Source organism: Balaenoptera borealis (assembly GCF_965194805.1).
Source record: "Balaenoptera borealis genome assembly, chromosome: 3".
Classification (NCBI taxonomy): Eukaryota; Metazoa; Chordata; class Mammalia; order Artiodactyla; family Balaenopteridae; genus Balaenoptera; species Balaenoptera borealis.
In genome coordinates this window covers 174,993,614-175,281,971 of record NC_138866.1, presented here as the reverse complement: position 1 = coordinate 175,281,971, position 288,358 = coordinate 174,993,614, and the positions used below count along the sequence as shown (strand labels likewise).

The 288,358-nt window shown below is 43.0% G+C and overlaps 3 protein-coding genes across 4 annotated transcripts; 1 reads left to right on the top strand and 2 right to left on the bottom strand.

Annotated features, from left to right (window-relative positions):
• Positions 1-160,270: 160,270 nt before the first annotated feature.
• Positions 160,271-282,024, bottom strand: LOC309625700 (cyclin-Y-like). 2 transcript variants are annotated; one of them, XM_082385764.1, is made up of 4 exons: positions 278,775-282,024; positions 278,361-278,523; positions 211,603-211,727; positions 160,271-198,252 (listed from the first exon to the last, which is right to left on the bottom strand). In XM_082385764.1, exons 1-3 carry the CDS (start codon positions 278,789-278,791, stop codon positions 211,650-211,652), a joined length of 258 nt encoding a protein of 85 aa, XP_082241890.1. In that variant the 5' UTR covers positions 278,792-282,024; the 3' UTR covers positions 160,271-198,252; positions 211,603-211,649. The 2 variants fall into 2 exon arrangements, with proteins under 2 accessions (XP_082241890.1, XP_082241889.1); XM_082385763.1 differs by lacking the exon at positions 160,271-198,252 and having other exon boundaries at positions 202,413-211,727.
• On the top strand, positions 224,072-242,919 carry FZD8 (frizzled class receptor 8). The gene has a single exon (XM_082385438.1). It carries the CDS (start codon positions 224,874-224,876, stop codon positions 226,941-226,943), a length of 2,070 nt encoding a protein of 689 aa, XP_082241564.1. The 5' UTR covers positions 224,072-224,873; the 3' UTR covers positions 226,944-242,919.
• Positions 251,520-258,632, bottom strand: GJD4 (gap junction protein delta 4; the record flags this gene model as incomplete). Its single annotated transcript, XM_082388227.1, has 2 exons — positions 254,361-258,632; positions 251,520-252,442 (listed from the first exon to the last, which is right to left on the bottom strand). The coding sequence occupies exons 1-2, from the start codon at positions 254,422-254,424 to the stop codon at positions 251,520-251,522; spliced, it is 987 nt and encodes a 328-aa protein (XP_082244353.1). The 5' UTR covers positions 254,425-258,632.
• Positions 282,025-288,358: the final 6,334 nt, after the last annotated feature.

The window sequence follows — 288,358 nt, the reverse complement described above, 5'->3', positions numbered from 1 at the left end:
AACATCTTTTTCTAAAATACACATGCAGAGTTACTTAACACAAAACAAGGATGCCCCAGAGTCTCATTGTCCAAACAGTCATTAACTCCTTTTACAACAAAGGAGTACATGTGGTTTGTCTAAAACACGTGAGTGAAGTAGAAGCTTGGAGATATGTGTTGACAACACTTAGTATTGTGCTACATACACAGAGTGTGCTCAGTTTTTGTTTGGCGAGTGGGTGAATGCACGCAGTAATGAATGAGGACCCGTGAGGGAAGGGCTTCTAAAACCATCATCACAGGATTTCAGCTACAAAACTGAAAGCTCGATTTAGCACAGAAATTCATTCCTTCTCTAGAAACGTAGACCTTCTGAAATGAACTTTGCAGAGTCATTGTGCTGTTTGGAGACAGTGTATCTCACATGTGCAGATATCGAAGGCAAATAACTATCCAGGATCATGTTAAACCAATGCAGCTCTAACCAAAATTCCAGCTGGAGTCTGAAAAACAAGAGCCATGTCGTTAAAGCTACTCTACCAGATATTAAGGCATGGAACATGCTGTAACGATTAAAAGATTATATTTCTGGTCCAGTTATTTAAAAAACTGAGCAATGGAACAGAATGGAGGATTTAAAAACAGACCCAGACTCATACCAAACTGAGTTGGGATAGAAGTGGCATCACACACCAGCAGAGGAAACATGGATCATGTTCAATAGTGCTGGCAAAATGAGCTCATTGTAATGAAAAGATGCAATTCTAGCCCTATCTCAGTCTACAAGCAAAAATAAATTCAGATGGGTTTAAAACCTCAGTATGTGGACCTAGAGAGTATCCTACTAAGTGAAGTAAGTCAGACAGAAGGACAAATATCACATGATATCATTTATATGTGGAATCTAATAAATGATACGAATGACCTTGTTTACAAAAAAGAAACAGACACACAGACACAGAAAACAAACTCATGGTTACCAAAGGGGAAAGGTGGGGGGAGAGATAAATTAAGGAATTTGGGATTAAAAGACACACAATACTGTATATAAAATAGATAAACAGAGCTTCCCTGGTGGCGCAGTGGTTGAGAATCTGCCTGCCAATGCAGGGGACACGGATTCGAGCCCTGGGAAGATCCCACATGCCGCGGAGCGACTGGGCCCGTGAGCCACAACTACTGAGCCTGCGCATCTGGAGCCTGTGCTCCGCAATAAGAGAGGCCACGATGGTGAGAGGCCCGCGCACCGCAATGAGGAGTGGCCCCCGCTTGCCGCAACTAGAGAAAGCCCTCGCACAGAAACGAAGATCCAACACAGCCAAAAATAAATAAATGAATAAATATTAAAAAAAAAAAGATAAACAAAAGGACCTATTGTATAGCACAGGGAACTATATTCAACATCTTGTAATAACCTATAATGGAAAAGAATATGAAAAAGAATAGTTTTATGTATATGTATAACTGAATCTCTTTGCTGTAGACCTGAAACTAACACAACATTGTAAATCAACTATACTTCAATTAAAAAAATTTTAAATTTCAGTATAAAAGAAGCAAAGGGGGGAGGGCAAAGCAGAAGACTAGCTTTATGACCCTGAGATTAAGAAAGATTTTTTTAAGTATGCCAGAAAAAGCACCTAAAGGGGGGGAAATGGAAAGATTTGATTACACCAAAATTAAAGATTTCTGCTCTGCTAAATACACTATAGACAAAGTTAAAACATAGGTGATAAGTGGAGAGAAAATATTTCCAATGTATATAATCAAGAAAAGATTAATAGCCAGAATAGTTAAGAAACTCCTATAAATCAGTGAAAAGAAGAAGCCACCCAACAGAAGAATGTACAAAGACTATAGATGCTCAAATTGCTGAAGTAGGAATGGTATGGTTGATATGAAGATGTATGTGTCCTTACTAGTAGGTAACCAGAGAATTCCAAAATACAGGCATCAATTTAGAGACACGCTGACAAAAAAAAAATATTCAGATAATAGCAATGTCAGCAAGCTTGACGGGAAACAGTTATTCTCACATGTGCTAGTGACTCTGCAAATATTTACGACAGCCATTTTGGTGAGCAGTCTAGCAGTATGTAGTAAAATTGTGTTAGTACACGCCCTGTAACACAGGAATTTCCAGATATGTACCTCCAGAGAACTCGATAAACACAGAGACATGTATAAAGATTGTTAGAATAGCAAAAGAAGGGGAAAATATTTTCAAAGTGGGGTTTATGTACATGTGACTATTCAGAGGTCAAGAAATGATTCATTACCAAGAACAGAGCTGGAAAACAATGTTGAGAAAAAATATAGAAGTTCAACCTGGTATCTAGTACAATCCTATTAAGATCAAGTTCAGAGCATATGGGAAACACGTATTTTTCATAGGTATTCATATGTAGAAGGAGAACGCTCACTAAGCTTATGGGAATCAGCACCCTATGAGAGCCAATGCCATTGGGAGACAAGAGGAACAATTAAAAGGTTTGCAATTGGAATACATCTTTTAACTGACACAAGAAGGAGCAGCATGAATACAATTGTGTGTTGCTTAGAGGCCACAACAGTTACAAATAATAAAGAGAACAGTTTAAAACGGGGCTGGGAGGAGAAAATAAATGACCTGTCTTTCATGTACGGACAGTGCGTGTACAGAAAGGGGTTAACCTAAAATTCACTGAAGTCAGAAATTTGTCTGGAGGAGGGGCAACCTCCCTGGATAGCCTTTCATCCTTTTCAACGTCAGGGGTAATTGAGTGTTAATTTTGCTGACCTTACTTGCTGCAGTTCCTCCATCCCTGGACCGTCCCCGGCTGTCAGGCAGCAGGCTTTACAGGACTGTCGACTTAATGTTTTTCTTTTGACTCAATTTTTTACCCGAGGCATTTCGATCCTATAACTTCAGCAATCAATTTAGGGCCCAAAGCAGCACAAGCCTCAGCCCTCTAGAAGCAGGTGTTTGCATGTGAGCTAGGAGCTTAAGCACTGAGGAATGGGTTCGGTCCAAGCAGACCTGAGAAGTAGGACCTTATGCTACATCACCACCCAGTCAGCTGACTTTGCATAGAATTACACTGTGTGTGTGTGTGTGTGTGTGTGTGTGTGTGTGTGTGTGTGTGTTAGGGAGATGATGTGTTAAACTTTTATACTTTTGAAATTTTATATTTTTGAAAGTTGTAAGCTATTTTTAATGCTGTTGGCTTTAATGATCCTAAGCCAATGTTTTAAAAGTCATCATGAAATTCCAGTAGCTAGGTGTGTCATAGAGAGAGAAATTGTTTGCAACATAACTTTAATGGAATTATACTAAGAAAATCAGAAGTTTGTTTTTTAAATTTTTTTAGACAACGCCATTTCTTCAAAAACTAGAACGACAAAGGGCACATGCCAGGCATGGCCTGCCAAGAAATAGGGCATCACCTCCGCTGAGGACTTGTCATTATATATTTTTTAAAAATTCTTAACCTCTAAAATGACATAGAAGTCATTTTCTGTTCACTATAAGGAATTCTGGATCCAGGATCAGACATTTGTTGGGATCTTGCAAGCCAGCCAGTGGATTGCTTATTAGATCCAGATCTTCTACCCAAGAGAGAAATTGCTACATTCATTGCCGTTATTTGCCAAGGCAGAAGCCAGGCTCCCAGCTAGAAGTTTCCCGTGTCCTCCCAGCTGTGCTACAGAATAACGACCTAACCTAAACAACCAAGCCTAGTGAGACTGACATCCAAAGCATCTCAGATCCGGATACTTCCGTGGGTGTTTGGAAAGAGAGCAGCTTCCCTCTCAGCTGTACGGCAGGAGAGAAGACCACACCACATGCTCAGCTAGCCTTGGCGACGACAATCAGTACCCCTAACTCCACCCAACAGACGGCACAGCTTGATCCCCTAACGGTCAAAATAAAATAACCGTACTGACTCCACTGGCCCGCAGGTCAGTACCGAGAAAAGCAGTCATTCCTTAGTAAGAAATGACACATCCGTTTATGTGAGGCAAGAAGAGACTGGAAGCGTATTTAAAAAAACAAACAAACAAATTGAGTCACGGTGCCTGGAAATTGAAGCTAGCAGGCTTCAGCCCACCCTGCTGACATGAGTTACTGAAGATACTGAGAAATAAAGGCAGTCGTTCTGTGAGCCACAAACCTAAGGTGAATGAGGGGGTCTTCCTGGCAGCAGTTTTGTCCCAGTTATACAAGGATTCAGGGGAAGAAAGTCTTGGAGGTGCAAAGATACTCCTTGTAGAAGACCACCTTTAGGGGTGCCTTGGACGTGCAAAGATACTCCTTGTAGAAGACCACCTTTAGGGGTGCCTTGGACATGCAAAGATACTCCTTGCAGAAGACCACCTTTAGGGGTGCACAGGGCCTCTGGGCTGCGGTGTCGGTTGGGAGAAACGGCTACTGGGCGCTGTCCCAGCATCTTCACACAGAGCTGCCCTCCTTCCAGCAGCCACCGGACCCCCTGCAGCGGAGAGGGAAGCCAGCGGGAGGTTTCTCCTTCCCATGAGAGCAGCACAGAGCCCTCAACGGGACAGAGAAACATCATCTGAGATTTCAATAGTCCCTGAAGGCGCGGGCAGAGAGGGAGGCGGAGAATGAGAGAGCGATCGCAACCTTACCTTGCAGGTGACTCACCTGGGGGTGGGTTCAATCCAGCAGAGCCGACGTGCAACTGGGGAGAGCGCGTTTCCAACCAGCTCCCCCGTGTGGACCGCGCTGGGGGTCTGACCTCACTCTCGAGGGACCGGGTTTAAAGGAATGATGGAAAAAGCCAAAGGGGATGACGATGCCAGAACTCCTCTAATGTGATGAACTGATAGGGAGATGCTGTTGATTGCACACCTGCACACCTCTTCGCCTCAGGAGAACCGTGTCCCCAGAGATGCTGACGACGGGCCAGGTGCTGCCCTGACTGTTTTCCCTGCAGTCCTGTTCCATTCCCGGCTGCCCGGGTCTGCGAGTGGCAGCACCCACCACCCAAACCCTTGAGACAGAGAACTCAGATTTATTCTCAATGCCTCCTTTTTCTCAGCGCCACACCAGACTTCTTATTTTACACCACTGAGTTTGGGTGATTTGTTCCTAGGCCGCGGATAACTGGAAAAGGTACCTAATGGCTGTCGGGCACTATGTTAGGTGTTGGGGACACGCCTCCCCTTGTGGAGTTTAAAACTCGATGACCCCGTGTTCTCTGTGAATGTAAGAAACAACCCCTGGCCTCCCTGATTTTGCTGTGCAAATAGCAATATAGGAAATACTCATACAAACAGTTATATGCCAATATAAGAAAACACAGGTAAGTGCAATAGGTTTGAACAGCAAACAGAATTGACTGAAAAGAGGGAGTTCTTGGGACCTGTATGATCAGAGAGAGTCAGCAAGGAACCAGGAACTGGGTTGAATGTCCAGGATTCATGTGGGTAGAGGTGCTGGGAAGGGCAGGCATTTTATCCTGAGTGTGTTCAGTGCCATGGACGGGTGTGGGAGAGAGTTCCCACCCAAGGAAGTGCATGAGAGAAATGACTAGGAAAATCAACAGGAGGCAGATGACAGAGTGTCTTGAAGGTCATAGGAAGGGTTTAGACCTCATTTTCTAGGCAAGAGGATGGTACCGAAGGTTTACAAGCCATAGATGAGCCACGTTGAGAACTGCAATGAACCTGACAATGGAAGGAACATGAATTGGATTCACACAAGAGGCAGGGACCCCAATGGGGGACTCTTGAAATAATGTTCAAACAGAGTAAGGAGGGTCTTTCACTCTACGTAACCCCCTCCCATGACAGGCCCCACCACTGCTCTTCCAAAATGTCATTTGCTGCCTCTCCTGTCTGGGTCTGTTTCAGCACTTTCTGGCCTCTGGAGCCGTGATGTTCTCTTCCTGACCCCTGTTTCCCATGCTGAGCCCGGTGATGGAAATGTTGCCCGGCGGCTGGCAACCCAATGGGGGGGCTCCTGCCATCACAAGGCCCCTGGCAGCTGCTTCCTGGTGATCTGAGGGCTTCTCAGTGCCTGTTGTTTGTTTTGACTGTTTGATCCTCCGGGCTCTACACGTTAGCATTAATTCACCGATGCCTGACAAGTTTTATCCTCCAGTGAGCCATGCATGTGAAGACAAAGTCAGGTGTCCCCAGAGCAGAAGCATTCCTGGCTTCTGGAAGAGATGCTCTGTAATGACAATTGTGCGGTGCTTTCATCTTCAAAGCCCAGTGCAAACATTACCTAATTAACCCTCCCTGCGTACCTGGAAGGCGGGGAAGCATCTCTGAACTCAGTTTCAGGAGAGAAGATGGGAAGCTGCAGTGAAATGGCAGGTCCTCCACCAGAAAGGTTCAGCTTGGTGCCAACACCAGCAAGGAAGAGCCTGACCCCCGCACCCCCAGGCAGAGCCAAGGAGGAGGCTCAACACCGAAGTGTGCCAAGGTCACATGCCAAGGTCACATGCAGTGCCTCCTTGTAAGGTTTAGCATTGGGAAGGCAGGGTGCTGGGTGCTGGCGCCGGATTTTACTGTCTAGTTGTACGGCCTCTCCATACTCTGGATTCCTCGTCTGTCAAAGAAGCCCTATTAGTCTGTGATTCCCATCACATAACAGCGCTAAAGCAATTCATGAAAAGAGTGCTCAGAAAATGAACTCTAATGAGGTCCTCCCATACGGATCATTTTAGCAGCTGGGAAAAATCCTAAGCAGATGAGCCCTCATTCCCCTTTTTTACAGAATCTCTACCTCATTCAGCCACATCCCCACCGGCAACAATGTCCCTCATTACCTCTCTGAGCAATGTCCTCAGGAGCTCTCACCCTCTCCCCCATCAAACCCACCTCAGAAACAGCCTCCCGTCTCACCGACACTAAGGCTAGAAGAGAGTTAGGGTTTAGCGTAAGCCGTCCAGGGGGACTTTGCATTTCAGCTGAAGTCCTGCCTGTGGTGTTCTGGCCACAGGGAATAGAGGCATCTGGGTGGCAGGATCCTGATATCATACACCTCACAGCTAACGAGTTTTGAGTGCTTAGCAAGAGCCAAGCCCTGTTGAAAAGGAAGCCTCGTGCTGTGGTTAAGAGCATGGACCCCTGGTCTTTCCACCACTGAGAAACTGCTTCATCTCTCTGTGCCTGTTTCTTCTCGAAAACGGGAATAATAACTTATCCCCTAGGCTTGTTATGATGCTGCAATGAATTAATGCACATACAGTGCGGAGCATAGTGTCAGCACACAGTAAGCACCAAAATACAGCTTGTATTATTATAGGCACTTTACTTGCAGTAACAAGTGTGTGTTATACAACTTTGGACATGAGCACTAGCTCCAGCCCTGCTTAAAGATAGAGACTGAGGCACAGAGGTGAACACACAGCGCGGTCGCACAGCTGGTCAACAGTGAAGCTGGGTGCTCACCGGGCCACCTGGCTGTAGAGCCGGACCTTACCCCATGCTGCGCTGCCCAGGCCTTGCCGTGTGCAGGGCCCCTGGGAGACGGGCCCAAGGCAGCCACGCGGGCTAGGTGAGAGGAGCCCGGGTTCAAGCCATGCCTCATCCACAGCAAACACACCAAGGAAGCTCTCTCTCTCTATTCCTTCCATCTTGGCATCTTCACCCCTAACACAGACATAATCCACCGTTGCAGGTGGCCACGAAGATCAAATAACTGTGCAAGGGGATTTTGAAAATTCTCAAGAGCTCTCTCTTCAAACGTAAGGAATTGTTACGATCCGCTGCAGCACGAGTGGATGTGGGGTAGCTCTAAGCGAGGCACTGAAGGAGGCTGGGCTGGAAGGCCTTGGAGGTCACTCGTGCTGCAGGGGGGTCCTCGTTCATGAAGGTGACTGGCTACCAGAGAAACCTGGTTGGAGCTGGGCTGGGGGTGTGGCATCCAGGGCCAACGCCACCCCACAAACCCTACTGTAGGTCTCACTGTGCAGCCCTCCCCATAAAGCAGGAACCCGCCCCATTGCAGATGCCTTGTGAGGCTGCCCTTCACTCCCTCCCAAGAGCTCCTCCCAGGCCGGACACCCATGGGATGGGCCTGGGACTGTGGTCCTTAGAGGTCCCTAGGAGGGCAGCATGAGAGGCAGGCCCTGCATGGGTCTGCAGTCCCCCGTATCCTTGGCCCCTACCACGGGGCTTGATCAACTCTGCTGCACCATCTGTTTTATGGCAGAGCCAGGCTGAGGTCCCAAAGCACATGGGCTGTCCCAGTCAGCACCCAACTGTGGGGTCTGGGGAGAATGTACTACTCAGGCCTTTGGAGAAATTCACCCAATTCCTGGTTACCTGATGTTCTCAGTGGGCAGACTTTTAAATTCCCAAAGGCAAGTGACCCAAACTGCTATGCTGTGATGTGAAGGGTACGCAAACGCATTTTCAAATGACTGCATTCTTTGATGGCAGCAAATCTGCTTTCACAGCTAATCAGAACGATCTCTCTTTTAAAACTCGTTACTTTTTTATCCTGTGTTTTGGTTAACAAAAGCCACCGTCCCTCGCCCCTGGATGAGAGCAAAGAACAAAGGGCAGCGCAGAGAAGACAGTATCCGGCCCACAGTTCAAGGCCATCCTCCCCCTGCAGCCACCCTGGGTGCCGAGCTAAGGTGGCAGGTCCCGGGGGTGATGACACCGCAGCTCCCAGCTGCTCTGGGGTCCTCACACCATCAGGCTGCTCTCTGGTTCCTCTGAATGCTATTTCCTATGTTCACAGCTTGATTTCGCTGCAATTTGCACATATTTTACCTCTCATGAATAATGCCCCATTCAAATCTGTCACAAGATGCAGTATATTTTGGAAGCCACTTAATGGCAAAGGTGAGTGATTTGCCCAAGCTTGTATATATTTTCCGACTCCTACTTCCCACTGGTTTTCTGCCTGCCAGCCCCAGCTCACGTCTGTGTCTTTTGTCACAGTATCACCATTTAACCGTATCAAGTATGCTCTGTGTGCCCAGTGCTCTAGCAAATGAACAGAAACATAACGTTCCTGCCAAGCTGATTTAGCATCTAACCAGGGAGCAAGACAAGAAACAAATAGTAGAAGGAGAGGTCCCTGTCACCCTGAGGTCAGACCACTGTAAAACTGGGCCCGAAGTCTTCCCCATACAGCCTCCCTTGCCTCCCCCGACAGATGCTTCTCCAAGAGAGACTACTGCGGGGAGAGTTGTAGGAAATTTTTTTTTTTCCTGAAATAAGGTTACCACTCTATTTGGGACCTCCCCTAAAACAGGATCCTGGTCTGAGCAGCCTCATTTACCCACCCTAACCCACATCTCTGGTCCCCTTCGGCTTGCCACCCTTATCCCATCCTTCAAGGGGAGTATTCATGACACACAATTTTATCTGAAATTGCATCAAAAAGAATAAAATACCTAGAAATAAATTTAAGCAACGAAGTGAAAGACCTGTAACTGAAAACTATAAGACACTAATGAAAGAAACTGAAGAAGACACAAATACATGGAAAGATATTCCATGCTTACAGTTTGGAAGAATTAATATTATTAAAAAGCCCCTACTAACCAGAGCAATTTACAGTATCAATGCAATCCCTATCAAAATCCAATAGCATTTTTCACAGAAATAGAACAAACAATCCTAAAATTTATATGGAACCACACAACATCCCAAATAGCCAAAGAAATTGAGAACAAAGAATAAGGTTGGCAACATCACACTTCCTGATTTCAAGCCATATTATAAAACTATAGTAGCCAAAACAGAATGGTGTTGGCACAAAAACAGACACATAGATTAATGGAACAGAGTAGAGAGCCCAGAAATAAACCCACACCTACATGTTCAATTAATTTATGTTAAGGGAGCCAAGAATATATTGATACAGTGGGGAAAGGATTGTCTTTTCAATAAATAGTATTGGGAAAACTGGACAGTCACATGCAAAAGAATGCAACCGGACCACTATCTTGTACCATACACAAAAATCAACTCAAAATGGATTAAAGACTTGAACATAAGAACTGAAACCATGAAACTCCTAGAAGAAAACATGTTGGGTAAGCTCCTTGACATCCATCTTGGTGATGATTTTTTGGATTTGACACCAAAAGCAAAGGCAGCAAAAACAAAAATGACCAAGTGGGACTACATCAAACAAAAAAGCTTCTGCACAACAAAGGAAAACATCAACAGAATGAAAGGGAAACCTATGGAATGAGAGAAAATATTTGAAAATCATATATCTGATAAGGGGTTAATATCCAAAATACATCAAGAACTCATACAACTCAATTTTTAAAAATCCAATTAAAAAATGGGCAGAGGATCTGAATAGATATTTTTCTAAAGAGGATATACAAATGGACAACAGGTACATAAAAGGTGCTCAACATCACTCACCATGAGGAAAATGCAAATCAAAACCACAATGAGATATCACCTCACACCTATTAGAATGGCTATTATAAAAAGAGAAGAAATAACAAGTGTTGGCGAGGATGTGGAGAAAAGGGACCCCTCCTGCACTGTTGGTGGGAATGTAAATTTGTGCAGGCACTGTGGAAAACAGTATGGAGGGTCCTCAAAAACTTAAAAGTAGAACTACGATATGATTCAGCAATTTCACTTCTGGGTATTCATCCTAAGGAAATGAAATCACTCTGTACCCCCATGTTCACTGCAGCATTATTTACAACAGCCAAGATAGGAAAGTAACCTAAGTGTCCATCAATGGATGAATGGATAAAAAAATGTGATACATAATTCAGCCATAAAAAAAAGGAAATTCTGCCATTTGCAACAGCATGGCTGGACCTCGAGGCCATTATATTAAATGAGATAAGTAACTCAAAAGTCTTATGAATATAATTACATGTAGAAATTGTTTTAATGTGTAATGCTTGGTTCATTTCTCTGTCTTGTCCAATACCTTGTGTCTTACAATGACTATCCTTGAATTAGAGGCTGATGGTACTTTACAAAAGTCTGGTGACTCATCATGTCACACAGGTGAGAAGGAAACTCAGCTGACCTGAACATCCCTGCCATGTCTTGCCCAGGATCTCGCTCACATTTACATGTGCCTCCGGAGAGGCAAAACTCTTCCCCAGCATGTTCTGTGCTTCTAGGGTCTTCTCTTATCTCCTCTATTTCTGAAGCAGAGTCTGGTTAATGAGTCAGTTTGGGGTTTGAGTATAACTTTTTGTTTAAGATTTGACAGTAATTTTCGTTTTTAGAAACAAGTAAGAGGAGGACAATATTTTGACCACTAACTTGTAGGTTTGCTTTTCTCCTTTGGACTATATTAAAAAAAAAAAAAATTGTAATGCTTTTTGGTTGTGCCTGAAAACCCCTCATTATCTTTATCATCAGAAAGCACTCATTAAGCCCTAATTGGGCCAGGTGCTTCAATTAGAGATGGCACCATCAAATGTAGAGTTACAGAAAGCTTCTCATTGTACTCCTAATGGAAAGATGCATGTGTCTGAGAAGGGTTTAACTTCATATATTTGAAAGTATGTTCAATCCCAAGGGATTTGTTTGGTGTGAGTCTCCAGATAGCAAGATGGAAGATGAGAGGAAAAAGGGGGGGATGGTATAGCCGCTTGCTTGCAAACAGACACTGGTGTCTATCACTAAAATATAGATATGCACATATCTATAGTCCCCTGAAATAAGTCCTCTAATGAAGGCATCTCCCCCTAGAGAGCAGCATATTTAATTAGAATGGATTTATGTACGCCTTGGCTCACCAGGAGAGCCTCCAGAGATGAACATCTTGTTACGGGAAAGCCCAAGAGGTGGAGCCGCCAATCTTCCTCCAGCAGAATTTGCACAATATGAACAGTAGGTACAGGGCATTCCGCTTCTAATAAAGACACAGATCTAGAGTCACTGGCTTCTGCTTATTTTTCAAGGAGAGCCCCTTAGAACCTGGGTATCCCTCCTTTCGCCATATTAGGTAAACCTGCTTCTGTGGTCAACGTTGAAACCCCAAGAACCTATCTCTTGGCCTCTTAGCTGCTGTAATTAGCAAGGAGGGTGGTGGCTCACTTCTACCTAAATTCGTACCACGTTGGATTCCTAAATAGAAAGCACACCAATCCTTTAAATGTAAATATTTCCCTCTTTCCTCTCTAACCAAAAAGGCACTCTGATAATGCCTCAACGAGGTCCATTTTTTTCATTAATTTCTTCTAGAAAACAATAGTCTTCTATAAAATAAGGTTTTCGCATTTCAGATTATTACATAAAAAGAAAATGTAATGATTTTAAAGGGATGATGTTTTATATAGTTTCAGTTTTTAAAACGAAAACAAATAGTGGGTACACATGTTGTGAAAATATTGAATAATGGAATGTCGAAATATCTTATGTTTGCACAGCCCCTCTAAGTTGACAGAAATCTTGGGAATCTTTCCAACAGCTCTTTGAGGAGGGCAGGGGATGTATTACTATCACTCACAGTCTACCAGCAAATCATAACTTCCTCTGTTGACTTCAAAACTATGAAATAGTTGGAGAATGTAGGTCTAAATTATAAGATTTTTAAGTTGAATTGCAGATTGTGTTAAACTAAAATGTGATGGAAATGGCCATCTATACATGCATCTATCATCCCAACTGCTCTGGTCATTGTTACTGGCTGACTAGCAACTTCTAATCCACAATTTATTCAGTCATTACTAGTGTTCATTTATTTTATTTATTTATTTTTAGGGCTTGTGCAGCATGCGGGATCTCAGTTCCCCGACCAGGGATGGAACCCGTGCCCCCTGCATTGGGAGCGCGGAGTCTTAACCACTGGACAGCCAGGGAAGTCCCACTAGTGTTCATTTAAAAGGGACCTCATGGCCATGTGAGAAGTGCCTGGGGTCTTGATACAAATGATACATTTGAACTTATTTACAGAAACAGACTCACAGACTTCAAAAACAAACTTATGGTTACCAAAGGGGAAAGGGGGAGGGAGGGATAAATTAGGAGTTTGGGATTAACAGATACACACTACTATATATAAAATAGATAATTGACAAGGACCTACTGCACAGCACAGGGAACTCAACTCAACATTCTGTAATAACCTATATGGGAAAAGAATCTGAAAAAGAATGGGTATATGTACATGTATAACTGAATCACTTTGCTGTACACCTGAAACTAACACAACATTATAAATCAACTATACTCTAATATAAAATAAAACTTAAAAAAAACAGTTGTACCACAAATTTCTTTAAAAAGCAAAAAAATAAATAAATGAAATAAAAAATGAAAGTTCTTGGGGTTTTGGGTCACCCCTCTTGTCCAGCACGTGTAATCCATAATAACCCTTTGGTAACTGACCAGTTTAGCTGAAACATTTCATATAGAAGAAAGTTGAGTACAATGATTCCCATCTCTTATTGTGCCCATACACTCAGCTATCCCGGCAATCACTAGCAATTTTGGTGAGGTTGTAGAAAACTGCTTTATCAGGAGACTTACCAAATAAACAGAAAGAAAGTTTCCAGGATTTAGCAAAAAGACACAGGCAAAGAAGACAGGCTGACATAATGAATAGGCAGGTCCAGAGCGGAAGGGAACGAGAGTCGCCAACGCCCTCCCAGGATTCATTATGCCTCTTGAGCTGCTGGTAGGAAAGTTAATTTTTAAATGCTTTGAGGTGATTAAGAAGTTGGGCATCACTCTAAATGTAAATAAGTCCCGTTTCATTTCCTCGGAGCTGACTCTGATTGGGGCAGTCACCAGCTACTTAGCCTGCTGATAAATTTCAGATCCACAGCCTGGTTCATAATTAACCCTGTCTTCTTATGGAGTCAAAGCATAGCAAACTCATTTGTAAATACAAGCGCAGCCAGAGACCTCAGTTCTCGACAGTTTCACCGGGGAAAAGTTGGTTTATCGCAGAAAGCCATGTTAAGACCTGAAAGCCTTTTTGAGTTGATGATGGAGTGCTGACCAAATATTTGGTGGAAGGTGGTGTCATTTCCTTCAACCATCAAATCTGCATTTGAGAGACCGTCCTAGTGATTGAGTTTGGGTCCTTTTTTTTAATACCAAGATTTCGGTCCCTTCAACATACAGCTTCTGGAAGGAGCCCGATGAATTATTTATTTCCCACTCACTCACTCCTTCTCCCTGAGTAGGCACTATTCATTCTTCTATCTTATCGTAATGAGCCAGGTCACCGCTGAACTGAACTTAAATCACGACTGTTTGGCGGTGCCTTCTTTACAGGCCTGGATGGCCTAGTTTATGTTGTTTGTACTTCACTGATGTCGGTGCGCTGGTGTAAGATTGTATAACTGCTTTACCCCGGGGACCCTCATAAAAATGAGTGGGTTGGCTCATAAAACTGTCACACTGTGCAAAACTGTAAATAGCTTCCTTAGAGGCAGGACAAGCCCAAGACTGCAAAAAGTGCATACCCTCGGTGCCAGAGAATGGAACTGCCCCGCTAGAGTTTGTACCTCTGCAATCTGGCAGGGTCCTGTTTGCCCTGGGAATTGCAGTGCCAATTGTTTTATCCGTGTTTTGCAACTCAACACGGTTTCCTCACTCATAGTTCCCTTCTGTTTCCTCTTTGCCACTGTTTGCAGGCACAGGAAAAGGCCAGTGGGCTCACATGAGGACAAGGCCCCTGCTGGAGCTTGGTCATGTTGACAAGCCAAGCGATGATCCCTCATCATCGCTGTGTTTACATGAGGGATTAAATAAATAAACAGTCGCTGTACAGCTGCTGTTTTTACTATCTGCTTTCAAGATTCAGAATGATGTTCCAGAATAGCTAGACTCTGACCCAGTAGATTGAGCAGAAGTGACTTGGGGGATGATTCCTTTGCCTATATTGTTTGTAAGGCTTCCACTCCCAGCACACTGGGACATCCTGAGAGGCAGGAGATATTTTCTTCAGCCAGGCATGGGAACAAGCAGCATCTCAATTCAAAACAGCTTTCTCTCCAAAAGCACTGAAGGAAGAGTAGAACCCGAGACACTGTCACAGATACGGATTCAGCAGAGGAGAAGCAGCACTGCGGCATCCTGGCCCTCCCACTGATGGGTGCGGTAACTGCGAGCTGCGAATTAATTGCAAGCACACGTTTCACCTTTCCTAAAGCAACTGGAACCACAGGGGTGAGAGCACTCAGGGGGAGTGGAGCCTAGAGCTGCAGTTCTCAAAGTAGAGGGGTCCCATTAATACCATCTGGGAATTCGTTAGAAATGCAAATTCTCAGACTTATGGATCAGAGACTTTAGGAGTGGGACCCAGAAATGTGTGCTGTGAAAAGCCCTCCAGGTCATTTTGATGGAGCTAAAGTTTGAGAACCACTGGCCTAGAAAGAGGAAGCACAGATCACAACTCGAGTCTGTCATCAAGCTGCTGTGTGCAAACCTGGGCTCTGCTGCCCGTGGATGAGTTATTTATTTTCCTTAAACCCCAAACTCCATCTGGAAAACAGGTAGGAATAAGCTGTCGGGACTGTTCAGTGAATGTATTCGGCCTATTAAACACTTAGTATAGAGCCTGCTAATAGAAAATACTAAATCTTAGCTAACATTGTTTTAAAGCACTGGGACTGGAACAAAGTATGTGCCCAGTACCTAAAACGCACAAATGAATCCATGAATGAACGACAGGATGACAGATGCTCAGCCTGTGCAGAGAAGGAAAATGCTAAAGCGAACGCAGAACACAGATGAGAAAAATACATGCACACTTCCCGGAGACCTTGTGAACATCAAATGCATTTTAACAAGTGGGAAGGGGAGGAAGAGAGAGAGAAGGCAAAAGTAAAGGGGAGGGAGTGGGAAAGGCAGGAATTGGAATTAGTTGTTTTCCTGCATTTCATTAGACCGTGGCTCTGAGCATTTATTTCCTCCAACTTGTCCACCCCAGAGCTTGAAGTTCCTGATGCATTTCATTAGACCGTGCATTTCATTAGACCGTGGCTCTGAGCATTTATTTCCTCCAAGTTGTCCACCCCAGAGTTTGAAGTTCCTGATGTCTTAAGGGTCTCTGTCCTCTTCTCCTTCACCTGTGTGCCTTCAATTTAAGGCCTCTTTTTCCTGATGAAGAGATACTTTGGGTTTCCCCTAATTCTGCTGCTTGCAGGGGAGGAGTGCAGAGTGGGGGATGGAGAGTACCAGGTATGGGAGACAAGGAGGTGGGACCCCGGGGCTGTGAAGGGGGAGCCAGAAGACGTCAGCTCATGTGGTCGTCACAGCAAACATCTGCTCATGGGGTCATAGGGGTCACCTGATCACGGCTCCAGCAAACAGAGTCGCCACAACCAACCCAGGTATGACGTTAGATCGGGTGAGGAAATGAAAGCTACCAGCTGGAAATCTCTGTAAAAACCAGCAGAATCGGATAGCTCTGCTGCCTTCATTTTGCTGTGAGAAAAATCTGCAGTGACTTGATAGATTGAGAAAGGATTTCCCTAGGCATGAGGTCATGAATCAACTACAAACCCAAACGGAGACTAAGGGAGACAGTCTGTCATTCAAGCCGATAGTGTGTTTCCTCTGCTGGACACAACTACCAAATTCTAGAGAATACAAGAAAGCAAAGAGGCAGCTGAAGAATGTTAAAAGGTAGATCTTCAAATGAGTTTAGCTGGGCATTTCTTCAGTCTTCTACCCAAATCAGGTCTAGTCAAATCAAGGAACAACCAAAGAAAATAACTTATATAATTGTGAGATAAAGGCACTTCTTGTAAGTCAGAAACACTGCACTCTGAAGCAAGAGCAACAGGCTTGACCCAAGGCTGAAGTCAACAGAGTTGTCTGCTCTCAACAGTATATCTGCAGCAGTGTCTTAGGGCTACGACCTATAACCACGGTCCCACCTTCCCCAACCCATTCTGATCAAACTCTCTTCATAAAGGATGTGACTGCGAGTCAGGGTATAAACTACTTTCAAGTTGGGTTAATTGCATGTCTCTATAATGCACACAGGATGCTGTCTATCTTGGGTGGGAGATGTCTTACTAAGTGTCTCCCAGCTGTTCACTGCCATTTTCCAGCCTCTGACGATATCTGACCTGACAACTCTTCTCCGTGAAAGAGACTTCTTCTCTTCCAAAAGTCCTTTCTCTCCATCTGGCCTCAGTGAGCCATATATATCCCTTCACCGTCCTCCTTCCCCCCATTTGAGACCATTTTCCCATTAGAAAGGGAATTCCAGCTTGGAGCCTCTAGTATGCCTAATGCTGAGAGATGGCGCTTATAAATGACTGGGGGGTTGTTTTGTCCCCAGAGTGTGAAGCACTTCTACTGAATGAAAACCCTTTTCTCCATTTTTTTTTTTTTTTTTGCATAACAGTAATTCTTTATTCATGAGGTCTTTTTATTTCCATGAAAAACACTGAGGTCATTTTAATTTTTAATTACACTAGAGTTCCATTGATTTGAACTCTGTAGTAGTAAGCACAGAAGCTAGAGCTTTACTCACCCATTTCTACTTTCAAAAACTATAAAGGAGGAAAAGCTGGTTTAAAATGGTCATGAATTTCATTTAGTTACAACCTTTTGGCTGTATATTATTTCTAATTTCACCTAAACCTGCCCTGCAATTTTATATCCAGTTAATTCTCTTATTTTTGTCTAGACCCTCTGGCTAAAAGTATTATCACAGGAAGCAAACTACAATAGAAAACTTGGCAATGGATGTTGGTAGAATAAGCAGTGTGGGAGATACATGAGATTGCTGTGAAGTACTAGAAGAAGCAGAAAACTAGTTCTGCTACTTAAGTGAGTAATCTTGGGCGAATCACTTCATTTCTCTGGCCCTCAATTTCTTTCTTTTCTTTTGTGTTGTTTTTGAAGTATAGTTGATTTACAATGCTGTGTTAGCTTCAGGTGCACAGCAAAGTGATTCAGTTTTATATATTTTACAAAATTTATAATATTTCTTTTCCATTATAGGTTATTACAAGATACTGAATATAGTTCCCTGTGCTATACAGTAGGACCTTGTTGTTTACCTATATTATATATTAAAATTACTTCATTCTTATCTCCAAGCCTTCTCTTTCTGGTCCAGTTTACTCTTCTCTATCCGGAATCATCAGGTCTGTTCTACATAGAAAATCACCCCCCGCTTCCGCACAAAAGCTATCAGACATAAGAGAAAGTGAAATGAGAACCAAGAAGAGTGACAAATGTCTCATCTAAGAACAAAAAAGTGAATGCTCTAAAGCCAAAATGAATAAATACAGAAATAAGTCATGAGTAGTTATGTTCAACCTGTAAATCCAACCCTATGTGACAAAAGTCTTTTAACAGAGCTTCTGGCGTAAGTTACCTGTGTTTACCTTGATTTCCTCCTTTTTTTTTTTTTTTTTTTACAAATGACCACAGGCAACAGAAAGGAGATATCGTCTGCTGTCCTAAAGTAGGAATGTTTTACAAGATATGTTCATTTCCCGAAGATCTGACTTAGATCCATAATGTAATCCAGATATCAGGCAATGAAGAATGCACAATGGCACTCAAGCCATAGGGCTACTTACTGAGGGTACTTACTGAAGCCTTCTCCTTTCTTATTGTGGTCTTTTCAGGAGTTATTACTTACCATCTCTTCCTAAATGCGATCACACTTGAGGAATCTAAAAGTTGCTCCATTAAGGAAGTGTTACCAGGTCAACCCCAAGGACCATCATCTCTGAGAAAAATAACCTGCTTTCATGATGCCATTGTCATTTACTGAAACAATAAAAGCAGCAAAATAGGACATGGCTGTGTGGACACCGAATAAAAACACGAGCTCAGCGGTCACGTAGAGGTGGGTTTGAATCTTGGCTCCACTGCTCTGAGCCTCAGTGTCTTTAACCAGAAAATGGGAAAATAGCATTATTTCCCTCAAAGGGTCATTGTGAGGCTAAAGAATACATTATGCACACAGCGCAATTCCTGGCACCCAGCTTGTATTTCTATGTAATTTACTATCTTTACAGTTTTACACGTTGGCCCAGATGATCCGACAGCATCAAGACGAGGCAGGTGAGGCCAGCATTCTGGTCACCCCCGTTTCACAAATTAAAATGAAAATTGGATCAGACTGATGAACTGACCTGCATTTGCTCACCAAGCAGGTGGCTAAACCAGCACTTCAATCCAGGGCTCCTGACTCCAAAGTACACGCTCATTTTCTTCCATTGTTTTATACTTTTGTGTTCACACAGATTCCTTTTATAACTCACATCAAGTTATTTTACTTCCTTCTAACAGCAATCCCAGGAAGCAGGTGGGGTAGACATCATGTTTTGCAATTTGACAGATGGGGAACCAAGCTCGCGAGCCAAGACCGGCTAGTCGCTGGAAGCAGGCTTTCTCACCCGGTTCTGGGTCCAGGGAACCCGCCCGCACCTCTGCACTGAGAGGCAAACTCCTCCTTCAACCGAAAACGGAATCTAGTTTTTTCCCATTAGTTACCCCTGCCCTAAAAACTTGCAAAAATGAACGACTTTCAACCTACAGAAGGCAAATCATTCCAAGAGCAGTTAGCTTCCCAGAACCTTTTAAAGGGCAGTTTGTAATCCAAGGTGGGAAGGATAAGCTCTGTAATAAACACGAGTCCGGAGACTCGGCCTGATCTGGACTCTCACTTTGCAGACCCTGGAGGTGAGGACGGAGGTGCAGGGGCAGGGAACTGCGCGCACCTGGCCCCGCAGCAGGGTCTCCCGAAGGTCCTTCGCAGACCCAGACGCGCGGGGCTCCTCCCCGCTGGAGAGGAGAGCCTGCAGCGCCGCGGGAGCGCCGGTCATTTTACGACCAGCAAAAGAAAGGGCAGAAAAAAATCACCGGGAAACCTTTCATTCCGAAGTATCTCTAATTTGTGCAATTATGTAAATGCATTATACAGCCCTCCTGGATTCCGTACCGCTGCCTGACAAGGCCGGCTTGGACTGCTTGCTAGGTTGGAAGGCTGGGGTGTGGGGATGGAGTCAGAGGAGAAGGCCTTATTCAATTCAAATGTTTCATACTTTTGGAACCTTTTATTTCTGCTGCGTTTTCTAAATCTTAGACTGAAGCTGAGTGAGACTTCCGTGGTGTGCCACCCTCCAGTTTTACAATAAATCTTATACAGACTGACAGTCCCTAAATAGAGTTATTTCTATGCCACAAGCAAGATCAAAGAAGGCCAGTGGATGATTTGACAGTAATGGGGAGAGGGGCGGACTGCACCGCCCCTGCGCTGGAGGAAGGCTGGGGGAAGGGGTGCTGGTGCCTGACCCTGTGGGAATCGCAGCAGTCAGCGCTCGACCACCGTGCAGGTAAATAACGGATCCCTGACTCTCATTTCTCAAGTGATGGTGGTAAAACGTCAAATTGAAATTAATATACAAACTAGTAACAGTCTTTGTCATCACTTTGTGATAACAGTTACTAGTTTTTAAAAATGTCTTGGCTTGAGAATCATTTTGCGTTGCTTTCCAGAAGTGTCAGAACTCGATTGGGTGGTCAAGTAACGTCTCACATCTGGTACAAAGAGCCCCCTTTGTTTTATCTACAATTTCTAAGCGGCGTTTCTGATCTCATTCCCTAACGTGGGAGCCCGAGTACCGCTGGAGTTCAGAGAAAGAAGGTGAAGTGAAACCTGGACATCCGTGAGCCGGGAGATGGGGCTGGAGTTGGGGCCAAGGTCAAGGCCTCTACCTAGGCATGAAGGCGGTCTGTAGTACAAGGCTGGCAGGACCACAGATTAGAGCAATTTGAAACTGGATGGCGGAAAGAATTAGGAACCTGGCAGTGGGTACGGGAAAGTTTACAGTTATTACGTTTGTGCCTCAAAACCTCCCTAAAAGTTATTTTTTAATCTCTCTTTTATAAGTGAGGAAATAGGCTCAAAAAGGTGAGGGGTGCACTCAAGGTCATGTGGGGTAGCACAAGGGCTCGACCCCAGGCAGTACTCTTCCGGATGGTGATAAAGGCTGCTGAATAGAATGAATTCAGTAGTCGTTTAGGTGGGAAATCGTTCATTCAACAGATCCTTTTCCATAGGCAGAAGAAGAGCCAAACCCCTGCCCTGGAGGGGCTCACGGTCTCGTGGAACAGGCAGGAGGAAACAGTCACCCGGTGTGACTGTGGTGGGTTGAGGCTCAGAGGAGGACCTCCTGGACCAGGGACCAGTTACCAGTCCTAAGGGAGCAGTGCGTGGGCAGCTTCAAGAAGAGGCAAAGGTCACAAACAAGCTCACCTGGATGAAGAAACCTGAAGGAATTCACTGTCTGGAGATCAGACACCTGAGGGGAAGAGGTGGCAGGGAGGCTGGAAGGGGAAGGTAGGTCCAGACATCACGCCCTGGCACACACGCTGAAGCCTTTGTCCTAAGGGTGCAGGGAGCTCTTGGAAAGATTTAAAGCAGAAAATAACCGGGCTACGTTTGCCTCTTAGAAGATCCCCCTGCCCCAGGGATGGAGAACGGATTCTGGGCTGCGTTGGACACAGAGGTTGCTACCTCCTTCCACATCCCCCTTCCTTCTTCCTAATAGATTTTTTCCATCGACGTGCTGCTTAGGCTGCACTGGTCCTTCCAGAACGAACACTCCCCCCCGCCCCGGCCCTTCTCACCGGGTTCTCCGCATTCCCACCCCCCCCCCCCGGCCCTTCTCACCGGGTTCTCCGCACTCCCCCCACCCCCCGGCCCTTCTCACCGGGTTCTCCGCACTCCCCCCACCCCCCGGCCCTTCTCACCGGGTTCTCCGCACTCCCACCCCCGGCCCTTCTCACCGGGTTCTCCGCATTCCCCCCCCCCCCCGGCCCTTCTCACCGGGTTCTCCGCACTCCCCCCCCCCCCCGCCCTTCTCACCGGGTTCTCCGCATTCCCCCCCCCCCGGCCCTTCTCACCGGGCTCTCCGCACTCCCCCCCCCCCCCGGCCCTTCTCACCGGGTTCTCCGCACTCCCCCCCCCCCCCCCCCCCCCGGCCCTTCTCACCGGGTTCTCCGCATCACCTGGCCTTCCTTGTCCTTGGGCTTCTGTGTGGGGTCAGCCTTGGGAGGCATCCCAGCCGGGTTCCCTCCTGGCCACAGCTCCCGTCTGCTGGGCTTTCTCACGGCTACGACTCTCACCTGGTTTCAGGGACACGGCTACCCCTCTGCGCACCTCAGACTCAGGGGTGGCACCAGCTTCCTGGAATTACTAGTGTCCGAGAGCTTCACCATTCTTGATTGGCCCCCTCAGCCCTGCCCACACCGAGGTAATTTGCCCCCTTATTTAATTCTTCTGGAATTGAGTTTGCTATCTAATTCCTGTGGAGACTACTGCCCCGTCCTCATATCCAGAGGGCAATCCCGGTTAGTCTAAGCCAATCAGCATCTGGCGTTGCCTTGACCGCTGTTCTTGGTCCAGGGATTGGCAAGAGAACACTCTCTCTCTCTCTAACATGTGATTCCCATTGCCATGAGTCACCACAGATGTCACCGTAATAAAGCTGATCCTGAGAAAGAAGGCAGAAAGTGGAAGGACAGATTTCTTCACGTCGTGGCTCAGCTGCCAGCGATGCCGCACTTGGAGCCAGCTCTACCTTTGGACTCCAGTTATTTGACATAATAAATTTTCCTTTGTTTAAGTCCATTTAGGCCAAGTGTTTCTATCGCTTGTAGCCAAAAGTGTTCCTGGACATAATAAGGGGAAAAAATGGAACCAAAGAGACATAAGACTATCATACTTGTCCAAGCCATAAAAAGAAAAAACAAAAGGAAAGAGAGAGAGAGAGAGAAAGAAAACGCCTTAACTGGCAGCAACAGAGGGCAGAAGGAGAGGGCCAAATGCTTGGTAGGTCTGTCTCCACATGTTGTATGAGTGGTAGATACAGATCACCACACCACCAATCCAGATGAAGGCCAAAACAATAGGTAGAAATGAACTGTATTCTTAAAAATGGTTAAAATGCTAAATTTTATGTTATATATCTTTTACCATCTTTTTTAAAATAAATTTTTAAATCAAAATATGGACCAAAAAAAAAAAAAGCAAAAAATGATGGGTAGAAATCACACTGGGTATCTAAGTACCCAGATAAGCCACACAGAATGTGTCAGAGATCACATAGGAACATGCTATAAATTATATAAGCAATCATCCCTAAGGTGGTTTTATGACTTCAGGTCATTCTAAAATGCTGTTTCACTTTTGTCAGATATTATTGTCAGAATCTGGAGACGTGGTCCTCCATCAGTTCCAATGACTCTGTTACTAGATATTCTAATGGCACGAGCACGTGGTGCTTGGTGCCACGGATGCAGCATTTCTAGGTCACGTGTAATGGGATTTCCTATAAAAAAAACAGCCACACATCTCACATTTTAAGTCCTCTGGGGTGCATTTTTTAAATAAAACCTGTGCTACGCCTCCTTTAAATTTTTGCTAAAGTGAAGAATTCTCTCATAAAGCAAATAATCCCATTCTTGACATGTGTGTTCAGATTTCTAAATCCCTGTTTTTGCCTACAAAAATTTCTTAAAACAGGGCATAGCTTTACACATCCAACCTCTTAAAATTGCATTCTTCAGTCAACACATATTTATTGTTTCTATGACATTTTAGGATACTTTTCCAGGTACTCTACACTCAAAAAGCCCTCGGATATTTTGCCAACAGCCTAGTTAAAGGAGTGAAAAAAATAAGCTTTGCAAAGAAACATGGTAAGTGAAAAATGCAGTAAAAGATGCACAAGATCTCTGGGAGTTCACAGTAGGCAGAGATCAGACAGATCAAGATAATCAAATATGGCAGATACTATAGATTGAATGCCCAACTTTCTTTCTAAATGCCTTCTTGAGCACCCATGCCAGAGCTGCAACCTGCATTTCTCAGACTCCTGTGCAGCTATGAGTTCTGGATATGGTCTTAGGTGCTGCCACCAGGAGACGTCTGCTCCATGAGGAAGCATTGCATACACAGCTGGGTTATTCTTGCTGGCACAGTGGTTAATACTGGTTGAAGCTCTCATGTCCTTTCCCTAGTCTCAGAGATGTTAAGGAGCCCTAGGCTGTGGCTATGTCTCCTTACTGCTGTTGTCACTAGCTGTGTAGCATCCAAACCTGGTTTTCTGACCTAAGTTATTTAGTACTCTCTGATAAATCACTTTCTGCTTAAACTAGCTAGAGGGATCTAAACCCAGACACACGAAGTCAAGGAAGACTGTATGGGAAACCAGGAATTTGGGCTGAGCCTTTGAAAGCTGGGTAGAATTTGAATAGTTAAAAAGAGAGAAGAGGAAATTCCAGGTGACAAGAGACAAAAAAAGCAGGGGAAAAAATACACGCAGATAATAGTAAGACGGAGGAGAGGGCTGATAAGGAAGAAATGCAGAAATAAGATGGAAGGAGGGTCCAGCTCAGAGTGACTCCTAAGTCCTTATGGGATGGAAATTAACAAGCGCTACAGGTTCTTACCCTGAATCCAACAAAAAATGTACCAAAGAAAAGGTGGGTATGATTTACAATCATCACACTACAGAACAAAATTGATGAGACTGCTTTAATTGAAAGCATTAAAGGAGGAAAAATAGGTAAGTAAAAAACATGAATAAAAGAGAAGTAAGTCCTAATCAAACTCTAATTGTAACCCAGAGACACCATAGCATAACTGTGAAAAATGTGAAGCCAGAACCGGATGCTCTGAGCTGTCTCCATTTACTTGTTGTGTAACCTGGAGCAGCTGTCTTAGCCTAATCGTATACCTCAGTTTCCTCGTTTATAAAGAGAATATGTTTCATCTGCCTCATAAGGTTAATGTGACGATTAAGTGTGTTACATCCTTAGAACCATGCCTGGTATGCGGTAAGCACAACACAAGTGTTTATTGTTATAATTAACACATCAATTTGTTCAACTCACCAATCAAAAGAACTTGTGGTACAGATTGGATTAAAGAGAACAGATGATCATGTTCTCTCACTTAAAACTTAAGAATACAGAGGTTGATGGACTTCCCTGGTGGCGCAGTGGTTGAGAATCTGCCTGCCAATGCAGGGGACACAGGTTCAATCCCTGGTCCAGGAAGATCCCACATGCAGTGGAGCAACTAAACCTGTGCGCCACAACTACTGAGCCCACGCACTCTAGGGCCCGCGTGCAGCAACCTCTGAGCCCGCATGCTACAACTACTGAAGCCCGTGCACCTAGAGCCCGTGCTCCACAACAAGAGAAGCCACTGCAGTGAGAAGAGTAACCCTCACTCGCCGCAACTAGAGAAAACCCGCATGCAGCAACAAAGACCCAATGCAGCCAAAAAAAAAAAAAAAAAGAGTCCAGAGGTTGAAAATATTGAGATGAAAAATAAGAGTCAGGTGAATATGTGCTAAACTTTGGTACCTATTTTTGTATTGGAGAAAAGACAATTCAAAGTGAAAAAATCATATATTTATATGGGGGGATGATATATACTCTTTTAAAGAAAAAAGGTAGATCAAAATGTTTTAATAATCATGAATGTGTATGCATCTGACAACATAGCTTATCAGAGATTTAACACATGGCTCTCAGAGAGTGATAAATCAAGCTGTCAAAAATTAGCATACACAGAAGATCTAAATAACATGAATAGTAAGCTTGAAATAGTAGCTATATGTAGACTCTTACACCCATCTAATATAAAAATATTATTTTTTTCAAGCATACATGTAATATTTACAAAAGTTGACCAGATACAGACCACATAGTAGTCCTCAATAAATTATTTTTTAAAAATGTATTTCAGGGACTGTTTGCTTATCACAATGAAATAGAAGTGAAAATCAGTAACAAAAAATGTTAGTGAAAAAAAAAAGCCATATGTCTAGAAACAAAACACCACTAAATATATCTTATTTGAAGAAGAAATTATACAAAATTTTAAAATACTAAAAACTGAACAACAGAAAACACTTCCTGCCAATATGTATGTGATAAAACAAATGTAGTACTCAAAAGGAAATGCATAATTCCAAATATATTTATCAGAAAACAAGAGAGAGAAGAAATAAATCACCAAAGTGTTCTAAGAGTGCATGTAAATGTAGGACGTATCTGTACTGAAAGCTTTTCTCTGTAGCTTTAATTCAATGCAAGGAGATTTAAGGAGACATCCAACCTTCTTAATTTCTCCTGATCGAAGATCTCAATTTATGTTCTTCTAGGGACTGGCAGATTTGTGTTCCTAGGAGTATTTATTTTCCATCATTCTATCAAGGTTCAGTGAGATGACTAATTTTGCTGGCACCGCGCTCCCATCCAGCAACAAGGCACCAGCTGCAAGATTCAGAGGGAGCTCCTCGGCTTCCACTTAGGATTCTTGCCCTCAGGCATCCGTGGCAGAAACCTTCATGAAATCACCCGACTCCCTTCTTCCCAGGCAGCCCCAGACAAGCAAGACTTACACAGACTTGTCAGGTCTTTCTAGTCTCCTGATTCTAAGTCTTTTTATTTCCCCTCATTCTTTCCCAAATATTGATGATAAGCACAGTAAGTCATCGAAGTACCACTTGAGTGAAATTTCCTCCTTTTTTGAATATTAAAAAATATATAAAATAACAGACCTAAATGTTCTGAATATGTATATATGCACACACATATATTTATACGTACATGTATAAATTAGAGAGACATAGACAGAGACCATTTAGTCCTTTTTTGCTCTAAGTTCTAAGGATACAGTAATAAACCAAAATGACAATTCTCCCTGTCCTAGTCAGGGGGTGGTGGAGGCAATTAATGAAATATGTATCACACAGTATGTATGTATTGTATGACGACTGTATTGTAGGATGACTGTATTGTATGATGATGCTGAGGACAAAAGGAAAGCAAGAAATGCATAAGGGGTGTGAAAGGGTAGGAGAGAGATGTGTGGCAATGATTAAAGCACAGACTTAGAGCCACAACCTGACTGCAGTCAGGAAAAGGAGACCACCATTCTCTAGTCAACCAGAACCTCTGTCACTGGAGACCCCTCCTTTCCCTCGTCCTTACCCCCCTCAAAGCCACCACCACTTTCTTCATTCATTCCTAGTCTTTGTAACGCATTTCTCCTCCCCATGCCCCACACATGGATGTCCTTGTCCTCTCTCCTCTCCCCAAGACCCTGCTCACACCTCTCCCCTTCCAGGAAGCCTTCCAGGATGCCTCCCGGGAGCCTTGGCCTGAACTGACCTCCCTGGCTTCTGCATCCCATCTCGTTTACTATCAGCAACGCTCTCTGGGCACTTAGTACTCACTGCTGTGAGCTCTCGATTGTTTGAGGACAAAGGAAAATCTCAATTATTAATGCTTTGGGGATGAAACTTTCTCTGTATCAAAGACCATGAGTGAAAAGAAAAAAATGTATTAACTGTTGAAGCTGAGCTACAAAGGTCTGTAACTGGCCTGACAAAATGCTCCACGGAGCCTCCTGGAAATCTGAGGGATTGCACTGTGTAGCTTCTGAAGCCTCAGCTTCCCCATCTATAAAATGGGAGTGAATCATCCCTACTTCATAGTACTGTTAGGAGGACTGAACAGAATTAAGTACTTAGCACGTGCCTGGCACATGGTAAAGCAGTGTTTCTGCCGCCATCATCACCTCAGAGGTGATATTTCTCTTCCACTTCCTCTTTTGGTGATCCCTCTCCCTGAGTTCAGATTCCCAGAGCCAACCTGGACTCCCTGCCTCCACCATTCCCTGTATTAGAGTTTAAAAAGCAAGTCCACGGTTACTCATTCATACCCGACCAGTAGCGTGAGTCTAATTACTGGGAATGAATGTTTGTGTGTCACCTCAAGCAGCATCCGCATCTTATACCTCCTGTCTAAGTTTGGAAAAGCTTCCAGCCTCACAGATAGGTTGGGAGAAACGTGGGCAGTTAAGGGGGGTTTGGAGTGAGCCCCCAGAAGCTCTCCTTCCTTCTTCCCTGCGATGGATAAAAGAGCTCACCCAGTTGCTGCTGTGGAAAGCTGCCTTCCTGGTCAAGGACATTCTCAGAATCTAACATCCAGCCCCCTGACAGCCCCTCCTCACCTGTCAGGAGCCAGCTGAATGCAGGTTCCCTGGCAGCTCACACAGGAGGGTTCTTGGGACCAAGGAGACAGGCTCCCTTCTGGGAATGGTGCAGAGGACCACACTCTTTTCTCAGGAAGAGCCCGCCTGCAAGAGCGTCTTGTGTGAGGCTCTGGAAATGGCATCCCAGTCTTCTTTGCACCTAAGTTCCTCCCCATAAATGAACATTCAGCATTGTTTGTCAATCTCGTTTTCGGTGTGGATTTGGGTAGCTGGAACCCAAGATTCAGGAGCTGACAACTCCCAGGGGTGAAACTGCCAAATAAGTCTCTAAATCTGCCAAGTCAGAGCCCAGATGGGGCTGGGGGCAGGGGGGCAGCAGACAGCAACCCATCCCGCCCTGACCCCACACTCTTACAGCAGTAATGAGATGCAGAAATACTTTAGGATTCCTTACATAATAGGGTCTCATCTGCCAACTCTGAGTACAAGTGCCTTGAGGGAAGACACATTTCCCATGGACTCTGTCGGTCCATAGCACGTTGTACGTGACACAGGCTTCGTCCCCGTTGGTTAATCAAATAGATACAAAAGCAGAGTTCTCCACAGTCCACATCTCATCAGGCATTTTTTATGGATAGGCCCCCAGTGGAAGGGGCTCAATCCCGTGGTGTCTTCAGCTCTTTAGCTCTGTATCCTACACATGTGGAAGAGAAATTGGGCAGCATCACTCTACGGCTGATGGGAGGGAATTCCAACCTCAACCAAAAAAACAGGCAGTAGAGTTGTTCTGAGACTGATGTATAGTGTCTTGTTGAAAGGGACAAGACTCAGGAAAAGTGTCCACCGCTTGTGCAAGCTTTTCCTTATGAATCACGGATTGGAAACATGAGATTGTAAGTCACTTCAGGCCGGTGGGGTCTGTGTTCAGGGTTGCCAATTCCCACAGACTCTGGGTTGATGAGGCTGAGACTCTTGTGTGAGCGATTGAACCCTCTGCAAAGCTGCCCATGATGAAACTGATCCTGAGGGGAAAGCCACTAATACATGGGTTCTTAGCTACGTGGCGAAGCAAAGCAAATGCTTAGTGAAGAAGAAAACCGTTTTTTTAGATAAATCACCTAAGCAGTAGAATTTCTTGCTTTGTTTCAGCGGCTTCAGAGATGGACTCGAATAAGCACCAAGCAGCCGGACAGCCTGCCTTGTTGTCCTCAGCGGCAGCTGATCACACACTTGTTCATGGTCCTTAACCCTTCATGTCGGGTATCGTGTCTATAACTTCCATGGAAGGCGCATTTTCTCCTCACCTCGGTAATGAACTGTGCAGGGCATGCAGCTGAAGAGGAATCCAGGGAGCGTGCAGGAATCAAACAGGGTCCGATGGTCCAAGGCTGCACGTGAGTGAGATGGGCATCTGGTCCTTGGGGCGCCCGGGGCTGAGACCCCCTCTGTGCAGGGGCCCCGGGAGGCTGGGGGTCAGCAGTCCTTCTCGCCCAGCCAAGTGCGAGCGCTCTTTCCTCACCTCATAACATGCATTCTCATCACAGGATTGACATATTTACAGATAAATGACATCCCCATTATTCAATTTTCTCCCTGAAAGCGTAACTCACATGGACAGTAATCGTGTTTGGTAGAGTGTCCACATTAACTGGGATTTGAAGGTTTCAAATGACCTGTGCAGTCTCCTATACGTACTCCCACCAAAACTATCAGAATTATCCACAAATTGTCAGAGACATTCACGGCCAGGAGGAGTGATACTGGGGAGGGGGGCGCAGGTACAGTAAAAGTTATTCCTCCAATGTCCTTCTTGCAACTGCTTTGACCCCGCTGTTCCATGTTTTATTAAGAACCTATTTTGGTCTAATGCCGCTCTGGCTTATATATGTCTCTGTCACTGTTCTTGCAGCCCCTGTTGTGTTAGCTTCTGCAGAAGACCCGTTGTCTGTGTGAGTGTCAGGGACACCCTGGGCACTGGTTGGGACTCGGCAAGGTCTGTAGAGCTTGTGGGAACCCAGCCTCCTTCGGGCTCAGTGCCAAGGCTGTCTCTGGCCCCCCTCGCCTCTCTCATCCCTTTCCCACCTGTAACAGAGAAAAGCAGAAAAGAAATGCCTCCCAGAGCTGCCGACTTTGGTCACCTGTGGGAAGTTTTGCCAAGCTGAAGCATCATTCTGGGAAATCCTGCTTCCCCTGTGGACCCAGAGCCGAAATGTGCCTGGTCCCTGAATGCCCTGCTGGCAGCTCCAGGAGGGAGGAGAGAAGAGACTGCAGCTGGTCCTGGAAGCAGGGCCCCTACCCAGCCCGTGAAGCTCCTTCATCTCCAGGGGCAGGAGCTGCCCTCCGTGGTCTGTCTTCGCCGTGTCACTCCCGGGCATGGGGATTCTCCTGGGAGGCCTAGGGCTTTCTCTTTGCTCACAGTACATCCTCTGACTTTGCACACGGCTGGCACGGTGCAGGCCTTGAATGGATGTCCTTTGAACAAACAAGCAGATGGGCCGGTCTCTGGATTCCCTTCCTCTGTGTCTCTCTGTCCCTCGGGCTGCGGTTTGTCCCTTTATGATCCTCCTTTCCCTTCATCCGTTTCACTCTGACTCTACCTGGATGAAAGCCCCTTGAGAGCTCACAGCCCCTCTTCACTTGGCCTCCACCCACACACGTTTAGGTCCAGTGTAGGGAGAAGAGGTACTGATCCGTGCTTCAAGGGTGCGATTATTGGCATTTAATTTTTTTTTTTTTTTTTTTGCTATTAAGCCAGTTCCCCAGAGAACTGGGGAGAAATAGAAATATTTCTCCTCATGAGAAATAGAATTGGATCTTCTTTCACCCTAAAATGCTCCCAAGTTTAACTCACCAAAGCCAGTCCAAAGGCAGGGATTGACTAGGAAGACTTGAGGGAGAGACTGTCCAGAGTGGGGTACCTGCTCCCCTCCACACATGCTTACTAGCTGTGTGACTCTGGACAACTCACTAAACCAAGCTTTCTTTCAAAGTGAGATGGCAGCACATATCCTTGGTCCCCTGGGGTCCCTCTGAGGATCCCAGGAGCCCTGTGGGGCAGGGCTTTGTAAAGGTAAATTACTACCTGGGGGAAGTATTGTTTCCTAGTCCATTTGCAACTGGCAGAGATTTGGGATTTTGTAGTAAATTAGATTTGGGATTTTGCAGTAAATTAAAAGGTGGCTCTCGCTGTAGAGCCACCTTTTGGGGCTAATTTTTTTCTCTGTCTTAGCTCACCCTTTCTCGGGGTCTACGAGTAGATACAAAGCATTTGGGGTCCTTTGCTCCCACAGTTGAATTCACACTGGACTCACCCAGCTCCACGATTCACTCTGCCCCATATGCAGCAGTTGTAGCCGTTTTGAAGCCCTTGAGTGGGGATGGAGGTCACACCCCTTAAGCTTCCTTAGGAGACCCTTTGAAGAGGAAATCAACCATGTGTCACATTGAAAGGGTGAGGAATTGTCCATCACAGATTTCCCACATAGGAGGCTTTCTGGCTCTAGAAAGAGTGAGCAAGGGAGGAGGGGCCTCAGGGAAGTTTCTCATCCTGTCCTCCTGAGCCTCCCCGGCCTTCAGCAGCAGTGCGGACCCCATTAGACAGCAAAGGAAGCTTGGAGGAGAGAGGTAGGGGGAGAGGCTGGGAGGCTGAAAAGAAACCCATAACCCTTCTCGCCCCAGGAGAAGAGATCCAGAAGGGGACCTCTGCCGAGGCCCTGTTCCTGAGCACACAGCCTGGACTCCACCGGCCCCATGCGCACCGTGGAGTGGGATGAGGGGGAGAAGAATGTTAGCAAAGAGGAAGGATGTGGAAAGGATATTTGAAAATACAAAGTGAAGAATTAAAGAAGGAGCAATGGAATAAGAGCCAAATGAGAGAGGGGACACCTGGGAAAGCTCCGGTGGGAATTTGTAATGCCAACCAGGGGCATCTGGGTGGAGATGTTGCTCTACCTCATTTGATGAAACACTCCTGAGGTTTCCAACAGCTAATGTAAGTTGCATCAGCAAGCTTCTCTTCTTTCCCCTGCTGTCCCCCAAGTTCAAGTCAAGGCCACCTCACCTGGACTAGGAGATAAATCGCCTTATGACCTGCCTCCCAGCCTGCCAGGCATGTCCTCAAGCTGTTTTCCACAACAAGAAAGCTCTTTTCCTAACATAATTCTATCTGTGTCATTCCCTAATTAAGACCCATTAATGGACACACCTCCCTCCATCCAAATGCAGAGCAAAAATAGATACAATAGAAAACTAAAGGCATTAATGAGGTTCAAAAATCAAGGTAAATCTCTCCATGAACCAGAAACAGAAAAGAAACACAAGTCAGTGGGCTCTGCTGGAGCCACAGGCCTGCTGGAGCCCATTCGGGAAGGACGCAATCTGCATTTTGATTCCAGTGGAGTAAAGAAAATAAAATTACTCCACTCAAGAGTGAGAATCTGGGCTAGTGTCACTCACCGGCTCCCACCCCCACCTTCCAACACCCACTCATAAAAGAAACTAAAAGCTGTAGCTAACCGTCCCTGGGGGTTGAATTTTTAATAGGTTACCAGTGCAGGAAGGAAAAAGAAGATAGAAATGCAGTCTCCCATCAAGTCAGGAAGCAAGTCACAGTATCCCCACGTTCCACCGTGGGACAGAAGCTCTGTAATACCAGGTTTGGGGCAGGGAGTCCTGAGCAGCTGGGCAAAGGTAGCCACAAAACCACTGGCCCAGGAGGGGTGAACGCAGAGGAAACAGAAGAAAGAAAAACAAAAACAAAAGGCTCCCACTCAAAATAAGCCTGCAAAGCAAAATTCCAAAACAGAGGGTGAAATCTAATACTGAGAAAGACAGCCAAGAAAATCAACATTCAAAACATGAATATGCCCCCAAGGAAATTAAGTTGTGAACCATCTGGCAAAACTTTAAAATAGGTATGTTTGGTTGCCTGGTGAGGTAAATGAATAACTTCCATTTTAAAAGAGTGAGAAATTTTAAAATAAAAACAGGCATAAATTAAAAAATAATAATAATAAAGGTACTGAGTTTAAAAACTCAATAGATGGTATATGCCCAGACTTGACACATGGAGTGAAGCAGTGTATTGCAAGGAATCTGCCCGAGTGCAGTACAGAGAGCATATGTACAATGAAGATACACAGAGAGTGGATCGGAAAGGGTCTCATGCCCAACAGGAGTTCTCAAAGGTGTAAAGAGATGCACAATTCAGAATTAAAACTGTGCAGATTTGAAGAAAGGCGTCCAATGAATCTTCACATGGAAAGTACGCTCAGAATAAATAATGGTAAAGCCATTCTAAGACTTACCATGATAAAACTGCAGAACATGAAAAATAAGAAGAAAATGTTTATAGCTACCAGAGAGAAAGGACAAATTGTCTACAAAGGAACCATAGTGAGAAAGACAGTGGAACTTCTTATCAGCAGCAATAGATGACAGAAGACAATGGAATTTTATCTTCAACTTGATGAGAAAAATTAGTAACTCTCAACCTCAAATTTCATATACAGATAAACTATAATTCAAGATCCAAGGGGAAAATATGTGTTCAGACATAGAAAAATCCACAGACTCTCTCACTAAAAAAAAAAAAAAAAAAAAAAAAAAAAAAAATTAAATGATTATCTCAGGAAAAAGAAAAATGAACCCAGAGACTATATATAGAATTTAAAACAGAAAGGTGACCCAAGAAAAGATAAAATGTTTTGGTAAATTTATTTTAACTATTAACTGAAAAAAAGCCAACTTTTTAAAAAAGAAAGCTAGAAACAAAGATAAGATGAATAGAACATTCCCTGGATGGTTGATGTATGCTAAGGTCCATGTCACATTCAGAGGCAGGATAGAAATACTCTGCTAGAAAAATTTACACTAAGGATGTTGGTTTGAAAGTTAAGAATAACTAACTAACTAAAAAATGGAAATGCAATATGTAGCTTCCAAGTCAGTAAAGATTAAAAAGGGGGAATCTAGAAAACTTTATCAATCCAATAGAGAGTAGAAAAGGAAGAAAAAAAGCTGAAAAGAAGGATGGTATAAAGAAAATTCAAAATAGATTTATAAAAATATATCAGTAATTACAATAAATGTAAAAGGATTCAGTCATCTATTAAAAGATAGAGATCATCTGATTTGCTTAAAAAATAACTCCTGCCATATGCTACTTGCAAGAGTTCATCTAAAACAAAAGATGCTGGAAGGTTAAAAATAAATGGACAACTAATATACCATACAAATATATTTTTTAAAAGTCTATTATAGCATTTTAATACCAAGAAAAAAATAAATTAAGAAAAAATAGATAAAGAGGGATAGAAGGGGGATAGAATGGAATATAATTATATATAATTCTGCACCCAAAGAACTGACAATATACATTCTTCTTACACCATTTTTTTAATGATGATATTTTAGGTCACAAAGGAAGTCTCAATGAAAAGCAACCATTTAGTATCATATAAACCATGTTTTCTGACCAAAATGCAAATAAATTATGTATGAACATAAAAAGCACCTTAAAAGTTGTGATCAAAACTTTAAAGTGCACACAAAACCAACCCGTAGGTGAAACAAGAATTCACAATAGAAATCAGTAATGTTTAAAACTGAAGAATAATGAATTAACTACATAAAAATTTATGAGATAAAGTCAAAGGGTATATAAGTATAAAATTATAGTGTTAAATCTATTAATTTTAAAAATAAGTAAGATCAAATATAGATGAGTTAAGCATTCAATCTAGGTGCTTGGTGGGAAAGAGTATATCTAAAAAGATAAAGGAGGAAAGTAATAAAGATAAGAAAATAATAACATAGAAAACAAAGAAATAACAGATGAAGTAGTCAAAGAGCTGGTTCTTTGAAAAAGATAATGGAATAAACACCAATTAGAAAAGATACATGTATCCCATGTTCATAGCAGCATTGCTTACGATTGCCAAGATATGGAAGCAACCTAAATGTCCATCAACAGATGAACGGATAAAGAAGATATGGTATATATATATATATATATATATATATATATATATGCAATGGAATACTACTCAGCCATAAAAAAAGTGAAATAATGCCATTTACTGCAACATGGATGGATCTAGAGATTATCATACTAAGTCAGACAGACTTACTGTATGATACCACTGTATGATACTGTATGATACACTTACATGTGGAATCTAAAAAATACAACAAACTAGTGAAAATAACAAAAAAGAAGCAGAGTCACAGATATAGAGCACAAACTAGTGGTTACCAATGGGGAGAGACAAGTACGGAGGAACAACATAGGGGTGGAGGACTAAGAGGTACATACTATTAGGTATAAAATAAGCTACAAGGAGATATTGTACAACATGGGGAATATAGCCAATATTTTATAATAACTATAAATGGAGTATAACCTTTAACAATTGTGAATCAATATACTGTACACCTGTAACATATAATATTGCACACTAACTATTCTTCAATAAAAAAATTTTCAAAAAAATAAACAGTGAACATGGAAACAACCTTAATATCCATCTGCAGGGAATTGGTTTAATAAGTAAATGATGATAAATCCACCCAGTGGTACAGTAATGAGGCAGTAAGTTTTACTAATTAAAAATAAATATATACTCCTATAAATAAAAAAGATAATGGAATAGACAAATCACTTGTAAGACTCATTAAGAAATAAGAGAAAACACAAATTCATAATATTAAAAATAAAAAGAAGCCATGACTATAGGCATAGAAATATATTTGAGACAATTTAATAAACCATTTTATGCAAATAAATTTGGAGGCTTAGATTAAATAACTTTAAAAGATAAAAATTACCAATACAATAAGTCCCCTACATACGAACGAGTTCCGTTCTGAGAGTGGGTTCGTTAAGTCCAATTTGTTCGTTAAGTCCAACAGAGTTAGCCTAGGTACCCAACTAACACAATTGGCTATATACCGCTGCTTTTATGTTTGCTTCAGGACATCCTGGGCTTGAAAGAAAGATACTGTACTACTGTACTCTATACTGTACTGTACAGTACACAAAAGCACAACCACTTGTAGAGGATGCACACACATGACAATGTACGCCAGACACATGAACTCACTTACGTGATCGGACATGCAAACGCATGTTTGCGTCTTTGAAAGTTTGCAACTTGAAGGTTCATATGTAGGGGACTTACTGTATTTAGTGTAGAAGAAATAGATAATTGAATAAATCAATAATCCATTTGAAAACTAAATTAGTAATCAAATCGCCATATCCAAAAGTCATCAGACCAGAAGTGTGTTGGAGAAGAGTTTTACCAAACTTTCATGAAACAAATAACTTCTCTTCTACTGACTTTTTCATAGTTAGGTAAGGAGGAAAAGGAACCCATTTGGGGATATTGGTAAAGGCTTGATACCCAAAAGAGATAGAATCAATGTCATAAAAGAAAATTAGATAAATCTCATGTATGTACATACCTACAGAAATCCTAAAAATTTTAATTTTTAAAAAGTAAGTCAAAGAAATGTACATAGAAAGTTTTTGACACTTCAAAGCACTGTAAAGGTGTTTGTTAAATAAATAAATAAATAAATAATTCACAGATGGGAAAAAAAAGTCAAATTTGGATGTTTGTAAAAGTAACATATCATATAATAATATAACCATGATCAAGATCAAATAGGTACACAAGGATTTAAAGGGTATTTCAACATCTGAAAAATCTATTAACATAATACTAAATAGATTAAGGAAAAAAATCAAATTATCAACTCAATAAATTAAGAAAAGGCATTTGATAAAATTCAATACCTTTTCCTTATTAAAATATATAGCAATGAGATTGACAAATAGACAATGGAAATTAATTTGTTGCAAGTCAATACATACTGTTCAATCCAACAATTCTACTTCTAGGAATATTTCCTAGAAAAACTCTTGCTTATTTACACGAGCCACATACAAGAATGTTCTTAGCAGCATAGTCTGTTTCAGCAAAATATTGGAAAATTTCCTAAATGTCTATTAATGGAAACATATACAAATAAATGGTGGTATGTTAACAGTACAGTTCACACACTAAAAGATAATATAGCAGTTAAAAATAAATAACTTGATTGCCAAAATGTATAAATCTCAAAAACTTAGAGTTTTGTGGGAAAAAAAGCAAGCTGCAAAATCATAGAGTATAATATTAATTATATAAAGTTTTAAACCTTGCAAAACGGTATTATATTTTATTTATGGCTACATAAAGTTTTAGTGAGAATATAAAAGCCTGAATGTGAATGGTGGATACAAAGGCTACAGGGTGATGTGATGATCTCTGGAAAGAGAGAGAGTGAAATCAGAAAGATATGCACGCAGCCTTCACGTGCATCCACAGTGTCACATGACTCTACAAAGAGGAAACTATGGCAAAATGTCCAAATTTAATAAAAGTCGAGTGGTCAATGCAGAGATCTTTGTTTATTATATTCTATAACTTTCTGTATATTTGAAATACTATATTTCAACACGAACACTTTGAAGATCATTCAATTGCTGTCACCGACCTTAGAATAAAGAGAAAACTTCCGAGCTTGATAGGCATCAGCCTATCTCTTCCTGGCCCTCTTCTTTCCAGGCTCTTTGAGTTTCCCACTGCCCCTACTTTCCCTGCCTTGAGGCCTTCATATAACAGGTGCTGTTCCCTGTAATAAGGACACTTGCCTCTCTCAGCTAACTCCTCCCCCCGCACCGTCAAGCTCAAATGCCATCCTGCCGGAACCACTTTTCTTGCCCATCCACCGTAGAACAAGTTAGGCTCCCTGTGACAACTTGCACACACTGTGAACTTCTCTTTCTTTGATCTGATAAATATAACATTATTTTATTTATATGATTTTTTAAATGTCTGCTCTGTAAATCCCACGAGAGCAAAGAAAACGTCTGTTCTGTTCACTTAGATCTAGCGCAAGGGCTGTTGACGCATAGTATTTGCTCAGCTGACGTGTTAAAAGAAGGTGGAGGGAGGAAAGGGAAAGAGGGGAAGGAGAGAGGTGGAGAGGGAGAAGGAAGGGAAGAGGAATGGAGCGAGGGAGGAAGGGACCACAGCTAAGTACCACATCTATATACAATTATAAACACCTGGAAATGCCACAGGCAAGCCACAGTGTTATTAAAGAGCTATAGAGATCAGTGACCAAACTCTTGATTTTTAAAATGAGGGAATCGAGGCTCCCAAGAAGTCCAGAGCCTAATCACCCAGCTACTGATAGAAATGGTCCTAGAATCCAGACCTCTAATGCCGAAGATCTGCTCCTTCCACTCTACCAAATTACCAATTAGCACTTTAGTGTCGGAACAAGGTTTGACCCTGTGTTTCTTTTAAGTTCATTAGCTGATGTGTTCAGACAGCAACCCTTCTATATATACCATAAGCAAAACACTTCCGTGCTGACCATGGTGCTTAATATTTTGCGATTTAACAAACTTCACTTTCATATCTTTTAATGATCGCACAGACAGAGAGAAATGAATCATATGATTATGACCTTATAAAAAAGGTAAGACTGTGTGTGATTTTGTTGTAACCTGTCCCCAACAGATACCCGACTGAAACCCCTGACACTAAGCATTGAACATCAGTTCCAACCTTAGGGGAGAAAGTGGTTCTTCATTTACTGAGCACTCTGGCCATTAAGAATTGCTGGGTGGGGTGTGAGTCAAGAGAAGTGGAAAAGGAAAGACAAAGATAAAGCAAGACAACTTCAGTTTCTTAAAACCTATATTGAGAAGAGGTTGGGGGCTGGTTTCTGTTGGCCTGCGTTCTTCAGTGCTCTGTTATCTGCAATCACTGATTTATTATTACATGTTTCCAGTGGGGGTCCAGTTGCAGGAAGCCATGATGAAGAGTTCCTGCTAAATTGGCCCCTTGTGTATTAGTCATTATTTTAGCATTCACTGTAACAACATATTCAATAGTTTATTTGTATATGTAAAAGGGAGAAAAGAAATTATTCTGTGAATACCAGGCATTAGTTCAACAAATGAAGCAATTAATTTAAGTGAAGTCTAATAAGACCAAATAGAGTTTTTAACACCTGGATCTGCTAAAACATACACATATACTTACATTCACGATCACACTCATATACACACTACTTCATTTGCTCCTAATACAGTAAATATCAATTAGAAGATAAATTTAAAGAAGAAAGCTATTCCCAAAGGGTTTCAAAGTCCTTTTGTGTTTTGAAATACCGTAACAAAGGAGATGGTGATGATGGTTGTAATGATGGTGGTGATGGTGGTGATGATGATGATGGTGGTGGTGATGATGATGGTGATGATGATGGTGGTGATGATGATGGTGATGATGGTGGTGATGATGATGGTGGTGATGATGGTGGTGATGATGATGGTGACGATGATGGTGGTGATGATGATGAATATTGATAAAGAAGAGCAACTAGCGTTTCATTTAATTATGCAAACATGGGTGTGTGCCCTGTGCCAGGTATGACACTAAGTACGTTACATGCATTAATTATCTTACTTAATTCTTGTAAGACCTTATGAAATAGGCAATTCTATTACTCCATTTTGCAGTTAATAAAAGTGAGGTAGGGCTTCCCTGGTGGCGCAGTGGTGGAGAATCTGCCTGCCAATGCAGGGGACACGGGTTCGAGCCCTGGTCTGGGAGGATCCCACATGCCGCGGAGCAACTGGGCCCGTGAGCCACAACTACTGAGCCTGCGCGTCTGGAGCCTGTGCTCCGCAACAAGAGAGGCCGCGATGGTGAGAGGCCCACGCACCGCGATGAAGAGTGGCCCCCGCTCGCCGCAACTAGAGAAAGCCCTCGCACAGAAACGAAGACCCAACACAGCCAAAAATAAATAAATAAATAAATAATTAAAAAAAAAAAAAAAAAGTGAGGTATTCCTGCCCAAAAGTTATCTAACTTTAAAACCTATGTGCTTAACCACTTTGCTAACTGTCTCACTGGCCCCATCCTGCTCCCCTCAAAACTGTGTCACGTGTGCACACACACACACATCTCAAAGTTGTTTTTCACAAGTATATAGTGGAAATCAGATGTGAAAAACTTTCATTAAGTTTTCGAAAATAAAGGCATACACAGTAAAAGCAGACCTATATACTGAATTCCCCAGGTTCGAGAATGCTTAATCTAACTTCCCCCTCCACGTTTAATTCTGAGCACGTGACTGCACTAACCGTGTAGCCCTGTTGGTTAGTATCTAAAATCCAGACAATTCAACAGATGTTTGTGCCTAAACATCACCAATTCATAGCATTGACAGAGCCTCCTGCTCTCCATCTTTCGTGCATTACAAAGAACCATATCCCACACAACTGGCTTGTTGACTGTAAAATAAGTAGAGTTGGGGGGGTTTCATGGCAATAACACACTCAGTGACACATTTTCAGTTATGGGGACAACATGATTCATAAAAATGAATGGAGAGACAGTAACCCATCTCTGAGAAGAAACGCTAATTTCCTATCATTTCTATGAGTATCAGAAGACCCGCAAATGGAAATAGCCTGTTTCCTAGCGTTGGATAGGAGTTCAAATGCCCTAATTGAATCCTGCATGTCCAGGATTCTCAAATAATCTTCACAGCCATAAAGTACCCAATTTGAAAGGTATCCTGAGCTCACATGAATTTTAAAAGCAAGGCAGGTGCCTGTCCAAGCATATCAAAACAGAATTTTAGCAGTGAAAGTGTTTTCTTCTTGCCTTAAGTAGAACTGGAGCAAACAAAAAATGGTATAGAACTTGTGGAGAAAAAACATAATTAAATGGAAGAAAAATCCAAATACTTCCATGAATTTTCAAGTATAACTTTTCTCCTTTCTGGTGTCTCCTTTTCACACCCCAGCCAGAAGAAAACAAACTCTTAACTGGGGAGGGATGCAAAGGAACCAGAGTCCCTAACTTCAATTCTCAGATCTCAGATGCAATGATCAATACTTCCAAGCCCGAAGACAGTGACTTTACTGTCAAACAAAGAATGGCAGTCCCAGCATCACTCACTGGATGCTTTTAATGCTCATCCCTATAACACAGAACTCTGCAATAAGACAGGGAGAGTTACACAGGCAAAGTTTAGCTTCTCCTAATCTTCCCCTTGTTAGCTGTGTGATTTTGGACACTTGATTAATCTGCCTGAGTCTCAGCTTCTTTGGTTATAAATAAGAGCCATGCTACCTACCTTATAGCACACAAATCACCTGAACAATGCTGGACAGACACACAGTCTACTGCCAACCACAAAGACTAACTTGTATGACTTTTTTTTTAATTAATTTTTATTAGAGTATAGTTGATTTACAATGTTATGTTAGATTCTGCTGTACAGCAAAGTGAATCAGTTATACATTTATATGTATATATATATCCACTCTTTTTAGATTCTATTCCCATACAGGTCATTACAGAGTATTGCGTAGAGTTCCCTGTGCTATATACATTAGGTTCAGTTCGTGTGACTTGAGTCGATCCAAGGAGCAGACTTTTTAAGAGTACCTCAAAGAACAGCATGGTGGAGTCAAGGAATTTTAGGATCAAAGGAAATTTATAGATCATTCTAGTACAACCCCTTCATTTTATGAAAGAGGAAACTGAGAATCTGACTAACCATTAGAATCTTTTAATATTTAATGGGAGCACATTTAAATGAGAACTAATAGATAAACTGGTTCAAAAGATGGTCCTGACACACTGTGAAGTCCCCAGTGGACCAGGCAAAGCAAAGGCTCTATAAATTTCTAGTGGAAGAATGACCTCATAGAAGGACGCTGCCAACACAAATCTTATAATCCCTAGTTTCTCAAGAGAACTCAAGGTCAGCCCATTGTTTTTAACTAAGGCTTCTGGCCACTTGGCTTCCACTTAACTGGCACTAAAATAGGGGTTCTTTTTCCAGTGGCTTGCTTCCAATCCTCCCCAACAGAGCCCCAGTTATTACAACTATGTTAAAAAACTGCCATTTATTCCCACTGCTAAATTTTAGTCTTTTTAAATGAGTTCTATCTGTGAGAAGTTAAGGAGTAGAACATGAAGGGAAACAATTGCCATTCAATTTCCTTCATACACAAAGCACACAATTAACTATAGAATAATAGAATCTATGAGTTGGACCTTATTCCTGCCTCCCAGTCATTGAAGAAATCCTACCTGCAACATGAATGACTTGGTTTTTCCATCTCAAAATATATCTGGATTCAGACATTCCCTATTTGACAAAGACATCTGTTCCACTTTTAGATGGCTCTATGTCATAGAAAGATTTCTTTTTTCCCCTAAAACCTGTCTCCCCAAAACTTCTCCTCATGGTTCCTAGTTCTTACCCTGGAGCTACAGTTTGGACCCTGCCGTATTAATCATACTTTTTTATTTTCTATGTTTTATGATACTTTGACCTCTTGAGGAGCTAGCTGGCCAGAGGGGGCGAGGCTGGGAGACTGCCCCTTCCAGGGCTAGTTAATCCCTAAGAACATGCTTTTCATATACAAACTAACAGATCACGAGTCCATACCCCCAACAACCTCTGTTATCTAACTCTCACCCACCAAGCCAATATTTCCCCTGCCCTAAATCAACTACAGCCAGGTACCAGACAACTAGGGACACCCCCAGGCCGCAAAGCCTGCTGGGATTGTTCAAACTGGCCAGTCCTAAGCTGTTTCCCCTGTTCTGCCTTGCCTTTCCCATGGAAAACACAATAAAGGCCAATGCTTTCCCCTCACTCTTTGCTGCCTCCCGACTAATAATACCGGTGTTTCCCTGCAAGACTTGCCAGGCCCTACTCTCGGGAACTGTAAGTTGTGAAAATCTTCTTTCACTCTCATCAGCCTCTCTATGTTGTCATTTGGTCACCTCTATGAATTAAAATGGGTACAGTCATTGAGATGCCTGATGACCCATTTAATGCTGTTACCCTGTCCCTTCCAAATCATCCCTTTATGCCCTAGACACTTATCCTTCATCACCGTTCTCAAGACTACAGTCCCTCATATTGGGTCTGGTCATTTCAGAGTGCTGAAGGACTTTTAACTTCTTTGACCTGGGCAATATGCTTTTATCAACTTGGTCATTATCATTTTCAGTAACTAATTTACACTACTGGTTAAAGTAAAGCTTTCTTGTTAATAAAAACCTTCAGCCTCCATTTCACATGAACGTTTGATAAAACAAATTTTCTCAGTTCTTATTTGCACAACTGTTTCAGCCAAATGTTAAAATTTATCATTATCTCCATTAAATTTGCAGTTACCAACAAAGATACCTCTACCATAGTATTTATAAATGGTATACATAATATATAACATATAGTATATAATTACTATTAATTACATAATAATTATATGTTATATAATATATATTATTATATTATTGTTCTTTTTTATTGATGTATAATTGACATATAACGTTATATTGGTTTCAATTATACAACATAGTAATCGAATATTTGTATATATTGTGAAATGATCACCACAATAAGTTTAGTTAGTATCCATCACCATACATAGTTACAGAATTTTTTTCTTGTGATGACAGTGTTTAAGATGTACTCTCTTAGCGGGTTTCCCTGGTGGCGCAGTGGTTGAGAATCTGCCTGCCAATGCAGGGAACACGGGTTCAAGCCCTGGTCTGGGAAGATCCCACATGCCGCGGAGCAACTAAGCCCGTGAGCCACAACTACTGAGCCTGCGCGTCTGGAGCCTGTGCCCCGCAACGGGAGAGGCCACGACAGTGAGAGGCCCGCGCATCGCGATGAAGAGTGGCCCCCGCTTGCCGCAACTAGAGAAAGCCCTCGCACAGAAACGAAGACCCAACACAGCCAAAAATTAATTAATTAATTAAATTTAAAAAAAAAAGTAAAAAGAATCACTCTCACAGAAAACAAAAAAATTTTGTAAAAAAGGTGTACTCTCTTAGCAACTTTCAAATATGCAAGACAGTATTGTTAACTTTAGTCATCATGCTGTACGTCACATCCCCGTGACTTAGTTATTTTATAACTGGAAGTTTGTACCTTTTGACTCCTTTCATGCATATAATGTTATTCTTAAATTATAAGTCTCATATTATCTGTCTTATTTATTGCACCTCATTTTAGTTGTTTATGCTTTTATCTCCCCATTAAATTGTAAGAATCCCCAATATTTCTCTTTATACACCCTCCCCCTTGTACCTGACTTACGAGTGCTCAGGTGTTTGTTTCCATTGGACTCTATGTTAAATCTTGATTGTTCATCTGTCTCATTGCCCAGTCCGCCTGGATCTGCACAGACACCTTCTTTGTCTTCAAGCAGCCATTGAAGAATAAAGTGAACTATACAAGACTCTGTAACTTTCCCCGAGACCCTCTTCTCTTTGAGTTAATGATGCCGTCTTTGATGTATGGTTGTTCACAAGCTATGGATCTCTCCTCTCAATATTTTTCCCCACATATACCAAGTGCTTCCTCAGTGTCACCATTATTTCTACCTGAACACCTACATTCCACCATGAGAGAATTTTTCCATGATTTTTAAAATTATGATTACATCAAGTTTACAGTCACGCATTCCTCTAACAGTAATCATTTTATCAAAAAAAAGGGGGGGGGCATGAGTTTGCTTCCTTTTCGTCGTGTACCAGCGGGCTCACCTATGTCTATTCTAAGTGCGCTCTATCACATTTAATAATACATTCCAGTTTCATTGATGTAGATTGGGCTGACTTTCCATCATTCGAATACCTTATACTCCAATAGTGTTCTGTAATTTACCAAAAACAAAAAATCTTTTACAAAATGTGAGGGTGCGGTGAATCCCCTAGCTGAAGATGTCCGCTCTAGGAGGCACAGCAAATGGAATTGCTGACCTTAAACCAGGTCTTCTGTCCGTACGTCCAGAGCCCTTTGCACCCTCTCCCCTCCACTGATGGCAGCAAAATGTAAGCAAGACAGCACTTCAGGCTCTGTGGTTTCTCAGAAGCCTATAGAAGCCGTCAGCCAGAAGTGGAGACTGGGGTCCATTTCAAGTGTTTGGGAGGCTCCTGCTCTCGTCTCCTCATCCCTGGTGCATTTCAGTCCCCTCCCTGTGAGGCGTGTTCTGTGCTTCCAAGTGTAGAGGTCACCATCTCTGGCTGCAAAGATGAAAGCAATAAAATATACATATTTCCATGCACAAGATTTTACATTCCTTTCAATATTCTTATACCTGCAACTTTTGACCTAGAAAATCTCTCCAAAAGAAGACTTCAAACTTCAGCATTCAACGTGGAAAACATTATAGGAAGCCTTCCCCAGAGCTGTAAAAGGAGAATGTGTAACACTTGGTTGGCTGGGAGGGGCTGTGTTTACAGCTCTAAGGTAGAGCCGGGCACGGCTGGCTGCTCTGTGCTGGTTCTCACAGGGCATTATTTAAAAGCCCTTCCTTCCTCTGTGCCCCAAACCTATTTACAATAGTCTCTCTCCTCCCTAGAACTTGCCACAGGTAGTTAAGTGTGAATAATGACAACCAAAAAAAGAAATAAAACTAAATTCCCATTACTAAAGAAAAACTCAAGTCAGCCCTCTGGGGGAGATACAAGGATTAATTATATTGCAGGAGTTGATATCTTTCTTCATTTTCCTTTCCAGCAGTTTTGCAAATACATTTTTCCACATTTTTAAAGAAATGTAAGAACTCCCAAGTTCCACAGCCAGAAAATCCTGGCAGTCTCTGATAGCTGAATAATGGATGAAGCTCCACTGTTTACTTAGCAGGGGGAGAAAAAAAAGGGCGATAGAGTGGTCCAGATAAAGTGCAGGAATCTGACATCCTCTTGTGCTAGACAATGGTGAGAAGAATATTCTGGCTTTTTTCTCTTTTGTCCATGTACAAAATGTATGTTGGAAACAACAGTCCAGTATGAGGTTTATTATTATCATTTCAGGCCTGTACCTAAGAGTTAATCCCAGGATTCTACTCTGTGTCAACGTGATTGCCTCCTTCAGTAAGAGGATAAGACCTGGAACACAGATTACGAAGCATTTCCATCTCAAAAATCTCAGATTTCCTATTGCACCGACACTAAAGAGACTTTCCCTAAGATATTGTATAATTTTCCCAGCTGGAAAATGCTTCCAGTGTTACCATATATTCATTTATTGGAAAACTGATTAAAACATTGTTATAATTAACAAAGGTTTAAGGTTTTCTTTTCAATAAAGTTCAGTACTTCCTTGCTGATTAATTCACATTCCTGTCCTCCTTTGTAGGGCCAACCGTACCAAGTCAGTGGAGTTGAAGGCTGTCAGGGTGTTTGCCTTCTGAGAGAACCCTCCCCATAAAATCTCCCACCACGCCTGTCATAGATACCTAAAATTCCACCATTAGAGATTCACTCTTTTGGTTTTGGAGGCATTTTAATCCCTGGGGGCCTTATTAAAATGCAAAAAACTCTGAGAAGAATAAGAGCATCGAAAGCTATTATTAACTGACAGCAAGGAGGCCCTTGGGAATCGGACACAGGCTAGAGCCTGAGGAATGACTACAGGAAATCAGGACAGAGGAGAGGGATGGTAAGATGGTAGCAAAAATAAACTTTATCTACTTCACAATTTTTCAGGGGCAAGGCAGCCCTACTTCTGCTATATTAGAGGAATTTCATTTAAGGTGGGATAACGGGTACAATATAAGCAATTTATTTTCAGTTGTGCTAAAGGAGAAATCCAGCAGTGACACATAATAGCATTTATGCAGAAGCCTGAGTTTAGTTGAGGATGTTTAATCAGGACATCGCTCCTGGACTTCCTCCGCCAATGCCTTGAAGTCATCACTTGGGTTTGTCAATAAAGGTTGCATCTAAATCATATGATATATATGCTCCTGTTCCTCTATTTCCTTGTCCTCCCGGGAGAATAAGAGAATCAATGTTACCATGGTGGAATTGGCAAGATGTACAGAACACGTCTCAGTCTTTGGAGACAGCAATATGGGAATTTGCTTTTAAAATTGTATATTTTATATACGCTGGGTGTGTTTCTTTAGAAAACATGGAAGTGACTTAAACTAATAAGGTCTCCAAAAGAGAAGAACTTGGAAGTTACTGAAGCTGACTTTCTGAATTTCAGGAAAATCTGTCTCCATCCAACAAGGTGCTGATTTGCATCCGCAGGAAATGGTCCTGGAGCAAAGTTTCTGCACCCTTCAGAGATGCTTCCTTCCTTGAAAGAGTAATGTGGACACTAAAAGTTTTTAAAATGCCAGAAAAGATTGAAATTCCATCTAATTATTGGGTTGTGGTTGGTGTGTGTGTGTATGTGTTTAAAGATATAAATGCACAGTGGAAAAAAGTGCAGTGGGATATTAAATTATTCCCAGAAAAATCTGAAGTATTAAAGTATTTTAAGGTGTTACGTCTGTAGGGGAACAAGGGTAGTTTGAGGCAGTAAGTTTTTATGCTTTTCTCAAGTGCCTGGAATAAAAGGCTATGGAGGTATTTTTTGTGTTTTGTTAATTTGTGGTGTCATTTTATAGTCAGTAAGTAGACAGGAGAACTTGACTCACACCCAGACCCCCCTTGGAGCAGGGGAAGGCTCTGCTAACTGCAGGGGAACCTGGTCGAGTCAGCAGAGGGTCTCTGCCCAGAAGAGAGGCATGGTCTAGGGAATAGGTCCAATCCCTAGGGTATAAAGTGGGTGAGCCTTATGAAAACTGTAGAGTCAAGAAGAAAGAATAGATATATTTCTTTAAATCTTGCTTCAAATAGTGTTTTCACTCCAAGTAAATAACCATGTGACTGCAGTTAATTAAGGATTGATGGTTATGTTCTTATTTTAACAAAAGTTATGTTTTTATAGAGAAAGCCTGATCAAGCTGTCTTTGCCCCCCATCTCAGTTATGAGTCTGATGCAAGATTCTCCACTGACCTGACTACACCATCACAGGTGCACCTCAAACATGAGGTGCTCCCTTTCTGACACCCCAGAAGAACAAAACACTAAAGTCAGAGCATCTGAGAAAAATCCCAGAAAATCCTAGGCTATAAATATAAAACTATGGAAGCCCACATACTGCAAGGAAAACCACAAAATTAATGTCCTTCAGACCACAGTTCAGCAGCCTTTATGGATGTGAAAAACAGCAGCTCATTTTCCTCTGAGCTTGTACACGGCCTTACTCTATATTCTTCCCAGTGTAGAGAAGAAGGAGCAAAGGTTCACAGGAAACCCCCGAAGTCACCTTCTGTAGCCACTTCTAAGAGAAGTAACAGCAAATCCAGTGCTTGGAGAACGTCAATATTTTTATCGTGGATGTGGCAGTCCATAAGTGTGCACATATGCGCTGTGTCTTATGACTAAAAACAGGCAGTTTCACTTCTTCCTGATAAGCCTGGCAACCATTCATTCCAGCAACAAATAGTGAGTACCTGTTAGGTACCAAGGCACATGCTGAATACTAGGGAGAAAAATAAATAAATAAGAGCCAGTGTCTGCCATTTAGTGTAGGATAGGAAACTATTCAATAAAATAATTACAGTACAAAATATTGAGTTATAGTAGACGTGTGTATGAAGTGCTATGAGTTTTGAAAGCTGTCATTGTAAGAACTATGACTATATACTGTGATTAGTTTGTAATACTATCTGAATAATTACTATATAATGAGCAGTCACTCTGTGGTAAGCATACCCATCATGTCTCTCTCTTTTACTCTTTCCAACAACACCCCTGCCCCGAGACAAGTAGTATAATCAAGCTAAGGAAACTCAAGCTCTGTGGAGTTAGCTGATTTTTCAAAATCACACTGCTATGGCAGAGCTCATTTCTAAACCCAGGTCAGGCCTGCCAATGGCCATGGTCCTAACTGCTATGCCATACTAGTTCCAAATCCTAGAATACATTCTGTCCTCTTTACCTTGGTCAGTGCCACTGTCCATGGCTCCAGAGACTTCTGGGACTCGGCTTTGAAAACTGCACCCATATCTGTAGCACGTATTTTTAAAATTGTTTGTACTAAGTATCCCCAAAGTGATACCCCTGGTACCTTAGGAATGAAACAATCCCAAGCAACTAAAATAAAAAGTCAGCAAACTTCAGCAAAGCATCCCAGTGGACAGCCATGTGCAAGGAAGTATTTTGAGGTCATAGAGGAGACAGTAATCTTTGTTTGAGGGCCAAAACACACTTCCCTAGTGAGGCTGCAGGATACACATAAATAATCCAGCCTGGAGAAAGGTCGTCTCTGGGGCTAGAGCCAGGGTTAGCAGCAACAGCTTGCAAAACGATTGCTCTGAAAACCTTCCACAAGTCTGGCTAAGTACCACAGGGAGAGTGGTGCTGAAAGCAGATAAGGCTTAACTCCTCTGCAGCGGGGGCCAACCTTGAACCCTATTGTTGCTGGAGACTTTACTAGGTATCACACTGCACTCCCTGCGGCACGTGAAACCATGGAGCAGGCAAGAGTGCTCATTGAGGGGCAGGAAACGCAGGCCACCAGGCACTGCAGGAGGTCACAAGACCACAGGGCAGCAGGCAGGAATCAATAGCACTGAGCAGAGTCCGGGGAGGATCAGTGACCCCTAGACTGTGTGACAGTTCAGCAAACTTGATGAACAGCCCACGTGGGGTTCGCCAGGGCTGTGCAGAGAGTCACAGACACCAATTTTTAGGGAATCAGAAGAAGGACACAGAACTGCACAGTGAAATAGAGCTGTCAAAGACGAATTTCCTGAGCAGGGATGTCTGGCAAAAGCAGACCATTTGGTCACTTCTGCATGATTTGAGGGCCCCAGGAAAGCATTCTTCCTGGTGCCTCCAAGGACTGAAATGACTGCTATCTGTTCTCTGGGTCAAATTGTTTTCCCTCTCTCTGTTATACTATTTTTAACTGTTTTATTATGAGAAGTTTCAAACATACACAAAAGCAGAGAGAATAATATAATAAAACCCCACCAACCCACATGCTACTGGATTAGTACCCGCCCCCACAAGGCCTACACATAATAATAGGATTTTATATAAGTAAGTATATAAAATAAGTACTTACAAGTAAGGACTTCTGTTTGAATCTCTAGAAGGACTTCTTTTTTAAAACATACCACACTATTATCACACCAGAAATAAACTGAACAATAGTCCCTCAACATCATCAAAAATCCAATTAGTGTTCAAATTTCCTGGAGTGTCTTAAAAGACTTCTTTATAGTTTGGGGTTTTTTTTCTATGTAGAACTTAAACAAGGACCACCCATTACAGATGGTTGATATGTCTCTTACGTCACTTTACTTGTGTACGTTTCCCTCTTTCCCTCCATTTTTCTTTGCAATGTATTCATCAAAAAAGCTGTAAAGTTTCTCAGGTTTGGGGTTTTGCTGATTGTATCCGCGTGGTGTCATGGAATGTATTCCACTGTCCCCTGTATTTCCTGGTAATTAAGTCTAGATATTTGATCAAGTTCAGGTTCCATCTCTTGGCAACAATACTTCATACGTGGTATTGTGTACTTCCATCAAGAGACACAAAATATCAGATTGCCTCTCATGTTGTGATGTTAGCTGCCATTGATGATTATTGGCTGGATCCATTACTTCATTCAGGATCACAGAATCATATTTTTGTTCTATTATTTCTCTTTCACCTAAGAGGTGGAAGACACAGGATAAACGTACCTCTGAGAAACCAAATATTCTTGACTCTTTTCCTCTATTTACTAGTTTCTTAAGTCCCCAGTGAGACTTCCCTGGTGGTCCAGTGGTTAGGACTTGGCACTTTCACTGCAGGGGGCCCAGGTTCGATCCCTGGTCAGGGAACTGAGATCTCGCAAGGCATATGAGGCAGCCCCCCCAAAAAATTAAGTCACCAGTTGGTTCATGAGCACCCCTGAAAGAATCTTTTATTAGTATTACTATGATTTCATTGATTTATACATGTTTGGTATATTCCAATCCATTGCCACTATTATTCTTATCAATACTCAAGTTGCCCTGTCTTTCACCAGCAGTAGCCTCTTCAAGTCACCTCGAAGTTCCTTTTGATAACTTACTTACTTACTTGTTCATCTTTTATATTTTTTGCCCAGACCTGGAATCAGCCATCTATCTAAGAAATGCTAGTTCTCAGATGTGAAATGTGATACTGGAGACCACAACCTGCCCACAAAAGCACTCGTTAATAATGAGTTGGTCATTATTTCTAGGTCTAGGGCTGAACCAGGGTATACATTTTTTTTTAAAGAGAAATTACTTCATGAGCTCATACCAAGGTTACCAATTAAAATTTAGGATTCCAGGGTTTTTACTTAATCCCTATGATTTTACATTTGTACACCTTTTTCTTACACTGAGATTAGTTCCTAATGACATTAACAAAATCAATGTGATTGTGCTACCTGATAATATGTCTTTAATAAGTTTAGACTAGCAACATCAATATTATTCCTAACAATATGATTACTAAAACCCGTTCAAGATTTTTTAACGGTTTTGTTGTTTTGTTTTTAGGGTATAATTCTCTAGGGATGTATAGACAAATCAGAGTTTAAAGCCATTTGAAATCATTCTCCTCAGTGTGGTTATGCCATCAATTTGATACCTGGTTGGGTTCATTCATTCATTTTGGTTTTCTTTTTTCTTTTAGGAATTGCTTATTAAATTTAATTTTGTTTTATAATTTGATAAAACACTCAGTTGGTTTCTAAATTGCAGCTACAAAGCAAAGTATATTCAGAGAAGTCTACCTTCTCTATCTTCTCCATTCTCTTTCTTCTTTCCCACTTCAGTGATTTTTGTTAGGTTTGGGATTATTATATATAAATATGTATCTTTATTATATGTAAATATATATGTATGGATATATATACATGTATATATATATATGCATTCTTATCCCTCCTTTTTCAATAATAAGGTAGTATATTATATACAGGGGTTTTTTTAATCTTACTTTTTTCACTTAATAAAATATCTTAAAGATTAATTTATAACAGCATATAAAAACATTTCTCATTTCTTTTTATAGCTGTCTAGTACTCCATTGCATACATGTATCAGAGTTTTCAACTAGTTCTGCCTGTATTGATAAATATTTGAGTTGTTTCCAATCTTTTGCTATTGCAAATAATGTTCCAATGACTAATCTCATGAATGTATCCTTTTCTTTCTTCTTTCTTTCTTTCTTTCTTTTTTCTTTTGTTATTATTGCTGCTATACCTTTTCTAGGATACTAATAGTTCTCAGAGAGATACGCTGATTAGTGATTCTCACTTCTGGGTGAATTGGATTATCTTATCAGATCACTTAGCTCTGAATATGCGTTTGGCTATTTGTTAAAATAATCCATCACTTATTTTCTGCCCAGATGGGTTTGAGGAGAATGAGAGTACTTGGCACAGAAAGGGAGGTTCAGCTTTGAATTTGGGGAAGGAGGGCCCCCAAAGGAGATGTGAGGGTATATAACTAGCTAGTTTGTAATTTTGCCTGATCAGCATATTAACAGAGACAGAAATGCTTACATGCAAATCGAATATAATTCACTTGAGGTTACTTTTCTTTGAAATGCACAAATCAAGCATATGTTTCCTTTGGTGACCATTTAGTATAGTATGAGTTGCTATATTACAATCATAGAGACATACTGGTAAGTATTATAGCTAAGACTATGGTGTGCATTTCCCCTCAACAGCTGCTGACAAAAACCACAGCAGCCTTCCTGAAATACATCCTCCCCTTTACTAAAGAATCATGGCTCACCTACAGTTGCATGGCGAGTGTGGCAGGGTAATTGGAATTTAGAGGTGCCTTTTGAAAGCCACGCCCCAAATTCCTGAAAAGAGCCACTAAGACAAAAGAATTTTAAAAGGAACCTGCTTATTTTTGTGAATGAATGACAGAGAAGGAGAGAGAGACTTGCAAAGCAATTGGAAAATAACTGTAGCTAGAATTACTTTTTTTTTCTTTCCAAACTTTAGGTTTGAGGCTTAATCACATCTCTACTAAAAGGCCAGATACGGGAGGCCCACTTACCCCTCCTGATCTCTGCATGAGGTTGGAGTGGCTTTGGGAATGTAGCAGGACTGAATTTCATCCCAGGAAAAACTGTAGGGTGACAGATAACGAGAAAGAGAGAGAGTGTACGAGGGCAAGTCAGTATAGAAACGAGAAAGCAGAACTTCCCTGGTGGAGCAGTGGTCAAGAATTCGCCTGCCAGTGCAGGGGACACGGGTTCAAGCCCTGGTCCGGGGAGATCCCACATGCCGTGGAGCAACTAAACCTGTGTGCCACAACTACTGAGCCTGCGCTCTAGAGCCCACGAGCCACAACTACTGAGCCTGCTTGCACAACTACTGAAGCCCACGCACCTAGAGCCTGTGCCCCACAACAAGAGAAGCCACCGCAATGAGAAGCCTGCGTACTGCAACTAAGAGTAGCCCCCACTCGCCACAACTAGAGAAAGCCCGCATGCAGCAACGAAGACCCAAAGCAGCCAAAAATAAATAAATTAGTTAATTAATAAAAAAAAGAAATGAGAAAGCAGTGAAAGATTTTAAGTGACAAATATCACAGTGCAACTTTAACTTTTGAAAGGGAATAAGCAAGGAAACCGGATCCCTGACCAATGTCCACCAACTGCTGAGTGCCAGCCTGGTTTCTGGGCCTCTGTTTGTTTCCTGTCAGATGGAAGCTTCTGTTTACCTTCCAAGACTGACCCGAGCATGAGGCTTGTCCCTAATTTCCACTAACTGATGGACACTCCAAACATTAGCCTTCTCTGGCATGGCTGGGTGTAAATCCTACTGGATAGTTCCGCTGTGCCGTTGTCATGGCAACCTTTGCCTTATAAACCTGGGCACTCAGGGGAGGGGACCATTACATCTGGAAGGTGGAGCATATTTAACCAGACAAGTGAGGCATGAGCCCAGCTTCCCAGACTGGTCCTACTGGTAGGGGAGGGATGAAGGGGAGGGATGGGGGTGAGAGGGAGGGAACAGGCCCTGGCATCCTCCTCCAGGGAGATGGACACATGTGGGTGTCCCGTCTACAACAAATCCACTTCCAAGCACTACCAAGGCCCTCCACCACCTGCCCCGTGAAATCCAAATGCCTCAGCTCACCCTTGGATGCCCTCCATCAAAACCCCCATCCTCTTTCACTATGGCCCTTTCTCTTTAGTCCCTCGGAAAATCTCTTGCTTCAGCCAAACCTATCTGGTCATTGGCCCCAAACTTTGCTTGCCAGTTGCTATAGCCAAACTTGGGTCTTCATTCAACCTAAGCTAACTTCTCAGCCTCTATCCTTCTCCTCCTAAACAGAGAGAATAAGGCACTCCCTTCAGGAAGCCTAATCCTTCAGGACATCTCACAGGTCTCGCTCCATGGGGACTGTGGTTGCACCTGGCTTGTAACCGTGTGTTTTCACAGACACCCCATACGCCTTCTGCACCTGCCCAGGCAGGACCCGGAGTAGTGAACCAAATCTGAGTTTCTGAGATGCAGGTGTGCCATGAGGAGAATGCATCAGCCTTCTGGATGTGTATCTTTAACAATATATTCAAGGACAAATATTTATCACTTTTGAATTAGCCACAATTTTTTAGAATGCTCATTTCAATGTTTCTCTCCATTGGCACAGAGAGTCAAGATGCTTGTCTGACTCCCTGGCTGCTTGATCCCCCCCTTGCTTGCACGGCTGCCTCCTTATTCAGGATGTGGTACAAACATCACCTCCTCCCAGACGCCTTCTCTCGCCTTCCAATCTAAGGAAGCCTCTCCGTCTTTCTAGCTGGCCTCTCCCTGGTTTTTTTTTTCTCATCATAACACTAGTGATTTCTTGTGTACTCTTGCATGATTTCTTTATTGTCTCTGTTCCCTCACTGGAAGGTAAGACCCAGAAGAGAAAGGAGCTTGTCTGTGCTGCTTTCAACTTGCCCCTGGAATGGTGGCTGGTATATATTGCATCATAGTTAAGTATTTGCTGACAAATCAGTGAATTCACGTTCTAAGAAAGCAGTTGTGATTTTTCTTTAATTATTCCACCCATTCATTTACAAATAAAGGAACTACTTGATATCATGGGAAGTTCTTTCGTTTTCTTTGTTAAGGTTCTGCTCTTTTGTTATTGCTAAAACCATAAAGACCAAGGCAGCAGCATTCCCAGAGCTCTTGCACCCAGGCTTTCTCCCCTCTCTCCTTCCAGACCACCCCTTGTACAGAGAGTGCTTAATTAATGAACTTGTCAGATGCAAAATGCAGGCAACTTAAACATTTTTAATAGCTTTGTGGGGTTTTGTGGAGGGGTCGAGGGATCGTTACAAGCTTGGCACCATGCATTTTTTATTCGATCCCTCCAGTGATCCTGTACTTTCCCACAGGACAGAAAATGGAACAGGGGTTCAGGGCATAGGAGTAGGAGGTAACCAGACCTGCACTCAAACCCGTGTCTTTTGATTTCACATCAACCGTTTATTCCTCGGATCTTCTAACACCAATTTCCAAGAGGCAGTGTCACATCATGGAAGGACCCAGAAATCCCTCCTCATTCACAGCTGGGCTGGCCTTTTGCTGGACACGTGATCTTCAGCAACGTCTCCGTCTGTAAAGTTGGTGTCTCTGTCAGCTCAGGCTCTATAACAGAGTACTATAAACTGGTGGCTTATAAACAACAGAAACTTATTTCTCATGGTTCTGGAGACTGGACTTCTGAGATCAGGGTGCCTGAATGGTCAGATTCTGGTGAGAACCCTCTTTCCAGGGTGCAGACTGCTGACTTCACTTGTGTCCTCATGTGGCAGAGAGCAGAGAGGGAATCCAGCTCCCAGGACTCCTGTAAGGGCACTAATCCCATTCGTGAGAGCTCCACCCTCATGACCCCGTCTAGTCCTAATCACCTCCCCAGAGGCCCCATCTCCTGATACCATCACAGTGGGGGAGGGGGGAGGGCTTCAACATATCAATCTGAGAGAGATACAAACATTCAGTCCATAACAGTTGTGGTAGCAAAAAACATACCCTCCCTGCCAACTTCTTATGAGGGCTGCAATGCACAGATGGGCTGATGTACGTCCAAGCACAACGTTACAAGTAAAGAATGGATTCCAGTGGGTTCATGTCCTGACTGCCTGCCACTGTACCCTGTTTGCTTCAAGTCCATTACCAAATCTGCTAAAGAAAGAGAGGAGTCACAGGTGGGAAACTCAATGAAGTCTCAGGTTTGGTGATGTGAGATTGTGAGGTGGGGGTGAGTATTGAGGAAACCTCTTCTGGAAGAATAAGAAGTAGGTAGCAACTAGCGGTCAGGCAATGCTGCTGAGGGATGTAAAATCAGTTTGACTTCTCTTGGCAAGTCCTAGGGACACATCTCACAGTGAGAACAGGAGTTAAAGATGGCGTGCTCCAACTGGCACATTTCAGTAGATTTAACACAACAGACCCAAAGGAAACAAACCATCCCCAAAAGGGCCTGAGCTCCTAGCTTCCCACCCCGGTGACTGACAGTTAATACTCCACCTGGCAAACCGCTGGAGGACACTCAGCTCCTCCATCCTGTCTCTGGCTGAGGATTCAGATCTAACAGGTCAAATGAAACGAAATCATCCATTACACATCCCTGATCAAGTTTTCCAGAGAAACTGGTGAGAGAACAAAAACAAATCCCTAGAATAATGTTTTTCACAGAATCCTTTTCAAGCCTGTAACTAAACTAAAACAAAAAAACAACTAAAAGAAAAAGCTAAAAGTTTTTCTCATTTTAGTTGAGTCAGAAGGACTCATGTGATAACCTAGATAAGAGGTTCTTATATTTCTTTTTCTTTTTCCTTACAACACAAGACTCTTAATATCCTATTGTGAAAAGACTTGGACAAATCTATAATTTATGTTATGATTTTTGAGAGATCTCACCTGAAGGAAGTGCCAAGCCTACCTTGAAAATGCTTTCCATTACTAATAGACAGAACCTTTTTTTTCTTATTATTTATACAAGGACTACTTTCATTTTCTGCATGTGACACTTTGGGATGAAAAAACTGGTGACTGCATTAATTAAAAACAAAGATGAGATGTCTTACTTTTTTCCCCAGAAACATGTTAGTCAAAGTCTCTGCAACAAACCTCAGTGTGAGCCTACAGCCTGCCAAGCAGGGCCCAGGGCTCTGGTTTTTGTCCTTTGATCTGATACATGGTTAAGTCACTGATTAGAACCATTAATTGGAGAGTAAGATGGGGCAGAGAAACACTAAGCAGCTGAGACAGGCTGAGGTGACAGCTTGAGCTGTCACCCCAGAATCTGAAGAGGAAACTCAGCTCCACCTACCCCTGCTACCCCTGCCTCCTTTCCCCTGCCTCCCCTCCCCCATGCCATCAACTCTCCCAGTCAGATGAGAACAAAGGGTGGGGGCTTCTGCCTCAAACTGCCCTGCAAGAGCTGTCCTCCACTCTGTGTGACCTGGGGGAATGAGCTCAGGTGCCTGGGGGGCAGCATATCTGGAGGTAAATCATGGATCAAGAAATCCCACCTTTTTCTCCCTCAGAAAACCATTGTCAGTGAGCGACAACACTCATGTAGGAGAGATGGACCCGGGCTCTCAGCTGTGGTATTTGAACAACACATCATCCTTGTAAGGTCTGGATGGGACTTCTGTAGTTTCAAGGAGGAGAAATTGCCCAAGATTCCCTTATCACAGAAAGAAAAGACTCGAGACCTGAACTGGAAAAACAGAAGGGTTTTCCATCTCGAGTCAGTGCTCTTTCTTGCCAATCTGCCTCTTTCAAATGAATAAGTACTCTAAGGCAAAGGAAAGAAATAAAGAAGTACTAGACTTGATCTCTATTGTCAAAGGGCTTCCCATTCCATTTGTGAAAACAGAATGTCATGCAGCTGTGAGTTACCAGCTGTAATATCTCAGTAAGAAGCAGTGAATTTACTCATTCATTCTAGGAATGGTCAGCTCCTACGTGCTCTCTGGAATGCCCTGTTCAGAGAGGCTCTGCAGCCCTGAGTCAGAAAGACCCATACACGGAGTCCTTCTGTTATCGGTATTGCACCAAAATGGACAGTTTGCAGAACAGTCTGGCAATTCCACAAAAAATGAAAATTAGAATTACTCTATGATCAAGCAATCCCACTTCCAGTTATATACCCCAAAGAACTGAAAGCTGGATCTGGAAGAGATATCTGTAGCACATCATTCACAATAGCCAAGAGGTAGAAGCAGCCCACGTGTCCATCAAAGGATGAATGGATAAACAAAATGTGGCATCTACATACAAAGGAATATTATTTAGGCTTAAAAAGGAAGAAAATTCTGACCTTTGCTACAACATGAATAAACCTAGAGGACTTGCTAAGTAAAATAAGTCAGTCACAAAAGGACAAATATTGTATGAGTCCACTTATATGAGATACTCAGAATACTGAAATTCATAGAGACAGAAAGCAGAATCATGGCTGCCAGGAGACGGGAGGAAGGGAAGGTGGGGAGAGAGTGTTGAATGGGGACAGAGTTTCAGTTTTACAAGATGAAAAGAGTTATGGGGATGGGCGGGGATGTTGAGTACATGTTTGGGATGTACACACTGCTATATTTTTTAAACTAACATTTTGTGAATGAGCATACAAGTGTCAAAAATGGGTTTTCATTTGTAAAATTGGTGACTTTTAAGGAGCATGATGGATATTAGAAATTGTCTTCCACTGGTGAAATTAAAGGTATTCAGGGTGTGCATTCACTAAAACCGTTTAGAGACACTCCCATCCGTGTGTGAACTGGGAAGAGACCACCACGTGGCTTGCATGGGGTGCCCCTGAGGGATCCACTCGGAGTCTGATCCCCAGTGCAGGGTGCAGTCGGGCACCTGATGCCCCCAGAAGGCACAGAATCCCGCCTCCAGGGGGCTGCCAGCTTGACAGACAGACCCTTTGGGTTTGGAACCTCTAAAAGGTCAGGAGCTGGGGTTACACTGAGTGCAGAACAGGTTGATAAACTGTTTGTGCCTGAATATTTGGCTAATAAATGTCTGTATAGAAAAATCCAGTTCATTGTAACCTGATAGCAAGTGTGCGGGGCAGCTGTCCCCCACTACCTCCAACATCTGGAAGGCCCTTCACCAAAATCAAGGTAAAAACTGTGCAGCTAATGATGCATCAGCCTCAAGGCTCCTTGCTTGTATGGACCTCTTCTCAGGCTCTGTATCTAATTTGCTAGTCACAGTGAGACAGGCTGGGACCTGGGACCTGGGACCCTTTGCCGCGGTGCTTGCACCTGGACAAACATCTCCTCCAGAAACAAAATACAAAGAAACCATAAGGGACTAAAAATAACTGCGTGCATGCGCAGTTGGGGCAAATTATGGCCAACAAGATACAAAAAGACCAAAAAGCCCAACTGCCACTTCTGAAGAGCTGGGAGCAAAAGAAGGGCACTGCGCATGCCCCCTGCACGCAACACCTCCAAAGGGGTGGGCAAACCACGTAAGCCACCCCTCTGGCCCGACTCCTGGGCACACCCCTACTCTCACCCCAATAAGGAACAAGCTCACCCCCCCTCAGGGAGCGAGCGAGCAAGGGAAACTGTTACTTATTCTCACTCCCCCCTGTGGCAGCGGGGGCCCCAATAAAGCCTTGCCTGAATTATTTGTTTGGACTCTGATCAATTTCTATTGATTAAGGAGGCCGAGAACCCTGGTTGGTAACAATAGTTTTGTAGTCTTTACCTTAAAAGGGCCCAGCCATCCCTGGCTAACCCCTAACTGGAGAACAACTAAGCCCAGGGCAGGTCCCACGCAGGTTTTCTGGAAGTAGTCATCTGGTCACGAAACCCCTCTTCCCCTCCCTTCTTTGGACTCCAAGGGCCATTTTCGCTTCCCCAACCCAGGAGAAGTTTAGGAGGGAAATATGACCTGAGTTCCCAGCAAGATCCTCTGTGTCTTGTTGGTGGGACGAGATGTCCCCTCCAGCACCAGGGAAGGCATCCAAAAGAGGCACTGTGGAGCCCCCAGGGGAGTGGGATGGAGCCTTCTGACACAAGGACGGGGAGCAGCTAGAGGGACCCGAAGGAGAACACCATCTTTAGGCATGGAAACCCCAGTCACTGTGAACAACTGAGTTATGTCAGTCCCCTGAACGGGGGTAGGGAACTTGGATGTCCTATGACATGGTGGTACCACGCCTACACACAGGATAAAATGATAAAGAAGCTACAAAGCAGCCCCACTGTGCGTAGCAAAGCTCAGAGAACTAGCAGAAAGGCAGCTCTGGCATCGGGTCTGAGTTCAAATCCCTATCCTGTTGCTTAAATCCCTGTGTTGTCTTTGGCAAATAAGTCAACATTTTAGAGTTTCAGTTCCCTCTTCGGAAAATGGGGGAATAGTAGTTACTTCTTTTTTTTTCTTTTTCTTTGTCTTTCATTTATTTACTTTTTAATTGAACTAGAGTTGATTTACAATGTTGCATTTGTTTTAGGTGTACAGCAAAGTGATTCAGTTATACATATTTATAAGTCTATTCTTTTTCAGATACTTTTCCCTCATAGGTTATCACAAGATACTGAATATAGTTCCCTGTGCGTACAGTAGGCCCTTGTTGGTTTTCTATTTTGTATATAGTAGTGTGTATCTGTTAATTCCACACTCCTAATTTATCCTCCCACCTCCCCTCCCCCCCCTCCCTGCCTTCCCCTTTGGTAACCATAAGTTTGTTATCTTTGTCTGTGTGTCTATTTCAGTTTTGTAACTAAATTCATTTGTATCACTTTTTTTAGATTCCACATATAAGCAATGTTACTTCTTAGGGCTGTTGTATGTCCTAGTGGAAATGAAATAGGTGAGGTGCCTGCACGGAGCAGCTACTTGGTAGGTACCAGGGACGATGACCACGATCGCTAGAATGCTGCGCTCCGTGGAAGCTGCGTCAGTAGATGCTGATCAAGGCGGGATCCTGATGGCGAGGAAGTCTGCTTTGCCCTCTGCCGTTGAGTTACACAACCCTTCCATTAGGCATTATTTCATTGTATCACGAACTCAGAACTTTTTACGTGGCTGGAAAAACTACATTAAGTATTTTTAGGTGAAAACTGGACCTCTGTTTCTATTATTAAATTGCCACACTTGGAGTGTGGAACCACGTGTGTGCATTTTTCCCGCCATCTAGCATCTCTGTTCCAGCTTTTACTTGCCAGGACCTGCCCAAGCCTCCTGGTTTGTCCGACTGCAACCGTGTTTCTGGGTGGGTGTCTGTTTGATGCTGGAACTTCCTCACGCACGGCCCCTTTCCTCTCCCCTGTGTGCTTGGCCACTGAGATGCCACAGTTGCCTGAAGCCAGGTTATGACCATTCAAGACCAGGAAGCTACAAACCAGCGATAGAAGAGAAAGGGCTTCTTCTAACTCCCCAACTGCCCAGAGAAGGTGGACAGAGCTGCTGGCCAGAGCCCCTCACCCTAAGACCGGTCTACCTCCTTCTCCTCCTAGAAAGAGAAAAGGGGGAGCACAGATTGTGGGGTGATACTGGCCTGGGTTCAAACCCCAGCTGCTCCATTTAAAGCTGTGTGATTTCAGCCAAAACACTTAAGCTCTCTGAGCCCCATTTGCCTTATTTGTAAAATGAAGATTTTTACATAGGCCATTGTGTCCCAGTGCGGATTCAACAAGCTGTAATATGCCTAATAATACCGGGTATCTAGAGAGCACAGTACCCATGCAGTTGGGATTTTTGTTTTGTTCTGTTTCTTTGGCCGTGCCAACTGGCATGCGGGATCTTAGTTCCCTGACCAGGGATCGAACCTGTGCCCCCTACAGTGGGAGCATGGACTCTTAACCACTGGACTGCCAGGGAAGTCCTTCTGCAGTTTTTATTATCAAGAATATTCTAGGGGCTTCCCTGGTGGCGCAGTGGTTGAGAATCTGCCTGCCAATGCAGGGGACACGGGTTCGAGCCCTGGTCTGGGAAGATCCCACATGCCGCGGAGCTACTAGGCCCGTGAGCCACAACTACTGAGCCTGCACGTCTGGAGCCTGTGCTCCACAACAAGAGAGGCCGTGATAGTGAGAGGCCCGCGCACCACGATGAAGAGTGGCCCCCGCTCGCCGCAACTAGAGAAAGCCCTCGCACAGAAACGAAGACCCAACACAGCCAAAAATAAATAAATAAATAAATAAAAAGAAAAAAGAAAAAAAAGAATATTCTATACTCTTCCTCAATGGGTGTCTGGCTTCTCAGTTCCTTTTTTTAAAATTTATTTTACTGCAGTGTAGTTGGTTTACAACGTTGTGTTAGTTTCTGCTGTACAGCAAAGTGATTCAGTTTTATATATATATATACACACACACACACAAACATGTTCTTTTTCACATTCTTTTCCATTGTGCTTTATCACAGGATATTGAATATGGTTCCCTGTGCTATACAGTAGGACCCTGTTGTTTATCCCCCTTGATGCTGCTTTCACAATAAGCAAACCATCACTGGGTAGTAACTCCAAGGTGTGGGAGCTGCCATGATGACGGGGGGCGAGTTGGGGACAGCCATGAGAATGGCGTGGGGAACAGAGACCAGCACAGGCAGGACAGTGAGAGACGCAGACGGTGCCGACTTCACCCTTTTGTCCGAGATGGGTTACGGTCACTCTGCAACCACACGGTTCAGCAAATCCTGCTGCAACAGCACAGGCAAAAATACCCACTACTTCCACTGTAGCCTGACAAGTAAGAGTTGCATAACTAGCAAAACTGACTTCTTAACCCAGCTCCTGGAGAAAGAACTGCATCCTGGCTTCCTCCTTTGCAAAAATGTGGCACGTGCTATTTACTGACTCCAAGCTGTAGCTGCATTCCCTGCAGGAACACAATGCGGTCCTTCTTCTCCCTTTTGTGCCCAAACCTCCATCCCAAACTCAAGGTAAAAGCCAGACATCCCCTACTGGATCACAGGTAGCAACCATAATAGGGATACACCTGGCTCACTTTTCATAGTCTCTTAATTTCAAGGTTAGAGTCTTTTCTCTCTGGCTACTTCTCTGAGATAATTTGAAAATGTGTTCCTTTTCCCTCGCCTTCCCTGGGTCAGAACTTTCCCAGCATCTGTGGAGAGCAGTCTTGTCGAGGAGGAAGGGGAATGCGCCTGGCTTTTCCTCTCCTGCCTTTGGGATTTCTTTCAGTTTTGGCCACAGAGGGTTTTGCAGGAGAGCAGAGATGTTCTTTTTTTTTTTTTTTAAACTTCACCCGTTGAATATTCATCAGGTGATGGCTTCTACCTCAGCGATCAGCCAGGGGAATAAAAATAGTTTGCAGCCAGCTCTCTGCCACAGACAGAGCTCCCAACCATTGTAAGGTGGGGCTTTTCCTACCGGGTGAGGTTACAACAAGCAGCTGTGATTTCCCCAGACATAGTCCTGTGCTCAGAGCAGCTGCCTGTCAAACCAGCCCCCGGTAAGTGGCAAGAATGATCTCACTTCCTTTCCCGAAAGGTAACTGTCCTCATTACTCTCATTAGCAAGCTGAGTGAACCTTGGATGCATAATAGAACTTTCTTTTAAAATATTCATCGTCTGACAACTGATATTTCAGCCATATTTCCTTGAAAACTACATTGGGAGAGGAAGGCTGAGCGGCAGGGCTCAATTAACTTAGTATTTTGCGCACCTTCTTAAACTACTTTTCAAGTTCAAGTCATTAAAAATTCATGGCACCGTGTAACATGTTACTTTCCTGCGAGGACTGAGCAGGACAGAGGTGGCCGCTGGTGCAGGGCTTCTCCTCCTGCACACACAGTGGCAGCTGGAGAAGCCGGGGCTGCCCCTGCCGGGATAAACGGAAATGGAAACTCTCCCCACCCCCCCCACCCCAGGGGCATCATTTAGTGCGAGAAGAATCCACACCCCTTACCAAGCCCTGGGTGGGTCTTCCAGGTGAGCAGCCCAGCTTTTTCATGGTTTCCACATAAAGAGGCAGCCAGGGGTACCCAGGAGCACCCTTAGAAACACAGCAAATGGGAAAAGCTGGGGACAGACACACACGGATTCACGTGCAGTTTTGCGCATTACTTCTGTGAGCCTCGGTTTCCTCATCTGCAAAATAAACAGTTACAGTGCAAGCGTTGGGAATAGCACAGAGAAGATGTTCTGAAGCTCGTGGCACTTCACTGATGCTAAACAACCGCCTCCGTCTCCATCACAGGTGGAGTGGCATCTGGACCACTGAGCACTTTCCACTGCATCACCACTGGCCGCCAGCTTGTCTGCCTCTCCTACAAAGCACCAGGGCCCAGGTCTCGTTCACTTCCACCCTCGGCGTTCAACATGGTCTGGTACAGAAAAGGGACTCAATGGAACTTTTACAAGATGGTTTTATCATTACACATAATTATGATTATTTGTTAATTCATGTAATAATCTCACATAACAATTATAAGGAACCATGATTGTCATTAGTCCAGTAATTATTATAACTTCTGCAAAAGAAGAATTATAAAGTGAGCACAAACTAGTCATTGCCAATGTAATGATCTTTAAGCAAAAATTTAACAGGGAACTGACCAAAATAAGCCGTTCTTCTAATGACTATGGCTGCCAAGTCCTAGGCAAGCAGGAATTTCACTTCAAAAGAGAACAACTGAAAACAAAAACTGGCCCTTTGGACATAGTCTAAAAACATGCTTGATAATTGCATCCTAGTTGCTAATGGACGTTTGCCCATAGCCCCTAAACCATCCCATAATTTGAAAATTTTCAGTTTGTTTGTCATTTCTCAGTTTGCTGAGGTTCAGTTTTGTCTCCACATCCAAATGCTCAGAATCTTATTCAACCAGATCCAAACCACTCTGGTCTAGAAATAGGGCTTGAAATCTAGCCAGCCTGGGTTTTTATGCAATATTTCCAGTACTTCTGCTTTCAAAACAAGTTGGTGGAAAGAAAACACTAGACAAGCCCTACTGTGGTATTCCAGAACTTTCCCAGTTCAGCCTGGAAACTTCAGAGAATTGTGAGATACAACCAAGAAAAATAAAAATAATACTACTTTACATTTGTCTAACATTTGGTCGTCTATGTGTAGCTAATGTTTATTCAGCAATTGCGTTTCACAAATAATATCCACTGAATCCTCCAAACAAGCCTGTGAAAAAGGGAATTTTCTCCTCTTCACAGAGGATCCTTTTTACAGGGAATTAAGTTCCCAGCCCAAGTTCATGGTTTTCTTGGAGTGTTCACAGCTTTATCTTCTTCAATCACCTGGGAATGGGACCAGCAGGCCCTGTGAGCCCCTCCATGCAGAGCCAGGGTCAGGAGGGTGACTTTCCCAGGGTCACATCACCACCAAGACAGAAACTAGAACTCAGGGTTCTGACTCCTGGGTCCGTGCTTTGTCCACGTACTGTGTGAATTCTATATATGCTGTCAATGCTGCTGCACTGTGAATGCCATCACAATGCTTACTGTTTTTAAAAAATAATTATGGAATAAAGACGCAGAAGTAGAGAATGGACTTGAGGACATGGGGAGGGGGAAGGGTAAGCTGGGACGAAGTGAGAGAGTGGCATGGACATATATACACTACCAAATGTAAAATAGATAGCTAGTGGGAAGCAGCCGCATAGCACAGGGAGATCAGCTTGGTGCTTTGTGACCACCTAGAGGGGTGGGATAGGGAGGGTGCGAGGGTGACACAAGAGGGAGGAGATATGGGGATATATGTATATGTATAACTGATTCACTTTGTTATAAAGCAGAAACTAACACACCATTGTAAAGAAATTATACTCCAATAAAGATGTTAAAGAAAATAATTACGAAACTTAAAAGCTTTTGCACAGCAAAGGAAACCATAAACAAGACGAAAAGACAACCCTCAGAATGGGAAAAAATATTTGCAAACGAAGCAACTGACAAAGGATTAATCTCCAAAATATACAAGCAGCTCATGCAGCTCAATATCACAAAAACAAACAACCCAATCCAAAAATGGGCAGAAGACCTAAATAGACATTTCTCCAAAGAAGACATACAGATGGCCAACAAATACATGAAAAGATGCTCAACATCACTAATCGTTAGAGAAATGCAAATCAAAACCACAGTGAGGTATCACCTCACACCTGTCAGAATGGCCATCATCAAAAAATCTACAAACAATAAATGCTGGAGAGGGTGTGGAGAAAAGGGAACCCCCCTGCACTGTTGGTGGGGATGTAAATTGATACAGCCACTATGGAGAACAGTATGGAGTTTCCTTAAAAAACTAAAAATAGAACTACCATATGACCCAGCAATCCCACTACTGGGCATATACCCTGAGAAAACCATAATTCAAAAAGAGTCATGTACCACAATGTTCACTGCAGCTCTATTTACAATAGCCAGGACATGAAAGCAACCTAAGTGTCCATCGACAGATGAATGGATAAAGAAGATGTGGCACATATATACAATGGAATATTATTCAGCCATAAAGAGAAACGAAATTGAGTTATTTGTAGTGAGGTGGATGGACCTAGAGTTTGTCATACAGAGTGAAGTAAGTGAGAAAGAGAAAAACAAATACCGTATGCTAACACATATATATGGAATCTAAAAAAAAAAAATGGTTCTGATGAACCTAGGGGCGGGACATAGAGAATGGACTTGAGGACACGGGGAGGGGGAAGGGTAAGTTGGGACGAAGTGAGAGAGTAGTATTGACATATTTACACACTACCAAATGTAAAATAGATAGCTAGTGGAAAGCAGCTGCATAGCACAGGGAGATTAGCTCAGTGCTTTGTGACCACCTAGAGGGGTGGGATAGGGAGGGTGGGAGGGAGATGCAAGATGGAGGGGATATAGGGATATATGTGTACATATAGCTGATTTACTTTGTTGTACAGCAGAAACTAACACAACACTGTAAAGCATTTATACTCCAATAAAGATGTGGGAAAAAAAAGAAAAAAGAATAGGTGTGCCATGTATCACTAAAAGAAACAGTCTATGTTTAAGTCAACATCTAGTGTGTTCCAAAGCAATTACAGTAGCATTTTATCCAGTGAAACAAGAGTTCAGCAAAGTTGATATAAGGTCTACTCTCTCAAACTGGATAATGACTAACAGTTTATATTGACTACAAATTAAACAGGTTAATGAGGAGGGATATAAGCAAGTTAATGGGTTGGTATATTCCGGTCATCAATAGGTCTAACCTACTATTTGAGGGGCAATAGTGATAGTCAGAGCCTACGATCCAGACTGTCTGGATTTAATCCTTTCATCTACTCAACTGGTTCAGAGGTTGGGTGGGTTGCTTAACTCTCCATGTGTCTGTTTTCTCATCTGTAAAATAGGGATACTAATGTTACCTATGTCATGTAGGTGTTGTATTAACTGAATTAGTACATGCAAAGCCCTGGAATAATCTTTAGCACATAGTAGGCACAATATAAACATTTGTTATTACCATGAACTACATTGACCCTCTGAGTTGTTGCTTCCTTCTCGTTTTAAGCAGAGACATACTGATTTCCATTGCTCATGTTGTACATATTTTGTATCTCCAGTGAGAATACATTCCCTGAGGGCAAGGGTGGTTCATTATTAACTTGGTCCCACAAAATGCCTAGCAAGAGTGGCAGACATAGAGCAGGTGATTAATAAATACTCCTGGAAGTGGAAAGCCAATTTTAAAATCTTGTACCGCCACGTACCAACTCAAAAATCTCCAATGATTTCTGTTGCCCAGGGTGCAAATCCGACCTTCTTAGGCAGGCAGCAAGTCTCTCGTACAAGTCTTGATGCTTCTGTCCCTGATTCTGCCTCAGCTGATTCATTGGCCACATCCCAAGCATGGTGGCAGTTCCCACCTTGCTGTCTTTGCTTATTTTTCTCCTTCTACCTGGCGTGCCCTTCCTCCTGTGCTCAGCCTATCTAAATCACATGTGCCCTTCCCTCCAAGCCCCCTCAAGCCCACCTCTCCTGGGAGCTGTTCTCCAAATCCTCAAGTCAAGCAGTCATCTTCATCTTCTCTTGACCCCTATAGCTTTATAACTACAATTCATTTGAAATGTCTCACATTCAGTCTTAACTCTTGGTCAAAATATTATGTATGGCCCCATCATATTTACTCTATTCTTTTTTTCTTTTATTTTATTGTGGTAAAATACACATAACTTAACATTTACCATCTTAACCACTTCAAGTGTACAGTTCAGTGGTATTAAATACATTCATATTATCGTGACAATCACCACCATCCATCCCCATAAATCTTTCATCTTGTAAAACTTTTCTTTAATCCAGGAATGTCTTAGTTTCTTCCTCATTTCTGAAGGACAGTCTTGCCTGATACAGGATTCTTGATTGACAGGTTTTTTCTTTTAGCACTTTTAATATATCATCCCACAGTCTTCTGGTCTCCAAAGTTTCTGAGGAGAAATCTGCTGATAATCTTGTTGAGGATCACTTGCATGTGATGATTTGCTTCTATCTTGCTGGTTTCAATATTCTCTCTTTGTTTTTTGCTTTTGAAAATTTGATTATAATGTGTCTCACCGTAGTTCTCTTTGAGTTCATCTCACTTGGAGTCCATTGAGCTAGTTGGATACTTATATTCATGTTTTTCATAAAATTGGGGAAGTTTTTAGCCAATATTTCTTCAAATATTCTCTCCTCACCTTTCTCTCTCTCTCCCTTATCCTCTGGGACTCTCACAATGCATATGTTTGTACATCTGATGATATCCTAGACTCTGTTCACTTTTCTTCAATCTTTTTTCTCTCTGTTCCTGAGACTCAATAATTTTCATTGTCCTATATGCTAGTTCACCGATTCTTTCCTCTGCCTGCTCAAATCTACATTTGAATCTCTCTAGTGAACTTTTCATTTTAGCTATTGCCCTTTTCAGCTCCAGAATACCTTTTTGGTTTCTTTTTAGGTTTTCTATCTGTTTCTTGATATCTCCATTTTGTTCACACATTATTTTCTTGGCTTTCTCCACATCTTCCTTTAGTTCCTTGAGCACTTTTAAGACGTTTGTTTAAAGTCTTTGTCTAGTATATCTGTCATTAGGCCCTTCAGGGAGTTTCTGTTGATTTATTTTTTCCTTTGAATGGTCCATACTTTCCTGTTTCTTTGTACACCTTGTAATTTTTTTGTTGAACACTGTACATTTGACTCTAATGTGGTAACTCTGGAAATCAGATTCTCCCCCTTGCCCAGGGTTTGCTAATTTTGTTATTTTTTTAGGTTTTTGTTGTTGTTGTTTGTATGTTTGTTTGTTTGGGTTTTGCCAGAGTCTGTCTTTGCATCAAGGATCAACTTGAGGTATAAACTTAAGGTTATCTCAGGTCTTTTCTGAGACTTTCCCTGGGCATGTGCAGTCACTTTCTAACTTTCCCCATATATGTGGTTGTTTTTTAATGCCCTACTCTTTAATGTCTGGCTTCCAAAAGGGGAAAGAGGAAAAAATGAAAGGAGGGGGAAGGAGAAGGGCACTAGCCCTTTAAAGCCCTCTGGAACTCACTTCAGCCAGAGATGGAGGAGCTTGCAACAATGGGGGGAGATGCAACCACCATGGCTCTTTGTCTGCATCCCTGATCAGAAGCAGCAGTCAGCCATCAGAGCACAGATCCTTGCTATTTGGAGGGCAGGGTTCTTTTTGTCCACCCTGGTTCCCACAAGCTATGTTCAAGATGCTCCAGGAACACATGTACAGCTGCCTGCTGTGTGGCTAGTGGTGAGGCATGGGTAGCTACTACTGTGCTAAGAGCTGAAATTGATCAAAATCAACCTCAATTTGCCAACCAAGTCTCCCCCCTGGAAGCTGCAAGCCTTCAGCACACTCCAGAGTTCCAGAATGGTTACATCAGACAGATTCCACCAGTGCAATGGTTGTTTAGGTGGGGAGGCAGATTCCTGGTGCTTCCTACTCTGCCATTGTCCCAGAATTCTCCCCCATGTTTACTCATTAATTGATTATCTCCTTGATAAATTATAAGCTTGGGGGGGTGGTCACAGACATTGCCCATTTTGATCACCATTTTGACCCTCAAAATAGCACCTACCACATACTAGATATCAGTGTTAGCTCTTGTTGGATAAAAAATTACCCCCAAAATGTGCTTGCTGAAAGCAAGAATAATTGCTAAGTGCCTTCACAGTTTCTGTGGATCAGGAATTCAGGAGCAGCTCATCTGGGGGTTCTGGCTCAGAGTCTCCCCTGAGGTCGCAGCAGGTGTTGACCAAGGTCACAGGGATCTCAAGACTCTACTAGGATGGAGTGACTTGTGACATGGCCCACTCACCTGGCTGACTGTGGCAAGGGGCCTCGGTGATTCCCACATGGTCCTCCCCAGAGGGCTGACAGTGTTCTCCCAGCAGAAGTCTGTCTCCCCCAGAGTGAGCAATCCAAGACACCAAGACAGAAGCTGCAATGACCCAGCTTCGGAAGCCACTCTGTCTCCAGGAAGCTAGCATTACAGTCAATAGGTAATTGTTTTTGGTTGGGTGTCTTCTCCTTCACTAGTTTATATTCTCTTTGAAAGAAGAAAATGTCATAACTTCCTTGTAGGATCTGGTACAGTGCTTTGCTTTGTATCTAGTAAACACTCAGATCTTTAATATATTACAATTAATAGAAAGCTATTTGCTAGTAAATATTATCAATATTTTCATGATCAGCCAAATTATAACTTAATTTTTAGGTTTTCATTGGACAATTATTTTATTCAGATGAATAATGTTTTAGGGAATAGAATTCCCATCTTCAGTATTCTTTAAGCAAGCTGGGAATTTTGATGGACACCATCAGGAACAAGTTTCATATAATCTCCTTTAGCTACTGAGCATGACACGTTGTGATTTTCTTATTTAAGTGTTATGTTTACATGTTTGAGGTTTTCATTTGCTTTTGTTGGCATAAACTCACAGTTTCTAGACCACCAGTACTCCTAAAGACAAAAATTAATTGCTAGTTTTATAGTTTTGTATGTCTCAATGATAGGGATGCCAGATTGTTTCACAATGAAAAGACATCCAAATTTAATGAAGTTCAAAGGAAGAAATGTTTATTTGTGGACTGAAGTATAAAATGATCTGTTGCTTGTAGTTACTGAAGTAGTGACAGCTCTTCTTAACAGGGAAAGGGAGGGTGAGAGGGGAAGCGCAAGGGAGAAAGTCTTTCTGTGATGCTGAGCAAGAATCAACAATCCAGACAGACAAATAAAAGGCTTGTGGGTTTTGACACCAGTTGAGAACACAGATGATATCCAAGTGAAGTCTGTGGAAGGGAGGGGGAGCCTCTGATAAGAGGGCAGAGGTTTTCTTCTGTCAGCTCATCACACATTTGCACAGGGATGTCTCGAAATGTCTTCAGGAACAGAGCATACTTTGTCCTTCTGGGGCACAGCTTTGGTGGTTGTTCAAGTTCAATGTTATCATTAAGCATTACCAGAGTTGTTGGAATGGAAGACACAAAGAATCTAAACTAGAAGGCCACCAAAGAGACTTATTTCCATGTCTTTTATGACCACCACAACCCTATGCACATACTACTTGAGATCACACATTGGGTACCATGTTTCCTGAAGCAGAAAGAACTGGACAGCTGTTGTAATTGAGCAGAATTTCTGAACTGTTCTCTAAAGCTTTTCATTGTTCCCAAGGACGTAAGAGCATCTTAACAAATACTTTCTCCCATCACAAAAGAGGTCAATATCTAATTACACTTAATTTTACCCAGGAAGACACAAACTACTACGTTCCTCATTTTGTTTAATCTGAACTTGTGCTAGTGCTACAATTGGTGAATATTGCACAATGATTCATAATTTAACATTTAGGTACATAATTTCTATTAATTTACTTCTGAATTCATCCAAACTTTATATTAGCTTTCTTTGAAATGAATTGCAGTTTAAATATAGTAGAAAGAACATTAGATTTGGAGTCAGAAAACCCAAGTCCAAATCCCAAGTTTGCTACCTATTTCCCCTGTGATCATGAATATATCATTTAACTTCTCAGAGTTTCATCTCGGTTCCATCATAGGTAAAGCAAGGATAATCCTATTGCCCTCTGTGCTCCATAAGATTGCTGTGAAAATCAAAAGCATTGATGTATATTAAAGCCCCGAGTAACAGAAGTGTTTTACAAGAGTGAGATATGTTCATATTTTTATCTTATACCTAAGATACACAACCAATCCTTCCAGACATTCGGCGTGTCCTCTCCTCTACTCCATCCGGCGTGTCATCATATTAGCTCTATCTATTATAAGCTTCTGGTTCTATAGATGGAAATTGTTCATGAGTCAGATTGTCTGATCCTGGTAGACATTGTCAGCTATTGCTGCCCCTTCAAAGCCTTAGTCATAATATATTCTAACAATAATAACACAGTAATAGTCTAACAATCTGAGAGGACAGAAATAATTTTCTCAAAGATCCAATCTTAATCCCAAATGGAGTGAAATAAGACTGTTTTCCAGCCCCCTTCTTTCTCCGTGTCTAAATAATTCGATGTAGCTTCTAGATGGATTAGAGACATGACTTACTGTGAACATTTTTTTCTCCAAAAAAATGGATCATCCAAAAGAATAACTCAAAAATAATGCTGGAATCAAAAATCATGATTTGGGGCAAACCATCTTCATTGTTCAAATTAAAGATATTAAATAACTCTACCCTAGAGGATAGTTTAGTTCCTTGGTGGTAGATTGCATAGCTAATTCCCAGTATAGGGAGGCAGGGGTACTCAAGATCAACTGTTCCACAGGAATCATGGCAAGGTTCTTCCATGGTCAGGCTGACCAATTGGCAATACCAGCCCCTTTGATGTTGTCCAGACCCCAGTCATCTTGTCCATGATTTATGGCGTGGAACAGTGGGGTTTAAACCAAGAAGGCAGATCCAAAACTGTACATCAGGAAAGTGTGGCCCCAGCCAAGTTTCATGCTGGGGTGAGAATGGCTTTCTCAACAAGGAAGTATTCAGCTAGGGCTCCTTAGCCTTCACAAAGAAATGTCAGCCTTGCTACCTGTGTGTCTAGTGTCTGATGAATTAGGATATCCCTTCAATCAGCAATAGAAGCTCTGCCTTCCAGGCACTTGCCAAAGAATACAGGCTTGAAATCTTCTCAGTGTTGCTAAAAGCCCATGAAAACAAAGGCTATTTCAAAAAAGAATTGTTTAAAGTCCCTTACATAGAGATCAACACAATATATTCCTTTTTGAATTTAGTACCAAGAGCTAGTCTGTTCCACCTAATTATTTTATTAGGCAAATAGAAGTATAAAACACATCTATATCTTGGCATAGTGGTAATTAAAGGTATATTTAGTACTGAATTATAAAACTTAGCCTACAATTTTAATTTCATTCCCCCTTCTCACTCTGTGGTTAGTTTTCATTCATATATTCCTAGTGTGTGTAAATGTACACACACACACACACACACATCATCATCATCATCCGTGTAAGTGGTTTGGGGAAGTAGATAAAAAATAAATTATAAATACATGGATCTTACAATTCCAAAACTTTCCTATACACGCATAGCAAGGCGTGAAAACCTAAGAATAATGTATACATTATTTGGGTTAAAAATATCCTCAGTATCTCCTGGAAGCAAACCCTGAAAACTAACTTGACTAATTTCCACTCATTACTCAAGAATCATCTCTAGAGTTACCATCTCCAGGAAGCTTTTCCACTCCCCAGAACTCTAGACATAGTTGGAGCCCCTGCCCTATTGCCAAGGAGTCTGTCATGACTCTGACCATTCCCTGCTGTAACCTGTGAGTTTCCTGAGACCAGACACTATGTCTTATCTCTGAAGCCCCAGCACCTAGCATAGGGCCTGGCATATAATAATGACATTAAAAATGTTTATTGAATAAATACGAAAATACTTATACCACTTCTCTTAACAGTAGGAAGCAACTTTGCAAAGATGATAGAGACAAAAATATAGTTTTAAAACTTAAATTATTAAATCATACACTGAAATAAACAAGCTCTTTTATATGTTGCTCAAACATCAATCTCAATCTTGTTTATTTGAAAAAGGAGAATTGGCATGATTATTAAGCAGTTAAGATTATTAAGATTATTATTACACTCAAAATATTTTTAAACTGATGCTGTCATCATACACAACTGCATTAGTAAAAGACACAGGTAAGGCCACTCTAAGTAGAAAAAATGCATTTTTAAACATGATTATCCTTTTAATTTAGAAAATATTATAAAAATTAAGCCTTCTGCAGAAACCAAATGAAAATGTTCATGCTGGATTCTTTGAGACAAATTGAATCTCGCCTCACTGAGTTTTAAGATGTATAATCTTGGCCAAATGTAGTCTAAACTCCAATGCAGAACTACCCAAGGGATCTTAATATTAACCAGAAAATCAGAATTTTTGATCATTAAGAAAACACATACAAGCAGAAGAGCCAGTGGGCTGTGGAAGAAAAGGGAGATGGGTAACAGAACAAGATGAGATGCTAAGATTCTGTTCATTTCCCCAAGCGTTCGATGTTAGCTATTCACAGTAGCCCAGACATGGACGCCACCTCATTGCCCACTGATGGGTAAATGAATAAAGAAAATGTGGTCTCTACACACAATAAAATATTATTCAGCCTTAAAAAAGAAGGAAAGCCTGCCATTTGCAACAACACGGATGAACCTAGAGGATGTTACGTTAAGTGAAATAAGCCAGTCACAGAAGGACAAACACTACCTGATATCACCTTTTGTGAAATCTAAAATAGTCAAATCCATAGAAGTAGAATGGTGGTTACCAGGGGCCAGAGGGAGGGGAAAGGGGAAGGTATTAGTCAAAGGGTACAGAGTTCCAGTTACACAAGATAAACAAGCTCTACTGTGTACAGTACATAGAGCCCATTGTTAACAATAGTGTATTGTATACTTAAATGTTTGCTAAGAGGGTAGATCTTATGTTGTGTTCTTATCACATAATAATAGTAAATAAAGAGGATGAGGTGGGAGGAAACTTTTAGAGGTGATCTGTATGTGTACACCATAGTTTGCAGTGATGGTTCATGGATGTATATCTCCAAACGCATCAAGTTATTAAAAAAAAAAAGACACTTCAACAGACACAAACAAACACATAAATACACATACACAAAAGCATGCCTTTTGTCTCCCGGTCTAGGAAAGTCCATGTTGCCCAGTTTTGAGATCTAGTTTCTAGTCTCACAACTACAGCGTTCCTGAAGTTCAAGTCCACGTCATAAGAGAAAGAGAACAGATGGAGATTTGTCTGCCATCTTCGTTGCTAGTTTGTTATTGATGTGTCTGCCAGACGTGCCCACCTCCATCCAGGGATTAGAGGGGACTTAGACCCATCCTACCCATGGAGTCAGAGCTCGGGTGTGGGTGAGGGGTGGCAGAGAACCATCAGTTACCAAGAGAAAGGGAAGTGCTGGCAGGAGCTGGATCCCGTGACGCCCATGTGCGGCGGCACATCAAAATGTCCCCTAGAACAGCTCACTGCCGGCAGCGCTCAGGGCCAAATTACCTATGTATTTAGAGATCTTGTATAAATCCACACAACCTTTCATACACGTAGCTACGTCTCTTCCATGTGTGAGGAGAGAGAACCTTTGCTGCGACAGCTTTAGCTGAACTGAGTTTCTGTAAAGGAAGACCTAAAAGCTGAAGAGGAGACGTTATTGGCACAGGAATTTGTCTTTCAGAATTTGAACTCTTATCCCCAAGATAAAACAGGGGAAACACCAGGTCCCTCACACCTTCTGGCTCCGAAAATGCTGCTTTTTCTCTTTTCTCTCTTGCTACACCTGCTTGCCTCTCTTTTAGCCTCCTCAGACATCACCACCACCACATACACATACATTTTACAAAAAAGTAAATAATCTTTGTTAGTCCATTGAAGGTCTCATCAAATTGCCAGAGACCTTCCTTCAGTCTCCCCCGGGGTCAACAGTGTGCAGCTGCCTGAGAAAAGTCCATGCAAGTTGGGAGAAAAGTAGGAGTGGGTCGTGCTGTGTGTGTACATTTGTGTGCGTGTGTGCTTATATGCACATATGTGTGTGTATTTGTGCACATGTGTGCATGTGTTGGGTGGGGTGTAATCAGAAAGGAGAGAGAAGGGGGGATCAAGAGAAAGGGACTGCCTCTATGTCTAAAGAAAGGACAGGTCCTTTTTGTCTTGACCAAAAGGAAACAGCCCCTTCAGTAACCCATCCACCCATCAACCACAACAAAAACAAAGGACAGCACAATTAGGGAAGGGGGGGATGCCTTTTTATCTTAAAGGAGGGAGAGAGACAAAAAGCAAGCAAGCGAAGAAAATAGACCTCTACCTCATTTTTTTTTTAACCAAATCCAAAACGTACTGCTTATAGCTTTGGCAGTTTACAATGGCAATTAACATCAATCCTAGGGTCTAATTAACCTCAATCAACAAGTCTAAGTAGGTTAATTAAATAGTATTTGGCTAAGCATGAAGCAGAAAAATACAGCTGTCTCATTTAAATATGATTTACGAAGGAAAGTCACCCCTTACCAAAGTTTTTCAATTTCGTTTTGGGCAGCAAAGCATATTGGAGGGTGGGGTGGAGTGGAGGTGTCAACCAGAGCGTCTCTCACAGTCTGCCTCTTCTCAGGTTTCCTTGGTCCAAGCCAGTCGCCCCTAACTCCAATATTCCTTCCAGGTTATCTGCCTTGATCTCAATCTAATCTTCTCTTGGAAACCTGGACTCATCCCTTTGTTGTTTATTTTGCTCCTACCTACCCACCCCCACTCCCTTGTAAATTCCTTCAGGGCACAGAGCCTATTTGATTCATCCTCATCTCCTTAAAGTCATCAAGCAAAGTGCCCAATTAATCGCGCTTTTAATTGGATTTTCATCAAAATGTACTTTTTTCTCACCACACCCCCAATCATAATTTGGATTCCTGGGCTTTAGGATAAAAGAGTCCGGATTCTGTGCGTGTGGGAGGGTGGCGTTGCATGCGGCAGGGGCCTCTCTGGTCCTGTCCTCAGTGCCTCGTTTACTTCCCCACGATTGTTCTACCACTGTCGTTCACCACGGGATCAATGAGGCCGATCTGGTCAATGGTGGCGTCAAAAGTTCTGAACGTTCGACTTTCAAAAGAGCTCAATCAATATCCACTTTAGGAGTTCCGTGAACCGCGCCCACTGGTACTGCTTCGCAAGGTCAAACGGGCCAGTTCTGATTCTGTGTTGGTTCTGTCATTACTGAGTGTTTACTGCTTAGTGTGTCTAGATGAATACATAATTTTTTTTTTATTATTATTAAAAGCATTTCAAGTTGCAGAGGCACAGCGGTCTTCTCAATCTCAGATCCAAAAAACGACCTGTTAGCTGACATTCTAAGAGCAAACATAAGATCGTTCCTGGCCCTGAACACTGAGATCTCAGAAGGGACCTCCGGAGCCACCCTGCTCCGCCCCCTCATTTGACAGGCGGAGAATAACCGAGCGGGGCCAGGCCACGCCCCCGGGGAAACTGCGGCGCCCCCCAGGCTTGCCACAGCTCCGCTGGAGACAAAGAACTGCAGAATCCAGGTGAGTTATCAGGTGTTCACCAGGGATGTGGTGGTGTCTGCGCCCACGGGAGAGACGGAGGGTGCCACCATGGATGGGTTCCCACGTGGGACCAGGAACTGTGCCAGGCACGTATTACCACAGTTATCTTAATGAATACTCATCTGGATGCTTATTTTTAGGTTTGAAAACCGAGGCTCAAGATTTTTTTTCAAACCCAGGTCTCTGAATCCTTCCTGTTTTAACACCAGTTGAGCCAGAAAATCAGGCAAGTTAGACCAAAGATGACATGGGCAATCCTGTCTGACATGGGAGCTGACTAATTCAGAAGGACCCAGTTATCCCAATTACACCTGCCCCTCTCTCTCTCCAGTCTCTTGCCGTCCACTGTCTGGTAAACGTGCACACTTGCTTTCTTGTTTGTTTTGAGCCCTGCCTAAAACTGTTCTCATCATATGGTCCTTAAACTACTCTTTCTCTAAACTCCGAGTGCCTGTTTTAGGTGGCTTTATTCTCTGGTCACTCGGGCAGGAAACTTGGAGTCCTCACTGGCTGCGGCCCTTGCATGTGATTCTGTCTACCCCACCCTCTGCAAGGCCCTTCGACATTCCTCCACCACTGCCCTGGTTAAGACCTCTCTCTAGGTCAAGCATCTCCTCCCCCAGATCCAGTCTCTCCATTGAGACTAGTTATTCACCTTTTTCTTTCTTTTTTTTTTTTTTGGCTGCACCCGCAGCATGCGGGATCTTAGTTCCCCCACCAGGGATGGAACCCGCACCTCTTGCAGTGGAAGCACAGAGTCTTAATGGCTGGACCACCAGGGAAGTCCCTGGTTACTCATCTTAAAGACAGCTTTCAACCCAAATATTACATTCTAGGAGGGTGCAGTCCAACAGAACCTTCGGTGATGATGGAATGTTCTATAGCTGCTCTGTCCAATATGGTAGCCACTGGCCACATGCTACTGCTGAGCACTTAAAATGTGGCTGGTGTGACTGAGGAACTGAATTTTTTTGCTATTTCATCTTATTTTATTTTAATGGATTTAAATTTAAATAACCACACGCAGCTATTGGCTACATTATTGGAGAGTGCAGTTCTGGGCAAATTCATCTCCCCACTGTCCCTAGACTAAGATTCGTTATTTCCCTAGCCTCACATATCCGTAAAAGCAGGAACAGGGCCCATTTTGTTTACTGCTGCATCCCCAGTGCCTAGATAAAGGCTTGACATGTGGTAGGTTCCCAAGAAACATCTTTTAATGAACACATTTGTCTCTTCCACCTGTCTCTTTCTTATTGTTCAAGATTTGCTAACATTTATATTTTTCCCAAAAAATCAATAGCACGTGGTATTGTGTATTCTGGCATATGACATATAGTACAATTTGTATTTGTAAATGGATTCTCATGTGATTTGCTTTAGTTTCTTGAAGGAAGAGACCAGGTCATACGGCTTTTGGATCCCCCAGCACCAAATACTGGACACCACATGTAGCTGGTGATCCGTCACTACTGGTTCAATGGACAGACTGTTTCTCCAACTCAGGCCTCCCACCAAGGTCTCAGGGCACTAGCACATCTCTTTCTTCTCAGCTCAGCTCTGACTGGCCTAATACCCTGCTCCTGTGGAAACTGGAGAGATTCTCCCAATGTCTCATTTCTCAGACCATAAAATTGAACCTCAACTGGTCTCAATTCAGCAGTGGTTTCTCACTCATAGCAGCCAAAGATGCTCTTGGCTGCTTTGTCCTGACACCCAAGAAAACACCGGAATGGTGTATGGAGGAGACCCATGGAGTAGCTTGTACAAAGGCAATGTTCCCTCTCTTATTAATTATGTGACCCTAACTGGATTTCCTCAGCTGCAGAATCAACATCATCAGAGTTGCCACACCGAATCCCCTAGGCTATTGTGAGCTAATAGATGTGAAAGTATTTTGTAAAATGTAAAACCCTCTACAAATGCAAAATATTTAAGTCAGCACATACTTGAGTCACTGAGATTTTAGGTAAATTATCGATGCAAAATATTTAGGCCATTCATTCAAGGAATATTTACCAAGCAAAAGCACTGTGCCAGGCACTAAGGAGGCAACAATGAATAGGAGCCACACACACAGTTCTGTGCTCAAAGAGTGTCATTCCAGGGTTAGGGAGAAGCTTAGACAACAAACATGATCAATTATATACTGTTGTGACATTAGCAGAAATGCAAGGTGTTATACGCATATGTGAGTGTAGGAGGGATTAACTAAGTGACCCTGGATGGAGAAGAGCATTTCAAGCAGAGGACAGAAGCTGCAAAACCCTGTGGGATGAAAGGCGTGCACACCGGAATCAATGAAAGACCAGTCAGGACCCTTGGGAGCAAAAGTGGTGGTTCCAGGCGGGGAAGGTGGGAGACGAGGCTGGAGACGTAGGCAGAGGCCAGATCAGGTTGGGCCCGTAGGCTGGTGGTTTTATCCCAAGAGCAAGGGAAACCATGGAAGAGTTTTAGGAAGGTGCGTGATACACTACTGTATACAAAATAGGTGAAAAACAAGGACCTACTGTATAACACAGGGAACGATATTCAATATCTTGTAATAAACCATAATGGAAAAGAGTATGAAAAGAATATGAAAAAGAAATATATATATATATATATATAAATTGAATCACTTTGCTCTACACCTGAAACTAATACAACATTGTAAATTAACCCTACTTCAATAAAAAAAAATCCTACCACCTAAAAAAAAAAAAAAAAAAAAAAGAAGATGGGTGATATAAGCAGATTTGCCTTCTGGGAGATCCCTCTGGGAGCACCATGGAGAATAAAGTAGAAGAAAGCAAGAGTAAACACAGGCAGAACAGCTGGGAGATTCTCAGAGGAAAAAAAAATTCTTGCAGTAAACCAGCAAGAGGTGGTCTTAATTCAACCTATGGTATTAGCAGAGAAAAGAGAAGTAAATGTTCAAATTCAAGAAATATTTAAGGAGTAAAATCCTGACTGTTTGATTGATTGGCTACAAATGAAAGTGAAAGAAATAATAATAATAATCATAGGAAAACATTGTAACATAATACGTACCACAAGCCAAGCATTAGTTGTGTGGAAAATAAATTTGAAGAAATCTACTAGATATTGAACAGAAAAAGAACATACAGTAAATATTTACTGAGCACCTCCCATGCTCCAGGCACTGTTCCAAGGTATTGGGAACAAAAAGTGAACAAAAATCTCCGCCTTCAAAGAACTTACATTCTCCATAAGGAAATGAAGTATATAAAGAAAAAGATAAGGTTTGAATCCAGTGACCAAACTCCCAAGAAATATCAGTTCCAGAAAGAGTAAACAGAAAGAAAAAAAGAGATGGAATGAAATTGTCATAGAAGTAATATTACAAGAAAATTTGCAGAACCAAAGGATATAATTTTTCAGGTGAAAGGGACTAAATTAGTGTCCAGCACAACAAAAGACAAAAGGTACACGTTACAATGACAGTTCAAAAAATCAAAGACAGAAATTCCTAAACCTTCTAGAGCTAAACAATAGGTTAATTTGAAGAAAAAGAATCAGAATTCTCAATGGAAATAATGAATGCTGGTTTAATGCCTAAAATATTTTGGAGAAAATTATTTTTCACCTAGGTACCTATAACCAAATTACCATTCTATTGTGAGAACAGAATAAAGGTGTTCTCAGATATTCAAGGACTAAAGAAAATTAATCTCCACAAACTCTTCCATACATTGCTACTGGAGGAATCAAAAATAAGAAATCCAAGAAATAGGAGTTTCTAAAACAAGTTCAAGGCTGATGGTAGTACAGGATGGCTGAATAACAACTAGTCTAAACTGAAGCATGAAGGCGCAGGGTCCAGGAATATAACTGTTAATGTTGTAACACCGACCTTGAATGAGAGTGAAACTCCAGAGAACAAAGCCATAAATCTCCAGCAATAATTCATATGGCACATCAAAAGCCCAGACTTGCTCTGAAGAAGACATTCCCACTAAAAATTATGTCTTGTATAACAACCTTGGAATTATCTGCCTGACTAATGACGCTCTATCTATAACAAAGAACTTTGCAGTGCTAAAAAGAACACGGTAGATCCCCATGTATTGATGTGGAACAACCTCCAAATATATTGGTAAGTGAAAAAAAGCAAGGCGTAGGGACTTTCTTTTCAGCATGCCAACATTTATGACATAAAAGTGAACTGGTGCATTGAGACATATGCTTGTATCCACAGAGAATATCTCTGAAGAAAATACAAGAAACAGAGTAGTTTTCTGAGGAGGGGGACCGGGACCTGGGAGACAGGAATAGATGAAAGACTTTGTTTCATTGAATTTTTTGCCATGCACTTGCATTACCTAATCAAAAGTTGTTTAATTAAATTGTTAAACAACATTAATATCTGCTTTATTTAAACAGAGTGCAAGAGGCTGGGAGGATTATAGACTTAGAGCTTCCTATCATAAGTCCTCAGAATTTTTTACATTTCTCCTGTACCTCAGAATTATCCACAAAATTCCATCTATTTTATGCAAGTCATTTTCTGTTTAGTCACTAGAAATTTGGTTTGCATAAATATTTATACACATAATGAACTTAAAAGTGCAACTTTAAACTCATCATTTTCGCACCAATACTAACTGGTACATTTTCTCAATCTCCATTAATATGACCTGAATGTAAAGAGACATCGTTGTACTTACTTTTGGATGCCAAAATTTATTCATCCCTAATTTTTCAAAACATTTGCATGAGTTGGTTTATTACTATCCACATTAGAAAATTAAAAATAATATATTGGACAATAAGTCTATCTCCTACTAAGATGAAGTCAGGACAATGAAATACCTAAATGGAATTTTAAAATTTGGTTTTCCGTCAGTACTTTAAAATGCATAGCCTTGAAAAATGAGCCAAACTTTCCAAACATCAGGCACCTGGCAAATGGTCATTAAACATCCTCTCTATACAGAACACAGTGTAGGAAGCCCATGAGGAAAATGTTTGACGCGTGCATGGTTCCTGCCTCCCTAAGAAAAACACCTCCTGGGAGATGTGAGACACACGTACCCTTGGAAATAATCATGTTGAATAGAGTTCCACTCAATTAGTTTCAAGTGAATAATATGCTCAAAAAGTGTAGAGAACTAAACATTTTCTGGCTGGGGAGCTTAGAAAAGGTTTTGTTGAAGAAGTAGATTTAAGCCAATATTAAAGAGTAGATATGACTTTCTATAAAATATATGATCCAAGTATTCAAGATAATTCAAATAGGAAATAGTTTACACAAGTTTATCTTGACCATGTTATTGCACCCACCTTGAAGGTCAAATCAGATCAATCACCATCATTCAGCAAACTAGATCAATCACCATCATTCATCAAATTAGATTAATCATCATCAATCATCAATTCTTAGCAAGGAATTGGGAAGACAGCCCTCTCTTCCCCTGTATCCATCGCTCTTCCCCTCCCTGCCCTCACTCCCTTTCCTATTCTTCTCTCTATCCCTCACCCCACCCAGCAAATAAAGGAGTCAACTGCAAAGTTGTTAAAAAAAGAAATAGCAAAAATATTCAAGGAAGCTGTCCTTTCACACCCTGTTACACGTCTGGCATGGACACAGAGTCAAAAGTGTAAGCAGCCTGGTCCACAGGGCTTCTGCACCTCATTCAACAGTGGGATTTTTCACCCTGAATTTCACACGACGATGGCAATTTGAGTTCTTCCAAGTTCACCATGGAGATAAGGACCTGAGGAAAGGGCCTTCCCTTCACTTGCTGACAAATGTTTTAAGAACTCCCTGCTTCATTTAGGGACCTGCCTTGGATAGTCCATACCAGCCTCCCATGCCCCCAAAGCTGGCCCGACGTTGAAGCACGTAGACGTCATCTGTCAAACTTCCTGTGGCTCCCAATCCAAGGGCCCGATTAAGAGAAAGCCTTGAGGGGCGTCAAGGGTGCTGGGGTGCCGGCAGGACGTACATATCCCTCAACCCTTTCAAAAATGTTGTTCTTTCCTTATCGCTGAAGTCCTGCATCCTGCTCTCCCAGGACGAATGCTCTTTAGTTAAACAGATTGGTTCTAAGTCCCATGGCAGCTGGGCTACATCAGGTCTCACGGCATTTCTGCCCCCAACTCAATCCCATCACCTCACCAGCTGATACCCACTATTCATGTGTTGCTAGAGCTTTCTAGGAGGGCACATGGTCCCTTGTTGAAGGGAAGTTTTTAGTCCAGAAACTTCTGGGTGTTCTTTTATCCTGCCTTTGCTTGTGTATAATGTGTCTTTGGCTCATGCTGAAAATGTTTTGTCCAGAATCGCATCAGCTACTTGTAATAGTTCTCAAACTAGCAGTCTTTGGTTGTTTCAACACTGACACCACTTTGTTATTGATTCTGGCACAAGGGGTGACGGGGAACAGGGATGACATCAGATTGGGCGAGAAATGCTGGGATTGTGCCCTGCCCATCCCTCCTTCTATGGTCAGATCCCCAAAGAAATGCTCTCCCATGGAATCTAGAGACTGGAGTGCTCCTTTTGTACCATCTGGGCTTGAAATGCCCACCCCGAGGCTGGGACACTCTGCTGATCTAGGCTTGGGCTTCAAGCAGGGCCTCTCCTTTCTCCTCCAAATCCCAATCTTGCCATCAGGAAGTGACTGACCACAGCTACAAGCGGCATTCCCAGACACCCAAGCCCACACTCGGGAAGCAAGAGCAAGTTGGATGTGCAAAGAGGGTCCGAGCCTGGTGACCTCGAACAAAGAGAAGGTGGCAGGAGTGTCTGTGCCCTTTTAAGCATGGTGACCTTGTCTACTCGTGAAGTAGCCAACCAGGGTCTTGGAATGTGACCAGTTAATTAGCGACCCCTGCAGATGGGAAGGGGGGGGCAGGGGCGGAACAGGAGAAAGACTCAGAACTTTCCTCTCCTTCCTATGATTTGCAACTACCTACCTTACAGTAGGTGGCATGATGTGTAATAGTTCCTCCCCAAGAAAACACAAGCTTCTTGAGAGCAGCAGCCAACAAATGTTCCCTGAATTTCTTTGAATCTGATCTCTTGGGGCACCAGCACAGGCCTGGCTATGAAAGCACACACTTACAAATCAGATTTCTTGAGCAGCCTGTGGTCTGGTTGATGCCACCCTGACACCCACCCGAGGCCTTCCTGATCTCCCCTCCCCTTTCTTTGTGTCCAGGTTTCCTGTGGTAGTTCTACCAGGATGGTCTTGAGCTGAAGGAGACTTCCTAAACGCAAGTTGGTACCTGACCACCGTCTTCTCCAGGCGCCTGCCTGCCAAGCCATAAACCATCTGGTGTGCAGGGGATCCGGCATGGGAATCTCCTGTTACCCTCAAGGAACAAATGCATACAAGAAAAATGTAATGGCCAACAATTTTAGATATTCTTGTGTTTAAAAATTACAACAATAAAACCATATGAAGACAAGGAAGCAAGCATCGAGCTGCCCAAAATGATCACAAGCGTCAATTTATTTAGCTGTTGTGGAGAGATGGCTCATTCGTGGGCAAAGAGCTGTGCGCTAGTTGTGACTCACCCACTAACTAGCTATTTGATCTCAGCAACTTGGTCCACTTAGGCCTCCATCTCTTCATCTGTAAATGAAGAGGTACAAAGTCTGAGGTCACTTTCCACCTCATGAATTTACTAATTTTGGAAACATTCAACACTCTTAGCTAAAAGTGTGATAAAATAGTTGACTTTGTGCATTTCAACATTTCGAAATGCAAACATCTCTTTCCGGTGAATAGTCCTGCCTACCAGGACCAAACAGCCTCTTCCATCATTTTACTCATATAAAGACGTTCAAAGTCTACACAGAACAGTTTTATATGAATAATTTCCATTTAGTTTCTTTTCTTTCTTTTCCTTTTTAGAAAGCAAATACTAACAGCCATAAAAGGAGAAATCGACATCTTTTGTTTCCTTAAACATGTCATCCATATCTATTTCATAGTTCTGTCTGATATTCTAATATCTGGAGTTCTTGGTGGTCTAAATTTGTTATTTATTGTTTGTGTGAAATCTCGTTCTTTTCTTTTATCTACATGGTTTTGGTGATCTTTGATTGTAAGCTGACATTTGGTTGATATTCATCTGTTTAAAATCTGTGACCCAAGTTGAGGATGCTTCTTCCAGATATAATTTTTTTTTCACGTCTTCCAGAAACCTGGGACTGCTGCAAACCTCCAACCACTTTTAACCCACATTTGGAGCCTGAGGAGTCCTGGGCTCACTCCTCTCTCCCCCTCCTCCACCTCACTGCTGACCTAACAGCTTAGTTTCTGGATTGCAGAGCTGATGCTGTAATTTCATTTGCCTCCTGTGCAACTCTACCTTCTCAGAGGCGTGAGATTCATTGTTTTTGTTTTCTCCTTTGGAAAGTTCTCTATTTGCTGTGATAGAAGCAATATAGTAAAAATTGTGTTTTATGTAGAAAGGAAGGAAGGGAGGGAGGGAGGGAGGGAGGGTGGGAGGGAGAAAGGAAGGAAGGAAGGAAGGAAAAAAGAAAGAAGAAAGAAATGAAAATACCTAGAGGTGGGAAACACTGGTAATGTGATACTGACATCAATGCCAATAACAGCACTATGATTCCGACTGTGACCTTAAGTCTCCCACAAGCCACGTAGGCTGCTCATTGGAGAACAGAAGAAGCGTCACCTGCTTCACGGAGGGATGGAAATTCACAAAAATTTACACATATGAACTTCTGCAGTTCTACCGTTGGTGAGGTTATTTAATATATTTAATCTACTATATTAATTTAGCAGAAGTTGCATTTGACACATATGCTTGTGAACCATGTTATTAGAGAGCTTGGTCTGGGTAAGAGGTGGAAATGAACTGTCTAAGTGTTATACCAACAGAGAGTAAGTCATGATGTTTTCTCCTAAAGGACTGTCGTTAACAGGTTTCATCCACTACAAAAGTATTTGGCTTCTGTCTAAAATAGTTACCTGATTATTTTTAAACTATTTAGTCTGCCTTAAACACCCTCCAACTACATCTTCCAGGGCAAGCGAGGTCCTTGGGGGGGAGATCACAACCTTGGCTTGGAGCTGCTTCCTTCTGTTGGAGCCATTGCCTTTGACATCCCTGACATATCTCCATCATTGCTGCAGGGAGCAGTCATGAAATGCCATCCAACGAGACTTGGGGATGCGCAGAGTGACAGCAGGGGGAGCAAACGTTGTCACACAGGCCCAGGAAGGCAACACATCTGCAGAAGTGGAGGAATTTCAGCAACTCCTGGCTTTTTCCTGGTGCGCCTGCCATGACTTAGAGGGAGAGAGGTTATTAGTAATTGTTCTCTCCGCTGCTCTGCTCCTTCAGGCCACAGTAATGGCAGAGGATGATTGAAATTTTACTTGTGCAGCAAACTGGGGGGAAGGCAAGTAGGTGGGAGAAACTGGCTGCACCCACAGTCTGCGTGGTCCCGGCAGCACAAGGCCACCTGGGGACGTGCAGTCGGAGAGGGCTGGGGACAGGGTGGGAGCTGGTCACCTCTGATGCAACGTCAAGACAAGTGGTTAGAGAATAAGAAGACAATTCGAGGTTTCGGTGAGGTGGGCCTTAGGAAATGGCTGGGAACCCTCCCCATTAAGACCCACAGGACAGTCACCCACGTGACCTGCATGCCTCTTGAGATCCCAATTCTAAGAAAACAAACACAGAACTCATTTTTTATAACTACGTAAAGCATAGTATATTGGGGACAACAAGAGCTTTGGGCATTAAGACAGGCCTGGGTTCAGATCTTCCCTCCAAGCTTTTGCGAGCCCAAACAAGCCTCCTCAGCTCTGGGCCTCTGTTTCCTTTTCTGTAAGATGATGGTCCCAATTCCTACCCTTCAGGCCTGATGGGCCCTGGGAGACAAGGCACAAGGCCATATTGCCATCAGGGGCAGAGGACAGGAAAGGCCTGGTGAGGACGGCGGATTAGCCTCAGAAGCTAGCCTTTTAGATGTTAAGAGTGAGCCCGGAGCCCGGTGGACACGGAGACCTTCCCCAAGGCCGGTGGCTCTGGCGTCCTCTCCCACCAACCACCACCATTCAAAGTGCCATCTGCCCTCATCCTGCACAACCAAAGCTGGATCTCTCTCCTGGAAGGTGAGTCATGGGAACACGAGAGCAGAGAGGAAAGAGCACACGGCAGGAGTTATGTCGATGTCATTTCTTTCCCCGAAACAATCAGGAGTCGAGATTGGCCTGAGCATCACACCCAACGCAGAGCCTGTCTCCCGACAGAGGGATCGCACCAACCAGCACGGGGGGCTGCTGTTTCCTCTCAAGCCCAGGCCTTTTGGGGGTGAGGCTTTCTCCTGCCGCATCTCATTTTGCTCTCTTGGGATCTAGTCCCTGCCCATTTGCTGGGAAACTCGCCCTGATGGGCACCAGAGATGCCACAGACCCACTGACCCACAGGCCTCCTGAACACCTGCCAGCCCCGCAGCCTTGCTACTGCATCTGAGACCCGAGAACCCCGTGTGGTCCCTCCACCAAGACAGGCCTCCGTCCGGGCTCTACCAGCCTAAGACAGTGGCCATTCAGCCAACGGGCATTCAACCCAGCACAGCCCTTCGCACGCCCCGGCAGAGTCCCCGAGCAGCAGCCCTGCCAGGCGCCCTCCAGAGGCCGAGGGCCCCATACCCTGGGCTGGAAGCCCAGCCACTAGTTCCTTCCAGCCACCTCCTTCTGAGGCTGGGCCGGTGGGGAGTGAGGCCTGCTTTCACAGGAATGCTTTGTCCCAAGAGCTCTCGCTACCACGGCAACTGGCCACTTTAGAGGTTTCACTTGACCTTCCCCTGCAGCCCCACCTCCAGACCGGGGGTGTCCCCTGGGGAGCCTGTCGTGATCACTCCCCTCAGGTCCCGGCCACAGCTCCTGCCCGGGTTCACAGTGTGCTCCCAGACGCACGATCAGAATCATGCTTTTCTCTGAACCTTTGTACCTGGCATAGCTCCTGAATGAAAATCTGAAATTCATTATACATCTATTATGTAGTTGACATTTTCAGCATTTTAAGCATTACATTCTCACCATGATCATTTAAGTATCATCCTTGCCATTTTACAAGGTGGGGAGACCCAGAGCAATTCAGGAGTTGGTGCCAGAACCCTCCAGAACTCTGTGACATTCCAGAGTGGGATTTTCCATTGACATCTATAATGACACATAGTGGGCCCTCCATAAATGGCTGATAAATTAATAAACAGATGCAAAATGTGTTTAAACGTTATTTACTCACCACTCCATTTCATTTAATATAAATTTTCCAAATTGTAGGGGAAAATACAAAGAGAATGCAACTGCTCAGATATGGTTACATAATGGCCTTTTAATAATGTCAAATATAAGAGGGTTTTTCTTAAGACAACCGGATGAATAGCTCCCTCACTCACAGAGGAATGAAAAACGTAGGAACAATTGTCACTTGAAGCAGGAAAAAATTTCTCTACTATCAGTACTTGACCACTGAATTTGGCATCTCCATCTCAGGAGAGATTCACAGAAGAGAACAGAGAAACCAGCTGTCCTGGTGGATTAGTCAGCAAACCGGCTTGGTGTCCACGGGGCTTAAACATCTTTCCAGTAAGAAGCTGCCTTCGAGAGCTGTCATTCCTCATCCATTGCTGGCACCTGAGAGCCACGGTAGCAGGGCTGGCACTTGGAGACAGTGGGTCTTCTTGAAAAAGTGGATTTTGGAGCTGAAGTTTCAGCCACAGACAATGCCCAGTTGCCATGATGCAGGTTGGTTCCAGGCAAAATTGAGATACAGCCTTTTGCATTTGTTTTAAAATGTCAGCCTCCTCTTCCCTCGCAAGCCAGCTGCTGTGCCCTGCTCTTCTCACCACCCCTTTCCTCTTTCTTTCCTTGGATTGAATTCTTCCCCACACACAGTTGTTTTCTTTTTTTTAATTGAACTATAGTTGATTTACAGTGCTGTGTTAATTTCTGCTGCACAGCAAAGTGACTCAGTTATACATATATATATATATATATTCTGTTTCACATTCTTTTCCATTATGGTTTATCACAGGAGATTGAATATAGTTCCCTGTGCTGTACAGTAGGACCTTGTTGTCTATCCATTCTCTATGTACTAGTTTGCATCTGCTAATCCCAAACTCCCACTCCATCCCTCTCCCACCCCCAGCCCCCTTGGCAACCACAAGTTTGTTCTCTATGTCCATGATTCTGTTCCTGTTTTGTAGAGATGTTCATTTGTGTCGTATTTTAGATTCCACATATAAACCCACACGCAGTTTTTGCTGTTTACATCCTTCCCGTGTACATAATTTGCACAGTATCTGCCTTTTAAATATCCCCCTTCCAGGGCCCCTCTGGCCTTGTGGTCACTCTGCCGTCTGTCAGCACGGACCAGCCTTCTCTGCGACTGGGAATTCGTCCCATGCGCACACTCACTTTGACTCTTCCAGTCGTTTTAGAGTCGGTGCCCTGTGATGCCAGCGGCTCACCCCAGCTTTACGCCCCCTGCCCGCATCCCAGTACCCTGGTCACACTCAGGAAAAGCGAAACACACGCTCTTTCTCTCTCTGGTGATCATTTCATTTTCAAGGCAATTGTTATGCATTTAAGCTTTACTAGAGTAGTACCTCCCAAGAATTCTCACGCTGAGTCGGTAATCAAATTTAGAAGGGATGACACAAAGACCCTCAGAGGCTTTTATCCTGAGCTGAGATCATAATTTAGCTCTGTTACCGAAGTGAATGGTTTGAGATGGATCTGGTAGCAACTGTACTCCCATTTTGAAGTGAGTTTATCTAGTGACGCATGGTTAGGTTTTGAAAGTAGAAAAGATAAGAGGTGTGTCTGCTGCCACAGGCAGGACCCCTGGGTGAGGCCCACGTTCCCTGCTGGTGTACGTGTGGGCTTCTAATACTAACGCTGCAGCAACACGTTGACTCTAATTGTGAAGAACCTTCCAGAAACATAAATTGGGGTTAGCTATGAAAAGTCTCACTGTCCCCTGCACATTTACAGGACAGCTAGGAGAAACCATGGCAAGTCTTTCTCTGTCCCCTGCCATGGGGGTCTATGGCCACAAACGACCTTGACTGAGCAACAAGCCAGTCAAACAGAAGCACAGACCCAGAAGCTGGCAGTTGTTAGGCTTAGCAATGATAACTCGCTTGTTCTACTGTCCCTGGTATGGCTTTGAATTTGTAACACCTTTATACTGGCAAGTCCCAGCTAGGATAAGTTTAATTATTTATAGCTGCTGCTCGATTCAATTTTTATAAGACTGGAACATATGTATAAGAATTCTATAGTCAATGGAGTGAATGAGATAATATCAGGTTGAATACAATGTGAAAGGGCTTTATTACAGGCCAGAGAGAAAGGCTTTCTCCGTATTTAAACAAAGTCCACGGCCTGCTCCCAATGCTTCTCTCGCCAACACAGCTGTTGCCCAACATGAAACAGAACAAGCACCTCGAGGCACCAGTGGGACGAAGCACAGAGACTCACAGCAAAGCAAGTGCAGAATTTCAACTACAGCCACACTGGCAGTACCCTCCTGGGTCACAGTTACTGCCTGAGATGACGAAGCCGACTCTTTCAGCCAAGTCGGTCTGCACATCCCAGCATCTAAACGATGGCTTCTCGCTTAGTGTTCATTTAGTAATGGGCTGTATAACTTGGCTATTTGACTCTTTGGTATTGTTTTCAATGGTTACTGAACACTTTTTTATTGAAGTATAGTTAATTTACAATGTTGTGTTAGTTTCAAGTATATAGTAAAGTGATTCATTTATACATACATATATATTGGGTTGGCCAAAAAGTTTGTTCGGATTTTTCTGTACGATGTTTTATATATACTTATTCAGATTCTTTTCCATTATGGGTTATGACAAGATAGTGGGTATAGTTCTCTGTGCTATACAGTAGGGCACTGTTGTTTAACTATTTTATATATAGTAGTGGGTATATGTCAATCCCAAACTCCTAATTTATCCTTCCCCACCCCTTTCCCCTTTGGTAACCGTAAGTTTGTTTTCTGTCTGTGAGTCTATTTCTGTTTTGTAAATAAGTTCATTTGTATCATTTTTTAGATTCCACAAATAAGTGATATCATATGATATTTGTCTTTCTCTGTCTGACTTACTTCACTTAGTATGATAATCTCTAGGTCTATCCATGTTGCTGCAAATGGCATTATTTCATTCTTTTTTATGGGTTATTGAACACACTTGATGAAACACTCCACGTAATCTACTATTTCTAAAAACAAATGTTTAAAAAGGGTGAACATCATTTGAAAAGGAGGGACAGTGACGACTTACACGTACAACCTCACTTGGTTCCCAGGAGTCAGGTAGGTCGGCACCAAATTTTAAATGTCATTTAGTTGCTATCATTTCATTGTGTTTGTTGACTGTTTACTTTTTTTTAATTACCACATGTACTGTCTCTTCAATCTGTGACTAAGCCCAAGACCTAGAAAAAAGGTAAACACGCTGTGAGTTGATTCTCTCATTTTTGTTCTTCAACAAATATTCACTGAGCATTTACTATGTGCAGGACACTCCGCCAGACCCTGATGCTCCATTATGAGTCAGGACTGGTCCCGCCCTCAGAGGAGGGTAAGACACAGAAATAAGGACTCAAAGAAGTCGCTGTACATATTGTCATAAAAGCACGTGGACAAGGTACCACAAGGGTCAAAAAGAGAAAGCAGTCAGCTCCATCCAGGGTATTCTTGGGAGGGTAGTAATGGAGGTGACCCACTAGATGAGCCTGAAGTATGTGTAGGAGTTCTCCTGGCAGACTAGGTCAAGGCGAGTTAGGCCAGTGGAAGGGGACAAATGGGAATATGCACATTCTCAGGGACCGAAGGGTGTGACCCCTGAAGTGTCACGTGCGCACAGTGAGGTGGCAACGGGGAGGGAGGGGAGCCAGCCCTGCAGGGTGTTACATGCCGTGCCCAACACTGCGGCCTGAATGTGAAGGGGAGCCTTGGCTGGATTGTGAGCAAAGGACTAGAGCCCTCCCCCTGGCATCCTAAGAAGGAGGGGCTGGCAGTGGTGTGCAAGGTGCCCTGGAGTGGGCGAGACCAGGAGGCGAGACCGGTGAGAGACCATTGCGATGTCCTAAGTGGGCTTAACCCAAGGCCCAGAGAGAAGCGATGGCAAGAAGGCGTGGAACCAGGGGATTTGCTGTTCCTCAAATATGCCGAGAAAGATATAGCTCCCTTACTTTTTCTATGACTCATGAGTTACAACCTGGGTAGTAGGGAAAACAAACTTTCTAATTAAAAATAACACAGTCTCCTAGAGTTTAAATATTGTCTTTAAGTAATCAAGATTCAACTCCCTATCAGCACTGGTTTAGATCATCTCTTTTGGGTAACTCTATAACTTTGGGGAAATGTAAAGTCTGGGTGGATGAGGGGGACCTCCTCTTGGCTGAAGATAAAGGTCTAAAGAGCCACACGTTGGCTGCCCCTCACAGCCTCTGCACATCCGGGTCCCATCTGGCTTTTCAAGGCCTCCTGCCTCCGGCCTCCGGGTCCTGGCCAACTGCCTTTTTGCAGCAGAAGGAAAGACGTGTGGTCCTAATCCAGATGCAGGGAGGTGGGCTGAGAAAAATGAAGAGATGTGAAAGTTCTCTTCTGGTCAGCTCTGCACTCTGGTTAGATGGGAAACCAGATTATCCATTAAGCGAAGAATGAACGAGAAGGAGAAGAGGAAGAGTCACAGGCAAGGGCCAGGAAGACTGAGTGGACCAGAGAACGTGGTCTCCCAGCCACGTGCATGGGGGCCCATGGGAGGCTCGTGGGCATGAATTAGAGTTAGATTGGTCAGCCCGGGTGTGTGTTTTTCTCCAGCCGCCCTTAACTACTCAGTTCAGGTACAGAGTAGATGGACAGTAGATGTAACCAGTGCTTGGGTTTTGCAAGGTAAGTCTGATTCGAAGAGAAAAAGAGAGGGATGGTGATACAGGGAATGATTATAACGATGAAACTGGAATCTAAGCTGGGAATGGAGGGGAAGGAAGACGTGGAGGGGATGAGGGACAACGCAGGCAACAGGACAGGTGAACTGTGGGTCAAAGTATCACTGACGATGGGGCAGTAAAGGTGCAGGTGAAAGGAGGGTGTGGCCGGAGACTGGATTCCTGAATGGGGGTATTGTAGGGTGTGACTGCAGTTATTAACAAGGGAGAGCTGTGGTGTCTGGAGTGAGATCTTTGGAGAAGAGGTCAAGGAACTGAGAGACCAGAACATTGAAAGGATGGTGCTCGTGGATGTTTGAATACCAAGAAGAGGGTAACAGTCATGGTGGAAAGACTGTGATATGCCAGGGGGGCCCCAGGGGCTGTTGATGACTGCAAAGTGTGGGCAGGGACAGGACCCTAAATCTGGGGGCTCTAGAGAAGAGGAAGGGAGAGTCTGGAAGGGGCCATGCTAAGAGAATCACAGTGACCCCACTCTACCCGCGGACTCCGCATCCGATGTGCAAGAGAGGAAGGCAGCAGGGAAATAGACCACCAGCGTCTGAGCATCAGTACCAAGAAACTTGCTCTTTACCTGAGACATTTCTTCCCTCTTGGCAAACTGCCCCGTTCACTATTTGCAAAGAGTTTTAAGAGTAATGCTTCTGAGGCTAAAAGACAAAGTGAGTTAGATGTGGACTTTGTGAAGAAGGGCATTATCCCAGCTCCTAGCAAATCTGAGAGTCTGTGGCCACTGAGCCATGGCTACTGTATTTGGCTCCAGAGGCACGAAATCTAGAGCAGCAGGTCTGAGTTTTCCATTACCACTCAGTCGAGGCTTTGTCGTCAGGAAATAGAATAGGCAGCTTGGCAAGTGCACTATTGTTCATATTATATGGGTGGGCAGCTGAAGCTCTTAATTAATCAGGGAATGGGTCATTGATCATTGTAAGCCCCTGAAAGTCATCAGGATCACGTATGAGTCCATGAAATTGATAATTGTCTTTTTCCCTGAAAACGGTCATGATTGCTTAGGAGTCATTTTGTAATGAATGCTGAATCATTGTTCCCTCGCCTGGGAATGGTGATCAGTGGTTTGGTAGAGATGAGAATTTTCTCAATGTGGAAGCCTTCCAACAGTTTATATCAGCCTCTTTTGAAACAGAGATTTCCAGATATACATATACCTGGAAGAATAAAGGAGCAATAGGGGAGAAAATTTAACCAAAAGAAAGCCAAACTTTTTAAGCAAAAGTGATTTGAATTCAACACCTAAGGAAACCTGGTGGCAAAGTTACTTTAAGGATAAGAATTCAGTTCATGATATTAAACCTTATTCTCAGCTCTTCCCCCTGCCTGCCCCTCAGCACCATCTTTGTGGGAAGAAAGGAAAAGACGGAGAAGAAGGAAAGTCATTACAAGTATGAATACAGAATCATTGCCAACAGGATTTTTAAATTCACCTCCATTTCCTGGCTTTAATGGTCTCAAGTTAAGGATTAACTTTATCCATGTTCCTCAAGTTATTGTTTTCCCCAACCTGCTTTCTTGGCTCTGTTGAGTCAAAGAAAGAATCAAAGGGGTTCTTTCAAGTCCCGGCGTCTGTGGTGTGTCTTCAACAAAAAAAGTTTCTCTCGTTCTGCCAGACCTGCTGTTACCCTGGTGTGAAGAGCATCCGTATAAATAAACATGAATTGAAGCTAGCCTGTAGCTGTGTTTTGCAAATGCAGACAATACATCCTGGCAATGTCATAGCATAAACTGCAAAAATGAAAGGTCCGCCAGGAGCATCTTCCTGAAGAGGTGACGTAAATCGTCACTCCTGGACGTGGTAGTTAACGCACAGCGCCTTGATCAGCCACTGTACAAATGTTTAGTTGGACAGATGCAGGAGGGGAATTGTTTATTCAGCAACTGCACTGGCTTGTTTGGTCAGGCAGCACTTATCTTGGATTGTGCTCAGATCCCCCCACCCCGCTCACGGGAGCTCTGGCTCCCTGCATTTTCCCGGTGCCTGGGAGTCACCGCAGGTGCACTCAGCAAACCTGCCGCAGGCAGAAGGATCTGCAGAGTAGTATGGTCAATTGATTGCCCACTTCATGTTACAGTGACAGAAGATTGCTTTATCAAAAACAGAGTCACCACACATATCTGTGAATAGCAACTAAAGCAATTCAAAGACGTGTTGTTATTAGGACGATTTGATTGACATTGTGCAAAATGAAGCATCCTCGTGACTAAGGATGTGTCTGCCTTCACATCCCCAGCCCCACGTCAGCGCCACCGGGATCAGAGAAGTGAGTTGAGACGGAGGTTGAATCTCCTGGTCTCCCCGTTCTGCAAACGCATAAGGATCCTTCATTCTTACAAATACTTACCCAGTTAAGACCTTATCATCTTTCCACACAGGGTTTGTTCTAGAATTTGTCTTCAAAAAGGAAACATTTGGTTTGGTGTCCCTTCTGCCTCTCTTTGTCGGCTCTCCTCCCTCTTGTCACTTTCCCTTCAGCTCTCACAGCCCCCCTGACTGTCCCCCTACCAACCCACAGGGACCACCATGTGGGTCTGCCGCCACCCCCGCCAAGACCTGTGCTGGCCCTTCGAAACCTACCATTCCTCTGTCAAATTCTTCCAGTCTAAGTCTATAAGACTAATTTTGGAACAAGTCCTGTGTAAGATTAAAGGATGATCATTTCTCACAGCATGATCCCTTTCATGTAACATATTTCCAGCCCAACGACTGGAAACTCAGAGCCCCAAACACGTGTTGCTGTCTCTCCTTCTGCTCCCAGGACAGATGAAGACTGTCCCATTGGTAACAAAAGAGGACACTCCTGAGGGTCATCAGCTCTAAAGAAGAGTCTGAAGATGTGGGGCACATGTGTCAGGTCACCTGCGATGGTTTCCTGACCCGGACTAGACTGTGAGAGAATAAAGTCTCCATCAGACTTGTTACTCTGGTCCAGATGAAGGAAAGTTTATTCTAGAGGAAGCAGCCTCCACAGAACAGACTGTCATGTCTAACATGAGGATGGAGCTCCATGGGTTAGAAGTTCAGAACAATTTCAGAGAGATGACTTAAACACCCCACTTTCACCAATGGACAGATCATCCAAAATGAAAATAAATAAGGAAACACAAGCTTTAAATGATACATTAAACAAGATGGACTCAATTAATATTTATAGGACATTCCATCCAAAAACAACAGAATACACATTCTTCTCAAGTGCTCATGGAACATTCTCCAGGATAGATCATATCTTGGATCACAAATCAAGCCTTGGTAAATTTAAGAAAACTGAAATCGTATCAAGTATCTTTTCCAACCACAACTCTATGACACTAGATATCAATTACAAGAAAAAATCTGTAAAAAATACAAACACATGGAGGCTAAACAATACACTACTAAATAACCAAGAGATCACTGAAGAAATCAAAGAGGAAATCAAAAAATACCTAGAAACAAATGACAATGAAAACACAATGACCCAAAACCTATGGGATGCAGCAAAAGCAGTTCTAAGAGGGAAGTCTATAGCAATACAATCTTACCTCAAGAAACAAGAAACATCTCAAATAAACAACCTAACCTTACACCTCAAGCAATTAGAGAAAGAAGAACAAAAAACCCACAAAGTTAGCAGGAGGAAAGAAATCATAAAGATCACATCAGAAATAAATGAAAAAAAAAATGAAGGAAACAATAGCAAAGATCAATAAAACTAAAAGCTGGTTCTTTGAGAAGATAAGCAAAATTGATAAACCATTAGCCAGACTCATCAAGAAAAAAAGGGAGAAGACTCAAATCAATAGAATTAGAAATGAAAAAGGAGAAGTAACAACTGACAATGCAGAAAAACAAAGGATCATGAGAGATTACTACAAGCAACTCTATGCCAATAAAATGGACAACCTGGAAGAAATGGACAAATTCTTAGAAAAGCACAACCTTCCGAGGCTGAACCAGGAAGAAACAGAAAATATAAACAGACCAATCACAAGCACTGAAATTGAGACTGTGATTAAAAATCTTCCAACAAACAAAAGCCCAGGACCAGCTGGCTTCACAGGTGAATTCTAACAAACACTTAGAGAAGAGCTAACACCTATCCTTCTCAAACTCTTCCAAAATATAGCAGAGGGAGGAACACTCCTAAACTCATTCTATGAGTCCACCATCACCCTGATACCAAAACCAGACAAAGATGTCACAAAGAAAGAAGACTACAGGCCAATATCACTGATGAACATAGATGCAAAAATCCTCAACAAAATACTAGCAAACAGAATCCAACAGCACATTAAAAGGATCATACACCATGATCAAGTGGGGTTTATCCCAGGAATACAAGGATTCTTCAATATACGCAAATCAATCAGCGTGATACACCATATTAACAAATTGAAGGAGAAAAACAATATGATCATCTCAATAGATGCAGAAAAAGCTTTTGACAAAATTCAACACCCATTTATGATAAAAACCTTCCAGAAAGTAGGCATAGAGGGGACTTATCTCAACATAATAAAGGCCATATATGACAAACCCACAGCCAATATCGTTCTCAATGGTGAAAAACTGAAACCATTTCCTCTAAGATCAGGAACAAGACAAGGTTGCCCACTCTCACCACTATTATTCAACATAGTTTTGGGAGTTTTAGCCATAGCATCAGAGAAGGAAAAGAAACAAAAGGAATCCAAATTGGAAAAGAAGAAGTAAAGCTGTCACTGTTTGCAGATGACATGATACTATGCATAGAGAATCCTAAAGATCCTACCAGAAAACTACTAGAGCTAATCAATGATTTTGGTAAAGTAGCAGGATACAAAATTAGTGCACAGAAATCTCTTACATTTCTACACACTAATGATGAAAAATCTGAAAGAGAAATAAAGGAAACACTCTACCATTGCAACAAATAGAATAAACTAGCTAGGAATAAACCTACGTAAGGAGGTCTCCTTTTGTCTACCTAAGGAGACAAAAGACCTGTATGCAGAAAACTATAAGACACTGATGAAAGAAATTAAAGATGATACAAACAGATGGAGAAATATACCATGTTCTTGGATTGGAAGAATCAACCCTGTAAAAATGATTATACTAACCCAAAGCAATCTACAGATTCAATGCAATCCCTATCAAACTACCAATGGCATTTTTCACAGAACTAGAACAAAAAATTTCACAATTTGTATGGAAACACAAAAGACCCCGAATAGCCAAAGCAATCTTGAGAAAGAAAAACGGAGCTGGAGGAATCAGGCTCCTGGACTTCAAACTATACTACAAAGCTACAGTAATCAAGAGAGTATGATACTGGCACAAAAACAGAAATATAGATCAGTGGAACAGGATAGAAAGCCCAGAGATAAACCCACACACATATGGTCACCTTATTTTGATAAAGGAGGCAAGAATATACAATGGAGAAAAGTGGTGCTGGGAAAACTGGACAGCTACATGTAAAAGAATGAAATTAGAACACTCCCAAACACCATACACAAAAATAAACTCAAAATGCATTAGAGACCTAAATGTAAGACTGGACAGTATAAAACTCTTAGAGGAAAACATAGGCAGAATGCTCTACGACATAAATCACAGCAAGATCCTTTTTGACCCACCTCCTAGAGAAATGGAAATAAAAAGAAAAATAAAGAAATGGGACCTAATGAAACTTAAAAGCTTTTGCACAGCAAAGGAAACCTTAAACAAGACAAAAAGACAACCCTCAGAATGGGAGAAAATATTTGCAAATGAAGCAACTGACAAAGGATTAATCTCCAAAATTTACAAGTAGTTCATGCAGCTCAATATCAAAAAAACAAACAACCCAATCCAAAAATGGGCAGAAGACCTAAATAGACATTTCTCCAAAGAAGATATACAGATTGCCAACAAACACATGAAAGGATGCTCAACATCACTAATCATTAGAGAAATACAAATCGAAACTACAATGAGGTATCACCTCACACCAGTGTGGAGAAAAGGGAACACTCTTGCACTGTTGGTGGGAATGTAAATTGATACAGCCACTATGGAGAACAGTATGGAGGTTCCTTAAAAAACTAAAAATAGAACTACCATATGACCCAGCAATCCCACTACTGGGCATATACCCTGAGAAAACCATAATTCAAAGAAGAGTCATGTACCACAATGTTCATTGCAGCTCTATTTACAATAACCAGGACATGGAAGCAACCTAAGTGTCCATCGACAGATGAATGGATAAAGAAGATGTGGCACATATATACAATGGAATTTTACTCAGCCATAAAAAGAAACAAAATTGAGTTATTTGTAGTGAGGTGGATGGACTTAGAGTCTGTCAGAGTGAAGTAAGTCGGAAAAATAAAAACAAATACCATATTCTAACACATATACATGGAATCTAAAAAAAAAAAAAGGTCTGAAGAACCTAGGGGCAGGACAGGAATAGAGACGCAGACATAGAGTATGGACTTGAGGACACAGGGAGGGGGAAGGGTAACCTGGGACTAAGTGAGAGAGTGGCATGGACATATATCCACTACCAAATGTAAAATAGATAGCTAGTGGGAAGCAGCCTCCTAGCACAGGGAGATCAGCTCAGTGCTTTGTGACCACTTAGAGGGATGGGATAGGGAAGGTGGGAGGGAGACGCAAGAGGGAGGAGATATGGGGATATATGTATATGTATGGCTGATTCACTTTGTTATAAAGCAGAAACACACCATTGTAGAGCAATTACACTCCAATAAAGATGTTAAAAAAACAAAAAAGGCTTGTGAGGGGACGTTAATGAAAACCTGTTAAGTAGAGCATAGAGGGGTAGGATTAAGGTGATTCTAGATGGAAGAAAGGAAGGTCGGAGGCCTGCAGAGGCCAGCTGGACATCAAGGTGAGACACCCAAGAAGTCGTTCCTGGGAGGATTTCTGGCACCAGAACAGGAGGCTGAGTTCAAAGCATGTTATCCAGAGAAAAACTGGGTGACCAACAGGAACTCAGATGCAGAGTCAAAATAGCGGAGGATGAGGAGTCAGGAAATCTAAGAATAAAGAATAGAAAAGCATATTCAGGGAAATCACTGGTCGTCCAGTTGTTAGGACTCCGCACACACTTCCATTGCAGGGGGCACGGGTTCAACCCCTGGTCAGGGAAAATCCCGCAAGCCACGCGGCCAAAAAAAAGAAGAAAAGAAAAGCGTATTCAGGGTGACTATTTAATCATTCGTGTATTCAGCAGATGTGTATTAAATATGTATTACACATCAGAAGTTGTTTTAGGACTACATATCGTAATTAGAGTCCCTACTCTCATGAAGCACACAGTCTGTTAAGGAAAATACATAATTTAAAAATCAATCATCATAAAGGAGATGCACAAGACCCTCCATGGAAACACAAAGCAAGAGCACCTGACCCTCCACAGAGGTGGGGAGGAGAAGCATCTGGTGGAGTGCAGGGAAGGTGTCCCTGAGGAAGTAACAGACACGCTCACACATTCCATCAGCGGTTCTCAATACAATCAGACTCAGCGCCCTCTTTGCTACAAATATTTTATAGCATTCTCCTTATTATCTTGAAACAAAATTCACAGTTAATATTACCTTCCTACACACATAATTTAATCAATATAATTACTTAACTATAGTAAAGTGCAAGAGAAAAATCACATGTATTTCAGTAGGCAAGTGTATTGCTCATCTAATCAGGAAGTCTTAAAAACACCATGAAAGTGACAGCCTCAAATACAGACTGATGTCAGGGTTAGTAAACCAGATACTGTGAGGGCATTGCCATTCATGAAGTCATTTTCATTCTGGATGAACAACTCCCGATAAAGTTCAGAATAAAAATAAAACTCTATCTTCCCTTGTTATACACAGTTCCTAGTTGTATTCCTGGAAAAATCAATATATATGAAATGGCACAAAATAGACTTTTTATTCATACATAAAATGGAGGTTCATGAAAGAGAAGGGTTTTCCCCTACAAGGATATCAAGAGGGATGTTTGAAAGTCATGCAAATGTACCGAACTCTGTCACTCAGGACGGTCCCATGTGTTACACAATGTCTAGACTTCCTGGGCCCTGCTCACCACAGGTTAGTTGTGCCTCCAGATCACTGACAAGCAAAAGCACGCCCACACTTTTCCAAAATGCTTCCCGCCGCAATTAAAATCGCTGATCTTAAACACAGTAATTCCAAACTGAGATTATAGAAATCTCTGGAAGGTTTGTCCCAAGACAGACTTCACGGGCAGGCTGTTCTATAAACCCAAGCTCATGGGTTGAGGTGGGCCTGAGCCCCTGCCCAGTTCTGCACCTTCTGGGGGGTGGGAGGGATGTGACCCCAGGCCCGACCAGAGGATCCCAGCAGCCGCACTGCAGTGACCAGCCCTGGGTAGGGGGTGATGGTCCGACCAAGGCGCCTTAGCAGCCTCTCCTGGACGTGTGCTGGGGGACAGTGCTCTTTTTTCTCCAGGAATACAAGCCACAAACAAAATGCAAAGCCTTCCCACCCAGAAGAAAGCATGCCTCTTAAGTCCATGGCGAATGAAACACCTTGAAAATGGGTTCCGGTTCACATGTGTTATCTTGAATGTTCAGTGGACACAGATGGTGGTGAGGGGAGGTATGACCCTTCTTCCTCCTGATTTTCCTTTCCGGAGGCAAAACGCCACTGGTGGACCCTTCTCACCTCTTTCTGGGTCTTTGCTCACTTTGTTCCTGGGGAGAGTGTTGCCATTCACCTAGGGTTGAATTTGAGGCAAATAGCTGGACATCATGACTCTTCATCTTGGGGAGAAATACCTGGGCTCAGGGAGCAGAAATTCTCTGTGTTTAGTGCCAGAAATTGTACTGAGACCCACTTCACAGGTTCAGCTGTGGCCCCAAAGAAGATACATTGAAGTCCTAAGCCCAGGACCTCAGAATGTGCTCTTATTTGGGAATAGAGTCTTTGCAGGTGTAATCAAGTTAAGATGAAGTCATTAGGGTGGGCTCTTAATCCAAGATGACTAGTGTTCTTATAAGTGGGACATTTGGACAGAAACACAGACGAACAGGGAGAAGGTCATGTGACAACAGAGGCCGAGAAGGGAGTGACACAGATGCAAGCCAGAGATTGGCGGCCACCACCAGCGGCTGGAAGAGCCAGGAAGGGTGCTCCAGGTTTCGGAGGGAGCGTGGCCCTGCCAACACCTGATCTCAGACATCAAGCCTCTAACACTGTGGGACAATAAACTTCTGTTGTTTTAAGCCATCCAGTTTGTGGCACTTTGTTAGGCAGTCCCAGCAAATTGACACACCCTCCCTGGGGGAGGCGGGCCCCATCCAGGCTACACGGGCAGGTGGGAGCCTGCCTTGGGTTTAGCCCTAGAGCCCACTTAGCTGCCAGATTCTCCAACATTCTTCAACTTTGCTCTTTTTAACTTAGTGTTTTGGCCTCCCCCTGTCCCTCCTAGTTTAGAATTTCAAGTTCTTTAGATCCCCAGCAGGACGGGCGGTGACATTTGTGGGGAAGCCTTCAGAAACATCCATGTTTCATGGATAAACAAGGTATCTCTGATTTCCACACTGTGCAAAGTCTCTTTGGGGACAAAAGTGATCTTTTCAAGAGCACATTTCTTGTCATCATAGAACTTCCTTCAGTATGACGTACATTTTTCCAACCACCCTGGTAAATTAAGAGTTGTTGAAAGAAATAAATTTATTGAAATCAAGCAGCTGCTGAAATAAAGAATGCTGAACACAACTGCCGTACTATGGTTTGTAACCTAACTTTTAGGCTGAACATATTGTTATAAATAATGCTCCCCAACCTGCTTGCAGGAGCTGGGGGCCCTCTGCATGGGGCACTCTGTTCCCTCCTCCTTTCCTTGAATATCCTTACTCATCCCTCAGATACCAGCCTAACTGTTGTCTCCTCAAGGAAGCCTTCCTGGACCTCCCTGACAGGTGGCATCCCCCAAGCATAGCTCCAGGGACCTCTCCTGAACAGCACCTGTCCGTAAGCATGGGGACCCTGTGCCTTATACGCTCCCTGTGTGCCCAGAAATTCTTCTCAAGTGTCACACATAGTAGCTCAATACACATTTGATGAATGAATGAATGAACCTTATACTGTGGTTGAAAGTGGCCGGGGACATCATCCCTCCCATGGCTTCTCCTAATTCACCTCTGCTGCTCCCACTGGGCTCAGAGACCTTCCAAAAGTCCTTGGAGATGCAGCAAGTGTCCTTCTATTGTAGCAGAGGCTCAAGCATCACCTCACTTTCATAGTTCAAAATAGAATTCAAAATCCTATTAGTTGCACCAGTAAGCTAACTTCATTTCTGATCTACTTTCCATGGTTCTAATATTAAATAATGGTTTTAGTGCCATTTTTCTTTAAATTTGGATTTAAAAATACAAATTTAGTATTTTCCCCAATAATACTGAAAAATTAAAACCCACTTCTTGTACATGCAGAGTATGATGAAAAAATAAAGCTGGGAGCAATTTGGAAAACAGCAAAAAATATACTATTAGTTGCAACCTTGAAAGTATTATGATATTATATGCAGAATCTAAAAAAAAAATGATACAAATGAACTTATTTACAAAACAGAAACAGACTGACAGACTTAGAGAATGAATTTATGCTTACCAGGGAGGAAGGCGGGGGAAGGATAGATTGGGAGTTTGGGATTGACATGTACACACGGCTGTATTTAAAATAAAATGCCTTTCCATGGGGAAAAAAAAAATAAAGTAGGTGATCAAGGAAAAAAGGTAATATAATGACAAATATTTAGAAGGCAATATACACATACACATGGGGCTGTATGCTTACCTGTGGCCACCCTGTCAACAAATCCTAGCCCAACATTCAATAACAATTTTCCTGAATCAAAATTAGTTGCATATTGGTAAATCTTTTACAAAAGAGTTCCCCAGAGGCTTTTCTTTTCCCCCAGCTTGTACTGTGACATTATTGAATTTCAAATCTTCTGAGCATGGTCTAGCTTGCAGCAGGCAGCAGCCGTCTATTCTGGTCCAACTTGTCTTCTTCACAGCAAGAGGGAGACGAAATTCCGGTTGAGGACTACTATGAACTTTTGGCCTTCTTGTATTTACTATTTTCTTAACTTGGACATCTTCAACTTGAAATACTTGGTAAGCAATTTATTCTTAAGAGCTACTTTCTTTTTTCTTTTAGTCCTTGTGACTATTTCTGACCATGGGGTGAGTTAGTCTCTAATTCGATCACAAAGATTGTGGCATATAAATATTTTAACATTTTAATTAAATTGTATTTTTGTTATGCTTGTCCTAAGGCTTCCCAGGCTAAGAGCAGAGTGTATTAAATCCAATGTAGGAAAAGCACGGCTTCGATTAGTTCCTAAGTGGGATCAGTGTCAATTTTAGACCAAAGAAGCTGCTTTATTGTGACCCAGGTGGCACTGGTAACCTCTGTAGGGTTTATTCTAATGACAGTCAAGGCTCCCGGCCCAGACATCTCCCGAAACACACACACACACACACACACACACACACACACACACACACAGAGTTAATGCCTGTCATTACTCCATTATTTCTTTAGCTCTTGAAGGCTTCCTGGCCTTTTAAAATACCACTTGAAGGAATTAAGCCTTATCAGTTCATAGCTTTGTTATCAGCCAACACCTTAGTTGACGAGCAGCTGAGAGTGAGAGCTTGCCAGGAATGTGACCTGGATGGGTGCTGGTGGGAGGGGAGAAGGGGTGTGGGGAGGAGACCTGCTGGGGGCAGAGGAAGAGGCTAGTGAGAGCCTGGCACACGAGGCAGGGCCTTGCTGCCCTCGGGCTGCTTTGCTCAGCGCTAAGCTGAGGTGGGGGGAGGGGGGGGCAGACCCTGCCACAGACCCCAGACAGTTTCTCACAGTTTTCAGACTGTTTCTATCGACACCCCCATCCACACTGACAAGGCAGCGATCCACATGACGCACGTGACCTCGCTTCCAGGTGCACGATGCTTACAGCATGGCAGACACCATTCTGGACCCCTTATTCACCAGCTGATGGAGAACGTAACTGACCATCTTCTACAAATTAGAACTGAGGTTTAGGAAAGTAAAGAGCACACAGCTAGGAAATGGGAGAAGTAGAAATCAAACCCAAACTTGTCTCACTCCAGAGCCTAGGATTTTAACCACTATGCCTTTGAACTTATTTATGTTTATGAACTACTCTTTAAAAAGCTATTATTTTACTTACTCTCAAAATGTCCTGGCAAATACAGAGGCTGTGCTTGCTCTATTATTTCCAGCTTAGAAATTCAAGCACACATACCTTGGGGGACCAAACGTTAATGGCCTTGGGTCGGAATCGATTGCAGAACATGAATAGAAATGTGTCCCCCGGTGTTACCCAAGGCTTCTTATAGGAGGCTGCGTATCTTCCTGTATCTCCCTCAATGATGCCCATGGTATTTTTGTTTGCTTTTGTTTTAGCATGTGTTCTGTATCTACCACTGAGAGTAGGTCTTCGCCAGAGATAAACCTCCATATCAAAACCCCATCTGCTCAATTTGTTCATGGACCCAACTCTGTGCTTTGACTACCATTTAGGTAAAAATCATTACATTAGGAAGTTCTAATCAAGGTTAAAAACCTCATCAACAGTGATTATCATAAGCATTTCTGAGAAGCCCTCCCTTGATCATGTAGACTCAGGAAAGACCCCTGAAGAAATGGAACAGAAAGCTCACCATGGGACTGCCGACAAAGCCTTGCAGGAGTTTTAACAAGCAGCCCTAGTTTTTTATTGACTTAAAGGGAAATGGAGTCAAGAGGGAAATGCCAATAAAATTGTAGGTAAGCCAAAGGTTTGTTTTAGTTTCTCTGGATTAGTTCTCACACATTTCCTGCTACTAGACTTTCTTCGGGTAATGTGTAATTTTAACGACAAACCTAGCATTTAGCAATGAGTACCAGTCTATTTCCTGATGAACTTGAGAAAGGTCAGAGGTTAATTGGACCATGCCTGGTTAAAATGTCATAAGCTTGAAGGGAGCACAGTGTATCCCAAACTTATCAGGTCCAGGGATGGTTCAGTGCTGTAGTAACAAGCAGACACAGAAATGTCTTAGCTTTAGAGAAACAAATCTAATTTTGTCTTAACTGTGCTACACTAAATAAAACGACTCAAACTTCCTGAAACCTTAAGAAAACACAAAAGGCCCTTAGTCTGAGAGTCTGGGCCTCACCGATATTATATCCCCACCCTCACTGCAGAGAACAGAAGCAACTGAAATTTATACTCATCATCAATTATACAGAATCAGATCTGTCACCAGGCTCCAAAGATGAATTTTCTTGTGGAAAATGAAGAACACATACTAACAAAAAGCCAAAAGGGGACTTAGAAGGGAGGAGAGGGAACTCCAGAAAGAAAAAGCTACAGAGAGCTCTGTGTGTGAACAGGTTCCACTGAAAAGTGAGCTCCAAATCAGACTCAGCTTTGCTGCCTGGAAACTCAGTCAATGCCTCTGAAGAGTGAAAAATAAGTTTTTCTGAAACCCAATTATTGATTTCCATGTAAAGTTTCTGTGAGATGACAGTCAGTAGCCGACATAAGATGGAGAGAACAACTCAACATCTAGATGTTCTTCCAAAATTTTCTCTCTTGAATCAGCAAAACTCACTGGGGAGTAATAATGAGAGTTCAAGATCACAGTAGGCAGGTAATTTCTGGGGTAGGTGTTTACGGAGAACTTGCAAATAAGGTGAATCAGGACAACTGCCATACAGACTTCAAATCAGATCAATATTTGTATTTTCAATAAATTGCTTAAGTCCCTTGTTTCAGCCATACTTTTTTAAAAAAGAGAACAAACCACAAGCAAACCTTATCCTAGAAGCACTGGGCTGCAAAGAGCTTCCAAACCTTTCTAGAATCCGTTCAGCATATTCCTGAAACCCACATTCCTGGGAAAAGAGAAGAATGTGTCAACAGTATAGGATTGTGAACTAATTCCTCGCAGGGACCAGCTAACAAAACGTCTTTGACAGAAGAGAGCTACAGCTGAAGGAAGACTTGCATGTTCCACACACACTCTAAGACATGGTCCACTCATTCAGAGCTTGGGGACAAACTTTCAAAACAGAATAATATCTTACTTCTCTTACTGAGAGTCTAAGGTTTTAAATTATTGGAATTATTTCATCTTTGAAAATTCCACTTTAACTAAGCAAGTTCAAGAATGAACCTGGGGTGGCGAGGGAAGGTGGTAATGTTTTTCATATTGGGGAATGTTTTTCTTGGCTTATATCTTTACGTATTTTTACATTTAGGATATATAAATCTCTGAATCTGAAGAGAAGTACATTGCTTAAATTGCTGCCTTTGTGTCTTGGATGCTAGAGTGTTTTTAGCCAGATCTTCTTAGTAAGCGAATTAGTCAAAGGTGGCACTTTGGAAAGCTCTAGTCACTCTCTATGACACCTTCTGGAGTAACATTCTGAGTTTTCGTTATATCCAGTCAAACTGAGAAAGATGAGTCATGCTGCTCCAGGACCAGTCCACCCCTGTGGAGGCACACAGAATCAATGAGGGAATCAAAATGAGCTATGCATCCTGCTTTGTGTCTGCCTTCCAAAAAGCTGATTTCCCTCCCGGATAAAATCCATATAAATAGGAATTTACTAAAACAAAAAGACAGAACATGTCCATTAGGCTCAGCCAATAAACAGACTGCAAAAAATGTGAAATTTACCCTGAAAGAAAAAATAGGCAAGACTATGCCAGAACATTATCAGTGATTACCCCAGGGATAGACAACATTTTTCCTGACACTGTTCTGTGTAAATATTACTTTGAAAGTCATTTGCAGCATAAAGTAGAAAAAAAATTCAGAACTTCTAGTCAAGATAGCATTGTAAGGTCATGATTTGAAGAACTTCCTCTGTTTATATGTATGTCAATCACAGAAACATTTTTTTTTAAAACAGAAAGACAGAGCAATACTCCAAAGCAATGAAAGATTAGTAGTCATAATGTAGAAAGAACCCCCACATAATAGAAAAGTGGATAAAGAATACCAACAGGAAATTCACAAAAATATACCCACACTCTCTAATAATGAGGTCATTGTAAATTGAAGTAAGATAGTATTTCATATCCATGTTAGCAGAATTTTAAAGTTTTATAATTCCAAGTACTGGCAAGAATGCAAGAAAATGGAAACCCTCATGTTGCTAATGGTCACATAAATTGGTACACCAATTTGGAGAATAATTTGGTGATGTCTAGTAAAAGTGAAGACAGGCATAACTTGTGAATACTGTTACAAAGTGTAGCTTTATCACTAGTGCACAAGGAGACAGGTACTGGAATGTTTATTGCATTAATGTTAATGATGACTGCATTACTTAAATATTGAACAACTAGAAACAATCTGAATGTCAATAGAAGAAAGGATAAATAAACTGTAGCATGTTCATAAAAATAGATCACTTTAGAGAAATTAAAATAAACAAGATATCATTGTATTAATATGGGTAAATAGTGAACACATTAATTTGAATAAGAAAAGCAAGTCACAGGGTGAAGTATTGTATGCATTACCATTTGTGTGAATTTTTAAAACACATAAGATAACACTACATATTGAATAAATGCCAACTTCATAATATCGATTAACTCACCAGGGAGGGAAGGAAATGGATGAAGACTGAATGAAAAGTTTTTCAAACATATCTATGTAACATTTTATTGCTAAACAAATAAAAACTTTAAATCTCCTAAGCAAATATAGCATTTGTTGGATCTGAGTGCTCAGCATATGAGAGTGTATCCTGTTATTACCTGTACTCTTCAAAATGTTTGATATATTTCATAACTTAAAACAGTAAGTGTCCATGGGATTTGTCAACTAAGAAGTCATTGTTGATTTTAGCCAAAATAAATCTGTGGAGTGGCAGGGAATGTCCATATTTCAGAGGCTCGAGAGGGAGACAGAGCTTGATAAATGTTTGTTATTAACGTGGAGGAAACCTGAGCTCGTATCCATACACGTGACACCACGACATGGCCTAGGGGAGCTGGTGGAGAAGGTATGGGGCGAGGGGTGACGCAATGACTGATCCCTGAGCTTGTGATGGACAATTGGACGCAGAGGCTAAAGGGGAAGAGATAAGACACTGAAAGTATTTGAAGTGGTAGAACTCGGAGTCTAGGCTGCAAGAGTGGAAAAGATAGAGGTCACGGAAGGGCTGCTAGAAATGAGAAGCAGACGGATTCAAGGGTGTGGGATGCTCTACAGTGTGAAAGAGTAAGGGTCACAGGATGAAGGCGGGTAAGCGCGGGAGGGTAGGAAACTGTGGTCAGATAGCAGAAATCAGAAGCAGAGGGGTTCCGAATGGTCCAGGTCTGGGAAAACACACAGTAAACGTGGTTGAGCAGACAAAGCTGCTGCCGTGGCGGTTGAGTGGTCAAGGCGAGGGAGGGACCTCTCTGCACTCTGAGATCATCAGGACTGAGCCAGGATCTGGGGGAGGAAAGGAAGCAGAGAAAGGAAAGCTGTGAGCTCGAACGCCGAACACCTCGCTGGTAGCTGATCGGTGCTGGGAGGAGGGGGACACAGGAGAGGACACATATGACCCTCCAACAACAGGCTGGCTGGCGTTTCTTTTGCCAAAAAAATTGTCACTAGGAAAGGTAAGCGATATCAGCAGAGGCAGCTTCGCATCATTTAGACTCCTCACCTACACAGGCCCCCCAGGCTCTAGGAGGTGCCGTAAAAGTGCATTCACAAGGGCGCAGGCTCTTGGGTAACTTGCCCAGGTGAGATATTTTAACTGAAGTCAATTAAGGCTTCTGTTTCCTACCCCAGCTTCCCCCCATCACACTCACAGAAGTGTCAGGCAGAGTTGCAGGGGCCACGGGCACTTTGAATTCTAGTTAAGGAGATAAGGTGAGGGTACATTTAATTTGGATCTAGAGGGACATATTTATACAGTTGCAGGGCAGGAATGGCTTCCAGGAATAATCCTACTGACCACCCCACCAACTCACTTGGCCAGAACTTTCATCGTTCTAAGAATGAGTCCCACGGTACCCAGGGATAGAAGACAAGAGACAATGTTTGAAACTGATGGAGGCAAAAGCTAGTCTGTGGAAAAGGCTTCAAACCACCTGAAGTGCAGAATTGTAAATTAAGGAAGTGTAGAAAAAAAAGCATTCTAGCTGCGCATCATGGGTTCATCTAATAAGGATACTGTTGTTTTCTGTATTTGTCAGTTTTTGTAAATTGGGGATTTGCTGTGTGGGTTTTTTTCACCCTAAAGAAATATTCAATTTCATACCTAACTTTATATTCATAATTTAAAGAGGGCCCTCTAGAATTGTATAAGCTTCCGGTGCCCCAAAATACAATCATTTCTGGTGGTTAAAAATTGGATTCAAAACAATTGTAAATAGTAATTAAGAGTCAACTTGGCTTCTCCATCTTCAGTTCACAAGATTTTGTCTTTTCCCCCAAAGAAATACAAGTTAAAATTTTAGCCAAACATCATTTATTGTATTAAAATTTATGTAATCACTGTTTTTCTTAAATGCAATCCAAAGACCAAGGAATGAGACCAGAAATTTGGATATAGCAATTCTTGCCAAGCTTAATGACCTCTTAATGGTATGAGAGTTTCCATGATTTTATATTTCTAATTGCTTTTTTATTATTGCTTGGATGAACTCTGCAAAACAAAAAAATAGTATTAATGATAATCATAGCTTTTTTTAAAATGAGGATGCCAGAATTCTACTCATTATATAATGACTCAGACAATCCCAGAAAGCACTCTGTCCTTATGGAAATAATCCAGAAATAGGAGGAATGGAGAGACATGGAAGAAGTTCATTTTATCCATACAAAAAGGGGGAAGATGGCTGCCAAACCCACAAGGGATGGAAACCTACTCAGCTCTGTACATTCTTCAACAGAAAATGGAAACGGCCTCAGTAAACAATGGTCATCTGACTTATAGAAACGCTCTGTTACTTACTGCCAGCTTTCCAATCACCCAGCCATTCAAACTGTAAATCTGTATTAAATACTCCATTTAACACCCCCTTCAAATGATTTCCTCACCCTAAACCATCAAATGGCATATCTCCCTGTCTTTCTAACAGACATCCTGCATATTCTAGAGAAATCTTTTCCGATAAGTTGGCCTTTCTTCTTAAAATGTCTTTAAATTTGTGTTGTGTTGTGCTGTGTTGTAAGAGAAAGTGATGACTTGCCTACTCAAGAAAGTTGTAGACTGTTCATCGTACTCCATCTCTCCGGTGGCTTGTCCGCAATCCCACTGGCGCATAAAGCTCACCAGAGCCTCATGCCTTCTGCATCTGCTCTCTGCTCTCAGGGCCCTGGTCAAGCTCCCTTGGCTGCTATGGGTGGTGGAATTCAAAGGCTGCCCCACAAAACCTGCTCCAACACAGGGAGCGTTTGGTGAACAGAGTGCTTTCTCTGACTGCTCTTTGCCAGCCATTGATATTAGGGGAGGGGGAGAGGGTATCATCTTTGTTAGAATTTACTAATAATTGGGAGATTGCATTTAAGTGATTTTTACTTTCTCTTGGATTACTTGCCTCTTTCTTTTTTCTTTCTTTCCTTTTGGTACAGAAATACAAGCAGAAATCAGTGACTCTGATTTCTCCAAATGACAGATCACTTGCTTTCCAAAACTGACCCACTTGTGGGATAACGAGGCAGTATCACCCAGGATACTTGGCGGTGAGCAGAGAGGCAACAGGATGGTGAGACTGGGTGGCCGGCGAGGCCGTCATTGCTGTGCTCACATTTTTCCTGAAAGCTGAGAGTTGGGGTTTGCCAGAGATTACTTAGAGCAGGGGACTCCAAGATCTCCAATTTACAGTTTATTTGGTTTTGGTTTTCCCATCATACTAAGCTACCTTTGTGAGTTAACATTAAAATTAATAATTGTATAGTTTAAAAGAAAACCTCTTTCTGCTTTGTTGACCTGTGTGCCTTTCACAAGATAGGGAGCTAATTATATCTTCCTGGTCTGGCCCCAAAATATCCCCCATTCGCAACCCCTGCCCATCCTCCCCTCTGCAAACCCTGGGCTCAACTGTCTGACTCATCACCCCGATCAATCTGGGTACTTCCTGCTCTACGGGCTCCCACTCAGGCTATGAATCCTCCTCTTCTGTCCACTAGGCGAACCCCATTAACCCATCCAAATGTTGACTAATTCCTGCCCCCTGGTGTGCAGACACCTGCTTCCCTGAGGCCCATTCGCCACCATTCTTTTTTTTCCCCATTTCTTTTTATTTTATTTCTTTCCATTTTAAAAAACTTTATTTTATTAAAGTGTAGTTGATTTACACTGTTGTCTTAGTCTCTGGTGTACAGCAAAGTGATTCAGTTATCCATATATATAATAGTTTGCATCTGCTAATCCCAAACTCCCAATCCATCCCTCCCCTACTTCCCCTCCCCCTTGGCAACCACAAGTCTGTTCTCTGTGTCTGTGAGTCTGTTTCCCTTTTGCAGATAAGTTCATTTGTGTCGTATTTTAGCTTCCACATATAAGTGATATCATATGGTGTTTGCTTTTGTCTGACTTCCTTCACTTAGTATAATAATCTCTAGGTCCATCCATGTTGCTGCAAGTGGCATTATTTCATTCTTTTTTATGGCTGAGTAGTATTCCATTGTATATATGTACCACATCTTCTTTATCCATTCATCTGTTGATGGATTTTTAGGTTATTTCCATGCCTTGCCTGTTATAAATAGTGGCACCATTCTTTAATGCTGGATCTATAATACCAGGTGGAACTCTTTCACTGTCATTCTCATATATTCTTACCACTTGTATTTTATTTACCTTTTTGCAGATTTATGTCTTAATTTCTCAACTAGATTAAACGCAGAGCTATTTTTGGCATAATTCTCTGTACTGTCCAGAAAAATATTTAGTGTAGTTCCTTACTTGTAGCGGGTACTCAATAGATATTCATTAATTCAACCTAATTTGTAGGATGGATGGATGGAAAGTAAGTGAATTATCTATGCATAAATCTTCCCTAGTTTTTCCCACTCCTGGGACTGATGCTAATGGTCAGGCATATTCCACTCGTTCATGGTATATGTATAAATAACAATATCTAGAAGGATTCTTTAACTCAGAACATTATAAAGATAATAAAGGAATTTGTTGAGAATTTCTGAACACACTGTCTGCAGTGAGAATCCTGACAATTTCCTAGGCATACTTTTACATAATGAACTCTAAAGGAAATACAGTGGCTCTGATATGAGTTCCTAGTTCCTCCTGCTTAAGAAACTGCTGATAACCCTCTCCAGAAAGGCTCGGGATATCATGCTGTCCATCTGGATCTCCAGAGACCCCACTTTTCTCCTAGGCCACAATGGTACTCTGATATTTGTTTCCCGCAAGGCCCTTATAAATAAGTGTTAGCCTTTGTTTATGAACTTACTTTAAGAAAAGTGGTAGGTACTGAATCCTTACCAACCTTACCAGCTGTAGGAGAGTCGACATAAGCCTCTGAAAGCTGAGTGTGGCTGGTAGAGACCACAGGTACTTTTCTGGCTCTCTCCTTGGGCCAGACTTCCCTCCTGCCTGGTAACAGGGAAGGCAGCCTTCACACCCCTCTGGTGGGAGACCCCATGTGTGGGCATAGCTCCTGCCATCCTCCTGGGCAACACCCCTCCTCAGCCCCTGGAGCTGCAGCTCTTCCTAATGACTCTGCGCCCCATTTTGTGTGGGCTTCCAGTCAATTCAAAGGAAACAAAGGGACAGTAGTTTTCATTAGGCAGATGACAAAAACTCAAAATGCTTGATTAAAATCATCTCTTTCATTGTAAACACTTGGTGAAAATGTCAAGAAAATGAAATCTCCTTGGACTTTGTAGGAGCATTTTCATAGCGAGAAGAGTCCTCTAAAGACTTTTTTAAAGCTTCCAAGGTAAATGACCTCCATGAGAAATTCGAGATCAATTCAAATTATGAATTAAAAGTCTCCAAAAGGGGCCTTTCAAAAGAAGCCAACTCACAGATACAGAGAACTAGTGGTTACCAGTGAGGGTTTGGGGTGGGAAGGAACAGTACAGAGAGGAGGGGGTGGGAGATACAAACTATTGGGTATAAGACAGGCTCAAAGAGGTACTCACAACACGGGGAATAGAGCCAATAGGTTTTACAGTAAAAACTGTAACTAGAAAGTAGCCTTTAAAATTGTATAAAAATATTTTTATTTGTATAAAAATAAAAGATTATAAAAAATGAAAATTTTAAAAAATAGATAAGCAACAAGGATTTACTGTATAGCACAGGAAACTATATTCAATATCTGGTAGTAACCTATAATGAAAAAGAATCGGAAAAAACATGTATTTATATAACTGAGTCACTTTGCTATACACCTAAAACTAACACAATATTGTAAATCAACTATTCTTTAAGTTTTTAAATGTGGTGAAAAATAGTGGGGGGCTTTATAATTCCAGAAATATACACTTCATCATTTTTTAAAGGCACCCTTTAGAAATCAGTACTTCAAAACTGCCTCCATCTTATCTCCCAGGATTGAAGCCTTGACGGAGGGCCAAGGCTCTAGTCAAGTGCCTCAGACATGCATCTGCTGTGACACTTTATACCTAGAGTGGGGTCATCTGTGACATCACATCACTCTACTGGGTCTCCCTTGAGGACTGTATTGTGTCAGATTCATCTTTGTGTCCCAGGTAATGACCAGCTTTGCCCATTACAGATACTCGATAAATATTGTTGGTATGGATACACGTGCTTTCTTATTTTTGGCAAGGCTAGAAGCAAAACAAATGTTTCAATGCCAGATGTCCAGAGTCAACAGCCATCCAAAGGTCACATATCATTCTCATTGTACAATTCCTGCAAAGAAGAGCCACACACCTAAACAAGCAAGTGTGCTCCGTGCACACAACAGCAGGCTGAGAGCTCCCAACCAATGAATGAGTCTGCCTTCCACTCCAGGGATGGGTAGTCTGCGAGCAACCCTCATTTATTCAGCCACTCATTCCATCCCCCAGTAAACATTTGTTGAGGACATAAAAAGTGCTGGGCACTGTGTAAGACAGAGACTATACAGAGGTAAGTAAAGCACAGACTTAATCTTCAAGAAATTCACAGCTTATTGGATAAAACAGACATGATGAAAATAATTTTAATTCAAGTGACAGGTCAAAAAAGACCAAATGCTAAGGGATCCCATTAGAGGGAGCATGAAAAATGGAGTCTTTCTTCACATAGGGAACCAGGGCGGATTTCTAAGAGGAGATTTAAGCAAAGTTTTGTAGAAGAATATTTTAGGACAAGGGACTAGCCCATGCACTGGCAGGAAGGTTAAAGTGAAAATGACAGGATTAGGAAGAAAATCCATTTATTGTGGTTAGAATATGGAATGGGGCAGAGGCCATGGCTGAGGATGAAGCTGAAAGAAGTAAGTTGGGACCAAATGTGATGAACACGTGACAGCAGCATGCAAAAGTTTTGGAAACAGCTAAAGAAAATTATTGAAGTGCCAGACAAACTCAATGAAAGAAAGATAAAGATATGAAAATATGAAAATAAACAGGAAGGACAGATCAAAGATCAAAGAGATGTATCCTATGAATAAGTGTATCAGCTATGTCTCTTTGGTTGCTGAAGTTTCCGAGAACCAGCTCGTAAGCCCAAAGGGAAGCTATTGGCAAGATCCGGGGAATTCATTGTGTCGACGAAGCAAGACTAGAGAACTAGGCTGGACAGAGGCAGAATGCTTGCCTGGGTCAAGGGAGCTCAGCGGTCTCATCCTGATACAGTCACTGAGGAAAATGAACTCCAGCCCGGGGTGGTCTTTTTATCACTCTGTTCAGAATTTAAATTCCAGAGGGGCAGACTCACATTCCTTTGCTGAGGGAAGGCAGGACTCCCAGATAAACAGCCCCACAGATTGCATCCAATGAGGAAAGTGCAATTTCCCCAAAAGACATCAGGCTAGGGTCCATGACGGACTGCCAAAAACGCAAAGACAGAAAGTTCACGCCAGTAAGCAATACTCCAGAAGGGAAAGCAGCACAGAAAGAGAGGAAGTGCTTAAAGAGTTGAGAGGAAGAAATCCCCAGACTGAAGAGAGACCTGAATCTAGTTCACAGTCAACAACTAGTAGCGTTAAAGGAAGGAGTGTTTCACCCAGATAGACCCTGGTGAACTGTTTCCATTTCTCCCATGTGACCTGGAGAGCCCCGCCCCGCCCCCTGGAGCCTTCAGCACGAGGGAAAGAATAAGGCACCTCTTGTTCCCACTACAGTAGAGAGACGGTGGGAGGGAGCCATGCCCACAACTTGAACTGACCTAAGTGAAGGAAATACGTTGTGGGGTATCTGGTGGTCATGGCCAGGGCAGATGGGGGTCGGACTGGGAAGGCCCAGTGGGAGGCATTTCTTCTATGCCCACAGGGAGCTCCGGGCACACGGAGGGCAGAGGATGAGAACAGGGGTCCTGATAACAGCGTTAGATGACAACATGAAACAGCATCTTCACCGGGAGAGGGAAACCCTGCGCATGTTGACTTTAGGAAAATAATTCTCTGGGTTCCGTTTCAAAGGTTGTCTCTCCGCAAATTACTGTTTGTTCTTAGAAAGTGTGTGCTGCGCAGGAGTTACAGACCAAAAGCCCCGTGAAGATGGAAGAATCATATCCTCACCCTGTGACAGAGCCCGAGGGGAGACTCATCAGTGGGTACAAAGCACCCTCGGGATTATTTTGCTTGACTCAGAAGCCGAAACGCGCTCCAGGGTCTACTGTGCTTAAGTCCCATGTGTCAGCCAGACCCCGTAAGTCATGCTTTGGGAATTGTGTGCCTGTGCATTAGTGGGTCTTCCAAAATGCCCTGTGGGAAACAAGGTACACGTGTGAAAATTCATGGATTAGTTTGTTGTACGTATATTGTACCTCAATTTAAAAAATAGCTCCTGGGACTAGGCAACAGGGTGTTCTTAACAGCGTGGCAATGTGCACGGTGAATGATGGCTAATGAGACGAAAACGTTCTAAATCATTATTTACAGGGTCATATAACAGAATGCAAGTGTCAAAAATATTATTATTATATAATTCTAGGGTGTAAAAGGTAATTAAATAGTCTTCATCTGGGCTCAGAATTTAAGTTTTATCAAAAAAGAACTAGGAAATGAGGTGCGGAGTAAGCAGGAATTATCTCATCTAAATCTGTGCTCTTATAAGGAAGGAGTAGGTAGTCACTATATCAGAGGTTGTGTTGATCATTAGAGAAATGTGTTTAGATGTATTTTTTAACTTAGGGACAACAAAAGGGAATAAAAATAACATTTAAAGCCACTAAAGCATGAGATACATAAAGACTATAAGAAAATATAATCCTCGTAGTGAAAGACCTAAGGTTTTTAAAGTAACAGCAAATCTCTACAATTTTTTTTAATGTTTTTTATTCAAAGTGTTTTCACTCATATTACCAGAGTAATATTTCATCATTGGTATCAAATGCTTTTTGTCTATCTTATCAAAACTTTGATCTTTGCTTCTTGGCCACAAAGTTGCAGGGGGGAAAAAACAAGACTTTCAAGATGGAAACATTAATATTCCATAAAATTCTTTTCCTACCTAACAAGCTCATGAATTGAATGAGCCTGCCATAGAACGAAAATATCCTCAGCAAGGACAGAAGATAGGATACTTTTCTATTCTTTTTTCTTCCTTTTCTTCAACTTTTTTTCATCTTTATTGAGGTATGATTGACAAATAATCTTTGTATATAAAGTGTGCAATCTGACTTTCATAGCATATGACTGTGATATTGCTACAATACTTATTAAATACAAAAAGTTAGGTAGATGCCTTCTTATTTTTTCTTTTTACAAGCTGACTCCTGGGCTAAATCATTTGCCTTTTGGATTCTGGTGTTTAAAAGAGGAATATGTACAGCTCTGTTAGCTGACACTCAATTACAGAAGGTAATTGAGATAATTATACACTCACACTTCGATCTGTGTCAATAATTTTTCTTAAATGTCTGTCATCACTCTCACTGAGAAAAAAATATTGGCAAAAGTCTTAGGTCTTTCTTGATATGCTATAGACATATTGGACAAGAAAGCTTTCCAAACAAGCAAAAACATCATTTTGAATTAAGTTAGCTTTTATTCTAACTTTGATTACTCTAAGTCTAAAAATGTTTCCCATCTAATGATTCTTTCTATTTGTTAAATAGGTTTAAGTTGGGGAATAATTCTTGAAAATTAAGCCAAAATCCTGTTATATGATAAAATACCCAGGAAGGAGAAATTCCAGTTTTCATTTAAGCCCCAGCCTTTCTCAACATAGTTTTATCTTGCCAGTTTAGAGTTAAAAGAACAGAAGGTCTACAAAATTCCTTCTTCCCCAAGCATCAAGAAAACTTATTCTCTTATTTTTCTGGATTTCACTTACCCAATTGTTTCAGCTGTGGTTAGCCCTAACTTAATAGACATGAATTAGAACTTGACATTTCCTAAAATATCTTTCCTGTGTATTCAGGTCCAGATCATATATGATTGATCCATCAGATACAGGGACAACCCATATGGCCCACCGGCATTATTGGGACTATTGGTACGAAAAGTACAACTAGTAGGCAGAGTCACAAGGTCACATAGATAAGACTATTGCCTTATAGATGGAAAAAGTAACCCAACTCACAAGTTAGCTGTATTCTATGCTACCTGGGATTCTTCTAAGTGTTGCCTCAGTATATCAAGAGTGAGATGATTTGGACAAGACTTAGAGAATTGCGAAAACAATGTAATATTTATTTTATAAAAGTACCTTTTAATACCTGATCTTCTGGGGCTACTGATTAATACTGATTATCCATTTTCTTGTTCATTTCTCCTTGCTGGTAAGACAGGTGTATCAGCCCCTAGCATTACTGAGCCTGTGCTGTACAACAGACACCACACTGAGCACTGAACTTTTATGTTCTCATTCAATATGCCATAGGTTCAGGGCTCTTTCTCTTTTAAAGGATTGTCATTTCATGCAAATCAAAACTACAATGAGGTACCGCCTCACACCGGTCAGAATGGCCATCATTACAAAGTCTCCAAATAACAAATGCTGGAGAGGGTGTGGAGAAAAGGGAACCCTCCTACACTGTTGGTGGGAAGGAGATTGATATAGCCACTATGGAGAACAGTATGGAGGTTCCTTTAAAAACTAAAAATAAAGTTGCCATATGATCCAGCAATCCCACTCCTGGGCATATAGCCAGAGAAAAACATAATTTGAAAAGATACATGCACCCCAATGTTCATTGCAGCACTATTTACAATAGCCAAGACATGGAAGCAACCTAAGTGTCCACTGACAGGTGAATGGATAAAGAAGATGTGTGTGTGTGTGTGTGTGTGTGTGTATATATATATATATATATAAATATATCTATATACAATGGAATATTACTCAGCCATAAAAAAAGAATGAAATAATGCCATTTGCAGCAACATGGATGGACCTAGAGATTATCATATTAAGTGAAGTAAGTCAGACAGAGAAAGACAAATATCATATGCTATCACTTATATGTGGAATCTAAAATATGACACAAATGAACATATCTACTAAACAGAAACAGACTCACAAACATAAAGAAGAGACTTGTGGTTGCCAAGGGGAAGGGGAGATGAGGGAGGGCTGGACTGGGAGTTTGGGGTTAGCAGATGCAAACTATTGTATATAGAATGGATAAACAACAAGGTTCTACTGTGTAGTACAGGGAACTATATTCAATATCCTGTAATAAACCATAAAGGAAAAGAACAAAAACATTTTTTTTAAAGAATTGTCATTTCATGGGTTTTCCCTTTTGTTTCACATGCCTTGGTCACTTTCACTGTTAGAGAAATGTTGTGCAAAGATAGGGTGCAAGTGCATCTTTAAAAACCATCTCACTTAGAATTAAATAGGATTTAATGTTCATTTGTCAGCAACTAAAATGTCAGGGAAAGCATGACATTCTCCAGTCCCATCAGATCTGAAGAGAGAAGCCTGGAACTCCGGTCAAGCTATAATTATTCAGCAATTAGGGCAAACCTGATTGAATTAAGCACTCATTTCAATGTCGTTAGTTGTTCATTTAAAAAAAAGTAAAGAGAGCTTAAATCAAGGTGGGGAGATGGAATCACTGTCAATTAGATTTAGATTCCATGCATTTTAAGCACCGAGGCTCAGAGGCAGACTCTGTTAAAGAGCGATCAGACATCTGTCCCTCAGGAGTCTCTGAACAACCAGAGGAATAGACCGGGATGTTTCCTGGGAAAATACATTAGTGACTTTACCTCAAGGAGGGCAGCTTACCTTGGTTTCTGAAACTAGAACCATCCTACCTGTGCTAGCCCCTATAGCACCTGGGTATGATTGAAAAGCCCCTCTTCCTCTGAATCATTTTGAACAAAGTGACCTTAAATTAACTTTTATTCCAGATGTGATTACCGTAAGCCTGAAAAGAATAGAAACAATAGGTCTGCAACACCACTGTATAGATGAATGCAGCCCTGTGCCATAAGCCAAGGCTTGGAGAGCACAAAGCAATGTGGATTTCAGCCCCAACTCACCTGCACAGCCTTTGCCTTACCTGGCTTATGGGACCCGTGATAGTCAGAAAAACACTGGCGCACACAGGACTGCATCAGGCCCTCGAAGTTATCATTTTATTAAGATTTCATGCTAAACCTTCATGCATGCTCTCTCTCCAGACATAACCCAAAGTCAAACGATACTTAAAATTCTACATCTAAGTCCTAAATGTTGCTTATGTTTCTATATTCTTCCCCAGAGACTCTAACAGATGCTAAAGGGAAAAGCATTACCACGCCACTACCCACCACCTACACACACACCCTACACAAAGTTTTGTCAAATTTCTAACTATTGTTGAGTTTGGCAGACAAAATTATGGAAACTGATGGTGAGCTAATGACTTCGCCGTGAGGAAGGTTCCAGCACATCCTGAGGAGAGGGGAAAGGCAAGGGGATCGGTCAGGAAAACGAACACCACCAGGTACTTTCAACAGAGGGGACTGAATACAGTGAACTGATTACAAAATTATTGGCATGGTTGAGGAGACAAAAAAGAACAGGTCAGTTAACCCAAAAAGCAGTAATTTTAGGAAGCCTGTTATGGGCCAGGGACCAAAGCTGTTGGTGACTCCGTGCTTCTAATGGGACCTAGTGCTTGATGGCAGAGGGTCTCTTTGAGAAACACTAACTCCTCCCCCTCACTGATAGAAGCTCACGTGGGTTGTGACCCGCGTGCCATAATCACCATCATTTGGGACCTCTGTCCAAGTCGAGTGAGCCCAGGTGACACAGTGGAACGTGAGACAATGTGGTCAGTTCAGCGTGAGGCAAGGTTTGCATGAGAAAAAGCGAGATACCCAAAGGGAGTTGAAAACCATTGACATGGTTGAGAAGAGAAGACACAAAACGAATGTCAGAACGTTATCAAGTTATTAACACTCTTCACCTGGAGAGCTGCACGCTCTACTGAGTGTCTGCAGAAACATGACCTCACTTAATCCTCACAAACTAGAGGGCAGCGGAAGGGAGATGGTTCACAAAGAAACAGCAAAGGATGCTGGAAGAGCCTGGGAACGCCAGAAGACTGAGCAGCGCCCTAGCAGTGAGGGGAAGAAGGGACTTCAGGAAGGAGTAGGTGGTGAATGCCAGGAGGTGGCAGGAAGGCAGCAAAGGAGCCACTGTGGACCTGGAGAAGGTTGTTCACGAGAACAGAGGAGACAGAAGCGGGAGCACAAAAGCAAAAGGGAGCCAGTAAACGCAGGTTGTGGATCTTACTCATTTTTCTATCGAAAAGGTAGAACATGAGGCAATATTTCATTTCGTATGTGTGTGTGTGTGTGTGTGTGTTTTGCGGGGAGGGGTTAGTGAAAGTTCCTCTTATGACCTCGAGTTATAATAACATTTACATTCTGATGTTTTGAGTAGTGAGATGCAAACGCTTCCTCTCTCTCTTTCCACCTCCTTCTGCCTCTTCCCCAACCTCAGAGGGGTTGGGACACCATGCGTTTGACCCAACTGGGTGCCATGTTTTTGTCTTCTCCTTTTGACTCTTTAGACATTTTCCATACAAAGAGAATCGATCAGCACAACAGAACCTTCTATTAACAAAGGAATTCAAATCTTAATACCATAAACTGGTTTTGATGATAACAACTATTTAATTCTTTCAAAGTTTTGGGCTTTTCGGTTTTCTCTGTCAGTGGCTCCCACCACCTGGACACAGATCTTACCCAAGAATCTGCTCTCCAGAGAGTCATTCTAAACGGCACTACCATCTGCAGTGAAAAATAAGTTTACCTCAAAAAGAGGGTATTAAATGGCCTCAAGTTTTCCTTTTATAAAGGGGGCCTGAGGCCCTGGGGATCAGGCAGTCTTCAGACGGCAGGATGGGGACCTGAATGGCTCTTGGAGCCTGCAAGTCCTTGTGGATGTAGAGGCCTTGCCCAGCTGCTGAGGGCGCCCAGCTCGGCTTCATCTACTCACCAGGTTCCAGGCTGTTCTGCTGGGGCTGAATCACCTCACTTCAAATAGATGGATGTCCTGCTAGAGCGACATTATTTCGCTGGAATCTAGGGCACTTTTCTTTTTGCTTTTGGCAGGCAGGTAAGGTTCCTATTCTTACTGAGTAATTCTTTCCAAACAGACCAATGAGTTGGTCCCTGTTTATTGCTTGGGAAATAAAATCGCTGCCATACAGGGGCTCCTTTTACATGACCTCGAGTATAAAATCTTCCCCAAACTGTGTCAGAAGTTTGCCTGCCACACTCCGCTTGCTAAGACATTTTTAAAGCAGCTTCATTCTCATTTTTCACAAAAGACCAAACATGACTGAATCAGTCAGTTATTGACTAACAGAGGCCTCTGGGGAATAAATCCTACGACACCTGCCCCTGGGTATTATCTGGCATCCATCAGGTTTCATCAGCCTCACCAAGTATGACCCGCCGTGTTAGTCTGTATCACACCTTGTCAGTCGTTGTCTTAAAAGGGGGACCCACAGGCTTTTGGACACAGGAGAGGGGGTTGGGGGTCAGTGCTCCTGAATTCTTTTTTTTTTAATTTTTATTTTATATTGGAGTATAATTTACAAGGTGGTGTTAATTTCAGGTGCACAGCAAAGTGATTCAGTTCTACATATACATATATCTATTCTTTTTCCGATTCTTTTCCCATATAGTTTATTACAGAATATTGAGTAGAGTTCCCTGTGCTATACAGTAGGTCCTTGTTGATTATCTATTTTATATATAATAGTGTGTATACATTAATCCCAAACTCCTAATTTATCCCTCCCCCCCAACCTTTCCCTTTTGGTAACCATGAGTTTGTGTTCTATGTCTGTGAGGCTGTTTCGTTTATATATATATATATATAAATTTATTTATTTTATTTATTTATTTTTGGCTGTGCTGGGTCTTCATTACTGTGCGCAGGCTTTCTCTAGTTGGGGCGAGTGGGGGCTACTCTTCATTGTGGTGCGTGGGCTTCTCATTGTGGTGGCTTCTCTTGCTGCGGAGCACGGGCTCTAGGCGTGCGGGCTTCAATAGTTGCAGCATGCGGGCTCAGTAATTGTGGCTCACGGGCTTAGTTGCTCCACAGCATGTGGGATCTTCCCGGACCAGGGCTCAAACCCGTGTCCCCTGCATTGGCAGGCGGATTCTCAACCACTGTGCCACCAGGGAAACCCTCTGTTTAGGTTTTAAAATAAGTCCGTTTGTATCATTTTTTTAGATTCCACACGTAGGTGATATCATATGATATTTGTCTTTCTCTGTCTGACTTACTTCCCTTAGTATGATCATATCTAGGCCCAACCATGTTGCCGCAAATGGCAGTATTCCATTCTTACTATTCATGGCTGAGTAATATTCCGTTGCATATATGTACCACATCTTCTTTATCCAGTCATATGTCGATGGGCATTTAGGCTGCTTTCATGTTTTGTCTAATGTAAATAGTGCTGCTATGAACATTGGGATGCATGTATATTTTCGAATTATGTTTTTCTCCAGATATATGACCAGAAGTGGGATTGAAGCATCACGTGGTAGCTCTATTTTTAGAGCTCCCTCAGAGATCAACCTCCTATGACTCTCTAGAGCCTATGTTTTCTGCATCACTGATTTATACTTGCAAGACTCCGTTCCAAATGGCACCCTTTTCACTGAAACCTTGACCCATTGTACTAATGCTACCACTTAGCATTTTGATGGCTTTCTATCATTGCCATTCTCATGTTCTGCTTCCCCACAATATGTTTCTGCTTATAAACACCGTGAGAATGGAGACCGCCTCCTACGTGTCCAACACAGGGACTGCCCAGGGCAGTTCTTCCACAAATGTGGTGCCAGGGCCACCTTGGCCAGAACCTGTCCTCATCTGTTTTCTGCTCCTCAATTTCCTATGCACAGGTGCATTAGGTCTCTTACCAAATCATAGATTTTTCTGAGGACAGGACCACTGGGTTACACTCACAACTCTTTTTTTTTTTTTTAAAGGGATTGCTGAGCACCAAATTTTTCATTTCTATTTTTTTTTTAATTTATTTATTTATCTATTTATGGCTGTGTTGGGTCTTCGTTTCTGTGCGAGGGCTTTCTCCAGTTGCGGCAAGTGGGGGCCACTCTTCATCGCGGTGCGCAGGCCTTTCACTGTCGTGGCCTCTCTTGTTGCGGAGCACAGGCTCCAGACGCGCAGGCTCAGCAATTGTGGCTCACGGGCCCAGTCGCTCCGCGGCATGTGGGATCTTCCCAGACCAGGGCTCGAACCTGTGTGCCCTGCATTAGCAGGCAGAGTCTCAACCACTGCGCCACCAGGGAAGCCCTATACTCACAACTCTTAAGACACACTTGATGGGATCCATTAAAACTTACTCTTGACAGATTGGCTAGTTACTCCAGCCACCTTCATCCTTCCTGCAATTTCAGTTGTCCTAAGGATGTCCTGGTCCACAGCAGAACTGGGTTTGGGAGCACTCCACCCCATCTAGTCTCTTCTTTGGACCAATGATCTAAGATGAGTAAAATACTCTCCCCACAAAGCCGGTTGGCCAGCTCTGATGCGGAGCCTGAGGACACAAGAAGAATTGCGAGCTCCCGCCCTGGAAACCAGCACCCTGACTGTCACATCACAATCAGCTCCAGTGTGTGCCTTGTGGACATCAGTTACCGTTTTAAGCCGATGAGAAAACATAAACATACTAGTTCTCACCAGTATTGGGGGAAAAAAGAAGGTGCAAATATTTGAAGTGAATAATTTTAGACTTCAACTATGGATACTGTGAAGTCAATTCCCTAATTACATATATAATAAATCATTTTCCCCTCAGCAAGAAAACTAATTAATGAGCAAAACACAGGCAGACTATCACCGTCCCTTAACAGATGCTTATTTCTACCTGTCAGGATACCAGCAAAGGTCGTGTTGCGAAGGAAGAAATGCCAGTTCCTTCCATCCCCGTTTTCCTGCTCTGGGTAACCATTGTAGCAAAAGCCAGAACTCCCCCAAAGGAGGAGAGTCAGTACCCCAGCAGCTCAGAAGCCCAGGTACCCCTGAATAATTCAAGAGCAGTAAGCTCTCAAGTTGTTCTCCTGTGCTTTCCCCACAGAACTTTCTTTGGGGGCAAAAGACCTCTTGGAAAAGAGGTCCTTCTTTCCTTCTTTCCACCAGGGAGCGGACCAGTCCAGGAGGAAATGCCAAACCCAGACCCATGGGGTGAATTTGAAGGCACATAGCAGACCTCACAAAACTGGGGTCATATTTTCAAGGATTTGTCTTCTCTTTTATTGACTAGCCAGCCTCCAAAAAACATCTTGTTTCTCCTCTTGAATGCATTCTTTAATTTGAAGGATAAGTACTTCTTGCACCTGCCCAGGCTCTTCAATGTTTCCAAGAGACTTAAGGTGACTAACAGATTCCTTCCAGCCTTCCAGACCTCCCTGCCTGAGGGTCCTCACTTCCCTGTGACCCACTTTCCCCACCGCCCACTGCAGCTCAGCCCAGCTCATCCAGGGCCCTCAGCGCCTTGCTGGCGCTCTTCTCGGCTCGTTCTGTTGAGCTCTGCGGTGTCACTTAGCTAGCTCTGCGTTTTACGTCTTGGCTCCTGGGCTGAACTGAAGATTCCCAGCGGGCAAGCATTATCTGAGTGGATGTCTTGGTCAGTAGGTGTGTCTTCAGACTAGTTTCTAAGAAATTAACCCCGATTTTTCAATGGCCAGACTCTAGCCTCTCCTTCTTAATTCATAGAGAAAGGATTCCGTGCAAGTAACAAGCGTGTGGAGAGGCATGTGAGTTATTCTAGAGATGGAGAGGAACTGGGATCCCAGTAATGTAAAGGGAACTTGACCTCCAAGGATAAGAATTGTGAGATTCAAATCCCCAAGAGCTCCCTGCCCAGTGCTGGGTTCCAGTCAACATTCTCAGAGCACTGGGTTAATATGAAACAGAAATAGCCCTCAATTCACTTGTTTAAAAAATCATAAAATAGCTAACATTTCCTGCACACCACCACGTGCTCAGCCCTGTTCTAAGTGCCTGCCAGGTACCATCTCATGTAGTTCTCAGTGGCCCTATGAATGGATACTACCGTCACCCCTGTATCCCAGAGCAGATGCTTGAGCCTTGAACCCTCCCATAAGCTCAAAAATCTTTGAAGAATAAATGATAAAGCTTTCATTTTGCCTCTAAGCTTTCCTTTTACCAGTTAAAAAATCACCTCTATCATTGCTAAAACTCATGAATTCCAGACATGAGTTTGATAAATCCAGTAAAAACACACAACATCTGAGTGAGATGTAAAAATATCAATCAGGCATCCAGATGACCTGTCTCTGCTATGATTAATGACTACATGTGGAAACCTCCATAAGATCAGGGCCATGGAGCCGGAACATAAATTCAATCAAACTTGCTTCCTCTCCTTGGCCTATAAACTTCCTCAAATCTTTCATTTTCCTGAGGTTTCATTTTTCATACCAGTTACAATCTCATCATGTAGCACTTTAATTTTGAGTTTAACTCTGTCCATTTTCTAGAGCATCCCTTTCAATATTTGTAAATGAAAAAGATTTGGGGTAGTCCATAACCTAGGACTGTATTTTTTTTTATCTTCTTGAAATATTCAGACTGGTAGTGTTCATCTTTTATAATCATCCCCAGGCATGTTCATACTGGGTTGCTTTGTTCTATGGTCAAAAGAAAATGTGAGATTTCCCATTGACCTATAGTTGAGCGCTATGCTGGCATTTCAAATGGCAGCTCAGATGTCAGAGCCTTCAGGAAGGTAACACACTGTTCTGTCACACCTAGAAATTCAAGCTTTTCTTACTGATTTAGCCAAAGGGATGTCATGACACCCACCATTATTCCCAGTATGGAATCTGAGGAGGAGTAAACTGGTGCAAATAAGAACAGTTTTATTATGTGAAACTGATTGTGAGTTTTATCATAGCATTTAATTTCTTTTTTAAATATTCATTGGTGTGTGCTGCTTCAAGTCCAAATTCCCCAAAAAGGAAAATTGTTCTCACAATTTTTCCAGCTCAATTTTCACAATATCTGAAGCCCTTATATAGCATATCCTATGTTACAATGCCATTACAACTCATTGTCTCCTTGATGCCTGACATTTGAGGCTGCCTTGTACCTATTTCCTCTACTCCTACGTAAAATATGCAAATGTAGATCCTTTCCTAAGACTATGAGGTTTTCAATCTTTGAAGTAATCAAAATCTAACAGTGAAATAAAATTGAGAGTTTTCCTAGTACATGACTGTCACCAAAACCTATCCGTTCCAACTCCTAATCATTATTTGAATTTACTTCTACTTTTTTTGGTTTTGTTGTTTGGAGGTTTTTTTTGTGGGGGGGTTTGTTTTGTGCTTCTACTTCTTAACCATATTGCCACCGTCCTAATTAAGAACAATTTCTCTCTTAGATTCCTTCATCAGTAGCTAATCTACCTGTCCCACAGTCTCACCGTCTACAATCCATCCTCCTTACCATCTGTTGGAAAAGACTCTTTAAAAATCCCTTTAAAGGGGTCTGTATCTATTTTTAAAAGTGTTGGAGGTTGGACACACACTGCAATTTGCCTACCCATTATTGATTTTCCCTTCATCCTTACTAATAAAACTCTTCACTCTTACAAAGTGGCAATGTGCCCAGTTAAAAATACTTATTTCCCTAGACTCACCATGACCACTTCTGGCCAATGATTTGTATGTAGAAGTCTCTGGGTGACACTTCTAGAAAACTTTATTATCCTGATCAAATAGCAGAGTTGACATAGGACTATAATCCTTTCTGTTCCTTCCCATTCCCATCTGGAACACATCAACGATGGCAGGAGGTATGGCAGCCACTTTAAAGCCATGAGGATGGAATACATCCACCATGGTGGAGGAACAGGTCAATAGTAGAAGCTAGGTCCCTGCCTTTGAGTGCTGCCTCAACCCTGGCTGCACTACATACCACTGGTCTTACTTCCCACTTCTTATGGGAGAAAAATAACCTTTATTTGTTTAGACCACTGTATTTTGAATTTCTGTTCCTAGCAGCCAAACACAGTCTAAACTGATAGAGGGGGGCAGTATAAAAGCCTGGTAAATTCCTTCCAGGTCAAATGCTACATGGTTCCAGGATTCAATGCAAATTCACCTCACCAACAGGATTTGATCAAAGAAAACTCAGGCCAGGTTATCTTACCTCTAATACCAAAATGCTTATTTCCCAACATCTAGAGGCTGTATTCTAATCAAATGATTTCCCAAAGTAGAGCTCATTAACACGTGCTCTTTGTGTAGAATAATCAACGCAATAGAAGTATGGAGAACATTAATTCAGTTCAAAGGCTTGTTCTATCCACTGTGGAGTAATAAAGGAATTAAAATATAAAGTCCATAATTAGTCACAAGCTACGCAGCCTAAGCTGGAAATTCACTTGGAGAAGTGAGTTAGCCATTCAGCGCCTCCATGGCTCATTCAGGTCCTAGTTCACTCTGTCTGGTTACAACTTCAGACCACTTAGCACCCCAAACCTTTACAGATGGTGTGAATTGTCATCATTTGTAGTTATAGATGGTTCCATTTGTTCCATTCAGCTAATGTTTGTTGAGGGTGTCCCCTGCACAAAGTACGTATGGTCTCGTAGGGTAACCAATGACCCATGAATGAGATACCATTCCATCCTTTTGAGTCTCAGCCTAGTGAGGAAAACTGACACACAAATGAACACTTATATATATCAGATGACTGGCCAAAGAGTTAGTTCAGGTTTTTCCATAAGACGCTACTAAAAACCCGAATGAACTTTCTGGCCAAACCGATACAAGGGGGATTGCGAGATGTGTGGCCATTGATGGGGTTCAGTCATGTTGAGGAGACCAAGAAGGCTTTGGGGGGAGGAGCAGAGACTGGAATTAAAGAAATAGATCCGACAGCTTATAAGGAGGAATGGAGAGTATTCCAAGAATGGAAGACCACTTGCACAGAGGCCCAGAGGAAAGGAAGTGGAAAAGGTATTGAAGCAACAGTGAGGAAAACTATACGGTCCAACATCATGGCTCACAGGTGAGGAGGGTAAGAGCTGGGGGGAAGCCTAGAGATAGAGGAATCTGAACACCAAGCAGAGATAAACTTAAGTCTCTAAGGAGTGGGGAGTCATTCAAAGGTTTCCAAGAGGATGAGGGGAACAAAAGTGATGGGATCTCCTGGCAGCTGGAAGAGTGGCAGGAGGACTAGGGCTTCAGCAGTGACCTTGGCAAGAGAGAGCAAAGCCAGAGCTTGGGACAGTGAAGACGGGCACAGAAATTACAGGGGACGGACTCCAGAGAGAGAAACTCCTCTTCCAAGGTCCAATGAAGTCCTTGCTTCCCAAAGAGCCATTTTGTCAATTTAGATCAATATCATAACCTGACAGGGTCTTTCTTTTCCTAGGATGTAAATGAAGTAATACCACTAAAATTTCTTCCTCTGGTGTAGAGAATCCTCCCAGCCTAGATCTGCACATCTTGCTAATGTTAGGAAACATCACTTGCTTTGCACAAACCCCACACAGTATGACTGAATACAGATATTTTACCTGAAAGTCCTCAATTACACAATTCAAGTACAAGACTACAAACCCCATTCTCCAAAGTTCAAACACGGAGTTTGAACATAAACTCCTAGGTTTCTGAAGGCAGAGAGCGGCAGGTAAAAAAACCTCAAAGCTCATATTTCTGATAAATTCAAAAAGCTAATGAGTGTTGAATCCCTTTCCCTCCATTTCCTCAGGTCAGCTTTCTATATTCCCGGCATGCAGAAAGTGCTGGGGGACTTCCCAACTTTGTCATAAATGTGCTCATGGCAGGAACGATAATGCAATATAATTATAATTCAGACCTGTCAGTGTGCAAACTTTATTTGAAGAGATTTATCAAAAGATCTCACAGAACACTGAGTATCTTTGGATCACTTTGCAATGTTAAGTTTTTACAGTTCTTTCTGGGGATCACTCTCATGGTGACTTGAGATAGGATAGGTAACTCTTTTCCCATCTCACAAATAAGAACTAGTCTCATATAACAAGGCAAATCAGCAGCCACTCTGCCAAGATATTTGAGTATAGTGGTGACTCTCTTCAACAGACACAAAACTGATATCTATTTGTTGTTATGGGCTGAATTGTGCCCCCCAGATTCATATGTTGAAGTCCAAACCCCCAGTACCTCAGAATGGGACTGCATTTGGATATAAGATCCTTAAAGGGGTGATTAAGTTAAAATAAGGTCATTACAGTGGACCTGAATCCAATGTGACTGATGTCCTCATAAGAAGAAGACATTTGGACACAGGAACAGAAGGAAGACCAGGTGAAGACATAGGAAGAAGACGAGCATCTACAAGCCAAAGAGAAATGCTTCAGAAGAAACTATCGCAGCCCTGGCACACTTACAGATAATTTTATCATCTGTTTCAATGGACCATACAGGTATAGCTTGATGAAATTTATTTATTTATTTTTAAAAAGACCAATAATACGTGGTTTCATTGTTTTTCTACACTGGGAAGAGCACTGAATTGGAAGACCTTGATCGGTCCCCAGCCAGCTGTGAGATCCTAGGAAAATTATTTAATCTCTCTAACCTTCCATTTTCTTACAGGCTGACTGAGGAGCTCTTAAACTAGGTGAATATTTCTCAAACTGTATCAAGCAGAACCCTAGGCTTTCAGAAATGTGCCCCAGGAAATGCCTGGAAACACAAGAGCAGCTCCATCCCTCCGTCTCTTTGGAGTCTGACATAAAATCATAAGAATTCATCTTTAATGGGGAAGGTTAAAAAAGAAAACCACCACTAGATGATCCTTCCTGCCCTATGCTCTTGATAATGCTATTAGCCTACAGAAGTGTCTCCACTTGTTAGTTCTGTGTTTCTAGACTATCCAAGTGTTCAAAACAAAAGTGCAAGTTAGTTAACTGGTAAACCTTAGGAATACTTATCATATTGTTGCACAGGGTTTCTCATCACTATGGAGGTTCTAGCCTGGCTGACTCTTTGCTGGGAAGGCTGTCCCACATCATAGAATACTTAGCAGCAACACTTAGAGTCTCCATTCTCTATATGCCATTAGCAAACCTCGCCCCCAGTGGTGACAACCAAAAATGTCTCCAGACATTGTCAACGTCCTCTGGGGAGTCAGAATTGCCCCAGATTGAGAACTTTTGTTGTAGTAATTCATACCTCCTCACAACCCATCAAGAGGGGCCAGGAGGATACGATCTCAACCCACGATTATCAAGTCTATTCATTGTACACTTGGGCGCAATGAGCCTCTTCCACAAATAAAAGAAAAATAGAAAAAGAAACAGTCATAGAAGGATGTTTCCATGCTGTGTTTTTCCTTTGATCGGGAGAGGTTAACAGACTGTGAACAATTGCCATACTGGTCGCTTAAACCAAAGGAGGGTGGTAAGGAAATTGTGTTGCCCCTTTGGGGTGGCTTTACCACTCTCATGGCGCTCTGTCCGTTCAGAAGGGCCCTGAGGTCCGGGCTTAATGCTCTGCGGGCTCCATCTTGAAGTTCTTTACAATTACATCTTTGAGTTTGTGTTTTGTAAGTGAAGTCCCAAGGGACAGTGAAGCATGGTCTCCCTCTTGCTGCCTCCCATCCTTGAGACTAGCCCTCGGTATCCCCCGCTACCATCCCACTTCAGGGATGTCCCCATGGCACCTTAGGGCTGGGAACCGGGCAGCAGCTGCCCCCACCGCAGGCTGCCAGAGCCAAGAGCACCTTACAGAACCCCCAATCCAGGTGCCAGGGTGTCCCCACACAGAGGATGTAGTACATCTTGGTACATCTATCTGCTGTGATTGTGGCTGCAGCCATGGGAAGGGGAGACTGACTTCCCTGTCCCCAGGAAGAATTGGGTTTTTTCATTTTGCAGATTCTATAGCCCTCCTTGAAGCTGTCATCAGAAAATTGGAGTTTCTCTGCACCAGCCCACGGTGACTTGGAACTGCCCTGCAACCTCTCAGGAAGTGAAATTGAGTGCTGATCCGGGTCAGAGCTACGCAGTGGGCGCTGGGGCTGGCTTTACCCTCCACCACCGTGCACATCAGGCCTGCTGGAAGCACAGAGGGGGTAGCCACGTGGGCGTGGGGACACAGGGTGCCTGTCAGGGCCAGCTTGGCCCAGAGGGAACCATCGGAAGTACTGGTCTTGTTGCTGATCGACCGCTCGGAACATGTAATGGAGAGCCTGGGGGTTTGCTCTTTGCCAAACTCTTGGTCTTCGTTTCCTTGACCTCTTGGTGGGTTTGAGCTCCTGCCTTGGAAATTCTCTGCCTGGTTTCCATACCACCTCACTCTCCTGACTCTCCCGTCCTCCAGCTCTGCCCTTGGCCTCCTTCAGGGGCTCCTGCTTCTCTGCTTGCCCTAGAAGAGTTGGGTTCAAGGCCCTCTTCTCTCCTTACACTGTGCTCTACTTGTGCAATCTCCTCGGCATCAAGGTGTCAAATGTCCCCTCCTCCGTGCTGGACGCGGAAACCCTTGTTCCAGCTGCAGGACATGCAGGGTGCAGAGCAAAACGAAGATGTGGGTCCCTGGTCCAAAAAGCGGGATAGCATGCTGAAAACAGTTCTAGAGGAAAATCTTGTCCTGTCTTTCACCCTCTCCCTCTTGACTTAATATGATGGATTTCGTCTATCTACTATTTATGTCACACTAAATGAAGAAAAATTAAAATTTTGAATTATTACACGACTTTTACCATCATCTTTATATTGTGCAAAGTCAGATTTAAATATAAATATAGGAGCATTAACTCCTATGCAGTCTCACCAAAACTGCATAATTCGTAGTTCATAGCTTATCTGTGCAACTATATATGTATGGCCAGAATGGCAGAAACACTGAACAAAACTAATTCCTACTTCACTTCTTGATAGTCGAAGTTGTACCAACATTCTCTACTTTTCTCTTACCAGTGAAAAAGGACTCAAAGGAAAAGGAGCTACGGTTGCCCATCTTCCCCTTCCCTTCTGTGCCTCCTTTACATTGTGAATGTTTGGTTAATTACAGGAATTAACACGAGTAAGAAAGGGTAGTAGAGGGCTTCTTGGTCATTCCTGTTTCTTAGAATGCCATTGCCTCCCTTCTGCATTCGAAGCAAGCTCTGGCTTGAGTGGACTCAGGACAGTCAGCTCCTGTGCCCGGGGAGCATCCAGAACAGGACACGGAAATGGGGTGAGGAGGAGCCGCAGTAGACATGAGGTTGCCAAGATCTCCCGTCCTCACACGCACGCTCCATTGTCCCATCAGACTTCACTTACACCACACAAATTCAGAAAAATTGGTAAGAATTTCAAGGCAGTGAGAGCAGAGTTCAACCAAATGCGAGGTCCTTCTCTGCAATGCGTAGCTCCAGCCCAGACCACCTTTAGCTCCTCATACCTCCAGTAAATGTGTATAACTGAGTCCTCCCCCAGCTGCCGCCTGTCTCCCTGGTGGAGTCTCTGCCCTTCCCCACCCCCACCTCCCCTCCTCATTAACCAGGATGCCTGGACCCTCTCTGGCCTCCTCCTTACACTCACATCTAGTCCGCCACCTCTGTCGCTGTTGTCAGTGCCTGGATCCCTGACCTCATCTGTCCCAATTATCCCTTCCATGTTTCCTTGCCTCCAATCCCATCCATCAATCTTCTCTCCATTTCAGAGACATGCTTTTCCAAAGGCGATTGGATCTCTTTGCCACATAAGACCCTTCCTTGCTTCTCCATCCCATTTGGGGGAACCACTCCTAGTTCCTTTCATTACATATAAGCCCTTTTGTGATCTGGCCCTGGCTACATTTCTAACCCCAACTTTCACCACTTTTCAACACACATCTTCCTTTACTAATATCCTTACTACAAAGTTCTGGAAGTTCCCCCAAACGTGTCATACTTTGTCTTGTCTCCCTGTGCCTTGTTCATGCTATTTCCTCTGCCTGGAGGACCTTTCCCCCAGCTAAGACCTACTCATCTGCAACACTGAGTTTAAACATTCTTTTCTCCAAAAAATCTCATACCACCTGAGACTGAGTCAGCTGGCCCACGTTTACAAATCTCTTCCTACTTGCATTGACTGTAGCTCTCATCATAAAGCATTTTCATCACAAGTTTACTCATCTGTTTATTGTACAAACTGTGACTGTCCCTAGGGCAAGGGCTGGGTCTTCTGCATCTCTGTACCACCAGCAGAGAGCATGGTGCCTGGCACGTGCCAGTGGCTCAATCATGTTTGTTCACTGAGTGATGTAATGAAACTAGCTGAATCACAAGTTATCTGGTTGACACCAGCCAAACTATCCCACTCTCAACTGGATTGCTTTGTAATCTTTTTTCCTAGGATATAGCTAGCTAATCAATTTATTTATCTGTTTTTCTGGGAACCATAGTTAATTAGGCCGATGTTTTCAGAGACATTCTTTTCCTTGTTATTATCAACTAAGTATCCCATGGGCCCATGCTTGCTTTTCCTCACCTCTCTGTCTCCTGAAACTGAGCAGAGCATCCAGAATATAATAGGTCCTCAATATCTATTGAATGAATGATTGAATGAATTCCCCCCCTACTGCACTGCCCAACTTTATAAGTAAAACTAAAACAAAGAATTATTCTTCTATTTGGCCCAAGAAAAGCATCCATGGCAAAGCCAAAAAATAGAGGTATTTATTTAATTCCCACACACTGAAGAAGGGGGGGGGGGATGCCTATAAAAATAAATCCTGTGAATGCTTTAATTTTCTGGCAAAGTCAGAAGACACACGAGTGAGCTGGAATACCACAGGATGAAGAACGCCCGCATCTCCAAGGTCACAGCAACATCTGCATCGTGTTAGAACTGTGTCTTGGTGGGGTAGTGATGAACTAAACTGAAGTGTTGCAACTGAGATTAATTGACCATTTTCTCAAACAAAGTGCTCTAAGTATTACAAAAGCCCATGCAGGACGACCACATGGTTGGAGTTCCACAAGGAAACTCTTACCACAGAAGACAGGATTGTAATCAAGTTCTGAACTGGAATAAACTTCATCGTAACGGTCTGCACAATTTCTAAATGGTAAAAGGGTCATTTTAGAGGTTAATAATAATAAGCACTGGATTTCTTGACTCTGGGAACTTTCCAAAGGACTGCGAATGAACCCAAAGCATTTCTCCATTATCACAAAATTGACGTATGTGGGTCATGCAGCAGTAAGTCGATGCTGAATTAATTTTGAAAGCAAACGTCTCACTGGGGAGTTAGGGAGACCAGGCAACCACTGCTCACCTCATGTCCTTTTCTAAAGAAAGACAACACAATGGAGCTTCCTACTGTCCGAGCCCACCAAGGATGAGACTAAGGAGACCGCATGTAGGGTCAGGTCAGTTTGTGTGCTGGAATTCCCACAGTCAATGTCTGCTTCTAGAATAGGCTCATGTTCAAAAGGCACTATAAATGCCCATCGCTGGCTCCAACACATGGGCTCCTAGCGTAGAAATGAAGGAGAAAACAATAGAATTGTACCAAATTTTCCTACAAATTCATTCCTTTACAGGAAAAAAAAGAGTGAATGCAGACTCCCTTTTGCAAGAGCACCAGAATCACAACTAACTGCTGAACAATCATTGACAAGAAGACATTGGAACTCACCAAAAAAGATACCCCACATCCAAAGACAAAGGAGAAGCCACAATGAGATGGTAGGAGGGGCGCAATCACAATAAAATCAAATCCCATAACTGCTGGGTGGGTGACTCACAAACTGGAGAACACTTAAACCACAGAAGCCCACCCACTGGAGTGAAGGTTCTGAGCCCCATGTCAGGCTTCCCAAGCTGGGGGTCTGGCAATGGGAGGAGGAATTCCTAGATAATCAGACTTTGAAAGCTAGCAGGATTTGATTTCAGGACTTTGACAGGACTGGGAGAAACAGAGTCTCCACTCTTGGAGGGCACAAACAAAGTAGTGTGTGCATCGGGACCCAGGGGAAGGAGCAGTGACCCCATAGGAGACTGAACCAGACCTACCTGCTAGTGTTGGAGGGTCTCCTGCAGAGGCGGGGGGTGGTTCTGTCTCACCATGAGGACAAGGACACTGGCAGCAGAAGTTCTGGGAAGTACTCCTTGGCGTGAGCCTTCACAGAGTCTGTCATTGGCCCCACCAAAGAGCCCAGGTAGGCTCCCGTGTTGGGTTGCCTCAGGCCAAACAACCAACAAGGAGGGAACCCAGACCCACCCATCAGCAGACAAGTGGATTAAAGTTTTACTGAGCTCTGCCCACCAGAGCAACACCCAGCTCTACCCACCACCAGTCCCTCCCATCAGGAAACCTGCACAAGCCTCACAGATAGTCTCATCCACCAGAGGACAGACAGCAGAAACACGAAGATCTACAATCCTGCAGCCTGCAGAAAAAAACCACATTCACAGAAAGATAGACAAGATGAAAAGGCAGAGGGCTATGTACCAGATGAAGGAACAAGATAAAACCCCAGAAAAAAAAACTAAATGAAGTAGAGATAGGCAACCTTCCAGAAAAAGAATTCAGAATAATGATAGTAACCATGACCCAGGACCTCGGGAAAAGAATGGAGGCAAAAATCGAGAAGATGCAAGAAATGTTTAACAAAGACCTAGAAGAATTAAAGAACAAACACCTAGAAGAATTATAGAACAAACAAAGAGAGATGAACAATACAGTAACTGAAATGAAAAATACACTAGAAGGAGCCAATAGCAGAATAACTGAGGCAGAAGAACAGATAAGTGACCTGGAAGACAGAATGGTGGAATTCACTGCCACGGAACAGAATAAAGAAAAAAGAACGAAAAGAAATGAAGACAGTCTAAGAGACCTCTAGGACAACATTAATCACAAAAACATTCAAATTATAGGGGTCCCAGAAGGAGAAGAGAGAGAGGAAGGACCCTAGAAAATATTTGAAGAGATTATAGTTGAAAACTTCCCTAACATGGGAAAGGAAATAGCCACCCAAGTCCAGGAAGCAGAGAGAGTCCCAGGCAGGATAAACCCAAGGAGAAACATGCTGAGACACATAGTAATCAAATTGACAAAAATTAAAGACAAAGAAAAATTATTGAAAGCAACAAGGGAAAAAACGACAAATAACATACAAGGGAACTGCCATAAGGTTAACAGCTGATTTCTCAGCAGAAACTCTACAAGCCAGAAGAGAGTGACATGATATATTTAAAGTGATGAAAGGGAAGAAACTATAACCAAGATTACTCTACCTGGCAAGGATCTCATTCAGATTTGATGGAGAAATCAAAAGCTTTACAGACAAGCAAAAGCTAAGAGAATTCAGCACCACCAAACCAGCTCAACAACAAATGCTGAAGGAACTTCCCTAAGTGGGAAACACAAGAGAAGAAAAGGACCTACAAAAACAAACCCATAATAATTAAGAAAATAGTAATAAGAACATACATATAGATAATTACCTTAAGTGTGATTGGATTAAATGCTCCAACCAAAAGACACAGGCTCGCTGAATGGACACAAAAACAAGACCCATATATATGCTATCTACAAGAGACCCACTTCAGACCTAGGGACACATACAGACTGAAAGTGAGGGGATGGAAAAAGATATTCCATGCAAATGGAAATCAAAAGAAAGCTGGAGTAGCTATACTCATATCAGATAAAATAGACTTTAAAATAAAGTATGTTACAAGACACAAGGAATGACACTACATAATGATCAAGGGGTCAAACCAAGAAGAAGATATAACAATTATAAATATACATGCACCCAACATAGGAGCACCTCAATACATAAGGCAACTGCTAACAGCTATAAAAGAGGAAATCGACAGTAACACAAAAATAGTGGGGGACGTTAACAACACTATGAGATTAGAAATCAATTACAGGGAAAAAAAGGTAAAACACACAAACACATGGAGGCTAAACAATACGTTAGTAAATAACCAAGAGATCACTGAAGAAATCAAGGAGGAAATCAAAAAATACCTAGAGACAAATAACAATGAAAACACGATGATCCAAAACCTATGGGATGCAGCAAAAGCAGTTCTAAGAGGGAAGTTTATAGCTATACAAGCCTACCTCAAGAAACAAGAAAAATTTTAGATAAACAATCCAACCTTACACCTAAAGGAACTAGAGAAAGAAGAACAAACAGAACCCAAAGTTAGTAGAAGGAAAGAAATCATAAAGATCAGGCAGAAATAAATGAAAGAGAAACAAAGAAAACAATAGTAAAGATCAATAAAACTAAAAGCTGGTTCTTTGAGAAGATAAACAAAATTGATAAACCATTAGCCAGACTCATCAAGAAAAACAGGGAGAGGACTCAAATCAATAAAACTAGAAATGAAAAAGGAGAAGTTACAACAGACACTGCAGAAATACAAAGCATCCTAAGAGACTACTACAAGCAACACTATGCCAATAAAATGGACAACCTGGAAGAAATGGACAAATTCTTAGAAACGTACAACCTTCCAAGACTGAACCCAGAAGAAATAGAAAATACGGACAGACCAATCACAGGTAATGAAATTGAAACTGTGATTAAAAATCTTCCAGCAAACAAACGTCCAGGACCAGATGGCTTCATAGGTGAATTCTTTCAAACATTTAGAGAAGAACTAACACCCATCTTTCTCAAAGTCTTCCAAAAAATTGCAGAGGAAGGAACAGTCCCAAACTTATTCTATGAGGCCACCATCACCCTGATACCAAAACCATACAAAGATACTACAAAAAAAGAAAATTACAGACCAATATCACCGATGAATATAGATGCAAAAATCCTCAACAGAATACTGGCAAACAGAATCCAACAACACATTAAAAGGATCATACACCATGATCAAGTGGGATTTATCCCAGGGATTCTTCAATATACGTAAATCAGTCAATGTGATATACCATAGTAACAAATTGAAGAATAAAAACCACATGATCATCTCAGTAGATGCAGAAAAAGCTTTCGACAAAATTCGACACCGATTTATGATAAAAACTTTCCAGAAAGCAGGCATAGAGGGAACTTACCTCAATATAATAAAGGCCATATATGACAAACCCACAGCCAACAGCATTCTCAATGGTGAAAAACTGAAACCATTTCCACTAAGATCAGAAACAAGACAAAGTTGCCCACCCTCACCACTATTATTCAACATAGTTTTGGAAGTTTTAGGCAAAACAATCAGAGACAAAAAAGAAATAAAAGAAATCCAAATTGGAAAAGAAGAAGTAAAACTGTCACTCTTTGCAGATGACATGATACTATACATAGATAGATAATCCTAAAGATGCCACCAGAAAACTACTAGAGCTAATCAATGAATTTGGTAAAGTTGCAGGATACAAAATTAATGCACAGAAATCTCTTGCATTCCTATACACTAATGATGAAAAATCTGAAAGAGAAATTATGGAAATACTCCCATTTACCATTGCAACAAAAAGAATAAAATACCTAGGGAGACAAAAGACCTGTACGCAGAAAACTATAAGACACTGATGAAAGAAATTAAAGATGATACAAACAGATGGAGAGATATACCATGTTCTTGGATTGTAGAATCAATACTGTGAAATTGACTATACTACCCATAGCAATCTACAGATTCAATGCAATCCCTATCAAATCACCAATGGCATTTTTCACAGAACTAGAACAAAAAGTCTTAAAATTTGTATGGAGACAAAAAAGACCCCAAATAGCCAAAGCAGTCTTGAGGGAAAAAAACGGAGCTGGAGGAATCAGACTCCCTGACTTCAGACTATACTACAAAGCTACAGTAATCAAGACAATATGGTACTGGCACAAAAACAGAAATATAGATCAATGGAACAGGATAGAAAGCCCAGGGATAAACCCACGCACCTATGGTCAACTAATCTATGACAAAGGAGGCAAGGATATACAATGGAGAAAAGACAGTCTCTTCAATAAGTGGTGCTGGGAAAACTGGACAGCTACATGTAAAAGAATGAAATTAGAACACTCCCTAACACCATACACAAAAATAAACTCAAAATGGATTAGAGACCTAAATGTAAGACTGGACACTATAAAACTCTTAGAGGAAAACATAGGAAGAACACGCTGACATAAATCACAGCAAGATCTTGTTTGATCCACCTCCTAGAGTAATGGAAATAATAACAAAAATAAACAAATGGGACCTAATGAAACTTCAAAGCTTTTTCAGAGCAAAGGAAACTTCAAACAAGACAAAAAGACAACCCTCAGAATGGGAGAAAATATTTGCAAATGAATCAACAGACAAAGGATTAATCTCCAAAATATATAAACAGCTCATGCAGCTCAATATTAAAAAAAAAAAAAACCCGATCAAAAAATGGGCAGAAGGCCTAAATAGACATTTCTCCAAAGAAGACATACAGGTTGCCAAAAAGCACATGAAAAGCTGCTCAACATCACTAATTATTAGAGAAATGCAAATCAAAACTACAATGAGGTATCACCTCACACCAGTTAGAATGGGCATCATCAGAAAATCTACAAACAACAAATGCTGGAGAGGGTGTGGAGAAAAGGGAACCCTCTTGCACTGTTGGTGGGAATGTAAATTGATACAGCCACTATGGAGAACAGTACGGAGGTTCCTTAAAAAACTAAAAATAGAACTACCATATGACCCAGCAATCCCATTACTGGGCATATACCCAGAGAAAACCATAATTCAAAAAGACACATGCACCCCAATGTTCATTGCAGCACTATTTACATTAGCCAGATCATAGAAGCAACCTAAATGTCCATCAACAGACAAACGGATAAAGAAGATGTGGTACACATATACAATGGAATATTAGTCAGCCATAAAAAGGAACGAAATTGGGTCATTTGTAGAGACGTGGATGGATCTAGAGACTGGCATACAGAGTGAAGTAAGTCAGAAAGAGAAAAACAAATATCATATGTTAACGCATATATGTGGAACCTAGAAAAATGGTACAGATGAACCGGTTTGCACTGCAGAAATAGAGACACAGATGTAGAGAACCAACGTATGGACACCAAGGGGGGGACGTGGCGGGGGTGTGGTGGTGGGATGAATTGGGAGATTGGCATTGACATATATACACTAATATGTATAAAACAGATAACTAATAAGAACCTGCTGTATAAAAAATAAAATAAATAAAATTCAAAAAAAAGTGAATGCAAAATAAGCTATTTCAGTTTAGCAGCTACTTCAGCAGAGAATGAAGTCACGCCTCGTGCACAGTGAACTTGTAATGTGTCGTGGGTTTGTCATTAGCAAACACATTATTTTTTACATGCAAATATCAAAATATTCTTGGTAAATGATATTTTGAAAATTGACAAAAGTCCCTGGACTCATTTCAGCTCCACTTCTAGAATGTCTGTTCTTATCATTGAGAATAGATGACTCTCAGTCATAAACCAAAGGGATAAATTTGAATACAAAGATCAGAACATACATAACAGCTGCTCACCGGAAATCGTCGGTGCCAGAGGGCTGTGGAAAACATGAATATTCTCAGCAACTTTGCATCCCAGGTTGCTCATCTCAAATGTCCTGGAAATTCATTAACAACAAAAAATTCTGCCTTTCCTGTAATTTCATCACCTTTCAGAGCCCAGTGCCTTGCATGCAGTGACTGCAAACAAAAATTATTTAATCAAATTTTACTTCTGCTCATCACTACGAAAAAGAAGCTCCTTAGAAACCTTCCTTAAATGGGAAATAATAGAAATCTTACACAAAGTAGCTACAACAATTAAGTTTTTTGCTAATTCTTACATTAAAAAAAAAAAGAGGGGCTTCCCTGGCAGTCCAGTTGTTAAGAATCTGTGCTTCCACAGCAAGGGGGCACACGTTGGATCCCTGGTCAGGGAAAAGATGCTGCAGGCCACGCAGCGGTGGGGAAAAAAACAAAACAAAACAAAACAAAAAACCCCAAACAAAAAGAAGTTCAGAAGTAAGGAGTCTGCCAAGTTGATCCAGCAGGCTGACAATAAGGTCAACTGTCTGTTGCTTTACATTTCTCCATTTTTCGACCTTAGCATTGGCTGTATCCCTAACTGGTAGTAGCGACTGGCATCATCTCCAGGTACAACAGTCTAGAGAAAAGAAGGAAACATAACTCTCTCCTGACCCTTTCTTAAGGGAAAGAAAACCTTTCCTGGAGGTCCCTCAACAGTCTGACTTTCAGGTGTCATTTTCTACATTGTTTCAGAGGCTGCTGTGGTCTGAAGGTTTGTGTGCCCCCAAAATTCTTGTTAAATCCTAACGCCCAATATGTTGGTATTAGGAGTTGAGGCCTTTGGGAGGCCCTCAAGAGTGGGATTAGTGGTTTTCTACAAGAGGCCCCAGAGAGCTCCCCAGTCCCTGCCAACACGTGCGGAGAAGTCTGCTGCCGGGAAGATGGCCCTCACCCCACCAGGCTGGCACCCTGACCTTGGAGTTCCAGCCTCCAGAACCATGAGAGATAAATTTCTGTTGTTTAGAAGGCACCCAGACTGTGGGATTTTGTTATAGGAGCTCAAATTAAGACATAGGCTTTCCCTAAACTAGAAGAATAAATCTGATGAGCTCAGAGGTATTTTCTGAGGCTGTATTGGACGATGAAGAGTCCCCCACAAAGACCAATACAGGGAAAACATTGCTTCTCCACCTGGCATTGCAGTGCAAGGAGCCTGAAACCCTAGGTCAGGCCAGACCCATAGATAGAAGGCCTTGAGTCCCTGATGACTCTGCTGGCCAGGAGCACCTACGTCGGCCTGTACCCTGAGTGAGAAACTTCTAGTATGTTTTGCTACTGAAACGAGTTATTTGTTGCAGCGGCTAATGCTAGGATGTGGTTTTTTGGTTTTTGTGTTTTTTTGTTTTTTGGCCACACCACGTGGCTTGCGGGATCTTAGTTCCCCAACCAGGGATCAAACTTGCAGTCCCTGCAGTGGAAGCTCAGAGTCTTAACCAATGGACCATGAGGGAAGTCCCTAGGATGTTCATGAGGGACTTCTGAGGCAACACAAACTTGTTGAGAATAACTGAACTCATACTCAGGAATCGGGGTACTAGAAGATACACTCTATGTCAATCATAGCCAATATACCCTAAAGAATCTATAGTGGGTTTGACATCTGTCTCTAGCTCTGTCAGGAAAGAGCCTGTGAGATCTCTCCACAATGACCAAGGACTGAGTCCATGTCCTATGGTCTCTCTAAAATATCTGCTTCTTGATTCCAGGAGCCTGGTAGATGACCTTGGGCTTTGCAGGTGCTCAAGCTCCACAGGTGCTTGACGGCTGCATTTCATGTATGGATGTCTACGGAAGCCTCTGGTCTCCTCTGATATCCCTGCGAAATTCTGAGCCTGTGTTGCTGTAGCTGACTGTCTATCAGGAGAAGGTAATGTTGACGTTTCTATGTCCCATCCATCAAATCAGATTCTACCTTCTGGTAATAATTGGCAGGGGTTGGAGCAGGTAGCAGCGCTGGTGGGGACCATGACATGGGGTGGTTAATGTTATTTTACAGAGAAGACTTGCTTCTGGCTTCCAGGTGGAAACTAAAACCGGTCCTCTGATTTTGGCAGCAGTGACCCATCGAAGACTCTCAAGCGTCCCTCCTGCAGCAATCACTTGAGATGGTTATTATTTATTCACATCCTGTCCAGCATTGTCTAGTTTATGATTGCATGGGGAAAAAAAGAATCTTTTTTCCATACCCTAGTTTATATGTAGATGAAAATTGAATAAGGCAAAAATGGGGAGTTCGGGTAATTCATTTTGGAGAACACACATTTTGAAAATTGAATTAAAACATTCAAGGACATTTTCCTCAGCTTTCATGAGACTATATTCCAAGCAGAAGAGGCACAGAAATGATTTTTAACCTTTCAGAAGCACTGGGATGAATGAAAATTCTTCAGAGCAAAATGAGTATATTATTCTCTCTTTTATTCTATCCCTGGATCAAAACCGAGGGTTTAAGGGGAGTAGAAGGGGAGAGGGTATCGAAATGCACTGATTCATAGCCAGTTGGTTGAGAAAGGTTTTGTGAAATAAGTGAAGTCTTAGGAGTCTAGGTAATGACACAGAGAAAAAAATTGAGCACACGGAGGTTGAAGGCCGTAACCCAAGTGTAAGGTGTCCTGAGCAAGGCAAAGCTCAGAGATGAAACAGAAAGAACAAATACAAAAGTCCATTTTATTTTCCTTCATCCATTCAATCAGAAGCTTAGATTCAGAGCTAGACACAAACACCTTTTTTTCTGAGTCTACAAAATCTGTCTTAGGCCAAAATCCTGAGTCTCACCACATTTAGCCACAAACCGTTTATCTCTTTTGCAACAAAATGTAGTAACAAGATACATCAGCAAGTCATAGACTTTCTACTAAACTGTCATTATGCAGCTAGTTTATGCTTCTCTCGTAAGGTTGAAATAGAAAACGATAATCATAACCATTTCTGAAAAACTCAAGGATGAGGGTATTGAGAAGGAAAAAAGCAGAGAATTTAGGTTTGCTTTGGAACTTAGTTTCCAAAAGGAACTTTGACAGAGGAAGAAATTCATTTGTAGCAAAAATACAAGCTCAACAAAAGAACGAAGTTTAAAGCAAAAATATCTACACCTTTTTGGTCTAAAATTTAGACCAAAAGCTCTAAAATAATTCACCACCCTTGGAAGTTCCCCTCATTTGCCATCATCATCCCATTTAGTGACTTAAAAAGTAAGTCAGTGTGGGATGTCCGAAGGGCCCGTGGAGGCACAGGAGGTCCACCAACTTTCCTAAGAATTAACTGGGGATTTCAGAGCACCAGGGCAGATCTGTGATTTGGGATCTTCCCTCCACAATGAACTTTTCATTCCTGGGAAGATGTTCCTCAGTCAAAGAAAATGCCCAGCTGTGATCTCCAGAACACTTTTTAACTAGTGGATTTTAACTGAGGGAAAAAATTAAGCAAGGTCACAGGAGTTTGACCAAGTTGTTTGAAAGATGCTTACTTTTTTTCTGGGTAAAGTCTTGCCCTTAGTCCATATGTTGAGAATTTGATTATTAGAATAGATTCTCAATCTATCTTTGAAAGCACAATTCCGTTCCCTTAAGCAAAATAAATGCAAACGTGCCCGAAGCTTCATTTTTATCTTATGAACTGAAATATATTCTTGTCTTTCACAAGAATTTGCGAAGTCTGAACCGCTTCCTTCAGAAATCATCAGGGTGTAGTAAATGGGACTAATACACTGATTCCATTGTGTTTCTAATTCCATCAGCAACTTTCTATGTATGAGAACTGTGGTCCGTGGCATAAAACTTTGCCATTAGTTTTCTACTTCTGAGCAATTGTTAAATCGGTAGCCTCAAAACAAGCAAATGTATAACACTGAATGGAGAGGGGAAAATGTAGTTAGAACTTTTGCAAAGCTCCTGAGGAAGGAAACAAAGAAAAGGTTTATTTTAATAGATTTGCATATTGGAATTTGCTGAATCTTCAGAACAAGTATTTATGGAAACATAATCAAGACTTTTTCAAACTTCCTGCTTCCTTTTCAACATTCTTTTCCAATGTTGTCATAATAAATGTAGCATTACATTCATTTTTCCAACTTGCCTTTTATTTTAAAACCATCTGAATGTACAGAGAGCAAAATCAGATTGATACTGTTGAATTTTGATACTTGTGAGTTCCGATAAAAGTAATCACTGGTTCAACAAAAACTGCAAAAGACAGGCATTTTATGGATTTTAAATACAGGAAATGCTGTAAAACAAGGCACAGAAACTCTGAGCAAAATCACAGGATTGTTCAGATTGCTTTAGCAGTGAGTCTAAGCACATTAAGAAAAAAATCTATAATAAGAGCACAGGCTGACAAATATAAGATTTACAAAAGATAAATATTAAGAACAGCAAGAATTCATCATCACTTTGTAATCCAGAAAGAATTCCCTTCATAGTAGACCAATGATTATATGGAGAGTTCAGGGTTTTATTTAAAACACTGAAATTCCTTCTTAATTTCTGGCAAAAATATATTACCTTCTCCCCATATTAACTACTCTACTCCTTGTCTTTTCCTCTGAATCCATAAAAGAATATTACTATAAAAAAAAGAGGAAAATAAATTAACAGAGGCTGAGAACAAGAGAGATAGGAAAGGAAAGCAAAAGGGGGGAAACCTTGAATCTTAGTGACTCCGTATAATTAAACTTTAATCCTCAATTTAATTTGTTCAGTTATTATGACAGTAAGTGACCCATCGAATCCTGCACAGTTGACCTAAAACGACCATTTTGTGATTGATGCATTAATAGCTGATCTGACTGACCATATCTTTTGGCCTTAGAGAAATATCACCTGAGCTGAAAAGAGACCCGGGCTTAGGTATTATGAGTCCATAAGGAATACTCAGTTTCACTTGGCAATATTAAGTGGAAAAAGAGTATTATTAAGAGGGCCAGCAATCAAGCAAATGAACATCTAGAATTGTGACTTCTCTGGCCAACCACGTAGCTCTTTCCCTCCCTTCACAAATACAGAAATTGTATACAAAATAAGCAGTCATCTTGGCCCTTCAAGACCTTCTATTTCTCCTTAAAGAATGCTTTGGTACCAACTATAGACAAAATATTTTTTGGAGTCAGAAGATTAACAACCCTGCCTCAGGATCCTCCTGTTTCTCTAGATTTAATGTTCTTCATATTTAATTGGTAAATCGACCCAATTTCTTGAGTTCTCACACCCATTCTTTCTTCCCTTTTCCATGGGGATTATTTCTAGCCTTCTTCTTTCATTGTCTCTACCAGTGGTTCTCAACCAGGGTAACTGCATACCCCAGGAGACATTAGACAATGTCTAGAAACACTTCTGATTGTCACAACCTGGGGGAGGGAGGCGGGGTGTTGCTACTGGCATCTGTTGGGTAGAGAGAGGCCAAGGATGTTGGCAAGCATCCTGCACTGTACAGGATACCCCCATGACAGAGAAAGAGCTGGTCCCAAATCTCAGTGGTGCCAACGTTAAGAACCCTTGACCTCTATGATGTCGTTCATCCAGGCTTTGAGACCAATCAGTGTGATGGGAAGCCTGCCTTGGCTTTCCCAGGAACTGCTCAAATGCAGACCAAACCTCTCTCCTCCTCTTCATCAGCATATACATGGGATTTAAAGTCATGAGACTGAATGAGTTCTCCTGGGAAGTGAGTGCAGATAGTAATTTTTTAAATTGTTCACACAAGGTAGAAGTCGATTTCTCTTACATGTAACAGTCCAAAGAAAGAAATCAGGACTTGTTAGGAAGCTTCATGGCCCAGGGTCACTGAGACACCCAAGCCCCATGAGTGCCCAGCCCACCACCTCCTCAGGAACCGCCCCCCTCCTGATGGTCCAGGCTGACCTTCCACTCTGAGGGCAGGAACGAGAAAGCCCCACCAAGCAGCCTCATCTTGAAGAAGATGACTTGACACATCAAGTCGGATCCCATTCCACTGGCCTGCACTGTCACCTGGCAACGCCCAAGTAGGAGCAAGCCTGTGAAGCTTATTGTCTAGCTGGGGGGCCAGGGTTCCTGCCAAAACTGAGGGTTTCTGTTTCCTAAAGGTAGAAAGGGAGAGTGAATGCAGGGGTACAATTATCAGGTTCTGCCCCACTGGGTCTGCACATTTCCCTTCGATGTGCTCTCTAAAGTGCCAAGCTCTCTTCTGGCATTTACTGTTTTAAAGGCATATCTATGTATATCCTCATGGCCTCATGGCTTTCCTTCCTAAACACTTATAGGACTTTTTTCTTTGTCTTCAGTGTTTAACATTTTCAGGATGACCTGTAGGAGTGGGTCTGCATAAATTTTACATTTTTTGTATATTCTTTTCCATTATGATTTATCATATAGGATACTGAATCTAGTTCTCTGTGCTATACAGTAGGACCTTATTGTTTATCCATCTTATATGTACTAGTTTGCATCTGCTAATCCCAATCTCCCACTCCATCCGTCCCCCAACCCCCTCCCCCTTGGCAACCACCAGTCTGTTCTCTACATCCGTGATTCTGTTTCGGTTTCATAGATAGGTTCATCTGAGTCATATTTTAGATTCCATATATAAGTGATATCAGGTCTGCATTAATTTTACCTTGATCATTTTAAACATTTTCATTGATGTCTTCCTTTAGATCAAGAAAACTTTCTTCAGTGTTTTCTTTTTTAATACATTTGTTAATTGAAGTATAGTTAATTTACAATGTTGTGTTAGTTTCAGGTGTACAGCAAAGTGATTCCATTGTATATATATTTCATATTCTTTATATTTCATATTCTTTTCCATTATAGGTTATTACAAGATATTGAATATAATTCCCTGTACTACACAGTAGGTCCTTGTTGTTTCTCTATTTTATATGTAGTACTGTTAATCCCAAACTCCTGGTGTTTTCTTATTATTTATATTAAATTTGGTCTATTAGCATCTTCCATTGACGGCATCTCTGATATATGCCTTCCATAATTATTGTTTTCTCTCCTATATTTTCATTCCTTTCTCTTTTTCCTTTGTGTTTTCTAATAATTCTTCAAGTTTGCTTTCTGTGACACTGATTTGATTTTCTTCACTTAGCAATCTATTCACTGAGTTCATGGAATTCCTCGTTTCTTGTAATAATTCTTTAGCAGAAAAATGCAACCGCTTCAAAAATTAATCAAAAAAGTGTAGCTACATGCTTTTCCCATGTTCCTTTTGTTCTTAGGGACATCTCTGCTTGCCAGTTACTGAGTATTGCCAAATAGAAGTCAAGCTTGGCAGGGACTTCCCTGGCGGTCCAGTGGTTAAGACTCTGTGCTTCCACTGCAGGGGGCGCAGGTTCGATCCCTGTTCAGGGAACTAAGATCCTGCATGCCACGCGGTGCAGCCAAATAAATAGATAAATAAATAAAGTGTGTATGCAGTCTGCCGTATTTTAAAAAAAAAAAAAGAGGAAGAAGTCAAGCTTGGCAGTGTTCCAAATTCACAAAGCAACCTCTGGTTCAAAGTAAAAGAAAAGGAAAAGGAAATCGAGTCAGAATAAACTGGTTTTATTGGGGGTGGAGTTGGGGAGGAGGTTTGGGGTTTTCTTGCTCGTCTTCTGCTGTGGCCTGAAGGTGGATACTCTGCCTTTAATCCTGGCCTCCTTGTAGAGCACAGTGCAGCGTAACCAATGCAGGAAAGCTCATCTCCTGAAATAGCTGGATCCCCAAAGAAGGCTTCCCCACGCCCAGGTCTCCATCTCACGCGGCAGCCTTGTCAGGACCCAGCGAAGGGGCCGAAAAAACTGTTGGGATCCTAAGGCTACTGGTTCATAAAGGCCAGGGGGAGCCTAAGAAGTCCCGTGAACCCCTTTCCACTTACCACCTGCGCCCAGTAACGGTGCTTTCACCTCAAAGCAGCAGGCTTTAGCCTTCAGTGTCGGTGGGCACAACTCTGGCTTACAGCCATGCCATAGTTCTCCCAGGAGTAAAGCCATTCTTTTGTCATCTGGGTTTTTTTTTTTCCTTCATTCTAAGTCCATTAGCAGATATTTAGCAGAAATTTCTCTGGGTTTCTGGTATGTGTGTATATCAGATAGATTGAGAGGCAGAGCAGAGAGTTGGAGAGGACGGGAGAGAGAGGAGAGCTGGCGTTAAAGAGTACTGGGACTTCCCTGGCGGTCCATTGGTTAAGACTCTGCGCTCCCACTGCAGGGGGCCCAGGTTCGATCCTTGGTCACGGAACTAAGATCCCGCATGCCACGAAGCTTGGCCAAAAAAACAAAAAACAAAAAAAGATAAGAGTATTTATCAGGTGGGGGCGGGGTTAGATCTATGTCTCCACGCTGCCCATTTACCCAAATGTCCTGCCCTGCTACTTAAAATGTCCAAACGTCCCCAAACTGCCATCTACAGTTGCCTCAGGCACTATGTGTTCAATGGCAGCCCCTTCCCGTATCTCCTCCCCCAGGCGCTCCCTCCCCCTCGTTTGTAGCTTCCAGTCCCGGTGCTGACATGTGCCTGGGGGAACCCGCTCTGTGCAGCTTCGCCATCGCTGCTCCTCAGGCCCGGGGGCCCACGGCTCTCGCCCCCCTGGGACCAGACGTAATGAAATGCCTTGTCTGGCTCTTTGCTGAGCAGAGGTGGTGTGTTTTTCCCCCAATGTGAAAACCAGGTTCCAAACGGTCCAAAATAAGCAATTTGCCGTCATTAGATATTTCCCTCGTACCACAGAAAGAATTCACACACCATACCTATACCATCAGGAATCCAGAAACATCTCACGTTCAACCCAAACAGCCCGTTGCTCTTCATAAAGGCTGTTCCCGTGCCTTCAGGTCACTCATGAATTTCTTTAGTTATTCAGGAATTGAACCGCTTTGAGACCTTTGGGTCTCTGTTATAGTACAGAACCAAGGATTGTGTTACAAGTGCAAAAATTAATCATAGCAATTAGGCAGGAAAGGAGGTGTCAGGCCAGCTCCTAGTTCCTGGAGCAGAGTTAGGTTACCACACAGGGATTACACAGAATGTTGTTGTAGTCAGCTTTCCGAAGGCCAGATTGGGAGCTCAGATGCCTACATTTTAATTTAAATGCTAAGCTGCTATACTCTCCACACAACAAAAAGTACTGTTTTAATCTGCATGGGGGTCACCTAGCTCCTCTTTATGTTGCATTGCTTAATAAAGATAATCTTCCATTGGTCATTTCTAATCATGAAAAATATACACTGGGCTCAATATGCCAATCCAAAATGTTTTTTAATCTCTTTACAAGGTGGACAATGCTTTTACCTAAGCACATTCTCTTCTTTCACTTCTAGAAAGGCTCTAGCTGTGCAACCAGGTGCTAAACTATTCAGGAAGTGCAACCGAAGTTCAGCGGAGAAAGAAGTCCCAGGGGTGCCGTCGTGGAAATGCTTTATGAAGAATTCAGGCCTTGAGTGAGACTCAGAAAGATAAGTAGGCCGCAGAGAGGCAGTCGGGAAGGCGAAGAAACTGCGGCTGGAGGAATAGCACAGACAGAGGCATGGGAATCAAGTAATTACATAAAACAGATGCAAGATGCTGCTCCAGGCTCCGTGGGATAAACAAAGAGAAGAAAATATGTCCTTGAGGAGTATGAAACTGGTTGCAAAAACACAGAGTTAGCAATGCATTTCAGAATGAGACGCGGCTGTGAAGAGCAGCTCCACGATGGGGCTGCCAGGAGCAGAGATGTGGACAGAAGGGTGACCCAGGCCGGAGAGATGAGCACATGGGGGTCTGCAGGGAACAGGGTGCAAGAAGGGGAGGAGGGCTTGAAGTCAGTCCTGAAGCCACACAAAGGAAGCCCCAGGATGGCACGTACAAGTTGACACAATGACTTCAGTTCCGTCCTTTCTTCTGGTCAGCCACAGTGTAAGGAAGGTAGGGTGACTATTCAACCAATTCACAAGAAAATTTACAAGGAAATCAAGACTCAGATTTATCAAGACCGCCACTACTAGCTTCCTGGATTTCAAGACCAGTGTTCTTTCTACTCTTGCTTACTTCTGTGGGTTTCAGCTGTTAAGGAGGACTTCCTCTCTGTCTGAGCCATTATCCTAGGGTTCCAATAGCACACAGATATTACTCAGAAGTGAGGCAATGAGGGACCAAATTAAACCAATCACAATGAAGAGAAATGAAGAGGAAAGGGATAAATGCAATGAAAGAATCAATAAGACTCAAAGACTGATTCGTCACTGAGGGCTAGGCACCTTTGACCTCATGGGCCTCTTCTTCCATGAAATATGTATTATATATAATACATTATATAAAATATATACATTATGTGAACATAAAGACTTCACTGTTATAAAGATGAGTATGTAAGTATTATTTATTAGAAATAAATAAGTATTATTTATTTACCTAAATTTTTTTCTTCATATTTTAAAAGAAATTAAAACATTTTCATGGGCCCCTAAAACTATCATAGGCCCTAGGCATTGTACTTACTGTATCTAACAGATTAATCAGTCCTGGCTGAGGCACAGGAGGTAAGATAAGTCTTAAATGACTGCAAAATTTCTACCAAGAGTGAAGAAGTTAAGGAGGGAAATTAATTTGAAGAGGAAGACAAATAATTTTGCTTTTGTACTTGTGAGACTTGCAGTGGCTAAAGACATCCAGATGAAGATGGCCAGTAAGTCATATGCAGTGTAGCATCTGGGTTCATGCATATTTGAAAATCAATAGCTTAAAGGTGTTATTGAAAACCATGAAAGCGAATGATCTCCCTGAGGAAGTGAACTGTAGAGGGAGGTGCTGGAAACTAATACAAAAGGCTTCAGAGTGTCCCACGGTTAAGGAGATGATAGAGGAAGAGGAATCAGCAGTACCTGTAGAAATGGTGGATTCTTGTGCTCCTGAGAGAGGTTGTTGGTGCTGTGATTGGGATTGTGGCTGTATTTTGTTTTCAAAATGAGATCCTACTTAGAAGTCGCATAATTATGAAAGTGAAGATGAAGACAGCAACAGCCACATTTTTTTCATTCTTTCTTCCTGTGTCCTTCACTGTCCCTAAATACCCAAAACACATATACACCACACACTCACACACATCACACACACACACCCCTGAACATAAGCTTCCCACATTTCGAAACATTTCTAACTATCTCCATCCAAAGGCATCTTCTGAATGAAGATACATGGACTCAACTGAAGGAAACTGGCAACTCAGCAAACTGAGGCGAGCACAGTAAACTCAGCAAAGCACAAGTTACAACAGCACATTTATAGTCAACGCATGAGCAGATGGGAAATACAGAGCTTTTTCTTTCATCTCAAGAAAAATTTTCCTTTTTGGGTGAATACCAGCTCCACTGTGTGCAGTTGTCACCCTCGTGGGCCCTGGTTCTGTTGAAGGCAGTGCAGTGTTGAAGGCAGTGCAGATGATGGAAATTGTACTTACAATTTACTATGAAAGGCTTGTTTTCTGTGCTAACATTTCCTTAAAGAAAATTACCACTGATGAGGCTTGCAACACATTTCCCCTGAGACTGTAGATTCTAGGTATTCCAATGCAATTGCAGAAACCTACTCAGAAACAGATGGATCTGTGAATGATTGATGGATGAACAGGGAGGTGGTTGTTTAAGGTCAGTCATCTGAATCATGTCTTGGGAGAGTTCCCATGAAGTTACATAGGATGAAAATCTGGGCCAGTATTCACATGCCTGATTATTGAAGTCAGAACAGCTGCATTTATTTCAACATTCCCAGCCTCACACATACATACATGCCAGTGAAGCTTAGAGGTTAAACTGTAAGAGGAAAATCACAAGTGTGATAATAAGAAAATAGAACTGAAAAAATACCCTGGAAAACTAAATACATGCCGCAGCAAGGCTGGAATATAAAACTGAAGAATTACTAAGAGATGTTACAGAGGAGAAAAAGAGGGGGAAATGTGAGAGGTTGTGAGATGTGGAGGAAAAAATGAGAAACTCTAAAGTGCATTTAATTGGAGTCTTAGCAAAAGAGAGTAAGGGTGTAGGGTACAGGAAATACATAGGAGATAATAGCACAAATTTTCCAGAATCAATCAAAATCATGAAATGACAAAGAAAGTAAACATAAAGTATACTAAACAAGTCAACAAAACAAAAACACTAATTCTTCAAAACACAGTCAAATTTAAGAACAATTTTAAGAAGAGAGAGAGAAGAGAAAAGATATTAGCATCCTAAGAGAAAACCTAGATCATGAACAAAAGGACAGTGAGACAGACAGCAGACTTCCCAACAGCAACAGTGGGAGATAAACAAGAGTGGAATATCTTCAAAATGGTGAGACATTTTCTGTCAGTGTAGAACAGTGTATCAAGCAAAACTTTCTAGCAAGAACAAAATAATCATCAAAACATTTTCAGATTTCAAAAAATCTGGAAAACATCTAATGGAAGAACTTTCAGAAGAAAGGAAACAATTCCAGAAGAAAAATCTATGGCATAAGGACCTTCAAGATGGCGAGGAGTAAGACATGGAGATCACCTTCCTCCCCACAAATACATCAAAAATACATCTACATGTGGAACAACTCCTACAGAACACCTACTGAACGCTGGCAGAAGACCTCAGACTTCCCAAAAGCCGTGTGGCTGACAGGGTCTTGGTGCTCCGGCCGGGTGTCAGACCTGAGCCTCTGAGGTGGGAGAGTCGAGATCAGGACATTGGACTACCAGAGATCTCATGACCCCACATAATATCAATTGACGAGAGTTCATCCAGAGATCTCCATCTCAATGCGAAGACCCAGCTCCACTCAACGAGCAGCAAGTTCCAGTGCTGGACACCCCATGCCAAACAACTAGCAAGACAGAAACACAACCCCACCCATTAGCAGAGAGGCTGCCTAAAATCATACTAAGTTCACAGACAGCCCAAAACACACCACCGGACATGGTCCTACCCACCAGAAAGACAAGATTCAGCCTCATCCACCAAAACATAGGCAGCAGTCCCCTCCACCAGGAAGCCTACACAACCCACTGAAGCAAATTTACCGACTGGGGGCAGACACCAAAAACAACAGAAACTATGATCATTCAGCCTGTGAAAAGAAGACCCCAAACACAGTAAGTTAAGCAAAATGAGAAGACAGAGAAATATGCAGCAGATGAAGGAGCAAAGTAAAAACCCACCAGACCAAACAAATGAAGAGGAAATAGGCAGTCTACCTGAAAAGGAGTTCAGAGTAATGATAGTAAAGATGATGCAAAATCTTGGAAACAGAATGGAGAAAATACAAGAAATATTTAACAAGGATCTAGAAGAACTAAAGAGCAAACAAACAATGATGACCAACACAATAAATGAAATTAAAAATTCTCTAGAAGGAATCAACAGCAGAATAAAAGAACGGATAAGTGACCTGGAACATAAAATAGTGGAAATAACTACTGCAGAGCAGAACAAAGAAAAAAGAATGAAAAGAATTGAGGACAGTCTCAGAGAACTCTGGGACAACATTAAATGCACCAACATTCGAATTATAAGGGTCCCAGAAGAAAAAGAGAAAAAGAAAGGAACTGAGAAAACATTTGAAGGGATTATAATTGAAAAATTCCCTAATATGGGAAAGAAAATAGTCAATCAAGTCCAGGAAGCACAGAGTCCCATACAGGATAAATCCAAGGAGAAACACACCAAGACACATATTAATCAAACTATCAAAAATTAAATACAAAAAAAAAATATTAAAAGCAGCAAGGAAAAAGCAACAAATAACATATAAGGGAATCCCCGTAAGGTTAAAAACTAATCTTTCAGCAGAAACTCTGCAAGCCAGAACAGAGTGGCAGGCCATATTGAGAGTGATGAAAGGGAAAAACCTACAACCAAAATTACTCTACCCAGCAAGGGTCTCATTCAGATTTGATGGAGGAGAAATTAAAACCTTTACAGACAAGCAAAAGCTAAGAGAATTCAGCACCACCAAACCTGCTTTACAACAGATGCTAAAGGAACTTCTCTAGGCAGGACACACAAGAGAAGGAAAAGACCTACAATAACAAACCCAAAACAATTAAGAAAATGGTAATAGGAACATACATATCGATAATTAACTTAAATGTAAATGGATTAAATGCTCCAACCAAAAGACATAGACTAGCTGAATGGATACAAAAAGAAGACCCATATATATGCTGTCTAAAAGAGACCAACTTCAGACCTAGGGACACATACAGACTGAAAGTGAGGGGATGGAAAAAGATATTCCATGCAAATGAAAATCAAAAGAAAGCTGGAGTAGCAATTCTCATATCAGGCAAAATAGACTTTAAAATAGACTATTAAAAGAGACAAAGAAGGACACTACATAATGATCAAGGGATCAATCCAAGAGGAAGATATAACAATTGTAAATATTTATGCACCCAACATAGGAGCACCTCAATACATAAGGCAAATGCTAACAGCCATAAAAGGGGAAATTGACAGTAACACAATCATAGTAGGGGACTTTAACACCCCACTTTCACCAACGGACAGATCAACCAAAATGAAAATAAGTAAGGAAACACAAGCTTTAAATGATACATTAAACAAGATGGACTTAATTGATATTTATAGGACATTCCATCCAAAAACAACAGAATACACTTTCTTCTCAGGTGCTCATGGAACATTCTCCAGGATAGATCATATCTTGGATCACAAATCAAGCCTTGGTAAATTTAAGAAAATTGAAATCGTATCAAGTATCTTTTGAGACAACAGTGCTATGAGACTAGATATCAATTACAGGAAAAAAAAAACTGTAAAAAATACAAACACATGGAGGTTAAACAATACACTACTAAATAACCAAGAGATCACTGAAGAAATCAAAGGGGAAATCAAAAAATACCTAGAAACAAATGACAATGAAAACACGATGACCCAAAACCTATGCGATGCAGCAAAAGCAGTTGTAAGAGGGGAGTTTATAGCAATACAGTCCTACCTCAAGAAACAAGAAACATCTCAAATAAACAACCTAACCTTACACCTCAAGCAATTAGAGAAAGAAGAACAAAAAAACCACAAAATAGCAGGAGGAAAGAAATCATAAAGATCAGATCAGAAATAAATGAAAAAGAAATGAAGGAAACAATAGCAAAGATCAATAAAACTAAAAGCTGGTTCTTTGAGAAGATAAGAAAAATTGATAAACCATTAGCCAAACTCATCAAGAAAAAAAGGGAGAAGGCTCAAATCAATAGAATTAGAAATGAAAAAGAAGTAACAACTGACAATGCAGAAAAACAAAGGATCATGAGAGATTACTACAAGCAACTCTATGCCAATAAAATGGACAACCTGGAAGAAATGGACAAATTCTTAGAAAAGCACAACCTTCCGAGGCTGAACCAGGAAGAAACAGAAAATATAAACAGACCAATCACAAGCACTGAAATTGAGACTTTGATTAAAAATCTTGCAACAAACAAAAGTCCAGGACCAGCTGGCTTCACAGGCAAATTCTATCAAACATTTAGAGAAGAGCTAACACCTATTCTTCTCAAACTCTTCCAAAATATAACAGAGGTAGGAACACTCCCAAACTCATTCTACGAGTCCACCATCACCCTGATACCAAAACCAGACAAAGATGTTACAAAAAAGGAAAACTACAGGCCAATATCACTGATGAACATAGATGCAAAAATTCTCTACAAAATATTAGCAAAGAGAATCCAGCAGCACATTAAAAGGATCATACACCTTGATCAACTGAGGTTTATCCCAGGAATGCAAGGATTCTTCAAAATATGCAAATCAATCAGTGTGATACACCATATTAACAAACTGAAGGATCAAGATCATAAGATAATCTCAAAAGAAGCAGAAAAAGCTTTCGACAAAATTCGACACCCATTTATGATCAAAACTCTCCAGAAAGCAGGCATAGAGGGAACTTCCCTCAACATAATAAAGGCCATATATGACAAACCCACAACCAACAGCATTCTCAATGGTGAAAAACTGAAACCATTTCCACTAAGATCAGAAACAAGACAAAGTTGCCCACTCTCACCACTATTATTCAACATAGTTTTGGAAGTTTTAGGCAAAGCAATCAGAGACAAAAAAAGAAATAAAAGGAATCCAAATTGGAAAAGAAGAAGTAAAACTGTCACTCTTTGCAGATGACATGATACTATACATAGATAATCCTAAAGATGCCACCAGAAAACTATTAGAGCTAATCAATGATTTCGGTAAAGTAGCAGGATACAAAATTAGTGCACAGAAATCTCTTACATTTCTACACACTAATGATGAAAAATCTGAAAGAGAAATAAAGGAAACACTCTCATTTACCATTGCAACAAAAAGAATAAAATACCTAGGAATAAACCTACCTAAGGAGACAAAAGACCTGTAGGCAGAAAACTATAAGACACTGATGAAAGAAATTAATGATGATACAAAGAGATGGAGAGATATACCATGTTCTTGGATTGGAAGAATCAACATTGTGAAAATGACTATACTACCCAAAGCAATCTACAGATTCAGTGCAATTCTTATCAAACTAACAATGGCATTTTTCACAGAATTAGAACAAAAAATTGCACAATTTGTATGGAAACACAAAAGACCCCGAATAGCAAAAGCAACCTTGAGAAAGAAAAATAGAGGTGAAGGAATCAGGATTCCAGACTTCAGATTATACTACAAAGCTATAGTAATCAAGACAGTATGGTATTGGCACAAAAACAGAAATATAGATCAATGGAACAGGATAGAAAGACCAGAGATAAACCCACACACATATGGTCACCTTATCTTTGATAAAGGAGGCAAGAATATACAATGGAGAAAAGACAGCCTCTTCAATAAGTGGTGCTGGGAAAACTGGACAGCTACATGTAAAAGAATGAAATTAGAACACTCCCTAACACCATACACAAAAATAAACTCAAAATGGATTAAAGACCTAAATGTAAGGCCAGACACTATCAAATTCTTAGAGGAAAACAGGCAGAACACTCTATGACATAAATCACAGCAAGATCCTTTTTGACCCACCTCACAGAGAAATGGAAATAAAAACAAAAATAAGCAAATAGGACCTATGAAACTTAAAAGTTTTGCACAGCAAAGGAAACCATAGACAAGATGAAAAGACAACCCTCAGAATGGGAAAAAATATTTGCAAACAGCGCAACTGACAAAAGGATTAATCTCCAAAATTTACAAGCAGCTCATGCAGATCAATATCAAAAAATAAAAAACCCAATCCAAAGATGGTCAGAAGACCTAAATAGTCATTTCTCCAAAGAAGATGTATTAGATCGCCAACAAACACATGAAAGGATGCTCAACATCAGTAATCATTAGAGAAATGCAGATCAAAACTGCAATGAGGTATCACCTCACACCCAGCAGAATGGTCATCATCAAAAAATCTACAAACAATAAATGCTGGAGAGGGTGTGGAGAAAAGGGAACCCTCTTGCACTGTTGGTGGGAATGTAAATTGATACAGCCACTATGGAGAACAGTATGGAGGTTCCTTAAAAAACTAAAAATAGAACTACCATATGACCCAGCAATCCCACTACTGGGCATATACCCAGAGAAAACCATAATTGAAAAAGAGTCATGTACCCCAATGTTCATTGCAGCACTACTTATAATAGCCAGGACATGGAAGCAACCTAAGTGTCCATCGACAGATGAATGGATGAAGATGTGGCACATATATGCAATGGAATATTAGCCATAAAAAAAATGAAATTGAGTTATTTGTAGTGAGGTGGATGGACCTAGAGTCTGTCATAAAGAGTGAATTAAGTCAGAAAGAGAAGAACAAATACTGTATGCTAACACATATATATGGAACCAAAAAAAAAAAAAAAAGGTTCTGAAGAATCTAGGGGCAGGACAGGAATAAAGACGCTGATGTAGAGAATGGACTTGAGGACGCAGGAAGGGGGAAGCGTAAGCTGGGACGAAGTGAGAGAGTGGCATGGGCATATATACACTACCAAATGTAAAATAGATAGCTAGTGGGAAGCAGCCGCATAGCACAGGGAGATCAGCTCGGTGCTTTGTGACCACCTAGAGGGGTGGGATAGGGAGGGTGGGAGGGAGACGCAAGAGGGAGGGGATATGGGGATATATGTGTATGTATAGCTGATTCACTTTGTTATACAGCTGCAACTAACACAACAATGCAAAGCAATTATACTCCAATAAGGATGTTAAAGAAAAAAAAAAAAAAAGAAAAAAGAAAAATCTATGGTATAAAAAGAAATGGATGGTCAGGGACCTCCCTGGTGGTGCAGTGGTTAAGAATCTGCCTACCAGTGCTGGGAACAGGGGTTCGATCCCTGATCCAGGAAGATCCCACAAGTCGCAGAGCAGCTAGGCCCATGCACCACAAGTACTGGGCCCACATGCCACAACTACTGAAGCCCGCACGCCTAGAGCCCGTGCTCCGCAACAAGAGGAGCCACCTCAATGAGAAGCCCGCGCACTGCAATGAAGAGTAGCCCCCGCTCACTGAAACTAGAGAAAGCCCACGCGCAACAACGATGACCCAACGCAGCCAATAAATAAATAAATAAATAAACCTTTGCAAAGAAACGGCCAGCAAAGAAATTGGTAAACGTGTATGAAATGAAACATAGAATATCTAAATAATAAAAAACAACAGTGGTAACGCCTAATTCGTGAGGTTTAAAAAATAGAGGGTGAATCTCAAAGGCTGGGCAGCAATAGCAGAGGGGAATGTAAGGGGTTATAAGTCGTCGTATTTTTCCAGAGGAGGAAGAAAATTACTGATATACTTTACATTTTACATTTACTTTACGTAACTTCAAAGGAAACCAATAAATAAGAGAAATAAAATTTAACTTCCACACAGTAGGAGATGAAAGGAAACGGAGTAGGGGGTGGGGAATATAAGACAGCAAGAAGGAAGGGGGTGGGTGAAGCATGATAAAAGCAAGACAAGCAAGTACCAATAAAACGGTAGAAAAAAAAAATCCAAAGATGAATAGATACAAATTCACTAGTTAAGAGACACGGGACAATCACAGTCTCTTTGGACAAATGGGATCTAGTCACAGGAAACAGAGAAAGCAAGGTCCAGAGATCAGATGGCCTATTACTAAAAATTAGAACATGCATCACTAATATAGATGCTAAAAGCACACAGAGGAAATGGGGATGGGGCAGTACAGTGCAGCAGCAGCAGACCGAACATGGTTTGACCTCTGTCTTCTGCTCAGTATCTGTGTGACCCTGGGCACATGTTCAGCCCTGCGTTTATTTTCTAAAGCAGTAGAATTGAGATAGGAACATGACCTACTTCATAGAGTTATTGTAGGAGTATATGAGATAAAATATGAAAACTGCTCACGACAACGCCTGGCACATAGGATGGACACAGAGAAATTATTAGCATGGAATGGAGGGAGCTATGGCAGGTTTTATACTGTGAAAAACCCTTGAATTTGAGGAACGGGTGAATGGAATTAGGGAAGGTGAACAGTGAGAAGGACAGAAAACAGAAAAATTGAACAAAGCCAAAGAGACCAAACTAGGCAGATGAGATGCACCTGGCCTGGGTGAGACCCAGGCGGCCTAGCTGGGGAATCCAGGCCCCTCAGCATCCCACTGCCTCCTGCCTCTCCAATCCCTCCAGGATGTCTTGTTGGAAGTCAACAGTTACCAGGAGAAAACATCTGTATCTGAAAGCAGCTGTATGTGCATTCGTCTCATTAAACATTTTTTTTCAGAGTTTGGTTCTTAATGTTGTGTGTCACCAGCAATGTCATGAGAAATCCAGAGAGAAAAATGTGGTCTGTGCAATTAGTAGCCCTCAGGCAATAAAGCTTCTGTTTCAGACAGTGTCGAAACACTGCAAGATCCAGGAAGGCAGAGCCAACTGACAGAGCAGATGCCTAAACTCACATTGTTTCTGGCTGCACAATGCACGCGCACTCTTACACACACACACACACACACACACACACACTTGTGCTTGCATGTGCACAATGCATTCACACACTGACACAGTGCACGCACGCACATACAAACCACAAGGTCTCACATGGGTGCACACATGGCATGCATGCACACACACCACACATTCCAGACACACCTACAGACACGTGCATGTACGTGTTTGCACATCATATGACTGCCTGCATGTGTATACATGCCATACATGCACACACATGTATGGTCACACGTGTGCACGCCAGCCACATGCCATACACGTGCACACATATACACACATGTATGGTCACACACTACAAACACACATACCATACACAGGTGCACATACACACCACATACACATGCGTGCGTGCACACACATACCACACACATACACACACCACACATGCACGAACATACCTACTAGCAAAATAATCATTTGAACATAGCAATTAACAACAACCAAATGTCCTTATATGTAGCTTTATTTTAATTCTATATTTATATTCCTTGCACTCTTCCCAATTTTTGAATCATGAAAACAAGCCCGACCTATGTTAAATTTATTTTAAGAATAATTAAGTGTATTCTTAAGGGCTCACATTATTCAAATAGTATTCCACGCTTGAATCTGTCCTGAGTAATGAATTCATTTATGTACCTTGAGAATACAATGATTATAATTTTATAACTATAAAATTCTCTCTCTCTAAACAGACAGTGAAATGTTTTATTACATTATTATATTCTACTTATGGTCAAATTACAGCTATATAATAAAAAACATATTTCTGTGTAAGCCCTTGAATACTATTAAATTTGAATAGGAAATCTTTGGCACAAGGAATCCAACACTTGTAGAACAGACCACAACAGCTTTCTGAATTATCTGCTTGTCTTTATGCCAATATATAGCAATTCCCTGTCTTTTCTAGTATTTTCCCAACTCAGTCATGAGTCTAAAATAGTTGGCCTTTTCACCACTTCCCTTGGTAGCAGAGCAGAAAACAAAGCTGTATATAGATTTTTCTATAATTTAGCCTGGACTGGGGAAAACTTTCTCCAATGTATGTGTGTGTCTGTCTGTCTGCCTGTCTGTGTGTGTGTGTCTGTGTGTGTGTGTTCCAACAGATCAGCTATCTCAAGAAAGTGTACCGTCTTGGCATTTTGTGTTTAGGCTTCTACAGTAAATGACATAATTTATAAAGTGTATTTGGGATTGCATCTTTTGTCAAAAGCCTTTCTTTCAGTAAAAAGAAGTTTTATATTATCAAAATATTTAAAATGTTATTCAAAGAGGAATGACTCATCAAAAACAGAATGAAGTCCAAGAGTTTAGTGTAAATCATCCTATTTTGAGGTTAAAAACATCCTTCAAGAAGGCCAGGCTAACATGACAGGCAGGCCCCGTCCATGACAGTGCTCACCCCCTGATGGCGAGCACGGAGGCTTCTGGAAAGCAGGCGGGGCGCCCGGACATGGTAAGAGGGGAATGACAGGCAAGTGAGGAAGACCGGCCAGGGCTCCAATTAGCTGAGGTGGACTATCAAAGGCATTTAGTCCAGTTTTTGTCTCCGCATCTCAAGGGGGATGGGAAGACACAGGTGGGATCCAAAGGTGACTCAAGATTAACCAAAGTGTAGAAGGCAGGTCTGGGGGAGCAGGAAGGTATGGTGGGGATGGCATGGGAGACAGGGGGTTCCTCTCCTCAGACCTCTGTGCACCGTCCTCAAGGCGGGGGACGGATTTGCGCACTAAAGGTGGGAGGGAGGGGGGACACATCCTGACAGGAGCTCCCAGCCAGGTCAGGATTCCCTCAGAAAGATTTAACCGCGGGTGTTAGTTTTCCGGTAAGAACAGCCTTAGGGAGGCACTTGCGACAGAAGTCTACGCCACGTGGACCCCCGGCTGAAAGCACGAGGACTCCCGACGTAAGAACACAGGTTCTAGACCCCAGGTCACATCCTAACCCTGCCACTTTGTGACTGAGGAAACTTGGGCCAGTTACTTCTCCCTTCTGTGCCTCGGTTTCCTCATCTGTAACATGAGGATGATGATTGCAGGCACCTCCCTGGGTTGTTGCCAGAATAAACAAGTCCACGCACAGAAAACACTCTCCCAGAATGTGACCCATGGTTGTCCTCAGTCAGCAAGGATGATTTCACTACACAGTCAGTGGGGATGGGTGACTAAAAGGCAAATAGACTCAGGGGCTTTCCAGGAACATCCTGCATGCTCATTTAATAAACTCTTTCAACTACTAATGACAACTTCTCATCAGTAGTGGCATGAAAGGAGCCCCGCACTGGAGGTTCTGGCCCCATCACACCCCTCAGAGGCCACGGCCACACATCCCTCTCTCTGGGTCCGGGTTTCTTCATCTCTGCCCCATTTATCTCAGGCTTGCTGTGAGGATCAAATGAAAATGTACATTCATGGCCGACCTGGTACTATTACTGCTCCATGCCTGGGGTTGCTCTGAAAGGGGCCAGTCAAGGGGGAGGGGGATGGCACAGCCACGGGGGTCCAGACTGCCAACTGCCAAACAGATGCTGGTAGCTGATGGGCATGGTACCATCCTGGGACACGACTGTAAAATTAGAGCTAAAGAAAAGACTTTGAAAAGGGATTTAAAGTTCACATTGGCATCAGTATAATGTAAGCAGGCTGAGTGTTTGCTCAGTGAGCTCAAAACTCAGTTGGGAAACCAAGGAGACTCCCTTAGGGGTACACAGACATGAGATAATGGAAACGCTGAAGAGTCTGGTGAATTTAAGGCTTGGTGCTGATGCTATAGACTTCTCCAACATCCAAACTAATATTTTTCTTCTAAATTGGTTTTGGCGCGGCTTCAGCTATTCCTTCCAGTTTTGTCCTCACCCTTCTCGTAACTGGCCGGTCAGGTCACACTGAACCAGCATCCTCAGACCAAGCCTCGTGCTTGACCTGCGTGAAGACAGAGGTGGCCCAGACGGGGCCCAAACACATATAAGATATAGTTGTCATCCTTGAGACAACAAACTGTTTCTCCTCAGAGGAGGATTAACACAGCGATAAGAAAGGGACTTTACTGTTTATTGGAAAAGGTATCAAAGTAAACAGTGAGGCTCACCTGTTAGAGCAGATCATTCCCTGGAGACTTTCAGAAGGAAAGGAAGGGCCACTGTCTAGAATCAGCCTTGTCACTATTATGATGTTTATTTCAATCTGGTTCAAAAATTATTTAGGTCATTTACTGCAATTGATAAAATTGCCCATTAATGTGACAATATTTGTATTCAAAAGTCAAGGAAGTTTGACCTATCCCTTTGGGATATTAAGAAACCTCACAAAGGTCTACTCCTGGAAACTGATTTATTGGGACAGTACCTAAATACCCATCAACCTTTGGACAGCTTCAACAAGGAAAGTCACCACTGCTGGGTTTCACCGGTGTCCACTGGAGACAGTGTATATGGGAGAGGAGTGGAAAGGGGAAAAATCCGAGCGCACCAGCTCAAGAGAAAACCTCTCTGCTTCCAGTGACGGGCTGCCCTCCCAATCATTAATGAAGAAAGACTCCTTTTTTCCATTTCCTAATGACATCCACAGTGAAGTGCAGACTGACTACGGCAGAGTATTTAAGTGGAATATTTCAAGGACATTCATCATAAGTGGATACAGAGAGACCAGACTCCTGTTTCAGTGTCAAGGTTTAAATGTCAAACACCTGGAGACATAATTACTCAACCTTAGAATCATTCTATGAGTTCATTGCTCTGGTTCAGGGAAAGTCAAACTCATAAGTTAAGTTCAAGACACTGTTTGGGCTGGGGAAGGGAGGGGCCCCTGACTACATCCATAACCCAGAGCACATTTTCCCCATCACACTAGGAGTTCACTTACTAGAAAACTACATTCATACAGAACTTAGACGGGAAGAATGAGCATTTCCTACATGCTAGAGGAATCAGGTACAAGCAACTAAAAATACTCTCACTGAAAGTAAACTCACCGAAAATTTTGCCATGAAGAACTTTCTAGTAGGACAGGCATTCTAATATTAAAACAGCAGCTTCGGGGGCTTCCCTGGTGGCGCAGTGGTTGAGAATCTGCCTGCCAATGCAGGGGACACGGGTTCGAGCCCTGGTCTGGGAAGATCCCACATGCCGCGGAGCTACTAGGCCCGTGAGCCACAACTACTGAGCCTGCGCGTCTGGAGCCTGTGCTCCGCAACAAGAGAGGCCACGACAGTGACAGGCCCGCGCATCGCGATGAAGAGTGGCCCCCGCTCGCCGCAACTAGAGAAAGCCCTCGCACAGAAACGAAGACCCAACACAGCCATAAATAAATAAATAAATAAATTAATTAATTAATTAAAAAACCACAATGAGATACCATTGAAAAAAACAAAACAAAAAAACAGCAGCTTCTTTGACTCAAATTCAAGTCAGCTACTATTTCTAACTTCTTAGAACTAAAGAATCACTAACCTGCTTCCACGAATTTCCAGAACAGATGTGCGTCCTTTATTTCAAATGCATCAAAGAGTAAAGATATCCTCCTCCTGATTTCTTCACCTTCTACACCTAATTTCCCTCTACTACTCATTCACTGTGTTCTTTTAGTCAAAGTCGGAACGTAAGTGAAAAAACAAAATAGCATGCAGATTAAGGGTGGTCTGGTTAATCCACATACTTCCAGAAACTCCTGACTGAAAGATGTTTCAGCTCTGAAGGGCAGAACTCACACACCCCTGAATATACTGTTCTCCACTGACTGAATTCCATAGTGTCTTGTTACCCATAACGTGGACTTTTCCATTTCTACTGAGAATGTGGAAAGGATTCCTGCTGTTCTTGTGCAAAAATCCAAGCTAGAAAACAGTCCCCCCACTGTCCCAGCAACACAGAGCAGCCCAAAACAGTCCCTCACCCAAGACGGCTACTAACACTCCCTGTCTCGTGTCTTGGCACACAACAGGGAAATAACAAGAGAGGCTAGTTAAGGAAGAAGGAAAAAAATCCATACTCCAAGCTAGGTCACACGGAAATGGTATCATAAGTCACACTGGAGGCATTTCTCAACTTAGCATTTTACCTAAGACCCTGAAAAGGCTGAGTGCTGGTATATTATCACATGTATTCAAAATACTTATAATTCTTAGTGCTTATACCAAAAAAGTCTAACCAAAAATTTATTTTCTTTTCCTGAACACCCAGTGGGAGCCCAGCTGGAGATTATTCCCAAGGGAAAGAAAGCTTTCTTGAGTCCCTCATCCTTACTGAACACTGAAAGTCAAATAATTGAAAGTAATGCTTTAGCCTAATAAAATGTCTGTATTGACTTGAAGAATTTAGTCAATGCCACATTCTCAGTTCATCAGGATTACAAACAGGATGGTGAGGAGACAGGAAATGCCAAATCCAGCTGTGTTAGGAAACCAGTAGTCACTTCCAGTCTGGAAGGTAAAGGCCCCAGCTAGAAGCTGAAACCAGTTTTGTCGACAATATGAAGTAGATCTTGAGTGAATATTTCTTTCCACTTATTAAATTTCTGGCTTATGCCACTTTCTCCCTTGTGGAGTACTCTTCCTCCTCCTGAGTGACGGCTGAAGAACAGAAACCCCATTGTGATCTATTTTCACCAAAAATGCATGTGATCATTTCAACTCGATTAATGGGAATCCTGAGGATAAATGTGACATCCATGTAAGACGTGGTCAAGATGAGACCTAACTGCAAAATCCCAAGGGTGCTTTCACATAAGAGAAAAGCCTAAGGGCCAGAAGATTAGCTGGAACTTATTCTGTATAAAGTTGGTGGTCAATTTACCAAAGCAGGACATTTCCACAAAATTTTTGCTTCACCTCCCAAACGTAAGAGCTCAAAAAACAGTTCCTATAAGGAGAGTCAAAGGAAAATAATTGTCCTTTTACCTCCACACTCAATCACTTGGGAATGATTGGCCCTAACCCTTTCTGCATGATCATTCACTCAAAAAAAAAAAAAAAAAAAAACCTGGTCCACAGGCACTTTGCTGGAAATACAAGGATGAGTGGATGTGGCCTCTTCCATCAAGGCTTTTACTAACTGAGAAGAAAGATAAAAATAGAACTAATTTTAGGACAATGTGATATAAGTTGTAATATAGGTATGAACCATGCATTATATGAGCACCATTATATGAGAATCCCCTAGTCAATATTACTTACTGTAGGAGCTCAGTGAATGCTTGATGAATGAATGGATTTTGCAGGTGAGAAAACAAGGCTCAGAGAGGCAAAGCAGTTTTCTCAGAATCACACAGCCAGTCAGCAGCAGGGAAGTACTAGAACCTGTAACCCCTACTTGTAGCCACTTTTCCACTTTCCAGCGGCGTGACTCGTGAAATCTTCCAGCCAATGAGAGAGCCTCTGTTCATTCCCTAACAAACCACCCCTGCCTTGATGGAAGCAGAGGACACACAACTTTGGATGAGTGTTCTTTCCCCTGCAGGAGTTAAAATCCCTCCTCAAGAGCTCCCAACATCTGGAAAAGCAAAAGACGAAGCAAGACCCAGAGGCCAAGACAGAACCCAAAAGAAGGGAAAAATTATCTTAAAGGACAATTTTTATGATAAAGTTAGCTTTGAAATCAAAGTAAAACATGATTAGAGATAATCATACTAAGTGAAGTAAGTCAGACAGAGAAAGACAAATATATCACTTATACGTGGAATCTAAAAAAATGATACAAATGAACTTATTACAAAACAGACTCACTCACAGACATAGAAGACAAATTTATGGTTACCAAAGGGGAAAGGTGGGGTGGGGAGGGATAAATTAGGAATTTGAGATTAATAGATACACACTACTATATATAAAATAGAAATGTAAACCACAAGGACCTACTGTGTAGCACAGGGAACTATATTCAATATCTTCTAATAACCTATAATGGAAAATTATATATGTGTGTATATATATATATATATATATATATATGACTGAATCACTATGCTGTACACGTGAAACTAACACAACATTGTATATCAACTATACTTCAATAAAAATGAGTAAATAAAAATAAAAAATAAAAAAAAAAATTTTAAACATGATTCATACAAAACTGAATTATCAACAACTTTAAAATATGACACAGTCCTTGGCAAAGTTTGTCAAGTCCTAACTGCGTGATCGGACCAAGGTGGTGAAGAGAACAGATAAGAATTTTACTAGGGCTTCCAGAGGTCAGGGAAGCTTCTTCAGGGAAGGGAAAGTAGGCCGGGCTTTGGGCGATGGATAGATTCGGAAGAGAGAAGAAGGCAGGCAGGGCACAGCTAACCAGGAGGCTTCATGCAGTGAGAATGTGCAGAATGTGTCTGAAAGCAGCATGTGGCTGGAGCACATTTACACCCAGGAACCACTAGGATTAAACTGTGGGGAATTCTGAACATCAGGGAAGGACTTCAAGTTTTGAACTTTAAGGGGGCCCACGTTTTTGAGCCAGGAAAAGGCATGATACAAAGTAGCTCATTAGGAAGTTAGTGTGAACAAAGGAAGCAACAGGGAATAGAATTCCTGAGGATAGAAAAGTCACTGAGGAGGCTTGTAGAATTGTCCCAAAGAGGGCATAAGCAGGGCCGTGGCAGATGGGATGAAGAAGAACAAAGAGACATTATCCAGAAGAGACTGGATCTGGCTTAGAAACTGGTTGGAATTGAAGGAAACAAAGATGGTAGATTCGTGAACGGAAACGTTAAGGAGGAGAATCAAGTGTGCTCCAGACAAATGGGTTGGTGTTGGGAGGAAAGCGATGCATCTGGATCCAAGTAGCCAACAAAGAGTTGGACAGGGAGACCAAAATGGAAATCGAGTTATAACACAATGACCTTTGTGCCCTAAAGGTGGTAGCCTAGGGCCTGGGAGTGGGGCAGAGCTGGCAGGTGTCTGGCAGGAGGGCAGAAGCTGCAAAGGGCTGAAGGCAATGGGAGGGGAGCCCTGGGGAAACAGAGTCACAGGAACGGGAAGCAGACAGTTTCCAGAAGGAGAAGTCAGATCCAAGTGAGACTCACATGCCCTCCTCCCACCCAAGAGCGAGGCCAGAATTTCCCACCTTGAGTTTCCTCTCTGTTCCTGTGATGGCTTTCTGAGCACCCATGGGACGCAGTTCTGTTGGAGGGTCCTCTTTAAAGTGTGTCTCAGCTGCTGTGAGCAACCTAAGATTCACTAGAATGTTCATGGTCGTTAAAATTATGTTCCCGAACCGCAAGCTTTAGAAGTTTAAAAAAACATGTTTCAAAGTGCGGGAGGAAGAAGCCTACTGTGTGTATAAATTTCCCATGTTGTTTAAAATGGTTTAAAGGACTGTAAAATGCATCCTGTATCCCGCCTTTCACAGAGCCCTTCCCCACAGACAGGAGCAGGTTTCCACCGGCAGACCCCGCCCTCCAGATGGTAGAGATCATCTCAGGAAGACTTGAAGTTTTCTCCCCACTCTCATTTCTACTTCGATATTTTTGTATATTCCTTTTCCAGGGAAAGTTAAAAAAAAAAACAAAAAAAAGTTCCCAGAGTTTAAAATGTCAACATTTGATTGATTAGAGTAGCTTTCCCGGCTTAACCAGTCAGTAGATGTGAACGGTTCATCCGTTAATGCAGTGAAACACATGTCAAAGATTACAAATTGTTTAACAAGTTTTGACAAACAAGTCCCCTGGTGGTCCCGAAATTTCTGAGAAGCTGATGGAAGAGGTACAATTTTATAGATTCCCCTTCCTATCTGCACAAAGCCACAGAGGTCTAAAGTAGGTATTGGTGCAAATAAGGGCCATTGTCAGACAATAAAGCGACACAATTGCCTGTTAGCACAACAATTAATTTTGTTTGCAGGGTACCAGTCTGTCTATTTGTTACCAGGAATGTGCTAATTATTCTTGCTAATTACATGCAAAACATTCATTATCACCTATAAGTGGAGCCGGACCCCTCAGGTTTCAGTGACAAATTAATTACTGTGTTTTCCTTCTGAATGTATTTCTAGCCAGTTCCTGGTATTATTTGAAAAATAAATGGTTTAGCAGCCTGCTCGGCTCTCAGAGCCACTCATTAAAATGAAAAGTAGGCCTGCAGAGCTAGATCGGTTTTCCTTCCTTGTTCTTTTCGTGTGGTGGTTCCTGAAAGGCTCCAACTCCAATCACGGATTTATAAACCCCGACGCCTGGTACGATGCATGCATCTGGGTTTGATTAGGTACCAGAGTGTATTCATTGCAGTAACCACTCGCTGAACCTCGGGGAGAGGACAAACTCCAGTTCCCGAGGAGAAGGAAAGGGCCCTACACCCCGTGCACACCACGCCTCACCCCTTGGCCTTGCCTTTCCAAAGGTAGGGGCGACATTTGTAATCTGGTCCAAATTTGGAATCCACCCCCTTTTAAGAATCCAGTTGACCACCAAACTGATCTTGAATTGCCAGCTTACTTTTGTGGCCCTTCCACTTTGGGAACAAACAATATAGCTGTATACATTTTTATTCTAAATATGGGGACGTTGGAAAGACCAAGATCCACACATATGTAATTTTGCCTTGGCCCTGTGTTGCCTGGGGTGACTGTCCAACTGTCTTGCCTGTTTCCAACAGGCAGGGAGCCAGCCTTCCGCTTCCCGGCTCTCCTGACCTTACTCTTGCTCCCTACAGCGGCAGCCGACTGAGGCTTGTGAAATGAAGATAAATCTCCAGGGTTTGGGGCCCTTCCGATGAACATCCTGAATCAGTGATTCAGCGTTAACCGTACTCACTCCTCCTCCCACCACTGAAGCTCAATTTCTGGAAAGTCTTTAAATACACAGCATTTCCGGTGAAAAGTTTGTACCTGAGAGGGGAATGGGAGAAGGAGGCTGTGGACCACCACCGCCACACACACCCCACCCCCCACCCCGAAGCCCACCTAAGACTCTAGCCCTCTAGCTGGGCACACAGCTCCCGGGACAGTGGGGTCTCCTTTAGCCCCTGATGGGTCCAGATTGGACCAGAGACTGCATCATGCACCGGAGAACCTCGTTGCATCTACCGATCTCAGTCATGTTCATTAACTACTACGTGCTCAGCCCTGTAGGGGCACGTTTTGCAAAGATCCAGGTTCACAAGTCTGTATCTCTTGTTCTTCCTAAAGCTTCCTCTTAACGGTTTCTTCATATTTGCTCTGGGTCTTTTCAGGTGCATGAGCCTGAAGTCTGCCAATATTTGGTCTATTGCTCTAGTAGCTCTGTGACACAGATGCAAACAGTAGTTCTTGATCATAAATAAAATAGGAAGGAAGTTTTCATTATCACATAATTTATTCTTTCTACCATTTTTCAATTTAAAAACAGTATTTGGAAACGGGAAGTACAGGAAGCTAAATAATCCTCTGCGTGAGGTGCCCATAAATTTCACACTGTCTGAATAACCCATTGTAGTTGATTTCACCAGAACTGGGGTTTGTAGGCTTATGGCTTCCATATTTCACAATGGAAGAAGTTCAGAATTTTTATTCCTTTGTTTTTAGTATCTCATCTATTTCTTTCTTTAGTTTCCTTAAGCTTGTGATCATCGTGTCTGAAATGTGTAAGTTTAAACAAAGAAAGTAAAACTGTGTTCCAAGATCATGGAAGAATGCCTGTAAGAATCAGGTCATGAGCATATTGCTGCCTGATTTCTGATCTGATAACAGAGAGCGGGTACCAGTTGAATTTGGCCCCTGTGACTGATTGAATCTGTCCCACTCTCCCCTTTTCCCTCCCTACCCCTTTCTGATGACCTGTTCCCAGCAGGGTCACCACCCCATCTACACCTTGCTTCTGCTTTCCCACCTTTCCAAAATTCCATCCCTTGTTTTCATTCATTTAACAGTGTTTGGCTGTTTTTTCCTAGATACTAGACACTGTTAAATACTTTTAAATTAAATACATTATCATGTATCTGTCTTTTTCCTATTATTTCAAAGTTTTGCTAATACCATCAAATCATTCAGGCTAAAGCTTGAATGTGTCATTTCAGGCAGTCTGCTACCACCTGTAGATTATCAAGGGAGTTCTAGAGACAATTTTTAACCCAGAGAGATGAATGTCTAGTGGTGGGAATGGCTAATCATGTGGCAGCATGGGGATGGAATTATTTTGGAAGTGGCAGGAGGTTCTTGGCAACCCAACAAATCATACACAGAATGTGACCACTTGTCAACCAAAGCAGTAAGTCCCACCCTATGTGCTTTCTATTCTTGGAGGATTCAGGGAAAAGACCTCCTTCCAGAATAGGCGTAAGAAATTCTCTAAGCTTGCTCTGAGATCATTCAACCAAGTATTTAACAAAATTTCACTTCTTAAAATTACAGTTCTTCTAAAATAGGAAGGGACTGTGTTATCTTGAGGGTGATCATCCAGTATGGAATCCTGGAAGGTCAACCTGGAGAATCTTTGAGTTCATGGACCAGACTTCTTTGCAGGGAAGGTTAAGCGCATACTGTACCCTGGAGTCAAGGAGATCTCGAGCTTGGACCCGGCTCTTACTATTTCTGCAACAAGTCCTGGTTTCTACACAAGTAAACTGTAAGAATATCACAAGGTGGTGTGAGAGTTAAAGGCCACAAAATAAATAAATAGAAATCTGACATTTAATTGCCCTATTGGCCTAGTAAATCCTGGTATAATTAAATAATATTTTCACCCTTTTGCAGGTTACATGGGCAATGCATTATAGTTCACCCAACTCTTCGGAGTTAAAGAAATAAGCAAACCAATTCGACTAATCAAAAAACTGAAGATCTTTTTCTCCTTTAGCTTTCAAAAATAAAACAACTCCTTGCACAAGAACTAAAAAAAACGTTTTATGAATTTCTGGTATCAATCAGTACCATCGTGGTTTGCGTGGGGGACCCACAAAGGATTTTTAAAAAGCAGAAAGAGTGGAGGAGAGGCATGGTGGGGAAGGAGAGGGGAGGGCTGCGCTCCAGGTCGCCTGTGAGGATGGTGGGGACCAACTGCAGCAAACTGCTCCTGACCCCAAAGTGTCAGGGCCAGCCCTTGCCCTCCCCACACGGTACACGGATACGTAACCCTCCACTACCGACATTCCAACCTGAGATGCACACGTGCTACTGACCACTCGAGAGAAGAAATGTCAGGGGAAAGCTGAGGTATCTTGGCCCTAGGACCAAATTTCACCTGGCAGGACCATGCTTCCAAAACCCCTCAGTTCCCCGCTTTTCCTGGAGCTAAATTCACCCTGAAATTCTACTCCTCGTGGCCCCTTCCAGAGCTCCAGATTTCACATGTTTGCTTCCCACACAAATTAAAACCACACAGTGTATCCTTCAATAGGACTCCCCTTTTTATTAAATCTTGCAGGTAACATTGAGCTCCACCCCAATGTGAGGGGGCATCTGGCATACCACTGCTATGAACCACCAGCCCTGAAGGAGGCTCTAATCTGCAACTCTGTCCCTCTACAGACGCCTCTGGTGTAACTCACCCCACCCTCCTTGGCGATCCGGCAACGTCCTGACTATTACACTGGCCACAACGGTATCTTCTCTGAGACACATAATCCATTTCCACTTGGTGACTTTCAAATCAGTTCATTGAGAACATTATAGAAAGAGTAAACCTAATAAACAACCTTTCTGAGAAATAGTATCAGAGATGGATTTGTGCCTTCTCTCCCCAACCAAAATCTCACAGCAGAAAGATCTTAATATAATCAGCCTTCCTTTCAGTTTTATTACCAGAAATAAGTAGTAATTAATGATATCTCATGCACGATTTTCTCTAGGACTTGCAAAATGGAAGATTTTGATCCTTGCACCTATATCCAAATAACAGACTGCTGAAAGGAAAAATGCTACTGAAATTCATTTTAAAAGAGTGTTAAGGCAGCAAGATCCTTTTTGACCCACCTCTTAGAGAAATGGACATAAAAACAAAAATAAACAAATGGGACCTAATGAAACTTACAAGCTTTTGCACAGCAAAGGAAACCATAAACAAGACGAAAAGACAACCCTCAGAATGGGAGAAAATATTTGCAAACGAAGCAACTGACAAAAGGATTAATCTCCAAAATATACAAGCAGCTCATGCAGCTCAATATCAAAAAAAACAAACAACCCAATCCAAAAATGGGCAGAAGACCTAAATAGACATTTCTCCAAAGAAGATATACAGATTGCCAGCAAACACATGAAAGGATGCTCAACATCACTAATCATTAGAGAAATGCAAATCATAACTACAATGAGGTGTCATCTAACACCAGTCAGAATAGCCATCATCAAAAAGTCTACAAACAATAAATGCTGGAGAGGGTGTGGAGAAAAGGGAACCCTCTTGCACTGTTGGTGGCAATGTAAATTGATACAGCCACTCTGGAGAACAGTATGGAGGTTCCTTAAAAGACTAAAAATAGAACTACCATATGACCCAGCAATCCCACTACTGGGCATATACCCTGAGAAAACCATAATTCAAAAAGAGTCATGTACCACAATGCTCAATGCAGCTCTATTTACAATAGCCAGGACATGCAAGCAACCTAAGTGTCCACCAACAGATGAATGGATAAAGAATATGTGGCACATATATACAATGGAATATTACTCAGCCATAAAAAGAAATGAAATTGAGTTACTTGTAGCGAGGTGGATGGACCTAGAGTCTGTCATACAGAGTGAAATAAGTGAGAAAGAGAAAAACAAATACCATATGCTAACACATATATATGGAATCTAAAAAAAAAAAAAGGTTTTGAAAAACCTAGGGGCAGGACAGGAATAAAGACGCAGATGTAGAGAATGGACTTGAGGACACGGGGAGGGGGAAGGGTAAGCTGGGACGAAGTGAGAGAGTAGCACTGACATACACACTACCAAATGTAAAATAGACAGCTAGTGGGAAGCAGCTCCATCGCACAGGGAGATCAGCTCAGTGCTGTGTGACCACCTAGAGGGGTGGGATAGGGAGGGTGGGAGGGAGACACAAGAAGGAGGGGATATAGAGATATATGTATACATATAGCTGATTGACTTTGTTATACAGCAGAAACTAACACAAGAATGTAAAGCAATTATACTCCAATAAAGATGTTTAAAAAAAAAAGAGATAATAACTACTATGTACAAAATAGAGAAGCAACAAGGGTATATTGTACAGCACAGGGAAATAGAACCATTGTTTTGTAATAACTTTAAATGGAGTACAATCTATAAAAATATTGAATCACTATGTTGTACACCTGAAACTAATATAATATTGTAAATCAACTATACTTCCAATAAAAAAGAGTTGTTAAAATAAATAAATTAAATAAATAAATAAATAAATAAATAAATAAAAATTAAAAAAATAAAAGAGTGTTAAGGGAAAATTTCACAGACACTTAATTTTCAGACCTAGTTGACTTTTATTTAGAGATTCCATTTATCAGGAAGCATCTGGTCTAGAAAACAGAAAGGAGCTCCCTAGCCCAGGGTAATCAGGAACAAGGAAATTAAACTAGGCAAACAAAGATTGGTTCATACAGGGTTTCCTTCTTTATTCGGAATAACAAAGAACATTTAGGCTCCATAACCAGAGCTGAGCAAGCACCATCTGAGTGGCTGGCTTGGGTTTGGTTTTGCTTGTGTAGGTGCTAAGGTATTAGAACCACCTCAGTCTGGTGGCTTCTTTAATTAATTAAACAAGAGACACTGTCTTAGTTCAGGCTACTATAACAAAGTACCAGAGACTGGGTGGCTTATAAACAAAAGAAATTTGTTTCTTAAGTTCTGGAGACTGGAAGTCCTAGATCAGGGTGCCAGCACAGTCAGGTCTGGTGCAGGCCCTCTTCCAGGGTGCAGACTGCCGACTTCTCCTTGTATCTTCATAGTGGAAAGAGAGCAGGAGAGAGCTCTCTGGGATCCCTTTATAAGGGCACTAATCCCATTCATGAGGGCTCCACCCTCATGATCTAATTACCTTCTGAAGGCCCCACTCCTAACACCATCACACTGAGGGCTAGGATTTCAACATATGATTTTGGGGAGGACACATTTAATCATTGCAGACACCTCTGAAGTTGAATAACTCTCACTCACATTTGGATAGTGCTCAGCATGTAACAGGCTTTTAATAAGTTCTGGGAGAATTGAGTTGCTAGAAACCAGTTGGGAGGTCTCTCTAAAATCCAACCAGTTGTCATCTGCCCTGGTATTTACCATGAAGTCAAGTATCCACCATAGGATATTCACAGTAAAGTTGAAGTCCCACTGAAATATAGGAGAAAGCACATTCCCTCCAGAGTGGAGTATTCAAGCTTCTTCACAAGAATTCAGTCAAATGGGTTTATTTAATCAATGAAACAGATATAAATGTATCTTGAGCATCTGAATCTCGAAGGACAGGAGATAACTAAATAAGTCAGCTTCCCCATCTACTCCTTAATGGAAGGAGACAGCTCAAGTCCCTGTGATCGTCTGGTGCCAAGGGGACCAGCTGGCAGCCCGGGGACTGACCTGGACATAGATGTAATTGATTTGGCCAAGGCAGTGTGTAGACTTTTATGAACTAGTATTTAAATATTGGGAGAGTTCACATAAAATCTGCATTTTCAACTTCTTTTTATTTATTTATTTCTGTTTGTTTTTTGGTTTTGTTTTTTAATCTTTTACTTTATATTGGAGTATAGCCGATTAACAATGTTGTAATAGTTTCAGGTGGACAGCAAAGTAACTCAGCCATACATATACCTGTATCCATTCTCCCCCAAACTCACCTCCCATCCAGGCTGCCACATCTTCTTTTTAAATATAAGAACCTCTGACAATACCAGGCCTCTTCCCTGTATATGGTAACAACTGGTTGGAATGAGTGCAGGCCGCCCTCGTTAGCAGAGGCTGGATTCTTGAGGGCTCCATTGCCTCCACCACCTTTGGAATATTCTGTCTGGCTCACTGGACTCTTACCTGATTTGCCCGGCCCATGTTGGCATAAGAGTTTCTGTACTTGAGCTATAAATAATAAATATATTTATCATTGACTGATTTTTCTCATGTTCTTTAAAGGTCACACTGATCCTAAAGAAAATCTTGGCAGAAAAAAAAGGGAAAGATTGTTTTGCCCAGTACAATCTAATGAGAAGAAAGGATCCCTAAGAATTTGAAAGTTTGTTAAAGACTTGGAGGAGGGGAGTGATCCCATTAAGACCTGGAAACAAAAGGACAGAGTTGACCACAGGGCTGAGCAGGACCAGGAATTCCAGCCAAGAGGGGGTGGGCCGCCCTGTATGTGAACAACTCTGTTCCTGAAAGGAGTAAGGGGTTGACGTGATACCAAACCCTTCCTGATGAGAAGCGACACACTGACAGTTGTGAGATGTGTCCCACAAGCAGATTGCTTTACAAAGCGGTGTGCAGCCAACAACGCTGACCAGTCTAGTGAGGGTCTTGGGTCCACTCGTCGCTGGTTTATGATGCACTGGATTCAAAACCAGCCCAGCAGAGACCACACACAGGTGCAGGCAGGCAGACAACAGGCTGTGGAAAAGGCCAAGGTAATTCAAACAATCTCCAGGAGCTGAAGGAATCTTACTCATTAGGAAGCAAGGTAGATGGTTGGCAATTAGGCAAATCAGGACAGTGAGGGAAAAGTGAACAGAGAGAAAGCCCTTTCATAACCATTGCCAACCTTGAAGGATGCCATAGCCCACTCCAGCAGCAGCAAACCCAAAGCCTGCTTTCCAGGGCTTGTAGGTCCTGTTTAAACTCTAAGACACAACAGGGAACTATATTCAATATCCTGTAATAGCCTATAATGGAAAAAAATCTGAAAAAGAATATATATATATATCTATATATGTATGCATGTATGTATACATGTATGTATAACTGAATCACTTTGCTGTACACCTGAAAGTAACACAACATTGTAAATCAACTATACTTCAATTTAAAATAAATAAGTAGGTGACTTCCCTGGCGGTCCAGTGGTTAAGACTTCACCTTCCAACACAGGGGGTGCGGGTTCGATCCCTGGTCGGGGAGCTAAGATCCCGCATGCTTCTCGGCCAAAAAACCAAAACATGAAACAGAAGCAATATTGTAACAAATTCAATAAAGACTTTAAAAATGGTCCACACCAAAAAAAAAAAAAAAATTCTTTAAATAAATAAGTAAAGGGGAAATAATTTCCAAGACACAAGGAACACTTGAAATAGTTTCACTGTTTGTCCAAAAAAGTCCACAAGAGCACAGTTAAAAGGAACCTTGGAGATCACCTAGATTAAAAATCCTCATTTTACAGATGAGGAAACTGAGGCTCAGAGCGTGACTCTCCAGGCTGTACACAAAGAGTTAATTCAGATCTGAGACTAACACCACCTTCCCTCCCAAGCTTCCAATTTCTGAAACAATACATATCACGTCACTCAAGGAAAGAGGGAACTTTGCGATGTTTTCAATAAAAACACTATTTCTTTAGAGAAGAAAATCTAAATAAGAGAAAAAGGAGGTAGAATAGGCTTACTCCTTATTAATTAATAAGAAGGATTCTTCTGAAAAATGCATGTCGTTGGTAACTCTCATCTTCCACAATGCTCTTCTTTACCTCAGAGTAAAGAGGTTTTCAAATATTTAACAAATGAAGCTAATTATTCAAAAACAGCTGAATCTCCAACATAATGCCTAAGAGAATCATTTTTTGAACATTTCTTTGTTTCCACTGTGAATCCCTAGAAGATAAAACAGCAGACATGTTTGGAGAAAGAAAAAAAAACCCTTCCTTTCTTTTCAGGTCTGCACTTGACTCAGGAAAGAAGTTAATTATTAAGCGAGTTTCATTTTTAAAAAGCAAATGTAATCATTCCTTCTTTATTCCAAATGTATGCTTTACTGAGGCTTAAGGATGTCATTCTATTTGAAGAACTGTTTGCTGGAGCTCAGAACTACCCCAGGGTCATGGGTTATTGATAAATCCATTTTCTTAATAATCATCACTCCACATTTATAACAGTTCACAGGATTCCATCGGTAAGTTTCACGGAGCTAGGGGACCATGTCCTCTGTGTTGCCCAGAAAAAGCAACCTTATTCTGATGGGTTAACTCTGGCATTTGAAGCCCCTAAGTAATTTGACGAGGTTTTCTCACAGAAAACACACAACTGAGGTTACTTGTATTGCTTTAATAGCTATAAGGCCTGCAACATGTTAAGACTCATGCTCATCTGCATACATTTACATGTACTTAAGACACCTCCATTCAGAGTATAAAGGTCCACTTCATAGAGTTCAATATGGAGGCTATGACTGGGGGACAACACAAGGGCTTGTTTAAACGGTATTGGTCTCTGCATTCCTTTACTTTCTGATGACAGAAGGATCAGCTAAGGACCTTTATCTCTGATACGCTTCACTAAAGCAGTACTGTGCTTTTTTTTTCCCCTTCCTTTTTTATTATTGAGGGTTGGTTGGTTGGTTGGTTTTTGGCTTGTTTTTGCTTTTTTGTTGTGTGTGTATTGGGGGTTTATTTGCATAGTGGGAGAAAAAAAAAAAAGCCTCTGCCAGCTAACAGGAGGTGAGAAAAATGCACGGTGTAGTATGGCAGGATACTCAGGAATCTCTCAAGTGTTTGAATAAACACATACCACACCAACTTAAAAAAATAGAGCTGGTTTAGCAAAAAGACAAACATCGTCTTCTGAGCCTGTCCAATGGGCAGGCATGTTCGTGTCCATTCCTGGAGCCTGGGACAGCACTAATACTGCCTTTCACCCTAATGGGCCCTGAGCCCCATCCTTTGTCTGCTGATTAACTGCTCTGTTCATTGACCAGCCCACTAATTGCGTGTTCCTTATAGTTAACCCTTCATTACTATAAGAATTAATGAGACACAATTACAGCTTCCAGAAATCTCAGGCCTAGCCAACTGCACAGCACTCCAAGTGAATTAGAACTCTCCAGGGGAAAAGAGGAAAACCAGTCAATTGTTCACAGGAAGCAGAATGCTTTTTGTTTAAAAATTTTTGTATTTATTTGAAGTTGTTTCATAATTAGGCCCGGGGGGTGAAGGTGAGAGGAAGGAGAGAAAGGATGGATGAAGGACTTGAGAACTCAGCTTTCACTGAGAAATCAGGGTGGATGCAAAAAAAGGTCTATAATTCAGATGTAAGGAAAACTCAAGAAGCAGAATGAACACAAAATGAATGCTATGAACAGCACATAAAACCAATAAAAAAAATCAGCTGTTTAAATAGAGCATGTATTACAGGGAAACACTGTAAGATCATCCTTGCCATCTCCCCATGTAAATGGCAATTTGCCCAATTTAAGCAAAATCCTGAGTTGTATTAATTTTCTTCAACTCATGGAATTTGACGTGCATTAGAATCCATGGCTTATTTGCCAGGATTTGTGGCAAATGGCCAAAGAAGGGATAGCTCTTTAACTACAGAGCAGGGAGAAAGGAGTAATTTTCCCTCTATCAAATCTTTTCAAAGCAAAAAAAAATTTTTTATTTTGAGTGTGGAAATAATTCCAAGACACTTTAAATTGCAATTATTCCAAAACTCTTTGCAGATTGTGCTGATCTCGGTTTTCTCTGTATATAGTGGTTTGTTCTCACATATTTCTATTAAGGTTACTTTATCAGCAGTCTGATAAAAAGCACCGTTTTAATCCAATTTTCCCTAAAACTAAAGATATAGTTTTTATATATTTACATACATATATGCATGGATAGAGGATCAATGGAGAGATGGGATAAGGATAGAGGGAGAGAAAGATGGAAGAGAGAAAGAGAGATGACAGCCAACTAGATAGATAGAAATGAGGGTCAAGTTCTCAGGATCAGACAGACTGAACTTCTTCAAACCTCAGCTAACTCTAAGAACTGTACTTTGTATGTCAATCTGCTATGGAGGGAGAAATGAAAATAAAACACGTCATCTTTTCAGGTAGAAGTCTGAAGACATCACATAAGTATCAATGAAACATCTCCAAGTATGTGAGAGAGTAACTCAAGGTGGGACCATGAAAGACCTACAGGGCCCTTTTCAAGGGAGACAAGCCCCCCTGGGAGGTGATAGAACATTTGTGGAGACTTAACTTTTCAGAGCAATAGAAAATCGCAGGTATATAAACATGTTAAATTTCTTAACATTTATCAAGAGGCAGAAGGAAACATCGCTGTCTCTGTGTTTCTATTAAAAATCGTGCTGTAGAAAGTAAAAGAAGGGCTAGAGTGACTGACGCCCAGGTGCTCCTCAAACAAATGACCGTCGGGCTGGGGGGATGGGGTGCTGTATCTCTGCACACCCTGTCCGTTCCATCAGGGCTGCAGCTCCTTCCTCCCAGGGGTTCTCTTACCCTCCCCGCCTCTCAAATCTTATCCACACTTCAAGGCCACCTCCTTTACACACCTGCCTCCCAACCCCATCCTCCCATCAAAGGAAACTATTCTCTCTTCTGACGTCCCAAGGCACATACTGCTTGTACCAACTTGTACCAAACATTTGTCACTTAATCATATGCAGTCTCAACTTTTCTGCAAATAAATGCCTGGGTCTCTGTCTAGACTGCAAATTCCTTGAAGAAAGGCGAGATAACTTCTCCCCCTCCCTCTACTCCTGGCACTTAACAGGGCTTTGTGTACCTTGCTGGAGCTTAACAGATCTCTTAGGAATAAATGAATCCATGAACAAATGAGTCCATACAGAAAAAGGCAATTGTAGTGAAAAAGTAGATAATAAGAAACAGGGATGATTTAACATGCTAAGTGGTTTGTGAACAGATATAGAGAGGCTTGGTTCAGGGTTAGAGTGTGGATCTAGGGCAGGACCCAAGGTCTTCCTTGGATGCCCTTTATGAATATGCTTCAATGGGAGGGGGTTTTTGAATGAAGTTGAAGGAGGAGAAATGGCCACCTCTGAAGCTCTAGAAGCACAAGGACGTGTTACATGGAGGAAATGACCAAGGGAACGGGTTACCTGGGCAATCAGCGTCGATGCAAGATGAGATGTAAGAACTGAAGTAGAGATTTAGAGCCAAGAGTTTGGATATTGATATGGAAACGGAGGGAGTGGCCAGTGCAAACATCCAAGGAGAATGCTTATCTTAGTACCTAAGTTAGGAACGAATGAGGTGGAGGCAAGGAAGGCGAGCCCACCTTGCTCCTTAGGTAACCAGGGCCCGGAGGAAGCTGGCTGATACTGTGAATATAAAGAAGGGAGTACAGAGTTGCAAATGACCTTGCACATGAACGCAGGAGAGGTAGAACTAGCTGCCCCAGCTGTTTTGGGGGCAAGGGGGGAACAGACCCCTATGTACACTGGAACTTTTACCAGTTTCAATAAACTTTCGAACAATTACAGCTAATGGTTATCGGCACTGAGACCATATTAAGAAACTAAGTACAGGATAGGGATGAGGAGCGTCCACCTCAGTTTTCTCTCGAAAGACCGATATGTCAATAGTTACTCAATCCGGACAGGAAAAATCATCTTAAACCTGAAACTTAAAGAAATTTCAATAAGGAGGAAGAAAAACAAAATATAAATATTACTTCCTGTCAAACACATTGAACATTGCAGTAATTAGGGACAAGTAGATACAGAAAGAGGATAAAGAATTTTGAAGAAAGAAGTGACACGCCCACATAAAGCCAAAATCCAGGGGTTTTTTTTTTTTTGCTAGTATATAGATTGTCAAACTGAATTTTCACTTTACATCCAGATGTTTAGCAAATTCTCAACACCATCAGAATGAAGATTTCATAACTTTGGGGATGTTATGTTGGTATCGCATAAATTATCAGATAAATTAAGCTTTATCCAGCTATGGTTCTCAACTAGACTCACCAGCTACAGGTATCTACAAAATAGTGCCAACCAAAACCAGAATAAGACCAATTACATCACTTTGTCTATTTAATTTAAGAATCAACTAAATTTCCTTCTTTAAATTTTTGTGTCAGAAAAAAGGTTAACTATAAAATCGTATTTAAATTAACAAGTCAGTAAAGTATTCAACTAACTAGAAATTGCATTCATTACAATATTATTTTAATTACAAACAAGTATATCAAAAAATACTTTACCTCACTAATAGTAATTTTATATATTATATATATATATATATATATATATATGCTTCAAAAACAATAAGAAATTTTTTCCCATCAAACTGATTTTAGAAGACAGATAATAACCAGGACTGACTAACAAACTGGTAAACAGAGCTTTAAATTGGTACAAGCCTTTTAGAGGGCACTTTCTTAAAATTGAAAAGATGCCCATCCTTTAACTCAGCAATCCTACTTACAGAATTTTTCCTAAGAAAGTGCTCTCAGGAGTGCACAAAGATATTCTTTTCAGCATTGTTTCTAAGAGTGAAAAAATTAGAAGCAGCACAATTACTCAATAATGGGCAATTGCTAAAATAAGCAAGATAATATGCAGTATGTTTTTAATGAGTTTATTCATGTATACAGACCAACCAAAAATGTACAAAATATCATTGGTGAAAGAATCAGTGCCAGAATGTATTTGTGATATATCAATGTATATCAGTAATAATTATAACTATAGTATCTATTGCAACGTACATGAGAAAGTTTGGCAGGATATACATAGTCAGCTGGCAGAGAAAAGATCACCAGAGCCTGTTAATCTCCGTGCTACACATTTCTGTGCTCTTTTGAATTTTTTTATAACAAGCATATATTATTTGTGTATTCAGGAAAAAAGCTAAAATATAAAGAGTAAGTGCTTGAACTCTTTTGAAGTTGCTTCGCAGTCAAGGTCAGCAAGTCTACTACTAGGAAATGTGAATTTTTCCTTCCTGAACAGCATACTAAACAGCCCTACAAGCAATGCACACAAACTACACAGGCACCTTCTCAAACTCTCCAGGTTTTAATCAGCTCATTTCCACATCTACCATTAATCAATTCCATCATACTTTACATTCAAAAAAAGCTCCAGGAGAGATTTGTAGCTCTACTGAAAGAAAATGGAAGTGATTTTAGAATTTCTAAATTAACATTACTCTTGAAGTAACTTGAACTCTTTTTAAGTAACATACTCACTGAATGTTAAAGTATTTCCGTGGCACACGTCTGTTTATATTTTTGAAAATCTGTAGTAAACCCATTTCATTCGTGAAATTAATTTAAGTATACATGTAAATATCAATGCACAAACACAGTGTAACTAGCCAAAGCTCTTTCAACCCCTAAATATGTCATATAAACTGAGAATGTTTGTGTCATGTATAAGTAAATCTACACCAAGCTGAACTCTCCGTGATGGAATCAAATGTCAGCTTTAATACATGTTGTTACATATTCCCAAAGCAGTCACTTGGCCTCCTCCCCACCACCGAGCAATGTGAAGTTTCATGCAGGTATGAACTTTGTACATTTGTTCTTCTATACAGATATGTTGACAATATAAGTCAGCTGCTTTTTAAAATAAACCCTCCAAGAATGAAATCATAGAAGTGACTTCCAGTTACTGGCCCAGCACATAAAGAGCTTAGAAGTTGCCGCTCCATCCCAACAACAAGTTAAAAACTCAACAAACTGAAAAATGAACAACTCATCTTAGATCTGCCTGAGAGGCAAGGTCACAGGACAAACTGCTGTCCCCCAGATTGGAAGACAAACAAGTGGATACAGAGAAATCACCATTTACCAGAGCAGAAACCTCCCCAGAACCAGTGTCAGTGTAGGAAGATCTGAACTGTAATTCACAGATTTCTGGAGACTCAGAGTAAACAAGTGTGAGAGTTACAAATTCCAGAGGAACACAGTCTTTGAGAACCCCCATGCTTTTGTGTTTTTTACATCCATGAGCACTACCAGGTCCTCACAGTGAATACTGGAGAAAAATCCCCTTGGACTTCCAGCAGGGAGAGGAAGCAAGGAACATTTTGAAATATGCCAGAGCATATTCTCAATAAGGCCTGTTATCAGGAAAAACTAGCTAACCAGAGCCTAATCTGCTGCAATTTTTATCAGAGCCTAACTTACCTGGGGGAAGAGAAGTACCCAACCCCAACCCACTTGAGTCATCCTGTCCCACTTAAAGGGGGTAAAAAAACTAGAAGCAGGAGTGAAGTTCACAGTCTAGGGTCATAGGCCCACTGAAAGACTGAGATCTAATTATTTGGACTGTAAATTCTTTCCCCTCCCCTCACACCTCACCACTCTATTACTAAAGGACTATCAACCACAGTTCCTTGACCCAGTACATCATGTCTGCCTTTCAACAAAAAAAGTACAAGGCACACTAAAAGGCAAAAAACACAGTATGAAAAGAGAGAACAAGCATCAGAACCAGAGCCAGATATGGAAGAAATGTTGGAATTATCAAACTAGTAATTTTTAAAACTGCTATGCCAAGGGCTTTAATGGAAAAAGTAGACAACATATAAGGACAGATAATATAAGCAGAGAGATGGAAATTCTAAGAAAAAGTAAAAAATAAATGCTAGAAACCAAAAACACTGTAATAGAAATGAAGAATGTCCTTGATGGGCTCATTAATAATCTAGACACAGATGAGGAAAGAATCTCTGAGCGTGAGGATATGACAATAGAAACTTCCAAAACTGAAAAGCAAAGGAAAAAAAAAATAAACTGGAAAAAAACAGAACAGAATATCCCCGGAAGAGTGGGACAACTACAAAAGGTATAACACATGCAAAATGGGGATACCAAAAGGAAAAGAAAAAAGAGAAAACAATGGGATAAATATCTGAAGCAATAATGACAGAGAATTTTCCTAAATTAATGCCAGATTCCAAACCACAGACCCAGGAAACTCAGGGAACACCAAGCAGGATAAGTACTCGGAAAACTACACCAAGACATATCATATTCAAACTTCAGAAGGTCAAAGATAAAGAAAAAAAATCTTGAAAGAAGTCAAAGGAAAAAATACTTATAGAGGAGCAAAGATAAGAATTACATCTGACTTCTCCTCAGAAACCATGTGAGCAAGAAGAGGAATGAAATATTTAAAGTGTTGGGGAAAAAGCCATCAACCTAGAGTTCTGTAACATAAGAAATTATCCTTCAAAAGTGAAGGAGAAATAAAGACTTTCTCAGAAAAACAAATATTGAGGGAATTTATTGCAAGTAGATCTACCTTGCAAGAAATTTGAAGATATTAAGAGAGAAGGAAAATGGCATAGGTCAGAACTTTGAATCTACATAAAGAAAGGAAGAATATGGAAGAACAAATGAGTGAATGTAAAATTAAAACATTCATTTTTCTTATTTTTGATTGATCTAACAGATAACTTTTTTCAAAATAATAATAGCAACAATGTATTTAATATGCTTATGTATAAGTGAAAAGAAAATCCCAACCAAAATCCCAGCAAGGTAATTTGTGAGTATCAATAGACTAATTCTAAATTTATATGGAGAGACAAAAGATGCAGAATAGCCAACTCAATATTGAAAGAGAAGAACAAAGTTGGAGAGTTGACATTACTTGACTTCAAGACTTACTATCAACTATTCTAATCAAGGCAGGGTGGTATTGGCCAAAGAATACACAAATAGGTCTGTGGAACAGAATAGAGAGCCCAGAAGTAGACTCACATAAATATAGTCAACTGATCTTTGGCAAAGGAGCAAAGGTAATACAATGGAGCAAAGATAGTCATTTCAACAAATGGTGCAGGATAAACTGGACATGCACCTGCCAAGAAATGAATCCGGACACAGACTTAACACCTTCACAAAAATTAACCTAAATGGATTATAGACCTAAATGTAAAACTTAAAACCACTAGAAGAAAACATAGGAGAAAATATAAGTGACCTAGTGTATGGGTTTAGATATAGTACCTTTGGTACCTTCCATTCCAATCAAATGAATGGAAAACTTATGTCCACTAAAAACCTGTACATAAACCACAACCTACTGTATAGATGTTTATAGTAGCTTTACGCATAATTACCAAAACTTGGAAGCAACCAAGACGTCCTTCAGTAGGTGAATGGATACATAAACTGTGGTACATCCAGACAGTGGAATATTAATCAGCACTAAAAATAAATGAACAATCAGTCCATGAAAAGACATGGAGGAATCGTTAATGTATATTACTGAATGAAAGAAGTCAATCTAAAAAGGTTACATACTATGTGATTTCAACTATATGACATTTTGGAAAAGGCAGAACTGTGGAGACAGCAAAAAGCTTAGTGGTTGTCAGATGTCGGGCAGGGGAGGGATGAACTGGTGGAGCACAGAGGTTTTTTAGGGCAGTGAAAATACTCTGTGATACTCTAATGATGGATACACTTGTCCAAACCCGTAGAATGTACACCACCAAGAGTGAACCCTACTGCAAACTATGGATCCTGGGTGATCGTGATGTGTCAATATAGGTTCATCAGCTGTAACAGATGTACCATCTGATGGGGAGTGTTGGTAATGGTGGAAGCTGTGCGTATGTGGAGTATACGGGAAACCTCTGTACCTTCCATTCAATTTTGCTGTGAACCTAAAACTAACGTAAAACATAAAATATTAAACAACAAAGTTCATTAATTTTTAAAAAATGAAATCATAAGTATTCTACAGTCTAGAAAATGCCAAAGTTCACTGTGTCATGCTCAAAGCAAGTCCTCAATCCAAGTCATCGTTGTAATATGATTGGAATTTGTCTACATGCATGGTATTGTTGTCAATTCAAATTATTTTGAGTTTAAGATACTAAAAATACTGACTCCTATTCATGTGTCATGAGTAAGAATGTGAAGCCAGCCTTGTTCACAAGACCTTAAGTTTGTGAGTCTGGGAACCCCCAAGATGCAGGAAATCCAATCCCCCAACAACGATGTGTTTAGACAGCACGCTGTCACCTATTTCAAAGCTAAAATAGAACTACTTGTTTACAAACGAGGATACCTGTCAGCTTTATTGTTCACACCAGGGATTTGCTTTTAAAAGCACAGCTGTTGTTGTTGCTGCTGCCGCTGCCACTGCTGCTGGTGAAGAGATAGAACTTTAAAATCACCACGAAATCTACAAACATACCTCGGTTTGTTGCAGGGCTGGGTCCTACTGATGCCATGTGGACACGGGTAAATGCCGCTCATAGCTTCCGTCCCTCTCACTCTGTCTACACATGAAAGGGAAGGGAAGAGCTGCTAACTTAATAACAAAATTGAAACCCACCTTCTTTTTTTAATGTGTTATTTCAGGCAAATGTGGTTTGGGTGCAACTTACTGTACTAATTGCCTAATTCTTCACATCATAAACTGATGCTTATGCAAAGACTTAGCAAATAGAGTCCAGAAAATAGTGTTAGTTTTCCAGTGGCAGTATCTACAAAGTTCAAAGTAAAGCATTTATTTCACACTGTAGATCAAGGCTGAAGCAAAAACATTTTAATCTCATCCATAGTATAGAGCTGTGATCTTCAAGCAGTGGCTTATGCCAAAAACTGATGATCTATTCATGAGAGAAAAATTTAATCCTAGAAAAAAATTCATCTATTCTATTTTCAGCCAGTGTGGAAAATGACCATCATTATTTAACTTTATTGGTGAAATACATCAATTCCGTTTAGGGAAAAGTGATACTCCATGTGGCTTAGACTAAGGACAATTTACGTACAATTTCTTTCTAAGCTAATGGTAATGTGTATATAATTCTAATGCTTAAAAGTTTAGGTCTACTTTAAACATCCATATTTCAAACACTTGTGTCAGGATTAAGGGGGGAAATTGCATTCCGTTTATATTATATGTATTTGTTCAGCACCCACAATATGCCAGGTGCCGTGCTAAGCAGTGGGAAGAATAAAAGCCCCTATCTAAATAGGGTCCCTGATTTGAATGTCTTACTTCCCAAACCTGAGATCTTTGGAAAATGGTGATCGACACAAAAAATTTTTTCATTCATTTTTTTTTCAACAAAACTCTCTTACCTAAGAGAAGTCACATGAATTAAAGGAGGTAAAGCATACTGCATTTTCCAATAGGTGATTCTGATAAAAATTTAAGCATCACTGAATTCTACAACTCCTCCAACACATGAGATGACTTTGTTGACACACTACTAATAACACTTCGCCTTTGAGTTGCTTTCATGTTAGCAAATGAGGTCCTACACTGACCACTCCTGCTCCAGCAGTTCCCCTTTGAATAAAGCTTCTACCTACAAAATGGCTGGTGGCTTTTAGGAAAGTCTGGGGCAGCAATTTTCTCCCCACAAAGTTATTTATCAAAGAGGGATTAGGACCATGACCTAGGAATCATTACCCCTGTACGTTAAGCCAAGTAAGACTGTTAAAGACAATGATTCTCTCATTTCCTGGTAACTGGTTTCTTCCTCACAGTCCAAGGAGGAGATGAAAACATGAGTTTGAAATGAATCTTTGCTCTTTCTACTTCTTCCGGGGGAGTTTTCAGCTCTCTCCATGGGACTTGTACTCTGGTAAAGTCTGTTTATGTTTCTGCCCATTGAAAAAGAAAGCACTTAGAGTAAAGGGACTGTAATTGCAAATTTTAAAATATATTTAAGTAATTAAATTTCAAGACAGAAATATTAGAAATTAGAGATGTTTTCTGAACACTGTCTCCTTTTTTTATTGAGGTTTAGCTAATGTACAAATTATGTAAGTTTCAAGTGTACGATATAGTGATTCACAATTTTTAAGGTGTATGTTCCATTTACAGCTATCATAAAATAGTGGTTGTATTCCCTGTGTTGTATAATACATCCTTGTAGCTTACTTATTTTATACATAGTAGTTTGTACCTCTTAATCCCCTGCCTCTATCTTGCCCCTCCCCTCTTCCCTCTCCCCACTGGTAACCACGAGTTTGTTCTCTATACCTGAGAACACTATCTCTTTGTGTATACAAAGCAAAGATGAAATTTAAGAGGACTGAATAATGCCAGGAAAGACAAAAAAAATTGTTTTTGTATTGTTACTATATGCCAGGCATACATCTATAATCATTATATTATTTAATGCCCTTTATAAATCTATATGATTTGTAGTTCCATTTTACAGTTTTTTTTAATGGAGGCAGAAAGAATATACTGAATAAGCTTTAAGCCACACAGCTAGGAAATATTGGAGCCGAGATTCAAACCCCTGTCTTTTGAGTCAAAATCTATTCATCAGTCTATTCTATCAATTATCCATATATTTCTAATTAAAATATAAAATCTTTCTACCTGAGATACCTAGATTTTTGCTTTACATCTCAACTGACATTTTAAAAGCGATGGGAAACCTTCCGTCACTAATAGAGTAACCAACTATAGAAATCTTTCCATGAAAGAATAAGACACCATTTTAAAATAAAGCATGTTGTGAAGTAAGACTAGTGTCTTTGTACACCTAGCCCGAGCATAATACTCAATAAATGCTGTTGATAGCTTTTAAATGGAAAGGATAACAGAAAATAATTTAGTTCTCTATTGGATATTTTCTCCAAGCAAATCTTGGCCTCACCATCTCCACCCTCTGTACCTCTGAGCCTCTAGGGAGAGATGCCTGCAGGCAGCAAACAACAAGAATAGTCAGGGTCTTAATGACCTGTGAAGAGAGAATGCTCTTCAACAGTCACTAGTAGAGGTTCTCGATGCTGGAGAAAAAAAGCCTGCCATCTACCAGCCTCAAAACACGTCTAACAATGCTGGAAACTGACTCTGCACTTCATGAGCCATGACTCCGGGCACACCCCTTGTCTCCAGCCTTGCCCACTTACCAAAATGCAAGAAATTCGTCAACCATATTCTCACATATTATCATCCCCAAACTGTGTTTCTTCCCACCTACCCCTACCCTCCAACTTCTGCTGATTCTCCTTCCATTGTTTGCACAGTGTTCTCTGGACCTTTTATTTAATTGTAAATAAACTATCTTTTACCCTCACTGTTGTGTCTTATTCCCTTTCTCCCCTGAGTTGATGGATTCTGGCTACATCACATCATTCCTTTTCTTTACAGTCATCTACTGATCCATCAAAACCATCACAGTCTCCCCACACACACACCCCCATACACTCATACATTTATTAAGGACTTTGGTGTTGGTTCAATTTCTTGTTCCATCCCAACATCTACCATCATGGTTGCATGGCAACAGTGTCCAAACGGAAGAGTTCCACTGTCAGTTAAGATGTAGAAATGTCATGAAAGACCTTCATTCCTGTTATAAAAAGAAGACATTTGATAAACTAGAAGCATGTCATTAATGATCAGTGACTCCGAAGCAAACTAAATGAACTAAATTTCAGAGAGAAGCAAGCTCTTCATAGATAAGCAAAGCTCAGCAGGGGCCCCATACTTGGGACTGGGTCTTGCCTTGTCCGGTATGAGTGGACAAGGATGAGGACCTGCCAGAAGTAGAAAGGGAAGCAAACCAAACTTTTAAGAACAACTGGAGCGGCCATGACAGAATGAATTCCAGAAGAGACCAAATATAAAATAAGTCTATTGGCCTAATTATTCTACCCAGCAGGAATATTGCTGAATAAGTGGTCATAGGAGTAGAACTGGAAAGTAGAAAAAGATTTTATAGTTATGTTCATTGCTTAAGTTCCAGGTCCCTACTTGTACTGAATTTAGAGGTAAACTGAACCTAACTAAAGCTGGAACCCACCTCCCTGCCAGCCCAGATCCTGATGATATCAGCAAGGTAAGTCAGTCTCCCTATGGTGGCAGGGGAGGTTGTAAGTTAATCTGAAGGGCAAAGAGAAATCTCTATAATCTCATTTGAAGCCACAGATAACTGAAACTGAGTAGAGCTGTACCTAATCCCCAGCTCGTCAGATCCAGGGTGGGATCTGAAGGGTCATAACTTATCCTAACTGTCTCACAGAGGAACTGAAATAGTACCCTGTCTGGGAAAAAATAAAGCAAAACAAAAAATATCTAGTTCAGCCTCCACTGTCCTTTGATTTTTAAAAAATTTCCAGCATTTAAAAATTAAAGTCATGGGAAGAAGCAGGAAATTGACCAATAATCAAGAGGAAAATGTCAATAGAGGCAGACCCACAACTGACCCTCCTGGTGGAATTAGCCAACAATGATTTTAGAAAATAATTATGATAAATGTTCAAGAATTTAGAGAAAAATACAGATAAAATGGTGAACAGATAGGAAATTTTATTGCAGATTTAGAAGTTTTAAAACAATCAAACAATCAAAAATTCTGTACTGAAGATGTAATATCTGAGATGAAGAATTCAGTGGATGAGTTTACGGCAGACTGACATGGCATAAGAAAGGATCTGTGAACTCAAAGACAGATCCATTGAAAATACTCAAAACAGATTAAAAAGTGAAAAAGCTGAACAGAGCATAAGAGACCTCTGGGGTAATTCTGTAACACATGTAATTGGAGTCCCAGAAAAAGTGAGAAAATGGTACAGAATAAATATTTTCCACATTTTTTTCAAAATTCATGATGCAAGATTAGCAAACCTCAAGCAGGACTTAAACAAAAGAAGAAGAAAACAAAAAACACATAGGCACTTCATAATCAAATGGCTGAAACTCAGAGAAAAACAATATATAAGACAATGAAATGACATCTTTAATATACTTAAAGAAAATATTGTCAACGTATAATTACACATCCAGTGAAAATGTCCTTCAATATCCATGTGGAAAACCAGCCAACACCCTTCAAATTTCCTAAATCTCTATCAGCAACCTCCTCCTACACTCACACTCTGATCTCAGTCTCCCATAACTGAATCATTTCTAAAATCTTAAATTCCAACAAATCACTCTCTACCCACAGCAGTCTTTTTCTTTAAACATGCTTATTTCCTTATTCTTACTATGCTTGTCTCTCTACTGATTCCTTCAATTTTAAACATTCTGAAGATATTTCCATCTTAAAATAAATTTTTAAAAGCACAGCTGATTCAGCATCTCCTTCTTGCTATAACCCTTTCTTACCATTTCTTAGAGCCAAGTTCTTCAAAGGGACAGCTGCATGTATGCATTGATCTCCTGCAACTTATCTGTCCAACCCACAGCAACGTGATATTTCTCACACACCGTTAACCTACTCTGGCTATGATCACTGACGGCATGCTGTCAAACTGAATTGATATTTTCCAGAATCATCCTAACCTTTCAACAGCATTTAACCCTGTTGACCATTCTTTTCTAGCCATTTTCTCCTCCTTTAGCTGTCTCTTCTGGCTGTCTTCCTGTATCTCTGATCAATCTTTTTCAGTTTCCTTTTTAATATTTACTTTCCCTTATATCTTCTTTTTCCCACCCTAAGTATTGTGGGTCTGGAAGTGTGATGCCTGCTCTAAGATTCTAAGATTTTAACAGGGTTAGTAATAAAAGATCTGCATCATTTAGTTACACATGAGCATCTGAAAATAGTAATGACTTTACTGTTAGAAAATTAAAACAACTGTTTCTGCTACAGTGAATACCAGTGATTAAGGAAATCACAGGGGATAATGAGTTAACTCACTTTGAAAATGATCATTCTCTAAATCTTGAGAAGGAAGAGAAATAAAACAATATTTTTACATTTTTGCTCTTACAGTAGCTATAATAATAACAAAAGTTCTAGTTTCTATTTAAATTAAAACATTTTTTCCTACTGCCAGTTAGATACTACCACTCAATTGCTATGTTTTAGGGCATCCACGAGAATGACAGTGGAATTCTTTCAAATTTATTTTTTGTTGGCTGTTGTACTAACTTATATTAAAATATTAGTCTCTACATCCTGTGGCTGTGTATAAAGAAATTCAAAACATCCATTTTATTCTATGTAACTTTTAAATTTTATATAATATTTTGAGTCTCAATTGATATCTCTAGCTCAGAAAACGACAGAAATTAGCTCGGAAATTTTATTCTGAATTTTAAGATATCTTGCTATGACCACATGTCTCACTGAATCATTTTTTTTACATAATTCAATACTGCAAGTTATTTGAGCCTACATTCTTCTGTTATTTTGAAGAGGTTTTTTTCTGTCTTTTACATAAGTGTTCATTAATTTTTTCTTTCTTTCTCCTTACTTTTCTCCCATTCATGCCCGAGTGTCATGGCTTTTTGTTTGTTTGTTTTTTCTCATTTTCCATGTGGCAAATTCTGCCCAGGGCTTTTAATTCTCTCTTAATCCATTACCATATTATCTGTACCTAGGTTGTCATTCCTTTTTAAGCAAAATTTGAGAACTATTTTCTATCCTCTTTTATGTTGTTTAATTTGAAGAAAGAAAAGAATTTATTTTGTGCTCACTGGAAATCTTGCTGGGAACCTAGGTTTATCTTTCTTTCTTTTTTTTCAAGGAAATCTCACAAACATTCAGTACTTCAGCCCAGAATGAATTTGTATCCAACTCTGATAAGCCTTGTCCTCTTACTCAGTATAATGCTCTAAAAGATAGCAACCCAATGAAATTTTTTGGTATCTCTCATGAAGTCTAACTGAGGTATATATGGAATTTTCCATAGGTCATTTCTTAGATTTTTATTCAAACTATCTATCTGCTGTCAAATGCAGTCTTTTTTTCTTTGGGGAGGGGCTGAAATTATACAACTTTTACCACTCATTTTATATTGTGTCGGGGCAGGGTAGTGTTTTGTGCCCTGCCATCCTCATCCATATCTTGTTTCTTCCCTTCTGCCTTCCCTGAAGTTTAATGGCATAAGGTTAAATGCATTTCCTTATTTAATTGCTCTAAGCAACATTCTGACAGTTCCCTACCTGCCCACCATCTTTTAATCACATCACTTGGCACTGATGAAAATTTAGCATGTAATTAGACTTTAGTGTGCCATCTTTCCCTAGAAGTCCCTCATCCTTATATGTGGAAATCAATAATTTATTCCTAATTTTGAGATAAACTACTAAAAAGGCATTACGTATATGCATCCTGAAGTAAGTTACAGATTATAAAGTGTTGGATGAATAGTGAATATTATAGCTTGAGAGAAAACAAAATTTTTAAAAATTGAGATTGAGATTCTTTTAAAAAAAGGATATATTGATTATTGATTAACATCTGGATTTATAGCAATAAACTCAACACACAGTTAATTTTACTTTTACTCAAATAGCTTAATTTAAAGAAAATAAATTATGTGTACCATTTGAAAACACGCTTCAGAATGATTATTATATCTGCTTATTAACAAATGGATGTGGGTGATTTCAGATATTTAATGCATAGACTTTGTCATCCAAATGAAGGTGGCTACACTAAACAACAAATTTTCAATGTGGATGAAACAGTCTTTTATTAGAAAAAGATTTCATCTAGGACTTTGATAGTTAAGAGAGGAGAAGTCAATGCCTGGTTTCAAAGCTTCAAAGGACAGACTGACTCTCTTGTTGGGCGCTAATGCAGCAAGTGATTTGAAATTGAAGCCAATGCTCATTTACCATTCCAAAATTCCTAGGGCCCTTAAGAATTATGCTAAATCTACTCTGCTGTGCTGTATAAAGGGAACAACAAAGCTTGAATGACAGCACGTCAGTTTACAACATGGTTTACTGAATATTTTTAGCCCACTGTTGAGAACTACTGCTCATAAAAAAAGATTCCTTTCAAAATATTATTGTTCATTGACAATGTACCTGGTCACCCAAGAGCTCTGATGGAGATGTACAATGAGATCAATGTTGTTTTCATAGCTGCTAACACAACATTCATTCTGTAGCCCATGGATCAAGGAGTAATTTCTACTTTCAAGTCTTTTATTTAAAAAATACATTTCATAAGACTATAGCTTCCAGAGATACTGATTCTTCTGATGGATCCGGGCCAAGTAAATTGAAAACCTTCTGGAAAGGATTTACCATTCTAGATGCCATTAAGAACATTCATGATTCATGGGAAAGGGTCGAAATAGCAACATTAACAGGAGTTTGGAAGAAGTTTCCAACCTTCATGGATGACTTTGAGGGGTTCAAAACTTCCGTGGAAAAAGTAACCGCAGATGTGATGGAAACAGCAAGAGAACTAGAATTAGAAGTGGAGCCTGAAGATGTGACTGATTGTTGCAATCTCATGATAAATGTTTAACGAACGAGGAGTTGCTTCTTATGGATGAGCAAAGAAAGTGGTTTCTTGAGATGGAATCTACTCCTGGTGAAGATGCTGTGAAGATGCTTGAAATGACAGCAAAGGATTTAGAACATGACATAAACTTAGGTGATAAAGCAGTGGCAGGTTTTGAGAGGATTTTGAAAGAAGTTCTACTGTGGGTAAAATGCTATCAAGCAGCATTGCATGCTCCAGAGAAACCATTCATGAAAGGAAGAATCAATCAATGCAGCAACCTTCAATGTTGTCTTATTTTAAGAAATTGTCACGGCCACCCCAGCCTTCAGCAACCACCACCCTGAGCAGTCAGCAGCCGTCAACGTCCAGGCAAGACCCTCCACCAACAAAAAGATTAGGACTCACTGAAGGCACAGATGAGGGATAGCATTTTTTAGCAATAAAGTATTTTTAATTAAGGTAAGTACATTGTTTTTTTAGATACAATGCTCTTGCACACTTAACAGACCAAGGTATAGTGTAAACAGAACTTTTATATACACTAGGAAACCAAAAATTTCGTGTGACTCTCTTTATTGAGATATTCGCTTTATTGCAGTGGACAGGAAGTGACCCCCAAATATCTCTGAGGTCTGCCTATAAAATCGTGGTCCACCATCTCTCTGACGTTGTGCCTGGTCATCAAGGCAGCTCCATTTCTGGGCTTTGTTTACAATGTTGCTCATCCTGATTGCTCTCCACTGCTTACCATCCTTGGAACTATCGATTTCTCTTTAAGAAGAGACCCAGATGAGTGGGTAGGGGAAGAATAAATTAGGAGTTTGGGATTAGCAGATACAAACTTTGTATATAAAATAGATAAACAGCAAATAGATATATAAAATAGATAAACAGTTCCCTACTCTGTAGCACAGGGAACTATATTCAATATCCTGTAATAAACTATAATGGAGAAGAATATGAAAAGAATACATATATACATACATATATACATATATATGTATAACTGAATCACTTTGCTGTACACCAGAAACTAACACAACCTTGTAAATCAACTATACTTCAATTTTAAAAATTATTAAAAAAAAAAGAAGAGACCCAAATGTTACCTTTTCTAGGATGCTTTCATGAGTTACTCCCCCTCCCACTCTCGACTCCCCAGGGAAATCAGCCACTCCCCCGGGTGCCTCATGCCCCATTCTGTACAATACCTGCTGGACTTCACACACTTGCTTATTACAAGGAGGTCTCTCTGCAACCTGGCAGCACCCGAGAGCGGGTGCCATGTCTTACTTCTATTGTAACCTGAGTACCTGGTATGGTGCCTGCCATATAAGAATTTACTATGGTGGCTGGATGGATGAATCCTTAGGATTGTAGCTGTATCTAGATGCCTAACCATTTTGGAAATTTTGAATAAACTCATCAATATTCCCTCCTGAATCAAAACATTTCAACTAGAATCCACCCGTATAGTCAACATAAGACTTTCCTAAAGTAAACAACCAAAAAAACCCCCAAAACAAAATAATGTCACTTGCCACAAGTATACATGATTATTTAATAAATCCACGTAAAGACATCGACAACAGAATCCCTGTTGGCAACCAAATCTATAAAGCATTTAAGTGTTTTCTCAGAGGCTAGCAAAATAATTCTTATTTTCTTTAGGCATTATTAAAAATCCATGAATGCCAAGTCTTCAAAAAGGGAGAAATAACGCTACAACCAAATTCCTTTCCATATTGTTTCCATTCCTATTGAAAATTGTAGTTTTCCAGCGTATGAGTGTGAGATCTCCCTCCCTATATTTCAAACCTGAAACTGTGGCAGCCCCCATCAGCCTGGTTCCTGAGAGCAGTGCCTGAGACAAAGGCTGGTGGGCAGGTAGTCTAATTGGAAGGTGATCTCAGGGCGCAGAAGGGAAGGATTAGGGAGGATGAAGTAGGGCTGAAAGGACGGCAGCTGGAGGGATGTGTAATTGAATTGGCCACTCCTGCAAACAACTGTGCTGGATTCTGCCAGAACCTTCTGAGGAGCCTTATTGAGATGCGTGTCAGAACTGTCTGTCTGGGGGAGGTAAAGGGAAACATTTATTCAGTGGCTTTTGCCCCTGTTGGTCAAGGGTGGCCCCTCAGGTGATACTCCCCATTAATTCCTCCCCCCGACACACACACACTCCCTGGTTGCTTATGCCTGAGTGTGAGGCAGGTCCCACGGTTGGGTACCCACTCAGGAAGCTCCAAGACTACAGACAGGAAGAAGTCATGGGTTGAAGTGATTCCACCATCAGATTACATCTGCACAAAACTGACTGAGCCTCGCCTCTTCCCACGGACACACCAAAACTACAACTGCATATAGAGTAACTATCTCTGAGAATGACCAGAAGATTAGCCGAAAGGATTTTCCACAGCTAAGGATAAAAAGAAAAAGCCGCATTGAGAAGGGTACGAAGGGTGGAGATGTGGTCTGGTCAGAACCATTCGCCAGCGCAGTGACTCACAGGTGGGAGGGATGTCACAGCCTCATGCATCCACCCTAAGGAGCAGTGGGTCCAAACACCACTTCAGTCTCCTCAGCCCAGGAGACCTGCCCCGGGAAGATGAGCCCCCATGATGTCTGGCTTTGAAAACCAGCAGGGGGCTTACTTCCTGAAGGGCCAGAGGGGAGAGCTGGAGGAAACTGAGATTTTGCTTTTAAACGGTGTGTGCAAAAACTCACTCACTCTGAGCCCCAGCACAGAGGCAGCAGTTTGAAAAATGCCTGGATCATACATGAAGGAGATTCATTGACTAATTTTAGGGTATGTGACCAAGAGGCAGGGACTTGTTGAGGGTACAGAGGTGCTGATGGGTGCCAGTTATTTTTGGGGGGGGGTTGCTCACCTTCTACTTACCTTGCCTGTCACTGAGGGGTGCCATTTCTGACTCTCCCATCTACCCTACTAGCACTGTTCACTCCACCCCACATTTACCTATGAACCCACCCCAGCCTGTACTCCTCCAGAGTGGCCTCCTGCCCCAAGACCTAGTGGGTGCCTTCGGCTGGCACCAAAGTCTCACCAAAGTGGTCCCCTGCCACACTAGACCCAGTGGGTGCCCTTGGCTGGTGCTGGAGCCCCTCTAAAGTGGCCCTCTGCCCGACAACCTGTGGGTGTCCTCAGACAAGGCCAGTATCCCCCCAAAGCAGCTCCCACCCCAGGGGCCAGCCCCACACATCAGAGTACCCACAATAGTCACTGCCAAACTTTGCAGGCACTTGAGCCAGGGCTAGCCCCACACATTAGGATGTCTACAGTAATCACAGCCCAACCACAACAGGAGGGTACATACAGCCCACCCAGGGAACACTCCTGTAGCACCAGGCTCTGGTGACCAAGGAGAACTGCACTACTGAGCCCCACGGGACACCTTGGACATAAGCCACTTCTTCAAGACGGGAGATGTAGCTGACCTACCTAATACATAGAAACAAACACAGAGAATTAGACAAAATGAGGAGACAAAGGAATATGTTCCAAACAAAAGAACAAAAAAAAAAAAACCTCAGAAAAAGAACTAAACAAAATGGAGATAAGCAATCTTCCAGATAACGAGTCCAAAATAATGGTCATAAAGATGCTTACCAAACTCAGGAGAAGAATGGAGGGACACAGTGAAAACTTCAGTAGAGACATAGAAAATATGAAAAAGAACCGGTCAGAGTGGAAGAATACAAGAACTGAAATGAAAAATACACTAGAGGGAACAAAGGGCAGACTAGATGATGCAGAAGAACAAATCAGTGATCTGGAAGACAGACTAGTGGAAATCACCCAGTCAGAACAGCAAATGGAAAAATATGAGGATAGTTTAAAGGACATCTGAAACAACATCAGACATATTGACATTTTCATTATAGGGGTCCCAGAAGGAGAGAGAGAAAATGGTAGAAATGTACACAAGGAAATATTGACTGAAAACTTCCCCAATGCGATGAATGAGATACACAGGTCCAGGAAGCACAGAGAGTCCCAAACAAGATGAGTCTTAAAGACCCACACCAAGACACATTATAATTAAAATGTCAAAAGTCAAAGATAAAGAGAGAGACTTAAAAGCAGCATGGAGACTTCAGCAGACTATTAGCTGACTTTTTAGCAGACTTTACAGATCAAAAAGGAATGGCACAATGATACTCAAAGGGCTGAAAGGAAAAAACTTACAATCAAGAATATTCTATCTGCCCAGATCATCATTCAGGATTGAAGGAGAGATGAAGAGTTCCCAGACAAGCAAAAGGTAAAGGAGTTCAACACCAGTAAACGGACATTACAAGAAATGTTAAAGGGACTTCTTTAAACAGAAAAAGCCATAAATATAAATATAAAACTTATACAAGAAAAATCTCACTGCTAAAGGCAAACATACAGTAAAGGTAGTAGATCAACCATCTCTCTAGTCAGTATGAAGGTTAAAAGACAAAAGTAATAAAATCATCTATATGTACAATAATTAGTTAAGGGATGCACAAAATAAAGAGTTGTAAAATATGACATCAAAAACATAAAATGTAGGGGGCGGGGGGTAAAAATATACTGCTTTCAGAACATGCTCAAACATAGTAATTACATAGTAATTGGATACAGAAGGTTATAAAAAATAGGTTATAAAAAATCTAATATTTGTTAATGCATGCATAGGATGGATGGCTAAGAGGCTGGAATCTAGCCAAAATGGAATAGAGGTTATATCTGCATGGTTGGATTATGGATGGTAGTGGTGCATGCGTGAGTGTGTGTGTGTGTGTGTGTGTGTCTGTGTGTTTGTGTAAATAAATATATTTTTGTGTTTATCCAAATTTTATAAATGTTATATGTGAATGTTTGTAAATACTCTACATACTCTATATATGAGTGTATATTTATTTTACAAGAATAAATTAAAATAAAAGCCCTTTTTAAATACAGGTATCCCTTGCATTTTGGAAGTTCACTTTATGCCACTTTGCTTTTATAAAAAAAACCTCACTAGCACTGGTTTTTGATAACTGAAAGAAATTCTAGGAGGATTTTTACTTTTAGGAGAAAAAGCAAAAAGTAAAAATACTGTTCGGCACGTGTTTTGCAGCGAGCTGTTACAGAGGCGCTAAGAGCAGCGCCGCCAAGCTCCTTCCAGGGAATCACACTCAGCATTAAGCCGCCAGAGCTCTGAACTGGGTCTGTGAGCATCTGTGCCTGATCTCCATTTGTTTTGTGCATTTGTTAGCAAGATGTGTCCTGAGGTAATTGCTTCTCAATTTATGCCATTTCAGCTCACGAAAGCTTTCATGGGAACGCTCTTCTTTCTGATGGCGAGGAAACTTGTTATTAACTTATTTTACCCCAGGTTACATACAAAGAAACTGGGGTATTGAGAGGCTCCATAATGCCTACAAAGTTACACGATGAGCAAAGAAGTCAGGATTGAAATCCCTGGTCTCTAAATCCGTGGCCAAGCCTTTAGCCACAATTCAATATGCTCTACTCTTTAATTGTCTGGAAAATTAAAAATTGATCAAGTCTGTCTAAACATTGTTGAACTCTAGTTAAGGCTCTTTCCCTCATTTGTATATATTAAAAACAACTTCAATTCAAATGAAACAGAAAAAATGTTAAAAGCTTTTCTGACTGTCAGAGTAATATAAATGTAAACAATGTGAGAGTGCCCTTCAATTGGTTTAATCTAAACAAACAAAAAAAAAATTTTAAGATTTCAGCCTTGTTTCCCTTTTTCCCCAGAAGATAGACTCATAATTAAACTTTTCACCTTTCCAAATTACTAACTCTGTATCCTGCATAGTGGGTGGTTCCTTTCCAGACATTCTGACTTGGAACAATGTATAAAGCAGGAGACCCTGAATGGAATTTATAGCTAAATTTAACCAGGCATATTTTAATAAGATTAGCATATCTTTGTCTTTCAACACTAAGTACCTTACAATTAACTGAATTTAGGCAGCATATTGTTTCATCAGAAGTGAGATTTGCAGCCTTCATTTCCATATTTATTGATGTTGTATGTGGAAGGAAATCTGAGTAAAATTCCTGTGACTGCCCTAAAGAGATTTCAAGAGCCAGTGTGTGTTAGCCTTCCCAGGAAGCTCATGGAGACACAGAATCTCACCTAGTCAGTGCTGACTTACGGGAAAATTCATCACAGCTTTTGCCGGGGAGGGGTGGAGGGGAGAATTAAATAGGAACGCCTAGATGTTACAACCATGAGAACTCTGTCTAGACAGAAAGGAACCCAAACACTGTGAGTGAGAACATGGTGGCAGGACTGTTCTCTCTGGAAACGCCTAGAAAGAATGTTTTCAGAACCTAATGTCTTCCTCCTTACAGTCAGGTGACCAGAAAAAACCCTCAAGTGTAAACAAGTCAATATATCTGCCTTTCAGTGAATTCAAAACTGGCCAAAGGTCTTAAAAAACATTCCCACAATGTAACCCCAAGAACTCAATTTTCAGTAAACTATAAAAAGCAGTCATGAAGGGGCAGGAAAGATGGCCCTTTTTTATCGTTAACTTTTCCATCTTGTAAAGCATACTTTTAAGAAGTCATCCAGTTAAGAGGGTATATACATAGGCATTACCCACCAAGAACTACCTGGAAGGGGAGAAAATTAATTTGGCAAATTGCTCAACTCTTCACTAGAAGCTGTGAAAGCAGCAGCTGGTCACTAAAGGGACGGGCTGTGTTTACTGAAGGTAACGAGTGAAAGATGAAGCTCTTCCAGGTATGAGGACCATCTCTTCATGGGGCCACACCAAGAGGATGTATAGAAATCTCCTCTCCTCCCTCCCAAAACTAATTAGCAGCAATGCCCACATGTAAATAAACCCAGGAGGAGGTAAACAGAAGTGAGGGGGAATTCCAGAGCTGGAAGTTATCACACACAGATAGCTGTGTGTCAGTAGTACAGTATATAAGATAATGAACGGAGTTCGGAGAAGAACCTCAGAACCAGTATTTCCTACATGCACAACTCTATACTCTTTAAATGTCGTATTATTGGATGAAATACACTTTAAACGTGAAACCAGTGTCAACCAAAATCTACCAGATGGATCATCTTTCCTGAATGAAAATTTGGACCTTTAGAATAAACACCCTTCCAGAAACTAACATGTCAGTATTAACTGAAACTTTTAGTGATGGAGTTGACATAAACATTAAACTGCATTCATTTATTTGGACTAAAAATGTGGCTATAAAATAATCTCATTCACTTTTAGGCAAATTGAGTAGACTTCAAAGTTAAATATTTACAGAACTCTCACTATAACATCCAAATATTTAACAATAAATGAATTTATTAATAAGGAAAGTTTTATGTATATATTAGTATTTCGTTGACATACAAGAAACATTTTGACCAGTTACACTTTCCTGACTTTGCTTGTCCAGAATGTTCTTTGTCAGACCAGTTGCTTTGCTTTCTGTTGCTGCCAATAAATAATAGTCATCTTATAATTTGTGAAATGTTTTAATAGTTTTCTGATTTTTAACCAATTATTTTATCTAGTGTAGAAGAAATTTTTAAACATTGACAGCAAAATACCAACGGCATTGGCTGCAATATTATTTCACCAAATAAGAACTCCAGTACTTACAAATGACACATGATGCTCTAAGAGTTATCATCGAAATAGGAACCCCACACACACCCCTCACTCAAGAAGATTTATGGAAATCACCTACATGCTACGTCTTATAATTCATAGGTGTGTCTGCACCCAATTAGTATCATTGGTTCTGTGATGTCAAACCAAAAAATCTAAGAGGCTAACATTTCCTCAGAGATTAGACAGTCCCTCCAAATGTAGAATAATGACACGAGTCATAATTGTCAATGAGCAGGGCACACCTGCTTTATCCTTATGGGAAACAGCTCTTCTCTAGAGCTCTAGTGAATAATGGTGTGTGTGTGTGTGTGAGTTCTACAGTAAAACGGTACATACCTAGACACAAGAAAAAGAGTAGGACAGGAAAGGAACACAGAAGTTTAAAACCTGAAAGTTGACACGGATTTTCTTAAAAACTTTGTTTTGTCAAGGTAGTTTTAAATTTTCTCTTCAAGATAATAAATCAATAACATAATCATATCATTAGGCACAGATACAAAGAATCAATTTAAAAAATACTACGTAATTATCGTCACCAACATGCAGTGGTTTCTGAAACTAATAGTTATAACTGTTATGAGTTGTTACTCTTATTTTCTATTTGTTTCTATTCTAACTGGTCAGTAAGATGGCGCATCCCTCGCCCTGCATTGTGTAAGTTATATGGGCATGCCAAAGAGATAACTTTGGTATTTTGTCTGGCATTACTCGTTTCCCACAGAACCCCAAAGGGGTGGTGTAGACAGATAGAGAATAATAAATAGTCAGTCAGTCCCTGCGGACAGTGGACTAACTATACACTACACTGTGGAAACATCAGAAATTCTAGAAGATAAAGGTTTTGACTGGGATGAACAGGATATGTCAACAACTAAATCTCTGCTTGTGTCAGCCTCAAAGTTATAATTCACTAGACACTAATGTTTCACAAAAAAGTAGTGATCTACTTATTTCAGATGATGTTGAAATCATTTAGGAAAAAATGATACTATAACATTTTGCCTGGCATTTGAAGCCAGAACCCCAAAACTACGCAATAGGAGTTATGCTGGCTGTCACTTTGGGCACCATGATGACTAGGCTGAATGGTGTATTTGGAAGAGGGTAAGTTCCAGAATCTTGCCCTGACTTGGATCTGGTTTACTAAGCTTGAAACACTCCCACCAAGCAGCAAGTATGGCTGACGGAAGGAGGAAAGGAGAAGAGAGTCTCCGGGCCCAGGAGCACCGCCATGTCCACGGTTGCTTGAATGATGAGACTGAAGCCCAGCTGGTGAGAATCATACTGTTATTCCTTTGTTTAAGTTCAAATTCAAATTTTATTCATTGTTAAATAAACAGCATGTGAAGGCATTCATTTGGTAAAAAATTCAAGTGATACCCCCCAAAAATAAATAAAATTCCCCTTGACCGCCACTCAAGCCCACCCCCTCCATAGCAGTAACTGCTATTCTCCATCTAGAGGGTATACTTCTTGACATTCTGTCATGCGCATGCATGACGTGATGTAATGTATCTGCAGGAATTTAGTTTTTGTGTATGGTGGGAGGTGTGAAGTCTGTATGGTTCAGCCACTGGCTTTTTTCATTTAAAGATATGTCTTCTTAGGATAGTACTCCCGAATCTATCACATGCTCTTCAACTGCGTTATGGTATTCAATAGCACAGATGCTTTTGTTATCACTCCCCAGCCAATGTGCATTTCAGTAGTTCCCAGTGTTTTTCTATCATACAAAGAGACAGGGAGATAAACACTCTTGTAGATGTCTAACATATAGGCATAGACACCAAAAAGAGTGTATTTATTTTATAGAATGGCAGTTTACAGCAATGGCCTAAAGGTTATCTCCATCCCTACACATACGCTCTTTTGCAATGTGACTTTCATCTCCTCAAAGCAAATCATATGATTTGCTTTGGGCCACAGGCCATTAACCAACATAATGCAAGCAGGGCCTTGACAAGGGCTTGTGCAGTGAGCTTCCCTTTTTTTCTGTTGCTCTTTGGAAGGCTGACATCACTGTTGGAAGAAGCCTGTGCAAGTTTCATGGAGGATGAGAGCTCACGTGGAGCATGTGTGTTGTTTCTAAAGCACTAAGGTTTGCAACTGTTTGTTACACACCAAAAGCTAACTGACTGAAAGAGATGGAATCCAACTGGCTACACCATTTCATACTCCTCCAGTGGACAGTTTTCATTTCCTTGATAGCACATCATAGAAAAATAAGGAGGTCATTTCCTTTTACATGAAAGAAAAAGAAAGTCAACTAGCCAATAAGCATACAAAAAGGTTTTTTTCTGCATAATAATTAACTGCTCTGTCCTTTAGACCACTTTTTTTCTAATCTAGCCTCTCTGAAGCTACAAATCATAGCCTGGAGAAGTGCATTGGCTGCTCTGGGAGTGACAACTCAAGAGCCTGCATGGCGAGCAAATTTCTGATACCTCAGGTGTGTGTCTGCCGTAGGCTGGTAGACCTTAAGGGGAGACGTCCTGCCTGAAGTCTGTGTTCTCCACTTCAGGTCTGGGATCTCATGCCCAAGCAGTCACTTAACTATGGATTTCAAAATCATACAATAGGGCAGTCATTAAAAGACCATATTTTATAGACAGCCAAGGTTCCATGGAACCAGAAGTTGAACTGAACACTTGAATTTCCCTTTTAATATAATCTTAACTATTTTTAATATTTTAAAAATACATTGTATAAAGAAAAATGCAGTATTCTCATAGCGTCCATGGAAAGTCAGATAGGGCCACTGTAAAACATTCCTGCCACAATACACCTAGAAATGCAAGATAAAAATGTAATGCAGACCTGAACTCAGAAGATAGAAAGAGAAATTCCCAACAGCAAGCAATAAAGAGGGGCCTGAAAGCTGGAGGGGTGAGCAGGCTGGAAGGTCAGGAAGTGGGTTGACTCCACGTGTCCAGTGGGACTGACATGTGGAATTAAGCCAGAGCCATGGAAAGGCTTCCATCTCAGTGAAAGGGACTGAGAAAGCCCTGCCTGCTGACCTGAACAGGAGACAGCAATAATGAGCTTGTTCTGCAAACTGAGGGCATGGGAGGGATTAGAACCCCATTTACACTACACACCCGGTGCCAGAAATCACATATCCCTCTCCCCCCAAAATTCTACATCCATTTAAGCTATCATTTAAGAGTGAAGGCAGAATACAGACATTTTCAAACTAAAAGATGTATCTCAGGAAGAAGGAAACTGTATTCACAAGGAAGAAGCAATACGTTTTGAAGAAGCAGATATAAAGAGCAAAGGTAAGGAAGAACACTCTTCAAGGTGTAAATCTGAGTGAGTATTGATCATAAAAATCACAACACTAGTAATGAATACCACCAACTTGGCCAGTTCAAAACAAGTTGGAACTATAATACTAGAGAACTATAACACATTAGATGAGGAGGGAGTAGAGACAAAGCAATCAATTTAGTGAATTATTAAAGAGCTGAATAGAGATATTGATTAACTTTACCAAGTCAAATATCGATGCTAAAAATGAAAAGTTTACTTAAAAGTAAAAAACAATGTGTAACTTCCAGACATGGATGGAACTAGAGACTGTCACACAGAGTGAAGCAAATCAGAAAAACAAATATCATATATTAACACATATATGTGGAATCTAAAAAAATGGTACAGATGAACCTATCTGCAAAGCAGATATAGAGACGTAGATGTAGAGAACAAATGTATGGACACCAAGGGGGAAAAGGTGGGGTGGGATGAATTGGGAGATTGGAACTGACATATACACACTACTATGTATAAAATAGATAACAAATGAGAACCTACTGTATAGCATAAGGAACTCTACTCAGTGCTCTGTGGTGACCTAAATGGGAAGGAAATCCAAAAACGAGGGGATATATGTATACGTATAGCTGATTCACTTTGCTGTACAGCAGAAACTAACACGACATTGTAAATCAACTATACTCCAATAAAAAAAATTTTTTTTTTAATTAAAAAAAGAAGAAAACTTGATCCAATAGAAGGCAGGAAAGGAGGTAAAAATACTCCAGAAAAAAAAGTATGTCAAAGAGAAAGCAGAATAAAGCATAAAAATAACTTTTAAATCTTTATGTAAATAAACTATAAAATGTTTCATCATTTCTAAGGTGCACATGTGTTCACATTTTAACATCTTTGAAATCAGAATGCATATTTCAACTGATGGTGTTTTTAAATCCCTGTTGGCCATGAAGGACCTGTGATGTGGACGCCAATGACTACACACATGAACATCAAAAGAGCCAGCAGCAAAACTTGCAGAATGGATGTCAGCATCTCAGAAGAAAAGCCTAAAAACAATGGTGGAGCAGTACTTTAACTCTTAAGATACAAACAGTTGTGAGGAAGGAGTGAGAAGGTGACGAATAAAACAGGTTTAACAACATTCCCAAAGCTAGACTCCAAAAGAGGTTTGTTCTACATAATTGCAAAGCCAGCTTAACAGCCAATTCTAATGGCTTTTAGTTCTTTTGAGAATTGCTGCTTTTGATAGCATGGAGGGTGATAGGGCCTGGAAAAGCACAAACATTTGGTGATTCTGAGTCAAAAGCTAATTGAGAAGAGTTAGACACTGAATGTGACAATTTTTAGAAATAACAATTGATTTATATCATTTATATTTATACATAAGATTAATACATGATTTTTAAGTATTTATAATTAATTCTAATATACCTCTTTAATAAGTTCCAAATAAGCATTGTGTCACTGTTTAATTGCAAAATTTTTTCTGTTTCTTAATGATAACTAAAATGGTGTTGCACCTTATAATAAATGGCAACTTAGATTTGATGAAATACAGTATAACGGTAATCATAAAAAATGTAAAGAAACTAGACTTCCCAAATAAAATACAGAGACTTACAGATGGTATATTGAATTTCTAGTTATATGTTGTTAACGAGAGACTCACCTAAAGCATAGTGACACAGACAAATTGAAAGTAAAAGAATTGAGGGGGAGGAAATATCTGAAAAATACTAACAATAACAGCAGCAAGGCCTCATATAAACATATAATCATCCGTAAAATCAACTTTAAGAGGGAGGGAGAGAGAATTAGCGACACAGAGGCTTATTGTCTAATAATGAAAGGAACAATCCTTTCCAGAAAAAATATAACAATTTTGAACCTTTATGCCCCTAGGAACATAGTCTCAAAACAAACAAACAAACAAACAAACAAACAAAATGGATTTACTGGAAAGAACCTAGAAATTCACAATTTTAGTAGGGGATTTTAACTTAGATTTCTCAGTAACTGATTAAATGGTCATTTATAGAACCCTGAAGACAACAAAGAAACCATATTCTTTGCAAGCACGCATGGCACATTTACAAAAATTGACAGTAGAATGAGCCACTAAACAAGTCTCAAAAAAAAAAATCTACATCTTACAGAACATGTTTTCTGACCAAAATGCAATAAAAATGAGAATTAAAAAACCAATTCTGAATACTTCCTGGTTCAAAAAAGAAATTATAATACAAATTAGAAAGATTCAACAAAACCAAAAAAAAATTTTTGAAAAGACTAAAAAAAGGACAAACTTGTGGCAAAATTATTTAAGGAAACTATTCAAATGGTACAAATTAGGAATGATGAAGAAACAAAACCATAGATGCAACAGAGTTTTCACAGAACTTTCAACAAAATGGTCCTGAACTTCTTGGAGGGAAATGGATATGAAAGACAATTTTGAAAAGGAATATCAAGGTATCTTCACCTACAAGAAATTAAGGCTTATAAAACCATAGCAATTAAGTATTAAAATATGCGTTATTAATGCAGAGATAGAAAGTAGATCAGTGTAGCTGGATAGAACTAGTAACAAACCTATGAACATTAAAATGAAGAGAAAGAATGGAATATTCAATCACTCTACCATCTTAACTGGCAGTGCATATGGGAAGAAATAAAATTAGAAATGTACTTCACACAAATCACAAAAATAAATACTATATGGATTAAAACTTAAATATGACAAGAAAAGCCTCAGAAAATATAGCATAATAACTTCATAACATGTTAAAGGAGGAATTCTGAAGCAAGATGTAAACAAACATAAAAAAAATTGACAAATTTGAACAGATTAAAAGTTTTAAGACTCTATTATATCTATTATATATAGCTATATATTATGACCACACAATCTATTACCAAAGATAGAGTAAACAAAACAAAAAGATAAACCACACACTCAGCAGAGAAAACCTCTTGAAAGCACAGAAAATGAATATCCAAGATATTTTTAGGACTTCCCCAATTCAAAACAAAAATGACAAATCAGTGCAGGAGAAAACAAAAAATGGACAAAGAATAAGAAGAGATAACTTGTAGAAATGGTGCCCAAATGGTCAAAAAAAACATGTAAAAATGCATTTAATCCCATTAGTAATCAGAAATGCAGATTAAAACAATGAGCTCCCTTTGTAAACTCACGTGACTGGTAGAGACTCGTCTCCCAGGGGTTGGTGAGGCTGTGAGGGTCAGAAGCTCCTGTGTGCTTTCTGTGGCGTGTGAGTTGGCTCACCCACCATGAAGAGCATTGGCAATTCCTCGTCAATCTGAAATTAAGCAGAATCTACCCTTCAGCCATTCCATTTATACTTTACAAATTTAGGTATCTTCTTTAGAGAAACTCCAGGACACGTGCACAAGGGGACATACACAAAGATGTTCACTACAGCATTAAGTACGCTAGTGAAAATCACCAAACCCTGGTCTCTAGTGCAGTAAATAATAAAGTGGCTCGTTCATACAATGGATACATAATCAGCTCAAAAACTAAGCAGATCATAGTTAAGCAATATAATGTTGAGTTTATAAAGCTACTTATAAAAGGACAATTACAATACCACTTGTAAAATATTTCAAAATCATTCAAAACAACACTACTATATATACTATTGGTGCAAAACCATCCAAGGGTTCAAGTCACAGCTTCTTTAGGACAGTGTTTACTTCCAGGAAGAAAGAGGGATGAGGTGTGGAATTTTAGCCATATTTGTAAAGTTTTATTTATTTAAAGAAAAGAGATCTGAAACAATCACATCAAAATATAACACATTAAATATGGCTTGTGTATTTGTTGCATTTTCTGTATTTTCTATACGTTTGAAATATTGCATAACAATGTTTTTGTTTTATAAAAGAAAGCAAATCAAAGTACAGGGGAAAGAGGGGAGGGATAAATTAGGAGTTTGGAGTTTTATTAAATATAAAATAGATAAACAACTAGGCCCTACTGTAGGGCACAGGGAACTATATGCAATATCTTGTAATAACCTATAATGGAAAAGAATATATATATGTATAAGTGAATCACTTTGCTGTACACCGAAAACTAACACAACATTGTAAATCACCTATACTTCAATTTTAAAAATAAGTAAAATTTAAAAATCTAAAAAGTAAAAACAAAAAAAAAAGAAAACAAATCAAAGTATTATGACAAGGGTGGTAGGTGGGGGGATAAACAGAAACTATATTACTCCCTGGATTACAAAAAAATTGAAAACTAAGGTATGAGGCAGCCAATGGAGGATAAAATACATCTTTATAACCAGTAAAGGTGATATTAGAAAATGCTTTTATTTATGGACTGTTTCCTAATACTGAATGCTGGCACCAAGCAGACTCATCCCGGGGGTCGCTGGCTGTCCCAGGGAGAAGCGGGGCTCTCTCTGCAGGCACAGAGCTGGCCAGAGGGGTAACAGGGCGGAGGAGAGAGGGATGGCTGGGCAGTGCACACCCACGGCCTCCGGAGTCACAGCTAAGTAAGTAGGAGGAAGCGAGCAGGTGGGGAGCAGCCAGGGGCACTGTGCCAATGGAGATGCTTCGCAAAGAAGGAAATATCAGAAAAGACCGTCCCCCAAATTATGATATTATACAATTGTAATGCAATGAAACCCCTCAACACAGCAATTGTGCTGTGAGATCAGCATTTACGTGCAGCGTGCTGAAGGAAGCTGCTTTTGTCATTTCTGTGCGTGCACCTAACCTTCTTCTGAGACATTGGTTAGGAATGGTGTAGGTCAGCGTTGGTCTTTTTCTGAACTTAGGTGCGCATACGATGCCACAAATAACATCCATAACTGATATTTTCAAATTTTTGTGTTCAAAAGCTTTATTGGAGTTTTAAAATTGAGTTTCTTGTCCATTTCATCATCTGAACATACATATATTTTTTTTTATCTGTTTATATGTTGTAGTTTGGTGCAAGATTCACTTGGGAGAAAGAATGCCACTGTTTAAAAACTCTGTAATAGAATACATGATACTGAAATGAGCCCCATCTGGAAAACATGACTTTTAGTATTCATATCTATCCTGCAGATTTTCCATGAGGCTTAGACATGAGAAAGATAGAGATGGATACAGTCATGTAGCAGAGTTTTGGTTGCCGTGCCAACATCCATCCCCACTTTCCTTCTTTCTTTCTTATAAACCCTAATTGTATTCAGCTTTCACCCTCCTCCACCCAGCCAGGCACCTTCTGAGCTCCAGGAGATTTCTTTAAGCCAAGTGTAGTAATCCCATTCCTTTTATCAATGGTTTAAGAGTGGGGATTCAGCCCAATACAACCAGTGAAGTCTTCCAGGAGACTTCTGGAAGTGTGTCCTTCTCCTAAGAAAGAGAAAAGGAATGAAATAGCCCCGCTGTTTGTTTGTTTGTTGTACCTCATTGGGATGTTGTCTCTGGATATGAAGCCATCTTCTCACTCTGAGGTCACCACTGCCAACACCCTCAGGGAGGCAGGACCAAGAAACAGAAAGCACCTGAACCCTTGATAATATTTTTGACAATCTGTACCAACCAACCTGGGAATCTACCCTACTTCTGTACTTCTTGCTGCGGGAGATAACAAATTTCCATCTTGCGTAAGCCAGTTTTTGTAGGGTTAACTGCTGCTAGTTGCCAAAACGTCCCAAATGATGAAAAAGGTCAAGCCCAGAGCCTCACACATCAAAGGCATGCTAAAAATAGTAGTTAACATTATTATTCTACTCTGACCTTGCCCGTCCAGGCTCCTCTCACTACCCTCCGATACATCACCAATGTAACATAGATCAAACTACTTTCCATCCTTATTCTGGTCACTTCTATTCTTAAGCAAAGGGACTATTCCCTGTAGTAACTATTAGCATAGAATTTGAACTTTGTTTTCTAAGCACAGTTTTTATGGCTCACTTGGGGGATCTAGGAACAAGACTCACATTCATCATTGGGCAATTATGAATTATAGGTTGGGATTCACTCTGCTTCGTGATACCTACATTTTTTTACTCTAATCAAAAAAATTAGGATGTGTAATCTCAATGAATTACCTTCCAGCAGAAACCTTGGTCTTTTATTACCACAAGGCAACCGAACTCCAATAGAATCCTAATAGAAAATGAATCCTTTCAGATTTTTGACAGATACAACATAAAGTGAATCTTTCTGTTCTATTTATTTTAAGACTGGAGGACAAGACATCACAAAATGAAGTGCCACAGTGGAGACAGACATTTTTTGAAATAGGAATTCAGAGACCACATGGATCCCACTGGAAACATAATGATTTAATAATCAACAGGGTAATAGACTAACAGGTAAAAATAGGAATCTTTCCTTTTTAGCCCACAAAGGAGCAGTACCTGACAAAGCCAACATATCTGAAGAAAAGATTCTTTCCCAAGAGTGACAGTTGCCGAGGCAGAGACTTGTGAATGGGAGTGAGGGCTAAAGTGTGATGTAAAAAGTCACCTCGGTGAATCTGGGCCACTTCTTCCCATAGAGAAGCCTGTCCCAGCAGGTCAGGAACCACTTCCCACACAAAGGCTTGTAGCCAGGATCTGGTGAGTAAGGAACCTCTTGAACCAGCATCTACAGCAGAAAGGCAACTACCAAGATCGTTACCAGAGGTGTGCTCCATCATTATGCCACAAGGGTCTTCCTGAGAACTGGGAGTGATGTCAAGAGAAGAATAATGTACCGAAAGTGAGTAAAGACACAAAATGCAATAGAAAAGATGAAGAACAAGTAAACTAATACTTTGATGGGGGTGTAATTCTCTAGAAGGTGGTTTCTTTGGAGCCCTAGAGGCAGGGAGTCAGCACAACCACAGCCCGAAACACCATCTGGCCCCCTGGATTCTGTGCTCTCCACAGGTTACTGGAAGCCACTCAATGCTCAGTGCCACGAGGCTCTGGAAACCGCACAGGTGAGAAATAAATTTTCATCTCTGGCAGTTCCTTAATAGTCATGCTTTCCAGCTGTTTAGTAAGGTGTTCCTCCAAGTAATTACCCTGGAGGGAGTTCGTGGTGAGACCAGGACGTGAGCAAACACTACAAACCACCCAGCTCGTCCTGCCAGACAGAGTGGTTCCCCAGCCTGGCCGAAGGGCCCTGAAGGCAACTGGATTTCTGAATGCAGAACACACTATATGCTCAAGCAAAATACACTGTTCGTGAAATAAACAACCGGAACCTTATTGACAGATCCTACCTGCCTGAGGCCTTGGGAGAAGGAGGAGAAAGGGCTCCAGCCTTGCTGACAATTAACACACAAAGGGCATAAGCATCTTCTCCAGAGATGACCAGGCTATCAGTATCTGACCTAGGGCAGCAGGCCTTAGACTTAAAGAGACACTGGCCTCTTACGTCAGCTACAACAGGCCTCAGGTTCCAGCAGACACCCCTGGTCACCCACCCAAGCCTACTCCCCTACCCCTTCCCTCGCTGGCAAAGCCCCAGTTTTGCTCAAATGTCCCTCCTTGGCCAGGCCAGGGCTCAGTTGACATGGCCTGTCACCCAGCTCTGACCCATGAGGAGTAGGAGGAAGTCCCTTCCAGGAAAGCCTTCTTGGCTCTTGCAAAGATACACAGGGAGAGGAATGTCCCTCTTTCTGCCTCTCGATATTGGTATACGAAAACATGAGCTTTGATCTGTAACTACTTTGGAACCAGGAGGGGGACAGAGCAAGGAGGTGGAAAGGACCCAGATTTTGATGGCATCACGGAGTCACAGCATCAATCAGTTCGGCAGCCAACCCCTTTCCGGATCCTGGCGATGTGAGACAGCGTGTCTTCCGGGCCACTTTGGCAAGCATCCTGTTACTAGAAGCTGAAAACTTAGTAAAACACACTGAACTCTAGGCCCAGATGTAACCTCACCACAGGTGCACATTGTGTCAGTCATAACTGACTGAATACAAATAAATATGATTCTGTTCAAGGATGGTTCTTGCTGTTCCACGAACAAGTGTAAGCAATGCAAAGGCGATTATCATCGTTGAGATCTGTAAGTGCTTTGTCACCTGCTTCGAACTTTTTGCGTTCCCTCAAATAAGCAAACTCCTGACCACTCTTCAAAAACTCTGCGAAGGCCTTTCCAGCTCTCTTGGGCACATTTCGTCGTTCCCTAATATTATTTCTGTGTATCTTGTAAATACTTTCACCTAAAGGCATTGTGGTTGCGTATCTGTAGCTGACCCGTGTGTGTTGCCTGTGAAGGAGAATGTCTGTGATGGTTAAGTTTATGTGCAGACTTGACAAGATCATGGGGTGCTCAGATTTTTGCCTCAACATTATTTATGGCTGTGTCTGCGAGGGTGTCTCTGGATGAGATCAGCATTTGAATCAGTGGACTCGGTAAAGCAGAGTGCCCTCCCCGATGTGAGTGGGTCTCATGCAATCCATTGAGGGCACGAATAGAACAAAAGTCAGAGGAAGGGAGAACTCGCCCCTTCTCTGCCTGACTGTGTGAGCTGAGACATTGATCTTCTGCCCTCAGACTGGGACTCACACCATCGGTTCCCCTGGTTCTCAGGCCTTCAGACTTGGACTGAACTACACCACTGGCCTCCTGGGCCTCCAGCTTGCAGATGACAAATCGTGGAACTTCTCAGCTTCCATAATCACAGGAGCCAATTCCTCATAATAAGCCATTTATATCCCACTGGTTCTGTTTCTCTGGAGAACTCCCACCAATACAATGCCGTATCCATCCTTACAGCCCTGACACTTCATATAGGACCCGACGCTTAGTTGCTGTGACAGTTTTTAAATACGACCCCTAAAATGTTTGCCATTCCTTCCATTTTGAGGAAGGCCTTGAAGCTGAGCTGGCTTTACAGCTCCAACCTTCAGAGTACAGCAGACGTGCTGCAGCTAAGTCACAAAAAAGGTCGTGCAGTTTCCACCTGGTTCTCTTAAGATGCTCACGCTGGGAAATGGCCCGTCACATATGGAGTCCATCTACTGGGAAGCTGCCACCAGGTGGCGCTCCGGTTGGCAGCTTCAACAGGCAGCCACGTGAGTCGTTGGCCAGTGTGGTCCTAACCCAGCTGAGCCTTCTGTCCTGCGGATATTTGCCTGCAACCACAGGAGAGATCCCGAGCATATGCCTAGACAAGCTAAATTCCTGACCCTCCAAATTGTGAGCAAAAGAAAATGGTTGTTTTAAGCCACCAAGTTTTGGGGTCACTGTTATCCATCTATAGTAACCAGAACAGGGATAAATTAGGAGGTTGGGATTAACATACACACACTACTATATATAAAATAGATAAACAACAAGGACCTACCGTAGAGCACAGGGAACTCTACTTAATAATCTGTGATAACCTACACGGGAAAAGAATCTAAAAAAGAGTGGATATATGTATAACTGAATCACTTTGCTGTATATCTGAAACACAACACCATAAATCAACTATACTTCAATAAAAAAATTAAATTAAATTAAAACTAAAGAAAAAAGTAGCAACCAGAACAATTGGTACTAAATAAATATTTATCGAATTTATGAATGAAAAAAAATTTCTGGAAAAAGATGAGGATAATTTCATTCTGTGGTCACTTCTGTGGTCATAGATACATTTCCTATCACTCTGCACCTTCAGAGTAAACTCTTTCGAAGCTCAATTCATGCATCAAAGTCCAGACATTGTGCCGCACCAAGCTTTTAGCTTTTAGCTCATCTAACCCTCACGACCTGTGAGGACTCTTGTATTTGTCATTCCATACTTTATGCACAAGGAAGTGAAGCTCAAAGAGGCTGTAGGTTACCCGTCCACACAGGTAGGGAATAACTGAGCTGTAATTCCCCAGGGCTGCCTGATCCAAAGTTCATCTTCTCCACTGTTGCACACGCTCTTCTACAGTAACTTACTTTACCCATAACCAGTAAACAGAAATGCTCAGATAGTTTATGCTCAGCTAGAAATGCTTATTGAAATAGGTATCTCAGTAAGTAAATACCACGGAGATGACCTCATGTCATGGACAACAGGCTGGATCAGCCTAGGGCAGAAATGGACATTGTTCCAAAGACAGGCAAAGCTGGCATCATCTAGAATTCTACCGCTAATGCCAATTCTGTGGCCCTCCAATGACAAACTCCCTTCCTCTTTCCTCCCCCACATCCCATTCAAAACCACAATTCTCAATCAGAAGGACAGCTCTGGGGCACTGAGATTAGAGCATCCAACCAAAAGGACGGACAGTAAGTCAATCTGTGAATCAGCTGCAACATATTTTGACAGCATATGCTCCTAATTGTACAGCATCTGTGTGAGGAAAAAGAGATAACAAAGATCTAGTCCTTGCTCTTTGGTCATTTTGATCCGTATAAGCACAAAATACAGAAAATAAAGAACAGCAGAAAAGAATATGTAATAAGTGCTAAGTGCTAAGTCAAGATAATTTTTTCTCAGCATAAAATTCAGATCATTATAAAAAAAGAAAATAAAAATGACTCCTAGTTAACCCAATTCAAATACAACTATAGGCAACATTTTGATGAATTTCCTTCTAGTCTTTTTTCTATTCATATATAACAATATAATTGGACTCATACCATATAGTTCTATATCCTGCTTTATTTCACTTAACGGTGTATTTTGAACACATTCTAGACTAGGATTTTTCAAACTGAACCCTACTGGATTCTGTTTTGAAAAAGCACACCAGGAGTTCATATTAATGATGTGATATTATTGCAATAGACAGCACACTGATGTATCAATTTTTTCTTATTTTATCTTTCTAAGTTGTTACACTTATTATAAACTGTAAGGTTAAAGCTATATAAGAACATGTGCTTCTAAGAGCCAGCAAGACACATACCAGAAAAAAGAGAAAAATCAAGTGCTGTCACCTCTTGAATAAAAATTACATCTGTTTACCTGGATCGGGTCAAAGATAAAATAGAAAGAAATGTCATTGTTTTCTCCACCACCTCCATGCCCTCAGGGTCCGGATAATTACCATTTGTACTACTAATGTAAATTTTATTATCGTTTCAGACCACCATTTTAAATGGATCAGCGTTACCAGAAGTAAACTCTTGCACCAAAATTTTTTTGATACAAAGGTTCTTTCACATCCATAAGCCCTTCAGAAATGGGATTCAACACAGTTTCTCCCATATTAAGTTTGTCAATATCAGAAAAGTTACATGATATAAGACTCAAAAGAAAAAAAAAAACAAACTAAAGTTCCAGAATTGTATTCATGTTTTTAAGGAAGTCTCCAAAAGGGAGGGGAGGGGCTTAACAAAAAGGAACTAAGGAGTTACACTACACAGTTTATACACATTATACATAAAACAAGTAGTAAACTGTTTGACATTTAATTCACACCACTGTACAGAGTACTTCAAAAGGAAAAAAAAAAACCGCAGATATCAAGGTTTTCTTGGATCTAGATCATACTTAATTCATAGCCCTGAACAAAATACTCTGGAAGACTAGGTGTGTTGGTAAATGATATTGCTTGAAAGTTCATTTCAAATAGTAACATGTGGCTGACTGCTGTGTCTGCTCAATGGCCCTTCTCCCCTCTGTGGCTTTTGTGCCATGAGAGCCTGTCCACCATGGGCTGCCCACCAGACCCTCTCCTGCAGAGCCTTCCTTGCAGCTACGAGTGGTGTGACAGGTTCAGACCAGTGTGACCTAAGGGGAAGGATTTTCTTCTCTAATAGTGGGAGGCCCTGCCACTCTTCCTGCCTTGGCTGCTGTCCTGTGAAAGGTGATGATTCAGCAGTGGGAGGCCCCACGCCACCCAAGGGGAAGCCAAGAGACCAGGGCAGACCTGCAGGCCTAACACCACTGTCCCAGAGTGAACCAATGATGGAAATCCCTGCTTCTAGATGTATTGATATGTGAGATTAGCTGTGTCCTTCTTGGCTCTGCCAGTTTTACTTAGGCAGTCTTTATTCATCTGAAAGTTCCCAAACTCATGCACAATGCATCCTATCTCATAAGAGTTTCAGCATCTGGCCAATATTTCAGTGTGAATGAGGGAAAAAAAATCAGTGATTGATTTTTAAAACATATTTTACAATAATTATCAAATTAAATGACAGTGCAGCTGCCATTTTCCAAAATGGCAGCTGCATGTCAAGTGGGAATCTGATTCCTGGCTAGTGGCACCTGTTTGCCTCAGTCACCTCCATCCATTTACAACTTAGCCTCATTACAGCAGACACAGCAAGGAGTACTTCCTCCTGACAAAGTCCTTTTCCTGTTGGTGGAGACAATGGAAGCTCTTTAATGGAGTTTATTATTATTATGGAAGGATATAAAAGTAATCTCACCCATTTTACTTCTAACAGAGATTGAAGCAAGACCGGTTAACCTCTACCTTTCCATCCGTCTGTGGTTGGGCGACTCAAGACATAATCCTTTGAAAGACAGATTCTAAAATAGCAAGAAACCCCAATATTACTAGATAGAGTTTAATATTCTCTATTAATATAGACTTGGATCGTTTCCCTGAAAGGCGCTTTTATATAATGCCTGAGACATTTTATTAGTTACTAAAGAGTTCTCTGTTTAACCTCCGGAACGTATCATTTTTTTGGTATATGTTAGGCACACTCTTGGATCAAGAGTTTTAGGTTGGACTTTTAAATTAAAATCCACTGAAACATAATTTTGCCGAAGTTTCTTAAATTCACGACTTACAATATATTGATAGTCTCCTGTCTCACCAGGTAGCTGATGTTTTGTAAAATCCCCTCCTCTGAGTTAGATTCATGCCTTCAACTTGTTTGGGCTAGTCAGTAACCAGACATCTTTTCAGAAATCCCTCTAGAAAGTTTCCTACATTATTTATGTCACTGCTAAAGCTATTTCCCCTCCCTTAAAAAACAGCTGCTTTATATACAAAAGAAAAATCATTATTTGGCCAGAATGTTGATAAATGATTCTAGTTTCTTTTCGCTGACCCATCATTGCCTTTTATACACTAATTGGCTTCCTAAGCCTCTTCTGCTCTCAAAGATTGCCAAGTAGCCATTTAATTTAATAGTAAAATTTAAATGCGATTCTTCTATTCTCTCAATTAAAAGTAAATGTTTAATGATTTTATGTAAATGGTTTTAATCTCACCCCCAATAGCTTATAACATGATTTTTGAAAGCTCTGAACTTTTTGTCTGCTTTTCTCCTGCAAGCTTAATATATTTCCCCCAAATTTCCACATTCCACATCATCAAAGCTTTCATCTTCTCTCAAAAGAATAAAGAAAAAAAATTTAAATGCCAATTAAAAGCCAAAATCAACTATTTTCAGCCTCAATTTTCAAATGTCAGTTGGTTTTTACCCAATTCTAGTAAATTTATATAGTGTAATTCTAAACTCCACTATTTGACACTTCCTGCTGAAGAAAATCAAAAGAAACTTTTCACCCTCTATGTTGCTTTTGGAACCAAGCCCCTCCTATCTGTGGTCACCGTGAGGCAGAGCCCAGGCTGGTTCTTAATATGGGGGATTTGCCTTCCCTGCTGTGCTTAGAATCTTATCTCCAGGTATGACCTGCTGTTTCTCTGCAGTTGAATGTTCTGGAGGATGGCCATCTATGAACAGGGTACCAACAGAAGAGAGGTGACTTTCTACATTCAACAAACCATAGAGGGAATTCTGATTAGGAGGAGAAGAGAAAGAAATCCATAAAAAGACCAACTAACAGCTGAGTCTTTGCGTTTTTGAAAACTCGAGATCATTTTCTGCTGAATCACTGAATCAGCTAATATTTCTGAAGCCTTAGAATTTCTGATTCCTACGGAGTTTAGTTTTTCTAAAACAAAAATGGGAAGTGTTTTGTTTTGTTTTGTTTTAGTATAAAGAGGTTCTCACTAGACTTCAATTTAAAAGAAAAGAGAGAAAGACAGTGGGGTATAACCACTGCCTGCTGGATATGCCTAGAATTCTTGGTGAAAATACAGAACTTGCCAAAAATCAGGGGTGGGGTTGGGGTGTGGGGGAGATTCTGCCTTTCTATTTAGAATACGGTTGCTAAACTAAGCCAGAGGCAACAGTAGGAGGAAGACACAGGTTTCTGCCACGCTGTATCTGCATAGCAGCGACTATACTATACAGATGCTGCTAGTTATTTTTGTTTCATGACGAGTTGTTTGTAAACAGATAACCACCAACTACCACCACCACCGTCCCGCACACCCCCAAAAATATGACCAGGCCTCAAACGTGCCTTTAGTTCTGCTTCTCCTTCGTCCCCACATCCTCAATAACTTTAGTTTTCTAGCTGTACTCGTTCCTGCTATGAAACCTGACAAATAGCAAAAATCTGGAAAGAGAAAGAGAGAAAGAGGAGGAAAAACTAAGGAGAGGTAGGAACGAGAGGGAGAAGGGAGGGGGAAGAGGAAAAGAAAGAGAGAGAGAGAGAGACGTCTGTTGCCACCCTCCTGGCTAACTGAAATGCTTGTTCCCGAGATTACAGTAATTACAGCCCCAGCGTGAGTTCCATACAAGCGCTAAATGAAACAGCACATCAATTAAAAAATAAACACTCCATTCTAGGAGAAAGACAACCCCCTGGGACGTCCTAACAAGCGTAAATGAACCTGCCAGGCCGCCCGCCCCTCGGGCCCCTCCCCGTCTAAGGTGGCTGCGAGCTGGCGGGGGCCGCGCTCGCTGGCCGCGGTCCCCAGACGCTCGGCCCCGGGCGCACCGCGGAGACGTGTCCGCGCGTCCGCGCCAGGTCCCGGCGCCGCCTCCCACGGCGGAGGAGGAGGCTCGGGCAAAAACATGTCAACTTTGGAGAGATGTATATATGTTCCAAAAGCACGAGGTGAAGACGGAGAATCCAGCCGCAGAGTCTCCAGTCTGGCCTATTTACAAGTTTTTCTTTCTCCCTTTCTCTTTTTCTTTCTTCCTTCTTCTTCACTGTGTCCGGGTGCTTTATAGATATTTTACCTCACCTAATTAGCTGAACCCCCTTTGAGATCTGTACTGTGACCCCATTCTCCAGGTAAGCAAACTGAGGCTCCCCTACGTCCCTCAGCGGAGGCGGGAGGAGACCCCCCCCCCCGGGCCCGCCCCCGGGCCCGCGCCGCTCGCGCGCCCGCTGGGTTCCCGGGCACCTCCTCCAGGGCTGCCCCCGGTCCAGCCCCACCAGGCAGAATGAACTGCAGTCGTTCCACTCCTCCCGCATTGCCAAGCCTCCAAGACCATCGTTCTGAGAACCCCAAGAAGGGCACCCCTTCCCGGGCCCCCGCAACGTCCCCGCGCCCTCGCCGGCTCGCGGAGGGGCGAGCGGTCCCCTCGCCAGCAGGTCGCCCACGTTTGGGAGCGTAGGAAACGGGGGCTTGACTAGTTCGAAACGGGCCTCCGAAAGCGCTCACTGCATAAAGCCTTGTCCCCAGTCCCCAAGCGCAGGCTCGGGGAAATGGAACCCCGACCTCAGCCCCACTGAGCGCCGTGGGGACGGTCGTGGCAAAGCCTCAGTCTCTGCGGTCAATCCCAAGGTTATCCAAACTCCGGCCGCAGACAGCGCTCACGGCCGCGCGGACAGCCGGGCCCGCCCCAGGAAGGCTGGGCCTGGGGAGCGCGCAGACTCCGCCCCCCGCCCGGGATTGGCGCGCCGGCCGCGGGCGGAGACCGAGTCCGCGCCGTATAAATATTCATGAGCCGGCCGGGGCGCAGCGGGGCCGGAGCGGGAAGTTGGCGAGGGGCTCTGCTCCCGCTGAGGAGGAGGAGGCGGCGGCGGGGCGCTGGCGCGCCGCTCAGGTGTCCGCTCCGCCTTCCGGCCTGAATTTAGCTCCGTGAGTCCAGCGAGAAGGGGACCGCCGACACCTCGCCCTACTGCCGGCCGGAGCGCGACGCGGACTTCCACCGGAGGCGGGGCCCGTCATCCCGGCGGCGGACCGACGGACCGACGCCGGGGACAGAGGGCGGTGGCCTCGGTGGAGGCGGGCCCCGAACCCCGGCGGCAGCCGCGCGGCCTTAGGGGCGAGCATGAGCCCCGGGACGCCGAAAGGGGGCCGCAGGGGCTGAACCGGGCGCGGAGCGGCCTGGCCCAGCCATCTTGACTGCGCACAGCGGCCCGCCCGAGAGGAAACTTGCTGCGCCGCCGCCCTAGGTGCCCGGCAAAGTCACCGGCGCGCGCGGAGAAAGCGAGCGAGAGAGGGACGATGAGCCGGGGGCCGGCCACTCTGCCCTGCGAGGGCTGAGCCCGGCCGGAGTGAGCGGGGCAGACCCGGGGACCGGGGTGCCCTCCGGCAGCCACCCTCGTCTCCCGCAGCGCCGTGAGGACGCGTCCCGCGAAGGGACCAGGCTATCGGCAGACCCCCCTCCCGTGAGAGGCAGGAGAGAGCCTGGCAGGGCGCCCTCTCTCCCCTCCTCCGGCGCTCTTGCAGGATCTCCCAGCGCCCCTCCGCGCGCCGCCCGGAGGGCGAAGGCGCGTGGCCGAGGCGCGCAGCATGGAGTGGGGTTACCTGTTGGAAGTGACCTCGTTGCTGGCCGCCCTGGCGCTACTGCAGCGCTCCAGCGGCGCTGCGGCCGCCTCGGCCAAGGAGCTGGCGTGCCAGGAGATCACCGTGCCGCTATGCAAGGGCATCGGCTACAACTACACCTATATGCCCAACCAGTTCAACCACGACACGCAGGACGAGGCGGGCCTGGAGGTGCACCAATTTTGGCCGCTGGTGGAGATCCAGTGCTCGCCCGACCTCAAGTTCTTCCTGTGCAGCATGTACACGCCCATCTGCCTGGAGGACTACAAGAAGCCCCTGCCTCCCTGCCGCTCGGTATGCGAGCGCGCCAAGGCCGGCTGCGCGCCCCTCATGCGCCAGTACGGCTTCGCCTGGCCCGACCGCATGCGCTGCGACAGGCTGCCCGAGCAGGGCAACCCTGACACGCTGTGCATGGACTACAACCGCACCGACCTCACCACGGCCGCGCCCAGCCCGCCGCGGCGCCCGCCGCCGCCGCCGCCCGGCGAGCAGCCGCCCTCCGGCAGCGGCCACGGCCGCCCGCCCGGGGCCCGGCCCCCGTCCCGCGGCAGGGGCGGCGGCGGGGACGCGGCTGCGCCCCCCGCGCGCGGCGGCGGCGGCAGTGGCGGCGGAGGCGGGAAGGCGCGGCCCCCTGGCGGCGGCGCGGCGCCCTGCGAGCCGGGCTGCCAGTGCCGCGCGCCCATGGTGAGCGTGTCCAGCGAGCGGCACCCTCTCTATAATCGCGTCAAGACGGGCCAGATCGCCAACTGCGCGCTGCCCTGCCACAACCCGTTCTTCAGCCAGGACGAGCGCGCCTTCACCGTCTTCTGGATAGGTCTGTGGTCGGTGCTCTGCTTCGTGTCCACCTTCGCTACCGTCTCCACCTTCCTCATTGACATGGAGCGCTTCAAGTACCCCGAGCGGCCCATCATTTTTCTCTCGGCCTGCTACCTCTTCGTGTCCGTTGGCTACCTGGTGCGCCTGGTGGCGGGCCACGAGAAGGTGGCGTGTAGCGGCGGCGCCGGGGCCGCAGGCGGGGCGGGGGGCGCCGGGGGCGCGGCGGCGGGCGCGGGGGCGGCGGGCGCGGGCGCGGGCGGCCCGGGCGGGCGCGGCGAGTACGAGGAGCTGGGTGCCGTGGAGCAGCACGTGCGCTACGAGACCACGGGCCCGGCGCTGTGCACCGTGGTCTTTCTGCTCGTCTACTTCTTCGGCATGGCCAGCTCCATCTGGTGGGTGATCCTGTCGCTCACGTGGTTCCTGGCGGCGGGCATGAAATGGGGCAATGAGGCCATCGCCGGCTACTCGCAGTACTTCCACCTGGCCGCGTGGCTGGTGCCCAGCGTCAAGTCTATCGCCGTGCTGGCGCTCAGCTCGGTGGACGGCGACCCGGTGGCGGGCATCTGCTACGTGGGCAACCAGAGCCTGGACAACCTGCGCGGCTTCGTGCTGGCGCCGCTGGTCATCTACCTCTTCATCGGCACCATGTTCCTGCTGGCCGGCTTCGTGTCGCTCTTCCGCATCCGCTCGGTCATCAAGCAGCAGGGCGGCCCCACCAAGACACACAAGCTGGAGAAGCTCATGATCCGCTTGGGCCTCTTCACCGTGCTCTACACCGTGCCCGCCGCCGTCGTAGTCGCCTGTCTTTTCTACGAGCAGCACAACCGCCCGCGCTGGGAGGCCACGCACAACTGCCCGTGCCTGCGGGACCTGCAGCCGGACCAGGCGCGCCGGCCCGACTACGCCGTCTTCATGCTCAAGTACTTCATGTGCCTGGTGGTGGGCATCACGTCGGGCGTGTGGGTCTGGTCCGGCAAGACGCTCGAGTCGTGGCGCGCGCTGTGCACCCGCTGCTGCTGGGCCAGCAAGGGCGCTGGCGCGGCGGGCGCGGGCGCGGCGGGGGGCGGCCCGGGGGGCGGGGGCCCGGGGGCCGGCGGGGGCGGGGGGCCGGGCGGCGGGGCGGGCTCCCTGTACAGCGACGTCAGCACCGGCTTGACGTGGCGGTCTGGCACGGCCAGCTCCGTGTCTTATCCAAAGCAGATGCCATTGTCCCAGGTCTGAGCGGAGGGGAGGGGGCGCCCGGGAGGGCTGGGGAGGGGGCGAGGAGACCGAGTGTTGCCGGGGGGGGGGGGACACTCGGAGGCAGAGGGTCCCCCCCTTCACCGTGTTGATTGCTATTAGCATGATAATGAACTCTTAATGGTATCCATTAGCTGGGACTCGCTTAGAACAAAGTACCTGGCATTGAAGGCTCCCAGACCCAGCCCCCGTTCCTCCACCGACGGGCGAGGAATTCCTCCCGCCAGGCGTTAATTTGTCTTGGCAGAGGAGCGTGAGCTCTGCTGCCGCGTTTCCAGGACCCAAGGTTTGGAGCCCTCGCTGGTTGCCATTTGCTGAGCTTGAAGCCAGACCTACAGATTTCACCTGAGGGACCTAGTTTCCACCCTCGACTCTTCCTGCGTAAACCCTCACCCCTAACACGTCCTAGAGGAGGGATGACCGCGACCTAATGGGATTGCACGGTTTGGGTATTCTTAATGACCAGGCAGATGCCTTAAGTAAACAAACAAGAAATGTCTTAATTATACACCCCAAGTAAATACGGGTTTCTTACATTAGAGGATGTATTTATATAATTATTTGTTAAATTGTAAAAATGTGTAAAATATGTACATATCCAAAGATATACAGTCTGTACATTTTCTGTAAAAAGTTTAGAGGCCACCCCTGTAAGAACAAATATAAGTATTCTATTTTGGCAATAAAACGACTTTTGATAAATGATTTAAACATTGCCCTCTCCCCCTGCCTCTCCTAAACTGTTAAACCTTGAAAGTGCTTTTTGCTGAGGGCCCGTTGGAAACACGCACATTTGCTAGTTCCTCATTATGTACACTGCCCTTAGGCATGGAGAAAATGACCTGTTAAACTCTAGTTCCTAAGTTGTTAGCAAAGTTGAAATATCACTATTGAACTGAAATCAAGATTAAGATTTTGCACCTTTCCCGAGAAGGTGGTGTTTTTTGAATGGTAGCTCATTTCTGATCCATGGATAAGGACACTCACCTTAGTGTCTGTAAACGGAACTTTTGCAAGGCACTAATTCCACTCCGCCTTGTTATTTATCTTGTATGATATCACTAAAGGCTTCAAACTCCACGTTCATTTCTCACGTCTGTGATTCTGAAAGCACCAGCTCTTCCAGGACTGAACACACTGCGGAAGGGTAGGGTAGAGGTTAATGTTTTAAACCATCGATCACACTTTACAGTGTAAGTCACTCGACAATTTGGTGGCAGAGCAGGCGCTCTTTACTGGATAAAACTAACGGGTTAACATCTTAATAACCTTCCAGGCTTGTGTATATCACATGTGCTGCTTTTCCTAGAGAAAAAGCTATTGTTCCTCTGTCAAGACTAAGCTAATTGATTTGAGCAGAGGCTGTTGAATTAGCAGAAGAATGCTTTGGCAATTGTTGAACTTTTTACCTGTCTGCCTAGTGGCTCAGCACACCATTCCTTTAAGAGGAGCCAAATGAATAGGGTTAATCTGTAGGGAACTTGGTCTTTTGAGTTTGAAAAACTTTGATCTTTTCTCCTCTCCAAATGTGCTGTATAGTCTGAAGTTTCTTTCCCTGCGGCCCGGCTCCTCTTGGTGCAGACCAATTGGCCACCGCGGAGCCTTAAAGTTCTTCCATTAAAGGGATGTGGGACTTTTACTTTAAAAAGGAGAGAGAGCGACGGAGAGGAAGACTTGTAACAGTTAGTGAAGACCAGAGGCACAAGTGCGCGCAGCCTTTTAAACAGCTTTCCGCGGCATTGTTAGCCAGCCTGCAGGCAGCTAGGCATGGGTTGAAGCATTATAGAAAAGGGCTCTGAATGCCCTACAGGTGGTCTGCGCACATAATCCCCCAATTTAAAGCGTTTTCCTTTGCTGGACAATTGCATTACAAAACTCCCTTCTTTTTCGCTCCTAATTGAACCAATGAACTATTATAAACTACAAGTTTTTCGTTAAAAAAAAAAAAAAAAGAAAGAAAAAGAAAACCTTCAGTGCCTAAATTCTATTGACTAAATTCTGGCAAGTTTTCTGAACCGAACCTTTTAAAGCACCGGAAGTAAAAGCTTCTTCAGCAGACATTTCTCTTTTTCAGATATTTTTATTCCTCTTGCTTGTTATTTTCGGACAGATTAGCAATAATTTAAAAGTAATTGGTAAGGTTGTGTGTTCAGACTGAAAAGATAGCCCCAGGTCCCTTATTAACCTGTCAATCAAGATAAGAAATGGGCAGCTACCCTGCTAATGATGGGGGGCATCGCACATTGGGGGCTGGGTGGGGGCTTGTTCGCTGCATCCTCCTAAGAAGTTTGTTCTCTTTACTTCTCCTAATAGGAATATTTAGTGGTTCAATTTTTTTTTTCCTTTAATGAATAGGATGGAAACTACTTCTTTGACTGATCTTTGTCATGTAAGAGGCTTTTAAGGAGGGTTTCTTGGTAGAAACATTTTGCACATCCTTTCCAGAGTCATTCTTGGTGTTAATTGGATTTTTAAAATTAGATATACGGGAAGAACACCTACTTCAGCTATCATGCCGATTCTATTTTTTTCAAGTCAGAACCACTGTAAAATCTTCACCTCCTGGCAGTTTATATTAAAGAATTACTATTTTGTAACTTGGGTACCAGTGAGTGGCCTGCATCTAACCCATGGGGTGACTCTCCTGTACTCTGTGTACATAAACCAGCCATAAACTTACACTTTCAGTTGTAAAGTTTTAAAGGCAGTTCCCGCAGTCTTTATCACGTATGTGAGAAGGAGAGACAGTTAAAAGACTAACTAGCCTATTGGTTTCCAAGTTTAGCAGGAGTCTCACTATTGACATATTTTCAACTATGTGACAGTGGGAAATGGTCAACTTTGAAGTTTTTTCCTTTATTAATTCTTCAGTATAGCCTTGTAGAATGCCACATTTGATCACTTTTACAAAATGGCTACAATTCTGAGGACAGCTCTTAGGAGAAAGCTGCACCTGTCATCGCAGAGGCTGATTTTAGAGACTGAGAATTAAAACAGAGCGCTAGTTCCTTGCCTTTAAACCTAAAACGTGAATTGCAAAGTTGCCAGTACCCAAAAGGTATCTATTAATGGGATTAAACACTCCAAATTGGTTTGAGGGGTGGGAAAAGGGAGGAAGAGTATTTGGCCACCTGTGTTAGATGAATATAGATGGATCCCTCACCAGAGCAGGGAGCCAGTCGAGTTTCTGAAAACCTTGTCAAATACGGGGGGACGAGGAGGGGATAAGGTTACTGTGTGGCTAGAAGATCAATGTAAATAAAGTCTAATATGGTTAAAAGCATTAGAAAAGCCAAAGCTCATTAAAAGTACTTGTGGCAGAAGTTATGTGAAACACTTTCTTTTTGCTTTATAATGAACGCAACTTGAAAGTACCACAAAACAGAGGGGAAAGTGTATTAGAAGTTTAAGGAGCAAACTTTGTCACCATTACAGTGACACCTGTATTGATGTCACCTGCATGGATGACCTTAAAGGTTTCTGTAAGTCTTCAAAGTTTGAGGGAAGGAAATCGGATTGTTTTGCCAAAAGAAAAGTCACACATGGAGCCGCACGCAGTTGTGAGCACAGGATGCGATTGAAAGCATAGTTACAAAATAGTCCCTTGAGATGCAGCACACAGCGCCCACGGTGATCAACTTCCACACTTGATACAATACTGCCACCTGGCGATGCTGCAAAGTTCCAGAACCGGAGGATGGGCGGGCTCCCTCATTTCAATTCTTTCAACTACTGAGCCCCCCGCGGTGCAGGCCTGACCCCTGCACAGAGGGCCTGCAGCTATTTATATTCATAATTTTGAACTCCTTCTCTCAAGAAAAAGATTCCCCAGACTGCATCCGTTTAAGGCCCCAAGAGACCTCAGCTGAATTAAACTCTCGATACAACAGTTATGCGAAAAATCTAGGCTGGGTTGAAATCCAATGATAGGTCTTCTAAAAAATTGTCTTCTGAGTTACTTTTATTTCAAGAATGAGCAGCTCACCAAAGATTCACCACACCAAAACTTAATGGGGGAAAGAATAAATCGTGAAGACCATCTGGAGGGGGGCCATGCAGTCGGCTTGTTCATTTCAGTACACGCCTTACAGGCTCCCACCATGAAGCCCACCTGCGGATTCCGGTGGATGCTCTCCAATGCCGCGCACAAACGCTGCTGGCTTGAGAGGGACGCAGGCTGTCCCCCATCGTCTAGCCAGGTGTTCGTGGAAGCACAGCACGGAATAGAAACCGTGCCAGGACACAGGTCAGCCAAAGGGAAGAGAGGGGGAGGCGTCCGTTCTGGAGTAGTTGAGCACAGCAGTGTGGGGAGACCAGGCCTGCGAGGAGTGCGTACAGAAAGGGACAGCTTCACGAAGCCCATGTCTGAAGGCTTCTTGCTCCTGAGGATCAGAGTGACCGGTAGGGCCAGGTGGGAGGGGGCGGCACTGGTCAAGGGGAAGGGGACCAAAGAAGATATTAGGTCACCTGTGCGATCCTGGAGTTTTAAAGGGGTTATTGCGAACCTTGCTGCTCTGTGAACAAGGAGAAGCAGCGTGGCCTAGGAATATGTGACGGAATGTGGAATCGGAAGCTGTGCTGTATCCAGTTCCACAGCCGTTCAGCACGCACACGAAGGTGCCTCATTTTCAGGCCAGGAAGCTGATGCCCGAAGCGGACTGGACTTGCCCAAGGTCATACAGCCAGGAGCAGAGCTGGGCTTAGAAGCCACAGATCCTACGTGTCACTCCTATTTCCCTAGGCCTTTCCCGCTGCCCTGGTGTCTGTGTAAGTCCCTAAGGCCACCACCCACCATGTGCAGCCATCCCTGACATCAGCTCTCCTGGCCGTGTTCAGCCAGTCCCAGAATCCTACCAGAGTCCAGGTTTTCCATGGTCTGGTGCTGACCTCCAGAGGAACATTCGAACACACAGCCTGAGAGGCTGCCCGGGGAGCTCGGGAACGTTTGCCTCTCCGGCCCCTGGCTGACACGGGGCCAGCTCACCTGCTCTGCACTGCCCGCATTCACAGTAACACGATAAGTGGCCACGTTCACATTTTCCTAGTTGATACAAAGGCCCAAGGACACAGTCTGTCTGCTACTTAGGAGCTGCAGTGACTGGGAGGAAGGAAGCGGTCAGCGGCTGATGGAGTCACGCCGGGGAGAGGGCCCCAAAGTGGGAGTACCGTGCCCTGGTCAGCAGAGGCCTGGAGCCTCCAGGGAGAAAGTGAAAAGCAGAGCCGCTGGGTGCTGAAGAGCCGGGCCGGAGCAGCAAACAGAGAGTGTGGCTGAGCCCCGCGGAAACCTCTGGAGGGAGAGGACCAGCGGGAAGGGAGATGAGCTCAGCTGATTTAAACCACAGGCTCCAGGAGATGCCCCAAGAGAATGGTGGTACGCGGAATGGGGCGGCCAGAGAAGGATGGAGTGAAGGAGGACTGGCCAGGCAGCAAAGTCAGGATAAATTTTAACTAAATGACCACGTTTTAGTGGCTTTCCAAGCCTTGGGGAGAACCATTATTCACCAAGGACAAAGGTACCTATTTATAGCACCTTATTTAATGCTCAGGTGAACCGTACACTAATGTAAATTGGAAAAACTCTTTCCAACGTTCATCCTCTAACAAACCTGTTTCTAATTAACTAACACCCTGGCAGTAGCTCTCACCCCTGCCTACATGCTAGAAGCACTCGGGGTGTTTCTTAAAAACACCATGTCCCGGCAGCACCCCAGACCAGCTGAACCAGAACTTCTGGGCATGGAATCTGGGAATTCAAAGTTTTCTCAGACTACCCCAGGTGAATGATTCTCATGTGTAGGCAGAGTTGAAAGCCAGCGAACTGCAATTGAAGGTGACGTTATGATCTAAAGTGAAACAACAAAATACAACTAGAAGTTAACTAAGCAAACTGCTTTTGTCATCCAATTTAACCAATTTAAATGGAAGTGGTTATTTTTTGTCACCTTGAGTAAATATTTGGGAGAGGACAAGGGTGCCCTCACCTGGTCCAAAGGGAGAACTTCATGCTATGTTGTTTTGAACGGAAGCTCTCGCTACACAGGGCTGTTTTAGACAACCCTGCTTTTTCTTTCACTTGTAATGAAACAACCAAAAACTGGGTACATAGGGAATGAGTCTTTTAACCTAGAAATTAAACCCAACCTGTAAACCTAGAAGGACCCAATCATGTTGATATATTGTTAGTAGAAGCTATTAAAATTAAAGATACTCTTTTTCTTCAGTAAATATTTAGTAAAACCAACTCAGCTAGAAATGAAGGTTCATCCTGTGGTGACCTGACCTGGGTGTGACTTTCCAAGACCAGGTGACCTGTCACCCTGTAGTCCTAGAGGCAGGTAGGCTGTGATCCTGAATGTATGTCACCATGTGTATCTTTAAAAGTAAACTCATACTATCTTACCTGATGCTGGAACTTTGCTCAAGTTTTAGAATTTTTCGGATAACGTTTATTCAGTGCAGAAATCTACTCTTTCTCCAGGTACCCTGAAAGAAGGGATGAGACCTTGACCAAAGACCCAGAAAGTGAGATTCATTCCACAAGTAAACTCTGAGGTTTTCCTGAGTCTACAGAACAAGTATGATCTTAGATCTTAACTGTCAGACCTCATCCAATTTCTGTAAGAAAGAGTCTAAGCAGAGGGTCATAGGTCAAACCCATAGACAGGATACAAATTTTGTGTAATACCATTAAAGAGCATCCTTGGCTATACTTAATAGGAACCAAAAAGAAGTTAGTTCCAGGAATCCGGACACAGACACTTTTGGGGGACCAAAAAACTGGAAGTTGCTAAAATGGAAGTTGTTAAAAGGATCTGTTAGAACCAAACAAAAGGTATCATTTCATAGCATCGCTGGGATTAGAAATACAGGATGTAGCTATAGACACTTAGCTTGTGAAAATGAACATATGTGTGCCCTCATTCAAAATACCCTCCTCGATCCTTGTGGTTTACACTTTATTTGAATCTATGCACTTAGGACATTGGTACAAAGAGAAGAGATTTATCCCTTGGACCTTATCCAGTCACAAGTGATTATTCACTCATCTCATCACCCAGCCACCCAGTGACCCACGCATTCTTTACCCACGTATGCTCCTTCGTTTCCGTATCAATCAAAATGAGGCTAAGTTTTGCTACAATAACAGACAACTCCAAAATCTCAATGGCTTAATGCAACAAAAAATAATTTATCAGAGAAAGACAAAAATCATATGATTTTACTTATATGTGGAATCTGAAAAACAAAACAAACAAAACAACACTCAAAGATACAGAGAACAGATGGGTGGTTGCTAGAGGGGAGGGAGACGAGGGGTGGGTGAAATGGGTGAAGGGGTCAAAGGGTACAAACTTCAGTTATAAAATAAATAATAAATCATGGGGGTGTAATGTACAAGCATGAGGACTATAGTCAATAATATTGTAGTACAAATTTGGAAGTTACTAAGAAAGTAAATCTTAAAAGATCTCATGACAAGAAGAAAAGAAAACTTGGAACTTTGCAGGGTGACAGATGGTAACTAGACTTTTTGTGGGGATCATTTCCCAGTGTATACAAATGTCAAATCACTATGTTGTACACCTGAAACTAATATTATATTGTATGTCAATTATACTTCAATAAAGCAATGATAATAATTTATCACTTACACACATTGTCCAGTATGTGTCAGTAGAGGGATTCTTTCCACCTTAGATGCCAGGTTGCTGAAAGCTTTATCTTGGCATGTGCTTCCATTTTCCCTGCATAGGTTGGAAGGGATATAGCCACTGATTCTTAAAGTTTCTGCCTGGAAATGGCAGTGTCCTCTCTACATGTGTCATTAACCAAAGCAAATCATATGGCCATATTACACCCCAAAGGGTGCAGGGAAGTGCCTGGAAATATTTATTGAATAGCAGTAACGACCACCACAGCTCCCCACAGACTATTCACCACAGTTAAGTCTGCCTTCTCCTGAAAGGAGGGAAGTAAAATACAAAAAGAACTGGACTAAGAATTTCTGTGTTCTTGCCCTAGTTTTTATTATCAATGTTTCTGGACTCCATTTTCCTCATCCATGAAATGAGGGTAATAATTATTGCATGGCTCTTCCTTCTTTTTTTTCTCTTTTTTTAAGTTGAGGTATAATTGATGTACTATCACTCTGCCCGTCTCACAATTCTTAGAAACAAATGACATGATCGAGAGAAAAATAGTATATTTTAAATCCCTATTTACAAGAAAAAGAAGAAAAATCAAGATATAAGTATAAACCCCTCAATGAGATGCTTGTGACTTCCAGTGTCCTTATAATGGTTAAATGTCAGTGTTTTAACCCACTCAGAAGAGAGAATTTCTATCATTTTTAAAAATTTTATGCTGTTCTAAAAATCCATTCATTCAGCACATGTCTGTCGAGCACCTACTGTGCAGAGAACTGGGAATTACACTTCAGCATCTCCGTGAACCACCATGATATGGGAGGGGATTCAAAGCACTGTGTTCTGCTGCAGACACTTTCTTCATGTGAAACTCACTGGAGAAAATGAACACCCAGTAGAGCTAAACAGCAAGAAGAATAAAGAGGAGAGAAAAATAGAGAAGAAAGTTTATGAGAAGCAAAGTTTGGATGAAGCAAAAAAAAAAAAAAAGTTTAACCACAGTTGCAATAAAATGCTGCAAAGCCCATTAGCAATCCTACCTCCATACCCAGTTCCCACACTGAAGATGTGTATGTAGTTCTATATGCTGGAAAACCTTGCCCTTCATAACTTTTATGCTGGAAAGTTGGATTTCATATGAAGGAAATGACTAAGTCTGAAATACTCTAGGTTTAAAATGACTCACATACTCTTCAGATTAATAGAACCTAACACTGTATTATGCTTTGTATATTTGCATTTCAAAATTCTCAGAGGATTTAGCAGTCTGAGACCAAAGATTGGATTTTTCCAAATCACATAGAAGCTTTTAAATCCAAGTTTATTCTAATTAAAGGATGAATGTGGTGAATTCCATGACTTCCCAGCACAATCGTGTTGTGCCAGCTCAAGAAGGATTAATGCAAGACTAACACAGAAGTTTCCAAGTTCAATAAAGTGAGGGTGGGTCTGCGGAAAGTCGGGAACTCTTTTCCAGGCCCCTAAAGTTACCAGTTTAGTTTTACAGTAAGCTGTTCATTAGCTTGGGTGAGAAGTGTCAAGTTAACAACAAAAGGTGTTAATTCCATTTGGATTATCAGCAGTGTGATTTCCCAGCACAATCAAAACTCTACTGACACAACCTGGATGCCATTCTAACCCCAGTTCTAGGTGAGTCTCTGGGCCTATATTTTGCCTCCAAATCTCCCACAACACCCCCACTGGACCAGCCCCCATCCAGAGGCACCCTGCTGGGCTGGGGGCAAGCACCCATTTGAGAAGTAGAAGAAGTGTGTCTTTGGGGTCCCTCCACCCTCGTTCTGTGTCCTCCTCTTTGATGACATCCATGTTTCCTTCTCTGGTACGAAGTTCCATCCTGCTTCCTTTTATTTACAATGAACTTCCTTATGATCTCTTCACCAATCAAACCCAACAAGGCTCCAAGGAAAAGAATACAAAACAGAGTACATGCCCCATCCAAACCAGAATTTCTGGGAGGTATTAAAAAAATATATATAATTTATGGGACTTCCCTGGTGGTGCAGTGGTTAAGAATCTGCCTGCCAATGCAGGGACACAGGTTTGAGCCCTGGTCTGGGAAGATCCCACATGCCGCAGAGCAGCTAAGCCTGTGCACCACAACTACTGAGCCTGCATGCCACAACTACTGAAGCCCACGCACCTAGAGCCCGTGCTCCGCAACAAGAGAAGCCACCACAATGAGAAGCCCGTGCACCGCAACAAAGAGTAGCCCCCGCTCGCCGCAACTAGAGAAAGCCTGCACGCAGCAACGAAGACCCAACACAGCCAAAAATAAAATGTAATATAGAAAGCACACTTTCTGACCCAACTAATGAATAACAATTTATTAGGAAACACTGGTGTTAGAAACACATGCAGGGTTATTGGCAAGGTCCCCTGGGGAGATATACCTGGACAGAGTCTCCCAATAACCCCAAGGAGACCACATGCACTCCCTCATCTTGGGCTGACTCAAGGGAGTCTTGTTTTGTTTTGTTTTGTTTTTTTAACATCTTTACTGGAGTATAATTGCTATACAATGTTGTGTTAGTTTCTGCTGTATAACAAAGTGAATCAGCTATATGTACACATATATCCCTATATCCCCTCCATCTTGCATCTCCCTCCCACCCTCCGTATCCCACCCCTCTAGGTGGTCACAAAGCACTGAGCTAATCTCCCTGTGCTATGCAGCTGCTTTCCACTAGCTATCTATTTTACATTTGGTAGTGTGTAAATATGTCAATACTACTCTCTCACTTCGTCCCAACTTACCCTTCCCCCTCCCTGTGTCCTCAAGTCCATTCTCTATGTCCCGCCCCTAGGTTCATCAGAACTTTTTTTTTTTTTAGATTCCATATATATGTGTTAGCATACGGTATTTGTTTTTCTCTTTCTCACTTACTTCACTCTGTATGACAAACTCTAGGTCCATCCACCTCACTACAAATAACTCAATTTCATTTCTCTTTATGGCTGAATAATATTCCATTGTATATATGTGCCACACCTTCTTTATCCATTCATCTGTCGATGGACACTTAGGTTGCTTCCATGTCCTGGCTATTGTAAATAGAGCTGCAGTGAACATTGTGGTACATGACTCTCTTTGAATTATGGTTTTCTCAGGGTATATGCCCAGTAGTGGGATTGCTGGGTCGTATGGTAGTTCTATTTTTAGTTTTTTAAGGAAACTCCATACTGTTCTCCATAGTGGCTATATCCATTTACATTCCCACCAACAGTGCAGGAGGGTTCCCTTTTCTCCACACCATCTCCAGCATTTATCGTTTGTAGATTTTTTGATGATGGCCATTCTGACAGGTGTGAGGTGATACCTCACTGTGGTTTTGATTTGCATTTCTCTAATGATTAGTGATGTTGAGCATCCTTTCATGTATTTGTTGGCCATCTGTATGTCTTCTTTGGAGAAATGTCTATTTAGGTCTTCTGCCCATTTTTGGATTGGGTTGTTTGTTTTTTTGATATTGAGCTGCATGAGCTACTTGTAAATTTTGGAGATTAATCCTTGTCAGTTGCTTCGTTTGCAAATATTTTCTCCCATTCTGAGGGTTGTCTTTTTGTCTTGTTTATGGTTTCCTTTGCTGTGCAAAAGCTTTTAAGTTTCATTATTAGGTCCAATTTATTTAGTTTTGTTTTTATTTCCATTTCTCTAAAGGGAGTCTTTTTGGGCCTCTGTTGGCCCTATTTAGAGATGTGGAGTTACCAACAGATCAGTGAGGCCCTTAGACCTCTTTGACCCACACACACAAAGGCAAGTCACCATTCCTCCGCTTTCCCAAATGTCCAAGGCCACTAGGCTCCTTCTGCACCCTATCCCCACATGCTGTTACCCAGCCTCACAATGATGGGGCCTTAAACTCTGCCTCTGGCCCTTCATCCTGGTGTTTGCCCTGATCTCCTCAAGCACCAGCTCCCTGCCTGGGCTCCCTTCTCTGTCCCTTGGTGTCTCTCACACAAAGTTCATCTTCGTGACTCTAGTCTCTCCTCCTTTTCTCCCTCTTCCCACTTGGGTACCAACCTCTTCTCCCCTCCATCCCCAAGAAGTCCACCCCCCCCTTCCCTGAACTTATCATCTTCCTCCTCCTCCTCTTATCACAATCATTGATCTGTCATGATCACCAAAGTAATTGCTGCTACCAGGTGATACAGGGAGCAGTTTCTCCCAAAGCCTTGGGACTTTAAAAGGTATCCAAGCTTGAATATTTAATTCAAGAGCTGAATCTTGATGAGTAATTTCAAACATCAGCCATGGATGGGCCCCATCCAACTAGAAAAAATTTCCAAGAGTTATAGAAATATGTCACGCCTCTGGGGCTTTTATTTTATTGAAGTATACTTAATTTATAATGTTTCAGCTGTACAGCAAAGTGACTCAGTTTTTTACATATATATATATACATATACACACACACACATATATACATATATATGTGTATATATGTATATACAACTTTTATATATATATAACTTTTCAGATTCTTTTCTTTTCTTGTAGGTTATTACAAGATATTGAATATAGTTCCCTGTGCTATACAGTTGGTCCTTGTTGTTTATCAATTTTATATATAGTAGTGTACACACCTCTGTTTTAAAGACTTGTTGGATTCAGTTTATAAAAAGTGAATTTTAAAAGTTTTATATCACTATTGAACTTTAAGTTGTGTAAGAAGACATGGTTGAGGTTCCTTATGCCCCGAGCAGAGCAGTCGGGCATCTGATCAAAGGGTCAAGTGCAAACAGACTGCTGCATACCCAGTGGGAGAGGCACACAGAGTGAGCTCATCAAGCAGCTGAGAAATCCTCTCCTCATGGAAAAATCAGCAGCTGGCAAAGGTAGTACCTCCATGACCGTAAGCGTCCTCTCTGTTCCTGGCCCAGAAAAGGAGTGATTAAGAAGCCTCGAGCCGGCCAAGAGTTGATTGCGGCTTAGGGAGGGCTTTTGTCCATAATGAGCCAAAACCTTGCAAGAGGCGGTGGGGTATGGGAAAGAACACAGGTTTTTGGAGTCAGATCTATTAATAAATTCCTGCTGCAGTTTCCTTCACTGTGTGGCCTTGAGAAAGTTACCAGTGAGCCTTGGTTTCCTTATCTGTCAAATCTGTCTCAGGGCTACTGAGAGGATCAACTGGCCTGACCTGTGCTCTTGGCATGCAGTAGACACTCAGTTAATGCCCTTCTCCTCCAGCCAGAGGGACACAGGCTGATCTCTTGTGCGCGTCCTTGGTCAGCTTCCTTCTCCGTTCCCTATGGCAGCTGTTCCAGACTTTCTCCAAACACACTTGCCCACAGACACTCCCCACCCTCCCGTGAGCATCCCGTCTGCTCCGCCCTGACCCCTTTGCCTCTGGTCTCCAAGGAGACATCTCCCCTCCACTCAGGGCCAATCCCCTCACCTGCATTCTTTGTCTGATCCTCCATCGGGTCGAATAGCTGTTCTGTTACTGATTCCTCTTTATCTCATGTCTTCAAACCTTCCTTCTGTGCTGGCATCTCCCCATAGTTTTAAGTTTCTCCTATGTTAAAATTAACTTGAAAAATTGCCTATTGAACACCTACCTGGCGCCAGACACTATGCCCTATATTGGGGCTACAGTGGGGAACTTGGAGTTTATTGGACCTTCTCTAACTTTTTCATTTGTACACTGAGCCCCACTACCTATCCTGTAGGGGGGTTATGACAGATTCAATCAGAAAATCCAGACAGGGGAATTCCCTGGCAGTCCAGTGGTTAGGATTCGTCATTTTCACTGCCAGGGCCTGGGTTCGATCCCTGGTCAGGGAACTAAGATCCTGCAAGCCACATGGAGCAGCCAAAAAAAAGAAAATCCAGGCAGGGCAGGTAGTAAGCAAGGTCACCAGCTAAGGTGGGCATGGGGAAGAAGAGTTTAAAATGGTTGCTGGGAAGCTAACTAGGAAAACATGGAGTCGGGGGGACAGCGGTGGGGACCCTGCTGGAGACTGTGACTTATAGTGGCACCAATTTGGGTGCCTGGACCAAGCTCTCCAGAAAGGCCAGCCGCTGGGCAGCCCCTTTAGGCCACCGCCCTGGCCCTCTTCTCTCCCCAGCACTCTACCCACCATTGCTGGGGCATCATGTCCGTGTGTGTCTGGAAAGTAAAACTGGCAATAAAAGATATCAGCATGATGAAATTTAAATAATATCCCCCCCCCAAAAAAAAGGTAAATTTCATCTGAGAAAAAGACAATCTGGCAACAAGAACAATGGAAGCAACAGCATAAGGACACTTAAACGAAAGACCAGGTTTGATATCAACTCATGCCTATAGAAATAATGTTAAGTAAGTAAGTAATTCTGCTCTATCCACCAAATCAGGTGCAGGATGCCAGACCCCTCCCCCTGCCAATGACACGGAAATACAAGGAATGGGGGACACGGCGCACATTGGGCCCCCCTGGGGTGTAGTAAATATGATACATCTCATCAGAGGCTTTGGGTGGAGACCCAGGTGGTGTCAGAAAGGAGGACACAGAAGGAAAGAGTTTAGAGTTTTAAAGGAATATATAAACTCAAGCACAGATATTTGACAACTTCTGGAATACTGCAGATCCGCTGTTTGTCCCACTGACTCAGACCCTGCTCAGGGTGAATAATCGGGGCTGCTTTGCTATGAGGCCTGGTTGTTATTAGGAGACAAGGGACTCGCTCCCTTAGAAGTGACCATAGGGATCCTGATAGCCTTGCTGACACTGTTGGCTCTTTCCCTGTCCCTTAGGGGTTGCCTGAAGCAGAGGGTAGAGCGTGGGCACGAATGCCCAAGGACCCGATAGCAGCTCTACATTGATTATTCCCAAATCTGTCTCCTGCCAAACATCTCTGAGCTCTGGTCCAGTAAGACCAACTTCCAGCTGGGCATCTCCTGAACGCTCCACAGACAACTCAACCTCGGCACTTCCAAACCAGAAACCATCAGCATCCATCTTCCACCAGGGTTTCCTCTTTGGTGAAAGTTACCAAGTACCCAGGACCTCATCCCTCTTCCTCATTCCCCAACCCCACCAGTCAGAGCCGTGCAGGTTCCACCGCCTCTAGACAGCCCCTCAGCATCCTTACTTCCAGGCCTACCTGGGTCTGGGGGCTGCCAAGTTGACATAAAGTAGAGGGGCAGAAGAGCCTGGGAACCGGGCAAGACCAGCTCTTAATCAGGACAGCTGGGAGCCACAAGCTGAAAAACATAGAATTGTGGTTTTGAGTTTAATCTGGACTGAAATTTATTCCGGAAAGGCAATTTCCTCAAGCATGGGGGAAAATCATGATTTAAATAATTACAACCTGGAATGCACTGAAACACACCTAGCTGATCAAGTTCTTTGAAAAGTTGGCCCAACTTGTAAATCTTATTGGATTTAAATTCTCTAATAGGTAAGGATGACTATTTTACTAACTGGTTAATTACTAAAATGTAACTAACGTGTGTCACTGTGACTCAGTTCCATGCCCAAGGTCAACTTCACTGACAGACTTAGTGGGGTCTCAGACACGACATCTACCTGGAGGGAACTCCCCCAAGTTCTAGACAAAGCATGACAGGGAAATGTCATCTTTAGGGTTAGCATTTTAAATTCAACCCACGAAATTATGGAAGCATCACAAACGGTCTGCCTGGAGTCAAAAGTGGTTTAATAGTTGAGAATGGGGGCTTCCCTGGTGGCACAGTGGTTGAGAATCTGCCTGCCAATGCAGGGGACACGGGTTCGAGCCCTGGTCTGGGAGGATCCCACATGCCGCGGAGCAACTGGGCCCGTGAGCCACAACCACTGAGCCTGTGCGTCTGGAGCCTGTGCTCCGCAACGAGAGAGGTTGCGATAGTGAGAGGCCTGCACACCACGATGAAGAGTGGCCCCCGCTCGCTGCAACTGGAAAAAGCCCTCGCACAGAAACTAAGACCCAACACAGCCAAAAATAAATTAATTAATTAAAAAAAAAATAAGCGCTACTGATTTACTATATAAAAAAAAAAAAGTTGAGAATGTAGGGCTTCCCTGGTGGCGCAGTGGTTGAGAATCTGCCTGCCAATGCAGGGGACATGGGCTCGAGTCCTGGTCTGGGAAGATCTCACATGCCGCGGAGCAACTGGGCCCGTGAGCCACAACTACTGAGCCTGCGCGTCTGGAGCCTGTGCTCCACAACAAGAGAGGCCGCGATAGTGAGAGGCCCGCGCACCGCGATGAAGAGTGGCCCCCACTTGCCGCAACTAGAGAAAGCCCTCGCACAGAAACAAAGACCCAACACAGCCATAAATAAATAAACCCAAAAGTTAAAAAAAAAAGTTGAGAATGTATGCAAACTTTAATAACAATTTTCTGGAAATTTATCGTAGAGAAATAATCCAATAAGAGAAGAGGCCTGTGTGCCCATGCTATTTTATTTTCTAATATCAAAAAGCTAGAAGCACTTCATTCACCAGCAATCTGAATGTTCCATAGCAGAGGCTGGGGTTGATGACCAGCACCGTCACTTGGTGGATTATTCTGCACCCATTCAAACGGCTGATAACGATCAGAGAATCATGAACAATGTGTATGATTGGTGAGCAAGGGGGAAAAGCAGAATAAGAGTATTACAAGTGCAGTTATAAATTTTAACACCTGAGAAGCTAAGACTACAAACAGATTATGATGTTGTGTTATAGAGGGAGGCTAGGGGCATTATTACAAAAGTTCTATGTTCTTATATTTCCATTATAACTGTTTTAACTTCAAGAAATGTCTGCCGCTCTAACTTGTAATCAGACACCAGTTGCATTCTTCTTCTACTGTAGACCTCTCATACGGCCTCAAATACCACTATTCAAGACTTACTCAAAACCAACAAGGTCTTACTGGAGAGCACAGGGAACTATATACAACATCTTGTAATAAACTATAATGGAAAACAATATGAAAAAGAATATGTATATACATATGTGTGTGTGAATATATATATGTAGGACTCACTCTATGGGGACCGTGCACCCTCTGTTCATTTGTTAACCTCCTAGAAAGCCTACACTATTGTCAACGTTCAGCTTTGTGAACGATAACCCCTTCTGTCTGACTGCCTTCAAGAAGGCATCCCGGAGCGATGGAAGGACCAAAACCAGCTGGGAGTGGGAAGGCTTGGCCACCAGCTGGCCAGATTATATTAGATAAGTGACCTCACCTTCCTAGACCTTCATTTACCCAGGTGTAAAATTAGCTCGTTAAGTTTGAGTCACTAAGGCCCCTGGCAGATGGAAGATTCCAAGATGATGAGACAGATGCTGGAGGGAATGGGCTTGGGAGGCCTCCTGGGGGTGCAGTGTAGGTGAGGAGCCACGGCCAGCAGGGCAGTGAGGAGGCAAGTACCTGAGGGAGGGGCACCTGAAGCGCCCAGGAAGGTGCGGTAGCTTGACACCTGAGGCCCAGCCGCCACGTGAGTAACGGGAGGTGGTCCAGTTCCTCTACTTTGAGAAGTTTTGCCATTCAGCTCAATGGTGGTTTATTTATAAACAACAGAAATTTTATAATGAAATATCCAAGTCTGAACCATGAAATTTAATTTTTAAGCATATGTTGCCTGCATTTATTCCTCAACTGTCTCATCAAAAGACATCCTCCAAATCAAGGATGGTCTTTCCTTATCTTTCTCTTGTAACTCACCTCTTGCCTTGTACAAGTACCAGACATATTAAAGATGCTCGATAAATACGTGGACATAACAAGTCATCTTCCATATTTACATTTATCTTACTTCTGAAAGGTGACACTTTTTTTTTTTAATAGATGAGGAAACAAAGACAAACAAACAAAAAAAGCTACTGTTCCCAGAGCCCTCAGCTGGTGGGAGAATGGAAACATTTCCTTGTCCTTGGAGTACAGGCTTAACGATGTTCTCAACTGCTCTCTGAGGAACCACTCCGGGCACAGAACAAAATCTGATGAACCTCCTTTAGCATAAGACTTTATTTCCTTCTAATGGCCAATCCCGCAAACCACCTCTACGAAATGACTGAATTTTCATTTCTGAAGGAAATGGCCCTAGATATGCTCAGTGTAAACTTTAATAATGCGTGAGGCTTTTTTCGGATCAAATATCCCAGGTGAAGAAGACCAATTTACAGACATTTAATTACCTCTCAAATACTATTTCTGAGGTCAAAAGCACTTTAACCTTCTAAAGCACAAGAAAAGGAAAACAAATCCTTAAACACAAAATTTACACATCATTTCCTAAATCCAGGGGGAAAAAAACCTCAGGCACCTTTGCAGATACCTTATTTGACAAGTTATAGCCGCAAGGGAATTTTTGTGGCTGTTTAGCAAGCAGCTGGAAGGAGGAATAGTAAATGAAGAGAGAGATTTGCATCTGTTGGCACGTCCACTACACAGCTGCCTGGGCAGTCACACTGCAAGGGTTGCAGGATCCGCCCTGAACACCACCGCTGAGGGTCTCAGCTGTCATCTTTTACTACAAATCCACATCTCAGGCCAAACGTTTGCAGTTTGCAGTTTGCAGCCTGATCACGTGAAAGCCAGGGAAGTGGACAATCAGACACCGTAGGCAAAAATAAATTAGAAATAAGGGGCTGACTCTCAACCCCAAGAGGATGAATCATTGTCTTGTTGAATTATCTCTTTCCCAGGAGGCCAGAGTGCCCACAGTTTCTCCATTAGCCCTCATTTCTCACCCCCTGTTCTCCAAAGTTAACCTAATACAATTCCCAGATCTGCTGCTGAGATTTCTTAAACCCTGCTCTTTCTGGGCGGGGATAAGCAAGAACAGAACAGAGTGAAAATGGTCAAGAGACCAGCACCAGAAATAAATTACCATTTTGGTGCTTAGAAATATTACACCCGGGCTTCCCTGGTGGCGCAGTGGTTGAGAATCTGCCTGCCAATGCAGGGGACACTGGTTCGAGCCCTGGTCTGGGAAGATCCCACATGCCACGGAGCAACTGGGCCCGTGAGCCACAACTACTGAGCCTGCGCGTCTGGAGCCTGTGCTCCGCAACAAGAGAGGCCGCGATGGTGAGAGGCCCGCGCACCGCGATGAAGAGTGGTCCCCACTTGCCGCAACTAGAGAAAGCCCTCACACAGAAACGAAGACTCAACACAGTCATAAATAAATAAATAAAAGAACGTGAATTTCTTAAAAAAAAAAAAAAAGCAAACTGGGCTATTCATTTAAAAAAAAAAAAAAAAAGAAAGAAATATTACACCCTAAATATGGTCCACGAGAGGCCTCTGCTGGTCAGAAAGGATGTGGGGAGGAGGTTGGGTGCATCCCTGAGTCTGCGGACATCTTCCTCCTCATGCAAATGTCGTATCAGCACAAATTCCTGGAGAGACCCGTTTAGAGTCATCTGTCAAGCATGGGTGAACCCACCGCCCCGGACACACCTTACACACGGCACTGTTCTCTTGCCGGGGGGCATCCACTTCCACGATCTCATCTGAACTTCCCCACAAGCCCACAAAGTAAGGCAGTCCTTACATGCTCCTTTCAGGGCAGAGAAAATCAAAGTTCACAGGAATTGGAGGAGTTATTTGAACCGGAACAATGGCCTTTAGCTAGAACTCTTCCCATCGGTTTGCTGGCCTCTCAGGTGATAAGCTGATTTTCTTTTTTCTCTTAGCCTCATAGAAAGAAACAAAACCAAGAGATTAAATGCTAGGTGCAGAGCTGATGCTCAATAAATACTGGTTAATCGACGTAGCTCCATTGATTTGAAATCTCATTTCTCAGCCTATTGATAAAGCACACACAGGGGCTGTGTGGAAAGCAGGAAGCACCCGCCAGAGGAGGGAGGGAGGGCTGCAGGGAGAAGAACCCCCCCCCCCCAACAAGCAACCTCTGGGCAGGGCGATTGGCTGGGAGCCTGGGATGTGGACGCCAGTCGGCCAGAGGCACATGCTACAGAATCGCTGCATCCTTTACACGGGTCATGTACTTCTGTGCTCCACCTGTCTGGGGAAGGAGGAGACTCTTACTAAAATCTAGTTTTTGCATTTGATTTTGAATTTCCTGAATTCTCCATGAAACGCATTTCATCCGAGTTAGCTTCTGAGAAAACTTAGTCACTTCTTTCGGCTCGATTTTCTGCCACTCACATCTCTCTCTTGGGTCACAGCGCAGAGGAGAAAGCTGCCTGAGGAAAGTCGCCCATCACCCTATGATGACAGGAGGGAGGAAAAATATACATTCATCTATTTCCAATGTGGGGAGGGGGCGAGAGACATCTGTTTCCTTTCTAGGAAACATTTCTCCCACGGAGCAACCAAAGTACAGCTGGCAGGGCTCAGGGGCTCGGCTGCCAGCTGGGCCCTGCAGTTGGGATGCCGAATTAGTGGTGGCGGCATCTCCACGGCAGGGGGCGACCCCGGACAAGCCTTCACTGCAAAGCACCGGGCCTCCTCCTCACTTCCTGCCAGAAACCAGATTCACACTCAGAAAATTCGACGTAGGTTCTCGCAGTGGATTTTAGCATCCTACAAAAGAAGAGTCGTGTTTACTCATTCCGTAAATAATCCCTCTCTCGGCCGAGCGCGTCAGCTCACTGCTCTCTTGCGCATCTGTCTCAGGGGCAGCCAGGGGCAGGCGTGGTGGTTCAGACCTGGGCTCCACCAGCTGGTGCCCACCGCGGCCAGGACACCCACCGGGAAGATTTCTGGAAACCTAACCTAGAAAGCTAGACTTAGACAGCATCTAACGAGCCATTCATACTGAGCAAAGACCATCGCTGTGCACTTACACCCACTAAGAAGATCCTTTCTCGTCTGAAACGCACTTATCTAAGAGGGCAGTTCCCAGTACAAGAGACTTGGGTCCCAGGCCCTTTCCCGTGACTTCTCTTCATCCTCGTCACCTCCTTTCTCCTCTCTGCGGGCCCAGTGCATCCGGTGCAGGGACCCGAGCCAACGTCCTCGCTTAGCTTCCCTCCTGAGACTGGTTCGTGGGCCGCTGAGAATGCATTAAATCCCTCCCACGGGGCAGGTACCCAGGGCATGGGTGCTGCCTGAGGCAAATGCTGGCCAGCTGTTGGCCCCAACTTGTCCTCCTTCTTCCCGGACAGTCATCCCTCACTATCCGCTGGGAATTGGTTCCAAAATCCGAAGGTGTTCCAGTCTCGTATATGAAATGGCCTAGTATTCGCATATAACCTAAGCACATCCTCTCTTACACTTTAAATCATCTCTAGATGACTTGTAACTCCTAATACGATATAAATGCTATGTAAATAATTGTAAATACAATGTAAATGCTACGTAAATAGTTGCCTGCATGCAGCAAATTCAAGTGTTGCTTTTTGGAAATTTCTGGATTTTTTTTTTAATTTTAGATCCATGGTTGGTTGAATTCAATCCATCCACGGATGCAGAGGGCCAGCTGTATAAGTAGGCCACCCTTGACAGCCTTCCAAGCAATCAGGACCGAGTTCTAGCCAGGTGTGCCCTGTGCCCTCTCCAGACCTGGCCTTGGAACCAGTCTGGTCTCTTCCACAGCAGATGGAAGATGGTAGAGCCTAGGATGGAAGGATCCCTGAGTCATCACACAGAGGAAAGCTGCCCATCAATCAGAAAACTTGGCTCTGTACTTTATGAAACTTCTGTGTTAAATGTTTAAGATTGGGGTGACCTGCTGCAGCAGCTACAATTACCTTAACTCCTGCTGCCTCTACCTTGGGCAGTGGGTGACTCAGTAACACTCTGTGGGAGGAACACAAGCCCGTGAACCATCTTGCATTCACCCAGCGTGCCAAAGATGCAGAGAGGCAGACCAAAATCTTGGAAAGGAGGATGATAGCCACATGATTTTCGCTGTTTTTTACCTTTCGGATAGAGTCTGAGATTTTTTTCCCCTCCCCTTAGATGACTAGGAAAGATCTTCTGGGCTTCGCTGGTGGTGCAGTGGTTAAGAACCTGCCTGCCAATGCAGGGGACATGGGTTCGAGCCCTGGGCCGGGGAGATCCCACATGCCACGGAGCAACTCAGCCCGTGCGCCACAACTACTGAGCCTGCGCTCTAGAGCCCACGAGCCACAACTACTGAGCCCATGTGCCACAACTACTGAAGCCCGTGTGCCTAGAGCCCGTGCTCCGCAAAAAGAGAAGCCACCGCAATGAGAAGCCCACGCACCGCAACGAAGGGTGGCCCTGGCTCGCCGCAACAAGAGAAAGTCCATGCACAGCAATAAAGACCCAATGCAGCCAAAAACAAATAAATAAATAATTTTTTTTAAAAAAGAAAGAAAAGATCTTCAAAGGCTTCAAAACCTAAGTTCTGAACCAGGGGAGATGTACAGTGGCCTGTGAGAGCAAAGAGAAGAGGAGGGTCACCCCCTGTGCGTGTTCTGACAAGGTGGCCACCATCATGCTGACACGGCCAACCACGCTCCAGAACGCTTGAAGCCTCTTCTGCAACCTTGCTCTCACAGTGAGGGTTCACAGCAGATGACCCCACGTCTGTCCACGCGGCCTCTGCCATCTCTCAGCAGAGTGGGGAGCTGGTGAGTCGTCCTCACAGCCCCCTTTCATGAGGTCCGCATCTCTCTACCATGGCAGCTCTCCCCGGGACAAGCAGGTCTCTCCTGTTCTGACCATTTTCATTTATGGAAACCTGTGCTCAGGCAGGTAGAGGATGGACAGGCCTAATAAACCAGCCCCTACTGAGATTAAAAGGACTGACAGCTGCACCCACCACTGGTGGATTCCTAACCATGTAAGAGCACTAAGGAAGCATCTAGTCTGGGCCCTCATCCCTTAGAGAAGGAAACTGAGGCCCAAAGGAAGGGAGTGACCTGCCAAGAAATGATGCACATGGGGGCAGAACCCACATGTCTTATCCTTGACTCCACACCTCTCCCCCTCTCTTGGCCTCCATCACTCTGAATGGATTTTACAGTTTTCCATGGAAAAAACTTCAAGGCTCTGATCCTCTGATAGTGGGATTTGGGACATCAGCAGAGAGGCCAAAGCAGCCCTTCCCAGTGCCACCCAAATACAGGTACCATCTGTAAACCCAAACCCAAGCATGGACTCATAAGACTCATAGGAGAATAGGGCCCAGTTTTCTCTGGGGCCATGGCTGGGAGGGAGTCCCCGCTCAGCCCTCACCACCTTCCTTTCCTAGCTGTCATCTGGGAGCCCTGCATGGGCACACCTACCAATATTTGTTAATTTGATTTCTTTTCTTCACTCAACATTATCAAGGCTCACATTGGGGTATTGAGGGGCCTATGGAACTTATTTTTAAAATAGCAATGAAGCCCCTAGAGAATTCTTATGTCTTTAAGACTGTGGCCAACCTTGGAGGTCCACCAGAACTGCATGCTGCAAGGGACAAGAAGCAGATTTGGCCCTGAATACTTCAGGAATATCAGGCACAGAAATCACACTTACTGAGCACTTGGCTATGTGCCAGACATCAATCCAAATACTGAAGGAAGGGGTCTGAGTCATGGTTCGCGGTTATCGATGGACTGAGGAGCAACTGAGAGAGAGAGGAGAGAGAGACAGAGACAGAGACAGAGAGTGGGAGAGAGATTTACTGCATATGTTAAACACAGGTACATTCATTCAAAGAGCTTTATGCCAAAACCAATTTTGGATGGTTTTTTTTTTAAGTTTTAACCAATGGCTTTGACACTCTGTAGATAGATCAAGGAGGATGTCATTCCCCATCCCGGCTGATATTTCACTGTCAGTCATCTTTAGAACAGTTAAAAGTGCCCACTGGTTCCCTGGGTGCCTTGGTTCACATTTTTTCACTATTTGCTGGCATGGAGGGCAGTTCCTCTTCCTCAGCATTGGGGCTTTGGGGACCAGAGGTTCTTCATCCCTTCTGGGGGGACACCCAGTGGCTCTTCCTCGCCGGAAGAAGGGCAGGCGTGCCCCATCTTTCTGCTGCACCGTGTCTTCCGCGTGGCAGTTGAAGGCAGCACGGAAGCTCTAACAGACGCGCGCTCCAGCTGGACAGCACCTGCACCGAAACCAGGGCGAGCGGAGGAGAGCAGAGGAGCTCCCCTGAGAGGTGAAACTGTCGTGCCTCTAGGGTACCCCCCCCCCCCGCCCCGCAGAGCATCAGCACAGACCACAAGGCTGGAACGCCCGCAGCATTCCTCACTGCTCCCCTGGGGCATGAAGACGATCAGGGCAGCCCTCACTGTATGACTGTCTCAAGGACACAGAGCCGGCACTGCAAGCCGTGTGGCAACTCTAGGCCTGTCATCAGCAGCCAAAGGGCTCCCCTCTGCTCAGTGAGGACAGCCACCCAGCCAACACACCCAGCGGCACTAAAGCAGGCCAGCGGCCACCTTCATCCTGTGCACCTCACACCCACGTGCAATAACCACCCAAGATGCCCCCCGAAATACCCCAAAGTGTTTAGTCATATTTCCTGCATTTGTGGTTTCTCCTTTAACACAGTGAAGTAGGAAGTATGATATGGCAACGCAATCAGCATTAATTTTATTAAAGGGGTTTGGAGAAGTTAAACTAATATCCCTGTATGGATGACGTGCATAACAGATGCCCTTTTTGGCTAAGCAGAAAAACAAACCAAAACAAACAACAACAAACCGTCAAAATAATTCACCCGAAAACATTAAAATATTCATGAGCTCTGTAAATCCAAAGAACGTGCTTTTCAAGCCCATACTGCGGTAAAATAAGACAATAGAGCTAGAGTGCGACAAACTCATGGACCTGACGCTCTCCGGTTAATCCTTGGAGCTTCCATCCGCATTTGAACGCCAAGGGCAGTGTTCCCCACAAGGCTTTATCTAAATTAAATCCCTGCTGCGCTGCACCGGAGCCTCTCGGGAAGTCGGTCTGTCCCGCCAGCTCACCTTTCCGCGGGTCGATGTTCTCGGTCCGGGTCGCCTCGCTCCCGGGGCGGGACGCCGGCCGCTCACACCCACTCGGACTTGCTGGGGCCCGGGAGCGGGGCGCTCGGCGCGCAGGGGCGCTCCTCCCACCCCGGGGCCGCCGCTCCTGGCCCGGCCCCGCGCGGCTGGTCGCTGGCTGAGGACAGCGAGTCGCTCTCGTCCTCCCCTGGCAGCTCCGGGTGCCCCGGCACGGTGGGCTCCGCTGCGGGGCTGTACGCGCCCTGCCCTCCAGTCCGCAGGCCCCGGCGAGCGCGCGCCCCACGTCCCCCGTGCGCCCCGTGTCCCTCCCGCGCCGCACCCCCCGCCCCTTGACACGGCCTCCTCCGGGCCCCGCCGGGTCGCCTGCGCGTCTTCCAGCGCACGCTGCAGACAAGGTCGGCGACACTGAGCAGAAAGGACAGCGCGCAGACCGCCCAGACGAAAAGCATCAGGATGGACTTCTCCGTGGGCCGAGAGACGTAACAGTCCACCACGCTGGTGCAAGGAGGGTGCGTGCACGAGAATCTCTTGGGGACCAAGAATCCGAAGAGGAGGTAATGCAGGGCACCGAAAGCGGCCTCCGTCAGGGTCCGGAGGCAGAGGTGGACCACGTAGCCCGAGGAGAAGTCCGGCACCGTCAGGCAGCGCCTGGCCCCAGGGGTCAGTTCGGGGCCGTCGTGGTCCACCGAGTCATCACCCAGCCAGCGGGATCCACGTGCCGCCAGCTCGGCTCCTTTGTGCAGCACGTAGACGCTGAAGACCGCGGATGGAAGGAGAACAGACACGCTCTGGATCAGCCAGAACCGCAGGTGGGACACGGGGGCGAAGATGTCGTAGCAAACGTTGGCGCATCCGGGCTGCAGAGTATTGCACACGAACCTCTCCTGCTCGTCCTGGTAGACCGGCGACCCGGCCAGGATGAGCACCACCATCCTCAGCAGCACCATGAAGATAAGCCAGATCTTCCCTGGAAAGAGGGAACGGGGAGGGCACCATCACAGCCATACAAGCACGTCTCCTCCCAGCAACAGCTGTAAATCTTTACTGGTGCTGAGCCTGGAGAACTAAGTGTGTAAGCATGTGTTTTAGTCACAGCAACGGTATCAGCCTGTTAGCTCACTGGACGAATGTCTAACGAGCACTTACACTGTGTCGGACAGTGTGTTCAACTAGGCACACCTCGGAGATACTGCGGGTTCAGGTCCAGACCACCCCCCAAAAAGCGAGTCACACGGATCTTTTGGTTTCCCAGTGCATATAAAAGCTATGTTTCCACTATACCTTGGTCTATTAAGCGTGCAATAGCATGATAAAAAACAATGCACATACCGTAAGTAAAAAATACTTCGTTGCTAAAAATTGCTAACCATCCTCTGAGCCTTCAGCCACTGGTGGTAGTAACATCAAAGATCACTGATCACAGCACATCGGAATAAATATAATAACAATGAAAAAGTTGGAAATATTGTGAGAATTACCAAAATGTGACACATAGACATGAAGTGAGCAAATGCTGTAGGAAAAATGGCACCAATAGACTTGCTTGAGGCAGGGTTGCCACAGACCTTCAACTGTTAAAAAAAAAAAAAAGCAGTATCTGAGAAGCACCATAAAACGAGGTATGCCTGTACGTGTTTGTAAAATGCTTTGAAATTGGCAGATTTAAAGAAGCATGGATACTAAAATGTTTAATCTAGTTTGGCTAGTTCAGAGTTTGGGCTGAAAGTTCTAGAAAGAAAATTGGGTGGTTGTAAATAAAGTCTTCCTCTTAAAAAGAGTGAACTTTTTCAAGGATGTTAGTGCATTCCTGTAACTGTGTAGAGCAAATACAAGCTACTAATTTCAGTGAGTTTTCTCTTTGATAAGAGTCCACACGATCTTTATGTAATCGGTGGGCTCTGTAGCCCTTTCATTTTGCTCTGTAGCCCTTGAAATCGAATTTCTTGAAGAACATTCAGTTTTTTAGACTCTTCAATAATTCAGAACTCCTTCCCCTCTATTCCAGCTATTATGAATTGAATTTTGTCTTTCTTCAACTTATCATGAATAAATGAGGCTAACATAGAAATCAAAATAACTTCCAAGTCCTATTTTCATTTCATGAGTCAACTATTTTGGAGTGTGTTGAAGACCCAGTCAAAATAATCTGTAAATATTGTGTTTTGTGAGGAGATACAGAAATCATCACCTGACTTCAGAAAAACTAAACTCTCTTATAAATGAAGGCAGTTCAACTCAAGGACTGTGTGACCATTACGTGATAAACTCATTAACTCAAACTTTTAAAACCCAGTTGGCTTCGTCTAAAAAGCAATGAAGAAGAAAAATATCAACCACTTCACAGACATATTTTAATCTTTTTCTCAATCCCCTTTACTAGGATACCCATACCTCTCTGAAAATTTAACTTGGCTACACCAAACTCAGAAATCGTATTACTTTCTTTGTCAAAAAAATAAAAACTAAACTAAAATTGGGATTTGGTTTAAAGTGCACAGAGAACTTACTAATCTTTATAGATGGAGCTTCAAGGATAAACCCTAAAAAGATGAACAAGAAAGCTTACTCAAGGCATAAATTTCTCTAACTTTGACTGTATTGTTCCTTTTCCTAGTAACGTAGCCAGAGAAGAGTTACACAAAAATACCCCTCCCATTTGCTCAGCCCCCGAATGTCAGCAAAAAGACTCCCCTTGAGAGAAACATCGCTCACTCCCAAGACATCCTTAAAGGATGGGGGAGCCTCCTTAAATAATGGGGAATTAGAGGAAAGCTTGAGCCATGGCTCCCTGTCCTCCAGGGATAGGCAGGCCTTACTCATTGGGGAGGGCCAGGAAAAGTGACCCAAGGCAGAACAAGTGTTCTGCAGGGGTTGGCGCTACTCACCCACCATGGTCACATTGCAGTTTAGGGTGATTACGAGGAACCCCAGCAGGTCCAGCTGGTCCATGCTTTCAGGGGGTCACAGACAAGGTGGCTGCAGACTTCCAGAGCCTGCGTTCTCCAAGGAGGTGGGAAATCTTTGCAGGAAAAAATGTATCTTAGCTACAAAAGACTCCCAGGTGAGAGCTGGAGATACAAAAGGGAAGATTCAAGCCCAGGAGCACAAGGTCGTTCTTCTGTCTCCAGTTGAGACGGTGCCGAGCTGTTTGAGGCAAAGCCTTCCTGACAACTGCAGTGCCCAGAGGCCAGAAGCAGCCGTCTCTCATCGTGGCTATTCTTACCCTATTGGGACATTCCAGGCCCTCGGCAGTGCTCACGTGTCTCCACCAGGAGAACTGATGCTTCAGGATATAAGAGAAGCAATGACGTTCATCCCAAGAAAGAAAAGTTCTGTTAACCAGCCAAGTCTCTATTAAAAAGGCGTTTCCTCCTTGAAAACATTTCCACACGCACTTCTTCACTGCTTAAAGAAGCGCTAAAATGTCCATATTTCGTCTCTTCTATGAAGCATAACCCACCATAACTCGAGCCCCAAAGGATCTTGTCCTCAACTCTGAATTCCTATACCATGGGTGCCAGCAGGAATCTGCACCTGGGATGCGTGTCCCAGCGTTAGGCTGTGACACAGTCATTCCGTAGCTGCTTCCTGTCTGGCTTAGTGACGAGAGCCCTTCACGCAGAGACAAAGGACCTGGATGCAAAACTGGGGGCAGCCACCTGGTCACCAGGAGTCACTGAATCTCCCGAGAGCCTTGTCCTGCAGTGGGGTTTGTGGGAGACAGACATGAAACGATGGTGTTAAGAGCACCTAGCATGCAGAGGGTGTGCAAAACTCGAATCAGTGGCACTTCCATCCCTAACTGGCCCCAAAGACCTTCATAGATGATGTCCTCCTTTTGTATCTCCCGGCCCCATCGAGCCCAGGGCTGGTGCCGTTGAATCAGCTTAACAAATGTCCATTAAATTTGTCATAAAATATCACCGTCTGGACCTGCTGACATCAATCACAGTTGCATCAAAATCCTCTCGTGGCTGCCACCTTTCTATCTGGGAAGAGCCCATCCTGCAAGGCTGGGGGTCTATCCTCAGAGTGGAATTTGTGAACTTTAAAAGGAATGATTTCAATTTTCCATGAAAGCTATTCTTGATATCCTACCTTTTCTCCATTTCTGATCTATTCTTGACTTTAGTAATAACCCTAGAAAGAGTCCCCAAGGAAGAGTACAACAAAGATGCTTTCATCTTCATGCACAGGACACGTTTCCACCCACAGAAAACATTTTGACCCCCTTGAAAGGAACAGTAGTTTTGCTATATTTTAGTCAAACGCTTTGACACGAACAATGAAATTTAGAGAAACTGTAGTCACATTAAAATTTTGAAGTATTTGTTTCAAGGGTTCAAGTATAAAATAAAGGAAAATATCTTCACTTCCTAATAGACCGTTCAGGTTATTGGCTTAAAAATGGAAAGACCAGGAAAGCAAGGACTGAATTTTGCTGTATGATATAAATAGCCTATTCTGCATGGGGATTCAATTAGAATGTTGTGACCTTGAGCAAATCACTAGGGCTTTTCATGCCTGTTTTCTCATCAGTGAAGTAGAAAAAAAAATGTGCCTCTTACCTCCACAGAGTGGCTGTGACATGCAAAGTGAGATCATAGGCATGAAAATGGTTTACAAATACAAAGAATTACGCATGGGAGTGGCTGGTGGTGCATCTCAGGGTCTGCTCCTCTGGGTCCCACCCCCAGCCTTTCCTTTTGCTCCCACAGCATCTTCGGGCTGCCTGTCCCCTCCCCCTCCTTCATCACTTTGCCCTCCCTCCTCTAAGTCTACCTGGTCCCCATTCTGTCTTTCTTCTTCTGCTTTGTTTCCTCTCCTGCTAGAGGGCATTCTTGCTTTTCCTGTAAATACTAACCCCTTGTGGCTGCCAGAAACAAGATGGGGACAGAGAGGAGGGGCTGTAACTGGAGCATCAGATACTACCTCTCCCTCCATAAAATTAGCCCAGAATCGACGGGGAACTCTGATTCGTGTGTCTGTGGGGTGGAGCGAATATCCAGGGGAGTCCTGTGCTCGGCCCAGTGGAAAAGAAACCCAGCAGGAGTCAGGGACACTTCTGTCTTCCCTCTTTTCCTTTTCTTTTTCCTTTTTCCATACTGACTTCTGAGATGTGCATCTGTCCACTAAACCATATCACCCACAAGACAGCACAGACTGGTCCCCATGGGGAATACAAAACCCCCCAAATTCCATTCTCCACAGACTTGCCGATTCATGCAGATTTAGAAAATACCTTAAAATCCACTCAGCCCCCTTCCTAATCTTCCTAATCTTGAAATTAAAGGTATGGCCCAGACCACCAGCCTCAGCAGAGTGCTTACATGACATTCGGTGTCCCTGCCCTGGCCAGAGAATGTTTGATCCGTGAAACATTAAAAGTACAAAAAAGTTTTCAACTCTCCAGAATGTTAAAGAAATTCAATTATCTGCATAGTACAATGTTAGCACTTCAAGTATTTGAAATTGTATTTTTTTAACTTTTTCATGGAAGTCTTTCTAAGACACCGTTGGAATCTAAGCAGACGGGACGGGCAGGACGGACAATGTGGGTAGAAGGGATGGCCGGGTACCAGCGGTCACTTAGAATCAGGCTTTCCTTATGAAGAAACCACGAGTCTCCACCACCAGCTTGCTTTCTGTTCCCAGGTGTCGGGCAGTCAGTCAGAACACCCTTCCTGAGTGCTGTGGTCTGAATGTTCGTGTCCCCCCAAAATTCATACCTTGAAATCCCAACCCCCGAGGTGATGATATTCAGAGGTAAGACCTTTGGAGGTGATTTATGGAATGAGTGCCCTTTTGAAAGAGGCCGAAGAAAGCTTATTCTCCCAGAACTGTGAGAAATGAATTTCTATTGTATCTGAGCCACCTAGTGTATAGCATTTTGTGATAGCAGCCCAAATGGAATAAGACACTGTGATATCAGCTGAAATGGAATCCAACAGATGTTCTCACCATCCAGGCAGGAGGGAGGCATCCTCTTACTCGTTACTATTGATGTGCTGTGACTTATGGGTGCCTTTTAAAATATGATTGCTAGTGTGACAAACACAGTTCAGTCCATATTTACTAAGCACCTACTATGTCTCAGGCACTGTTCTCGGCACAGAGAATGAAACAAATTGCTGCCCTCGTTGAACTTACATTCTAGTGGAAAGAACTGACAGTAAACAAGAGAAGTATCTTCAGCAAAGTAAATTACTAATCGGATGGTGGTAAGTGCTGGAGAGGAGAATAAAGTGGAGACAGGAGTAAAGGATGTCCAGGAGTAGCGGGGCGGCCAGAGACAACCTCGCTAAGGAGGGCACATCTGAACCAAGGCTGAGGCAGGGGAGGGAGGGAGTCCTCGTAATCCCTACTCTCTCTTCTAATTTGCCCAGACCCAGGCCTACGTAGCAGAAGTTACCAAATGGCCCCCAATCCTTTCCAGGGCCTGTGTATGCACCATGTTACACAGCGCAACCTCTCAGGACCTCACTGAACATGTGGGTCCGAGGGTGAAGCAGTGGGACCACACTGCAGAGCAGGGGCCGGGGACACAGTGGAGCTGTTCGCCAGCATCCAGCACGGGGTCGCTGCACCTGCCACAGATGCACCTGGGGGGTTTTTGTTTCCAGACCATGTCCAAACCGTTCAAAATTCGTCATCAAAACAGTCGCCAGTAGTCAAAGAGGTCATTAGGGAAAGAGTACAGACTTCCGGGTCAGAGGGTCTAGGTTCCGACCTGGTTCCAAACACATACCAGTGTTTGACCCTGAGCAAACACTAACCCATCTGAGCTTGTTTTCTTCTCTTCACGGAGTTGAGGATTCATTCCTTCCAAATGTATTGAGGCCCCTCCTGAGAACTCTGTCGAGTCTTGAGAATGCAAATTGAAGATTGGGATTGAGACATACACACTACTATATATAAAATACATAACTAAAAAGGACCTCCTATATAGCACAGGGAACTCTACTCAATACTCCATAATGGCCTATATGGGAAAAGAATCTAAAAAAGAGTGGATATATGTATTTTTTTTAACATCTTTATTGGAGTATAACAGCTTTACAATGGTGTGTTAGTTCCTGCTTTATAACAAAATGAATCAGTTATACATATACATATGTCCCCATATCTCTTCCCTCTTGCATCTCCCTCCCTCCCACCCTCCCTATTCCACCCCTCTAGGTGGTCACAAAGCACCGAGCTGATCTCCCTATGCTATGCGGCTGTTTCCCACTAGCTATCTATTTTACATTTGGTAGTGTATATTATGTCCATGCCACTCTCTCACTTTGTCCCAGCTTACTCTTCCCCCTTCCCGTATCCTCAAGTCCATTCTCTAGTAGGTCTGCATCTTTATTCCCGTCTTGCCCCTAAGTTCTTCTGACCATGTTTTTTTTTTTTTTTTTTAGACTCCATATATATGTGTTAGCATACGGTATTTGTTTTTCTCTTTCGGACTTACTTCACTCTGTATGACAGTCTCTAGGTCCATCCACCTCACTACAAATAACTCAGTTCCGTTCCTTTTTATGGCTGGGTAATACTCCATTGTATATATGTGCCACATCTTCTTTATCCATTCATCTGTCGATGGACACTTAGGTTGCTTGCATGTCCTGGCTATTGTAAATAGAGCTGCAATGAACATTTTGGTACATGACTCTTTTTGAATTATGGTTTTCTCAGGGTATATGCCCAGTAGTGGGATGGCTGGGTCGTATGGTAGTTCTATTTTTAGTTTATAAAGGAACCTCCATACTGTTCTCCATAGTGGCTGTATCAATTTACATTCCCACCAACAGTGCAAGAGGGTTCCCTTTTCTCCACACCCTCTCCAGCATTTATTGTTTGTAGATTTTTTGATGATGGCCATTCTGACCAGTGTGAGATGATACCTCATTGTAGTTTTGATTTGCATTTCTCTAATGATTAATGATGTTGAGCATTCTTTCATGTGTTTGTTGGCAATCTGTGTATCTTCTTTGGAGAAATGTCTATTTAGGTCTTCTGCCCATTTTTGGGTTGGGTTGTTGTTTTTTTGAGATTGAGCTGCATGAGTTGCTTGTATGTTTTGGAGATTAATCCTTTGTCAGTTGCTTCATTTGCAAATATTTTCTCCCATTCTGAGGGTTGTCTTTTTGTCTTGTTTATGGTTTCCTTTGTTGTGCAAAGGCTTTTAAGTTTCATTAGGTCCCATTTGTTTATTTTTGTTTTTATTTCCATTTCTCTAGGAGGTGGGTCAAAAAGGATCTTGCTGTGATTTATGTCACAGAGTGTTCTGCCTATGTTTTCCTCTAAGAGTTTGATGGTGTCTGGCCTTACATTTAGGTCTTTAATCCATTTTGAGTTTATTTTTGTGTATGGTGTTAGGGAGTGTTCTAATTTCATTCTTTTACATGTAGCTGTCCAGTTTTCCCAGCACCACTTATTGAAGAGGCTGTCTTTTCTCCACTGTATATTCTTGCCTCCTTTATCAAAGATAAGGTGACCATATGTGTGTGGGTTTATCTCTGGGCTTTCTACCCTGTTCCATTGATCTATATTTCTGTTTTTGTGCCAGTACCACACTGTCTTGATTACTGTAGGTTTGTAGTATAGTCTGAAGTCAGGGAGCCTGATTTCTCCAGCTCTGTTTTTCTTTCTCAAGATTGCTTTGGCTATTCGGGGTCTTTTGTGTTTCCATACAAATTGTGAATTTTTTGTTCTAGTTCTGTGAAAAATGCCAGTGGTAGTTTGATATGGATATATGTATTTGTATAACAGATTCACTTTGCTGTACACCTGAAACTAACACAACACTGTAAATCAATTATACCGTGATGTGCTCCTGCTTCAGCAGAAAGAGAATTTGAAAATGCAGGAAAGGAGAGGGAATGCGGGAGGGGCAAAGTAGGGGGAGGGGAGTAAGAGGTACCAACTATTATGTATAAAATAAGCTACAGGGATGTATTGTACAACACAGGGAGTACAGCCAATATTTTATAATAACTGTAAATGGAGTAGAACATTTAGAATTGTGAATCACTATATTGTACACCTGTAACATACAATATTGCATAGCAACTGTACTTCAATTAAAAATAAATAAATAAACAGTAAAGGAGCAGTTACAGTGCACCGTGATGGGGGCTGCTTTGGGGGAACACAAGAGGGCACCCTACTCCCAGGGTTCAGGGAAGACCCCCACCCCGGGGGAGGTGGGGGAAGAAGCCAGGTAGCCAGGATCTGAAAGCAGGTTGTGAGGCTAGTCACCAAATTCCTCCCCAAGTTCATGACTTGCCCTTATTATTTTGGAAAAGTTAGTGGAAAATTGGAAAGTGAAAGCGATACAACAGTGACCAGAAGTAAAGTTCTGAGCCAGAGGTGGGGTCCCTGGGGAGAACCAGAGAGATGCTCGGGCCTCCACCAAGAGTTACTTAGACCTCAGCCAGTTAGCTGTGTTCAATCTAGAGGAGAAAGATCAAGATGAGAAGGGCCTATTAAACACAAAATATGTTTAGGGATTCCTTTTTTAAAACACTCCAGGAACAATAAGATGGTATTGATCTCTCCCATATGGAATGGAACGCGCATTTGCAGACAGGCGCTGGGTAGGAAAACAGGAGCTCCGTTCTGGACAGACCTGGAGAGCGTACACTTCAAACTCACACGTCCCAACAGACCGAGCTTTTCCCCAGTTCTCTCTCTGGGTGAGTGACACCAAGATCCATCTCACCTGAGCCAAAATCCCAGGGCTCAACTTGCCTGAAACACTTTTTTTTTTTTTTTTTTTACTGCTTTCCCTCTGCAGTGGCCCATTGCCTCTGGGACCAGGTCCAGCTGTGCCCACCAAGCCCCAAAGGCCTGCTCCACTCCCACATCCCACCCTTCAGGCAGCTCCTGGGATCTCTGCTGTTTCTAGACCTGCCACAGCTGTTGCCTCCATTCGGGGTGTCTTACCCTCTCTGGCTGGTTTCCAGAGACTTCCTTCTACTTCGCCGAGGTCGGGGTCGGTGCCCTAGTGGGTGCGCACATGGCATCCGTGCTCCTCTCGTGGCTGGGACCCTGGACGTCATCAGTGGTTGGTTTCCCCAACCCCGCCATCACCACCCTGGCCCGGCAGACACAGCCAGATGCCAGCCATTGAGCCTTCTTTACCCTCTGCTTCTGGGCTGGGAGTCAGTTCACCTTAAGGATCAGAAGAGAGAACACAAGAAAAGATGTGGATTTGAGTCTTAGTCCCATCACTGATGCTGGGTCTTATTTCCTCTGCTGTAAAACAGACGTAATAATAGCATCAACCTCTCATGTCGTTAATCAAATTAAATGAGTTAAACCATGTAAACTGCCTGACGCAGTGGAAACAGTCAATAATGGTAGCTCAAAGTTCACATTTTCTTGCCTCTCCTACTTCTCTCAATCGTCCATCTTCTGCGTAAAGGGTTGGCCCTTTTTTGGCGTGGCCAACGAGCCAGAGGGGTTCTTTCCCTTTGCTCAGTGACAGGGGGACTCACCACACACCAGAGGTTGTGTCTTGCACTTTGAGCTCTTCCTGACTCAATTTTCCTTGGGATCAGACATTTGGCATGAACTATTTTGCCCCAACTTTTCCTGTGTTGAGGCCAGAAGCTTTAGGGCTCCTGAAGTTTGTCTGGATCCTAATGGCCCAGAGCCACCGTGGATTGCGTCATTTCTCTGAGAAAACAGAATCCTGTGCCCTGAGGTTCCCCCGACACCACTGGAAGCCCCGCTGTGTGGAGCAGACTTGTCCCAGAAGGCATGCTGACCAGCCCTATGTCTGCGCCACCTGCATGTAAGGCAGAGTCTGACCACACTGGGCCCCAAATGTCCCACAGATGACCAGCTTGTCTCTGGGTTTGGAACAAGTGTGTGCTTTGTCTTTGAAAACATTTTGAGTCACGATTTTTTTTTTTTAATTTATTTATTTTATTTGTTTTTGACTGTGTTGGGTCTTCGTTGCTGCATGCGGGCTTTTCTCTAGTTGCGGCGAGCGGGGGCTACTCTTCGTTGAGGTGCGCGGGCTTCTCATTGTGGTGGCTTCTCTTGTTGCGGAGCATGGGCTCTAGGCGCGTGGACTTTAGTAGTTGCAGCACGCGGGCTCAGTAGTTGAGTCACGAATTTTTAATTGTTTTATTTTTACATTTGTTTTTCTCCAATAAAGGTAGATGAAAGAGAGAGAGAGATAGCTGTGTTAATGATTTCTCTCTCTGGATAACTGAGAGGCAGTTTCAGGCCCTGAGTAGGACCTCCTGCCTCAGACACCTCTAGCTCTTGTTCAGTATCACATGGTAAATGCTTGCCGTCCTCTGGCTTCTACAAGCGATGACAATGAAAGCCTCTGGAAGAGGCAACACATGAATCCTCACCAGTCACCTTCACTAGAGAGTGAGTCCAGAAGCACCGGTCCTGGAAGCAGGCTTTTCTGTGAAGGTGAGGACCTCGGTTAGGGAAGAGGTGTCAACGGAGTGTCATAAACACGCTGCCATGTTACCAAGCAGTTCAGGTTCGTTAGCGCTCGTATTTTCCTCTTATGTTTTAGGTAATGGGGGTGGGGGTGGGGAGGAAGGGAGGGAGGGAGGGAGACACGGGGTGGCTGTGACTGTGCGTCCAGGATTAGATGAACAAGTCTTGTCAGGAGCACAAACCCGTCCCCATTCCCCTCTGTGTGTGTCTCTGCCTGTTCTCGACCATGAAATGCTAGGAGGGGGAATGAAGGAATTCAATCTATTTTAAAACTCAACAACTGTTGAACGCTAACCCCCAAGCATTCAAAGCACTTTAATCTGGGACGAGTGCTGAACCTGTCTGTTGAGTGAAGGATATATTCGGAAACCCCCAACAGCAGTGCCCGGACAGGCAGGCGACACAGGGAACTCCGCTCTGAGCCGAGGTCCTCCCCACCCACCAGCTATGCGAGACACAGGGGTCTCCCCAGACAGTGTTTTCAGGTCAAGTTTTCTCCTAAGGGAGAAATTAAGGAAGGAGGGAACATGCGTCTCATCAGCTGCGGTGTGGTTGGTTCCGCCTGGACCTCCGGGGAAGCCGGCCAGGCCATGACCACACTGTACTCACCTGTGAAAGCAAAGACAGACCACAAAGCAGAGAAAGTCAGTGTGAGAAAATGGACAGGAGGGTAGACAGAGTGATGGGAGATACAGCAGAGCGGGATGGGATGGCAAAGGACCACTTTACATCTAAGGGTGTGATCCGGGTAGGAGCGGAGTTATCACAGAGACAGGAGGCAGGCCCGCCCCGGCCAGGGCACACATTCCCTCACTGGACGGCGCAAGGTCACCCAGCTGGTGGGTGCAGGAGCTGGAACTCAACGCAGGGCCCGATATCAAAGCCCTTCGCCCTTCGCCCCTTAGGTGCGATGGCCTCAGCCTAGGAGAGAACAGATTCTGGGAGGGGCCACGAGAGGAAGCTGGAGCAGTTGTTTTGTTTTCTAAAGAAGGTACTAGAGAGCTTGTTGAGTCCTTCTGAAAAAGAGTGAGGGTTTCATCCAACAATAAGATATTGACATCTACTCCGTGCCAGACACTGGGCCAGGTTTAGGGATGTAGGTGAGTAAGACACAGCCCTTTCCTTCAAGGACAGAGACAAGGACTTTTCTACCCGTAAGAATAGCGACCAACTTTCCAGATCCCAAGAGAGCTAAGACATGGTCAAGTAACAGTAATGAATGATGGGCCTGTAATAGAGGCACAAAGAGGGTGTGAAGGAGAAAACAAATATCTGCAATGTGTGCATGTGTGTGTGTGTATGTGCGTGTGCGCGCACACACTAGAGAGACAGAGAGAGAGAGAGAGAGAGGCACGTTACAGATGAAGAACATAGGGTTCTGTGACATCTCATGACTGCCTAAGCCCACACGGTGTAAGTGCAAGGCTGGGATTCCATCCCACATTATTTGACCCCAAAGTCCCTGGTGTTTCCATGTGACACAGAGCTGGGAACAACTGGGGAAACTGGGGAAGATCCAAAGAGAAGCTCTCACTCTCAGCCGAGCCCAGAACAGACATCTCTCTGGGCCTCTGCTTTTCCTTTCTGGAACGAGCTAAGCTCATAGAAGTTTTGTTTGGTTAGCTACTTTCATCTTTCTTGGAAAGAAGTGGCATAAATAAATTCAATCATTTATTAAAAGGCAACAAAGAGCCCCTCCTGCTAGCTGAGTTGGGATTTCTGGAAAGGCTCTTTTAGGGGGTAATCCATTCTAATCCCAGCACTACCTCCAGGCAGTTTCCTTGAAAAGATTGAGTTGTGTGTACAAAGTGAATCTTTAAAAATGATTTTTCCCAAGGTGTGGCTCTGGTCTCATCTTAAGTGGGGCCCTTACTGGCTTAATTAACCATAATGAGTGTGAATCACCCTGAGAATGAATCTTCTTTCTTTTTTGATAACTATTCTCCTTATCGGAGTGCACTGATGCCTCACAGCCTGCTTCGAGAAGAGCTGAAAGCAAGGGGCCGGCAGTAGCTCATCACAAGCCTTCTTGGGACCCCAGCGCTGATCTCTGGTCTCATGTCATGTTAACAGTGATCCTCCTCCAGTTCTGTGGGTTCTAGCTGAACCTGGGAGGGGATGGTCATGTAGCCACTTGGGCATAGCCGGGATGACTAAGCAGTTACTATGATGTTTGTAAGGTCAAGCACTAATCCTTCAAGATGGAAAACAGTCAACAAGAACTTAATGATTTATTTGATTCAAAAATTGAAAGGCAGAAGTTTAAGGAAAATACATAAGACATACCTCTTAATATTTTAATCTGTGTGTATGTGTTCTGTATTTCAGCCCTATTGTGAGCTCTTTGAGGTCAAATCTGTTAAGCTGTTTTCCTGTCACCCCAAAAACGTCCCAGGGTAGTTCCCTTACTCAGTCAATCTATGGTGATAAAGATGACCTTGCAAATAGCTGTGTAGTATTTTCCTTTTTAATTTAAAACAGCCACTACAACTGTTGTTTTTTCCTAGTTGACTGTTTTCATGTAATTTGAAATTTTGTTATCAGATGTATACATATTAATATTTTTATGTCTTCTTGATGAATTGACCCTTTTATCACTGTGAAATGTCCCTGTTCATCTCTAGTAATATTCCATTTCCTGAAGTATATTTTTCTGGTGTTAATATAGCCGTTCTCCTCATTATATTTGTTTTCTCTTAAATTCTTGACTATGTTTAGAATAACTGGTCTTAAAGTCCTTGTCTGTACATGGAAGCAACCTAAGTGTCCATCGACAGATGAATGGATAAAGGAGATGTGGCACATATATACAATGGAATATTACTCAGCCATAGAAAGAAATGAAATTGAGTTATTTGTAGTGAGGTGGATGGACCTAGAGTCTGTCATACAGAGTGAAGTAAATCAGAAAGAGAAAAGCAAATACCGTATGCTAACACATATATATGGAATCTAAAAAAAAAATGGTTCTGATGAACCTAGGGGCAGGATAGGAATAAAGACACAGACATAGAGAATGGACTTGAGGACACGGGGAGGGGGAAGGGTAAGCTGGGACAAAGTGAGAGAGTGGCATGGACATATATACACTACCAAACGTAAAACAGATAGCTAGTGGGAAGCAGCTGCATAGCACAGGGAGATCAGCTTGGTGCTTTGCGACCACCTAGAGGGCTGGGACATGGAGGGTGGGAGGGAGACGCAAGAGAGAGGGGATATGGGGATATATGTATACATATAGCTGATTCACTTTGTTATACCTCAGAAACTAACACAACACTGTAAATCAATTATACTCCAATAAATATGTTAAAGAAAAAAAAAGAAAAGAAAGAAAAAGATTATATTCTTGATGTGGGAGCTAATCCTGCCTGTCCTCTCCCTTCTCCCCACCGCTGACCCCAGACCCAGGCAGACAGATGAGGCACTCCTCCCTTCCCAGCGGTGTTAACATTTCAATTGAAAGGTGATCTAGTAAGGTGGTTAAAGGCATAAATATATTTTGAAACCAATGTGCCAGGCTTCATAATCCAAGTTTCATCATTTATACCATGTTTGACTTTGGAAAAGTTACTAAACATCTCTGTGCCTCTGTTTTCTTGTCTAGAAACATGGATAAGTAATAATGCCTTATGAGGGCTGTGGTGAAAATTAAATGTGTTGTTAATTTTTAAGTGTTTAGAGTGTGTGTGGCGAACAGACGCTTCTGTGTAAGTTTTGGCTGTTATATCCTGCCAGGTCTTAGTTAATGCAAATATCAACATAAAATGGTTCCACTGATTCTGACCATCACAACATTCACTCTGTGTCCTTGACAAGCCTGTGCCTTCATTTAAAACTCACAGCAGACACAGAAAAGTGGAATCATGCTTCATAAAAGAGGAAACCAAAACAGAGGAAGGGAGTAGCCTTCCCAGAATCAGCAGGTTTGTCAATGCTGGACCCGGGCCTTGAGCCCACGTCAGCCTGGTGCCCAGGCCATGGCCCTTCCACTGGGCTCCAAGTCAACATAGGGAGACCCCTCGGACATAGTCCTCAGTGTATCTCAGGGGTTTTCCATTTTAGTCTCACACAAAACTGCAAGAGAACTTATATTTTCCTAAGTGTGTTGCATAGAGAAGGAAATAGAGGCTCAGAGAGAAAGCAATTTTCTCAAGGTTAAACATCAAGCAACCATAGAGGAGGCATTTGAACCCAGGTCAACAGAATTCCACAAGCCCATGCCGTAAGTTCTTCACTGTGCTGCTTCCATCTATGTTGAATTTTTAACAAAAGTAGATTTGCACTAAATTTTATGTTCTGGTATCTTGCTCTTTTGCTTAATAATAAATTGGGGACTTCCCTGGTGGCGCAGTGGTTAATAATCTGCCTGCTAATGCTAGGGGACATGGGTTCGAGCCCAGGTCCGGGAAGATCCCACATGCCGCGGAGCAACTAAGCCCGTGTGCCACAACTACTGAGCCTGCGCTCTAGAGCCTGTGAGCCACAACTACTGAGCCCGAGTGCCACAACTACTGAAGCCTGCACGCCTAGAGTCCATGCTCCGCAACAAGAGAAGCCACCACAATGAGAAGCCCGCGCACTGCAACAAAGAGCAGCCCCCACTCCCTGAATCTAGAGAAAGCCAGTGCGCAGCAACAGAGACCCAACACAGCCAAAAATAAGTAAATAAATAAGTTTAAAAAAATAAATAAATAAAATTGCAAAAAAAATTAAAAAAAAAAAAATTGGAGACCTTTTCCATGCCAAAAAAAAAAAAAAAAAAGTCCTTGTCTGCTAATTCCATCTTCTGGAACTACTATGTCTGGGTCTATTGATATTGACTGGTTTTTCTCTTCATTATGAGTCACACCTTTTCCTGCTTCTTCACACGTCTAATTATTTTTATTGAATGCTGGACATTGTGTATGCTACATTGTTAGACGTCTGGATTTTATCTTCATTCAAAAATGTTGAATTTTGATTTGACTGACAGTTGAGTTGTTTGAGGATTAGCTTGATATTTCTGAGACTCATTTTTTTTTTTAAACATCTTTATTGGAGTATAATTGCATTACAATGGTGTGTTAGTTTCTTCTTTATAACAAGTGAATCAGCTATACATATACATATATCCCCATATCTCCTTCTGAGACTCATTTTAAGCTTTGTTAGAGTGAATTCAGTTTGGCCCTACTACTAAGGTATTACATTTCTAGAGTCTTTATTGAATTACCCAGGGGTTTAACAAGGTATCCTCACTCTGGCTGGATGGAATTTAAATGTCTTCCTATCCTATGTGAGACCTAGGAATTGTTCACCTTAAAAAGCTTCCTTGAAGTTGCTTATTTCCTGACTGTATAGAGTTTTTCTCTTTACATGTAGAGCTCAGTATTCAGTCAAAGACTCAGGGAACTTCTATGCACATTTCTGGGGTTCTATATAGCTTCCTCTCATCTGTCTTCTCAATTCAGTAAGGCCTCCATGATCTGCTTAGGTTTCCCCTGGGAGCTGTCCAAAAACTGCCTCCAGACAAAAAGCTAGAAGAATCATCAGGGTGACTTCATTTGTTTCCCTTACGTCAGGGACCACAGTCCTTTGCTGTCTATTTTCAACATCTGAAAGCTTTTACTTCACCTATTGCATCCAGTTTTTTAAGTTACTTACAGTGAGTGGTCTAGTCCAGTATCATTTATTCTGTCATGACTGTGGGCAAAAACCCTACTTAATGGTCTGTGTCAACCTTGACCCCAATTTCCCTTTACCCTAAGGACATAGAGAAACAGCAAGATTTTTCCTCCCATTAATCTTTTATCTATTCTTGCTATATGGAGCTGTGTACTTGCTGTCAGGGCTCTGCAAACAACTTCATCTGAAGCATTCTAACCAGGCCGTGAAAATGATAGATAAACCTGGGTATAACCACCTAGGGAGCCGACCTGTGTACTCTTAGGGAAGAAAGAGATATGAAAAGCGAGAGAATGAAGAGGAGGAAGAGCAAAGGGAAGAGAAAGAGGAGGAAAATAAATTACAAAAGAACAGAAGACAAGGAAAAGAACAAGAACTTTACATCTCCATAAATTAAGTTTTTCAAAAGAATAAGAACACTTATGCCTCGGCCCTGAGGCTCACCAGGATCGCTGTGAGCAGTAGGGGCTAGAAAAGGGGCCAAAATATGTCTTTTGGATCATTGCATTTTCTCCCTTTTGCAAGGAAGGGCATATTTATGGTAAGAAATCCTTACAGGGCTTCCCTGGTGGTGCAGTGGTTCAGAGTCCGCCTGCCAATGCAGGGGACACGGGTTCGAGCGCTGGTCTGGGGGGATCCCACATGCCGCGGAGCAACTGAGCCCGTGCGCCACAACTCCGGAGCCTGCGCTCTGGAGCCCGCGAGCCACAACTCCTGAGCCTGCGTGCCACAACTACTGACGCCCGCGCACCTAGAGCCCATGCTCTGCAACAGGAGAAGCCACTGCAATGAGAAGTCTGTGCACCGCAAAGAAGAGTAGCCCCCGCTTCTGCGACTAAAAAGAAAGCCCGCGTGCAGCAACGAAGACCCAATGCAGCCAAAAATAAATAAATAAATAAATAAAAGAAATCCTTACAATAAGACAGTGAAATGTGATGGTGATAGTGAAAATATTCTAACTTAATAAATTTTTAAAAATGCAAAGTTATCAAATGAAGACAACGGATTTTGGCATTGGAGTGAAGAGGTATTGAGTGCTGGAGACATCAGTTGCGACTTGAGCCTGTTTCTAAATAAGTGTTCTAGCTGCGCTGAATAATACAGTCAAGGCAAAATGGCTCCTCTCAGCTTCCGTAGCAAAAACGGCTCACTGTGTGTAGTTTACGACAGCAGTAAATAACCCATCCTGAAAGACAACAGGGATTGAGTTATTCCTTCTTACTTGTATTTCTGATTTCTTACTTGCATTCCAGACTTAGCTCTTTGGAAACAAAACCCATACTGTTGCCAAAGTTGCTAGAGTTATGCTAGTTATCAAAAGTGATGGTATTTTTTCTGACAAAAGACAGCTGGAAATTTAATGTGCTTTTTTTGTTGACGTTGTAGTTTTTTGTTTGTTTTTGGCTTAGTGGGGGGAAAAAGTGCCCTTCTTCGGTAAAAAGCCTCAGCAATTGGACTGAACAGTCTGGGAACTGCAGGGAATTTCCTGGGAGTGTTTTTCTACCATTTTTCAGGGACAAGCAAAATCTAAAACTAGTTGTTTCTTGTTTCTCCTTTTTTGTTAAATTGGGTCACTAAGGCAGACCAGGAGTTGAAGATGTGAAACGATGTCTCAAAGTACAGCTATTTCAACGTGGCCATTGGCAGCAGTTTAAGTGACCAAATACATGCATGAGCTTCTGACATTAGCTACATGAATGCTTTCTCTATTTGGAGCTGAGAAAAGAAAAGCCTTCCCTAAAGGACAATTTCAAGCAAGAATTTCTTTTAGCCACCAACACGTGTGTTTGCTGGATCTTCCTGGTCGGTCCACCCCTCTCCTTAGTAAGTGAGAGGAGCTCGGAAGGAGGGAAAACTCATTGATTCTAAACTAAGGCTGGGATCACTGAAGATGTGGGAGCCGGTCTGTACCTGCGGGGGTGGGTGCATTTCCTGATCCATACCCTCAGAACGAGGATCTGAAGAGAGCAGGGGTATGCCGGTGCCTCCTGTCTCTAACGCGTCTGCGACCGGTGGCACCCTCACGAGAATGATGCCTGTGCCCTGGGGGAGCTGGAGCACACAGCGGCCACGCCATGGCTGGGCTCAGGCCCTGATGAGTGCCGTTCAGTTCCTGACTTCCATTCTGAAGTCCAAGGGGGAGAGGAGCCAGCTGGGATAACCTTGCCAGTGGCAACACCAGCAGCTGACAGTGGAAGGGGAGGGTGGTATCTTCAGGTGGGGAAATACATGAAGACAGAGAACACCATGGGCAGTGCCATCTAAGTATTTATAACCTCATGAGAGAGAGAGAGAGAGAGAGAGGCACACGCTCTCAGGCAGCATCCGTAGACAGAGAAAGGAGTCAGAAGTCACTGTCTCAACGCCTTCAGACATCAAAGAGCAAAAGTAATGAAGTTAAGAAAAGTGTTATGGGCTGAATTGTGTCCGCTCCCCGCCACACCCCAGCCCAGACATTCATATGTTGTAGCCCTAACCCCCAGGACCTCATAATGTGACTGAATTTGGAGATAGGGCCTTTAAAGAGGCAATTAAGTTAGAATAAGGCCATTGGGGTGGGACCTAATCCAATCTGACTGCTGTCCTTATGAGAAAGGAGATTAGGACACACAGAATATAAAAAAATTAATAAATAACAGAAGCCTCAATCGAATGGAATCAGGAGACCAGCAGGGGGAGCTCTCACAGCCAGCGACGATAGCAGATCCCAACAGGAAGAAGAAAGACTCTGCCTCTTTCCTGGCAGGGCTCAGCCAATGAGAAGCCACAGATTCTTTGTTTACTGTAGCCGCCACACCCACTTCCTTTTCCTCCCTATAAAAGCATCCTCCTTCCTTTGCTGTGCAGGGTCTTACACACGCCTCACCATGGTTGTGGACCCCAAACTGCATTTCTCTGCTGATCCGCCAGGGAATTCCTGAGGGTAGAGAGATTTGGAGCAAGAATTTAAGAATCCGACCAGCCTGAGTTTTGAATCCTTGCTGTATCACCCTCAAGTTCACAAACTTCTCTTCATCTAAGTTTCCTCAACTAGAAACTGGGGGAAATAATAGCACTGCATAGGAGAATTGAGGAATTTGAAAAATTGTGCAAGACGTGATCCTCAAACTTGTTTCTTTGAACCTTAAGGTCTGATGGCGGTTTTTCAGGGCTTGCTAAGTGGGTGGAATGTCTTCCACTAAAGCAGACCCATCCTTGTGTCTCCGTCCCACATACACTGGGGTTCCAGAGAGGAGTGAGTCGTGGGAAAGGGCCATGCAGCTGGCATTAGACAGTGACAGCCACTGTCGTGCCCACCTAGCATGAGCATGCAGGGACAGGGCAGCTGGGACTAGTACTGAAACATGGGTCACACTGGTGGCCCCAGCCCGTTGGCCCCAGGGCATCAGGCAGGAGAGCTGGCAGACGCGGAGAAGGCCTCTGCCCCCGGACCACAGACATCGCAGACTCACTCTCCTCCATCTCACAACCACGTGTGCAAACTGAAGTTGATTGTGGTTCAGCAGGCAAAGTGCTGCTCGGGGATGGGGTGTGTCTGAAACCATCAAAATCCTAGTTTTCAGACTCACAGACATAAAGAGCCGACTTGTGGTTGCCAAGGGGGCAGGGAGAGAGATGGACTGCGAGTTTGGGGTTGGTAGATGCAAACTAGTACATTTAGAATGGATAAACAACAAGGTCCTACTGTATAGCACAGGGAAATATATCCAATCTCGTGAGATAAACCACAATGGAAAAGAATAGGAAAAAAGAATGTGTATATGTGTATAACTAAGTCACTTTTCTGTACAGCAGAGATTAGCATATTGTAAATCAACTACACTTCAATTTTTAAAAATTGGAAAAAATTATTATTATATATGTGCATATATCTATATATATATCCTTTATCTAACCAAGACTTGAAAAAAGGTGAAGTTAATGCTCAAATGTAGTAACCATATGAGCCTAGTTTTCTGAGATAACAACTCCCCTATATTCTCTGTGCACTTTATTTATTTTCTGTTTTATAAGTCCTACCGCATATGACTTTTTGTAAATTTCTTCAACCCCTTTAATGGGAAGATTCAGTTTAAAATTGTCAATAAACACTGCATATGAAATCAATCAATCAATCCTAGTTTTCTCCCAGAGAGTTTCGTGACCTCAGTCACTCATCTGTCAAGTGTGTATGTTGGACAAGATGCTCCCTAAGGCCCTTCCTAAGGGTTGTTTTATGCTCACATGTGCAGAACAGCAGCTAAGGGGGAAGGTGGTCAGGTCTGGCCCAGGACAGGATGGAGCCGGCCGGCTTCTCTCCTCAGCCAGGAGGGCGGCGGGTCAGTGTCAGCGTATCTGTGCGTCCCGCCCGCCCAGACCCGGCTCAGAGACGCGTAAATGCTCCAACGGGGCAGGAAGACCTTTGCCTGGAAGCCGGAGGGACGACGTGCTGCTACCAAACCACTAGCTCTGTCAAGACTGTGTCGCCGCCAGTGGGTGACCTGGACAGAATCTATGGGCTCCAGACAGCGAGCAATACCAGCCTCCCAGGTGGGGTTCGGCCCGAGCACCCGAACCCCACTCTGTGCTCGAACGCCCACCCCCCTGCCTGCACCCAGGCCCAGCACCGACGCAGAAGATGTGGAGCAGGTCCCCGGCACACACACACGGCATGCGTCCACACGAGCGCCCGGTGCTCGGGACCTGGGAATTGAGCTGCACGGCGTCCAGGCCGGGGGCTCCTCTGAAATCCCTAGCGGAAACCAGAGGAGGGGGAACAGGTCGTTTACAGTGGACGGCAGCTGGCGTGAGCATGCAGGGGCTGCGTCCGGAGGCGTGTGGGATCTTAGTTCCCTGATCAGGGACCTAACCTGCACCCCCTGCAGTGGAAGCGCAGAGTCTTAACCCCTGGACCACCAGGGAAGTCCCTGGTCTCCAGACCTTCTGACGCTGGCAGCGAGGCCTGGGGCAAGGAGGGGGGACACTTCTTACCAGTGTCTTTGAGAACGGTGAATAGGAGCTGGTGCCAGAGGCCTTGATTCTGCCACTCTGATGACCACAGTGGGAAGACGTGCAGGTGGGCAGGCACCTGCTCAGGAGAGAAAGCAAATCTGTCTCCAGCCCACAGGTCTCCGAGGGTCAGGGCCTTGCTCACCTGGTGAGGAGTCAGGCTCTTCCCCATCAAATCCACGGCCGGGCTGACATTTCCACACGTGGCCGTCACCCTTCAAGGCTGTCTTCCTTAGACTGAGCAGAAACCCCCGGCCGTGGAACTGGCCCTGACCGCTGGCTGAGGCCCTACCCTCTGGAACCCGGGTGGCACTTACCCCACCGTCCATCTTCTCCACTCAACCCTTCAGAGTTCAATTCCCCAGGCCCTCCCAGCACAGGAGAAGCTGGCGCCAGTGCTGAGGCGGACAAGACAGAAGGTCCTTTGTTTCAGAGAGCTCACAGCGGGGAGGGGATGAACAGCTTCTGGTTGTTATTTGGCCACAGCAGCAAGGATTCATCAGAACTCGTTTAGGACCCATTCTCACCGGTCAAGAAGGACTGAAATCCCTGAGCCCCACGCTCTCTGACACCCCAGCAAGATCCCCTTTGCTCAGAGACGCCCCCTGGCAGCTGTCCCTTCCCGAGCGCAGCAAGTTCCGTTTTCTGTTACAGGAGGGAGAGGTAGGCTCTAAGCCCAACAGAAGCAGCGGGTGCTCTCAGCCGATGGCAGGCAGAGAAATGACCAAAACATGAAGGCCAGCAGCGAGCTGAGGTGGCAGGGAGGGGTCAGTGCGATTCCAGAGGAGGCGGCAGAAAAGGCCGCTGAAGGGATGACTTCTGAGCTGAGACGTGAATCATGAGGAAGCAGCAGCCAGACTGAGACACCCAGTGACAGCCATAGCCTGGGCATATTTTGAGCTAGAAAATGTGCCTCAGACTTAAGAATGAGAATTCGAAAGTACAGAAAAAGAAAACCACGGTCCAGCAGGACCCCTGCAGGCCAGAGGACAGGCCGTGGCCTCAGGGGAGGGGACGGCTGGGGCCACCTATGAAATCCCCAGAGTCCAGACTCTCTAAAGCACTCAAGCTGAGACCGGATGGGAAGGGCGCCACTGGAAGCCGAGCCAACGCTTCGAAACAGCCATGCCTGGAGCCCGCAGGATGCTGTGAGCAGACTGGGCCCGCCATTTGTGTGGCATCTGGATTTAGCAGCTACAAAAGTAACAGTCCTATATGCCGCTCACGCTGGTAGGTATTGCTAAGCCTTCTTAAAAGGCTCAAAGAGTGCAGCTGTCTCCCCGCCAAGGACAATGCTCTGGAGATGCCGGTGATGGGTGGGACCTGCCCACGAGACGGTCTTAGGGGCAGCTGGAGACAGGCTGGGGCTGATGCTACAACCTTTACCAAGTCACTCTGCCCTCCTGACTTCAGCCCATCTGGAAACTGTGGGGACCAGGTCTGCTCCATCCCATCAGGGAGCTGCCCAGGGGATGGGTGAGAAGAAAGCTCTGTGAGTTGGAAGCACCTAATATGAGGGAGCAGCGTTATGTTTCTGGGGGAAAAGCTATGTTTGAGATACTGTTCAGACTTCCCTGGTTGACTTCCAAAGTCTTTCTTTCATGTTTGCATGTGCATCTCTACCGAGGGGAACGTCTCCCTAGCGCTGGGCCTCAGCAATGCCCAGACGGAAGGAAGGAGTGGGGAGAGGAGGTATGGAGGGGGGAGGGGGAGAGGGCTGATGGGGAGGGCAGGCACGGGGAGGAGGGACAGGATTCCTGAGTGGATCCCCTTTCCTTCTCCATGTGTACCCAGATCCCACACACATTCCTTTCCTTAAGTCACCCTCAAGGCCGGCTCTGTCTCGGTTCTCTGACCTCCCTCCTTCCCTCCGGGGCCACACTCGGGGTGCGGAGGGATGTGAAGACAGGGGCCAGGGAGCTGAGGCGCCGAGGGCCATGCCAGGTCCTCGCTGTGAGGGCAGCAGGGTGGGCTGCCTTCCACGGGGTGGCCACAGCAGGCCTCTGGGACAAAGTGACATCTGAGGGGCATCGGAATGAGAAGAGTTTCTCATGCAAATCCGTGGGGAAAACGTGCCAGACAGAAATCACAGCTCAGAGAAAGGTCCTCAGTCGGGACAGGACTGGGTGACAGGAATCCCCTGGATGGAGGGGGCAGTGGAAAGGGGGTGCAGACGGATGTGTTTACATCAGGAACACGGTGCATCCCGTCCGGTCCTTTTCCAAGGAGCACTGAGCATTTTCTGTATTTAGGTTTTGCACGTCTCTGAGATTCCTGGAGCTGCGGCGGCTTCCAACAGCAGAACTTGACTTTCTCATGGTTCTGGAGGCTGGAAGTCTGGAATCAAGGCATCCGGCCACGTACTCTCCAAGCTCCAGGGAAGACCCCCTTCCTTGCCTCTCCCACTCCAGTCTCTGCTGTCACCGTGTGGCCTTGTCCCCATGTCTCTGGTCTCCGTCTCCTTAGAAGGACACTGGTATTGGATTCAGGACCCACCCTAATCCAGTGCGACCTCATCTGCAAATACCCCTCTCCAAACAGGTCACACTTGCAGGTCTGAGACTGGAATAAATTTGCGGTGGGGGGAAGACCCAGACACTATAGCACTTTTCTTGACAGGTTTCTCCCTGAGCAGGGGCACTGGGAGGCCTTGGGGTGCGGTGGTTAAACACAAGCTCTACGGTCTGGCTTCCTGGCTTCCAGGCTCTACAGCCTTGTGAGTGGGCCCAGGCAAGGCTGTTCTCCTCTCCAAGCCTACGCACTCCTGTCTGGGAATAATCATAGTAGCTACCCCCTCAGACTACGGTGAAGATTACGTGAGTTAACATATGCTAAAAAAAAAAAAAAGAAAGAAAGAGAAACGTATGCTAAGTGCTTCAGTTGCGCTGGGCACATTGCTAGGACAATGCTTGTGTTCTTCGGTTGCTTATACTTTGTTGCAATTTTGAATGGCACCTTTTCTCTATTATATTCTCTAATTGGTTATTGCCGGTGACTTGGAAAACTATCAATTTGGGTATAGTGATCTTGTACCTGCCATCCATTAGAATTCTTAGTAACCATTTTCCAGTTGCTTCTCCTAGATTTTCCTGGTAGTAATCACATTAGTTTCAAGATACTAAAAAATTACTGAAGTATGACATTAACTAAATGATTGTAGAGCCCCATGAACTGACATTCAAGAAGCACCTTCTACACATTCTTCTCTCCAGAGACTCTGCTTCATTCCCCAGACGTGATAAAGACACGTGTCTACTTTCTTGTCATGTCAGAACCATTGTCCAGACCAAAGCAATACAGCTTTACGAGGGCAGGGGCCACGGGTTTGAGTCCTGATCTATCCCCATTATGGGCAAAGCCTGGTAGATACAGGTGCTCGGTGTGTTGACTAACTTCATGGACAGATAATCTCCAATCAAAACGACTGACAGGGGAAGAGAAGATCCTTCCAGGCTGTCACGCGGCGAGAACGCTGTCTCGTCCCCTCGTGCTGGCCGCTCCTTCCCACGTCTGATCCGTGACCAGCACCCAGTCCTTCCCTTCGTTAGGTACCAAGGCAGGAACCACACTCCCCGTGCAGTGCTGGGATGAAGATGCAGAAACTCTCACCTGTGAGCCTCCTTGTCCCCATACTTTCAGCCGTCAAAAGTCAGATGGGAAGAGCTAGGTGCACGCGCAAAGCTGAGCTACACACAAGTATAAGACATAAAAGTCACACAGCTTAACAATGACGGCCCGAAACCCAGGCCGAGACCAATGGGGCTGGCCCCAGATCTAACAGGGCTGTGAAGAAAATACTTTGAAAAAATGAAAAATAAAAGCAGAATTAAACCTTTTTTGGATTCCCAATCATAGGGTCATCTGGTATCTTTTTCCTTACAAAAGTGCATGCTGGGAAACACTTTTTTGTGTGGACTCATTTTTTTAAAACAGGAGTTAAAAAAAAAAAACTTGTTTGATTTAAAAAAATAGAATCAAGGCTTCCCTGGTGGCACAGTGGTTGAGAATCTGCCTGCCAATGCAGGGGACACGGGTTCGAGCCCTGGTCTGGGAAGATCCCACAGCCGCGGAGCAACTAGGCCTGTGAGCCACAACTACTGAGCCTGCGCGTCTGGAGCCTGTGCTCCACAACAAGAGAGGCCACGATAGTGAGAGGCCCGCGCACCGCGATGAAGAGCGGCCCCCGCGTGCCGCAACTGGAGAAAGCCCTCGCACGAAACGAGGACCCAACACAGCCAAAAATAAATAAATAAATAAATAAATAATCCTTCCCTAAAAAAAAAAAAAAATAGAATCAATGCACATTAAATAAAAACTGATATTAGGAAAGTTATTAAAAATATGAGGCTGGGGCTTCCCTGGTGGCGCAGTGGTTGAGAATCTGCCTGCTAATGCAGGGGACACGGGTTCGAGCCCTGGTCTGGGAAGATCCCACATGCCGCGGAGCAACTAGGCCCGTGAGCCACAACTACTGAGCCTGCGCGTCTGGAGCCTGTGCTCCGCAACAAGAGAGGCCACGACAGTGAAAGGCCCGCGCACCGCGATGAAGAGTGGCCCCCACTTACCACAGCTGGAGAAAGCCCTCGCACAGAAATGAAGACCCAACACAGCCATAAACAAATAAACTAAAAAAAAAAAAATACGAGGCTGTACAAATGAAATCCAAGGCACCTCGTCATTATTTTACAACGACACGCAGTGGCGGGAACAACCTTGAAGGCACAGCTCCCTTTGCAGCAGTGCACCCGCGGAGCGCCGACGCCTCTTACCTCCAGCTTGTGGGCCCTCTCCCTGCTCATGGCCTCCGAGTGGAAGCTCTGGTTGTTGGCTTCCGCCAGAGAATGAAGACCAAAATAATACTTGGCATAAACACTGGAGGGCACGTTGATGTTGAACTGGAGCAATTCGAGGAGATGTCGCTCCAGCTCGTTCCTGCAGAGAAAGACACAAACGCACAGCTCAGCCGCCGTCCCCACCCGCGGCCGCCCGGGCAGACCGCTGGAAACAGCCAAGTCCACCGGGTCCAGTGCCCGGAAGGATGAGGCCTGATCAACTGGGATGATCACCAGAAAGTCTTCAGGGCGACCCTGACACTGAGACTGAGCGCGTCTGTGTGCGCACGCACACACACACACGCACACACACGCACATACACGCACATACACGGCAGGCTCTGGCCTCACCTCTCCGTGTGAACCATCGGCTCAAACAGGGGGCAGAAGACGCAGTCGAGAGCTGTCAAGTGGAGTCCAGTGAGGGCGGACGGCAGCCTGGAGGACAGGCCTCCCCAAGGCCCGGAGGAGCGTCCTTCCCGGGAGGAGAGGTGGGGACGCGCTGACCGGCTTTCCTCGGGACTGCGGGAGGGGAGGCGGTTCCCAAGCCCCAGCGCACACCCATCACCTGCAGGGCATGTGAGGAGCCGCTGCTGGGCCCACCCGTCTGATCCGGCAGGTCTGGGTGGGCCCGAGAACGTGCATCTCCAACACTCCTGCGAGCTGCTGCTGCTGGGCCTGCCCGCCCGCTCAGAACTACTCAGCGACAGCACCTGGTCCACAAGGGAGCCAACCAGCTGGATGAAGACGAACCAGGGCGGCCAGAATACGCATCTGAAAACTTTCAGGCCTACTTCTCGGTAGTTACTGCCGGGGGAGAAGCGTCCTCAGCGACAGGTCTGTCTGGGAGCACTGCTCCAGGGCCACCTCTCCGGGCAGCACCCCGGGCTCACTTCTGTCCTTTATCACAGTCTCCCCGTCTTGTCTCCTCGGAGCCAGAAACCGTGACAGCTGACGGTGCAGCTTGGCCCCAGCTCAGCACCTGACATGCAGTTGGTGCTCCATAATTACTGTTACTGAAAGGAGCGGACTAAGCTCAGTCTGGGCGGAGGGATCCAGGGAAGGCTTTCCGGAAGTGAGAGCTGACCTGAGCCCCGGAAGCGATCCGCTCCGGCGGGGAGGAGCCAGGTGGGGGCGGGCTGCTTCTGGCGGGGGGGCGGGGCAGCCCGTCTGCTTCCGGCCAGGGGCCCCATCAAGCCGTTCGAGCCTGTCTAACGCTGCTATGACAACAGGGGCGGGAGCACTGAGGCGGCAGGGAGGCCGGGAGGTGAGCAGGGAGGCTGGTTCCCCGACGGAAGCTCCCAGGCAGATCAGAAGCGAGAAACCTCAGCAAGTCGTTATCGAAGGCCTGAGCTCCTGGGAGGGAGAGACCAAGACGTCGCGACCAAGACGTCGCATTCAGGTCATTTAATCGGAGGGGCTGCTTCGATGCAGCTTCGAGAAAGGAGTAAAGCCCCAAATGTGTGTGTTGTGCTAAACTTTACACTTTTAATGACTTTTATTCCTCCTTTACGTGAGATTTAAGAGGTCATCCTGTGAAATACTGGAACCCAGATAAGATTTTAACAAGGTGTGTCAAAAATACCGCTAAGGCAGAAGTGCTCTCTCCTGGACGACCTGGGACCTGCCTGTGCACCGACTGCCACCCTGTGGCCAAGAGGCGCCACTGCAGATCCCATTCTCCAATGCCAGGAAGAAAACCTTGCTTTTAGTATAAACGTTAAGAGAACTAGTCTGCTATTCCTGCCCCAAATGGTATCTAGACACCACTGTCTCTTGTTGAGGGTATAACTAGGATTAAAGTCAAGAGGAATCTGATTTGGAACAAGGTGACGGTTTCCCAGGGTTCCTCAGGGAAAAAACAGCCTTTCTGAATATTTGTTTTCTTGAATGTTTCTGTTTAAGTTGCGGGGGGAATAAAGATTTTAGAGCTGCTGTGTTTTCAAACTAAGGCAAGATTTAGAAAATAAAAATAGTTCCCCAAATTTCAATCTTCAAATGGCAGCAGTACATCCCCCAGGGACATATGACAGCTTGTTATGTGATAAACCATCAGAAAACTAACAGTGATGCAGAGAGAACGGGCTTGATGGATTTACCGCCCTCGAGGGGATAATTACGAATAAATAGTCCTGATGTAAAGCTCTATAATAAATAAATTCAAGTCAATAAACAAAAAATATTTCAGAAATATTTTAGCTCAACATTGTAAAGAAACCCAACTGAACTGATGCCATTTAGCAACTTGCAAATGGAGCTCTAAAATGGGGTAAAGAGAGTTGTTTTCATCACCTAATGGCCTGTCGGCTTTTCCAGAAAAATGGGCTCACTTTAAAGACCAGCCACCAAGCAGCAATCCCACTTCTGGGCACAGACCCCAAAGAACAGAGAGCAGGGCCTCGGGGAGGTATCTGCACACCCGTGTTCATGTTCACGACAGTGTTACTTACAGCAGCTGAAAGGTGGAAGCAACCTACTTACTGTCTGGATGACAATTATCTCAGCAACTGTTTTCACCTTGAAATATAATCAAGAATTTTTTAATATTTTTATTTTATTTTTCTTACTATCAAAAACTTCCTATTTGTCTTACTTTTTATAATAAAGAATGACAGATGCAGGAAGGAGTCGTATGGGTCTGCAGCAGGAAAAGGCTCTGGCAAAAGACCCAAAACACAAACAGGAGCTCCCAGGGCAGCACAAAAATGGGGTGCCCAGCGAACCAGCAACCACAGGAAGCGGGGGCCAGGCTGAGGAGGAGCCCATAGTGGTCACTGAGTCCAAGGACTTGGACGTGGGCCGGGACACAGTGGAACCTGCTGCAGCTCAGAGCTTCCTCAAGGAGGCCAGACAAACAAGCCCAGAAGAATATTAGCAAGAATCGTGTCACAAAGGCCTGTAAACCGTAAGGAACTATAAGGAGTTCAACCTGATTAAGTGTTTCCAAAACAGCTCCTTTCTCCCAAGAGGCTCTGACCCCACGTCCTGTACACCCAGCCCCTGGGGTGCAGCTAAGCGTGAGCTCAGGATGGTGCCCTGAGAGAGGAGAACACGCAGCCTGACCAGGAGGCACAGGGGGACCTCGGGGACAGAACACTCATTTTAAGCAGGTGAACTTGCAAAATGTGACAAAAGCAGTCAAAACCTTCTCTCTGAAACTGAACAGAAACGGGTAACATTTTAGCCCATCTGCTACCTGTCATCGGTTTGCAGTGTGTACAGAGCTGGGATGAACCTCACCGCAGACGGAGAGCAGGAAGGAAAAGGAAGGTTCGCCTAGAATACAGTTTCAGTGACCAGTTTCACAAACCAGAAGGTGTCAGGTGTCACCAGTACCTGTTCGGGACCCACAGGATGAGAAATACAGGTTTTTGCACATCCTATCCGCAACCGTGTCCTTCCTCGGCCAGCACACAACAGACATGCAGTCACATTCACTCAGTCCACGCTGTGCACGTCCACAAAGGGTCGGGTTTCCTCCTTAGAGGCCCCCGGCCGCACTCACGTGTCCTCCACCGTGATGTCCTTCAGGATCTGGCGGTGGTCCACGTTCCACACGGCCTGGTCGTCCCACACCTTGGAGGCCAGCAGGATGGCCCCCAGAGCAATCCGCTCCCAGTTGGCCGGACAGATGTCAATCTCTGCGTACCTTAGAAGCCTGTCGAGGTACACCTGGAAGACACAAGCATGCCAGCGCCCGGTGACCTGCCTTTTTCCTGCTCCACCCCCGCCAGCACACGCAAACCAACTCCCAGCTGTTCACCGCACTCCCCCAGCTCAGCTTTAAACTGGCGCTGACGGCCTGATCACACTTGTTTTAAGAAGTCAAAGGGCTCAACGAGTCTGAGGCAAAATGGGCTGAGAGGCACACTCCGTAAATGGACGTGTGGATGAGGCCAGACCTCAGGACTCCAGGGCAGGAACGTGTTCTAGGAGCCGCGGGTTAATTTCTCACTCTACCAACTGTGACATCAACAGGCATTCAACAAACCACCAACGAGCCAACAAGGAGAACAAAAGTGTGTGAAGGGAAGAAACCGATTTTTTCCATCTGTAGTTGTTTCTAAATTAAACTTTTTATTTTTGAGGTAATTGTAGATTTATAGGCAGTGTTGATAAACCTATTTTTTTCATTATTATGGTAAAATACACATAAGATTTACCACTTAACCATTTCCAGTGTATAGTTCTGTGGCATTAAGAACTGTCACCGTGCTGTGAAATCACCACCGGCCATCTCTATCTCTAGAAGTTTTTCATCTTCCCAAATTGAAACTCTGTACCTATTACAACTCCCCAGTTCCCCTCCCCCAGCCCCTGGCACCCACCTTTCTGCTTTCCGCCTCCATGACTGTGACTACCCTAGCTACCTTTCGTAGGTGGAATCGCAGCGTATTTGTCCTTTTGTGACTGGCTTCTTTCACTGAGCTTAATGTTCCACGTTGCAGCATCTGTCAACATGTCCTCCCTTTTCAAGGCTGAATAATGATCCATTGTATGTACGGACCACATTTTGTTTATCCATCATCCACTGATGGACATTTGAGTGGTTTCCTCTTTCGGCTGCTGTGAATAATGTTGCTGTGAACGCTGATGTACAAGCGTCTGTTCGAGCCTCTGCTTTTGATTCTTTCGGGTATACACCCAGAAGTGGAACTGCCGGATCATATCATAATCTATGTTTAATTTTTTGAAGAACCACCATACTATTTTCCACAGCAGCTGAACCGTTTACGTCCCCACCGGCAAGGCACAAGGGTTACAATGTTTCCACATCCTTGCCAACACTTGTTGTTTTCTGGGGTTTTTTTTTTACATTATTGTCATCCTGAAGGGTGTGAAGTGGTATTTTTAAATGAAATAATTCCAGCTGAAGTTGTAAAATGAAACCGTGTATTACAGGATTTATAAATTGCTATAATTTAGTTTGAAGACAGACATCAGAAATACCCACAAAGCCCGTTGCTTAAGTTGGGTCACAAGATACAAACACCTTTTGAAGTTTCTCTTTGTAAAAAATCTGTTTATTGGTTATGTTTTACACTTTTCTGAACCATGGAATGGTTACTTCCATAGTTTTTTATCAAATATATTTGCAAAGTGAAACTACTGCATCAGAAACAATTTAACTAATCTTCAATACTTCTAGAATTATTCACAGTTTATAATGTCTGTAAAGTATTAGATATTAGGAAATTTTTTTTAAAAAGGCATGCATGGAAAGGAAAATGTTTAAATGAACAAATAAAACATAGATTGTTTTCAGTTAAACAATATCAATGCTCATAGATAGGATGGGAAAAGTTTAAAACAACAAAAAAAAGGAAGAATCCACACCTGTTATGTCACTAGGGCTTTGGGGAAGAGGCTGAACTTTAGAAAGTCCTTGGGAAACAGAGCAATTATCAGATTGGGAGAAGTTTGTTAAATGACATGAATGTGTAAGTAGAAGGGCAGGATAATGCCAGAAGCAGACTAATAATTAGACAACAGAAAGACCCAGGATGAGACAGGTAAACGGGAAGTGGCTCAAACACATGGACCCAATCCATCCTGCAGTGTCTCAACACGGAGGGCTATGGTGACCTAAATGGGAAGGAAATCCAAAAAAGAGGGGATGTATGTATACATATAGTTGATTCACTTTGCTGTACAGCAGAAACTAACACAACACTGTAAAGCAACATATACTCCAATAAAAATTAATTAAAAAAAGAACCAAAGTCAGACTTCAGCTGGTTGAGGACTGACCAGATGGAATGAAATGAGTGTACAGTAAGTAAGACAAAAATTGGAAGGTAAACAACATTCTCTGACTTCATAGTATTCAGGGTCATTATCTAAAATTAACAGTAAAATGATTAAAAAAAACAAAAAAAACACAGAGGGCTGCGCTCAAGGTGAGCCCAGCTCAAAGACCTGGGAGTGACAGCCAGAGGCCACAGGAGGTCACTGGAGGATTCCTGACAGGGAACCAGCACGTGAACTGGGGACACGACGGTGGAGGCCGGCAGGCACATCCCAGAAGTCTCTGAGAAGTGACCCCAACACACACAGAGGGTGGGCTGCTGTGGGAGACCCCAAGGCTCCACTGTGGGCAGCTGGACGGGTGCTGCCCTCTGGCTCAGAGCACTGGGGAAGAGAGCCCGACTCTGGACATTTTCTGTCTGAGACGTCCCAGAAGATGCACGTCAGCAGTGCACGTGCAAGTCTGGAGCTCAAAGGAAACAGCACCGAGATAGAAATTCGAGAGTCCTTGACGTAAAAACAGAATTAAGCCGCAGGCCTGGGTCTGAGGACCTGGAGGGAGGGGCGAGAGAGCCCCGAGAGCCTCTCCTGTTTTCACAGCTGGAGAGGATGGAGCGGCAGCCAAGGAGAGGGAGGAACAGAATCTGGTAGGTTCTGCTCTCGGAAAGTCTTGCCGTAGTTTGGAGAAGAGCCTACAGGGCAACGCTGGGTGTTTGTAAGTGCCTGGGCTAGGCTTACAGAATTACACAGGGCACATGGGATTATGAAACTGAAGTGGTCTTTTCCGAGGATAAAAAATAACATCGAAGCAGCAAGGACCCTTCAGGCAGTGACTGTGTAGATGCAGAGGGACAGGGGAGGAGTGGGTAGGAACAGGGGGTGGAGAAAAAGAATGGGGGGAGGGGGGAGGAGGAATGATCCTTAATGGAAACAAACTCTGGGCAGATGAAGAGCAGTCAGACCACTGGCTGGAAGCACACCTAGTCCCTCCCCAGAGCCTCCCCAGGTTCCCTTCATCGCTAAACCCCAGGCAGAGGGAGGGTCAAAGGTTCCCTCCAACATATACACAATGGAATATTACTCAGCCATAAAAAAGAATGAAATAATGCCATTTGCAGCAACATGGATGGACCTAGAGATTGTCATACTGAGAGAAGTAAGTCAGACACAGAAAGACAAATATGATATCGCTTATATGTGGGATCTGAAAAAAGGGTACAAATGAACTTATTTACAAAACAGAAGTAGAGTCGCAGATGTAGAAAACAATCTTATGGTTACCAGGGGAATGGGGGGCGAGGTGAGGGATAAATTGGGAGGTTGGGATTGACTATATATAAAATAGATAACTAATACACTACTATATATAAAATAGATAACTAATGAGAGCCTACTGTATAGCACAGGGAACTCTACTCAATACTCAGTAATGGCCTATATGGGAAAAGAATCTAAAAAAAGAGTGGATATATGTACATGTAGAACCATGTCACTTTGCTGTACCCCTGAAACTAACAGAACATTGTAAATCAACTATACGCCAATAAAAATTAAAAAAAAAAAAAGGCTCCCTCCAAAGCGGCAGAAGCTTCCTCCTTGGCCAGTCCATACCAGCCTGCTGTCTGTAAAACAGGGCCGATGGTGAAGCCCCAGGGAGGTCTGAAGAGGGGGCCGCCACACTGCCTGCCTTTTCCACTCAAACAGCGGCTTTGCCTTTTAAGATGGAGGGCTGGCACTCAATTGTTTGCTAAATGAGTAAACATGAATGATGGTTCCTTTTCTTAAAAGGTTATTGTTCTGCTTTCAGTGCTTTACTAATGAAAAGTCCATTTTTTCAGTCTTAAAAACCTAGATTTTTATGGCTCATCTCAGATACCAGGTGTTCCTCAGAATGGATCAGGGCACGGTACTAAAGACAAAATAAAAATCCTGAGAAAGAAATTGCTAACATATTTCAAATCGCAAAGACAAAATAGCCAATAAACGGCCAAGAGGTCCTAAGTTTCCCGAAAGGTAATGAAACAGGAAACCATTACTGGGCAAGTCTACCTTATTTCCCCCAAACTAGCCTGGGCGACCCTCCCCTCTGCCCTGTTGCTATGTTTCTCTGCATGCACCGTGGCTGCCTTCCTACCTGTCTCTCCCCCTAGGAAACCACAGGTCTTCTGAAGACCAAGCCCAGCTCTCACACCACCGTGCACCCAGCATCGAGCGCGATGCTGGGTCAGGACGTGGCCCCTGCGTGCTGGCCTCAGGTCTCGGAATTGTGGCAGCTTATGTCATGGCTACAGTCTGGTCATCGTGTAGTTAACTTCTTCCACCTGTGGGGTTTCAGTATCTCTAAGACAGCTCACAGGATAGGGCTCAGATTAGTATCCATAGCCCTTGAGGAGGAACTAAAGGTCCTTGACTATGCTTAGTGATTAAACTATTATTATTTGCTCCCTTTGACTGTTTTCCTTTGCTTCTGCATTTTCTCACTTCTCGGATTAAACTTACTCTTCGGCTAAAGTTTTTCCACAGACAAAAGGCAGGCAGAGGACATGGGGTCGGGGGAAGCACCACAGGGTCCTTCTCCATTTCGACGACACGTGGCATTCCAACCACACTGTGTGGACCTTCGTGGGCGCTTCCGAATGCCTCTCAGGGACAGGAACAGCATTGGTTTGTGACAACCACTGGTGGAAAAAGTAGGTCACTGAACAGAGCTCAGTAATCTTTTCCAGTTTTTCAGATTTTAGTTTTTAATGGTATTTGTTATAGTCAATGAGCAGGAAGAGTAAGCTAATGTTTTAGATCATTGTTTTTATTTGTGTGAAAATTGTAATTCTTCAGGTCAAGAGCCAGGCCAGGCCAAGTGGAATTTTAACTGGACACCGACCTCAGGACCCCAGACTACATATTTCACAAAGGTTGATGACTATTCTCATTCTACCAAGGGGAGAATCAAAAAGATGTGTGACAGGGAATTCCCTGGTGGTCCAGTGGTTAGGACTCTGAGCTTTCACTGCCAAGGGCGCAGGTTCAATCCCTGGTCGGGGAACTAAGATCCTGCAAGCTGTGCAGCACGGCCAAGAAAAAATAAAAATAAAATAGAGTATTTCTTTTTTTTAAAAAAAAGTACAATAAAACTGTACTAAGAGCAGAAAACTGAGGCTGGACCTAACTCCCGATTTTTTAAAGCAGCTGTTATGAACAATCTTCACCCAGATCCCTAAGACTCTATTCTTTTATATATACGAGCTACACAGACCTCTCCAAGCTCCCCAATGAAATAGCTTCTCATTGACTCAGTACAAAAAGAAGGCTACTCAATTTTCTTCTTACTTACTTTACCATAGTTGGTAGATATTAATAGGTACACTAGATAATATTTAAGATAATGTTTGAAAAAAATAATGGGCATCTACCATGTCTGATATTCCACTAGGGCTAACTAAAGGAATTAGATATGAAAATACACTCCATTACTGAGGGAAGGCACTTGTTATGTTGGGAGATAAGGCATTCATAATAAGTGCCACTTAATAGCATGTAATTTAGCAGAACTTGCCAGTGAAGCTATATTCAGAGTCAGCTGTGAGAATTCCCTGGCGGTCCAGTGGTTAGGACTCCATGCTTTCACCACCGAGGGCCTGGGTTTTATCCTTGATCGGGGAACTAGGATCTCACAAGTTGCACAGCACAGCCAAAAAAATAAACAAATAAAATAAAATAAAAAGGTTCAGCTGCAACTTCTTTAGTAAACTCCCACCTGGGTATTTTAATTCTCTGCCAAATAAAAGAAGAGACAATTGATTCTTTCTGAACACCATTCCCTAGACCATTGCTAATAGGACACCCTTGCTCAATTAAATTTTCAGATTTAATTTCATAAGAAGGACCATCCTCAGGAGTCTCTAGGAAATACAGGCTAGTGAGCACTTACTGAGCTACAAAGAGCATTCAGTTGACTGTACAAAATAAAACTGCTCAAAGGCACAGGGGAGGAAGAAAATGCAAACTCACGGAATCCAGGATACATGTGACCAAACTTCCGATGATGCTGGAATTTTTCCATGGATTTTAAAGAGCAGCCCTGGGTCCGTTCATCTTAGACTCTCGTACCCAGAGCTTAGCCAGCTGGGACCTCAACAGCGCTTCCTATTTGCTAGTATTTGAAGGAGCACAAGAATGAGATATTTGGA

What these genes read in the sequence shown, in the direction of transcription:
- FZD8 (XM_082385438.1), top strand. Translation starts at nt 224,874, where the DNA reads ATGGAGTGGGGTTACCTGTTGGAAGTGACCTCGTTGCTGGCCGCCCTG.
- LOC309625700 (XM_082385764.1), bottom strand. An exon ending in AGAGGGCCCACAAGCTGGAG is followed by an intron (nt 211,728 to 278,360) that starts GTAAGAGGCGTC and finishes GCTTAATTTCAG; the next exon opens with ATTGACGAGGAATTGCCAAT.